The sequence below is a fragment of the Phoca vitulina genome, unplaced genomic scaffold (assembly GCF_004348235.1).
Source record: "Phoca vitulina isolate PV1807 unplaced genomic scaffold, GSC_HSeal_1.0 scaffold1, whole genome shotgun sequence".
In the NCBI taxonomy this organism is placed as follows: domain Eukaryota; kingdom Metazoa; phylum Chordata; class Mammalia; order Carnivora; family Phocidae; genus Phoca; species Phoca vitulina.
Genome location: NW_022589704.1, coordinates 93,632,967 through 93,921,324, shown reverse-complemented (window position 1 = coordinate 93,921,324; position 288,358 = coordinate 93,632,967). Strand labels below are relative to the sequence as shown.

The 288,358-nt window shown below is 41.8% G+C and overlaps 1 protein-coding gene, 1 long non-coding RNA gene and 1 pseudogene across 4 annotated transcripts in view; 2 read left to right on the top strand and 1 right to left on the bottom strand.

The window, feature by feature from the left end:
- Nucleotides 1–45,496: 45,496 nt before the first annotated feature.
- LOC116636688 lies at nt 45,497–217,987 on the top strand. Its single transcript, XR_004300383.1, has 5 exons — nt 45,497–45,836; nt 87,597–87,696; nt 151,225–151,359; nt 197,866–198,057; nt 217,745–217,987. It is a non-coding gene; the product is annotated as an uncharacterized LOC116636688 (long non-coding RNA).
- On the bottom strand, nt 162,828–163,560 carry LOC116636682 (annotated as a pseudogene).
- Nucleotides 217,988–271,171: 53,184 nt separating the features above from the next.
- The window catches only part of MGAT5 (alpha-1,6-mannosylglycoprotein 6-beta-N-acetylglucosaminyltransferase), a 330,719-nt gene continuing 313,532 nt past the window's right edge, over nt 271,172–288,358 (top strand). For all 3 annotated transcript variants that reach the window (XM_032411587.1, XM_032411605.1, XM_032411545.1), the window contains exon 1: nt 271,172–271,311. The gene's annotated coding sequence lies outside the window, so the exon portion shown is untranslated. The remainder of the gene's footprint in view (nt 271,312–288,358) is intronic.

Here is a 288,358-nt window from a genome sequence, read left to right as displayed (position 1 = left end):
ATGGGTTAGCCAGCCTGAAAGTCTTTACTATGGCAATGCGCCACCAATTCCCCCAAGTGAAAACAAACAGGCTGCATCATGCCGCATTCCTTCCCACCTCTGTGACCTGCTTGTCCAGGCTTCTTTGGGGGCTGAATTTCTTCTGCCCATCTCATCATTATTGAGGTTTCTCCAGGTGCTCCCCATCCCAGTCTACACAACACACGCTAGGTGCTTGCTTCCCAGGACTCCCCTGCCTACATTTTCACCTCCAAACTGCTCTGTTTTCCCCCTGCACATCTCTGCTTAAATGCTCCAAAAGCACCACAATCTCAACAGGCTTGAAGTGTAAGCCACATTTGCTCCTGTCCCTTCTCTACCACACCACACCTAGCTGCTTGCGCAGACCTCTCTCCTTCCAGCCTCTGAACTTCCCTGCTCTTCCATTTGCTCGGGCTAACCACTTCCACTTCTCTCTGCCCAGAGCCCTCCTTCTCATCCTTCAGGTACCAGCTTACTACCTCAGACAAACTCTCCCTGACCACAAGACTGTTTCTCTGGGCTCTCACAGCACCTATCCCATCTGGGTCATCCTAATTTACTCACCCATTTACTGTCAGCCCCTAAAAACAGGCTCAGTGCAAGGGTGCCTGGGTGGCTCAGTCAGTTCAGCATCTGCCTTCAGCTCAGGTCATGATCCCAGGGTCCTGGGATCGAGCCCCACGTCCGGCTCCCTGCTCAGCGGAGAGCCTGCTTCTCCCTCTGCCTGCCTCTCTGCCTACTTGTGCTCTCTCTCTGACAAATAAATAAAATCTTCAAAAAAAACACACACACACAAAATAGGCTCAGTGTCTTGTTAATCCTTGCTTCTCCTGTATCTAGCACTATACTTGCCCAGTAAATTAGAAAAGCAAATTAAAGACAGACGGGGTTCCTCTCTCTTAAAAATGCATCATCAACCTCTAAGGATCCTTTTCTTCATTTCTTTCTCCTAAGCTTAGTTCATCAATCAATGACCTGCCATGATACATTCTTTTCCAGTTACTATCCAGTGATGTCATCTGTGCATCAAAGCAAAAACTGCTGTCTGTATGGATTCTCCTGCGTTTAAGTCACTGCCTCTGTGATAGCAGGAGATTCACTACGAGAGAAATGTTTTCCTAGGAGGGGAGTAAAAGTTTACCATTTAATTCACAAGTGAGTTGATTTGGTGGAATGGAATTCCACAGGAAATTAGCCCCCCCTTGCTGGGAAGGCCTTTTCTGTTCCTGGTTAACATGCACGACATGTTTCTGGTGTTCCTGAGAGTGGGTCCATTTGTGCACATTCGCAGACGGTGGACCTCTCTCCACATCTCTCATCTCCAGCTTCTCACCCCTCAACACTTCATTGTCACTTCAGATGACACTGGTGTGGAGATCGTGTTTTGTGAGCATGGTGACATATTTGCAATTCACCTGCATCTTTAACTTGACCTTGGCAACAGGACTAGGTGGTTGAGGTGAAGATTAATGAGACAATTATTTTTACAAGGAATACAAACAGCCTGACTTGCCTGTGTTAACAACAGCCATGACATTTGTTGCTCCTTTAGCGTCAAGAGTTTGCTCCTTGAATTCTGAGCAGTGGAAAGTCAATGCAAAGTGTTCTTTGAGGTAATCATTCATAATGGAGAAAAGTAAATTAAGATACGGCTTGATATCATTACAAGAAACACTATTAACATTAAGGTCTCTTGAAAAATAGAAGGATAGAGGGAAAAACCTTAGAACAAGGTCTTAGCACCACTCCTTGCCAGTTCTTGTGCTCATAAAAGCCATTTGAAGACTTAGAGGCTCAGCTTCCTCATCTGCAAAATGGAAATAATTATTCTTGAAAGGAAAGGGAAAATCGATACTAATGTAAGAACCAGCCGCAGCCACTTTTGTAAAATTGGGATTTCAAATCTGGGAAGATAGTTTTTATTTAGGAAAATGCCTTAATAAGCTTCACTGAGAATAAAAGCCAGGACCCTCCAGAGCATGGTCTGAAAAAGAAAAATGGTTAAAAAAAAAAAAAAAAAAATCAAAGTGAGAGAAAATTTAAGCCCAGAGCAAAGGGGCAGAGAGTCATCAGAAGTGAGAGAAAGGAAAGATGGAGTCCGTATAAGTAACAAGACTGCTCCTACAATATGGCAGCAGGTGAATAAGAAATTCCCTGTGGTGAAAAGTGCTCAGTAGATTTGTGTGAATAAGAACATCTGAATGGAATTTGAAGTGGTTTTCTGCCTGTGGTGTAATTACCTTCCATTTTCCCCAAAACTTGAATTAAGTCTGCCACACACAACAATCTGGAATGAGCAGTGAATTGTCAGGATGAAGAAAGGCCACAGAAGGGCAGCAGGGAGGGGAGGCAAGAAGTCTCACGCATCACGGAGCATCCTGAAGCAGAGAGAAGCAGCGTAGGCTGACCAGGGGCTGTGAACCGCCCTCACTAAGGCCCCAGAGGGAGCTCATCATCTCTCCATCTCCAGCCTCAAGCTTGCCTCCCCAGGAAATTCATGGAACAATTGGGTGGGCTTACTGGCACCAGGCAGAACGGAGACCTGACCCCAGGTGGAAGGTGACCCCAAAAGGCTGGAGGACCCAGACGCTCTTGGGTTTCACAGCTGTCCTGACCACCTCGTAGAGATGCAGTGAGGATGGCAGGGACATGATAGACGTGTAAGGAGTTACACAAAAACTACTTTCACTAAGTAAAACAGCTATTATAAAGAAAGTCATTGTTAGAAGTAGTTTCAGTAACATACAAGGTAGAATACTAATATAATAACCATCGACTATTAGATTTCCGTTTGTGACCCACTTCTTCCAAGCAATTGCAAAGCAACAAGATTTGCAGCTCCCTGGGGTTCCTTAGAAAGGGTGACAGTAAGTTATATCTTGCAGTTGTTGTAATATTCAGATAACCATACATGTAGCTTCCGAGCATATTTTATTAATAAAATAACAGTATTTTTGGAACATGACGTGAGAAATGCTATGGATGGATTCACAGAGAAGAAGTGATATTTATGGTCACTGAACCCAGAGATTATGATGAAGAAAAAAAAAAAAAACTGACAGAAACCTAGGAAGCAAAGCGTCTGTTAAACCTACGTTCCAAGCCCAGCTTGAGCACAAACTAATTGTAACCTTGAACAAACCACTTAGCCTCTCTGGGCTTCTTGTTCTCGGCTGTAAAATAACAATAAATAGGTCTGCTCTGTCCCACTTACCTCTCAGCACCGTTCAAGGGATAGGAAGACACACTACCTATGCAAACCCTTTAACAGCTATGAAGTACTCTGAAAAGAAGGCATCACTGTGAAGAAATCTTTTTTGGAGTGTTTCTTTCTTCATCTGTTTTCTAGGTGTTTTGGTGGTAGGTGAATTCTGCATTAGCCTGCTCATGCTGCATAAAATGTCTGATCTCTTTAAAGAGACTCAGTGATAAATCATTCACCGGGCATCCTCCAAGGGGGTTGGTTCTGTTCCTCTCCCATGTGCTGGAGAACAGAAGGGCAGGGAGCAGCCTGGAGGGAAAGTGATTCAGCTCAGGATCACCCTCTGATTGTTTTTATATGGGTAAGGACTGGAAGAGAATACAAAATACCGGAAAATAATAACTGCATGTCTTAGCATCATGAGAAGGCAAGTCCCTGTTTTACATCTTTAGTGCTTCCTTTTTTATAGCCCTAATGTTCTTATGCAATAATAAAAACTAGGAAGAAAAAAAAAACCCTGATATGCACTTTGCAACACTTTGCAGTCACAGAGCATTTTCACATATACAGCGATGGGATTCTTCCTACTGCTCCGTGATGTGGAGAGGGCTCTGCTATTGACCCCATTTTACAGCTAATGAAACTGATGCTTGGAGAAATAACACAGCCCACAGAATCAATATCTTCTTTCCATTCTCGGGCTCTATATCCCCAAAGAACAGGAGACTCTGCTTCAGGGAGGAACTAAGGGAGGTAAGAACAAACAAAGGGTTGCTCAGAGGACCATTCTAGAAAGAGGCAAGGTTGCTGAGGTTGCTGTGACTCAAGATGAGATGAAACCTCTAAAAAAGTGGTGGAGATGGCCAGACACATGGAAGGCAGTGTTGAACTTGCCTGTGAGAAGCAAGTCTTGTATGTTCATGAATGCAAATGGGGGAAGAAACCCTTCCTCTCCCCGGAGTAGGCTGCAAGTCCCAACGCACTCAGACATGGGAGGGATGTTGGGAGCACTGGGCTTTCCTACATAAACATGCCTGGGACTCATAACATATTTGTTGTAATTGGATGACTTGAAAATTGGTTGAGATTTTATAGAAGAGAAAATTGTCCAAGAAGAGTTGCCACGAGGCAGGATCAGCAAGCAGAGCCTTCGGGACAGCAGGTCTGAACGGGAAGCCAAGCACCTCACATCCAGGCTTACAGTGGGTCCAACACTCAGGAAGCGGAAAGGCTGGGACATCCCCTGGGACAGCGAGGAAAGACCCTGAGCTAAGGTGGAAATGCAAACTGGGAGACCACAGACCAAACCCAACTCTTGGATATGCTCTTTGGAGTCCCCAGAGCTGTTATCACAGGTGCTGGTGTTATTTTAATATGAATCAGTTGTCAATATTTTAATATGGTTGAATTTCACACAAAAATCTAGGTCTCTAGTTTCCTTGAAAATATCAAATGTTCCGGCCTCGTGAGCCCAGGATACCTGTAGGAAGGCAATTTGCTGGAACGCTCTCTGCCCTCCCCAGACTCTCCCAGCCAAGGGCATTCATGTACCTTATCTGGATGGCCCTGTATGCTGCTGAGGTCAGGACCCCTACTCTAGTGCTCAAGCAGATTTGGAGGGCAAGCCCAGATAGGCATGAGGCATCTCCAAGAACCCAGGCAGCCAGGAAACTTAATCTGCCTTGTGTTGTTCAGACTCTGTTTTCTCAATTCCCATCTGCCTGAGACACACAAACTTTAAAGTTGACTGTGTCCCTCCCTAAAGAGAAGCAGAGATCATGGCTGAGCACTAACACAGGATCAACAGTTGGAACGTTTACCAGGAGACCTCAAGCAGAATAGATGGGCTCAGGGTCAAAATCATTGGGGGCAAATAAACAGACAAGAAGCAGCTGCAAGGGCTCAGCGTGGGGGAGGTGTGGAGTAAACTCCTTCAACTTGGGTGATTCTCACCAGCACACCTTTTGAAGGCTCTGCACCCCACTCCCACAGGAGCACTTTCATCCATAAGACCAAAATGGTTGTCTCTGAATGCCAATGGACAAGGAGGGGGCCGGGAGGGTAAGGCTTCCACGAGGCTCAGCTCCATGTCTATCACACTGAAGACCACAGTCAAAGTTATTTAAGAAATGAATGATTGGATCAAGTCTGCATCTCAGAGGTGCTGGCGGGAGAGCGCGCTGGTACAAGCTTTAGGGAGAGCAACTTGGCCATAATGGCAAAACCACCAGAAGATTGACTTTCACCTACAAGCCATCAAACCTACTTGTTGGAGTTTATCTTATAGATATAGCTGCATAGGCACTAAATGACAGGCATATGAGATTATTTACTGCAGTTTTGTTTATACCAGAGAAAGACTGGAAATAATCCAATGTTTCTCAAGAGACTAGTTAAAGTTTATGGTACAGCCAAAGAATGTAGCTACATAATGGCTATTATGTAGCCATTGAAAATATGATACTCAAAAAAATATGATACCCTCCATGTACTAATATGAAAAAATGTCCAAAAACTGAAATGACAAAAGCAAGGTACAGAACATATAGTATATTACATTTTTTACATAAAGCTGGAAAGGTAAAAGTCTGTATTCATCTGCTTTTCACACTTTACACACCCACCCTAAAAAATAGGAAGAATGGTTACCTATTTGGGGCAGTGTGAGTGGATGGGTGGATAGAGGTGGGGCTGGGGGGGTGGGGGGGAGAAAGCCTTTTCACTGTCCCCTTTATTGTTTTGTATTTTGAAGCATATGGTTTGACAAGCCCAGGAGGCCCAGAAGAAGCGTGGGATCCCTAAAGATGGGTCGGAACTTTGAAACCAGATACAAAAGTGGGAGCCGCTTGAACACCAGCACATCATGTCATCTGGACAACCTCTTGGTTCCTTGTCAGTGGCACCAGTCTCACACATCTCAGTCCTGCCTGAGGCCAGGGAGCTCCCAGAGCAAGCCCTGTGGATGCAAGGGTCCCCGTCTTCCCCACACCGCCCTCAGGTCACCTATCCCAGACCCCTCGCTCCACTCACCCAAGGACCTCATTGTTCAAGGTGGGATTTGGGAGGGTGCAGAAATAGGAAAGTCAGCATTTACCCCAGAGAAGCAAAATTTACTTGGAGAGACTGTTTAAACTACTGACTCAGGCTGAGATCACCAGATTGGACTAAATTAAGTCTCTTCTGGGACTTCTCACCGCCCCTAGGAAGGGGCCGCATAAAGGAAATCATATCAGTAATGGGCAAAATAAGGACAACACATTTGCCTGCATATCTACGTGTGATAAGAGTAATCTACTGCTCCACTAGATATTTTTAGGAGTATATACATCTATAAGTATGTGTGCATACATGTATTTTGTAAAAGACCATCAAATGCCTTACAATGGAACACTCCATTCAAAGGAAGGATTGAATGCAACCTAAATTTTAGAAAACTTTTCTCCCTGATTTAGAATTGCCCAGGGAAGCCTCTGATAGCATGTTCCGTCTATGTCCAAAGCACTTAGCATCTGGTCACATGCTCTGATAAAGTACAGCCCTAGGATACACTCAAGCTTCCAACCGGGCAAAGCTGCTCTTCTCATTTCCATGGACCATCTTCCCGCCCCTTCGCCATGGGAAATCTCACTCCCCGGGGAATACACTGCCCATACACTAAAGACTGATGAGTGGGATCATTTATCTTACTGTTTACTTTCCCACAAAATGCTACTACTGACTGCCGGATACAGAGACACGATGGCTGACGATCCTCACTGCACGTCAAAAGTAACAGAAAGGGGAAAACAGATTGGTTGGACAGCTTAGATCCCCATGTTATTTATTTTTCATTTTGCTTTTTCCAGAAGCAACTGCATGTGGTTTATAGCTGAGAAACAATTCAAAACAAAACAAAACAGGAATGTCTTTTTAAAAGAGATTTTTGTCAATATCAAGCAATCAACAGTATTTATGGGCCCCTATACCTAGTGGAAGAGGCAGGCAACCCCAGAGCCCCAGGCGCTTCACAAGATCTGGTCCTGGCTCAGACCTTAGGGGGACACCTGTGTTCACCACCAAGAGGTCAGTCCTCGGGAGGCAAGGTGGGGAACTCACAAGGACCCAGGAACTGGGAAGAGGTCCTAATGTGGGAACTGAGTGGGTCAAAGCCAGGAGACATTAATAGGAGAAACAGGACAATGGAGAAAGAAAAGAAGGGGTTCTAAAAAGCAAGTAGAAAGGAAGGTGAAATGGGGAGAGGCAAGGGTGCAGAGCAGGTCCAGGTGAGTTCAGGATGAATTTTACAAGCCTATGCTTGCGGTCTTTCTGCTTTGTTTTTGTCTAAGTTGGTCCTTCTCCCTGTGTTGGAATGGGACCTGCCAGTAGCCCAATGGCGCCACGCCCTTACAGTCTAGGGAGATGCTGAGCATTGACCTACAGGGCGAAAGCTCGCTCTTCGGGGCAGCACACACAGGATACCGGGATAGGGGCACGGATGACAACGCAGGAGTACCTAGAAGGGAGGAACACTGCACCAGGGAGAACAGGGAAGCCTCTGTAACCTTGAGACTTGGGTGCGGCTGGACAAGTGGGAGCCAGTGGGCACACTGCAATGCTGTTTCTCATAATCCAGAAAGGACGTGATATCTTCTACGTGACTTCAGCCGAGCTCAGAGCACCCCTGATAGCCCTCCCACAGGAGGGTCCAAACCTGCTCTGTCCAATAAGGTAGCTACGGACTACATGTGCCATTGAAACTGAAATTAATTAAAATTAAATGAAATGGAAAATCCAGTTCCACATGTGGCTAGTTGCTGCAGAGAACACAGAGAGTGGACATTTCCATCATCACAGAAAGTTCTATTAGACAGAACGTGTTCAAAAAAATGTGAGGGGGGTCAATGGTAATTCAGTAATATCCATGTGGGCTCAGTGTATATGGAAACTCTGGGCTGGGAAAATATAAAAGTACTTTTAATCTTAAAAAAACCCTAAAGTTTAAATCAATTGTTTTAAATGACTAAATAATTAACCTACAGGATTATCCCAAGAAATTTCAAGTCCAGAACTCATGTGTTAGCAAATTCAGGTGGTACTAAGATTCCTACAAAGTAAAAAAAGAAGTTCATTGATTTTCCTTGATTCTCTCCTACTATGTGTATGGCAAATATAGAAAAAAATTATGCCCTGACAGGTTTAAAGGAATCACAGAAATTGCATCCCACTCACCAGGGAAATTTTGAAAATGTATGCTTTTTTTTGTCTTCACCCACACAGTCACTTCGTGTAGAAAACACAGCTGTTCACTTGTAAATGCTTTGTGGCGTTTGGGTGACCTCTGGGGTGCTCTGCAGACCTCATGGCCATTAGCAATCCTAAATGTTTTGATAGATATCTGAGTGGGCTCTTGCTTAAAGCAGGCAAGGCCCTCCTATGGCCCCAAATAAAGACCTAGAATGTACCTGTCACATTTCTCATTCATAAACCGGCAAGAAAGGTTTCAAAACTTCCACCTTGGACCTGGCAAAATATGTAATGGAGAATGATAAATGATCACATCACTGTTCAGAAAGCCACCTGCAGCTCATCAGCAGCATTGAAACCAGGCCTTCAAAGAGCAGCCCTGATCTCAGATCAAAGAAGAAAAAGTAGAGGAAAAAACCAGACAAATCTTTCTCTCCATTGTCTGCTGACTTCCTTTAAAAAAAAAAACAATAATAATTTACCCAATGACATCGTGGCAATATATTATGTCCTCAGTCTCTTCACAGGACTCTCCTTCAATCATTAGATCTCTGACTAGTGTGTGTTTCTTCCATGAGTGAAATAATTTATCTTTTTGAATATGATTCTTTCCCTTTGTCATGAAGATGCCGAATAGTGATTGATTCTGAACTCTGGGGTTTGGGTTGGCTTTTTGTTGCAGTTCTCGAGGAAAAAAAAAAAAAACAACAGTAGAAACTTGGAGACATTCACTTGGATTCTTCCACAGGATGGTGGTTATTATTACTAGCTAGCTAACACTTAATAATTGCTTACCATGTTCCTGGCACTATGCTGAGCAGTATTCATGTGTCTTATTTGATCTTTGTAACGATCCCTGAGGAGATGCTGCTATTATCCACATGTGGAGAAGGGAGAACCTGAGGCGGAGGGACGAGGCGCCTCAAGTCATTCAAGTGGCAGAGCTAAGACTCAACCCAGGTCTGTCAGGTGTCACTCCTGGGCTTGCGCCCACCCAACTGTAGGGATCTCCCTGAAGCTGGGAGATAATCTCTCCACAAAGAAGAAGGGGAAGAGAATAAAAGAAATGAACAAAGCTGGATGCTCCCAAGGAGGCGCTTGTGAATGTGCCTTAGAAGGAACCTAGAGATTTCTAGGTACATTTCAGGAGGGATGATGCCCACTACAGCTTTGGGGGAGTTCCTATAATTACATAATTTATCAAATAGTTCACCTTTTGTTTAACCTGTTTCCTATTTCTCTGTGGCATAAAGAAATCAAAAGGGATTTTCTATTGTCTTGAAGACAAGAGGATGGGAGAGAAAAAAAGATGTTGCATTCTCTGTTGGGATTCCATAAAGGGAGGGTGGGCCAGGGTCCTGCAGGAGGAATGAGGATCTGGCCTCTCAGAAGGGCCTCAGGGGCAAGGGAAGCTTTGCAGACTCATACTTCCCCAGGGCACATCTCTGGACAGAGTGGGTTTACAATACTGCCAATGACTTATAGATCAAACTAACTTTGGTTGATTGGTTAATCTCCTTACCTATCTTGTTGGTGCCCGAAATGCCACTGTTAAGGCTTTCTATTTAGTTCAAAACTTTATTTCCTATTAAAATGAAAATGTAACAGGTAGAGTATTAAGATTTTAGGCCAGGAAGAGCAAATGCGCTATCTGGTAAGCAGTCTGTCAGTAACTAGAAAGAAATAAAAGAAACCTGGGTACAGATTTTGGCTCCACGACTTAACCAATGTGATATTTGGGGCAGGTTTTGTAGTCTTTGGGGCGTTGGTGTTCTCATCAAAACTGGAGATTCTACCCACACGTCATCATTTGACTGTGAGGACTAATGACCCGACATATTGAAAATGCCTGGTCTGTGGTAGGTGCTCTTATTGTTTGGGCAGGAGAAGAAACATCCATTAATTGCAACCTATGATGGGCCACATTCTCTCACAGACGTTCTCTAGTTTCCACAACAATTTTCCATTTTAAGGAAGGATGGAGGATTAGAGAAGTGAAGTAATTTGCCTGGGTTTATATAGTTACATAGAACCCAAATTCAAACTTGTATTTTGACTTCTAGTGGAGTACTCCTTCTACATTAGCATATAATCTCTCAAACATAAAAAAGTAAAGACGAGGGAGAGGTTTTATTTGACCCTATCAAAGTAGGCCACATAGGCAGCCCTCTGCCCTACCTCTAAGGAGTACAGATTCTACCGTAAAAAAAAAAACGAGGGTATGTTCCCTTTTGTCACACTCCAGACCTGATGACCTCTCGAGTGTCTCAGCTTCCCATGGAACCTCTGCTCCATGCCAAGTGGGCAGTATTGATTACGTTATTACAGGATAACAAGCAGATCCATGAAGTAAGCACCAGAACTAAGTAGGCCTGCTTTGCTATAGATTCAGGTTTGCAGGCTGAGCAACTTGTGAATTGAATTAAAACAAAAATATGTGACAATTGCGACTTCCTTGGGTCTTGGGCATTGTTGTGTTTTTTGTTTTGAGAGCCTTCTCTGGGCATTTGTGGTCATGAGCCAAAGAGCCGAAATGCCCAGTGCACACTGCAATGAATTTTTTTACTAACACAAGGAGAAAAAAGAGAGGGCGGGGGGCAATGACAAGAAAGATAAAGAGAAGGGAATTAATATTCACTTGATGCCAACCATGTGCTGGGTGCTTTACATCTTTAAATTTTTTGGCACCATCTGAAGCAATTTTTATTAGACCCCTTTTTAGCCGGTGAGTAATTTGGAATACTGGTATTTCTAATTTGGCCTTTAATCTTGTCAAATGAGCTGCTTTTGCCAAATATGAAGGGAGCCCAGGATGATGTTTAGCTGGGATTCAGACAGGTTTGACAACCTGGCAAGGGAGGCCTGCCAGAACGTTTTTGCAATAAGACTGAGGAGCCTCCTACAGAGAACTCATACTCAGGGAGTTGGAGGAGAACAGGCATATGTTTGTTGAGTAGCTTAAGATCCATTCCCCACCTCTTTCTTATTAAAAGCACCTAAATATTGGCAGGAATATCAATACGCATAATTGGACATTTGTTTCCCTAGCCTACCTTGAAGATAAGAGCGATTGCATTACTGAGTTTGGGCCATTAAGACACAAACAGAAATCTGCAAGAAAATTCTGGGAACTTCCACTTTCCAAATAAAAGGGGAGAAATGAAAGTGGTACCATACTCTTCTTCTATCTTCATTCTGCCTTAAATATGGATATGGTATCTGGAGTGGCAGCAGCTACCTTATGACCATGAGGCAACAGTATGAAGAAAGAAGACCAAAAGATTGGGCAGGGAACTTGCATGATGTTATTACTCTCCTTATCTGCACCAACCACCATCTACCTCCAGACTCCTTGTTGCATCACAAAATTACCTACTGTTGATTTAAGCATCCGTTGTTGGATTTTTTCTATGACTTAAGATAAAAACTATCCATAACTGATATACCCAGCAATAAAGCCTTCCTTGGATTGGGAAGGAGGTTCTCATAAAAGATGGATCTATTCCTCTGATTTGTCTCCTTTTCCCTTTGCACACTGGACCATTGTCGAAGTATTGAGGAAATCAGGGGACTCATGTACAAAATAAAAGCTAACAGAGCTCCTCCCCCCAAAATACTGTATCCCTCTAATAATCTAACTTCAAAGAGGGAGAGATGGTATGAGTTAGGGCTCTTTAGGTTCAAAGTGGTAGAAAAGGTACACAGATTGTTTTGAGCAAAATGAAGAACCAATTGGCTCGCATAACTGTCAATCCAGGGGGTGATCAGGCTTCAGGCACACTGGATCCAGGGGCTCAAACGACATCATCAGGCCTGGATCTGTCCTAATTTCTCTACTGCACTTTACCCTACATTGGCATCTCTCTCGGAAAGTCTCTCTCTTCATTGCAGTCCACTAGCTCCAGTCCTGCATTCTCAGAACAGCAAACCCGGCAGACAGGGAGCACCTCTTTCCTGGTCATGCCACAACAAAGTTGAGCTTCCTTTGTCCACTTGGGTCATGTGCCATCCCCGGAACTGGTGCAGGAAGTAGAAGAATCAGGCCTACCCAAATTACGTGGACTGATTATGGGTACAGGGTGGTTTCCCAAGGAAAATATATTCCCAAAAGGTATAAGGAATTCTCTGCAGGCAAAAGCAACACCATCACTGCTGAGATGCTCTTCCCAGTCCTATTACTTCATACCAAAAAGGCTGGGTCCCTAGAAACCCCATAATTCAGCTGTGGTGGGAACATTGACACTCCCTGAATTAAAAAAAAAAAACAGAAATCAATTTCAAAAAAGAGACCTCAGACAATAATGGTAGGTGAAATAGGCTTTTGAGGGGAGCACATTTAAGATATCATCTAGAGATATTACCAGAGTCTGATGTCTTATATCAGTAGATAGAATCTGAACCATGGGTTGTCTGGCTCGTGTATCACTATAGCTTCTTTTGTTCCCAAAGGCTAGTAAGAACAATGAATTAGACCATCATCTGACAACTACTGAGTGCCTGCCACACACAGGGTAGTTAGTGGGCTAAGGAATTGTGGGCAAATCAAATACTAGAAGACATGTCAGTCCTCACAGATTTTACAAATATATTCATCCAAGCACAGCTAATAATGCAAAGCATAACATGCAGAGGACTGGTACTACTTGTGCAGAAAAAGAAATATTAATGAAGGCTGAGCATGTCAAGGAAGAAATGACAAAGAATGAGTATTTAGGATGCGGAAAGAGATATTTCCTTGTTATGAAAAGAGCACCCTTTTACAAATCAATACTTTTTTCCTATTATTTCTATTTTCCCAACATCTCTGAGCCAGGAGTACAAAGGCCACGTTTGACTTTCCGAAATTTACCTGCTCCTCAGGACTGACCCAAGGGAGGGCAGGCGGAAGTGACCCCTGAGGACTCTGCAGAAACAGAGCTCACCATGGTGGGTGGGCTGAGATGGTGCCTCCCAGCAGGTACAGAGTCCCAGAGGTCACAGGAGAACACACAGAGCTGGTCCACAGGCCATCCCACTCTCATCTGATGTGATCAAACAAACAGCAGCTGCCGGAGAGAGGTGGGCCCTACTTACAGGACATGTGGGGCAAGGGGAGGGCACTTTATTTTCTTAGGATAGAGGATACTTGAGTGTGTTTCACTGCTGGGGAAAAGGTTCCATTTGAGAGGCAGACATGTGCACACAAGAGGGATAATTGATTAGAGCAGGATTTCTGCGGAGGCGGGAGGGTTCCCAGAGTGCAGAGGAGGTTTGGCTTCAGACTGAGTAGGGGATATGTGAGTAACTCTCTTGGAAGGAAAGCAGCTCCAGCTGGCCCAGCCAGAGACTTGGTGGTCAAGAGCAGAAATTCCAAAGTCGAGCAGAAATTCCAAATTCAAGTAGAGCTAGGCTCAAATCCCAGGTCCCCACTTCTAAACTGGGTAAACTTGGGCTCCATTTCTTCATCCAAAAAAATAAGAATTTTATATTTCCATCCTAGCATTATCTTAAAGACTGTATGAAATAATGTACACAGAAGGCTGGCCTAATAGGAAAGAGTCTAACATGAACCCTAAAACACAGTAGCAATAAAAAAAAAATGAGGTAGATATTTCCGTGTAAGCATGACAAGATCTGCAAGACATACTTCTGAGTTTTTAAAACAGGAAATTACAAAGTAAAATATATAGTAGCATAACATTTACATTTAAAAATCCATGTAACAGCAGTGGATTGAAAAACATGATATATGGATAAATCTCTGAGCTCATTATTACAGAAAAAGAAATCTAGTAAGAAAAGAAACTTTCAAGGGTGCTAAGGTACCAATTCATTATTTTGAAAATAGGTAAATAAAGGATAAAATCAAATGTTTTTCTTTGAATTCCCTACACAAACTGTACTTTAGGGTAACCGGATAGTTGATAAGGGGAAGGGTCTCAGAATATTCCAGCTAATAAAGAAGAAATAGCAGAATTTGAATAGCACCATTTGGCAGCCCCCAATGAATGAATGTATCTGACTATCGGGCATCAGTAGATGACAACATCACAAAAAGAAAAACTCCCAGAAATTAGCAACCTACTTACAGAAGAACACAACACCTTCTATGAAGGAGTCCTACAAAAAACTCAAGTCTGAATCTGATCCCACCTCCAGAGGCAATGACCAATCTACAGGAAAGATAAAGACAGAGGAACATGATAAATACCACCAAGGAAATGCCAGCATTCAAATCCAGACTGTGGGAAACTCTCAAGACAAAGCCCAGTTTCCCAAAAACAAAACAAAACAAAAAACTGTAATGGGAACAAAAAGCAAGGAAACCTAAGGATTAAAAAGAATTTGAGAAGTCATCCAATGATATGTGTAAGCCCCATTTGGATCCTGACTAAACAAGCAAACTGTTAAAAGAAATAATGCACACTGGAGACATTTTGATACAAACTAAATGTTTAAAATACTTAAGAAGTGCTATTAATATTTTTTGGCACCTGTCTGGGATGGGGGTCCTTGGAGGCAGGCCCCAAGACAAGAATCCACATACCAGTGCTTCAATAAGGAATTTTTCTCCCAGGAAACATTGGTAAGGGAGTGGAGGAAGGAAAGTAGGGAAGCAGAAAAAATTGGGCAAGGATAGAATTTGAGGCAAAGTCCCAGCCTTAACCTGATCCTGTAGGGTGCTCTGGAGGGCAAATTACACTAGAATTTATTCCACTGTGAGGTAGGGGAGCTGGTGTTCATAACCAGGTACCAGTCACTGGCTGTCAGATGGGAGTGGGCTAGGGGCACTTCTGGCTCTTGGTCGGTGTGGATGGTGACATATTCTACATCACCCCATTTGGAGGGCACAGTCTTGGAAAGGCCTCACAGCAATTTCCCCAAAGCCTAGGGCCCTTTATGCAGATCAGCCCCTGGAGCAGGCCGGGAGTGTCCTCAAGCTCCCTTGAAAAACTTATGCAAATCTGCAGCTAAAAGTGGCATCTCCTTGAGCATTTTTAATGTATATCTTTCTAAAATGTATCACATCACAGAACTGAGGTCAATGAAGAAAGTATGCTAAATATAATTTAAACTTTTCTAAATGACTTCAGGTGACCTAAAATATGTCCCATAGAATACAAGTTCCAAAGAATGCTGTAGGAGACATGCAAATAGGGTTCTCTGACCAACGAGGTCTGGGAAAAGAGAACCTACTCAAAGTTAAGCACGTGCATTTCCTACAGGCCTTCCTGGAGCTGTTGACGTGATGATGAGCAGTATGTATCCCTCAAAGGGATAAAGGGATCTCCCAAACCAATCATGTACATCCTAATTCTAAGATACACGTTTTTTCCCATTTTAATATCCCTGAAATCCGGTGCATCTTACATGGATCTTATGAATAGGGATGAGTGGCTACACAGCTAAGTTTTCATGTACAACCCAGCTTCTCATGCCCCAAGTCCAAGTCCATCCTCAACAAGCTCAATGGGAACAGGATGGGAACTCAGAGGCCTACTATGTGCCCACTGAAGACCTACTATGTGTCTGGCATGGAACTCTGTTTTCAAAGTGGCTTCCACCAGACACAGAGGAACTGATCTCTTCTTTGTACCATAAGGAATTTGGAATTTCATATGATCTATTAGTGCCAGACATTGGGGTGAATGTCTAAGCTCCATACTTAGTCTGCATACACCTATCCAGATAGTAAGAACAACCCTGCAGAGGCTCCTCTAGAACAGACCCCTCAGCCTTCACCGACTGGTGGGCTCATGCTGACAGCCCATCTGTGGGGTCCAGGCAACCTCCCAGCAGTGCCCACACAGCTTATGACTCAATACCAAGGTTCTTCAGGGGTCTTGACTTCTGCCACCTTCTCAACTGTCCCTTTCCCTTCTCGACACCTTTTGTCCTGCTTTACAATGCATTGTTTCTCATCTGCTGTAGGCTGAGTCAGGGAACCAAACCTGCTAGAATGGAGTGTCTTCTGTGAATCAAAAAGTTCTGAATAAAGGTCTGAGGTCATTATGAGAGTTCTGGACTTGCTCGGGCTTCACAGTGTGGTCAGTGGGTAGGGAGAGGCTGGGATCATGAAGCAGGGGCCAGGAGAGCTGACCTTGCTTTCAGGCTGGACCCTGAGGGGGTGCCCATTCACGGTCACGCAAAGGGGCGTCCTAATGTTGGTCTTAGATCAGGCAGATCTCCTCTATGAGGAGCTCCTACCCCAGGGGTGTGGGCCTCAGTGGGAAGATAATGCAGACAGTTGAGAATTCCTGAGGTCTTTCTGGGAGGAGCAGCAGGTTCCCAGTGAGGAGGAACTGAGAGTGTACCCCCAGTTGGAGACTGAGGTGAGGGGCACTGCTGCTCCAGGCTGGGGGGCAGGAACAGAGAACTAGACCATGCAGGGTGCTTGGGGACTAAACAGGTGAGACACAGGCAGCTCGGCTGCCACTTTCTGAGAATCACTCAAGATTCAGGGTCTCCTGCCCCTGAGGTAGTGGTCCCAAAGACCCCAGGAGCCAGGCAAGTCCCCTGGGAACCAGACAATGGACCCCCCCCCCAGTGACAGGGGATGGCTGACAGAGTGAGAGTGACTCCTGCCACATACCCCCATGGCCCCCAATCTGAATTTTTGAAACCCACTCTGCCAGACAACCACAGCCCCTCTGGGAACCAGCGCCAGCAGGGAAACAGATTCAGATAGGAGCGGCCCCAGGGAGCACCGAGGCAGGTTGGGGTGACAACAGGTCTGACAGAAGCCTCAGCTGCACAGGAGATAGACATAGTCCTCCCTCAGATCCTCCTCTGCTCACTTCCTGGGCCTTGGTTCTGGGCCAAATGGCCCAAGGCTTACTTCAGTGACAAGGGGACATTCCTGCTTGAGGTTCTCCAGGGACCCAACCTCCCCCTTGCTTGATGACGGACCTGGTCTAAGGACACTGCAGCTGTCACCCTGAATGATGAGGGTGATGACAGTGGCCAGCACCGGGGCTTTTTGATCAGTCTCACCTGGTGACTCAGGAGGCCATCCTGTGAGTGTGATCTCACCTGGACTTCTAGTTTCAGGTTTCTTTGAAAGAATCATCTTCCTAAGGTGACACTGGACTTGAGGTGACAAGGAGAGAGATAAGGTGAGTTGGACATTTGATCAAGTCATCTGACCCTCATCAGACTGGCAGAACTCTTTTCAAAGACACTGTAGTAAACCTCCTTCTTTTCTGCCCTTTGCTCTGTGGAAAAGCAGTGCATGGACGAGAGTGTTCATCCACTGCTGTATTTGTGCAGCTGAGCACCCTCTCCAGCATGCTGCGTTCACACTGCACAGCATCCCTCCCTGTGAGCCCTGCCCCCTCCCCTTACTTCCCATCAGGTCATTACACTCCTGGTCCCTCCTCAGGAGTAGGAGCCAGCTCCTCAGCAAGAACACAGCCGGCTCAGGGGCATCCTGGGCTAGCATTCACCTACCTAGCGAGCAAACACTTACACTGCACCTGCCATGCGCCAAGCCCTGGCCTAAATCCTTCATCAATACTAACTCATTTAATCTTCGTAATAACTCAGTGACATAGGTACTAGTATTATCCCTATTTACAGATGAAACAGAGGCACAAAGAGTGATTTATCCAAATTTCCCCGGAAGCCAAACCTGGCATGTTGTTGGTCCTCATTAGTTATTGATCACGTCGAAATCTTACTGATGGCGCGTGTGTGTGTGATAAAAGAGACAACCCACATGTGGGGTGCATATAACTGCTCCTACATTATTACAAGCAGAACTTAGTTTGTGCATATACCTTCTCTTTAAAGACAGGTCTCGGGATGCCTGGGTGGCTCAGTTGGTTAAGCGTCTGCCTCCGGCTCAGGTCATGATCCCAGGGTCTTGGGATCGAGTCCTGCATCAGGTTCCTTACTTGGAGGGGAGCCTGCTTCTCCCCCTGCTTGTGCTCTCTCTGGCAAATAAATGAATACAATCTTTAAAAAAATAAATAAAATAAAGACATGTCTCCACCAGGACACCTGGGTGGCGCAGTCGGTTAAGCATCTGACTCTTGATTTCAGCTCAGGTCATGATCTCAGAGTCCTGAGATCCAGTCCTGTGTAGGGCTCCACGCTGAGCACTGGGCACACAGCCTGCTTAAGATTCTCTCTCTCCCTCGCCCTCTGCCCCTTCCTTCCCCAACATGTGTGCGGGCTCTCTCTCTCTCTCTCTCTCTAAAAAAAAAAAAAAAAGAAAGACAGGTCTCTATGGCTTGAGTAGGGATTTGCTTAAGGTAGAAAACAGAGCAGGAGATAGCTTGAGGACTCTCTAAAAAGATATTTACTAACAGTACATGGTATGCCAAGCACCATGTTAATCTCTTCCCTACCTTACTTCATTTTAAGCCCTTTTCAATCCAGTGACGTCAAGTCTCTTCATTGCACCCATTTGGGGGTTGAGGAAACTGAGTCTTATAGGGATTAAGTGATTTGCCCAGGATCCTATAAACATGATCTTTCTAACTGCAGACCCCCAGTTCTTAGCCCTTCACGTTAAATGCTGAGATAGTAAAGGGATAAGGACTTATTTGAAGTGAGGAGAGTGGTTTATTGCCCTTATTTGGTAAATACAATAGATGCACTTATCAAATTGGCCATGATGAAAAATAATAACAATTTTAACTGTTGGGGAGGGTTTGGGGAAATAGCTCTTGGGAGGGAGTAAATTGGTACACATTTTCTCTAGTGTAGTTCAACATAGAAGCCCTTAAAAAGTGACTATGCTTTAATTCTGTAATCTCATTTCTAGGCATTTTGCCTAAGAATATAATTGGACAATTATACAGACATATGTGCAAAGCTGTTTATTATAGAACTTATTACAATAGCAAAAATCTGGGAAAATCAACCAACAATAGGCAATTGTTTAAACAATGGAAGGCGTGACAAAATACTTACGCATCCATGGGAAGTGCTGTTGTAAACCCATATACTGACGAGGAATGACACACATGATTTATTTAGGTTGAAGTAAGCAGATTACAGACCAAAAATAATTTTTTCATGAAAAGAGTCTGCAGAACAACCCACCCACAACGTTAGTGAAGGTTATTTCTGATTAGTGAGATTTCAAATAACATTTTTTCTCCTCATTAGCTGTATTTTCCCCTACAAAATAATAATCGTGCAATTTTTCCCAAAAATAAAATATATTTTCCTTTTTTTAAAAAAAGATTTATTTATTTATTTAAGTGGGGGAGAGGCAGAGGGGGGAGGAAGAGAGAAAAATTCAAGCAGACTTCACGCTGAGCGTGGAGGCTGATGCAGGGCTTGATCTCATGACCCTGAGATCATGACCTGAGCTGAAACCAAGAGTTGGATGCTTAACCTACTGCACCACCCAGGTGCCCCAAAACAAAAAATATTTTTAAAAGGGAGCCCTAGGGCATAGAAAGAGGAAGTCAATGGAATGGTCCTGAGGAGTGAACAGCAAGCCTCGTGTCCTGAATCCCATGGGAGATCCTCCATACTGTGCAACGGCTAATTGCCACCGAGACCCATCCTGGCCTGGACATCAAAGTGGATGAGAAAGACATAAAAGAACATATCAACCCAAGAACCATAAAATTCTTGATATTAACCAATCATGAAAGCAATTGTAGCAGAAATCATTTAAGAGGGAGCTTGTTTCTTTCCACCCCATAAATTGATTCTAAAGCAGTAACCGCCCCTCCAGCAGAGAGGCCTGAACCCGGGAGGCCCAGCAACCTGCATGAGCTCAGGTCAGAGGAGCAGCACCCAGCACAGGCAGACACATGGAAACAGCCTGGGTTCTCGGGTGACTTGGCTACCCATCGACTGCCAACAGCCCCACCCCATCTCCTTGGGCGCCCCCAGCTTTTGCTCACTTCCTGAGATGCTAGGGGATTAGACTCCAAGAATCTGGGCTTGCAGGGAAAGGGATCATTTCACATCTTGCTAGAGACGTGTGAATTGTGATGGCCCTTTGGTAAAACCATCTGGAAACATCCATCACAATGAACTGCATGTATACCCAGCACTTTTACTCCTGGAATCCATCCCCCTGAAATAACAGCACTGGTTCAGGAAAATGCATCTCAGTGGGTCTGGTCCAATGTTTGCAGTGTGTACCACAGTTAGAGTCCTAATTTCCAGCTGTGGCTGGTACGGGGAGATCTAATAAGGTGACCAGAAAAAAATTCCAAAGTGGGGCTTAGGGGAAGGGAAATTCCAAGTTGAAAGTCCGGGAGGCAGGAGGTGTCCCCACGCAGGACAGGAAGCACCATGAACTGTGGAGGCAAGGAGCATGATCCAACCCCACTCTAGGGGTAGGAGGGCTGGTGTTTTAACATGCACCTGAGATTTGTCTCAATTAGGTACTACGGTAAGGCACACAGACAGGGAATGTCTGTCGTGAAGGAAGAAGCTTTTAGAGTCATAGTTCCCTTGAAACAGAAGGCTCTCAGTCCCTTTGCATATGACAGTTTCACTCCCAGGCAGGTCCTTCACTATCTCTAGGAATTGGCTAACCTGGGAGGGTCAGCAAGGTCCCAGATATCAAAACATCAGAATAAAAAGACATGCTTAATTCAGCTGGCCAGGCCCCACAGTCCAGTGGTTCAAATTCCCCCACCTAGGTCCAGAAAGCGGCAGAGACAGAATCCTAGCCAAGTCCCCGTCCTACAGGGACCAGTATGCCAGGGGAGAGAAAGCCAGAAGTGATGGTTGGCTGGCTGGCTGGCTTCTGAAGGATCAAACTGTGCACGGGAAACTCAGAGGCACACAGAGGAGACTCCGACTGCCGACTGTCGGGAACCTTAACTTCTAGATTTGGGATTATGACCCAATTTCAAGACCCAACATGCCCGGCGGAGGCCTAGTGTGACACACTGCTGTTTTCTCTCAGGGTGGTATTTCTCTCCAGGCAATATCCTGCAGAGAGAAACTGGAGCCTGAAACCCCCAGGGGAATAAAGAAGGCAATAACAGAGAGAGAGATTCTTCCCTCACTCTGCGCCAAGCCTAAATTCCAAGGACTTGGGTGGTCTTGGAGACTCAGGGGTAGGTCAGGAAATGAAGCATGCTCTGAATGGGAAGTCTGACTTCTAATGATGCGTGTGCATATGAGAAAGGAATGAGTCACCGCTTCCGCCCAAACCCACTCACCTGCGCTCCCGGCCCCACCTAGGTGGACCGTGCCTTCTGGTGGTAGTACCACCTCACTCGCCCCAATTACTTAACAATGACAGCTGATATTGAACTAGTCTGAAAATTTCATAGAGAGACGTTTGTCTTCGTTTCAGCCAAAAGCTGGATCCTACTTCAAAGCACTTGTAATACTTGCACAGAGGCAAGATACCTGCCTCTCTGACATGACTGGCATTTGAGATGGTCAGGAAAAGAATGGGAATGGCCCCTCTGGGCCACCAACGTCCTTCTTTAATGGAATTCTCTTAACTGTAAGGGCTGTGCGCTTGCCTGTTGTCTCCATCTGCCATCTAACCCAGGCCGCCATATGGCCTCACTCAGCACCTTGAGTCCCCAGGGCACAGTCTGCCACAACACCCGAGCCCCTCGGCTGTGGGAAACCCCTTGATATCGAGGGATTTTGCCTGAAAAGGTCCCAGCTTGAATTGCCCAGCTCACTCTCATGTAAGGAGACACCTTATGATCCCAGGTGGTCTTTGGCTGTTGGAATTAACGCATCTGGGCTGAGACCTCACTGTTTTCTGGCCCTTTCCCTCCACGATACACTGCGCCCACTACTTACTTATCAGAAGAGCTACCCTTCTCTCTATGTCACTAATCTACACCCTGCCCCGTAAAATGGCACAGACATGTAGCCCCTGCTTGTTATTATCTCTTAAAATGTGCTAGGGGCGCCTGTGTGGCTTGGTCAGTTAAGCGTCTGCCTTTGGCTCTGGTCATGATCTCAGGGTCCTGGGATCAAGTCCAGCATCGGGTTCCTCATTCGGAGGGGCGTCTGCTTCTTCCTCTCCCTCTGCTCCTCCCCCTGCTCATACTCTCTCTTTCTCAGGAAGAAAGAAAGAAAGAAGGAAGGAAAGAAAAGAGAGAGAGAAAGAAAGAAAGAGAGAGAGAGAGAAAGGAAGGAAGGAAGAAAAAGAAAGAAACAGAGAGAGAAAGAAAGGAAGGTACTAATACCCACCAACTAGCCCCTTTTCTCTCCTCAAATGGAACAATGGGACAGAAAACACAGTTCCTGATGATTAACAATAATATTACTCCTCTCCCCTCCACCACCAGGAGGCAGGGCCCAGCTCTGTAGCTCTATGTTTCTCCCAAGCCTATGGGACTATTAGCTATTGGAATTAGCTTTAAAAATGGTCTCACAGGACTGCATTTCTCAGACTTTGAAGAACCTACAAATCCTCTGGGGATCTTACTAAAATGCAGAGTTGGTGCCGTAGGTCTGGGGTGGGCTTAACATGGTGCCTTGTCTCACAAGCTGCCTGGTGATATGGATGCTGCGGGTGCACAAACCGTGCTTTGAGTAGCAAGGGCATAGGGAACCAGCTCTGAGCTTCAATGCAAGTATATAAACGTGCCCTTGCTAAGGCAAACATCAGCAACGTGAAAGGGGACACTGTAGCAATGACCTGTTTGTCTATTTCTGAACTGGACTGCTTTAAAGGTCTCCAAATTCTCCATGTGGCTTCAAGGTGCTATTGCTTTGATAACATCTATAATCACATCTTCTAAAAAACTTCTTGCACCCAAGCCAATTTTGAAATGCATTTGAGAGAGGGAGACGCCTTTGGGCTGCAGGGTAAATCCTCAGTGACTCAGGGCCCCGGGTGAAATAAATGATTTGTGGATGTGGAAATTGAACCTGAAAGGACTCCAGAAATAAGAGCAGGTAGCTGACATCACCTGGTGGCTCAGGGGAGCCCCCAAGCCAGGCTGACACTGGCCCTTCCTTGTGCTGCGTGTGGCTGGCTGCTTTCAACTTAGAGGCAGGGGGGGCTAAGGTTGAGACACCCACCTGCATTTTTGCTCATACCCATTTTAGAGGACAAATCTTAGTGTAATTTGACCCCCCCAAAAAAACTTTTGGAGTTGGGTGCTTTTTGATTTTCTTCTCTTTTTTCTAGTTTTGCCTCAAGAAGAGAACCACTTAGGGCGCCTGGGTGGCTCAGTCGTTAAGCGTCTGCCTTCAGCTCAGGTCGTGATCCCAGGATCCTGGGATGGAGTCCTGTGTGTCGCCCCTTGCTCAGCGGGGAGCCTGCTTCTCCCTCTCCCTCTGCCTTCCACTTCCCCTGCTTGTGCTCTCTCTCTCTCTCTCTTAAATAAATGAATAAAATCTTAAAAAAAAAAAAAAAACACTTTAAAAATTTTAAAAAAAATTAAAAAAAGAAGAGAACCACTTGGAGATGATACTTGTTCACTGTCCTGTGGCTTTTGTAGGCTGTGGCCGTAGACATCCTGCTCCTCTTTGTATAGACTAAATATTTAGGTAATACAGGATGAGATCACTGGGGAGCTGTCCCAGCAGGGGCCATATCCTTACAGAATGAAGTTGTTATTTTTGTTGTTTCTTTCCAACTGTTCAGCAGCCAGTCTCTCCGTTTTCAGAAGGAAGTCTTGCCTTTCAACTTCCCAAACACCTTTAATGTCACAAGTCATCTTGATTCTCAGAGGGCTGTGTCTCGGAACCGCGCAGAGGGCCCTGAATGGATGGAGAATGCTTAGGTGCCTGGTGGTAGGATCTCTGTGCTGAGATTCCTCCCCGCTGACGCTCACCTGAGCTGCTCCTGGGGTTCACTTCCATCTGGTTTAGCGCGCTCTGGAGCTGATTCTAAGCTATCTGGCGCCACCTGCTGGAAAAGTGCAAATATGGCAAAAGGGCGGATTTCCCATGTGAGTCCCAGTAGAGAAGAGAGACTACTTCAGATCATTTCATGCTTGTTGCCTTAATAGTATATTGCTTGCATTTCTGCCTCTAGTATTGGGCTTTATGTGCTAAATTTTCTTGAACCTGAGCAAGTGCACAAGTCTTTTCAAAAGAAACATGGTTAACTGGCCCAAAACTGATTAGTTTTGAGAGATCATTAATGCCGTTGAAGTGGTCTTGGTGGATATGAAACAAATGGTGAGAAACTGAATTGGTGCCTCTTATTATAGTATTGGAATTAAGCCTATTTAATTTATCAAGTCATGTTCATGCTCTGATTTTATATACTGGTATCTATCAATAAACGTTGTGATACTTGAAAAAAAGAGACACATTCCTATTTGCACGAAAAAGGTTACCAGTGTATTATGAGGTTTGCATAGTGCGTTGGGAAGAACACTGCATCAGGAGCTGGCTCAAACTCAGGCCAGCCACCATGAGTGTTCCAGAGCAAGTTGCCCACCTGTTAAAACTTAGTGTCCTCAGTTGTACAAGGGCGATGACCAACTGCATTGGAGGGTTGCTATCTGGGTCTAATGTGTTAATGAGTGTAGACCTTCTGGGACAACTTAGTCCCAGAGATGGCATAGAATTTTACTTATACGATTCAGTCATGACTTTATTAAATTCTGTCTATAATCTTGCTATCATGATGCTCGCACCACCTCAAAAATGATTAAGTTCTATCACTATGCATGTGATTCAATTTCTTTTTGTACTCCTAAAATTGTCTCTTTACAGTAAAAAGGACTTTCCTTTTACCCATTTTCCAACCCCAATCTATGGTTGTCATATGGGTAGATAATGACTCAATGATCTCTAGAATGATCGATCTTATTTTGCATTTGTCCAGAGGGTGGGAAGGAAAAAGCACCCTCTGGACACTTTCCATTCTTTCATTCTTACCTGGCACCCTATGGATGTAAATGTCCTGCTTGCCACTGGGAGGTCTTACAGTTCTAGAACCTTTAGTGGTCCTGGAGCCCTCAGATGCTGAGTGAGCTATCAGTTTATTGGAGTTTGGGCTGTCAGATGAAGTATGATAAGAGTGGAAAGGACATGAGAAGCCCAAAGATGCTGTTTCTAGCTCCTGATAGTACATGGCTGTGTAACTTGGCCTCTGAGCCTTCCAATTATTTCTTAATCCACACCATGTAGGCAGCAATGAGTCTGTCTACACCTGCACCAGCCCTGCCCCCTCTCTAAGAGTTACTGGAGTGATTACCTATGCTGGAAACAGTAAACCAAAGCTCAAAGATACATGTCCCTCTCAAAAACATAACAAATTTTCTCAGCTCCCTTTTGCATTTATGGGTGAATATGTGACACAAATCTGGCCAATGGAAAGCTAGAGTTCATTAATAGATGAGAATACTGGGAAAACTCCATTAAAGGGGAGCTGACTCAGCTAGCACGTTCCTTTCACCCCTTACTGATTCTCTTCTTCCGTCACAAATGCAAATGAGATGGCTGGAGAATGGCAGCCTTCTTGTGGTCATGAGATAAGCATGCACTACGGATGATGGAGCAGAAAGACCATAGAAGCCTGGGTCTCTCATGACAGCATGGAGCTACCCTTCCAGTCCTGAACTGACTATATCCAGACTTCACACTATGTGAGAAAAACAAAACCTTTCATTGGAATAAGTAATTATATTTTCAATATCTGATATTTGTAGCTTAATGTAAGCCTTAAGTGATATAGGACAGTTATTATTAAATAACAAACTGTCTAGTCAGTCACAGAAGAAGGAAAGTTCTTTGGCATTTTCATAATCAATATTATTGCAGGTACACAGTAAGACTGTTTGGCACTAGGCACTTGGTATTTGTCTACCTATTCCAAATCCACACAGAGGAGTTAATGCCTTGTTTGGCTAACACCTAAATTTTACTTCCTGGTTGCAATTTCATCCTTGCAGTTCCTAAATTTGAATATTTTGTTAAGATTTATTAATTTATTTGAAAGAGAGAGACCGTGCATGAGTGGGGGGAGGGACAGAGGGAGAGAATCCTCAGCACACTCCCCACTGAGTGCAGAGCCTGATGCAGGGCTCCATCCCATGACCCATGAGATCAGGACTGAAGCTAAACCCAAGAGTTAGACGCTCAACCAACTGAGTCACCCAGGCACTCCATCTTTTTTTTTTTTTTTAAGATTTCATTTTTAAGTAATTTCTACACCCAACAAGGGTCTCAAACTCATGACTTCATGAAATTTGGATGTTTCACTAACTGAGCCAGCAAGACACCCACCTAAGTCTGAATCTTGACAATAGAGTGAGATAAAATATGTTAAAAAAAAAAAAAAAAGCTTAGCACAATGCATGGCACATAGCATTTAATGCTCTGAATGCATTCAGAAAACTAGAGATTTAACTAAATCTGTACAGTAAAGGGACTTTATATGACAATCCCAATGGAAATGTGTTCCTGAAATACTAATTTATTATGTATTACTAAGAACTATGGGGTTTCCTTGATTGTATAAACTACAGTACAAATAATAAACAGATAAATAAAAAATGTTGGCTATTATAAAATAGATACTAATAAAAGAAAATGAAATTCAGAAAGTTATATACTTATGTGGCGAACTGCATGGTCCCAAAGTGACAAAAGGAGCCACATGGGGAGAAAGTGTTGGCAGTAATCTGGTGATAGATGATCACAGGCTCAGGTTAGACTCTGCCAAAGCATGGTCCTCAGCAAGAGTATGCAACTGTCCATGGTAACTGTCCACCCTAATGCATAGTTCTTTTCTCAAGAGTTAAAATGGCACATATTTCCAATAAAGGCCGTATTTATCCATACTGAAGATAAACCGAGAAGGTGGACACAGGCTCATGGAGTCCTTGGAGCACTGGGGAATCCTAAGACAGCTGGTTGGTTAACACAGGCTCCCTCCCTGTCCCTTTTACTCTGTGTAGCTTACTGCAGTGTTTGAATCTGTCAAACTGAACAGATCTGGCTCCAGATGTTTTGTTTATGGTCCTTTTTTTTTTGTTCTTGGAGGCAGATGAAGAAACCCTCTGATATCTTCTGGATGAAGAGCTACTTATAAAATACAACACTTCGGAGCTGGGCTGGTGGTTGGCATTGCTAGATCTGGAGAATAACAGTGTCAGCCTCTTAGACTCAGCTGGGTCCTCTGACTGTGTTTCTTGAAGACAGGCTCAGGCCCTTAAGTTACACATTTCTTTGGTCAGTAATTGCGGATCAGAATGATTTACCAAAACACAAAATAAATGGCAGAAAGAGAAGACTACAGAGGAATTAATAATCCTTTTTATGAGACACACTCAGTTCAAGAGAGTGAAAGTAAAGGGCTCATTAGCATGGAAAGTTTGCATTACAAGCACCATCTCTCACTGCTAAAGAGTGTGCAGAATAGTTTCCACTCTCACACATTTTGAATGAAAGTACATGAGAGCACTCAGAACACTGGAGAAAATATGTAATGGTAAACTACAAAGAACTTTTTAATTTTAATTATTTAAAATAAATAAATTTTATTTATTTATTTTACAGAGGGGGTGGAGCATGAGTGGGGGGATGGGCAGAGGGAGAGGGAGAGAATCTGAAGCAGACTCCACACTGAGCACAGAGCCCAACACAGGGCTCTATCTCAAAACCCTGAGATCGTTACCTGAGCCGAAATCAAGAGTTGGACCCTCATCCGACTGAGTCACCCAGGTGCCCCTAGAAGGGACTTTTTGTACACACACATACACATACATCTTTTGCTAGAGAAATAAGTTCAGAGAGAAATAACATAATTAGTACAGCACAGATTCCACTAAACGGAATATATGTTGGCTCTAAAAAAAATTATTCATTCCTCTCCCTTCCTTACAGATAAACACGATATTCTCCCTTTCAAAAATATTTCTTGAAGTTTTGCCTTGTGTCAGGCCCAGTGTTAGAAATTAGAAATAAGGGGAGCCTGGGTGGCTCAGTTGGTTAAGCGACTGCCTTCGGCTCAGGTCATGATCCTGGAGTCCCAGGATCAAGTCCTACATGGCGCTCCCTGCTCAGCAGGGAGTCTGCTTCTCCCTCTGACCCTCCCCCCCTCATGCTCTCTATCTCATTCTTTCTCAAATTAATAAATAAAATCTTTAAAAAAAAAGAAATTAGAAATAAAAGATGAATAAACAAATGCTACCTTAAAAGGGAATGGCATAGTACAGTGTTTAAGACTCTGGAGCCAGATTGCTTAGTTGTGAATATCAGCTCTGCCATTTATGAGATCTACAGTATGGGCAATTACACAACCTCTCTGTGACTCAGTTTTCTCCTCCAAAAAACAGGCATAACAATAATACGTACACCTCACAGTATTGTTATGAAGAGTAGCTGAGGAGAGTGACATCATCAACATAGCAAAATAAAGTTTTCTACCATCTTCCCCCCAAAGAATACTAATTTCAACAATCATCCATGGATGAGATGGCCTTTGTGGGAGTCTGGGAGTCCATCAGAGAAGTTCCAGCACACTGTTAGAACAAAAATAACCCAAGATTGGACACACTGATGAGGATAAGAGGAACAGTTTTACTTTCCCTTTGTCTCCCCTTCTCCCAGGCAGCACAGCTCAGTACTAAGAGAACTTCTTGGCCCATGATTCCTCCCACAGGGAAAACCAAGAGCATATAAATGAGTGCCCAGCCTCCCTAGCTGTGTCAGACATTGCCAAAGAGGTCCTTTTGTCTCTCACCCCACTCAGAACACAGAGTTGTGAGCTACATGACTGGGGGACATTGAGTGGCTAGAAGGACAGCAACCAGGACTCAGAATGAAACATATCAAGTAGATGCAGATCCTACTAACCATATCAGTGACTCCTTAGGAGGCCGTGCCTGTGGATCCCCCCGCCAGCTGGCCTACAACCATCCCAGATATTCTGCATGCCTCATTCACAACCTCCTATCCTATTTCAGTGTGCACCACCTTGCCACCTTACCAATGGTGGTAAGAGTGAGCCTTTGCAGATGGATAGTGAGTACGTGCAGAAAGCCAGCCTGACTGCAGGACTGAGAGAAACCACACAGACCTGAGAATATGGCATCCCCCTAAGGAAAGCAAGCAAAGGGAGGATGCCAACACTCAGCCTGGCTTTGCAGGCATACAATCTTAAACTTAAAGTAATTGGTAAGAATTACCCCCTCAAAGGAAACAAGAAATGTGAAGCAGGTATATCCATAGAAAAGATCTGAGAAGGTCTCAGAATCCTTACCAGAGCTGAAGAAAGGTATTTCTCTCCCAAAGCCAGTCAGTAAAGACTGGAGAAGGTAACTGCTTCTTCTAATGCAAAGACAGCAATCTAAAACTTCAAGGAAAATAAAAAATCAAGGAAACGAAAGGCACCACCAAAGAAACACAATAATTCTCTAGTACCGTCCCTAAAAAAATGTAGTTCTCTGACTGGCCTAAGGAGGAATTCAAAATATCTATTTTAAGGAAGCTCAATGAGCTACAAGAAAACACAAAAAGAAAATTTGGTGAAATCAGGAAAACAAAACATGGACAAAATTAGAAATTTAACAGAGAGAAATCATAAAAAAAAAAGAAAAGAACCAAATAGAAATTCTTGAACTGAAGAATACAATGAATGGAGTGAAAAATGCAACAGAAAGCAATGACAGCAGACTGGATTGTACAGAAGAAAGAATCTGTGAAATAGGAGATGGATCATTTGAAATTATGAAGTCAGAAGAAAAACAGAATGAAAAAGAAGAAAGAAAGCCTATGTGACTTATAGATTACTCTGGAGAGAAACAATCTACACATTATTGGAGTCCCAGGAGAAGAGAGGTATGAAGGGAGCAGAAAGCATATAAAGAAATAATAACTTAGAACTTCCCAACTCTGAGAAAAGATTTGGATATACAAATTCATCCAAATAGCTTATATATACCCCCATAATTTTAACTCAAAACAATCTAATAAAACTATCTAAAATCAAGGACAAAGACAGAGAGAGTTTCAAAAGCAGTAAGAGAAAAAAAAACAAAACTTCCTTACATGGAAAGGAACCCTCATAAGGTATTAGCAGATTTCTCAGCAGAAACCTTGCAGGCCAGGAGAAAATTGAATGATATTTGAAAAGTGCTGAAAGAAAAAAAGTACCAAACAAGAATACCATAATCAGTAAAGGTGTCCTTCTGAATGAAGGAGAAAAAAAACTTCCAAATAACAACAAAAAACTGAGGGAGAATACCTCCACTAGACCTGCCTTATAGGAAATGCTGAAAGGATTCCTTCAAGCTAAAATGAAAGGACACTAAATAGTAAATGTAAACATGAAAATATAAAACACATTGGTAAATGTACACATATAGTCAAATTCAGAATACTCTAATACTGTAAAATGGTGGTGTGTTAATCACTTAACTATCATGTAAAGGTTAAAGGAGAAAGGTATTAAAAATAACTATAGCTACTAATAATCTGTTAATGGATACATAATATAAAAAGAGGAAATTACAACATTTGAAAAAAACATAAAACATAAGAGTGGGAGTAAAAAGGTAGAATTTTTGTATGCAATTGATGTTGTCAGCTTAAAATAGCCTGTTATATCTATAAGATTATTTACGTAATTCTCATTGGAACCACAAAGCAAAAACCTATGATTGATTCACAAAAGACATAGAGAAGGGACTCAAAGGATACCACTATGAAAAAGCATCCGTTCACAAAGGAATAAAAGAACAAAGGAACAACAAAACAACCAGAAAACAATTAGTAAGATGGCATAGATAAGTCCTTACTTATCAATAATTACTTCAAATGTAAATGGACTAAATTCTGTGATCAGAAGGCATAGAGCGGCAGAATGGGGAGGAAAAAATAGGACCCAACTACATAGTGTTTACAAGAGATTCACTTCAGCTTTGAGGACACACAGAGGCTCAAAGTGAAGGGATGGAAAAAGATAGTCCATGGAAATGGAAATCAGAACAAAGCAGGGGTAGGGACACTTATATCAGACAAAAGAGACTTTAAATTAAAAAAAATTATGGGGCGCCTGGGTGGCTCAGTTGGTTGGGCGACTGCCTTCGGCTCGGGTCATGATCCTGGAGTCCCGGGATCGAGTCCCACGTCGGGATCCCTGCTCAGTGGGGAGCCTGCTTCTCCCTCTGACCCTCCTCCCTCTCATGCTCTCTGTCTCTCATTCTCTCTCTCGCAAATAAATAAAATATTAAAAAAAAAAAAAAATTAAAAAAAATTGTAAAAAGAGACAAAGAAGATGATTATATAATGATAAAGGAGTCAATTCAGATATAATAATTAAGTATACATGCACCCAACATCAGAGTGCCAAAATATATTAAGCAAATACTGAGAGATCTAAAGGGAAACAAGACAATATAATAATAACAAGAGATATCAGTACCCCATGTTCAACAATGGATAGATCACCCAGACAGAAAATCAACAAGGAAACACTGGATTTGAAATATCAAACAATATTTAGAATTGAACTAAATGGACTTAACAGATACATACAGAATATTCCATTACAACAGCAGAGACACATTCTTCTCAAGCATGCCCAAAACACTCTCCAGGATAAATCCTATGTTAGGTTACAGAACAAATCACAGCAAATTTAAGAAGATTGAAATCATACCAGGCTTTTTTTCTGACCACAATGATATGTAACTAGAAATCAATAACAGGAAAAACACTAAAAAATTCACATATATGTGGAAATTAAACAATACACTGCAGAACAACCAATAAGTCAGAGAAGAAATCAAAGAGAAATCAAAAAAATCTTGAAACTGAGGCATCTGTGTGGCTCAGTCAGTTGAGCATCCAACTTGATTTCAGCTCAGGTCATGATCTTGGGGTCCTAGGATTGAGCCCCGCATTGGGCTCAGGGCTCAGCAGGAAGTTGGCTTGAAGATTTCTCTCCCTATCCCTCTGGCCCTCCCTTGGCTTGCACACACTCTGTCTCTCTGCTCTCTCTCTAAAATAAATAAATCTTTAAAAAAAAAGTCTTGAGACAAATGAAAATGAAAATATGAGATACAGTAAAAGCATTTCTAAGAGGGAAGTTTATAGTGATAAAGGCCTACATTAAGAAAAAAAGAAGGAGCGCAAATAAACAACCAAACTTTACATCTCAAAGTAGAAAAAGAAGAACAAGCGAAGCCCAAAGGTAGCAGAATGTCCATACTCAAAGTCTACTGAAAATCATCTACAGATTCAATGTGATCCCTATCAAAATTCCAATGGCATCCATAGCTAATATCATCTTAAATGGGGAAAAATTGAGAGCTTTTCCCCTAAGCTCAGGAACAAGACAAGGATGTTCACTCTCACCACTTTTATTTAACATAGTACTGGAAACTCTAGCCACAGCAATCATAAAACAAAAAGAAATAAAAGGCTTCCAAGTCAGTAAGGGAAAAGTAAAACTTTCACTATTTGCAGATGACATGGCACTACATATAGAAAACCTAAAAGACTCTACCAAAAAACTGCTAGAACTAATAAACAAATTCAGTAAAGTCACAGGATACAAAATCAATGTACAGAAATCTGTAGCATTTCCATACACCAATAATGAAGTAGCAGAAAGAGAAATTAAGGAACCAATCTCATCTATAATTGCACCCAAAACAATAAGATACCTAGGAATAAACCTAACCAAAGAAGTGAAAGACCTGTGCTTTGAAAAGTATAAAACACTGATGAAAGAATTTCGAGATGACACAAAGAAATGGAAAAACATTTCATGTTCATGGGTTAGAAGAACAAATATTGTTAAAATGTTTATACTGCCCAAAGCCATCTCCACATTTAAAGCAATCCCTATCAAGCTACCAATAGCATTTTACACAGAGCTAGAACAAACAATCCTACTATTTGTATGGAACCACAAAAGACCCTGAATAGCCAAAGCAATCTTGAAAAGCAAAGCTGGAGGCATCACAATTGTGGACTTCAAGTTATATTACAAAGCTGTAGTAATCAGAACAGTATGGTACTGGCACAAAAATAGACACACAGATCAATGTAACAGAATAGAAAACCCATAAATGAACCCACAACTCTATGGTCAACTAATCTTCAACAAAGCAGAAAAGAATATCTAATGGGAAAAAGACAGTCTCTTCAACAAATGGCATTGGGAAAACTGGACAGCAACATGCAAAAGAATGAAACTGGACCACTTTCTTACACCATACACAAAAATAAATTCAGAATGGATTAAACACTTACATGTGAGACCTGAAACCATCAAAGTCCTAGAAGAGAACACAGGCAGTAACTTCTTTCCAGACGTGTCTTTTGAGGCAAGAGAAACAAAAGCAAAAATAAACTATTAGAACTTCATCAAAATAAAAAGCTTCCTCACAGTGAAGGAAACAATCAACAAAACTAAAAGGTAACCCATGGAACGGGAGAAAATATTTGCAAATGACATATCTGATAAAGTGCTGCTATCCAAAATATATAAAGAACTTATAGAACCCAACACACACAAAATGAATATTTCAATTAAAAACGGGCAGAAGACATGAATAGACATTTCTCCAAAGAAAACATCCACATGGCCAACAGACACATGAAAAGATGCTTAACAACACTTATCATCAGGGAAATGCAAATAAAAACCACAATGAGATATCACCTCATACTTGTCAGAATGGCTAACATCAACAACACAAGAAATAACATGTGTTGGCAAGGATGGGGAAAAAGGGGAACCCCCTTGCATTATTGGTTAGAATGCAAACTGGTGCAGTCACTCTGGAAAACAGTATGGAGGTTCCTCACAAAGTTAAAAATAGAACTACTCTACAATCCAGCACTCACACTACTAGGTATTACTCAAAGAATACAGAAATACTAACCCAAAGGGATACATGCACCCTGATGTTTATAGGAGCATTATCTACAATAGTCAAACTATGGAAATAGCCCAAGTGTCCATAAACTAATGAGTGGATAAAGAAGATGTGGTATATATACACAAGGAATATTAGTCATAAAAGGGAATGAAATCTTGCCATTTGCAAAAACATGGATGGAGGTAGAGAGTGTAATGCTAAGCAAAATTCATCAGAGAAAGACAAATACCATATGATTTCACTCATATGTGGTATTTAAGAAACAAAACAAATGAGCAAAGAAAAAAAGGAGAGAGAGATAGAGAGGCAAACCAAGAAACAGACTCTTAACTATAGAGAACAATCTGATGGTTACCAGAAGGGAGGTAGGGGAAAGAATGGGTTAAATAAGTGATGGGGATTAAGGAGTGCACTTGTTGTGATGAGTACAGGGTGCTGTATGGAAGTGTTGAATCACTATATTGTACACCTGAAACTAATATTACACTGTATGTTCACTAACAGGAATTCAAATAAAAACTTTAAAAAATTCCAGTGGCATTTTTCACAGAATAGAAAAAAGAAGCTTACAATTTGTAGGGAACCACAAAAGACCCCAAAAAGCTAAAGCAATCTTGAGAAAGAACAAAGCTTGAAGCATAATGCTTCCTCATTTCAAACCATATTACAAAGCTATAATAATAAAAATTGTATGATACTGGCATAAAAACAGACACACAGACTAATAGAACAGAATCGAGAGTCCAGAAATAAACCTTCCAGCATACAGTCAACTAATATTTGACAGGGGAGCCTGGAATATTGAATGGAGAAAGAACAGTATTTTTATTTTTATTTTTTTTAAAGCTTTTATTTATTTATTTGACAGAGAGAGACAGCGAGAGAGGGAACACAAGCAGGGGGAGTGGGAGAGGGAGAAGCAGGCTTCCCGCGGAGCAGGAAGCCCAATGAGGGGCTCGATCCCAGGATCCTGGAATCATTACCTGAGCTGAAGGCAGACGCCTAACGACTGAGCCACCCAGGCGCCCCAAGAACAGTATTTTTAATAAGTGGTGTTGAGAAAACTATTTCAAATGCAAAATAGTTTATCTGGACTTCACTGTTACACCACTCACAAAAATTAACCTGAAATGGATTAAAGCTTGAATATAAGACCTGAAAACTCTAAAAATCCTGGAAGAAAACATAGTGAAAAAGCTCCTTGACATGGGTCTTGACAATGATTTTTTGGTTATGTCACCAAATGCAGAAGCAACAAAAACAAAAATAAACAAATGGGACTACATCAAATAAAAATCTTCTGCAAAGCAAAAGAAACAATCCACAAAATGCAAAGGCAATCTATAGAACAGGAGAAAATATTTGCAAACCGATAGGGGATTAATATTCAAAATACATATGGAACTCATACAATTCAATAACAAAAAATACTTATAATCTGATTAAAAATGACCAAAGAACACAAAGAGACATTTTTTCCAAAGAAGACATACAGATGGCCAACAGATACATGAACAGGTGCTCCACATCACCCATCATCAGGGAAATGCAAATCAAAACCACAATGAGCTATGGTCTCACACCTGTTAGAATGGCTGGTATCAAAAAGATAAGAGAGAACAAGTGCTGAGGAGGATATGAAGAAAGGGAACTCTTGTACACTGTTGGTGGGAATTGGTGTAGCCACTATGAAAAATTATGGTGGTTGCTCAAAAACCTAATAAATAAATAAATAAATAAAAAGAATTATAACTACCATCTGATCCCACAATTCCACTTCTGGATATTTAATCAAAGTAAAAAAAAGCAATAACTCAAAAAGGTATCTGTGGGGGCGGAGCAAGATGGCAGAGGAGTAGGAGACCTGGATTTCATCTGGTCCCAGGAATTCAGCTGGATAGGGATCAAACCATTCTGAACACCTACGAACTCAACAGGAGATTGAAGAAAAGAGTAGCAGCAACTCTCTGAACAGAAAAGCGACCACTTACTGGAAGGTAGGACATGCGGAGAGGTGAATCCAAGGCGATATTCGGGAGGATAGACGGCAGGGGAGGGGGTCTCCGTCGGCCGCTTCTGGCAAGTGATAGAGCCCCGGAGCACAAAATCGGAACTTTTAGAAGTCGGCTCCGCTGAGGGACGTCGCTCCAGTGGCTAAGTGGGGGGTGGAACCCTCGCGGGAGGGTGTGGTCTCAGGACCCTCGGGGTCAGAGAAAGACCGGGGGTGCCTGAGTGCGGCAGAGCTCCCAGGTACCGAATCAGGGAAGCCGGCTGCAAAGACAGAGCCGAGGCGCGGGATCTAGGCTCGGGGTTGCCATAAGCTGTGATCCGCAGCACAGTCGGGCCACTGCTCCTCCAGCAGGGACCCAACAAGCGGCAGATCCGGGGAGACTCCACTTCCTCCCCCAGGAGGAGCGGTGTGAGAGCACACTGCAGGGATCTGCTGGGTTTGGAGACTCCAGACGGGGTCGGGTGCCAGAGATAGAAACGCTCCATCGCAGGCCAGGTGAGTGCGGAGTGCAGCCGGAGACCAGGGAGATGAGAGTGACTGACTGCTTTTCTCTGGGGGCGCACTGAGGAGCGGGGCCCCGAGTTCTCGGCTCCTCCGGGGCGGAGACTGGAAGGCCGCCATTTTCACTCTCGTCCTCCAAAGCTGTACGGAAAGCTTGCAGGGAACAAAAGCTCCGGAGAGCAAACCCGAGCAGATTACTTAGCCCGGACCGGCAAGGGTGGGGCAATTCCGCCTCCGGCAAAGACATTTGGGAACCATGGCAACAGGCCCCTCCCCCAGAAGATCAGCGAGAACAGCCAGCCAAGACCAAGTTTACCGATCAATGAGAACGGCAGAACTCCAGCACTAGGGGAATACAGCACAAAGAATTCATGGCTTTTTCCCCATGATTCTTTAGTCTTTCAAAGTTAATTTTTTTTAACTGTCTTTTTTTTTTTGAATTTTTCTTTTTCCCTTTTTCAACCAACATCTTATCAATCCCTTTTTTAAAAAACATTTTTATTTTTCATTTTTAGAGTCATATTCTATCCCTTCATAGTAGTTACCCGTATTTTTGGCATATATATATAAGTTGTTCTCTCTTTAAAATTTTGAGACACAGTTTCTTCTATCAGATCAAAATATACCTTAAATCTCTAGTGTATGGCTTTGTTCTAGTCTCCTGCCTGATCACAATCTCTCCCTTTTTTTTCTTTTTTTTTTTTAAATCCTCTTCTTTCTTTTTTTCAAACAACTTCTTATCAATTCCTGCTATAAAATTTTTGATAATTTTCATCTTTACAGTCATATGCCATCCCTTCATCGTATCAACCCTTATTTTTGTACATATATAAGTTTTTCTTTCTTTAAAATTTTGGGAGGTACTTTCTTCTAACAGACCAAAATACACCCAAAATCTAGTGTGTGGCACTGATCTATGCACCAGCCTGATTATATTTGATCATACTCTGTTTCTTTTCTTTTGTTCTGTTTTTGTTTTTATCTTTTTTTCTTTTTTTTTCTTTTTCTTTTTTCTTTCTTTCCCTTTCTTTTGCCCCGGCTTCAGGTCTTTTCTGATTTGTTTAGAGTACATTTTCTGGGGACATTGTTACCCTGTTAGCATTTTGTTCTCTCTTTCATCTATTCTCCTCTGGACAAAATGACAAGACAGAAAAAATCACCTCAACAAAAAGAACAAGAGGTAGTACCGACTGCCAGGGACCTACTCAATATGGACATTAGTATGATGTCAGACCTAGAGTTCAGATTCATGATTTTAAAGATATTAGCTGGGCTTGAAAAAAGCATGGGAGTTATTAGAGAAACCCTTTCTGGAGAAATAAAAGAACTAAAATCTAACCAAGTCGAAATCAAAAGGGCTATTAATGAGGTGCAATCAAAAATGGGGGCACTAACTGCTAGGATAAATGAGGCAGAAGAAAGAATCAGTGAGATAGAAGACCAAATGATGGAAAATAAAGAAGCTGAGAAAAAGAGAGATAAACAACTACTGGATCACGAGGACAGAATTCGAGAGATAAGCGATACCATAAGGCTAAACAACATTAGAATAATTGGGATCCCAGAAGAAGAAGAAAGAGAGAGGGGGGCAGAAGGTATATTGGAGCAAATTATAGCAGAGACCTTCCCTAATTTGGGGAAGGAAACAGGCATCAAAATCCAGGACGCACAGAGAACCCCTCTCAAAATCAATACAAATAGGTCAACACCCCAACGTCTAATAGTAAAACTTACGAGTCTCAGAGACAAAGAGAAAATCCCGAAAGCAGCTCGGGAGAAGAGATATGTAACCTACAATGGTAGAAACATTAGATTGGCAACAGACCTATCCACAGAGACCTGGCAGGCCAGAAAGGACTGGCATGATATATTCAGAGCACTAAACGAGAAAAATATCCAGCCAAGAATACTATATCCAGCTAGGCTGTCATTGAAAATAGAAGGAGAGATAAAAAGCTTCCAGGACAAACAAAAACTAAAGGAATTTGCAAACACAAAACCAGCCCTACAAGAAATCTTGAAAGGGGTCCTCTAAGCAAAGAGAGAGCCTAAAAGCAACATAGACCAGAAAGGAACACAGACAATATACAGTAACAGTCACCTTACAGGCAATACAATGGCACTAAATTCATATCTTTCAGTAGTTACCCTGAATGTAAATGGGCTAAATGCCCCAATCAAAAGACACAGGCTATCAGATTGGATAAAAAAAGAAGACCCATCGATATGCTGTCTGCAAGAGACTCATTTTAGACCCAAAGACACCACCAGATTGAAAGTGAAGGGGTGGAAAACCATTTACCATGCTAATGGGCACCAAAAGAAAGCTGGGGTGGCAATCCTTATATCAGACAAATTAGATTTTAAACCAAAGCCTATAATAAGAGATGAGGAAGGACTCTATATCCTCCTTAAAGGGTCTATCCAACAAGAAGATCTAACCACTGTAAATACCTATGCCCCTAACATGGGAGCAGCCAATTATATAAGGCAATTAATAACAAAAGCAAAGAAACACATCAACAACAATACAATAATAGTGGGGGACTTTAACACCCCCCTCACTGAAATGGACAGATCATCTAAGCAAAAGATCAATAAGGAAATAAAGCCTTTAAATGACACACTGGACCAAATGGACTTCACAGACATATTCAGAACATTCCATCCCAAAGCAACGGAATACACATTCTTCTCTAGTGCCCATGGAACATTCTCCAGAATAGATCACATCCTAGGTCACAAATCAGGTCTCAACTGGTACCAAAAGATTGGGATCATTCCCTGCATATTTTCAGACCACAATGCTTTGAAACTAGAACTCAATCACAAGAGGAAAGTCGGAAAGAACTCAAATACATGGAGGCTAAAGAGCATCCTACTAAAGAATGAATGGGTCAACCAGGAAATTAAAGAAGAATTAAAAAAATTCATGGAAACCAATGAAAATGAAAACACAACTGTTCAAAATCTTTGGGATACAGCAAAGGCAGTCCTAAGAGGAAAGTACGTAGCAATACAAGCCGTTCTCAAGAAACAAGAAAGGTGTCAAATACACAACCTAATAACCCTACACCTAAAGGAGCTGGAGAGAGAACAGCAAATAAAGCCTAAACCGAGCAGGAGAAGAGAAATAATAAAGATCAGAGCAGAAATCAATGAAATAGAAACCAAAAGAACAGTAGAACAGATCAACGAAACTAGGAGCTGGTTCTTTGAAACAATTAACAAGATTGATAAACCCCTGGCCAGACTTATCAAAAAGAAAAGAGAAATGACCCAAATCAACAAAATCATGAATGAAAGAGGAGAGATCACAACCAACACCAAAGAAATACAAACAATTATAAGAACATATTATGAGCAACTCTATGCCAGCAAATTAGATAATCTGGAAGAAATGGATGCATTCCTAGAGATGTATCAACTACCAAAACTGAACCAGGAAGAAATAGAAAACCTGAACAGACCCATAACCGCCAAGGAAATTGAAGCAGTCATCAAAAATCTCCCAACAAACAAAAGCCCAGGGCCAGATGGCTTCCCAAGGGAATTCTACCAAACATTTCAAGAAGAATTAATACCTATTCTTCTGAAACTGTTCCAAAAAATAGAAATGGAAGGAAAACTTCCAAACTCATTTTATGAGGCCACCATTACCTTGATCCCCAAACCAGACAAAGACCCCATCCAAAAGGAGAATTACAGACCAATATCCTTGATGAACATGGATGCAAAAATTCTCACCAAAATACTAGCCAATAGGATCCAACAGTACATTAAAAGGATTATTCACCATGACCAAGTGGGATTTATCCCTGGGCTGCAAGGTTGGTTCAACATCCGCAAATCAATCAACGTGATACAATACATTAACAAAAGAAAGAACAAGAAACATATGATCCTCTCAATAGATGCAGAAAAAGCATCTGACAAAGTACAGCATCCTTTCTTGATCAAAACTCTTCAGAGTATAGGCATAGAGGGTACATACCTCAATATCATAAAAGCCATCTATGAAAAACCTAGAGCGAATATCATTCTCAATGGGGAAAAACTGAGAGCTTTTCCCCTAAGGTCAGGAACGCGGCAGGGATGTCCACTATCACCACTGCTATTCAACATAGTATTAGAAGTCCTAACCCCAGCAATCAGACAACAAAAAGAAATAAAAGGCATCCAAATTGGCAAAGAAGTCAAACTCTCACTGTTGCAGATGATATGATACTTTATGTGGAAAACCCAAAAGACTCCAACCCAAAACTGCTAGAACTCATACAGGAATTCAGTAAAGTGGCAGGATATAAAATCAATGCACAGAAATCAGTGGCATTCCTCTACACCAACAACAAGTCAGAAGAAAGAGAAATTAAGGAGTTGATCCCATTTACAACTGCACCCAAAACCGTAAGATACCTAGGAATAAATCTAACCAAAGAGGCAAAGAATCTGTACTCAGAAAATTATAAAATACTCGTGAAAGAAATGGAGGAAGACACAAAGAAATGGAAAAACGTTCCATGCTCACGGATTGGAAGAACAAATATTGTGATGATGTCAATGCTACCTAGAGCAATCTACACATTCAATGCAATCCCCATTAAAATACCATCAACTTTTTTCAAAGAAATGGAACAATTAATCCTAAAATTTGTATGGAACCAGAAAAGACCCCGAATAGCCAGAGGAATGTTGAAAAAGAAAAGCAAAGCTGGTGGTATCACAATTCCAGACTTCAAGCTCTATTACAAAGCTGTCATCATCCATCCAAATGGCCAACAGACACATGAAAAAGTGTTCAATATCGCTCGGCATCAGGGAAATCCAAATCAAAACCTCAATGAGATACCACCTCACACCAGTCAGAATGGCTAAAATTAACAAGTCAGGAAATGACAGATGTTGGCGGGGATGCGGAGAAAGGGGAACCCTCCTACACTGTTGGTGGGAATGCAAGCTGGTGCAGCCACTCTGGAAAACAGTATGGAGGTTCCTCAAAAAGTTGAAAATAGAGCTACCATATGATCCAGCAATTGCACTACTGGGTATTTACCCCAAAGATACAAAAGTAGGGACCTGAAAGGGTACGTGCACCCCGATGTTTATAGCAGCAATGTCCACAATAGCCAAACTGTGGAAAGAGCCAAGATGTCCATCAACAGATGAATGGATAAAGAAGATGTGGTATATATACACAATGGAATATTATGCAGCCATCAAAAGGAATGAGATCTTGCCATTTGCAACGACATGGATGGAACTGGAGGGTATTATGCTGAGCGAAATAAGTCAAACAGAGAAAGACATGTATCATATGACCTCACTGATATGAGGAATTCTTAATCTCAGGAAACAAACTGAGGGTTGCTGGAGTGGTGGGGGGTGGGAGGGATGGGGTGGTTGGGTGATAGACACTGGGGAGGGTATGTGCTCTGATAAGCGCTGTGAATTGTGCAAGACTGTTGAATCTCAGATCTGTACCTCTGAAACAAATAATGCAATATATATTAAGAAAGAATAAAAGAAGAAGAAGAATGTAGCAGGAGGGGAAGAATGAAGGGGGGGAAATCGGAGGGGGAGAAGAACCATGAGAGATGATGGACTCTGAAAAACAAACTGAGGGTTCTAGAGGGGAGGGCGGTGGGAGGATGGGTTGGCCTGGTGATGGGTATTGAGGAGGGCACGTTCTGCATGGAGCACTGGGTGTTATGCACAAACAATGAATCATGGAACACTATATCTAAAACTAATGATGTAATGTATGGGGATTAACATAACAATAAAAAAATTAAAAAAACAAAAACAAAAACAAAAAACAAAGCTGTCATCATCAAGACAGTATGGTACTGGCACAAAAACAGACACATAGATCAATGGAACAGAATAGAGAGCCCAGAAATGGACCCTCAACTCTATGGTCAACTAATCTTTGACAAAGCAGGAAAGAATGTCCAATGGAAAAAAGTCAGTCTCTTCAACAAATGGTGTTGGGAAAATTGGACAGCCACATGCAGAAGAATGAAACTGGACCATTTCCTTACACCACACACAAAAATAGACTCAAAATGGTTGAAAGACCTAAATGTGAGACAGGAGTCCATTAAATCCTAGAGGAGACCACAGACAGCAACCTCTTTGACCTCAGCCGCAGCAACTTCTTCCTAGAAACATTGCCAAAGGCAAGTGAAGCAAGGGCAGAAATGAACTATTGGGACTTCATCAAGATAAAAACTTTTGCACAGCAAAAGAAACAGTCAACAAAACCAAAAGACAACCGACAGAATGGGAGAAGATATTTGCAAATGACATATTAGATAAAGGGCTAATATCCAAAATCTATAAAGAACTTATCAAACTCAACACCCAAAGAACAAAGAATCCAATCAAGAAATGGGCAGAAGACATGAACAGACATTTTTCCAAACAAGACATCCAAATGGCCAACAGACACATGAAAAAATGCTCAACATCGCTCGGCATCAGGGAAATCCAAATCAAAACCTCAATGAGATACCACCTCACACCATTCAGAATGGCTAAAATTAACAAGTCAGGAAACGACAGATGTGGTGGGGATGCGGAGAAAGGGGAACCCTCCTACACTGTTGGTGGGAATGCAAACTGGTGCAACCACTCTGGAAAACAGTATGGAGGTTCCTCAAAAAGTTGAAAATAGAGCTACCATACGACCCAGCAATTGCACTACTGGGTATTTACCCTAAAGATACAAATGTAGGGATCCAAAGGGGTACGTGTACCCCGATGTTTATAGCAGCAATGTCCACAATAGCCAAACTGTGGAAAGAGCCAAGATGTCCATCGACAGATGAATGGATAAAGAAGGTGTGGTATATATATACAATGGAATATTATGCAGCCATCTAAAGGAATGAGATCTTGCCATTTGCAATGACGTGGATGGAACTGGAGGGTGTTATGCTGAGCGAAATAAGTCAATCAGAGAAAGACATGTATCATATGACCTCACTGATATGAGGAATTCTTAATCTCAGGAAACAAACTCAGGGTTGCAGGAGTGGGGGGAGGGTGGGAGGGATGGGGTGGCTGGGTGATAGACATTGGGGAGGGTATGTGCTATGGTGAGCGCTGTGAATTGTGCAAGACTGTTGAATCACAGATCTGTACCTCTGAAACAAATAATGCAATATATGTTAAGAAAAAAAAAAGAAGAAGATAGCAGGAGGGGAAGAATGAAGGGGGGGAAATTGGAGGGGAACACAAACCATGAGAGACGATAGACTCTGAAAAACAAACTGAGGGTTCTAGAGGGGGGGGGGTGGGAGGATGGGTTAGCCTGGTGATGGGTATTAAAGAGGGCACGTTCTGCATGGAGCACTGGGTGTTATGCACAAAGAATGAATCATGGAACACTGCATCAAAAACTAATGATGTAATGTATGGTAATTAACATAACAATAAAAATTTATAAAGTAAACTTATCTTAATGAGCACTGAGTTATATAGGGAATTGTTGAATCACTATATTGTACACTTGAAATTAACATAATACTGTATGTTAAACTGGAATTGAAAAAAAATAGAGAGGGTCTTAGTATTGCCCAGTCCATGAACATCCAAATAAATTTTTTGTTAACTTTGTTATTAAAAAAAAAAGTTATCTGTATCTCCACATTCATTGCAGCATTATTTGCAATAGCCAAGACATGGAGACAACCTAAGAGTCTGACAAAGGAAAAATGGCTAAAGAAGATGTGATACATATTTACAATGGAATGTTATTCCGCCTTGAGAAAGAAGGAAACCCCGCTATTTGAAACAACATGGATGGATCTTGAAGGTATTATGCTAAGTCAGAGAAAGACAAGTACTGAATGATCTCATTTATACATGGAGTCTAAAAAAGGTGAACTCATAGAAAGAAAGAGGGTGGTTGACAAGAGCTGAGGGGTGGAGGAAATGGACAAATGTTGGTCAAAGGGTACAAACTTCCCGTTAGAAAATCAGTAAGTTCTGGGGATTTAACGTACTACAATGTGACTATAGTTAACAATACTGTATTGTACACATGAAAATTGCTAAGAGAGTAAATCTTGAATGTGCTCACCACACACGCACACAAACACACACACAAAGGTAATTACTTGAGGTGAAGGAAATGTTAATTAACCCTGCGGTGGTCTTGTTTTACAATATATGTGTATCAAATCATGTTGAACACCTTCAACTTAAAGAATGTTATATCTTGATTACATTTCAATAAAGCTGGGAAAAAACAAAGATTAACTGAGTTAGTATTTGTTAAGCACTCAAGAGTTAAAACGTTGTTTTTAAATAAGTAAAATAAAGACACATGGTTCAGGGGCAAAAACAGACATGAAACCAGGCAATTTGAGCAATGTGAAAAATGCTGTGATCGAGATGTGTTCTAGAAGCCAAAGAGGGAAGAGACCAGCCCTGATGGGAAGGTCAGGAAACACTTTTCAGAGAAGAGGGGGAGGAGAGTCCTGTAACTGCATCTTGCAAGATAAGCAGAAGTCCTCCTGAGACCAGGGAGGAAGCAGAGACTCTGTAATATCCAGACATCTGAGTTTCCCTTCTAAGTTTGTCTCATATCCCCACCTTCTCCTAGGTCCTCCCAGACCTGGGGAAGAGACAGACCCCAACGCAAGAAGTGCCCCTAGGCTGGGCTGAAAAAGAAGAGCTCAGGGTTTCACTTTTAAAACCTCGTCCCTGATTGGTCAGTCCTGGGATGATTGGTCAGCTGGCTCCTAACTGCCCTCATGTTTCATGCATGAACAACGTGAGGGGGCCAGTTTCAACCAGAGCTGTCCTGCTCCGCTGAGCCCCATGGAGCCTATGGAGCAGCTGTTTTCCCTAAGTCGGGAGGGCTCCACACTGCAGGGATGAAGAGCAGAGCAGTGTCTGGAGCGGTGCAGGAAGGGCAGCCCTCGCTGAATTCCAGCCTTCTCTGGCTGTCCCTGAAGAGCTTCCTTCATGCCCAGCCTGAAAGAACCAAGTCTGATGTGTATGGGACAGGAGGGATCAGAAACCTCTTCTTTCACTATAATCCTCCTACCTGTGTGTCCCTGTGAAGAGAATTTTCTAGACCGAGCGAAAACGGCAGGATCTCACTTCCTCTTCTGCAGCCTCACAGGTAAGAAGACTCCTGTCTTTCTCCTTTGCAGCAGAATTCTTGTAACATGAACTGTGGCAAACCTCCATTCCATTCCCTACTTGGCGCACGACTCTTCCGCCTACCGTGTTTCCCATTTCTGCCAAGTGGCTTCTTTTGTAACAATATTACACCAATTAACTGATGTCCCACAGCAGCAGAGATAGGGGGACAGATGGGTAAGTAAAAACAAAACAGAGAAGCTTATCATTGCTTGGCCTTGTCTCGAAGAGACTGGTTCTCAGAGCTCAGAGGTTGGCACCCATCAGAAAGAAGTAATACCAGATTAACGTGTTCACCTAGAATTTAGTAATTAGATAGCTACAAGTTAGTAACTGCTGACTGTAGCTAAGGAACGTTTGGCCCTGGGTGCTGCAGACTTACAGGATTCCCGTACCCCCACAAGTGGAGGGGTTCTCTTATAGCCAACCTTATTTACTGAGTTCCCCATGTATGTGTGCAGCATGAATTCGATAAATACAGCATCAGTAGCTTGGTTCTGTGTAGCCCTGGGATATCCTTTTCTTTCTTTCTTTCTTTTTTTTTTTTTTTTAACTGAGGCAGAGTCCTGGAGAAAGAGGCACCTGAAGCACCTCTCTCCCCTAGCCTGTTCTGGAAATTGAAAAACAGCTCCATGCACAGCTGGTGCCCATTCTGTTCCATTGCCATTGGAATTTGTCTCATCAGTATGTCTTGTAGACCATACGCCCTAGTCTTATGGTTCTCAGCTGTGGCCCCCGGAACAGCAACATCAGCATCAGCTGGATGGGACTTGATAGAAATAGATTCATGGGTCCCACCCCACACCTACTGAATAAGAAACTCCAGGGTAGAGCCCAGAAACCTGTATTTTAATAAACCCACCGCTATTGATTCTGAGACGCATGCTCAAGTTTGAGAACCACTGTTCTAGTCTTGGCTGTCATTGACCAAATCATTTGTATTTCAGGCTTTGTGGGCCATATATTTTTGTCACAATGACTTAACTCTGCTGTTGTACTGTGAAAACAGCCATAAATATAATGTAAGATGAATGAGCTTGACTGTGTTTTAATGAAACTTTGTTTACAGAAATAAGCCAGAGGCCAGATCTGGTCCCCAGGAGGTAATCTGCCAACCCCTGAGAGTTTTAAATAGTGTTTCATCCATCAGAATTTCTATTTCAGCGTGTCTCTGATCCTGGGTTCTTTTGGAACCCTTATTCTTTGTGTGTGTTCTATAGAAATTTTATTTACCCACAGTAAAAAAGAAAAAGTATAACTATTAAGAAAAGTACAGAGTATAGCTTTTCCGAAGGCCTGGGAAGCATGTAATAGCCCCATTTTACAAGAAGGAAACTGAGGCACAGGACATGATTCGGGCCTGCCCTGCTGCACAGTCAACACTGTGTTCCTTGAGCACAAAATTTCCATTTCTATGAAACCTGATAGGAACAACGCCTACCATAGTTGTGTGACAGTAACCCAGGACCTGTAATTACATTCAACCACACTGCTCCTCCCAATCGAACTTCCCCTGGGAAACCAATTTCACTTTCTGTGATCTAGATATCTACACTCTGCTACCTCTTATCTGGGGGCACACAACCAAGAAACAATAAAAATGGACAAAGTAGTTAATCATTGGCTTATGTATTTCCCTGGATTTTATCAATCCATGATCCATCTGGAGATCCTGGTTACAGAGTTGCTGGTACTCTGTCCTCACCATTAGTAAAGCATGAATATTTTCAACAGGATAGGGACAGGTTTGATCTAACGAGGATGGCCGCTAGGTCTCATCTGAAGACTTTCGGCTAAGGTGGTCCTCTAAAATTGGGGGAGGGGCTTGAGGGGGGAAGCTTCAGGCCAAAAACATAATGATCAAGAAAATTAGAAACTAAGGTGCGTGGACGGCTACACTAAATGCATGCGTGGAATGCCGTGTCTTAACTGCTGATGATGGGGAACGTGTGATAAGAAGTGTGGCATGTTCTCCTTGCTTTCTGAATTAGCATAAGCTAGGCTATCTCAGAGTAAAAAACAGCCCCCAAATTTCAGTGGCTTTAATTAAAGGCTGCAAAGGATTTTGGGTGATGCAAATGCTTCTTGAAGGCAGCTTTCCTTGTGTGGCAGCTCCAGGGTCAGGTGGTTTTAATCTTGCAGCTCTGCCCCTAAAAACAAAGCCTCCTGCAGGATCGCATGCCCCGGCAAAGAGAGGTGTTTGGGATACCAACCCCCTCTGCTCACAGGTCACCCAGAACTAGGCACATGGCCCTGTCCAGTTGCAAGGGGAGGAGAACTGGATGTGATACCAGGACTACTGCAACTCATCATTTCAACCACATTATGTCGCGTATCTTTCCACAGCACCAAATGGAGGTTGGCTAATATGAAAGCCAACCATAGCTGAGAGGATTGAACAAGGAGTGTGTTTTTTAACTGAAGTATGGCACACAATGTTATATTAGTTTTAGGTGCACAACATATTTGACAATTGTATACATTACTCAGTGCTCACCAGGATAAGTGTAGCCACCATCTGTTACCATATAATGTTATTACAATATTATGGACAATATTCCCTATGCTGTACTTTTCATTTCCATGACTTACTTATTTTATATCCAGAAGTGTGTACCTCTTAATCCCCTTTATCTGTTTCACCCATTCCCCCAATAGTTTGTTCTCTGTATTTAAGAGTCTGGGTTTTTTTTTAATTTTTATTTTAATTCCAGTTAGTTATTATACTGTGTAATAATGGGTTTCAGGTATACAATATAGTAACTCAACAGTTCCGTACATCACCCGGTGCTCATCATGACAAGTGTACTCCTTAATCCCTATCACCTATTTTACCCATCCCCCCACCCACCTCCCCTCCAGTATCCATCAATTTGCTCTCTTAAATAATTAAGAGTCTGTTTCTTGCTTTGTCACTCTCTGTCTCTGGTTTTCTTTTCCCCTTTCCTTGTTTTGTTTCTTAAATTCCACATAATAATGAAATCATATGGTATTCGTCTTTCTCTGACTGATGTATTTCACTTAGCATTATACTTTCTACCTCCATCCATGTCATTGCAAATGGCAAAGATTTCATTCTTTTTTATGACTAATATTCCATTGTATATATATACCACGGTTTCTTTATCTGTTCATCAATAGATGGACACTTGAGCTGCTTCCAATCTTGGTTATTGTTAATAATACTGCTGTAAACATAGGGGTGCATGTATCCCTTTGAATTAGTGTTCTTGTATTCTTTGGGTAAATACATAGGAATGCAGTTGCTGGATCATTGGTAGCTTTATTTTTAACTTTTTGAGGAACCTCCATACTGTTTTCCAGAGTGGCTGCACCAGTTTGCATTCCCACCAACAATGCAAGAGGGTTCCCCTTTCTCCGCATGCTTGCCAACATCTGTTATTTCTTGTGTTGTCGATGTTAGCCATTCTGACAGGTGTGAGGTAATATCTCATTTGCATTTCTCTGATGATAAGGGATGTTGAGCACATTTTCATGTGTCTGTTGACCTTCTGGATGTCTTTTTTGGAGAAATGTCTGTTCTTGTCTTCTGCTCATTTATTTATTTATTTTTATTATGTTCAGCTAGCCACTGTATAGTACCTAATTTTAATTGAAATATTCATTTTTGGGGTGTTAAGTTCTATAAGTTCTTTATATATTTTGGATAGTAGCACTTTATCAGATATGTCATTTGCAAACATCTTCTCGCATTCCATAGGTTGCCTTTTAGTCTTATTGTTTCCTTCATTGTGCAGAAGCTTTTTATTTTTGTGGAAGTCCTAATAGTTAATTTTTGCTTTTGTTTCCCTTACCTCAAGAGACACATCTGGAAAGAAGTTACTGCCTATGTTCTCTTCTAGGATTTTGATGGTTTCAGGTCTCACATTTAGGTGTTTAATCCATTCTGAATTTATTTTTGTGTATGGTTTAAGAAAGTGGCCCAGTTTCATCGTTTTACATGTTGCTGTCCAGTTTTCCTAACACCATTTGTTGAAGAGACAGTCTTTTTCCCATTAGATATTCTTTCCTGCTTTGTCAAAGTTTAGTTGACCATAGAGTTGTAGGTTCATTTATGGGTTTTCTATTCTGTTCCACTGATCTATGTGTCTATTTTTGTGACAATACCAGACTGTTCTGATTACTACAGTTTTGTTACATAATTTGGAGTCCCGAATTGTGATGCCTCCAGCTTTGCTTTTCTTTCTGAAGATTGCTTTGGCTATTCAGGGTCTTTTGTGGTTCCATACAAATTGTAGGATTGTTCTAGCTCTGTGTAAAATGCTATTGGTAATTTGATAGGGATTGCATTAAAGTGTAGATTGCTTTGGGTAGTATAAACATTATAACAATATTTATTCTTCTAATCCATGAGCATGGACTGTCTTTCCATTTCTTTGTGTCGTCTTGAAAAATCTTCCATCTATGTTTTATAGTTTTCAGAGTACAAGTCTTTCACCTCTTTGGTTAGGTTTATTCCTGGGTATCTTATTGTTTTTGGTGCAATTGTAAATGGGATTGGTTCTTTAATTTCTCTTTCTGCTACTTCATTATTGGTGTATAGAAATGCAACAGATTTCTGTACATTGATTTTTGTATCCTGTGACTTTACTGAATCTGTGTATCAGTTCTAGCATTTTTTTTTGGTGGAGTCTTTTAGGTTTTCTATATAATGTCATGTCATCTGCAAATAGTGCAAGTTTTACTTCTCTTCCTTACTGATTTGGATGCCTTTTATCTCTTTTGTTGTCTGATTGCTGTGGCTAGGACTTCCAGTACTATGTTGAATAAAAGTGGTGAGAGTGGACATCCTTGTCTTTTTCCTGATCTTAGGAGAAAAGCTCTCAGTTTTTCCCCATTAAGGATGATGTTAGCTGTGGGTTTTTCATAGATGGCCTTTTTTTTTGTTTTTTAGATGGCCTTTATTATGTTGAGGTATGCTCCCTCAAAACCTATTTTGTTGAGGATTTTTATCAATGGGTGTCATACTTTGTCAAATGCTTTTTCTGCATCTATTGAAATGGTCATATGGTTCTTATCTTTTCTCTTATTGATGTGATTTATCACATTGATTGATTTGCAGAATATGGAAACTTTCTTGCCATCCAGGAGTAAATCTCACTTGATCATGGTGAATAATTTTTTTTAATGTATTCCTGAATTTGGTTTGCTAGTATTTTATGGAGATTTTTGCATCTATGTTCATCAGGGATATTGGCCTGTAATTCTCTCTCTCTTTTTTTTAATTTTATTTTGTTATGTTATGTTAGTCACCATACAGTACATCATTAGTTTTTGATATGGTGATCCACTATTCATTGTTTCCGTATAACACCCAGTGCTCCATGCAGTACATGCCCTCCTTAATACCCATCACCGGATTAACCCATCCCCCCACTCCCCTCCCCTCTAAAACCCTCAGTTTGTTTCTCAGAGTCTATAGTCTCTCATGATTCATCTCTCCCTCCGATTTCCCCCCCTTCATTTTTCTCTTCCTTCTCCTAATGTTCTCCATGCTATTCCTTATGTTCCACCAACAAGTGAAACCATATGGTAATTGACTTTCTCTGCTTGACTTATTTCACTTAGCATAATCTCCTCCAGTCCCATTCATGTTGATGTAAAAGTTGGGTATTCAGCCTTTCTGATGGCTGAGTAATATTCCATTGTATATATGGACCACATCTTCTTTATCCATTCATCTGTTGAAGGGCATCTCGGCTCTTTCCACAGTTTGGCTATTGTGGACATTGCTGCTATGAACATTGGGGTGCATATGGCCCTTCTTTTCTCTTACATCTGTGTCTTTGGGGTAAATACCTAGGAGTGCAATTGCTGGGTTATGGGGTAGCTCTATTTTTAATTTTTTGCGGAACCTTCACACTGTTTTCCAAAGTGGCTGTACCAACTTGCATTCCCACCAAAAGAAGGTTCCCCTTTCTCCACAATGTCTCCAACATTTGTTGTTACTTGCCCTGTCAATTTTTGCCAATCTAACTGATGTAAGGTGGTATCTCAATGTGGTTTTAATTTGAATTTCCCTGATGGCTAATGATGATGAACATTTTTTCATGTGTCTGTTAGCCATTTGTATGTCTTCTTCAGAGAAGTGTCTGTTCATGTCTTCTGCCCATTTTTTGACTTGATTATTTGTTTTTTGGGTGTTGAGTTTGAGAAGTTCTTTATAGATCTTGGATACCAGCCCTTTATCTGTAGTGTCATTTGCAAATATCTTCTCCCATTCTGTGGGTTGCCTCTTTGTTTGGTTGACTGTTTCCTTTGCTGTGCAGAAGCTTTTTATCTTTTTTTTTTTTTTTTTTTTTAGATTTTATTTATTTATTTGAGAGAGAGAGAGAGAGAGCGCAAGAGGGGGTAGGGTTAGAGGGAGAAGCAGACTCCCCGCCAAGCAGGGAGCCCGATGTGGGACTCGATCCCGGGACTCCGGGATCATGACCTGAGCCGAAGGCAGTCGCTTAACCAACTGAGCCACCCAGGCGCCCCAGAAGCTTTTTATCGTGATGAAGTCCCAAAAGTTCATTTTTGCTTTTGTTTCACTAGCCTTTGGAGATGTATCTTGAAAGAAGTTGCTGTAGTTCTCTTCTTTAGTGGTATCTTTTTCTGGTTTTAGTATCAAGGTAATGCTGGCCTTACAGAACAAATTTGGAAGTTTTCCTTCCTTTTCTATTTTTTGGAATAGTTTAAGAAGATTAGGTATTAACTCTTCTTTAAATGTTTGGTAGAGTTTGCCTGTGAAGTCATCCGGTCCTGGACTTTCAAGAGTTTTTGACTACTGACTCAATGTCTTTGCTGGTTATTGGTCTCTTCAAATTTACCATTTTGTCCTGTTTCAATTTATATGTTTCTAGGAATTTATCCATTTGTTCTAGGTTGTCCAATTTGTGGCATATTGTTTTTCATAATATTCTCTTATGATTGTATTTCTGTGGTGTTGGTTCTTATTCTCCTCTCTCATGTGTGATTTATTTGGGTCCTTTCTCTTTTTTGGTAAGTCTGGCTAGAGATTTATCAGTTTTTTTTTTCCCCCAAAGAACCAGCTCCTGGTTTCATTGATCTGTTCTATTGGTTTTTTTGTTTTGTTTTGTTTTGTTTTTTTAGTTTCTGTATCATTTATTTCTGCTCTAATTTATTATTTCTTTCCTTCTGCTGTCTTTAGGCTTCATTTCCTGTTCTTTTTCTAGCTCCTTTAAGTACAAGGTTATGTTGTTTATTGAGATATTTCTTGCTTCTTGAGGTAGGCCTGTATTGCTATAAACTTCTCTCTTAGAACAGCTTTTGCTGCATCCCAGAGGCTTTTGACTGTTGGACTTTCATTTTCATTTGTTTCCATATACTTTTTCATTTCTTCATTAACTTCCTGGTTAACCCATTTATTGTTTAGTAGCATATTATTAACCTTCATGTATTTGTGTTCTTTCCAGATATTTTCTTGTGGTTGACTTCTGGTTTCATAGCATTGTGATGAGAAAATATACACTGTATGATTTCAATCTTCTTAAATTTGTTGATGTTTGCTTTGTATGCTAATATGTGGTCTATTCTGGAGAATGTTCCTGTGCACTTGAAAGGAATGTGTATTCTGCTGTTTTAGGATGGAATGTTCTGAATATATCTGTTAAATCCATCTGGTCCAGTGTGTCATTAAAAGCCATTGTTTCCTTGTTGATTTTCTGTTTAGATGATCTGTCCATTGATGTAAGTGTGGTGCTAAAGTCCCCCACTATTATTGTATTATTATCAATTAGTTCCTTTTTGTTTGTTATTAACTGTTTAATGTACTTGGATGCTCCTATTATTTCTTTTGTTTTTTACATTCTACATGTAAGTGAAATCATATGGTAGTTGTCATCTCACTTAGTGTAATGCCATCTGTGTCCATCCATATTGTCACAAATGGCAAGATCTCATTCTTTTCTATAGCTGAGTAATATCCCATTGTATTCACACACACACACACACACACATACACCCCTTCATCATTCTTCTATTGATGGACACTTGGGTTGCTTCTATAATATGGCTATTGTAAATAATGCAATAAACATAGGGGTGCATACATTTTTCAAATGAGTGTTTTCATTTTCTTTGGGTAAATACCCATTGGGGAATTACTGGATCATATAGTATTTCTATTAACAAGGAGTGTTTTTAATAGTCCTGACATATTGTGCATACATAATAAACACTGTCATTCCCAAACACCTATTAAACACTGGTCCCTGATGTCCTAGTTCTCAGCACAGGCCTATTTGGGTTTTACCATGATTACCTCTACTCTTTGTAGGATTCAGATCAGCTGATGGATACAGCCAGACAGGATGTGCGTGAAAGAGAGCAGCCAGTGAATTAGAACCACTAAAACCAAACACAGAAGTGGAAGTGAAGACCAGTCTGTCTTCTTGAGTCTTTCCACTGTCCTTGGCCCTCTCCCTTCAGACAGGACACATCTACCCATTAGAGTCTCCTGCTTTATCCCACTTCAGTATCTCAAATTGAAAGATGATACTGAATAATACCCTGAAAGACAAAGACTCCAGGACTCCTCTTCATGGGCCAGTCCCCTGCCTACTGACTCCTCGCCTGTCCAGAACACGATTCTTTCATAAATACCATCGCCTGAGCACTTACTGTGTGCCAGGCATGGTGACAGAAGTTTTATATGTATTATCTTACTTAATACCACAACAGCCCTATGAGGAAGACGTTGTATTTATTTTACAGATTAGAAAACTGAGAAAGAACTCAGTTAAGTGATTCCACAAGTTTACACAATTAGCACGGGGCAAAGCTGGAACCTCTCCTCAGGCCAAAGCTAGACTATGTTTATATCTGTTGTGCTTTGTTGTCTTCCTCATCATCCTTTTTGTTTTCATTCGTCAGGCATTTAGAGTACCCACAATGTATCCTGCACTTTCACAAAGATCAGCAAGGCAGAGAGATATGCCCTCTGGTTGCTCACAGCCCAATGCCACAAATGCAGTAGTCAAGATGTGCATACAATGTTTGGGGATCCCAAGGCGAAAGCTGTAACCTATCTGGAGAGGATAGAGAAAATTCAGAGAGGATGTTAACACTGACTCATCTGAAGAGGAAACCTGTAGGCTTGGGGTGGGATCACAGAGAGGATTTTCATTAGGCACTCTTTTATGCCTATGGAAATCAGGATCCCAATGGGACATTAGCAGGCATGTGGAATTGGTGGTTAACGGGTTCCTGGTGGGGAGACGTAGATCACACGTACCCCTGGCTGGCCAGGCCGCCAACGCCATACCACACCACACCACACGCCAAAGCCCACACACCCCACACACCCCACACACCCCACACACCCCACACACCACACCACACCACACCTGGAGTAGCACTTGGTTTCAGGCCAGCAAGGCCAGGTGTTGGGACTTTGGTCAGGATTAACTCTTCACTCAAGTGCCCATAATGAAGATGCAGCCAAGGCTGCCGGGAAAGAACTCGAACTGGCCTGGGGCCTCAGGCCAGGAGTGCTTCCAATCTCCCAGGTGAAATTCATCTCTAAGAGTTTCCCCTGAAGTAGAGGAAGGCTGGCCCTGGGGACAGAGGAGTATAGTGTGGTGGTCTCGAGCTGTACTGCCCAGACCAGCAGAACCTGGAAATTCATTAGAAATGCAAATTCTCAGGCTCCATCCCAGACCTGCTAAATGGGAACACTGTGTCCTTTTTTAATCTGTGGAGATGATCCACTGCAAGAATTTTATTTCTCTCCCCAAAAGACACAGGAACTTGAAAGGCCTCCTAGGGTTGTTCATTCAGCCATTGCATAGGCCTCGGTCTCCTGTCCCACTTCTCCAGGACCAGCCTGGGCCACCTCTTGAGAGCCCCAAATTCTCATTGCCTTCTGGGAAGCCATCACATGGCATAGTACAATTTGAGAAAGAGCAAAAGAAGAACTGTGGGTGTATTGACATGGGGAGTGACAGGTTGTTTGCTTGGAGAAGAAGCTGGAAGGAGGTGAAGGGGACTAGATCTTGAAAAGAGAGGCAAAGAGAAGAGGTATGCTGGTGTGGACACTACAAGACTACTTTTGAGGGGTTCCACAGGAACACAGTCATGCTCTAGGCCTTGCTCACAGTCCTAGGTGCCAAGAGGAGCATCAGGAGACAGAAAATACAGGAATCCCAACAGGGAAGCAGTTAGACAACAGAGCACTTCAATTTAGCCCACTGTTAATTGAGTACCTACTCTGTGCCAGACACTCTGAAAGGGAAGAAGCAATACTGAGGAGCAGCAAGAATGTGGACCCTGCAGCCAGACTGCCTGGCTTTCTATCCCCAGTTGAGGTGCTGCTCAGCCAGTGGTAGCTGCTTAGCCATGCCCACTCTGTGTACAGGTAGCATCTGTTCCGAGGGGCCACAGCCTTGCCTCTGGTTGCCCAGTGCCTGGATCATCTTACTTGTTAGATCTCTTGACCATCATCCATAATGTCACTTACTTGCAGATTGAATTTAACGAGTTATTGAGCCTCTCCACCCCTCTCTTTCCTTATCTGTAAAGTAGGAATAGTAATAATACCTACCTCAAGTGTTAGGAGGATTAAATGAGTTAACATAAAGACTGGGCTTAGAACAGTGCCTGGTGCATAGTCAGTTCTCAATAAACATTAGCTATGATAGTTCTTTTCTCCCAAAGCAGAAAGAGTGCCTGAGTAAAGGCCAGCTTCTCAGAGTTAAGATGTCCAGACAGAATGGCCTGAGTTGCTAAAAGCAGAAACTTGCTTCCTGTAGTGACTCGAGGGCTCAACACTCACAATCATGTCAGAGCAGGAGGCGGTAACTGGACGGCCACATGGTGGGAATGATGACACCATTGCCTTTCTCTAGCCAAAACAGAGCCCCTGCACAAGCAGACAAGCCTGCTCTCCTCCAGAACATGCAGATGCTCTGGCCCAAGTGCTGGAACAGGCTCTTGGAGCCCGTTCAAATGTGGAGAAATATTTAGATCCAACTGAAACCACTCCAGATTGTTGGCTCTTATTTTAGATAAACAGGATAAGCAAACTTGGCCTAAATGAGAACTGGTAATAAATACTCTCTTTTCCTGTTTTTCTAATTCTTCAAAGTCAAATGCTCCAAGTCTAAAGGTCTCATGGGGAGTATCTGAAGGATTTCTGGAGCCTATTTTTACTTGGTTAATAACAAAAATTCTTTACATCATGCAGACCTTTCACATACATGTGATGCTCACAATATAGCTGAGAGGAAAGTAGGACAGGTGACCTTACCTTCATACTAGACAGTTGGAAATTGAGGCCCTGTGAATGTAGATGATTTGTCTTGAGACTCATGGCCATTTCTGATAAGGGAACAAAGGTAATGAAACATCACTCTAGAAATGTACAGCCCTTCCTATTCACTGACCACTTGGGTCCCTCTTTCAGTACATTACTCTCCAAAACACTCACCCACCACAGATTTGCTTCAAGATACCGTTGGGCACAGGCCTCCACACATACTGACAATAGCAAATGTGTGGCTTCAGGCGAGGAGCAGAATGACCCATCCCAGCAAAGATGGAAGACCCCTAATCATTCAACTACCACCACCACTACCTCCCTTCCACACTAACCATTGAAAACTGGCTCTACACATGTTCCCATACATCTGGTCACAAAAGAGAGAATTAGGTACACATCTTCTGCTTCCTATAATAGGCACTTGAGGATGGGACAGAATGAAATATTTTTTAGAAATATTTAAAAGAACTACATACATCTCTAAAGAAAGACAATCAAATTCATATACAAACAGGACAATATGCAAGCATTAAAATGAGAAAGGAATGAATGTGGTAATGTGAAACTTTTCAAGCAGACATGGGCAGGAAGATATCATCATGGAGAAAAAGAGCTACACAGAGCACAAATGTACAAATATATTTTGAGGCTCCAAACTACCACAGTAAGCTCTATTTCTTTACAAAAATGAATAAGTAAAATCTTTCTTTCCATCATGAGAGATCGTGAAATCAATGAAAAGACACCGAAGTACTTTTACCCTATAACACTCTTCTAAATTTAGGCCAATGGGCACCACCACTATTTTGTTACGCAACTAGACAACTATTTAGCAAAAGGTGCCTAATATGTGTAACTTTATATCAGTGCTCCTCCACTGGAGGCCGGTAAGGGTCCAGTGATTCTGCACGGTGCCTCTCCAGGAGCAGTCCAACCAGACATCCAATTGTAGCACACGGCAGCATGAGAACAGGGAGTATGGTCAACTGCCATCAGTTCTTCCTTGCAAATAAGTGTAACTCCTTCTTGGTCTTCTGATACCACACGAAGCCCTACTCCAGACCCTCCTTCATCCCTTCCTCCTGCCCTGATCAGCCTCCAGCCTTTCTCTTTGGGTCCCTTGAATGGCCAGATTAATTTTCCTAAACCACACATGAGCAAACGAGTTAGTAGCAGCCAAGCCTATCTGCCACAGGGAATCCCATGCACACTCTGGCCCTGCTACCCCTCAGCCCCACCGACCATTGCTCCCTAGCAAAATCTGCCCCCGTGGCCAGAATACCTTCGATGTGACTGCTCTATCCACCTTAATCCACCTAAGAACACCTGTGCACCTCCTCCTCACTTTTCCCAAGTTCCTTTAAGTTCCATTTCTTGACTCCTCTAGTCTGAAGGGCTCTCCTTTTCCAAATTCTAACAACAATAGAATTTGCCATTGGCTCTATTTGCCACCATGCCGAGGAAAGGAAAATGGTGCAAGAGAGTAAAGCCAATGCACAGAGAGAAGCTGAGATAGGGTGTTTTATGTACAAACATAAGAATCTTTCAGTCCTTTCTGAAATGAGGCAAATTGATCAATTTTTATACAATCTTCCAACCACAATAGCTAAAATAAAGAAATAAAAACAGTTTAGGAGAAGACAAAACGATTGTTGGCAAGAGTATTAAACAAATTGAACTCTCCTATACTTCTAGTAGGAGGGTAAATTGCTCAATCATTTTGAGAAAACAACAGCAACTACTGAAGTTTAGTATACGCTTGCTCCCTGAGTCAGCAGTTCCAACAAAGCAAGTGCACATATGCACGGGAGACACACTGGAATGTTCACAGCTGCACTAACTGTAATAGCCAAATCCTAGGAACAGTGCAAATGCCCATCAACTGCAGAAGGAATAAATATCTTGAATGAGTAAATACAGTGACTTAGAATACGGCAATATAAATGAATGAAGTTAGCTCCGACTACAACGTAGATTAATCTCAAAAAGATAATTGAATGAAAGAAACCAATCGCAAAAGAAATAGGATAAAGGTTAGAACATGAAGGTGTTTCTGAGATTCTGGTAATGTTCTGTTAATTGAACTGGAGGTTAGTTACATGGACGTGTTTGTGAAAATTGATGAAGCTGTGCACTTCTGATAAGAACAATTTCTCTTATACACGTTACAAATAATATTAAGGGGTACATGTGTATGTGTGTGTGTGTGAGAGAGAGAGAGGAGAGAGAGAGAGACCCAGAGGCAGACCCAGCCGGAGCACAGGCAGAGAAGGAAATAGTCCAGAGAGCATGAATGGCATCCATAAGCACAGAGGGCTGACTTCATGGGCGTGGGAGCTGTGCATTGGCACAAGACCCAGTGCTGATAGGGTCGTGAACTTGGATCAATGCTCTGCCATTGCTGTCTTACAACCCTTAATAATTTTTGAACCAGGGACCTGTATTTTCTTCTTACCGTGAGCCCTGCTGATTTCATAGCCAATTCTGAGTACAGGTTTCTTGCCAGCTCCCAGTATCCAGTTGATCCAAGAACAGGTCACTGAATTGAATAGATTCAATCTCTAAAAACACTTTTGGATACCTTTTCTGGGAAATCTTAACTGCAACTGCCCTCACTAAAAAATCCCAGAGAATTCCATTGACATCAAAGCCCGTAGTGGGTCAACAAGGAGCGTGTGGGGTGGGGGGTTGCTCACTGGAGGGAGCTGCTACCCTCTGAGTCCTGAGAAGTCCTGAGAAGTCCTGAATGAACCAGGAAAACCACTCAGTTCAACCAGATACTGGAAGGGAGAATTGCTTCCCCACTCTGCTGGTTACCACATTTCTGGCTTCTTTTCCTATTAAGGGGCAGAATTACAAATTTGAGAACAATTGGACATGCTTATCTTAGTTCCCCCTTCTCCCTATAGGGAACAAGGAGCAGGTGGTTTCTGGTATACCTTTGGGGGAGGGTCTTTGCAGCACATGAGGAAGGAGACTGCCTTTTCAAGTGCCACCAATTTCAGGGGAGGGATGAGTGTGCCTAATTCTGGGGGGCACTAACCAAAAGCCATGTCCTCCATTCTGGGTTGTTTTTTTTTTTTTTATGCGTAATAAAAGTGACATTTGGCTTCGACCTTCCTCTCCTTTGTATTATTTCTCAAATCATAGAACCTAGGCACGAAAAGGGGAGCTGATCAGATTTCTGACCTTCTAGAAGATTATTATGCTTTGTCTTCTCTTTAAAAATGACAGCAGAATTCTTGTGCAAGGACCACCTACAAAGTTCCATGACTGCATTCACAGGATAAAAACCAGCCTCCAAGCTGGCCTCTGTGTGCTTGTCTTCCAGGCAGGAAGCCCTGCATCTCAGATAAAATAAACTTCTCCTCTCTCCAAATACTAATGAGCTAGCTTTTCCTCTCCTCTCCTCCCACTGCTGGGTGCCTTTGCAAAGAGGAATCCAGCCTGTCATCACTGGGCAGCCAGGCCACCAAGGTTACTGACTCTCCTTCAGTCCTGGGAGTCCAACCAGGTAGACACCGCACTGCCAAAATCACTCTCTGCTGAATTAAATCCAGTTCCCCACCCTGGGCTGAGCAGCTGCTACCACAGCCTGACCATCGCCTCTATTTTCTGCCTGAATTTTGCTCAGAGTTAATCTGCGCAAGGCCCAGGAGATTTTTCTGGGGTTATTCCGCATGAAAGGAAGAACTCTGATTTTCAACTGAGAATAGATAAAATTCCCAGGGTACACCTCAAATAACTGCTCTTTCTGACTCCCGTCTGTCTGGTGGTGGTACTCAATTTCCATTAGCTCCAAGGAAACCTTTTCTTCTCATGCGATGGCAACAGTAAGAACTTTTTTCCTTTACCCGCTATCAGCCTCCAGAGTTCCAAATTATGAGCCCTGCATTTTTGTCACTCGCTCATTTTTGGAGAACCTGTCCCTTAGTGGCTTACTCTCTATCCATGGGAACTTTAACCTGCATAATTTCATGCCACCTTGCATTCATTCATTCATTCATTCATTATCTGCTTATTCATTCAGCAACTTAACACTTAGTGAACATTCATTCCCCCACCCTACTCTTCCTCTGCAAACTTTTCTTTATGTTCTTCAATGCCTTCTTCATAGGACCTGTCTCAAAAACTCTTCCTTGTTTAAGTCCGTCCTATTCTGATCAGAGCCTTCTGATCTGATTGATTTCTTCTGTGCTTAGTATTAGCGGCTTAGTCTGGAGCAGACTGTTTCATCTGCTTATTACTGAATTCCCAGTTCTAACCCCCAGGGTTCCCCACATACATAGCCTAAGTTGTACTCATGTCCAATGATTTTCAAATGGGGAGGAGGATTGGCACTGAATCAGTCTAAAGAGAGAGTCCTTAAAGGTCCTTTGTAGTTTATAAGAAGCATATTCAATATTTCACTGTATTTCAAATAATAGTTATTTGTATTGATTTTGCAATACAAGCTCTATGAAATGTAGCTTGATAAAATATCCCTAATCTATAGGAATACAAATAAAATATAATAAGTTTCAGTGGGGACTTGTCCTTGTCCTTGTAGGGAATGACCAGACCCTTAGCCAGGAGAAGGCGAGGGGTTTCTATCTATCTATGCTAGAAGTGCTAGGTCATCTCTGTCACCAGAACAAGATCCATGTTTCATATGCCTTTGCTCAAACTCTTTATTTGGAATGCCCTTCCCTCCCCACTACAAAACCCCACATCACTTCATTCTTTGACTTTCTTGGTTCTACTAACCGTAAGTGGCCTTTCTTCTGAATGCCCTATAAGATGCCTCACCTATGACATGAATTGCACTGTGGCAAATATTAACACATTTTTACCCACCCACCCTCATGACGGGAAATTCTGTGAGGATACAAATCATCCACAACAAGTTTGACTTTTACCCCAGAACCCTAAGATACAACAAAGATCACTTCATTCTTTCTCTAAACCAAAGTCAATTAGTTCTAAGCTTTACCACCTGACTGGAGATGTATTCAACTTGTCTTTGGTGGGCTCCCTCCTCACATCTGCCCTCCCTCCACCACCATGAGAAAAATACAATATTGGGCTTAAGTGGGACCAGGTAACACTGACAGGGGCTTCTCCTTTGAGTAGGGTAGTGTCAGCTTTGGTGCTCACTTTCCAAGCCCACGTTGGCAAGCTGAAGGAGGTGGCTCCACCACCTCATGCTTTTACCCAAAGTCTATGCTAACGCACCCTCAACAAGGCCTTCCCACCCTTTCCATCATGACAAATCTTTGTCTCTTCTGAACCCCCTCTCCTTCACCCCCAATTTGATATTGACTGCATTCTAACATCTGCTTTGGCATCTGTTTTGTACATACTTACCCCTCGGTCAGGCCCTCCCCCAGTCCTAAAAGGAAGAAATCATCTTAGTCACATTTATATCTCCTACCAGTAGCTAATGTAGTGCCTTAATTTAAGGTATGGAATGAATGGTTACTCATCTGTTCTTTCCTCTTCAGTCCCAAGAGATACTTTCTGGGGCATACAACTCATACTGTAGAACTCAGCCCAAATATACCTCCTTCAAGGAAATAGTCCCCTGTCAGCCATTGTCACGGCACCCAGTAAATTTCTTGCCTGTCATCACAGCTATTTACACCATTATGTAATCATGTTTATCTGGGCCACAAGGTGGCAAGCTCCATGGGAGCAAGATTGACATCTATTTTTGCTCATTCTCCATATTCCCTGTCTAGAGGTCTGATATTCAATAGCCATTCAAATAAATAATGACTTCAATAATAAAAATCTCAGGGGCGCCTGGGTGGCTCAGTCGTTAAGCATCTGCCTTTGGCTCAGGTCATGATCCTGGGGTCCTGGGATCGAGCCCCGCATCGGGCTCCCTGCTCAGCGGGAAGCCTGCTTCTCCCTCTCCCACTCCCCCTGCTTGTGTTCCTTCTCTCGCTGTGTCTCTCTCTGTCAAATAAATAAATTAAATCTTAAAAAAATAATAATAATAATAAAGATCTCATCCCCCTGTGATCAAGGTTTTTCTCTTCCAGCTGTGCTTTTGTTTTCGGATGTGTCTGAAGACATGGGATAATAGTTCTCCCCTAAGGTAGGAGCAGAGGCTCCTCCTGCTCCATGACCTCCCTCAGGAAGCAGAGAGCATCAAGATCCTCATCCAACTCCAAGCCACATTTTCCCACCTTCACCTCGCCTTCATGGCCCTGTCCTGTTAGAAAAAGTCCTTACCTCTCTCAACTTTTTCTACTTCCAAGAGAGATCCATGCAAACCTGAACAGGAATGGCAATTCCCTCAAATTTCCACATAAAAACCCTTTAGGGGCCATTCAGGTCATTCTCTAAATACTATTTTCTACCATTATCTTGTGTAGCAATAGGGATGTTTACATGTTAGGTTGAGAATAGAAAATAATTCAACTAGTTAATGTTCTGGACACTTGAGAACTAAGAGTTGTGTAATTCTAAGTGAGAATGACACTGTAGATTAGTCTAGGGGACTGTAAGGAACCTAGTTCTCAGTACTCATGGAAAAGATCTTAGTTATTTAAGGTTTAAATGGACCTCTTCTAGTAGGGTCTAGATCTGTGCTTTTCCATACAGTAGCTATTAGTCACCTTGGCATTTTTATTAAAAATGAAGGGGGTGGAAATCAGAGGGGGAGACAAACCATGAGAGACTATGGACTCTGAGAAACAAACTGAGGGTTTCAGAGGGGAGGGGGGTGGAGGGATGGGTTAGCCCCGTGATGGGTATTAAGGAGGGTACATATTGCATGGAGCACTGGGTGTTATACACAAACAATGAATCATGGAACACTACATCAAAAACTAATGACGTACCATATGGTGACTAACATAATAAAATTTAAAAAAATAAATTTCAATTAAAACTTAAATTTCTCAGTGTCACTTAGTCACTACCAAGTGCTCAGTAGCCGTATGTGGCTGGTGGCTGCCACACAGAACAGCACTATATCACATTTCAGAACAGAAAGTTCTATGGAAGAGCAAGATGCCTTGAGATGCCTTGAGCACACACCAAGTTGAAAACTGGTCTCTGCTTTTTAATACGAAATGCTCAATAAACAACCACCTTCTTTACAATGCACCAGATTCTGTTGTACTTGCGTCACACACAGTGTATCATTATATCTTTGTAACTTGGGAGATAAGTAGTATATTACTACTCGTCTAAACTCATTTTCTGGTGCTGTAATTGCAAAATATCACAGACATGATGGCTGTGTTTGATGGAAAATGGAAGACCAGTAAAATAAGTCAGATGAATAACTACTTACCCGATTCCCCTTTCTTCCTCTTTGCCCTCTGACCATGTGGACATAAATATGTTGTGATGAGATGGGCTATAACTCCCAACCCAGAGAGATGGTATTGTGGGTAATAAATCCTGCCCAGAACCCTGCCTAAAAGGGCAGGCTCCCAGGTGGGGAATGAGCAGCCACCTTATAGAGCAGGGTCAATGTAGTGCAGCATATGGCTCAGATTGAAACAACCCAGGAATGCTCTCACCCCCTGGGATTTTTGCAATGAAATATACTAGTTACCAAACCAGTATGATGGGCAGGGAGTAAGAAGCACCAGTTCTCCTCCACAGAAATAAAAATAATATGCAGCCAGCTCTCTATTAACCACAGAAACTAGAGCAATAAGAGCATAGGCAATTGAAGTTATAGAAAATCCAAAGCTTTGCTCTAGCAAGTGAGCTCATTTTCAGAGGCTTCAAAATCAAGTCTAATGTAATAAACAGAGACAGAAATTTTATGAATGCGACACACATACACACAGCTTGACTTGGGAGGATCCCATGGGAACCAGCCCGGATACCCATTCAGGCTTGAGGCTTGCTCCTGCCGAGCCTTTAGACTTCATGTTCATAAACTCACCACTCTTTCAGGACCTTCAGGCTTAATGCAAATTAATTTAACTGCCATGCAGCTCGTTTGACCATTATTGAGGTTTTAAAATAATTAAGAGTGAAAGCAGCTGATTAAAGTCTTTCCAGGCTGCTGTGGCAGTTTATGAATTCTACAAGTTCCATATGAATGTGACTCCTCAGTGACTGCAGATTAGCTGGGGGGATATTCATTAAGATGGAATAAAAAGGCAACAGTAACCATGACATCTTTTTGTTTCATATTCCCTGACAGCTTCCAGGGAGCTCAATGTGAAGACAAAAAAATACTATATTTCTATAGCATTTTACAAGAGGGATAATATCGTTTGTCCCATTTGATCCTCCCACTAATTCTATGAACTTGGCAAGGCTGGTGTTACTCTTCTTTATTTTACATAAAAAGAAACTAAAGCTCAAACAAGTTAAGTGCTTCACACAGACAATAAAAGTGGGAATGTAGTCAAATATCCAGGGCTAACTCCCAGTCCAGTGTTTCTCCAGGATGCTACGGTGCCTCTCTTTCGTAAGGATCATGATTCTCCAAAGACAGTTCCACCTGTCTGAAATTTCTAAAAAGAAAGTTTCATTACTTTGGCTTAAAGCAAGTATTCACATATTAAAATAAAGCAGAAGGATTTTTCAGTGAGGGAAGAATAGAAATATTTTTGTTATATTTTCTCCTTACAGTACATTAAAACTACAGAAAGAAAGAAAAGATAGAGAAATTTTAACTAAGGAAGCAAGCGCACGGCCAAAACATAATGAAGTGCACCTTGAAAACACTACAAGATCTGAGTCTAGTTGAGGCAATATGGCAAGAGCCAACCCACCTACCTCAGACAATGGTGTTACAGAAGTCAGGGCTATAGTTACATTTAGGAGGAATAAAGGGGTTATTGAATTGAACAGATACACAAAGGGTACTTTTAGGATGTGGGAAACATTCTTTACCTCGTTAATGATTAAATAGGTGTGTTCACTTTGTAAACTTAGGATTGGTGTACTTTTCTGAGTATTATACTTCAGTAAAAAAATACATTTTTTATGGCCATAAAAGTCATAGCCAATGATCATTACATTAAAGCCAATGATCTTACCATTAAAGATCCAGGGTCAAAGACAGTCATAGAATAGGCAGAGGGATACTTCTATTAACTGAACACCCATATTAATTGACCTCTTCGGAGTTCAAGTCTTCAGAAGGGCTAGGAGGGGGAATCCAAAAGAGAAACCCTGCCAATAAACTAGTCCTATTTCTTAATCTTTTGATATAAAATCTTTATTAAGATGTAACTGACATATCTATAAAATTACCTCTCAAAGTGTACAATTCCATAGGTTTTGCACATATTTTTCCCATTCAATTGGTTGCCTTTTCCTTTTACTGATGGTTTCCTTTGCTGTACAGGAGCTTTTGAAGTTTAATGTCCCACTTGTGTATTTTTCAGTCCTCTCTTTTTTGTAGGTCTAGCTAAAGATTTGTGAATTTTATTTCTCTTTTCAAAGAACCAGCTCTTAGTTTCATCGATTTTTTTCCTATTGTCTTTTTAGTCTCTGCTTCATTTATTTCTGCTCTAATCTTTGTTATTTCCTTCCTTCTACTAACTTTGGGTTTCATTTGTTCTTTTTTTAGTTCCTTGCAGTATAAAGTTAAATTGTTTATTTGAGATTTTTCTTGTTCCTTGAGGTAGGCATTTATCACTACCAACTGCTCTCTCAGAACTGCTATTGCTGCATCCCATAAGTTTTGCTATGTTCCATTTCCATTTATCTCAAGGTATTTTTAAATTTCTCTTTGGATTTCTTCGTTGGCCCATTTGATGTTTAGTAGCATGTTGTTTAAGCCCACTGGAATTATCCAGTTTTCTTCATGTAATTAATTTCTAGTTTCATACCATTGGGGTTCAAAAAGATGTTTGATATTATTTAAATCCTCTTAAATTTATTAAGACTTGTTTTTTGGTCTAACATATGATCTATCTTGGAAAATGGTCCATGTACACTTGAGAAGAATATGTAATCTGTTGCTTTTGGATAGAAGTGTTCTATAATATCTATTAAGTCCACCTGTTCCAATGTGTCATATAAGGCCAATGTTTCCTTATTGATTTTTGTCTGGATGATTTATCCATTGATGTACATGAAGTATAAAGTCCCCTACTATTGTTATATTCCTGTCTACTTTTTTTTTAAAATTTTTTTATTGTTATGTTAATCCCCATACATTACATCATTAGTTTTAGATATAGTGTTCCATGATTCATTGTTTGTACATAACACCCAGTGCTCCACGCAGAACGTGCCCTCCTCAATACCCATCACCAGACTAACCCATCCTCCCACCCCCCTCCCCTCTAGAACCCTCAGTTTGTTTTTCAGAGTCCATCGTCTCTCATGGTTCTTCTCCCCCTCCGATTTCTCCCCCTTCATTCTTCCCCTCCTGCTACATTCTTCTTCTTCTTTTTTTCTTTCTTAACATATGTTCCTGTCTACTTTTATCTTTAGGTCTAATTAATATTTTCTTTATATATTTAGGTGTTCCTATGTTGGGTACATAAATATTTATAAATGTTATATCCTCTTGTTGGATTGACCCCTTTATTGTTATGGAATACCCTTCTTTGGATCTTATTCTTTGTTTTAAAGTTTATTTTGTCTGATGTAAGTATAGCTCTCCAGCTTTCTTTTACTTTCCATTTGCATGGAACATCTCTTTCCATCCTTTCACTTTCAACCTGTATGTGTCCTTACATCTAAAGTGAGTCTCTTGTCACAGCATATAGATGGGTCTTGGGTTTTTTTCTTTTTTTATCCATTCAGTCACTCTATGTCTTCTGATTGGAGAATTTAGTCCACATACATTTAAAGTAATTACTGACAGTTGTGTGCTTATCCCATTTTGTTAATTCTTTTCTGGCTCCTTTTATAGTTCCTCTCTGTTCCTGTCTTCTTCTCTTGCTCTCTTCCTTTGTGGTTTGATGCCTTTCTTTAGTGTTATGCTTTTATTTCTTTCTCTTTATTTTTTGTGTATTTATTATAGGTTTGTGGTTACCATGAGGTTTACATATAACAACTTATATCTGTAACAGTCTGTTTTAAGCTGATAAAACTTAAGTTTGGTCCCATTCTAAAGCTCACTATTTTTACTCTCTGTTCCCCCACCCACATTTTTGATGTCAGATTTTACATCTTTTTATCTTGTGTATCTCTTAACTAATTACTGAAATTATAGCTATTTTTACTACTTTTGTCTTTTAAATTTCATACTAGTCTTATAAGTAATTAATCCACTACCTTTACTATATACTCATCTTTCCAGTAAGATTTATTCTTCCGTGTTTCTTGTTACTAATTAGCACCCTTTCTTTCCGGTTTAAAGAAGTCCCTTTAACATACCTTGTAAGGTTGATTTAGTGGTGATGAACTCCTTTAGCTTTTGCTTATCTGGAAAACTCTCTCTCCTTCAATTCTGAATGATAACTTTGCAGGGTAGAGTATAGTCAGTTGGTTTTTTTTTTTTTTCTTTCAACCTTTTGAATATATTGTGCCACTTTCTTCTGGGTTGCAAAGTTTCTGCTGAAAAATCTACTGATTGTCTTATGCAGGTTCCCCTGTGTTTCTCTTGCTGCTTTTAACATTCTCACCTTGTCTTTAACTTTTGACATTCTAATTATGTTGTGTCTGGTGTGGGTCTCTTTGGGAACTCTCTCAGCTTGTTGGATCCAGATATATGTTTCCTTCCCCAGATTAGAGAAGTTTTCAACCATTATTCTTTTCAATAAGATTTCTGCCATTTCCTCTTTCTCTTCTTCTTCTGGGAGACCTATAATGTGATTGTTATCCCATTTGATGTTGCCCCATAAGTCCCTTAAGCTTTCTACCTTTTTTTTCCCCTCTGTTCTGATGGGTGAATTCCATTGCCTTGTCTTTGAGTTGACTGATCCTTTCTTTGGCTTCATCTCGTCTGCTGCTGAATGCCTCTAGTGTATTTTTTAGTTGACTTATTTTATTTTTCAGCTCTGTGACTTCTATTTGGTTCTTTCTTCTATTCTCCATCTCTTTGTTGAAGTTCTCACTGTGTTCATGTATCCTTCTCCCCAGTTTGGTAAGCATCTTTGTGACCATGACTTTGAATTCTTTCTCAGGCAAATAATGTATCACTATTTTATTAAAGTTTTTTCCTGAGGTTTTATCTCGTTCTTTCATTTAGAACATATTCCTCTGTTTCTTCATTTTACTTGACTCTCTGTGTTTGTTTCTATACAGTAGATGAAGCAACCACCTCTCTCTGTTTTGAAGGAATGGCCTCATGTAGGAGATGAAACTTGTCATTCAACCCTGCCCTGGCTCTTTGTCATCTCTCCAATCTTTGTGCTTGTCCAAGAAGTATATTATATTTTTAATGGCTTCCAATAGTTGAGGATGTTCCAAGACCTGTCACTGTCCCTAAAAGTAGGCTCTCAGCACCCAGATTCAGCCTATTTGAAAGCCAGATCCTCTGGCAGCAGCTTTTCAAAGTATGCAAATATATACATTCCTATGGGACCACAAGCATCAGCCCCACTGGTTACCAGAGCCACATATTCGAGAGGCATCCCCTGATTGTGGCAGCAGCCATAGAACTGGGATGCCAGACATAAAAACCAGGGCACCAGACATGTGTGTAAGCTCCCCTCCAGGAGATACCAGTGCTCTGGAGCATGTTAGAAAGAAAGTGCAAAGATAGTGCCCACCTTCCTAGGTCCCTGGCGAGGATTACAGTCAACCTATAGATTGTGCCCCTCGTGTGCAACTATGAAGACAGGTTAATAGGCCCCTTCCACAAGAAGACTGGGTGCCTCCACTGTTGCTTCTTTGCAGTGCCCTGGGGGTGGTAGCTAGGTAACAGCTCTTTCTCCACTTGTTTCAGTCTTGTAGGACCTACAAACATGAGCCTGGAAGGCCACCACAACCAGGCAATCTAGAGGCGTTCCATGAATGCAGGTGCAAAAATCAGGGTGCCAGACACATGTACAAGCTCCTTTTCAGGAGATATTGGTCACCCCCTGAAGTGAGGCAGAGGGAAATTGCAAACCCACTAGCCTCCATCGGCATTCAAAGCTAGATATTTTGGGGGCTTGTCTCACTGGTGCAGGTAATTAAAGCTAAGGTGCCTGAGGTGGGGTCCAAGCCCTTTTTCTTCATGGTGAAGCTTCAGTTTGTGAGTTCTCTCCTGGTTGTGGGTCACCACATGAAGTCATGTGGTTTATGGCAAGATTATGTCTCAGCTCTTCTACCACCTTTGGTGTGGGTTTTCTTTCATTCATCCAATGTGTAGGAGTTGCTCAGCTAGTGCATGGATTTTTTTCAATGAAAATTGTTCCATATGTAGCTGTAGATTCAGTGTTTCCATGAGAGGAGGTATTGCAGGACCCTCCTATGTTGCCATCTTGAATTAGAACCTATCATTTTTTTATATTGCTAGATTGGTTTGATAGTATTTTGTAAAGGATTTCTTAGTCTTTATTCATAAAGGATATTAATCTATAGCTTTCCTACATTGTCTTTGTCTGGCTTTAGAATGAATTGAGAGTATTCCTTCTTCTTCTACTTTTTTGGAAGACTGTATGAAAAATTCGTGTTAATTCTTGTTTAAATGATTGGTAGAGGAGTGCCTGGCTGGCTCAGTTGGAAGAACATATGACTCTTGATCTTGGGGTTGTGAATTTGAGCCTCACATTGGGTGTACAGATTACTTACTTACAACATACATACACGCAGACATACATAACAACAAAAAAAAAAACTTTTAAAAAATAAATAGGGACACCTGGGTGGCTCAGTCGGGTTAAACGTCCAACTCTTGATTTCAGCTCAGGTCATGATCTCAGGGATGTGAGATCAAGCCCCGCTTTGGGTTCCATGCTGGGCATGGAACCTGCTTAAGATTCTCTCTCTATTTCCCTCTGCCCCACGCCTGCTCTCTCTCTCTCTCAAAAAATTTAATAAATAAATATATATACAAATGATTGGTAGAATTCACAATGAAACCATCTGGTCTTGGGCTTTTCTTTTTGGGAATGTTTTTGATTACTAATTCAATCTTCTTATTTGTTATAGGTCTATTCAGATGCTCTGTTTCTTCTTCAGTCCAATTTGGTAGTTTTTTTTTCTTTCTAGAAATTTGTCCATTTAATCAGTTTTCTAATTTGCTGGCCTGCAATTCTCATGGCCATATAATCATTTTTATTCTGTAAGGTCAGTTTCTGTAAGTGAAGACCCCCTCTTTTATCCCTGATTTTATTAATTTGAGTCTTCTCTCTTTTTTTAGCTCGTCTGTCTAGCTGAAAGTTTGACTGTTTTGTTGGTCTTTTCAAAGAACCACTGGAGTAAACAAAAAGCAACATTCATTTACTTACATTGTAAGAATTTCCAATGTAGAGGGGCTCCATGTAGGTTAATTCAGCAGCTGTAGTGTCATGGAGGATCCAGGTCACTTCTTTGTGTCTACAGTGAGATTCTCATGTTGTCTCGGCTTTTGTTTGCCCCTTCCCATGGCTGCCACTCCATAGGTATCTATGCAGATGTGATAGTGTCCAGTAGAAGAGTAAAAAACAACAAAATATTTTTTTAAGACCTTCCTGCAGACCCTCCCCCACATTTCATTGCCAGAACTGAGTCATATGCTTCTCCCCACTACAGTCTCTAACAAGGCAAATGGGACTAACAGGTAGTTAAACAAATGTAATGACTCTAATTCCTGACAGTTTTTCATAATTTTTAAATGAATTTTAGGAGGCTTCTTCTTCTTTTTTTTTTTTTTAGGAAACTGTTATCTCTTATGCTAGAAGAAACATTAAGCTGAAGTTGAGCAATTATTTGGGATTCTTTTTCTTTGTTATATGTAACATATTTTTATTTTAGTAATATGCATACTATAACCTCAAGTTTCTAAAAAAAAAAAAAACACCCATAAAGAACAAACTCATAAGGGGTAGCTATTTTTGTTCAAACATAAATATCCCTAGGAGCAGTTATATTACATAAATCTAAACTGCCTATGGTTATTTTTTATGTCATTATCAGCCCTTAATATCTTGGTCTTAATTAGCCCAAATCAGCTTATCTGTCATATTGGAAAGCAAAACAGAGCATGGTGTGGGAAGAGAGAAGGGTTCAGAAAGTTTATAGGACAGAAAAGAATGCTGTGGTTGGGAGAGGCATGGGGGGGGGAGGAGTTCCTGAGCAGCTCTCAGGTAGCAAGGAGCCATGTGGGGCAGGCACGTGAGGGCTGGACAGGTGATTTTCCTGTATCTCTCCCTTCCAAATGCACAGAAGGCCTCCTGTGGAACATTCAAGATCTGAACCACAGTATCTATTTAATATTGACGATATGGCCTTGGGCCAGAAGTGATGATACAAGGATGAATACGACTCGGTTCCTGCCCGCAAGCACTCACAGTCTAATGGGAAAGATGAACTCATAAAAAGCAATTCTGAGCGCAACAATGGAGGTGCAGTGGGATGAGCAGTTGCCCAGAGGGGGCAGTGATTAATTCAGTTTCAAAAGGCAGAGACAACTCTATAGAGAAAAAATAAAAATCCCAGGATGCGTTTGAGTTCACCAAATATACAGCAGAAGACAGGATTTTCCAGAAACTGAAAACAGAGGTTTGAAGCAGCATGATCTGCTCAGGGAGCCACAGGACCGCCAATGTTGATGCAGTGTGGCTGTGGAGGGTAAGAAGGCCAGAGCAGGGAAACAGGAATTAGACCTCAGAGCACCTTTCTTGCCTTGCTAGGGAGAGTGAAGCTTATCCTGTGGATCATGGAAGTTACTGAAAATTTTGAAGTAAAAAAAAAAAGGTCCCAGTTTACATCTATGAAGAACATACAGGATGAGGTCAAGCTGGAAGGCCAAAAGCCCATTAAAAGGATGGTGCATGTGATAGATGTTGGAACTAGGGAAGTGACAGTAAGAAGAAACAAGGAAACAGTCACTGTCTAGGAGGGTTGGTGGACAGAAAGCAGTAAAACATGCCATGTCGGTCTCTGGTTTGAGCAGCTAGGTAGGTGTACGCTGGAAGTAGGTTGAGCCAAAAGCACATTGAACTCAAGGTGTCAGTGGGTCAGTGCAGTGAGGATGCATATTTAGCAAGTGAGCATAGGTCACTTCCCAAAATACAGATTTAGGAGGCTTGAGGTGGCATCTCCTGAAGCTACAGGGGGAAGGTCACATTGCCTGGGAAGAGAAGATAAAGTAGGAAGGGAAGCTAGAAAGGCCTCCACAATGCAGGAATGAGGGAAGCAGTCTGCAAAGGAGACCGATCGGGGTCAATCAGAGAAGTAGAAGAGAAGATGAGAAAAAGACAGTGCATCTGTATCCAAAGGGTGAAAAAATTCCTCAAAGTGAATAATGGTCTCTGTTAAAAAAAAAAAAAAAATTAAGAGAAGAAGAAAAGAGGAGGAGAAGGAAGGTGACGAGGAGGAGGACCAGAGGAGGAAGAAGAGGAGGAGGAGACGCATCCATGCATCAATGGCAGAGCATGATCTTTAAGTGTTCCAGAACTCTGCTGCTGGTTTTCCCTGCCTTTTCTCTGGGGAAAGTGGGATGTGGTCAGATGCGGCCCATGTATGAGGTCCTGCAGGAGGGAGCAGCAGAAGCTGCTTCTAGCGACCCTTCTCCCCCACCTCCCTGACCTTGAGCAGGGGAGCTTTCTTGGCCAGCTCTGTAGAGAAAGTGCATTCTCAAATGGAGGGCTCCGACAACTAAGTATTAGGAACTTCTCAACCTACCTCCTGAATGGCCCTCTTGCTCCATCTGACTTCATGAGATGAAAGCCTGGGGCCCTCCCAGAGGCAGCTGAGGAGAAGCCCGAGCAATTGCCTTCACTTTGATTTTGCTCACCCGTGGGCTGTGAGCTACAGACAGAAGCTTCCTGCAGCCCCCAGCCCAGCCTCTTAGCCTGCTCACTCTGCAGTCTGAAGGTGGACAAGTCTCCTTAGAGACCCTCACCCACAGCCTATAAACACAGTGAAGACACCATCCCAATCAACTCCTTGGGGAACAGGGGGGAAACATAATTTTACCGAGAGCCAGCTCCGTGCCAGGCACCAGGTTAGAGCCACGTGCCTGGTAGCTCATCACCTAGCTGCTGAGGTCTGAGCTTTCAGGCCCGTTGAAGAAACTCAGCTGAGCATCCTCCCAGTTCAGGACCACCTCACTCTTAGTAAGTGGCAGAGACAGGGCTTGATACCAGGTCTGCATGTCCCAAAGTCCAGGATTTTCCCCTCTAAAAATAGTTCCTCTTCTATTTTTATTGTAATGGTTCCTTATTCTTCAGATTCCAATATGCCGATGAGCCTGAGATAAAGGCACGCGTCCCCGGAATGCTGTGTACAAACTGGGGTTTCGTGGCTCAGATCATGTTTCAAGTATCTTAAGTTTCTTGACAAATCCTCTTTCTACCTAAAACAACCCTTTCACAGAGCAAAGAGCCATTCCCTAATTGATCTCCAGTTTCGTGGGTCACGCTTCCTTACAGTGTTGCTCACTTCTGCCGCTAAAGAAACTACACAGCCTGGAAAAGCACCGAATGCAAAGCCTCGCTTTGTTTTCAGCGAGAGGGAAGAGGAGAGCGGGGGGAACTGTCACAGCAGCCCCGCTGCAGGGAGACCCCCGGGCTCTCCTCTGGTGTCTGCAGGCAGCTCCTCCTTCCCGAGGAGCCAGTGAGACCCCAGGCCCTCCTCCTGAGCCCCCGCTCTCAGGCCTTTGCAGACTTTGGTTTCTACGTATTCATGGGAGTGCCGGGGGAAGGTGTGCAGAGCCTGGCTCGCCACACATCTGCCCCTTCTTTCTGGTCAGGTGAGCCTTGGGCAGAGAAAGGCTCCGGGGAACTGAGATGCATCCCTTGGATGTGTCCGAGGATCTGAATCCTGTCCCATGCTGAACTTCTTAAGTCTGTAGGTGGCTTTCTCCTTCCCTCACTCCACCCCTCTTCCAGCAATTGAAGAGGTGAATTTGATGGCAAGCACAGACAGCGGCTCCCATGCCCTCCCTCTGTCTGCGTCTGTCCTGAATTTATGAGGAAGCTTGCATCAGTCCCTGAATACCCGAATGGGCTGAGCCCGGGCTTACCTAGACAGATGCTGTCCTCTTCACTTGGACTTCAACTCTACAGCAGGCTCATTTTTTATGCTGGTCATCTGTGTCATCTACTAGATGTTTCCTGGTCTCCTTCTGAGCACAGTTTTGTACTTCCCAGCCCCTTTCAAGTTGAGCATGGACGTTTTTACTGCTTTGGTCAATAAAATGTAAGCAGAGGTGATGTATGTCATTTTCTAGGTGGAAACTTTAGGAGCAAGCTTTAGAAGCATTGAGATAAAGCTGCTGTCAGCCTGGGTCCCTAAAAGATATGGAACAGAGCTGCTTGCCAAATTTGCTAGTGGTCACAAAGCAAAAAAAAAAAAAAAAGCCCAGGATGCCATGGGAGTCCCCTGGAAAACTCCTCAAGGAAAGGGAGGCTAGTCAGGGAATACTTCTTGGAAGAGGTGCTGGTGCTGGGTAGGAGTGGAGGCTGCATGAAGCTTGCTAGCTGGGTGACATTGAGCAAATGACTTACCCTGGCCTTACGAGGCAAAGAGACTGGCGGTGTGGAATGGGGAAGAAGGCACTATAGGAAGAGGAAATAGCCTATGCAGAGGCCCACAGGATCCCCAGTAGGGAGGGAGGAGGGGGAGGGAGGCGGGCGGGGAAGGGAGGGAGGGGAAGGAGCCATCAGCAGGGGCCACACACCCTCAAAGGCCTGGCTTACCTAAGAGCTCCTCCTTTCCTGGTAAATTTTCATAGCACCCCAACTCCAATCAGTGAAAAGGAAAGAGAGGGAAAAAGTATGGTGGAAGAGAATGAGAAAAAGAGAAAATTGAAGGAAAAGAGGACTAGAAAAGAAGAGGAAGCCCAAAAAGTTCAGACTAGAGGAGACAATAAGAAACAAGATGTGGTGGGGGGTTGGGGGGCGTGGGGAATAGCGGCCCCAAGGATGTCAAGTCTTCATCCCTGGAACTTGTGAATGTGACCTCATTTGGAGAAAAGGTCTTTGCAGATGTGTTTAACTTCATGATTTTGAGTTGAGATTACCCTGTATTATCTGATGGGCCCTAAATGGCATCACAGGTGTCCTGACAGGAGAGAGGCAAGAGGAAACCCTCACAGAGGAGAAAGCCACATGGCCACCGTGGCAGAGAGTGCACTAATGTGACCATGAGCCAAGGGGCACTTAGTGCCCACAGAAGCTGGGAGAGGCTGGGAATGGATTCTTGCCTAGAGTTCCTGGAGGGAACACAGCCCTGCCGGCTCTTTGATTTCCGACCTCCAGTCTCTAGAACTGAGGGCGAATGCATTCCCAGTGTTCGCAGCCACCCAGGTTGTAGTGATTTGTCCAGCAGCCACGGGAATCTAGTACATACGATGGCAGACAATGGCTCCCTTATTCGGCTGCCTCCTGTGTAGCCAGCAAGGATTTCTTGCACTTTCCTACCTCAGGTCTTTGCTTTTTCCTTCCCTTCCATCTAGCCACACCCCACTCCAGCGCTCTCTTCCACCTTTTCGCCCTCCTCAGCCACTCATTCCACCCACCTCCCTTCTCCTCCCCCAGCCTCTGGTGCCCGACAGAACCGCCGTGTTGTTGGCCACGTTTCTCCACTCAGAGGGATTCCAGGCTCTCGGAGACAAAGAACCTATAACCACCTCCAAGTACTTTGTTCAGCGCCAGTCTCAGTACACAGATTCGAGGGCACAAGAGGTAATTAATAAATATTTGCCAGTTGACGGGTAATATGGACTTGGTTATTTTTGCTACAACCATTTATGAAGTGCCTGTTGAGTTCCGGGCACTAAGGAATGAGAATTATGGTAACGACCATTGCAGTGAATGAGCTGTTACCACGTGCCAGCCACTGTGAATGTTGTACGTTGTTTAATCTCACCGCCAGGTTATGATTCTCTCCCTATTACAGTAGAGACAGCCAGGCCAGGGTAAGTAATTTGTTCAATGTCACCCAGCTAGCAAGCCTCAGAGCCAGAGTTCAAGTCCAGACCTGGCAGGTTCTCAAAACTATGCTCTAAGTAGAGGCTTCTGGGTGGGGGGAGGGGACCCAACCTGTTTTAGATGGCCATGTCCTCGGCTGCCGTCTTAAGGTGCTTCAATTTCTCACACATTTGGAGTGTTCCTTAAAGAGTGAATCCTGGTTTACCAGCCAGACATCCGAGTGTCTCTTCCAGGACCTGACATCGGCCACTAGGTGGCACTAAAAAAGTGTGTCTTGAGACACGACAGCCAGCCAAGCCAAGGGCGTTTCTGGCTTTGAAGGGGTTCCTAGAGGTGAGCTGCCCAGAAGGAAGTAAGCCAACGGTCAGAGAAATGGATTGGAAAACATATTTCCTGAGGTGTTGAATGCTGATAGAAAAAGATAGCAGCAAATCCGCACACTCATATTTCCATGAAAACCATAATCCTGAGAAATGCAAACTATTTAAAAACATCTGTTTACCAGAGGCACACAGAAAGCCCCACGGGTGCCCCAAAGAAAGGAGAATTATAGGCACAAATCCCTGACAGCAAGGATGTCCAAACACCTTAAAAATCCCTGTTGAAATGGCAGCTCTTAAATGATTCAACTGCCTCTTAGCCAAAACACATAGCAACAGCCATAAATACACTGTAATTAACATCACACTCAGAGCAAAGGGAACTTTGAAAATATTTCATTTAGTATCTCCAAGGAGTCGTAGATAGTCTTCCCCATGAGTGAGGGCATTGTCAAATTATTTATCTAGAGCCAGCTGTGCATTGTCTGAGTGAGAAGACAGCTAGAGATTGCTGTGTGTTTGGTAGAAAGAATGACAGCCCCCTGGGCCACACCGCATCCCCGACCTCAGGGTCCTGCTCGGACGGGCCAGTGGCCGTGTCCAGCAGCCCAGCTCCCCGAGTGTGGTTCACAGAGCGCTTCCCAGCTGTGAATGGTTTGCTACCGGTACCCAAGGAGATGAGCCCAGGATGTGTGAGCGAGCCTTGGAAATGGGGCTAGCCATCACACCTTGCCGTGACTTCGGGGCTGTGATGCGTTCAATAGGGTGCGACCAGCTCAAGTACCGCAAACCTGCTGGTGAGTCATTTGTGGCGGCAAGAGGTTGGAACGAGTCCCGTGCAGTATATCCACGTGCTGATCTGAAGCAGAGCAGTAATGAATTTGAGAAGCCCTGTCCCAAGGCAGATTTCTCCAGCTCGGCCCGCCCCGGGCCCCAGCCGTGAGAGGCTAAGGTTGCTCGCTGCGTCAAGCACATGGCCTTTGAGGTCAGGGAGAACTAGACCCACCTGCCTCTGGGAGTCACCAGCTGTGTGGCATGAGGCCCATTACCTAACCTTTCGGATCTTTTGTTTCCTGAAATGGAGCTAAGAATATATACCTTACAGAGTGTTGTGAGAACATGAAACAAGAGAGATGTGGTGAGATTGTGAATGCTCATCTGGTTTTCGTACCCCTTTCTCAATCTCTCTCTCTAAACAATGCTCTTTATCTGTTGGGAGAGTTTTCGAAAGCAAACCCCTCTTGGTCCTCAAGAAAACAATATTATCACTACCATCTTGGAGGTTCATTAGAACCAAAGCTCTGGATTTAATCAGTCATCAAATTGTCTTATGAAGAGAGAATTATAGATTAGCAGACATAAGAGAGAAAACAGAAGGCCTAAGGAGTGAGGAATAGAGTTGAAAGGAGAAGGAAGAATTCTCTTGGACCAGAGGACAAAGAAAGTCTTCAGACCTGACACAGAGGAAGTGAAGGATGAAGAAGGCTGGGGGAGCAACAGCTCAATGCTGATTTTGGAGGAAGGTTCCAGAAGAGAGGGCTCATCATCCTGGAAGAGTGGAAAGGGGACACTGGGCCTAGAGCTCCCCATGGCAGTCTGGTGTGATGCTCAGAGCCATGGGTGAGCCCAGCAGCCCTCACTTGTCTCAGGCCGTGCCGATACCCCTGTTCCCAGTGAGGCCTTGACTTCATCCATATCCGGCACCTCATCCTGTGACCACCTGGGCAGATGAGGCCCTTGCAGCACACGTGACCTTGCTGTTTCCATGGGATCCTGTCGTCCAGTAAATAATAATCTGAGCACCTGCTAAGTGCCAGGCACGGTCTGACACTCAGTGGTCAGCACAACACAGTTCCTTCTGTCCTAGAGCCCGTCTCCCACACACAGTCGGAGGAAGACTAAGAAATATCAAATAATGACAGTCCCCCGTCATGGAACAGGGGCATATTGCCGCTTGCTTCAACGTAGACAGTATGCCCCATTTAACTTCACACTCTGGCACAGGGCTTTCCTGCTTAGGCCCATGGAGAGAATTCAGGGGAGTTCATGAACTTGGACTAGGGGGAAAAAATTACATCTTTTTTTCACTACATCTAACTAGAATTTAGCATTTCCTTTAAACATGAATGCAGACAATCATAGAAGTTCTTGTGACTCTGTAAACAGTAGAAATTACAGACATTTGTATTTTATATTACAGCTGTGGCAGATGTTTTGCAATACCATTTTTGGGCATCACACCTCCCAAAATCACGGCACTTCTAAGACCTGCCACCAGACTTTAATATTTAACACATTAATAAAGAAGCACATATATCATTATATTACATGTATCTGGTTTTCAGAGTTTTGATGACTGTATTCAATCTAACTGGTTTCCTCCATTTGTAAACATTATCTGTAAACATTACTCTGGGAAGGGATCCCTGACCCACCAAAGAGGTCCAAGGCACAGAAAAGATGAAGAACCTCTGCTCTAGGGCCTGCTCTTCCTTAACATTCAAAGAGCCCTTATCAGGAATCCACCCTCCGGGTACTGTCAGCACAGGAACAACCCCAATTAGGCATGGAGACTATAGTTCTGAGGCAGGCCTCCCAATCTGGCCATTTCGATCAGTGCTAGAGCGTTTATAAGTTAGCATTGGGGATATTAAAAGCCATTTTTTATTGGTCCAATAGTTGTATTCAATATATGTAGAAAGAATGTAAATATTGCCAGGCATGCATGGCCCTGTATGAAGAGGAAGAGGAATTTAGTGAACTCAGAGGCTGAAACCCTCTGGAGTGGGGTACAAGGCCTGGGGCTCCCATTTGATCCTGTGGTGTGAGGCACTTCGATTCCAAGAGGATAGTTAAGCTCTCTGCCTCTCTTGTCTGGAATAGTATCTCATTGACCTCGAGCTGAAGCTTTGTGCAGGGTGTTATGGAAATGCCTGGGGAACCGAGGGCTGAGTTTTCCACAAGTCTACACAACAGCATTGTATGACTGCACTTGCTAGCTACAGTATTTTTATGAGTGGCAGAATGCCTCCTGAGATCTGCTCCCCCTGTGCCATACTACCCGGAAGCAAGGGGATGGGAAGGAGACTGGAGAGAAATGGAGACCACCCATATAAGAACACACAAGAGACTGTTTATTCAGAGCTTGCTACATCCAGGGGGTCAGCCACCACCACTCGCATTAGGCAGAGACTCAAAGACAGGTGGAGGAGTGGGAAAGTGCCATGTGGGAAAAGGGAAGGCTTTGGGTATGCTCTGATTGCCGGTTATTGGTGTGAGGAAGCTGGAGGAAGTGCCGAAGAGAAGCAGAGGATCTCACAGGATTGGTTGGAAGAGCTTATTTGGTATTCTTTGAGGTGAGAGTGAGAACAAAAAAGAGGGGAGGGGAGTTATGCCTGGGTGGTTCAGTCAGCTGAGCGTCTGCCTTCAGCTCAGGTCATGATCTCGGGGTCGGACTGAGTCCCGTGTCGGGCTCCCTGCTCCTCGGGGAGTCTGCTTCTCCCTCTCCCTCTGCCCCTTCTCCCTGCTTGTGATTTCTCTCTCTCTCTCTCTCAACTGAATGGATGAAATCTTGAAAGAAAGAGAGAGAGAGAGAAAAAGAAGTTTGTAGTCATTGACCAAGTCCTGACCATTCTGGACTAGTTGCTGCGGAGGCTATGGGTGAGCATTGTTATCGTCATGTATGGCCTGGCCATTCTGTGTTGCATATTTCATGTGTCAGGGCCTAGAGGGCCCACCTGTGTCTAGCAGTGAGATGTGAGGGATGTCTGCCAAAACCAACCTCATGGCTATGAGAGACCCACTCGGCTTCGGTCTGTTGACAGCAGATACATAGGCACAAGGGCATCGCCAGCCCAATAGTAAACACATCTTATTCCCCTGAGCTGATGTAATGTGGTTCATGATATCTAATCCATCAGTAAGGCTCTGGACACAGTCCCTGGCACTAAGCACTCAAGAAAATAGTTTTTTTTTTTTTTCTCTTTTTAAAGAAAAGATAGCATTTTGCTATGGAGTTAAGATCTGTGCCAGTGCTTTTCAACCAGGAGCCCCCCAGGGACCATTTGACAGTGAGTGGAGACATTTTTGATTGTCACCACAGGGGTAAAAGATGCTATTAGCATCTAGGGGCTAGAGGCTAGGGTTGCTGCCAAGCATCCTGCAAGACACAGGACAGCTCCACAGCGAAGAATTATCTAGTCCAAGAGTCAATTATGCTGAGGCTGCCTATCCATGGAGAAAGAGGGAGGAGGTGTGGGTAACAGAAGGGGGTTCTCCTGGCAGGAAGCATAGTGATCAGGAGAGGGGACTCTGCATCGAGGGTATGGCTTGGACCCTGCTCCTGCCACTTCCTGGTGACTCCACACAAGTTCCCTAACTCCTCTAGGGTGGTTCCTCCCCGATAGGATGTATTGTGAGTTAACCAAGCCAATCTCATCTCGCACATTGCTTAGGCTCCTTCAGGGAAGATACCAGTAGGTGATAGCTGGCCAGTGCTTTCTCTACAAGCTAGCCAGCAGTGTAAGAAGGAGGGAGATTTCAAAATTCTGCCACGCCTATAGACGTTTATTAGCAAGCAAACCCAAAAGTCCTCATAGTGCTTGTCCCTAAGGCCCACGACATCCCAGCTTGCAGTCCTTTAATGCTCCAACCCAAACTTTGCTTAGAAGATGCCTGCAAGGCAGATACACAATGACTGTGGAGGTAGGATTCCATGCATGTTCTAACTGGCCTCGGGCACCAGAGTTCCTCCTGGCTCATGGCTGCACACCAGACAGATCGGACATGTAGCTCTTCCGAGTTATTTCTAACAATTCAGGCTGGAGGTCTCTCTGCGTCTTTATACCCAACTCATGCTAGCATAGAGAACATTTCTAAAATACTTTATCTAGCCCGAATATCTTGAAGATCTGCCTTCATTAGCTTAACTGCAATCTCTCTCTCTCTCTCACATACACTCACACACACACATACATACGTTGTCTACTTTAAAGTAAATCACTGACAAGGTAAGAGAGCTCAGAGACATAACATATACAAAGCATTTAGTGCTCTTCCTGGAATATTAGTAAATATACAACGTATGTTTGCTATTAACGCGATCATTTTTTTGAAGTTTTATTTATTTGTCACAGAGAGAGAGGGAGAGAGAGCACAAGCAGGGGGAGTGGCAGGGAGAGGAAGAAGCAAGCTGCCCGCTGAGCAAGGAGCCCGATGCGGGACTCGATCCCAGGACCCTGGGATCATGACCTGAGCCGAAGGCAGACACTTAACCGACTGAGCCCCCCCAGGCGCCCCTAACGTGATTCTTTTCGAAAGCTTCCCTTCAGCTCCTTGTGGAAAGGGAGGAGAGTTGTAATATCTGAGAGCAGCAGAGGAAAGGAAGCCTCTGGAATGTGCTGAGCAGCTCCTGCGGAGCTACCCGCGTCGCACGCTTGTGGCATTTCACTGGCACAAGCACCTGGCCAGGTGGCTTATCACCAATCCCCATCTGAGGAAGCCGAAGCTCAGATGGCACGGGCACGTCGCCCACAGCCCGTAGATGCCAGAGCTGAGCCGGAAGCTGTCTCTTGGGCGGGAACGCCTGTAGCAGCCTCTGCTGCCTCCCCAGAACTCCCAGTGCTGTCAACTCTCAGTGCCAGGGAGCTATTCAAACTCCCAAGTATCGAGAAGATAAAGCCCAAGGAGTAGGAGGCGAGTGGGAATTACACCGAATCGCTGCTGGAGGCCGCCCGCCGAGCTCGCCACGGGGGACAGGGAACACGGTCTGATAAAGGGAGAGCTCGCAGGGTATTAGCTTCCCGGGGGTTGTCATGGGGTGGGTTCGCCCAGAAGCAGAACTGGAACGAAAGATTTCGAGCAAGTGACAAAACAGACAGGAGGGGCAGTCAGCAGCTAGGGAAGGGGGGTCGGCCAGGATCCAAAGGGGTTTATCCTTCGACAGCCAGTAAAGTCCAGGTCCTTCCTCTGGCCCGGCTGGCCGCCTGGCTGAGCCTGCCTCGCCATGTAACTCTGCTCCAGCCACACTGGCCTCCCCACCGTCCTTCAGATTCACGAAGCACACCCTAGCCTCAGCCTGTGCAACTTGATAGCCCCTGCTCGGGACCCTCTTCCTGGAGAGCTCTCACTTCCTCCAGGGCTTGCCCCAGCGGACATCTTTTCCAGGAAACCCCATCACCCTTCTGAAAAACGCCCCCACCCCTCTTCCCTTTCCCCTGCATGCCTTTTCCCCTCACCACCTGACTCTGCATCGTATGTATATTTTTGTTAGCTTATTTATTGTCAGTCTCATGACAGAGAAATGTAAGCTCTATGAGGGTAGGCGCTTCTGCCTGTTTTGATCACTGCTTCTTCGGTGTCTAGAACAGTTCCTGGTACAGAGTAGAGGACAATAAACACTTGCTGAATGAGTGAATGAACACATGAACACAGAAATCCAGAATATATTCCCTTAAGGCAGCATTCCTGGAAGTCAGACTTCCTCGGGGGAATTTATTACAAATGCAGATTTCGGAGTAGTGCCCGGACTGGGAAGGAGAGGAATTCGGAGGGTTCCCTTGGTAGTGTTACCCCCGACCCCCATACAGCTGTGCAGAGGCCTCCAGGAGAAGGTGCCAGGTCGGTGGAAGGAATAATTGCTTGAGAGGCTGGGCACTTGGCACCAGCGTCCCAGCCCTCCCCTCCCCGCCAGGTTCCCAGACCCCAAGCCCAGCCAGGAAGCAGGAGAACTGTCAGGTTCAAGGGGTACCTATGAATTTAAAAAATGTAGCTATCAGGGGCACCTCTGATAGACAGAACATTAGAGGACCCCCACCACTTCTCATACACTGTTTAAGCCTTATTGATTCTGTGACCTCTGGTAAGGGAGGGTCCTCAGGACTGACTGAGATTGAAGCTGAGTCAAATTATTTTTTAATAAATACCTGAGAAATAGCAACTTGGTACTTTAGTTGCTTTTACAACTAGCTGTGGGTAAATTAATTACCAAGTTGAAGTAGGTTTTTTAACCTTCTTATGATATGTATCCTCTAATTTATCTCTAGTCGTGTTAATAATATCTAATATTTACTCAATATTAAATTCAAATTATACTCAAGAAAAATAATGCTTTTGAAACTAGTATTAATACACATATTTGAATTGAAAGATGAAGTAAGACTATTGATGTCACCAGAATCAGATTTATTTTGATATAGAGAAAAATTGCTGGAGATGTCTACTTTGTTTTGTTTTGTTTTTAACAAAACTACTTTTAATACTTTGGGAATGGAGATATCTTTTAAATGCTGATTCCTGGGCCCTGTCCCAGATCTGCTGAGTCAGAGCCTTGGGTGGTAGGGCCCTGGAATTTGCATTCTTACTAGGCTCCACACAAAATTCTAGCACCTTCTATGAAGTTTGAGAATCCTTATGACATCTGTACTCGGGTGAGTGGGACTATCAGAATAAGCAGAGGGGAGGGGTAAGAGCTAAGCCCACTCTACCCCCCTGCTCCAGAGCACTTGGCAAGGGATCCTCTGATTAAAAGCCCACCTCCCTTTCTCTTAGACATGGAAAAGGCTATTCTCTCCTCGCCCAAGAGACTCTGTCTCTAGAGGCCTGCTGAGGTGGCTGAAAAAACCAAGTGGGGGGAGGTAGGTTTGACTTCATAAAAAAAGAAGAGTGGACAGAAAACAGAAGGAAAATGGTAGAACTGCCAAATAATAAAAGTTAATGCTAGGAAGAAAACTTAAGGTTTCTTTAGGACATCGTTGAAACAGTAAAGAAAACCCAAACTTCTTGAAGAGCAGCAGCCTATGCACTAGATCGAGAGAAAATCTCCATGGCTTAAGCGAAAGAGTGGCCATGGTGGAGACGCCTCGGGTTCACCGTGGCTCAGCTCTGCATTTTCTCGGTCCCTCTGGGAGAGCCATCTCACTAATGTGCCTTGGGTTCCTCATCTGTAAACTATGCACAGTTATCTCTGCCCTTCCCCTTGACCTTTGGAAAAGTATACTGGTGGAGTCCTCTGGGAGAAAGTTCGCACCTTGGTCAATCTCACCGAAGGATGAGCAGAAATGCATGTCCCCGGATCCCAGGCTTATGATCTACTTGCTGTTGCTTGACCACGGCCGCCAAGACTTCGAACTTTTGTCTTCTTTCTACTTGGACCAGTCTTTCTCCTTACCTCCATGTTGGCTTATGGTTCTTTTTCCTGCCTGGAACATTCTTTCATCTCCACATGCTGTCTTTTCATCTTTCAGACCTCCTCAGACAGACCTGCCGAGGCCTCCTTATCCCCCCACTCTCACCCCCAGGGACTCTCTGTTACATCATTCTCTTGTACCTTTGTCTTAGGATGTGGCACTCTCTGAAATCATCTAGTTGTTTCATTTATTCACAGGTTTATTGTCCATATCTTCACTGGCATGTGAGTTCCTCGAGGGCAGGAGCGTTTTCCCACAAGCACATTCCCTGAAAAGATGCCCATACATATCCAGAGAATGAATGAACGAATTACTCATCCTTCTCAGTTCACCTCCTCTCTGTTCCACTTTCAGTTCTCCCTTTTGTCTCTTGATCTTTTTATCTCTGCCCTTCCCCCAGCCCCCACCTCTTCCTCTTTGGACTGTCACAGTTTCCCCTAGATGGTGCTGGAGGGGAAGGTTTGGGGCCCTTTCATTCCTTCTAGGGTATTGGTCTGATACCTAGCCTCAGAGGGAATCATCGAAGACAGTCAACATTTCTCTAGCTAACGCTGCTAACAATATGGCTCTGAGGCACTATTTAGCCCACACTCTGTCCTCATTAAAGATGGCCTTCTGGCCATTCAGTCCAAGAAGGGAGGGGATGGGGAGGTGGAGGGAGAAAACTCCATCCTGCCACATTGTCTGATAGGCGTTGGAGGGGGGGATATGTGGGACCTCAAAATGAAAAGCCCTCCAAGAGTCGAAAAAAGGAGGAAAATAAGATTGCCTTCAGACAAGTAAGCAGGAAACCCACCAACATAGGATCAGGACCACAAGCTGGGGCCAATCCCTCTAAAGGAAGAATCTCTTTCTGACAGAGATGTTGGTCAATCCTAGAATTAGGTAAATGTTTATTTAGCCTCATTACTTGCCAAACACCTTGCTGAGAGATTTCCTGGCATTATCTCCTATAATCCTTCCAACAGCCTTTTCTTTGCTGCCATTGGCCTTATCATCAATGGGAACAGGAAGCATGTCTTTTGTTTCTCATAATTCTTTTCCATAATATCTTGTCCAAACATCACAGCACAGAACACAATACTGGGAGGAACAATCAGCATTGGTGGATTGATTCCTGTAGCCAGAGGGTTCCTCCCTTCTCAAATAATCTCCTCCCATGGCTTCTCTATCTACAATAGCTGCATTGCCCTTAACCATAAATTCTTCTGTTCCCTCTGTGAGCAATACTTTTAATCTTTCTTTGACAAACATCATTTATTTTAAAGCAGGATAGCCTGATGGATGGGTGAAGGTGGTCAAAACCATGTTTGAATTCAGGTGCTGCTAGAAACAGCCATGTGACGACAGTGGGCAAGTTAACCCTTTGTGTCTGTTTCCCTAAAGGGAAATCGGTCTCAAAATAGCTAATCCTAGAATTACTCTAAGAGTCATTGTAAAGAGTTGAAGTGTAAAGTGTTAATTATTATAAAAAGTTAAAATGTAAATAAAGGCAAAGCACAGTACTTGGAAAGAAAAGTCAAGCCAGAAAGAATATTTTGGGGAAAAGATAGTAAGTGCTGACCAAATGATAGCTGGTAGGATTTTGTTTGTTTGTTTTTTGGTTGCAAGCAAAAGAAGCTGCATTTGACTAAGTTAAGAAAAAAAAAAGGAATTTAAGAAGATGCTGGGGTGCTCACTGGCTTAAAGGGAAATCAGAATGGTCAGCCTTGGGAAGGACCTCAGCTGCTGAAATTCATTTAAGAGCCAGATTCTGGGTATCGCGCTAAGATGATTTAGCTCCAACTGCCTTCCATTCTAATTCTGGTCTCAGTTCACTTCACATTTGAAATCCAGGATAGAAAATCTGGGTCAGGTCGCCTCTTTTTGGGTAGCAACGAGGGTAAGCACATGACTGAGAGTCACCAAGATCAGAGAGAACAGGGCAGGGGTTGAAACCCTTATCAGTCTCCCATTGCTCCTGTAATGAATTGCCATACACTTAGTGGCGTGAAATGACACACATTTATTATTTGACAGTCCTGCGGATCAGAAGTCCAAACTGTCTCCACGGGCGAACATCAGTATATCAGCCGTGCTGTGTCCCCACCACCTGCTGCGATAGCCTGACATACGTAAGGTAATCTTGGACTGACTATCCCATCACCTTTGCCACGACGTACCATAACCTGGTCAGTGGAGTGCTATCCCATCGTATCCATGGGTCCTGCCCACGCTCAACGGGACGGGATTATACACACCATCTGTATGTCTAAAATCTACCTTCTAGTAAATTCAGGATAGACAGGGAAACAGATTGTAGAACAGCATAGGAGATGTGGGCACAAAAGTGTGTATGAGACCTTACGGGCAATTATGAGTAAAGGTGTCTGGGGAAGGAAGGGAGAAATGGGGGTTCAGAAGGGAAATGAATTCTGAGCTGAGTTTTGATGGGTGAAATTTGGTCTCTAATGTGAGCTGCACATATATACCAAGGGGGAAGCAAATTCAGATTTCTCAGTAAAAGACTAATGCTTTAGTCTAGACCATGCCTGAATTCCAAAAATCCCAGAAATTAAATCTAGGCGGAATCAATCACTTAATAAGCCATTCAGGCCACCCTGGCTTGCTTTGGCAGTTTAAGGGAGCTTAGATAATGCATCTGGAGCCCATTTCTAAAGCTTGCTGCATCTTGAAATTCTTCTTGTCTTAGGATTACTGGTGAATTTTCAGAATCTTTTTGCTAAAAAAAAGAAAAATCGCCACATAGAAGCAGGCACATGTGGAGTTGCTGGGAGGGAAAAACAGTCCCAGTATTGTCTAGATATTATAGTAGTTGAATTCGCCAATCAGCCAGTGGCCCTGGGCTTATTAGTTCCTTTTTAATCTTACATTGCAATATAGAATGGCAGGACGGCGTGAAATGTGAAAAAGAAAAGAAGGAGGGAGGGCGGGAAGATTATTAAAGCAAGCACAGACTGAAAGGGAGCGAGTAGGAAGTAGTGCATGAAGTTGCAGCTGGCTAGTGGTGATCAATCAAAACTCCACTGGCCAGTGGAGGGGACGCGGGGGTCCTTACCTGGACGTATCTTTGTCATCAGGTCTAGGGTTGGTCCAGCCTAGAGTTAACCAAGCCTGAAAACTTGGAGAATTCAGAGTTTGTTTGTTTGTAAATTTTTATCCAAGTAACTCATGAGCAAGTTTTTAACATCAGGTCTACAGAGGGATGTGTGATGAAAGGCAGTCCTCTCCGTGGATGCTCCCCCCTGCACCCAATCCCTGTTTTCAGTTGTCGGAGTAGTTACTGCCTTGCCTACACCTACTGTGTTTATGTCCCTCTAGCTTTACGAAATAATTTGAGGGGAAATCTCTGGACTCTCTTTAGTAGATGAAGGTTTATCTCACCTGTAACATCATACCAACCCCTAACTTCCATGAAGTTTTACCACTATTTGCACTGCCTCTGTTGATTATTTTTATCACTTTATTTTTTTTTTTTTATTTGAGAGAGAGAGAGGGTGTACACACAAGTGGGGGTGGGGGGAGGGACGAAGGGAGAGGGAGAAGCAACTCCCCACTGAGCAGGGAGCCCTACACAGAGCTCAATCCCAGGACCCTGAGACCATGACCTGAGCCAAAAGCAGAGGCTTAACTGACTGAGCCACCCAGGAGCCCCTTTTTATCACTTTAAATCAACCTTTATTTCTTATCGCATTGCCCATTAATAGTAGTACCCCTTAACTTTCTCCCTTGCGTTGGAAGGATTTTTTATAACAAGGATGTTGGCAGGTGAAGATAGTTACACAGGATGTTAATAGATGGGCCATAAAAGAGGTGTTTCATGTAGAAATATGTTTAAGAAATCGTGGGAAAATAAATAGAACACGTTTCTCTGTAATGGATCATCTCAGAAGCTTTGATGTGCAAATGTGTGGTGTGAAGCTTCAGCAGTGCATGTAATGTGCAGCATTTCTCAAACTTTTGATCATAGGAACTTTTTTACTGTGGGACATCTATTAATATCTCGGGGAAATGTTTATGAAAAGGTGGAGGAGGCAACCTCCTGTTTGATGTAGTGGGAGGAGTACCAAAGTCTCCTTTTAGCAAAACAGGCATGACCTACTCACCCGCCAAGCACCTGCTACCTGCCAGTGTTCCGGTAAGCGCTAGCATATTGCACCCCATGAGCTCTGTCCTAATAGCATCTCCATTTTACATAGAGAGGGACTGAGGTGTAGCAATGCTGAGTAGTTTGTCTAACATCCGACAGCTAGTAAAGTGGTGGGATCAGGATTCAAACTGAGGCTCACAGTGCCCTAACTTCTCTAGCCTATCTCCCTCATGGCCGCCACACCACCTGAAATGCAAAAGTACTTTTAATAGAGCTTAGTCGCTTTACCTAGAGTTCCATAATCGTTATGCTGGCCCTTACCTCTGCAGAGCAGGTACCAATAGGATTTACTTTCATCATCTCATTTGAGTCTCACCCAACCCTGTCACGTAGATGGAGCTGATGCATATACAGAAGTTGAGTGCGCTGGTCAACTCAACATAGCTAGCCAAGGACAAAAATAATCAGGAGTTTGCTTTATTGCTGGCTATATCCAAAAGAGTTGACTTTCCAGATTTAGCAGATAAAAACATAAGACTCCCAGTTACATTAGAATTTCAGATAAGAGGGGTCGCTGGGTGGCTCAGTCGGTTGAGCATCTGCCTTCAGCTCAGGTCATGATCCCGGGGTCCTGGGATTGAGTCCTGCATCGGGCTCCCTGCTCAGCGGGGAGTCTGCTTCTCCCTCTCCCTGCTCTGCCTGCTTGTGCTTTCTCTCTCTCTCTGACAAATAAATAAATAAGATCTTTAAAAAAAACGAAACAAGAAAAACAAACAGAATTTCAGATAAAGAATAACTGACTCCTTAAATAATAGTTCTTTAATGTAAGTAGGTCCCGAGCAATACTTGAGACATACTTATACTAAAATATTGCCCATTATTTATCTGTCATTTTTAATTTTTTTTAAAGATTTTATTTATTTATTTGAAAGAGACACAGCGAGAGAGGGAACACAAGCAGGGGGAGTGGGAGAGGGAGAAGCAGGCTTCCCGCAGAGCAGGGAGCCCGATGCGGGGCTTGATCCCAGGACCCTGGGATCATGACCTGAGCCAAAGGCAGACGCTTAACGACTGAGCCACCCAGGCACCCCTTATCTGTCATTTTTATCTGCATTTTATCCTATAAGCGAGAGTAAAACTCAGAACACAGGATTAAGTGAGAGAAGGGCGGGGTGGGGGGGAGCGACCAGGAAGCAGTGTGAGTGTGCCCGGTCTCTGAGCGACCACTGTGGGCCGATGGTTTAAGATGGACCATGGGATAATGATTCTCTCAGCCCTCTGCACAGCCACAGAAGCCTGGGGTGGCAGGAACACAAGGTCAAGCACCTCTAGCCACAGCAGTCTCTTCCAGGGCTCCCTGAAGCCTGACCCAAGTGTGGCAAGGTTCAGTGGTGGGTGCATGCTTCTCTCAGGTGGCATCCAGAATAGTCCCATCTGGACCTCTATGTCAACGGCCGGCTGCAAAGCACTCAGCTGCCCACCGTGAATAAGGGACTCACGGACCCGCTAGAGTTCATAATCCAAATGCCCACAGAGCAGGGCACACAGCCCTAAGGTGTAACTTGTTAGGGTGAAGGTGGTTGGGGGCTTCTGGCGGGTGCAGCTCTAGGCAGTGTAGCCCCAAATCTCTATTTCATATATGACAGATAAGCGTTGTTTTGTGGCTGATTGCTCGTACTAGCAACCCAGCTAGGTTCCTGGTGACTGCTTGTTCTGTAAATTGGAGCTTCATTGTTATTTTCAAATACTTGATATGCAAAAGATAGTTTTCATCTGAACTCTGTTTGCGTTATTGTTATAAAATAAAATTTAACATACCATTTGTCAATAAAAGAAAAGGAAGCCTATTAAAATCTTTAAATATAACTTTAATTCTTGCAAACGTTTGAGTGGTCGTAAAATAAAAGAAGGTTTCAAATTTTTTATCACCTCCGTGTGAAGCTGTTTTCAATGGTGATGGTGAGAACGTGAAGAGAACACATTAAAAAGGCAATTAGGATTTGCTTGTAACCATTCCAACATAAAACTGGATAGAAAAAGCTATGTTGGCTTCCACTTCCACTTGGGATATCGACAGTTACAGGAAAATTGCTCCCACCCTAGCAATAAGCACGAGCCAGATAATCTACAAAATCGTAATTCTTTAACGCATGTAAGAGCATTCAGGTTGTAAAGAAACCCACTGAACCCAAATACAAAAAGGGGCAATGACCTCCTAGGAGAGCTGTTTTTATGCTTGGCAGCACAGTGAATGGAAAGAGGAAACTGATAAGGAACCAGCAGCTGCACATTTAGATGATGTTAAGGCGATTTAGACTCCCCAGGAGCTAGGACACAGGGTTCTGCACCCACCCGCTGACTCATTCCCTTGGGCCTTCACTGGGAGCTCGCAAATAGCTTGGGGGTAGGGGAAAAGAGCAAAAGCCCCGAGGCACAGGTGTGGGGAGCCTGCTGACCTCTGAGCAGAACGGAAGGGAGCTCCGCCTCTCCCCCCACCACCACCACCCTGGAACTCAGAGCCTGGCTGATTATGAGGCAGCAGCGGGGGTCTGCCTCTGGGAGGGAGCTGGAGAGCTGAGGAGAACATCTCCTCTTTTCCCAGCTACAGGTGCGCATGACCTGCCGTGTCTAAGGAGAACTGAGAAATTCCACTGATACTTATAGCCTCACTTTACTAAGGTAGGTCCTTTTCCCTATTCAGGGAAGGCCTGGAGAGCTCAAGAAGACACCTCGGCCCCTGCTGAAGTCCTAGGGCAGCACAGGAACACTGAGAGAAACCCCAAGCCTTGCATTGAGGACAAGGCAGGGGCCATGTGTAGTTGGGAGAGGGCGGGAGGGTAGAGACAGGAGCAAGACAAAGGCAAACAGGGCCTGAGAAAGTCGAAGACAGAGAAGGACTGATAAATTCTCCCCAAGCATTCACATGGCAAGTTTTGCTAGAGGGAAGGTTCTGACTCCTCTGTCAAGTAATGTGAAGCCTGGAGCAGATTGAATCCAACTAAAGCAGCAAAACCTTCAGACCAAGATCAACTACAGACAAGAGCGTCTCAAACCTTCTCAGGAGTGGCCTGCCAGACAAAAAGGTCTACTCTTTTCTGGATACGATTATTATTTTCTTCAGACTCTACCATTTCTATGTAATTCATGATGTCTAAATTCAATCAAAATCAAACTCAAAGACATGTGAAAAAGTAAGCAAAAATTACTTTTCCTCAAAGAGAAAACAGTAAATAAAACCAGACCTGTAGAATAGAACTATTTTTGGAATTATCAGACAAGCACTTTAAAATAACAATAATAAATATATAAAATGATAGAGTGAAAAAAGTGAACAACATGTTTGAACAGTTGGACAATGGCAGAGCCAAATGGAAATGCTAGAAATGAAAAATAGATAAAGGATCTTTTCAATGAGTTTATTAGCAGACTGGACACATTGGGGTAGGAATCTGTGAAATTGAAGACAATCAGTTCCACATTCAAGATATCTGATATATATGTTATATGTAACGTATATAAATATATATATAAAATACATATAATATATGATGTTCAAATAAACATATAATTTGAGTCTCAGAAGAACTATTTGAATGGTCTAGCATTTTCTGAAATATATGGAAAACATTAACTGAAGATGCAATAAACTCAGCAAACTCAAAGAAGGATAAACACAAACACCAATAAAAGCACTTTTAGACACATCATAATCAAGCTGCTGAGAAACAAACAAAGAGAAAATCTTAAAAGCTGCCAGTGAAAATAAGACATATTACATAAAGGGAACAACAATAGAAATTACAGCTTCTTACTAGAAACAATGGAGCCCAGAAGACAGTAGAATGACATCTTTAAAGTGTTGAGAGGAGGGAAAAAAATCAATCTAGAATTCTAGTTTTAGTGCAATTATTTCCCAAAAATAAAGGCAGGCAAAATAAAGATATTTTCAATGAGGCAAAATTAAGGAAATTGTTTCACACAGACCTCCACTATAAGGAATACTAAAATAAATTCTTCAGGCTAAAAGGAAACAATGCCAGATAGAGATCCAGTTCTTGAAGAAGAAGTAAAGAATACCAGAAAGAGAAAACATGTTAGTAAATATAAAGGACATTAAACATACACAATGCACACAAACACACACACACACACACACACACACACAATTGAAAGACTCTTGAACTTTTAAAGTAAAATAATCATGCTATGTGAGGTTCTGACATATTTAGAAATAGAATATATGATAAGAGCACAAAGGGTGAGGAAGTAATAATTAAAGTAATTATTTTAAGATTCTTACATTGTACAATAGTAGAATAATTTCTTATTGTAGATGAGACAAGTTAGAGATGCATATTATAATCTCTAAATCAACCACTAAAAAATAAACTTGCATAAAAAGACATAAATGATAATAACTAACACAGAAAATAAAAATACCTAAAAATATTTAATTCACACACATACACACACACACACACACACACACAAAGGCAGAAAGGGAGGAACAAAAACTATAGAGCAGATGGAGCAATATAAATTAAATATCACTACAGTAGATTAAAACCTACATTTGGGGCACCTTGGTGGTTCAGTTGTTAAGTGTCTGCCTTCGGCTCAGGTCATGATCCCAGGGTCCTAGGATCGAGCCCCACCTCGGGCTCCCTCTCCCACTCCCTCTGCTTATGTTCCTGCTCTGGCTATCTCTATCAAATAAATAAATAAATAATTTTAAAAAAATCTTAAAAAAAATAAAAAATAAAAAAACCTGCATGTATCAGTAATTGCATGTGGACTAAAGAGCCAAATTAAAAGCTAGAGATTGTCAAACTGGCTGAAAAACAAAAACAAAACAAAACAAAACAAACAAAGTATATGTTGTTGACAAGAAACACATTTCAAACCTAAAGACACAGAAAAGTTGAAAGTGGAAGAATGGAAAGTGCAAAAGGATATAAAATGCAAAAATTAACCATTAATAATCTACCATTATTATATTTTATAACCAAAGTAGACTTCAAGACAATAAGTATTACCAAAGTAGAGAGGCATTTCATAATAATGACATGGTAAGCGATCAAGAAAATTAACAATTTTCAGTGTGATGGAACTAAAGAATAGATAGGTCCACAACTGATGAAGAATTTACCACCCATCTCTCTGCATTTGATAGGATGACTAGACCAAAAAAAATAACAAAGACATGGAAGATCTAACTCAACTTAACTGACAGCTAGGGAGCACTACACCCAAGAGCAGGAAAAGGATTGTGTTATCTTCTCAAGTGCATGGGAAGAATTCACCAAGGTAGACTATTTTCTAAGCCATAAAACAAGCCTCAATAAATTTCCAAAGTCAAAATCATTCAGAGGATATTCTCTGGCTGCAATAGTATTAAATCAGAAATCAGTGATAATAAAATATTCCAATAGAAATTTCTGCAGTGGTAGAAATGTTCGATATCTGTATTGACAATGATAGTCACTGTGTGTGACTATTGAGCACCTGAAATTTGGCTAGAGCGACTTAGCAACTGAATTTTTAATTTGTTTTTAATTAATTTAAATTTATCCACATATGGCCAGTGACTACTGTATTAGTACAAATCTAGAAAATCTCCAAATATATATCACACATACACAGAAGATTTCAGATCAATCAAAGATCTAAATTTAAAAGCTAAAACCATAGGGGCGCCTGGGTGGCTCAGTCGTTAGGCGTCTGCCTTCGGCTCAGGTCATGATCCCGGGGTCCTGGGATCGAGCCCCGCATCGGGCTCTCTGCCGAGCAGGGAGCCCGCTTCTCCCTCTCCCACTCCTCCTGCTTGTGTTCCCTCTCTGTCAAATAAATAAAACCTTTAAAAAAAAAAAAAAAAAAAAAAAAAATAAAAGCTAAAACCATAAAGTTTAATAGTATGAAATGTAAGAATATTTTCATGACTTTGGTATGAGTGAAAAAATCATAGAGAACACAGAGAAAGCAATAACCATGAAATAATATACTGACAAATTGGACTTTGTTAATACTAAAAACTTCAGCATGCAGCAAAAATACCATTAAGAAAAGAAAAACATAAATCCCAGGTGGGGAGAAAATATTTATAAAACAACATCTGACAAAGGAGTTGTATCCAGAATATAAAGAACACTTAAACTCAAAATAAAAAAACAGCCTAAATTAAAACTGAGTAAATCTTGAACAAACACCTCACAAAAGAAGCTTTATAAAAATGGCTGGTAACACATGAAAAAAATGCTCAACATAGTTATTTATCAAGGAAATTCAAATTAAAATGATAATTAGATATCATCACAAACCAACCAGAATAGCTAGAAGTAAAAACATTTAACACTCCTAACCACTGACATAGATGTGGAAGCAACAGAACTCTCCTGCATTGTTAGTAGGCGAAACAATGATACAATGACTTTGGAAAACTGGGAGTTTTGTGAAAAGCTAAATAAGCATCTGCCGTATTACCTGGCCACTTTACACCAGGTGTTTATCCACGGAAAACGAAAATATGTGTTCACAAAAAGCCTTGTGCAAGAATGTTTACAGTAGCTTACTTACAATACCAAAAATTAAAAATAACCCAGGTATCCATCAACAGGAGACTAGATATGCAAACTATGGTATATTCACACAATGGGATATTACTTAGCAATTAAAAGTAACAAATTGGGATGCCTGGGTGGCTCAGTCGGTTAAGCGTCTGCCTTCGGCTCAGGTCATGATCCCGGGGGCCTGGGATTGAGTCCCACATCGGGCTCCCTGCTCCGTGGGGAGCCTGCTTCTCCCTCTGCCTCTGCTCTCTCTCTGTCTCTCATGAATAAATAAATAAAATCTTAAAAAAAAAAAAAGTAACAAATTACCAAGACATGCAACAGGAAGAATGAGTCTTAAAAACGTAATGCTTAATAAAAGGAACAAGACACAAAAGACTAATATGCTGTATTATTCCATTTATATTAAGTTCTAGAATAGGAAAACTTTCTACAATAATAGATACCAGACCAAGGAGCTGCGTCTAAGGTCTAGGCATTCACTGAGAGCAGGCATAAAGGAACTTTCTAGGGTGATAAAAATGTGCTAGTATATCTTGATTGGGGAAGATGTACACTTGTCAAAAAGATCAAAAGTGGGGCGCCTGGGTGGCTCAGTTGGTTAAGCGACTGCCTTCGGCTCAGGTCATGATCCTGGAGTCCCGGGATTGAGTCCCGCATCGGACTCCCTGCTCAGCAGGGAGTCTGCTTCTCCCTCTGATCCTCTCCCCTCTCATGCTCTCTCTCTCTGTCTCATTCTCTCTCTCAAATAAATAAAAAAAAAAAAAAAAAAAAGATCAAAAGTGTACACTTAAAATCTGTGTATTTCATTGGATGTAAATTACTCCTCAATAACCATTTTCTAATAAATAATAAAGCTATGTTCAGAAAAGCAGGGTTAAGTTTCTCATTAAAAAGTTTAAAATACTTTCATTTATAAGTGTAGTACAAACTCAATATATAATATCTTCTATAATACATGTATTCTATTTTTCTCATAATTTCTTATATGAATTTTTTCACCAAGCCTTATCTACATGCTCCAGAATGCTCTGCTGTTTGTTGAGTGTGCTGAGCAAATGTTATGCTTTTCCATGCGTGCCACAATCTGAAAATGCTGGGAAGCTCTGCTCCACCTGGAGGTGGTGAAACGAGGGGGGTGTGGGGCCACTAGGAAGAGAGACCTGTTTGGGAAGCAGGATGCACAAAAATGTGAAGGGGATGTCTATGTCATGGGGTTCTTGTAAGGATTAAAATGAAGTGGAGTCTGTGCATCGAAAGTTCTTGGCACAAACTCCTGGTTCCATAGCAGATGCTCAGTAGAAATTTTCCTCTCCTCTATTGGGCACTATTATTTTAGGGAAGTGTGGATCTTGTCTCTCTATATGGAAACCTACAGGTTATATTTGGGGAAATTTATATATATATATATATATATCTTTATTTTCCTATTAAACAAGGTTGAAGTAGTCAAGGGATCCAGTGTGGGCTGCTCTTCAGAAATGAGCTAATGTATCAAAAAAGAATATTCTAAGTCTTCACAGTTATGTCCTCCAAGTATATGCAAATAAGGAAGTCAGAATTCATTAATTGGTCTTTCTGCAATCATGTGAGTTGTGGAAAGGACAGTGTTTGTACAAAACTAAATACTTTGTCAAAATTAAGATGACAACAGGGAGCTTTTCAGAAATATAAAAAGACTTTTTTCTAGACAATAGCCAAATACTTATTTAAAATATCAGAGTTAGAAATTCATTTATTTATTGACATACCAAGTCATACCAAGGAGAATTTTTTTAAAAGTTTCTTCAAACAATCCTTATGACTTAATCTCTCAAATTAATTTAGGAAGAGTATGCCACTGTTTGATGAAAATGTCTTTCAAGGCAGTTTTAAGCTAGTGAAATGTAAATAGAGAGTTATTTTTTTAAATGATACTATTGTTTTAGATTTGGGGTAATGATCAAAACAATTCCCCGGGTGTTATTTCATGCTTTGAACAGGAGGCGTGGAAAGCTAGGTTTCTTTGGGGCTGGGCCCTATTCTGTATTTCTCCAACATTTAACTTTTATTTTTTAATTTTGGAAGACTTATGGGACAATATGCTCTGTCACACACATTTCTGCTTTTGATTTTCACAGCCTCCTTGTCCCCTTTTACAGATGGTGGAGTTAGGGGACAACAAGGGCGGCTGGTTTATTATCCAGGGTGAAAAGAAAATGGAGCTGGGGTTTAAGTCTCATGCTGTCCCTGTTTCCCGGTGGTTTCTAATACGTCACTTGTCCCTGTGCCCCCCTACTCCATAAGCGTATCTGAAGGAGAGAGGCCAACATGATGTAAAGAAACCCTCCAACCTTGTTAAGGGGCACCTGCCAGCCAGGGAGACCTCAGAGCAGTGTGACCAAGGGCAGAGGCACCCAACAGACATACCACCATCAGGGCTCTGCTGGGTGGTCTCTCTACCCTCCCCACAAACGAGTTTTAGTGATCGGCTTTTCCCCACTATGTGCATGTAAGAGAACTTCTGGCCTCGGATCCCTGCCTCCCACCCTCCATGCCACACACAATATTCATTCCTCTCATTTCCCCTTCACAACAACCCAGCAAGATTGCTGCTATTATTATCCCCATTTCACAGATGGGAAAGAGAGGTTGTAGAGGACAAATCATTTGCCTAAAGTCACATAATTGGTGAGTGGCAAAACTGGGACTGGAACATAGGTCAGATGGATACCAAAGTCCACACTCAACCGCTCCACTAGATAGGCTGCCTTTTCTAGAGTTTGGGTTCCAACCCAAATACACTTTGTACTGCCATATTTCCTAGCAAGAAATACCAACCACAGGAAGCCACTCACACAGACGGTTTGAACAACTCAACTGATTCAGTTGGTCTCTTCTGTAATAACCCCATCTATAAAAAACACCCTTCAGTGCTGGGAGCACACACATGGATTTTGTCAGGCCCATTCCCACACTGCTTCTTATTGGCTGGGTGACCTTGTAGATGTTATTCAACCTCTCTAAGCCTCCATTATTGATTCCTTAAGTGGAAAAGTAATAGTACCCACCTGAGAAGACTATTGTAGGAATTAGATGAGAAAGTGTTGGGAAAATCTTAGCATTTGGTAGAGGATTGTAAACAATAGTTATTCTTATAAAACATACCTAATAAAGATATATATATATATATATAATATATAAGAGACATGTGGGGGGAATATTGCCCTTGTTTTTAATCATAATCTTACTATTACCTAGCCAGATGACCTTTAATACATTACATAGTTCCCTTGACCTCAGTTTACTCATGAATAAGATAAGAACAAAGGGCTAGATGATTCTTTAGTTACATTCAAATGCTAATATTTGATAACTCTATGAATATGTATGAGATGACTTTGTAATCTAGAAATTACTATAGAATGTACCATATTGGTATTACCATGATCACCTTTTTTTATCATGGAGTTAGGGAAGAGAAGAGTGAAATGATACCTCTTGACTGCTTTATGTGTGCTATTCCATTTCTTCCTCACCATCCTCCTAAGGGACTGGTATTTTAAAACAAATATCACAGAATAATCTGAAGTTCGAAGAGATAAAATGATTTGCCTAAGGGTAGTTAAACAAGAGGAGATAGGCTTCAAATTTACATCTATCTGTCTTAACCCATATTCAGCCTTGAAAGTGGCCTCTGAAGAGTCAACAAGCTCACCAGGGACCTCAGGAACCAAGGGGAATTATGTACCTATCGCCTAAACAGTTACCTCACCATGGCAGCGATTTTCAGGATTGTATCTTTATGTCGATCTCAGCCATGGGGGATCAAGGGAATCAGTGGGGAAGGGAAAGCGACATGATTTGAGGGCCTCCACCTACCACCGGGTCACTAAAATACAGACCACATGCTCCAGCAGGTGGGAGCACCCACACAAAAATGAGAGCACAAATTTTCTTTGAAAGAATTTGCTATTCCACCCCACCAAAAGTAGGGATATTGCCATTTAGGGAAAAATAATAATAATTTACAATTTATACTGTTTCAGTGTTGACTTGTAATGGGGATACCATAATTTTTTCAACTTGTAGTTTAATCAGTGGATATGGGACACTATCAACTTTTTTATTAGACTTTATTTTTTATATCAGTTAAGCTCACAGCAAAATTGAGCAGAAGGTACAGAGAGTTCCAACATGCCCTTGGCCCTACACTCGCATGATTTACTCATTATCAGTGTCTGCATCCGAATGATACCCTTGTTACAATCAATGAACCTACACTAACACATAATCAGCCAAAGTCCATAGCTTACATTAGGGTTCACGCTTGGACATTCTGTGGGTTTGGGTAAATGTAGAACAACATGTACCCACTATTATAGTGTCATAAAGAGGAGTCTCTCTGCCCGAAAACTCCTCTGATTTCCACCTATTTATTCCTCCCTGCCCCCAACCCCTGGCAGCTACTTATCTTTTAACTCCTGTCTCCATAGTTCTGCCTGTCTCAGAATGTTCTATAGTTGGAATCCTGTAGTATGTAGCATGTACAAATTGGCTTAGTAATATACATTTTAAGATTCCTCCATGTCTTTTTATTGCTTGAGAGTGAAGAGGAGGAAGAAATTTTTCTTTCTCCAAGGTTCTTTTAGCTGGAATAAGAATTAAATTTACATGAGACAGATTAACAGGAAAAAACAAAGTTTTGTTGCACATGCAGAGGCCCAATGATGAAAGAAATGACCAAGGCAGGCAGTTTTTATAGCCATTTTAAACAAAGAGACAATAAATTTGTGGTTAATTTATAAGATAAAAAAATGGGTGTTTAGAAGCTTTAATTAGTAAGGAATTCTAGGGCAATTTGGCATGAGCTAGTAGATTAGTAAAACTAACAAGGTTTATTTACACAGCTTTCTTGGCTTTAAAGTTCTTATCTCTGGTGATAGGATATCTTTTTACTTTTTTGTACAGGGAGGGCACCTTTCATATGGGCAATTTATTGCCTCCTTTCAGGGGGACAAAGGGTTTGAGTGTCCTTGCAGGGCTGTTTCCTGTGTCGCTTCAACTCAAAATAATCAGTATGCCATTGTGGTGCATTTGGGTGGCCTGCCTTTAGCCCCGAGGATAGCTCACTTCTCTTTAGTGTTGGATAATATTCTCTTGTCTCAATGTACCACCGTTTATCCATTTGCCTACTGAAGGAAATCTTGGTTGCTTCCAAATTATAGCAATGATGAATAAACATCTATGTGCAGGTTTTGATGTGGGCATGTTTTCAACTCCTTTGGGTAAATACCTGGGAGTGTGACTGCTTGATCTTATGGTAAGAGTATGTTTAGTTTCGTAAGAAACTGACAAAAGTATCTTCCCAAGTGGCAGGACCATTTTGCATTCCCAAGAGTAGTGAATGAGAGTTCCTGTTGCTCCACATGCTCGTCAGCATTTGGTGTTGTCAGTGTTCTGGATTTTGGCCATTCTAATAGGTGTGTAGTGGTATCTCATTGTTGTTTTAATTTGCATTTCCCTAAGTCATTAGGATATGGAACATCTTTTCATATGCTTATTTGCCATCTGTATATCTTCTTTGGTGGGGTGACTGTTTGGGTCTTTTACCCATTTTTTAATTGGGTTGTTTATTTTTCTATTGTTAAGTTTGAAGGGTTCTTTGTATATTTTGGTAAAACACTCCTTTATCAGGTGTGTCTTTAGTGAATATTTTCCCCCAGTCTGTGGCTCACCTTCTCATTCTCTTGACACTATAAACTTTTTAATTCTTAAAGCTTCTAAGGTTATGGCCCTAGCTTAACACCTTCTCCACTCTCTCTGAAGCTGGGGAACTATAAGGAATATATCACTAACACTGATGGCTCCTACTCCCAAATACCAAAAGTGTTATCAAGAAAAATTACCTGAAATTGAGATCCTATGGCAATATTACCAAGTGGTAATGATCCACACAAATGACCATGACCACCTTTTCTCCAGTGTGTTTATGAAAGAGCATTGGGAATATCATGCTCAGACTGCTAACTCACAAAGCACAGAATACTGCTATAAGAATTAGCATTGCATTATATCAGGGGCTTAATCTGAGCCTTTGCTCTGACAGGGACTGCTCCCAGAATTATAGGTTGGTTGACTCTGAAGATCAAGTTTGTTTGGCAAATAAGTATTCATTATTCTTTCATTCTAATATTTATCAGGTGACCATTGTGTTTATGGCACAAATGAATTATAAAGACAAATATTTCTCAAGTTAATTATAATCTTGTAGACATTATATGACATGTTGGTAGCTACAAATTGGCTTTCAGGTGAAAGAGACAATAAATCCTGAGAATGACTGTGGTTTACTATATTTGTAAAATCTTAGTTTAGGGAGAGAACTTAAGTTCATCTCATCTAATCTTCCTCCCAATGTAAGAATCAGAAAAGCCTCAATAGGAATTCTGGTTTCAAATTAACTAGTTTTGTGGCCATAGGCAAGTTATTTGATATCCTTAGGACTTTGCCTTCTCTTCTGTAAAGTGAGTATACTAGACTCCTGGTAAGACATGGCTGATGGGACACACGTTTGCTTCAACTCTCTCCTGAAGCCCTTTTAAATCACAGCAAAGAATTTTTTAGCCAAAAGCAGCAAGAGAATGGGAGAGAAAAGAATCATGAGAAAAATGCCTGTAAGCAGAAAGAAGCTAACTTCTTTTAGGGACCAAGCCTGAAACCAGCCAATTCACAACATAGAACCTCAGAGAGTTTCAAGAATTGAGAGGGGGACAGGGCATTCCTAAGGATGGGGGGAGTAGAATGGGACAGAAAACAGAAGAATTAGTTAAGGAACAGATAAACCTCTGGGTTCCTGATCCAGCCACATGCAGTCCCACTATGACCTTCCTTTACGACAGCAGAAGACTGAGGGAAAAATAGGATCAAGGACTTAGAGACTCTAGGAATAGCTAAGATTGGGCTGCTACACAAAACATCCCGAGAACAAGACGATTGAGTGAAAGCCTACATTTTGGATGATGAGCCCCAATCCCCCTATGTTGTATCAAATAAATATCCCCCCAAAATGCCCACATCCTAATCCTCAGAACCTGTGAATGTGTTACATTACGTGGCATAGGGGAATTAAGAAACTAGATGGAATTAAGTTTGTTAACAAGATGGTGTTATAATACGGAGATTACAATAGATTATCTAGTTGACCCAGTGTAATCACAAGGGTCTTTACAAATGAAAGAAGGAGGCAGAGAGTTGTCCAAAGGAAGAAGGAAGATGTAACTGCAGAAGCAGTTTGCTGGCTTCAGAGATGGGCAAATGGGGCCATGAGCCAAGGAATGTGGGGGGGCTTCTAGAAGCTAGAAAAGGCAAGGAAATGGATTCTGTTCTAGGGCCTTGAGGAAGGAACATAAGAGGCACGTGGACTGTAGCCCAGGGTGACCCGTGTCAGACGTCTATCCCGCAGAACTGTATGATGGTAGGTCTATGTTGTTTAAGCCACCAAGTTTATGGAAATTTGCTACAGAAGCGACAGAAAACTTCTTTGTCCCCTCAGAAAGCAATAATATAGTGCACACATGTGATTTAGAAATACAGAGTAAATTCCAGAATAAATAGCTAGAAGAATTGACCATAGCTGCCCCTGAAGAGAGGGAATTGGTGCGGGGATAGAATAGATAAGGGGTCTGCACTTTCTTGTTGCAAATCCCGTAGAAGCATGTACTCTTGAAAATTATGTTACAGTAGTATGGTAAAAAAGATACAACTAAAAAAGAAGGTTTTTATATGGTCAACTTGGTGTACCACAGGTGGAGGGAACCATGCTCTGAACAACCAAACTAACCAGTTACTGCCCCACCACCCTGCAACAAGCAAGTGTGTTCTGTGTCATGCTATTCCATTATATGGTTTAGCACTTAGTTTTCATTATATTTTAAACCTTATATCTTATAATGTAGATATTCAGTTCTATGTGCCTAAAGTGTAAATATTTTACATTATCATATTTGTGAAACCATGAAAAATATCATGTTTATGTGCGTGTGACAGTATTTCCTTTATAGTTTTATCATTTGACCAGAAGAACATCCTATGATCTCTTGGTTCCTGCCATGTTCATCTCCTTATGATCATGACTAACATGTGGTCTTTGAAATAAGTTTCAGCACTCAGAAGATGAGGTATAAAAGATGGCTGCTTAGAGTAAGCCTTAAACTGTATCAAAGTGTTTCTTGTTGACAACTATAGAGACCCTAACAAAGGGGTGCCTTGGTGGCTCAGTCGTTAAGTGTCTGCCTTCAGCTCAGGTCATGATCCCAGAGTCCTGGGATCAAGCCCCGCATTTGGGCTCCCTGCTCAGCGGGGACCCTGCTTCTCCGTCTCCCACTCCCCCTACTTGTATTCCCTCTCTCGCCATCTCTCTCTCTCTGTCAAATAAATAAATAAAATCTTAAACAAAAAAAGAAACTCTTACAAAGTATCCACAGTTGAAATACTATTTATTTCTATTATATTATTATTATAAAAATAAGTTGCTATTGGGACTTGAAAGAAGCCATTCCAAAATGATAAACTCTAAATTCAGAAGCATGGTTATTTCTGCAAGGTCCGGGTTGGGGAGGTGGAAGGGGCATACAGAAGACTCCAATGTATTGACTATACAGCTCTTCCTTTGCTGTATTTTTAATATTGTCTGAAACATTTTTAAGAGGCTAATTTCTCATTAATCTCTATCGTACACTTAAAAAATAAATTTAAGTGATGACTGTGAATACATATCTCAAACATGTATCACAGCATATCTGTAATGACTTGTTTCACTTGTGTTGAGAAAACGTCTTAAAATGCCCTTGAGATCATTAGTTTCTGCTTAAACTTACACTATGTGGTCAGTTCATTTACTGCAACCAGTTGTAAAGGCACCAACCAAAATTTCAGCTCTGAGAGCTTTCAGTACAAGAAATGCAGTATATTTGTACAAGATATTCTATTTGTACTTTAACCCATATGAAGAAAAGTTGATTATTTTAATTATTACCAGTCTGTAGGGAGTTGGAAACAGACTTAATATTATGCTGTCACTAAAGCATAATTAAAGGATTTTTTTTCCTTTATCTATTACAAATACTAGCATTTGTCCTAAGTATTAATTTTGAAAAGAAATTTTACAAATTGTAATAATATTCCCTTCTGTATAGATGTGAATGAGTGATTTAATTTAATTTCATTTTCACTTTGATTTCAAATCCTTCTTATATTTATTTCATTAAATAACTTAATTTTCTCCAAATGAGAACTAGTCCCTCTAACTTCATCTTTGTATCCCTCATAAGCACGTGTTCCTTTGTTAAGCCAATTCAACCACCTGGTGCTGAATATTTAATTTGAAGAGAGTCTCAAGCATCTGGCATTAGCTGTCAGTCTCTCTGCATCTGGTTTAGCTGTGATCTTTGTATATTTATGTTTAGTCTTTTCACTGACATTTTATAAAGAAAAGGAATGTGGGACAAACTAGGAAAGAAGAAGGAGTAAAATTAAAGCAACAATGAGATGATGTAGCAGACTTTTTATCCTGTCTGGTAAAAAAAATACAAAATTAAATAGAGGATTATAGAAAGCTCTTTAAGTCTCAAAAAAAATTTCAGAATTTATTATGATAAGATTTCCTTATCTTATAAAGAGTACCATAAGATGGACCAGTTGCCAGATATGGGTTATCTTTCAGAAGGAATGATCCATTTGGTCTGATGTTAAGCAGACCCTTAAGTGGTGGTTTTGTAATCTTTATGGAGCAGATAATATTAAAGATTTTGGGATGAGGAGCAACAGTAAAGTAGAAAGTGTAACTGCTTGTGTTACCCACGTATGAAAGACACGTAGTTGAGCTTCACAACAAGAGAACAGTAAGACAACAAAAGTCAGTTTTCCTACCATATAATAAATGAAAGGACATTATCCACTATGTCCTGCAAATATTACAGGGAGCTTTTGGGGTAAATACAACTGAATTAATCATAATGGAAATGAAAGTGCTTTAGCTTGTACTTATCTGAAAATCCAGTAGGTCACCATTTGCTGTAGAATTGAAACAAAATTGAGAACCATTTATTAACTTAAAATATGCCATGAAATGGTAAAATTATAAATACTTAGGACAAAGATTGAAACTAACCATAATGTAATCCCACAAATTATCTTTTGGATTTAAAAAATACTAAAATATTGCCCATATGCTCAATATTTGGTAAATATTTTAATGGACATGGTGATACCTATTTCATATGATTTTTCTGAAGATGAAGTGTAAATTTACATAAAGCACATGTCAAGCACAGTGCTTCACACTTAGAAAGCCTTCTAATAAATTATAGCTATGAGTTGCCACCTGTCTGTCAAACTCCCAAATAAGGTGATATCCAAGTTCTGACCCGACTTTCCCTTGATGGAGACCTTGATACTTCTTTAGGCCATCCGCTCCATTGTCGGATAACTCTAATGCTTAGAAAGACAATTTTTATACTGATCAAAATCTGTTCTAACTTTCTGCTGTTGGTATCAGTTTTTGTTCATCAGAGCAGCATAGAGCATCTACTCTGTTTTCTCCATGGCAACCCTTTGAACAATTCTACATGGCTACATTCTCTTTCTCTAAGTCTTCTCCCTCCTGGGAATGACCACAGTAGTCCATACTAGAGCAGCCGGGACAGTTTAGATTAGGGTTACCTCAGGATTTAGTGTGTCATAATTACCCCACCGTTATTCCAGGCACTATCATTAGAGCTTAATTTTGTGTGTTATTACTTAGGACATTTTGCATTGCAGATGACACCTAATTAGCTTGGGTTAAAAGGGAAGTCACTAGGTTCCAGTAGGTTATTAGAATAGAATGATAAGGAGAGAGGAAGAATGCAGCTGAGCTACAGAAATAACTGACCGAGGAAACTAAATTTGATGGGGTCTCTCTTTCCATCTCTCATCTGTTCCGCTCTCCACAGACCAGATTACTCTGCTGCCCCAAGGATGGAGACATGGCCACCTACCAATCTAGAGCTTTGTCTCTTAGAACTCAGGCTTCCCAAGAGAAAACAGCTTACCACTCTCTGATTCTACGATCATCATGTTTTAAAATTAGAGGAACTTAATAATTATTAAATCAGAACTTTAGGAAGTTCCTATTTTAAAATCCTCAGAGATGGGTTCTCTTTCTTGAATCAGATGTCCAATCCTGAACCTACCAAATGTGGCCAGGGAACCAGGTCATGTTTTGACTTAAGTGCTTTTGTTGCAATCATTTGGATGAGGTGAGGGAACAATTTCTAGAAAGTAGAAATTTTCTGGAACAGGACAGACAGGACTGCAAGTCTTTACTAGAAAATACACTGTTTTAGTTTCCATTTTTTGACTGGCAGTTAGTTAAACCCCTAGGCCATTTATATTTAACTTGCAATATAGTCTGATGTGTCCCATTCTGTACTTGTGACATTGGCTACCTGACCCTATGACATCATTTATGCTTACTGAAATTCAGCACATCTTTACAACCTATTGAAATTTTGTATAATAATTTCTCATCCAATATATATTATTAATGTATTCCAATTGTCTGTCTAAAGTCTGGCTTTGACGTCTTCATGAGTGGTTGATAAAATGGACAGAGTCATGGACAACCTCATTATAGTCTATTAGAAACTTCTTTCAGGGTTGACCAGGATCCATTAATCAACACCTTTTGGGTACAATCATTCAACCAGCCATGATGTCTTAGAAATGAGTCTTTCCAGAAGCACATAAATGTAAATGTCAGAGACACTGAGGCTAGAAGATTCATCATCTCCTCATCCCATACATGAAAGCTATTTGAGGAGCAGTGTTCCCACAACACCAAAAAAGACAAATTCTTAAACAGTGACCCAAAATGCTGATTTCCCCCTCAAGAGGAAGTGGTGCTTGAAATACCCTGTCACACTGTGCAGATCATTATCTCAACAAATCATTTTTCTTATGAAAAGAGCTCAGAAAGAAGTTTCTAAGAAATGCCAGTCCCGACAAGACGGACAAAGGCTCTAGAGACCCGGATAGAAGGAGTTGGGGCAGCCTTCAGTATGGTGTCCAGGTGCTGGCCCCAGGGCAGGTAGTAATCTAAGCTATCTCTATTCTGAGTTCTGAGAAACTCACAGCATTCAAATGCAAAGTAATGCTTGGAAAGCTCTGATTTCCCTGAATTTTTTTCTCAGCAGACTTTGCTGATACTATCTTATTTTCTAGGTACTTAGTTTTTAACTGCTATGTCAAATGGTGTTATCATTGGCATGAATGAACTATGCCATCCATAAACAGTTACCTTCAACTCAATTTTGATGCTAAATATTCAGTTTATTCATTTATACTTTCATTGATTCAGCAAGTATTAACCAAGCGTTTAAAATGGGTCAAGCTCTTGGTTACCAGAAAGGAGGTGGAAGGGGGGGAATGGGTGAACTAGGTGATGGGGATTAAGGAGTGCACTTGTGATGAACACTGGCTATTGTATGGAAGGGTTGAATCACTAAATTGTACACCTGAAACTAATATAACCCTGTATTTTAACTAACTGGAATTTAAATAAAAACTTTTAAAAAATAAAAGGTAAAAAAAAAAAATAGAATAAAATAAAACAAAACAAAATAAAATAAAATAAAATAAAATAGGTCAAGCCCTGGGGAGATCTCAGTTCACAAAACAGACATAGTCCCTGACTTCATGGAACTTAAAAATTAACTCTGCTTTAGCCAAACTAGTCTGCTCACTGACCGCTGAAAATTCTAACACTTTGCTGACCAATCCCCCAACTCAGAGTTCTCTTCACTCCAGGGTCTCCTGTTTAAATCCATCTCAAAGATGCCACCTCCACGAGGCTCATAACCTGCGGTGCTCCTTCTGCTGAGTTCTTGTAACTGAATTACTTGTACACTCGTGGACAGCTATCAGCCACGTTGGATAGAAAGAAATGAGCTTTTAGGGACGCCTGGGTGGCTCAGTCGGTTAAGCGGCTGCCTTCGGGCCAGGTCATGATGCCAGGGTCCTGGGATTGAGTCCCCACATCAGGCTCCTTGCTCAGGAGGGAGCCTGCTTCTCCCTCTCTCTCCCTCTGCTTGTGCTCTGTCAAATAAATAAAATCTTTAAAAAAAAAAAAAGAAAGAAAGAAATGAGCTTTTGAATGGGACAGATCCATGTTTAGAGCCTACCCCAGTGACTTACTAGATTGTATATTCATCGATTGTTTAATATTTCTGAACCACATCTGTAAAGTGAGGATAATGCCAATTTCACAGAAAAGCTGTGAGAAACAATTTAGTCCACCCCACCTTTGTTTAAATCCAAACATCCAGTCGTCTAACCGTGGTGGAGAGAAAAGAGAATAGTATTTGCAGCTAGCGCACGACTGCCTCTATGCTTCTTGGCTTCGCCCCCTTGGAAATATCACCCGATATCTGTGAGTCTGTTTCCTGAGAGGCAAATTTGGAACAAGAATTAATTCTTACTTCATCAGGTTGTTATGAAAAGGAATCAAGTGAATGTATGGAGAAGTCCTGCATGAGCTAGAAAGCACAACACACATGGCCAATTCTGTCTTGGTGACTATTAATGAAGCCTTCCTAACTGTAACTAGATTGTCAACCCAATTGGGTCCGTGAACCCATCTCCTGCTTCTCTCCTGTGCCTCCCCTTTTCCTACAGTGAACAGAGACAGTCAGTAATACTGTTAGTATTCTGTGTTATAAGTTTTTAATAAAATATAATATACATGCAAAAAGTGTACAAATCTTAACATAGCTTGATGAATTTTTATAAAGTTTATAAGCAGCCCCCCAGCACAACTCACAAACATTACCAACAACTTGGAAACCTCAACCTCATACCCCACCCTCCCAAAGTTAGCCACTATTCTGACTTCCATAACCAAAGATCAGTCTTGCCTGTGTTTTTGTGCTTATACAAATGGAATCATACAATATGGACTCTTATCTGAGTTCATGCTTATTTCATTCAACATTAAGTCTGGAGATTCACTCTTCATTTCATGTAGCAGTGGGTCATTGTTCTCCTTCTGTGCTATTTATCATATGATAAATGTGATAAAAATTTATCCATTCTACTGTTGATGGACACATATTTTCCCATTTGGGAGCTATTTCAAACAATACAATGAACATTCTTATACATTTTTGTGTGCACTATATATGTATTTCTATTGGTGAATACCTGTGAGTGGAATGACTGGCTCATAGAATATGTGTATGTTCAGCATTAGTAGAGAACATGAAACATTTTTCCAAAGTAGTTGTACTGATGTACACTCAATTTGCCAGCAGTGGATGAGAGTTCAGTTGCTCCATTCCCTTGCTGAGATTTAGTATTGTCTGTCTTCTTTTGACTACTCCAGTGAAAGTGTAATGGAATCTCCTTGTGATTTTAATTTGCGTTCCCTGGAGATTGATGAGGTAAAACATGTCTGCATATGTTTATTGGCCACTTGGATATCCTCTTTGATGAAGTGACTTTTTAAGTCATTTGCCTGTTTTTATATTGGATTAACTATTTCTTAATGATTTTTCGTTCCTTATATATTCTGGATATGAGTCTTTTTATATGTGTTAACAGCATATTTAATATTGTTTGCTTGTGTTTTCATTCTCTTTTTTTAAGATTTTATTTATTTTCAGAGAGAGAGTGGGGGGGAAGGGTAGAGGGAGAAAATCTCAAGCATACTCCCCACTGAGCAAGGAGCCCAACACAGGGCTTGATTTCATGACCCATGAGATCATGACCTGAGCTGAAATCAACCGCTGCTCAACCAGCTGAGCCACCCAGGTGCCTAAGAACTTCCTAATTTTATTTTATTTATTTTTTATTTGTTGTTGTTGTTGTTGTTGTATTATTTTTTATTATTATGTTATGTTAATCACCATACATTACATCATTAGTTTTTGATGTAGTGTTCCATGATTCATTGTTTGCATATAACACCCAGTGCTCCATGCAGAACGTGCCCTCTTTAATACCCATCACCAGGCTAACCCATCCTCCCACCCCCCTTCCCTCTAGAACCCTCAGTTTGTTTTTTAGAGTCCATCGTCTCTCTGGTTTATCTCCCCCTCTGATTTCCCCCCCTTCATTCTTCCCTCCTGCTATCTTCTTCTTTTTTTTTTTTTTTTTTTTTAACATATAATGTATTATTTGTTTCAGAGGTACAGAACTTCCTAATTTTAATGTAGTTCAAGTCAACATTTTGTGATTGGTACATTTTGTATCCCACTTAGAAAACTTTGTTTATCTGAGGGGTGCCTGGGTGGCTCAGTTGGTTAAGTGTCTGCCTTTGGCTCGGGTCATGATCCCAGAGTCCTGGTATCAAGCCCCGCATCGGCTCCCCACTAAGCAGGGGTCCGTTTCTCCCTCTTCCTCTGCCTTTGTGCTCACTCTCTTTCTCTCTCTCTCTCAAATAAATAAATAAAAATGTTAAAAAAAAAAAAAAGAAAACTTTGTTTATCTGAGATAATAAGGACATCCTCATTTTTTTCCAAAGGCTTTTCTTTTGTTTAACTTGTGCATATATAAATCTATAATCCACCTGAAATTGATTTCTGTAAGGTAAGGAGAAAGATTTGTTTTTCCCATGTGGATAGCCTGACACTATTTATTAAAAAGAGCATTCTTTCTATATTACATAGCACTGTCACCTTTAGCAAGTATCAGGTAACTGAACAGAACTCTGTTCTATTCCATTGGTTTTTTTATCTATCTTTACTCAAACTTCAATCTGTCTTAATTGTAATCACTTCATGATTGTCTTGACATTGGATAGTGTAAGTCCTCCAACTTCTTTCTTTTTACTAATGAACTCCATAACCATTTTTGACCTCTTAACATTCTTGTATGAATTTTAGAATTGACTTGTCAATTTCTACACAAAATCTGCTGAGATTTTAATTAGAATTGTGTAGAGTGTAAAGATTAATTTAGAGAGAATTTATATCCTAACAGTTTTAATTCTTTCTAACCCATGAAGAGAGCAGGGGAGGACTCTCAACTTAGGTGTATTAAATTTATCTTGGCACAGGGTTTTTTTTTTCCATTTTTAAAATTTTAATTTTATTTTTAAATTTTTTTTGAGTATACTTGACACATAATGATACATTAGTTCCAGATATACAACATAGTGATGCAACAACTCTATATGTTATGCTATGCTCACCACAAGTGTAGCTACCGTCTGTCCTCACCCTTTTTTATGGCTGTGTAATATTCCTGTGTGTGTGTGTGTGTGTGTGTGTGTGTGTGTGTGTGTGTGTGTGTATCACATCTTTTTTTTTTAAGATTTATTTATTTGAGAAACAGTGAGCGAGAGAAAGAGCACAAGCAGGGTGGAGGGGCAGTGGGAGAGAGAGAAGCAGAGACCCCAATGTGGGGCTCGATCCCAGGACTCTGGGATCATGACCCAAGCCGAAGGCAGACACTCAACCGACTGAGTCACCCAGGATCCCCCATATCACATCTTTCTTACACATTCATCTATGGGTGGACATTTAGGTTACATATAGATCTTGGTATTACAAATAATACTACAATAAAATAGGAGTGCATATATCTTTTCAAATTAGTGTTTTTGTTTTCTTTGGATAAATACCCAGTAGTGCAATTACTGGTTCATACGGTAGTTCTACTTTTAATTTTTTGAGGAACTTCCATACTGTTCTCCACAGTGGCTGCACCAGTTTGCATTTCCACCAATAGTGCTCAAGGGTTCCTTTTTCTCCACATCCTTGTCAACACCTGTTTCTTGTGTTTTTTATTTTAGCCATTCTGACTGGTAGAAGGTGATATCTCATTGTGCTTTTGAGTCCCATTTCCCTGATGATTAGTGATGTTGAGTATCTTTCCATATGTGTTGGCCATCTCTATGTCTTCTTTGGAAAAATGTCTATTCAGGTCCTCTGCCCGTTTTTTTAATCAAATTTGTTTGGTTTCTGTGGTGTTGAGTTATATAAGTTCTTTATATATTGTGAATATTAATCCCTTATCAGATATATCATTTGCAAATACCTTCTCCCATTCAGTAGGTTGCCTTGTTTTGTGGATGGTTTCCTTCACTGTGCAAAACCTTTTTGTTTTGATGTAGTCACAATAATTTATTTTTGCTTTTGTTTCTCATACCTAAAAATATGTTGCTACAGCTGATATCAGAGAAATTAATACCTGTGTTGTCTTCTGGGGTTTTTATGGTTTCAGGTCTCACATTTAGGTCTTTAATCCATTTTGAGTTCATTTTTGTGTATGATGTTAAAAAGGGGTCCAGTTTCATTCTTTTGCATGTAGCTGTCCAGTTTTCCTAGCACCATTTATTAAAGAGACTGCCTTTTCCCTATTGTATTTCTTGCCTGCTTTGTCATAGATTAATTTAACATATGAGTGGGTTTATTTCTGGACTCTCTGTTCTGTTCTACTGACCTATGTGTCTATTTTTGTGCCAGTACCATACCGTTTTATTTACTACAGCTTTGTAATACATCTTGAAATCTGGAATTGTGATACCTCCAGTTTTGTTTTTCCTTTTTAAGATTGCTTTGGCTATTCGAGGTCTTCTGTGAATCCATACAAGTTTTAGGTTTGTTCTAGTTCTGTGAAAAATGCTGTTGGTATTTTGATAGGGATTGATTTGAGTAGTATAGCCATTTAGCAATATTTTTTTCTTGCAATCCATGAGAATGGAATGTCTCTTCATTTCTTTGTGTTGTCTTCAATTGCTTTCACCAATGTTTTATAATTTTCAGAGTACGGGTCTTTCACCTCCTTAGTTAAGTTTATTCCTAAGTATTTTATTATTTTGGTATAATTGTAAATGAGATTGTTTTCTTAGTTTCCCTTTCTGCTACTTCATTATTAGTGTATAGAAATGCAATGGATTTCTCTTGATTAATTTTATATCCTTCCACCTTATTGAATTTGATTATCAATTCTAGTAGTTTTTTTGGTGGAGTCCCTAGGGTTTTCTCTATATAGTATCATGTCATTTATAAATAGTGAAAGTTTTAGTATTATTTGTTCTAGTTCTATGAAAAATGTTGTTGGTATTTTGATAGGTCTTGCATTGAATCTGTAGATTGAATAGGTAGTATGAACAATTTAACAATATTAATTCTTCCAATTCATGAGCATTGAATATCTTTCCATTTGTTTGTGTCCTCTTCACTTTTTTTCATCATTGTTTTATAGTTTTCAGAGTACAGGTCTTCCGCATCCTTGGTTAAGTTTATCCCTAGGTATTTTATTCTTTTTGGTGCAGTTGTAAATGCAACCAAATGGTACTGTTTTCTTAATTTCTCTTTCTGCTACTTCATTATTAGTATATAGAAACACTATCAATTTCTGAGTATTAATTTTGTATCCTGAAACTTTGCTGAATTCATTACTTCTAATAGCTTTTTGGTGGAGTCTTTAGAGGTTTTTCTTGTATGGTATCATGTCTCCTGCAAATAGTGACAGTTAACTTCTTCCTTACCAATATGGATGCCTCTAATTTCTTTTTCTTGTTAATTGCTATGGCTAGGACTTCCAGTACTATGTTAAATGAAAATGGAAAAAGTGGGCATATTTGTCTTGTTCCTGATCTTAGAGGAAAAACTCTGTTTTTCACCATTATGATGTTAGCTGTGGGTTTTTCTTATATGGCCTTTACTATGTTGAGGTATGTTCCCCCTAAACCCACTTTGTTAACAGTTTTTATCATGAATGGATGTTGTACTTTGTCAAATGCTATTTTTGCATCTATTAAGATGATCATATGATTTTTATCCTTCATTTTGTTGATGTGGTGTATCACATTGGTTGATTTGCAAATATTGAACTATTCTTATGTTGCCAGAATAAATCCCACTTGGTTGTGGTAAATGATACTATTAATGTTGAGGATTTTTGCATTTACATTCGTAAGGGTTTACTGCCCTTTTCTTTTTTCATGGTGACTTTGTCTGGTTTGGTGTCAGAGTAATGCTGGCCTCAGAATATATTTGAAAGTTTCCCTTTTTCTATTTTTTAGAATCGTTTGAGAAGAATAGGTATTAACTCTTCTTTAAATGTTTGGTGGAATTTACCTGTGAATCTGTCTGGTCCTGGACATTTATTTTTGGTAGTTTTTTGCTTACCAATTCAATCTCATTACTAGTAATCAGTCTGTTCAGATTTTCTGTTTCTTTCTGATTCAGTTTTGGAAGATTGTATGTTTCTAGGAATTTATCTGTTTCTTCTAGGTTTTCCAGTTGGTTGGCATGTAATTTTTTGTAGTCTCTTATAATCCTTTGTATTTCTGTGGTGTCAGTTGTTACTTCTCTTTTGTCCTGATTTTATTTATTTTGGTCCTTTCTTTTTTTTTCTTGGTGAGTCTGGCTAAGGATTTATCAATTTTATTTATCTTTTCAAAGATCCAGCCCTTGGTTTCATTTATCTTTTCTATTGTTTTTTAGTCAATCTCATTTCTGTTCTGATCTTTATTATATCCTTCCTTATACTCACCTTGGGCTTTGTTCTTTTTCTAATTCCTTTAGGTGTAAGGTAAGATTGTTTATTTGAGCTTTTTCTTATTTCTTGAGCTAGGCCTATGTTGCTATGTATTTCCCTCTTAGAATTGTGTTTCCTGTGTCCCAAAGATTTTGGACAAATATATTTCATTTTCATTTGTCTCCATGTATTGTTTAATTTCTTCTTTGATTTCTTCATTGACTCATGTTCAGTAGCATGTTGTTTAACCGCTGTTGTAAACCTCCACATATTTGTATTTTTTTCTTGTGATTGATTTCTAGTTTCATATTGTTGTGGTCAGAAAAGTAACACGGTATGATTTCAGTCTTCTTAAATTCATTGAGACTTGTTTTGTGGCCTAGCATGTGATGTCTTCCAGAGAATGTTCTATGTACACTTGAAAAGAGTGTGTATTCTGTTTTTGGATGGAATGTTCTGTATATATTTGTTCATCTGGTCTAATGTGTCACTCAAAGCAGTTTCCTTATTGATTTTCTGCCTGAATGATTGATCCATTAATGTAAGTGGTGTGTTGAAGTCCCCTGCTGCTATTGTATTACTATCAATTTCTCTCTTTATGTCTGTTAATAGTTGCTTTATGTATTTAGATGCCCCAGTATTGGGGGCATAGATATTTACAATTGTTATATCCTCTTGTTGGATTGATCCCTTTATCATTATGTAATGCCCTTCTTTGTCTTTTGTTACAGTCTTTGTTTTTAAAGTTTGTTTTGTCTGATATGAGTATTACTACCTTGGCTTTTTTTTTTTTTTTTTTTTGCTTCCATTGCATGGTAAATGTTTTTCTATCCCTTCCCTTTCATTCTGTATGTATCTTTAAGTCTGAGATAAGTCTCTTGTAGGCAGCATATAGATGGGTCTTGCTTTGTTTTGTTTTGTTTTGTTTTATCCATTCTGCTACCCTATGTCTCTTGATTGGAGCACATAGCTCATTTATATTTAAAGTAACTATTGATGTGTATGTACTTATTGTTATTCTGTTATTTGTCGTCTGGTTGTTTTTATAGTTCTTCTCTGTTCCCTTCTCCTCTTGCTCTCCTTTGTGATTGATGAGTTTCTGTAGTGTTAAGTTTGGCTTTCTTTCTGTTTATTTATTTATTTTTTTGTATCTGTTATAGATGTTGAGTTTGTGGTTACTGTGAGGTTCATATATAACAACATAAGTACATAGCAGTCTATATCAAGTTGATGATCATTTAAGTTCAAACACATTCTAAAAAACGATACAAAACAGAAATAAAAACAAAAATAAAAACACCTTTTTTTTTTACTCCCTTCTCCACATTTTATGTGTATCTTGTCATATTTTACATCTTTTTATTCATAATTTTCTCATACCTGATTGTGGCCATTTCTTTTCCACTTAAAGAAGTTCCTTTAACATTTCTCATAAGACTGGTTTAGTGGTGAAGAATTCCTTTAACTTTTGTTTGTCTGGGAAACTCTTTATCTATCCTTCAATTCTGAAAGATATTCTTGCCAAGTAGAATATCCTTGGTTATAAATTTTTCCTTTCAGCACTTTGAATATATCATTTGGCAAAGTGTCATAGTTTTTAGTGTAGAGGTCTTAATCATCTATCATTTAATGCATTCCTAAATTTGAGGGGTTTTATGCTAATGTAAATTATATCTTTTTAATTTTAATTTCATTTGTGATATTTTTATTGCTGGTAAATAAAAATACAATTGATTTCATATATTCACCTGGTTCCAACAGCCTGGATAATTCACTTGTCAATTTTGGTAGTTTGTCTCTAGATTTTTAAAAAACATTTTTTATATATATAATCATGTCTGTGTATAACGATAGCTATATTTTGTCTTTTTCCAAACCTTATGACTCTTATTTCTTTTTATTGCATGCTGTATTGCTTAAGATCTCCATTTTTCTTTTAATAAAAGTAATTACAGCAGATATCCATGTCATGCTACTAATCTCACAAAGAAAGTTTTAAATAATTCACCATTAAATTGATTTGTCTTCCTCATTTGCTAAGAGTTTTCAATCATAAATCAATGCTGTGTCTGATCAAAAGTTTTTTCTGTAGTTATTAAGATAATCATTTTATTTATCTCCACTTTATTAATAAACTATTGTTAGCTTTCTTAGAATAAGCTTCATTTGGTTGTGATGCATTATCTAATTTATATGTCACTGAATTCCATTTGCTAATATATTTATATTATATTTTTATATATAGGTTCATGCTACATATTGATCTGTATTTTTCCTTTCTTATAATTTTTGTAACTAATTTGACTATCAGGGATATGCTGGGCCCACAGAAAAGCGGGGGAAAGCAACTTCTTTTACTATTTTTTGGAAAAGCATACATAAATTGGAGTTATTACTCCCTTTAATATTTACTAAAACTCACCAAAGAAACCATCTGGGCTAGGCATATACTTTGTGGAAAGGTTTAAAATAAAACATTTAGTTTCGTTAGTAGATATATATCATTCCCATTACTCTCTTATTGTGTTGGTTTTAGCAGGTTATATTTTTCAAGGAATTTATTTTCTTTACACTGGCACGGAGTTATTTATGTCTTCTTTTAAATGTCTATAGGATTTATACTAATTTCTCTTTATTCGTTACTGACATTAGTTATTTGTTTTCTCTTTTTTTTCTTAACTCAGTCTTGCCAGAGTTTTATCAATTTCATTAATTTTCTTTAAGGAACAAACTTTTGCTTTTATTGATTTTCTTTTCTTTCCTACCTTTTATTTTTATAAAAATAATTTTGACAATGTGCTTTTATTTTCATGATTTCCTTTCTTCTCTCTTTGGACTAATTGTGTGTGTGTGATATCTTTGTTCAGTTTTAAAGATAGAAACTTGAATTGATGATGTATGGAATTTTATTTTCCTTCTAATATATATATACAAATATTTAATATTTATATATATTAAATAAATTATATTAAATAATACATATTAGATAAAATATATTTAAATATATATATATTTAAGAATATAAATTTTCGTTTAGGCATTGCATGAATTCTTTCAGTTTTTGTTAATAGGAAGATATGTTTATCTCACCTTTATATTTGAAGGACATTTTTTTGATGATTATAGAATTCTAGATTGGCAGTTATTTCCTTGATCACTATTTAGCTGGTTTCCACATATATATGCCATATATTCACTATCATTTAGTTTAAAATATTTTCTAATTTCTTTGATTCATGGGTTGCTTAGAATTTTATTGCTTAATTTAAAAGCAGTTGGTGCTTTTCTAGTTAGCTTTTCTTGTGTTTTTCAAGAGCAATTCCACTATGCTCAGACAGCATACTCTTAATGATTGCAATCATTTGGAATATATTTTAGGTTGCTTTATGACCCAGCATATGGTAAATTCTAGTAGTGTTCCATGTGCATTTGAAAAGCACTGTGTATTCTGTTATTGTTGGATACAGTGTTCTATATTAGATTAGGATACTTCCAGTTTTTTGCTATTATAAGTAATTATACAATATACATCTTTCTATATGTGTAACTTTTTCTTCTTCTTGACTTATTTCCTTAGAGTAAATTTTCAGAAGTGGTATTACTAGGTCAAAGGGTTAGGAATGTCTATATGACTTTTTCTCTTTATACAATATCACTTACCAAAAGTACTATATCTAATTACAATGTCAGTTACAATGCATGAAATCACCAGATTCCCCACAGTGTTAGGTGTTGTAATTGTTTTGTTAATAATGTGGACCCTAAATTGTAACTCAACGTTGATGGTAATTTTCATGTCTCTGGTAACTAGACAAGATGAACTTTTCTAGGTGTTCATTTTCTATTTCAATTTCCTCTCGTATAAATTGCTATGCATTTGTTTAACAATCTACTGGAACATGATACTTTTAGAATAAATTTGAATGAGTAATTTTATAATATCAGCAATTTGCCCTTGGCTTACATATTTGGTGTGAACGTTTTCCCAGTCTATTATCTTTTTAATTTTAGCTTTGCTGTTTTTCACCAATCACATTCGTTTTGTGTAGATTTGAATCTGTTCATTTGTTTGTGACTACTCTTATCACTTCAAAACTGTAACGTTTCATTCTTTCCCAGCTGCATATTTCTTTTTTTTTCTTCTCCTAAAGTTTTTGTTAATGTATTATATAACACAGCAGCACTGTCCAGTAAGAATATAATGCGAGCCATTTATAGGATTGAAAACTTCCTATTAGCCATAGTCAGAAAGTGAAACAAAACAAGCGCCATTAATTTTAGTCATATACTTTATTTAGTCCAATATCCAAAATATGAGCAGATTTTGCTTTGCATGGTTCAATATGCGTGAATTTCAGTTACTACTGTTTAGTTAAATATTAGTTGTCTAACAGTTCAAATTTCAGTTACTCTGGTATATTAACTATGAGTAATTGCATGAACTAGAAATTTTGCTGCTAAACTTATGTCCACAAATAACTACATAAACAATAAGTGTGCACCATTATCACTGACCAGTCATATCATTTCTTTCAAAGTCTGTTGATGATTGGTCACTGCACATCCATTGTTCAGTTCATGCATAGATAGGGAAGTGTGTAGTTGTGTTGACTTCTTGTCTCTCAGCGGTAAAACCATGTGACATTTTACAAAAATGAATAATCTGAAGAGGGAATTGGCCAACAAAGGTGAAAGGGCAGCAAGGAAACAAACAAAAATGATATTGTTGGAATGGAAAGTAGGTGTGACAAGAAGACAGATGACTATGGGAAGATGACACTTCTGCTCAAGAGACTCTAGATGTTCAGTTGGAGGAACCTAATGAAGGCAAACCTATCAACATAGTGAGGAACAGGTTGTGATGAAAAGGGTACAGATGTTCCAGAGGAGGTGACACCAGCAAAAAAACAAAACAAAACAGGGCGCCTGGGTGGCTCAGTTGGTTAAGCAACTGCCTTCGGCTCAGGTCATGATCCTGGAGTCCCTGGATCGAGTCCCACATCGGGCTCCCTGCTCAGCGGGGAGTCTGCTTCTCCCTCTGACCCTCCCCCCTCTCATGTGCTGTCTCTCATTCTCTCTCAAATAAATAAATAAATTCTTTAAAAACAAACAAACAAACAAACAAAAAGCAAAACAAAACAAAACAAAAACCAAAAAAAACCCACATTAAAGAAACTTTCAGAGATTCTTCATGACATTGGGAAAGCAATGGATAAAATGTTGGGAGCTGATCTCAGAAAACAGTGTGACAATTCACCAAGACTTAGAAAAGACACTTGCTCTAGACTATAACTTATGTGACAGGAAGGCAGCAAGCACTGTTCAAACCACTCTTGATAAGTTTATTACAAAGAAAAAAAACCCACTTTAATTCTCATGCTTCTAATGGTTTTTAAATTACTGTGTACCAAATAAATTAATTTTACTATTTTCATTTCTGCAAATGCTTATAATGGACAGCAAGAATTTTTAATATTTTGACAAAACTTTTTAAAAGTCACATAATAATCAAAATTTCCCCCCATTGATTAATACAATCATTTGTAGGGTTTCAACTTGTGCAGTCCCTTTTACGGTTCTTCACAGCCATGCAAACCAAGGACTGCCTATATTATCATTTCAACAAATAATCAACATAAAAGTTTGAGGTCTGTTACATTCTTTTCTTCATAGTAGGGCTTCAAACCACAATAGTTTTACACTTAGAGAACAGCTCAGTTCATACTAGCCATGTTACAGGTGCTTAATTGCCACACAGGCTGGTGGCTACAGTATTTGACAGCTCGAGTCTAGAGTATTCTTTCCTTTCAAGCTAGAGTTGAAAAGTGTTGGTGCTGGTTAGAATACAAGTAACTGACTAGAAACTTGCTGTCCAAACAAATCAAAGTTTAATATGGGGAACAATAAAGAGATAGATTTTCTCCCTCAGTGGTAATGAAGGCACGGACATTACTCCAGCTCCCTCTGGAAGAAAGGCTGAGAAAATAAGCCTTGAGTTGTTCTCATAAACTCATTGGAATCAGCCTTGTTGGAATAATATGAGAAAAGAAGAAAGAACTAGTCTTCCAGGGAAAATAAAGGCTCCTTAGTCCCCCATGTGAGCTGAAACAGCTTGGCTCATCTTAGCTCTGGGACAATTTGTAAGTGCGTTGGGTTAACACATTATCTCTGAAATATCACATAGAGTCTCAGAGCCTCTGAATAGTGAGTAATCTCCTTGGAGTTTTGAAAATACTTCTACAAGTTAGTGAAGTCAGCAAAATATTTATTTGATTTCCTCCTCAGTTTCACATTCTGGGGATTCCCAGCAGCTTACTAGGAATGGCAACAACACCTGCTTGGCTGTCAGGTTGTGGGCATCTTTCTTCCTAATATCCCCCAAATGATCACCCTGCCTATTGTCCTAATATCTCTAGATTTTTCCTGGGTGACCAAGATTATAACTTCTCTGCCACCTTATTATCCTAGCTCCACCTGAGACAATTGGCACACAGTTATATTTGCACACAGTTAACATGTGAAGTTATTTGCACACAGTTAACATGTGAAGTTAGATGCAAAATCTGTGTGTGTGGGCACACACTCAAGCTACTACACATTCTAACAGATCATAAGGAAAAAAATGTAGCAAAGTGGTTTAAAGCACAATCTTTGAAGGCAAAATTGAGTCCAAATTTCTGTGCTATCAGGGGCACCTGGGTAGCTCAGTTGGTCAAACATCCAACTCGTGATCTCAGCTCAGGTCTTCATCTCAAGGTCCTGAGTTGAAGCCCTGCATTGGGCTCCAACTCACTTAACAAAAAAATTTCAATGCCATCACTTAGTAGCTACATAATCTTGAACATATGTTACTTGATAGGTTTGTGCCTCAGATTCCTCATCTGTAAGATGAGAATAATAATACCTCCAACTTCATATAGCCAATAAAGGAATTAAATGAGATCATGCATGGAAAGTGCTTAATGTTTGTCACACTGTAAATGCTAAAGTAAGAGCCATTCTTCAATATTGGTGTTGCTATTATTTTACTATTAGTGTGATTATTACTGTTACAACTTTTGATTGAAAAGAACAAAACAAAAACACCTAACAAGAAAAAGAATCCAACTTCAAAGATGGCATTGCATAAAGATGTACTTGGGTGAAGGGCATTCTGGCAGAAAACCGTATACTACCCCAACTATCTGCACCACTCCTCAGATATCCCCTTCTCCAGTGTATCTTACAGTAGTCCTGCTTCAGGACCAATCAGTCCCTCTGCCTCTCTGGAAAGGCCCCACGCACACCTGCAAACATTTTCTCTCCTTTACCTTCCTCTCTCTGGCTCCAGCCTCCCAGCTCTTTTCAGTTTCATTTAACTTACTCTTTGGCTCATTGATACCTTCACATGGTACAAAAGTTTAAATACACAAAAAGGTAACAATAGTATATCTTTCTTCCATTTCTATCCCCTATATCCAGATCCCCAGAAGCAACCACGGTAACTGCAGATATTTTATGCATAGACAGTAAATACACACACATACATTTTATTTTTGAAACCCCTGCACTTTGTTTTTTCATTTAATAAAACTTAGAGTTTATATAGTACTAGTGCCTTAAAAATTGTAATAGCTGCATTATTTTCCATGGGATGGATAAACCACAATTTATTTATCTAATCCCCTGTAGATTGTTTCAATATTTTATTATCATAAATAATCCTGTGATAAGTTACTATGTACATATATAATCTTACATGTCTGTGAGATAAACTCCTAGAAATTTAATAATTGGGTCAAAGGGTAGGTGCTTTTTAAATTATTGTAGATTTGGCCAAATTACCCTCTCTGAAGGTTTTGCTAATTTATAATCCTACTAGGAATATAAAAGAGTGTCTGTTTCCCAACACTCATCCCACATAGGTTGTGTTAAATTGTATGACCTTTTCCATGCTTTTCCTTAGGCAGAGCAATCTCAACTTATTCGATACTGCATCTCTCTGGTCATATGTTCTTATGAAAAAAATGTTTTTGTCTCTTCTACATTTTCCCACAGTAGACTCTTTGCAATGTACCTGTGGCATCTAGGCTGTCTTCTGTCCATAGTCCCAGACCCTTGATCCTCCTTTTCCTCCTCTGTGCTTGTGAAGATCTCCTCCATGATGCCTGTGGGACCTGCATGGTCTGGGTCCTTGGTGCTGGGAAACCTTCAACTGGCCTGGGAGCAAATGGCTTGGGGTAGGGTGAGACTCCCATCCCCCACTCCCAGTCTGAAGTACCTGACAAAGGAGGTAGAGGATGGCCTTCACCAAATATATTTCCTTGGTGATTTAGCCAGATGCCATTGACTAAATCATGGCATCTTTTTATATGGGAATACCAAACATCCCTGAAAAAGGAACAACTTCATGAATCAACATGAATGAACCTCAAGGATATATGCCAAGCATAAAAGCAAGTCAGATAAAATACATGCCGCATAATACTGTGTCTATTAAGTACTAAAATGAACAAATGATATAATGTTTATTAATATAGACATGTATGGTAAAACTATGCAAATTGTAAGAGAATAACAAATAGAAAAATCGGGATCATGGTATTCTGGGGGCAAGAGGAGCAGAGAGACAATTTGACCAGCAGTTTCAGCCATGTCACTGATATTCTTTTGCTTAATTTGCTTGGTGGGTTCCTGGGTGTTCATTTTATTCCTCTTCTTAATAACTTCCATGCTACTTATATCCTTTTGCATATATAACTATTTCATGATAATTTTTAATGGAAAGCTACAGAAGTAAAACTAGAAAGGTGGTCATGATATATTAAGTAAGGGAAAACAAATAACAAAATAATGTGTATATTATGATCCTGCCTCAAACAGAAGACACACACACACACACACACACATTCTAGATAGATATCGACCACAGGTATAATAATGGGTATCTGAGTGGAATTATAATTTTTTAAGACTTTTCTTATTTTTCTGATACATATTTCCCAATTTTTCAGCAATAAACATTTTTCCCTTTTGTAATGAGAACATATTTTGAAATATTTTTAAAATAATGTAACATACCAAGTGCCACTACCAAGTATTTAAGAATAGTTAACATTTACTGAGCTTACTTTACGCCAGGTTCTGTGTCCAGGGCATTGTAAGTATTTTCTTACTCAGTCCTCATGAAAAGTCAGGGTAATTGGCAATAATATCCCCATTCGTCTTAGGAGAAAACAGAAGGGCTGACAGGTTAAGTAACTTGCTAAAAGACACACAGATAGTGGCAGTGCCAGGACTCAACTCAGTCTGTCTTCCTGTCAAGCATGTGTTCCTGGCCAAGCTGTCATGTAACACTCACTTGCCCAGGGAAGCCAGAAGGAGCTATAAAGGGTCAACAAATATTAAGGGTCTCGAATTTCACCTTACTTTTCAAGTTAATAAGCTAGTCTGTTATTTTTTCATGGATATTGGCAGAAGACACAAGACACATGGGTCAGAGACAAAAGTCTTTGGCAGTCACAACCTGTAAAGCATGAGCATTCTGTTGGTTTGTGTCTGTTCCTCATGCCCCCCAAGTCCCATGGGGTGACACGGATGGGCCTAGATGAATGCCTGCACACATGGTGGGCAATGCTACAAGAAAGGAGCACTAAATTTGGGGGATCTACCACCTTCGCAGCAAGTGGAAGCAACCTGCTCTTTGAGACAGAGGTTATCTCATCTCTCAAGTTGCTTGGTGCAAACACAATCCTGAAAAATGTCTCAAGAAAAGATCATTCAGGGCCTTGAATTTGTGGCATATCCAGCAAGAAGGTGTAGGACCCATGGCAGATTGCTCCCCAACATATTGTCAAGATTCTTTGAGTTGCAAATTGTAGAAGTCTAGCTTAAATTTTTTAAACAAAACAAAGCAAAAAGGATGAAGAAAAATGTATTGACTTAAAATTCCTCTCTCCTTTTTTTCTTTCTCTCACCTCCTTTCCTCTATGTTGTCCCTATTCAGTGACAGGGCCACTCCTTGTTATCACAGGAGGGCTACCTGTAACATCAACCCCAAACCAGAACATGCGTTGTTCCAGCTCTTCTAACAGAATCCCTGGAATCAAGTCTCAGTGGCTAAGTTTGATCTGCATTGGGTCCCATATCCATCCTAAACCAATTGCTGGGACTAGGTGAAACAGTGCCCTGAATGCCCATTCCTGGGTCCCTTGTCCCCTTCTAGAGCCAACGGTGGAGTCAGTCCCATTCTAATCATCTGGACTGAGAGTGGGATTTTTCCCCATAGAAAATCAGAGTGTTGTCAACAGAAGACAAAAGAGTGGATGCTCTGCAGACAAAAATACACATTGTGTCTAGGAATGGGCTATCTCTAAAACATCACACATAACAGACAGTAAGCTAGTTGGACTGACAAGATGAAATGTAAAGTATTCTAATAAGATTTGCAAAGTTCTACAGATCTCAGGGTATTTCTGTAGAAATGGTTCCCAACTACTGGTACTCCCCAGGACTTCCAACATTTGAGACAATTATCAGAAGGTTGTAGCAGCTTGACTGCACCCAAATGCAGTGTGCATGGGGATTTGCCAATACAGAAGGGAGAAAAAATAAATAAAAGGAATGAGGAAACTATTCCAAGCTAATTGGTTTATAATTGATTCCAGTGCTCTCCTTCAGTCTGATGCATCTTCTCAACTCTCCTACAATGAAGAACCAGGAATAGTGTTTCAATATAATCATACCCAAGGGAAAAATCAATCTGAAGAAAAATTATCTAGGTACCCAGGGTTGCTTTTGTTAGAACACAGTATTTTGGATGAGAAAGGAGTATACCCTCATAACGGCTTAGGTATCTTCAGCTAAAAGTAGCAGAATTAAAAAGATTGTACCACTCCCAACGCTTGGGTTAAGGCTCTTCAGGAGGAATGATAGCTGTCCAGTTGATAGTTGTCCAATTTCTCCTTCATAGTTACCACTATCACAACTATCCATTTCCATTTCCAATGAAGTAGTACCTAAATTTGTTTTAACTGGAATGATGGCAGAAGAGAGCCACTCACTCAAAGTTCCCCACCTCACAGAAGGGATAAGGACTAAGGATGTCACTCATAGATACAGTCCTTCCTAGCAAAGATGCCCTCAATAAAGGTCTGTTCAGTGGAACATAGAGCAGATAATGAGGCAGAAAATCTACAAGTACATGAGATGTACATGAGTACAGAGTGGGCACCCCAAAAAATCGTTGTTAGTTTGAACTAAATTCAACAGCAGAACAGCCCAGTTTTGTCATCTCTACCATGCAATGCTACTTCTCCAAATTCTGCCAACCATCAAGTGAAAATGCAAATATTGTCATTTCAAGAAAATGAACTTTTGTAATTAAAGAGAATGTGTTGGCTAGAGGAAACTCATCACAGACCTCAAAAACCATTATTGCCTGTTCAGTGTTCTGAAATCTCCTTTCCTTTCTTTCCCACCTTCTGAAGCCTAACAGAATCCATACCATTATTCCCAGATTTCCTATCTTTATTTTCAGGGATGATCTTTCTAAAGAAATCTCATCCTAGAGCAAGAGTTACTGGAGGGCAAGGAGCATGTATTAATCTATTGCTACATAACTAATAATCCCAAAGTTTAAAAGCTTAAAACAGAAAACATTTATAATCTGTAGTTTTTGAGGGTCAAGAATCCAGGTGGCTTGGCTGGGTGACTCTGGCTTAGGGCCTCTTCCATGGCTACAATCAAGGTGTCAACCAGGGCTGAATCATCTAAAGGTCCAATATAGGAAGAAGCCAAGCTCCCCTCCATGGCTATTAGCCAGAGACATCAGTTCCTTTCCACATGGACCTATTCATGGGTCAGCTCACAATATGGCAGCTGGGTTCCCTCAAAACAAGCCAGAAGAGAAAATGGAGAGAGTGAGCAAGATGAAAGTCACAGTCTTGTAACCTAATATCAGAAGTAGCATCCCATCACTTCTGCCATTTTTTTTTCTAAAAGTGAGTCACTAGGTCCAGTTCATACCCAACTGGAGAGGACATGGTCATACGTACCAGGAAACAGGGATCACCAAGGCCTTCTTAGAGGCTTCGTACCCCCAACCACACCTCCGTTATGTGGGTATGCCCCACACCTAATGGAGAGCCAGGCAAATGGTTGGCTCAACAATACTTTCTACACCATAATTAATCCAGTCCTAAGGACTCACACCAGGTAGAGTAAGATACAAGGGATATACAAAGAATGGTGTGGTGGTGAAGTACATATGAATTTTATTTTACCAATTCAAATGTGCAAGAATTATAAAATTTTCTATACCTCAACCTAATTTTTATTTGAATCCTCATTCTTCCTGAATGGCAAAAATGGAATCTCATTCTTTTGGACTCCACTTCCCATTTGTCCAGAGTAGTTTTTCAGTTCAAAAGAGATTATTTAGTGCCAAGGCCATGGGGGAGGGGAGAGAAGGGAGGATATCTCCTGGTCCTTGAGTCACAGGTGTTGGAGGAAATTACCCCCATTTGCTCCTCAGTCACTTATGCACATCTGAGATTCCTGTCTATGTGTCCCCTTTGGGTCTATATTTCTCTATTCTATTTATGACCCACTGTGAAGTTTCTGAGGCAGAATAGGACACAAGATTCTCAGCCAGGCTTTCTGTGGCCTATCTTGTGAGATATCTTGCTCAGATATAACTCATCTAGCCTCTTGTGTCCTCCCAGGACCATGGTCACAGAGGAAGTTTGCAGATGCCCCATGCTCTCCAGCCCCTCCAGATTCTCTGCAGCTACACGGGCTCCCAGGCCCTGCCTTTGAAGTAGGGTGCACAACTGTCCTCTCAGACCTGATAACTTTTCTGCTCTCATTGCCACCTACCTCTCTCCTATTCCATCTCAACCCAACCCTCAGCCCAGAGGACACTTCTCAATGCATTGGTTAGGGAAGCAGGGGGAAGACCCTCTTCTGTGTTAACCTTGGGCATTTTCACTTCCTCCATCTTCACGAATTCCTATAATCCCCCTACCTTACCTGGGGCACTTCACCCCTTCTCCCTCGTGGTTCAGGCTTCAGAAATATTAAGCCAATGACTGGCAGGCTACCCTGCCCTTTCAAACCCTTCCCTGAGGCAATGAACACAGAATGGAATCTGGTTTGCACAGGAATGCAGGAAAGAGAGAGGAGAAGGGAAATCAGAGGGAACTTTTTTATTGGTGAATCTGAAAAAGAAAGGAGTGGACTCAGGAAGCCAAAGGGCACATAGAGGTAAAAGTAATGTTAGTTACATGGACTGATGGGAAACTGGAGAGAGGAAAAGTACTATGCTCATCTCTCTGGCATATGACTTTTTCTGTCCTTTTTCTGCTGGTGCTCTTGGTCTCACTACACATGGGCCTCTGACCCATTGCCTTTGACCACTTCTGCAACCAGAAAGAAGCTCCTGGGACCTGGTGTCTCCTGAGCTTTTATGATTTGGACACACTCCTGAGAAGGTGCACAGCCTCCACTTGTCCACATAGACCCATGCCTCCCTGGAGATAGATGGCCCTCTAGAAGAGTCTGAGAATCTCATGAAGTGACAGGCACATTATTATTAATAAAGAAATAGTATACTAAAAATAAAAAAAAAACAGCGCTTGCATTACTAAACTACCTTACTGTCTTCAAGTTTCTCCTTAATTCTCACATCTAAAAGTTAGCTGTTACTAATTGTATAACTGGTAAAGAAACTGAGACCAGCAAGACAGGGATTTGAGACATGAACTCAGATATTCATATGCTAAAATCAAGGATCTTTCAATTAAAATACGGCAAAATGAATCTTTGCAAGTAAAGAACAAAAAGCTGAACAATTCTTTGGACTAGTATAAACAATCACTGTACTTATTGATGTACATTCATTTTCTGCACTTTATTACAAATATTAAGAAAGGTGGTAGCAGCAGGAAAATTTGAATGTTCTTATATGATTTCTGTTTGCTTGTTTCCTGTTTTTACAAAGAATTGTAACTGGAGGTATCAAAAATTTTTAAGGTACTTTTGTGGCTGATTTGTTCGTCTGAGAATTACTGCCAATTAGCTCAATTGTTAGAGCATCTTGAGAGCAAGTATTCAAAAGCCAGGTGGAGGCAATCAGCATGATCCACCCAAGACAACAGGGGCAGTGGCTCAGTAGGGAATTTCCCTCTCCTATAAGAAAATCAACTCATCACAAGCACTGGGTTAATTGTAGGCTAACTGGCATTGTTATTTAGTTCTCAGGGGCCAGTTCTGGCCAACCCCCCTTCTTCTGTGGCTGAGGAATTCTGTGCAGAAACATGGAACTGCTACATCAGAGAGACTTTCATGCTGACCAGAGGTTCCCCTAGTGGGAGCCAACAATGCTTTTGCAACCAGTACAACAACCCCAAATATATCACTCATTGTCCGAAGACAGAGTATTTAACATTTCTCCACATTAGGCTTTATGATTTCTCAATTATATATGGATGCTATTATGAATTGATAAAATAACATTTGCATAAAAGCATTTTTGAATTCATAATAGTTTTTGTCTTTGTGGACTAAGGTAATAAAAGGTTACTATTACTAGAAAAGTGCAATTTTTATCTTTTGAGGAGTCAACAGTAATGTTTTGCATTATAAAGGGATCTTTTTAAAAATCTATTATGTTAGTCACTATACATTACATTAGTTTTTGGTATAGTGTTCCATGATTCATTGTTTGTGTATAACACCCAGTGCTCCATGCAATACATGCCCTCTTTAATACCCATCACCAGGCTAACCCATCCCCCCACCACCCTCCCCTCTGGAACCCTCAGTTTGTTTCTCAGAGTCCATAGTCTCTCATGGTTTGTCTCCCCCTCCAATTTCTCCCCTTTCATTTTACCCTTCCTACTATCTTCTTCTTTTTTTTTTTAAACATATAATGTATTATTTGTTTCAAGGGTACAGGTCTGTGATTCATCAGTCTTACACAATTCACAGCACTCCCCATAGCACATACCCTCCCCAATGTCCATCACCCAGCCACCCCATCCCTCCCACCCCCCACCACTCCAGCAACCCTCAGTTTGTTTCCTGAGATTAAGAGTCTCTTATGATTTGTCTCCCTCTCTGGTTTCATCTTGTTTCATTTTTTCCTCCCTTCCCCTATACTCCTCTGTCTTGTTTCTCAAATTCCTCATATCAGTGAGATCATATGATACTTGCCTTTCTCCGATTGACTTATTTTGCTCAGCATAATACCCTCTAGTTCCATCCACATCATTGCAAATGGCAAGATATCGGGGTTTTTTTCGATGGCTGCATAATACTCCATATATTCCACATCTTCTTTATCCATTCATCTGTTGAAGGACATCTTGGCTCTTTCCATAGTTTGGCTATTGTGGACATTGCTGCTATAAACATCGGGGTGCACGTACCCCTTCGGATCACTACATTTGTATCTTTGGGGTAAATACCCAGTAGTGCAATTGCTAGGTCGTAGGGTAGCTCTATTTTCAACTTTTTGAGGAACCTCCATACTGTTTTCCAGAGTGGTGCACCATCTTGCATTCCCACCAACAGTGTAGGAGGGTTCCCCTTTCTCCACATCCTCGCCAACATCTGTCATTTCCTGACTTGTTAATTTTAGCCATTCTGACTGGTGTGAGGTGGTATCTCATTGAGGTTTTGATTTGGATTTCCATGATGCCAAGTGATGTTGAACACTTTTTCATGTGTCTGTTGGCCATTTGGATGCCTTCTTTGCAGAAATGTCTGTTCATGTCTTCTGCCCATTTCTTGATTGGATTAGTTGTTCTTTGGGTGTTGAGTTTGATAAGTTCTTTATAGATTTTGGATACTAGCCCTTTATCTGATATGTCATTTGCAAATATCTTCTCCCATTCAGTGGTTGTCATTTGGTTTTGTTGACTGTTTCCTTTGCTGTGCAAAAGCTTTTTATCTTGATGAAGTCCGAATAGTTCATTTTTGCCCTTGCTTCCCTTGCCTTTGGCAATGTTTCTAGGAAGAAGTTGCTGCAGCTGAGGTTGAAGAGGTCACTGCCTGTGTTCTCCTCTAGGATTTTGATGGATTCCTGTCTCACATTTAGGTCTTTCAACCATTTGGAGTCTATTTTTGTGTGTGGTATAAGGAAATGGTCCAGTTTCATTCTTCTGCATGTGGCTGTCCAATTTTCCCAACACCATTTGTTGAAGAGACTGACTTTTTTCCATTGGACATTCTTTCCTGCTTTGTCGAAGATGAGTTGACCACAGAGTTGAGGGTCCATTTCTGGGCTCTCTATTCTGTTCCATTGATCTATGTGTCTGTTTTTGTGCCAGTACCATACTGTCTTGATGATGACAGCTTTGTAATAAAGCTTGAAGTCCGGGATTGTGATGCCACCAGCTTTTCTTTTCTTTTTCAACATTCCTCTGGCTATTCGGGGTCTTTTCTGGTTCCATACAAATTTTAGGATTATTTGTTCCATTTCTTTGAAAAAAGTGGATGGTATTTTGATGGGGATTGCATTAAATGTGTAGATTGCTCTAGGTAGCATCGACATCTTCACAGTATTTGTCCTTCCAATCCATGAGCATGGAACGTTTTTCCATTTCTTTGTGTCTTCCTCCATTTCTTTCATGAGTATTTTATAGTTTTCTGAGTATAGATTCTTTGCCTCTTTGGTTAGATTTATTCCTAGGTATCTTATGGTTTTGGGTGCAGTTGTAAATGGGATCGACTCCTTCATTTCTGTTTCTTCTGTCTTGTTGTTGGTGTAGAGGAATGCCACTGATTTCTGTGCATTGATTTTATATCCTGCCACTTTACTGAATTCCTGTATGAGTTCTAGCAGTTTTGGGTTGGAGTCTTTTGGGTTTTCCACATAAAGTATCATATCATCTGCAAACAGTGAGAGTTTGACTTCTTCTTTGCTGATTCGGATGCCTTTTATTTCTTTTTGTTGTCTGATTGCTGTGGCTAGGACTTCTAGAACTATGTTGAATAGCAGTGGTGATAGTGGACATCCCTGCCGTGTTCCTGACCTTAGGGGAAAAGCTCTCAGTTTTTCCCCATTGAGAATGATATTTGCTGTGGGTTTTTCATAGATGGCTTTTATGATATTGAGGTATGTACCCTCTATCCCTACACTCTGAAGAGTTTTAATCAAGAAAGGATGCTGTACTTTGTCAAATGCTTTTTCTGCATCTATTGAGAGGATCATATGGTTCTTGTTCTTTCTTTTATTAATGTCTTGTATCACATTGATTGATTTGCGGATGTTGAACCAACCTTTCAGCCCAGGGATGAATCCCACTTGGTCGTGGTGAATAATCCTTTTAATGTACTGTTGGATCCTATTGGCTAATATTTTGGTGAGAATTTTTGCATCCATGTTCATCAGGGATATTGGTCTGTAATTCTCCTTTTTGATGGGGTCTTTGTCTGGTTTTGGGATCAAGGTAATGCTGGCCTCATAAAATGAGTTTGGAAGTTTTCCTTCCATTTCTACTTTTTGGAACAGTTTCAGAAGAATAAGTATGAATTCTTCTTTAAATGTTTGGTAGAATTCCCCTGGGAAGCATCTGGCCCTGGGCTCTTGTTTGTTGCGAGATTTTTGATGACTGCTTCAATTTCCTTACTGGTTATGGGTCTGTTCAGGTTTTCTATTTCTTCCTGGTTTAGTTTTGGTAGTTTATACTTCTCTAGGAATGCATCCATTTCTTCCAGATTGTCTAATTTGCTTGCATATTTGCTCATAATATGTTCTTATAATTGTTTGTATTTCTTTGGTGTTGGTTGTGATCTCTCCTCTTTCATTCATGCTTTTATTTATCTGGGTCATTTCTCTTTTCTTTTTGACAAGTCTGGCAAGGAGTTTATCAATCTTATTAATTCTTTCAAAGAACCAGCTCCTAGTTTGGTTGATCCGTTCTACTGTTCTTTTGGTTTCTATTTCATTGATTTCTGCTCTGGTCTTTATTATTTCTCTTCTCCTGCTGGGTTTAGGCTCTATTTGCTATTCTTTCTCCAGCTCCTTTAGGTGTAGCGTTAGGCTGTGTATTTGAGACCTTTCTTGTGTCTTGAGAAAGGCTTGTACTGCTATATCTTTTCCTCTTGGGACCGCCTTTGCTGCATCCCAAAGATTTTCAACAGTTGTGTTTTCATTTTCATTTGTTTCCGTGAAATTTTTAATTCTTCTTTAATTTCCTGGTTGACCCATTCATTCTTTAGTAGGATGCTCTTTAGCCTCCATGTATTTGAGTTCTTTCCGACTTTCCTCTTGTGATTGAGTTCTAGTTTCAAAGCATTGAGGTCTGAAAATATGCAGGGAATAATCCCAATCTTTTGGTACCAGTTGAGACCTGATTTGTGACCTAGGATGTGATCTATCCTGGAGAATGTTCCATGGGCACTAGAGAAGAATGTGTATTCTGTTGCTTTGGGATGGAATGTTCTGAATATATCTGTGAAGTCCATCTGATCCAGTATGTCATTTAAAGCCTTTATTTCCTTGTTGATCTTTTGCCTACATGATCTGTCCATTTCAGTGAGGGGGTTGTTAAAGTCCCCTACTATTATTGTATTGTTGTCAATGTGTTTCTTTGATTTTGTTATTAATTGGCTTATATAATTGGCTGCTCCCATGTTAGGGGCATAGATATTTACAATTGTTAGATCTTCTTGTTGGATAGACCCTTTAAGTATGATATAGTGTCCTTCCTCATCTCTTATTATAGTCTTTGGTTTAAAATCTAATTTGTCTGATACAACGATTGCCATCCCCGCTTTCTTTTGATGTCCATTAGCATGGTAAATAGTTTTCCACCCCCTCACTTTAAATCTGGAGGTGTCTTTGGGTCTAAAATGAGTCTCTTGCAGGCAGCATATTGATGGGTCATGTTTTTTTTATCCAATCTGATAGCCTGTGTCTTTTGATTGGGGCATTTAGCCCATTTACATTCAGGGTAACTATTGAAAGATATGAATTTGGGACATCTGGGTGGCTCAGTCGTTAAGCATCTGCCTTCAGCTCAGGTCATGATCCCAGGGTCCTGGGATCAAGTCCCACATCAGGCTCCTTGCTCAGCGAGGAGTCTGCTTCTCTCTCTCCCTCTGCTGCTCCCCCTGCTTGTACTCTCTCTCTCTCTCTCTGACAAATAAATAAATAAAAATCTTTAAAAAAAAAAGAAAGAAAGATATTAATTTAGTGCCATTGTATTGTGTGTAAGGTGGCTGTTACTGTATATTGTTTCTATTCCTTTCTGGACTATGTTACTTTCAGGCTCTCTCTTTGCTTAGAGGACCCCTTTCAATATTTCTTGTAGGGCTGATTTGGTGTTTGCAAATTCTTTTAGTTTTTGTTTGTCCTGGAAGGTTTTTATCTCTCCTTCTATTTTCAATGACAGCCTAGCTGGATATAGTATTCTTGGCTGCATATTTTTCTCATTTAGTGCTCTGAATATATCATGCCAGTCCTTTCTGGCCTGCCAGGTCTCTGTGGATAGGTCTACTGCCAATCTAATATTTCTACTGTTGTAGGTTACAGACCTCTTGTCCCGAGCTGCTTTCAGGATTTTCTCTTTGTCTCTGAGACTCGTAAGTTTTACTATTAGATGTCGGGGTGTTGACCTATTTTTATTGATTTTGAGGGGGATTCTCTGTGCCTCCTGGATTTTGATGCCTATTTCCTTCCCCAAATTAGGAAGTTCTCTGCTGTAATTTGCTCTGATATACCTTCTACCCTTCTCTCTCTTTCTTCTTCTTCTGGGATCCCAAGTATTCTAATATTTTTTCGTCTTATGGTATCAGTTCTCTCTCGAATTCTGCCCTCATGATCCAGTAGTTGTTTATCTCTCTTTTTCTCAGCTTCTTTGTTCTCCATCATTTGGTCTTCTATATCACTCATTCTTTCTTCTGCCTCATTTATCAGTTAGAGCCTCCATTTTTTTTTTAAAGATTTTATTTATTTATTTGTCAGAGAGAGAGAGAGAATCACAAGTAGGCAGACAGGCAGGCAGAGGGAGAGGGAGAAGCAGGCTCCCTGCTGAGCACAGAGCCCGATGTGGGGCTTGATCCCAGGACCCTGGGATCATGACCTGAGCTGAAGGCAGATGCTTAACATCTGAGCCACCCAGGCATCCCAAGAGCCTCCATTTTTTATTGCACCTCATTAATAGCCTTTTTGATTTCGACTTGGTTAGATTTTAGTTCTTTTATTTCTCCAGAAAGGGATTCTCTGGTATCTTCCATGCTTTTTTCAAGTCCAGCTAGTATTTTTATAACCATCATTCTGAACTCTAAGTTCCGACATCTTACTAATGTCCATATTGATTAGGTCCCTGGCAGTCGGTACTGCTTCTTGTTCTTTTTTTTTGAGGTGAGTTTTTCCGTCTTGTCATTTTGTCCAGAGGAGGCTAGATGAATGAGAGAACAAAATGCTAAAAGGGTAACAATGACCCCAGAAAAATATACACTAAAATATCCGAGGACACCTTCCAGAAAGTGGTCGCTTTTCTGTTCATAGAGTTGCTGCTATTCTTTTCTTCAATCTCCTGTTGAGTTTGAAGGTGTTCAGAATGGTTTGATACCTATCTAGCTGACTTCCTGGGACCAGACAAAATTTAGGTCTCCTACTACTCCGCCATCTTGCTCCTCTCCTAAATTACTCCTTTTCTAGATTAAGTATCCACATCAGGAAGATTCTTGCTCAATTTTAGGACTTTGATCATCAATTTTCCATTTTTCTTGCTTCTAAGGCAGGAAAAGATCCAAACTTTGCAGCTTTTTTTTTTTTTTTTTTTTAAACTGGCTGTCACTCTTGGTATGTGATGCTCAGCTGTTTTCATAGATCATGAATTTTCAGTGAAACTTTGTCTCCAGATTTGGAACTATGAAGAAACAGCAGTCAGTTTGCTATCACAGAAGTTCTAAGGACCAAAGTTTTATTCTCTCTTCAATCTGTTCCATCCAAAGATAAAGGCTTAGGGAGGGTTTATAGTTGTACTAAAGTGGAGCCAATATTATGACTGTGAAACTGCCCAGAAATAAGAGCTGATCTTAGTGAGATGAGTTTAATCTATTCCACAACTCCATTAATCTGAGATTATATCTGAGGAAACCGGATGTTTGCTCGTCCTTTCAACAGTGTCCCAGGAAGATGTATGAGTAGTAATCACAGAAAGTGCTCCAGAGCACCATTCACAAGTTGCTTGCCACTGCCCAAAGTCGGCCCTGGATCCCTGTGTCTGTCTGTCGGTCCCACAAGCCTCTGGGGGAGGACGAAAAGGGGTGTCCCCGTGGCACGGACTAGGTCTCAGCGAGGTGATGGAAAGGACTCAAGAGAGGAGCCTAGGCAGCCACGACCGCTCCCACAGATGATGCTGCCAACTCTCTGGGGCTGGAGTTGTCGGAGAGGTCGTGTCCTCGGGATTGCAGCACCCAGAGCGCAGCACTCACCTCTGGCAGGGAGGCTGAGCGCGGGGGCGCGGGGAGCTGGGGCAACGAGGCGGGGCTCTATAAAGGGATCCTGATGCTCTAAACTCTTGGCAATCATTGATGCAAGTTATCTAGATGATCCATTCTCACACATTCTGGAAGCAGAAGGATTAAAACTGATCTTGGAATACAGCCCAACATGATTTACGGATTAATGTAATCCCTATCAAAATCCTAGCTGGCTATTTTTTCAGAAGTTGACAGGGTTACCTAAAATCATATGGAAATATAAGGAACCCAAAATAGCCAAAACAATCTTGAAAAGGAAAAACAAAGTTGAAGGACTCACACTTCCCAATTATAAAACCTATTACAAAACTTCAGTAATCAAGACAGTGTGGTACTAGCATAAGGATAGACATACAGATCAATGGAATAGAACTGAGAATCAATTAATAAACCCTAACATTTATAGTTCACTGATTTTTCAGTGAGGATGTAAAGACAATTCAATGGGGAAATAATAGTCTTTTCAACAAATAGTGTCATATGCAAAAGAATGAAAGTGGATCCCAACCTCATACTATATAAAAAAAATTAAAATGGAGGATAAAACTCAAAGTAAAAGTTAAAACTTTAACACTCTTAGGAAAAAAATGGGAGTAATTCTTTGGATTAGGCAATGGTTTCTTTAATATGGCACCAAAAACACAAGTCACAAAAGAAAAAAACAGGTAAATAGGACATTTTCAAAATTATAAGCTTTTTTTACTTCCAAGAAAACCATCAAGAAGTGAAAAGACAACCCATAGAATGGGGGAACATATTTGCAAATCTGATAAGAGACTAGAATCTGTGATATGTAAAGAATTCTTACAACTCAACAATAAAAAATCAAATAACCCAATTTAAAAATGAACAAAGTATTTGATAGACATTTCTCCAAAGAAAATGTATAAATGGCAGATAAACACATGAAAAGATCAACATCATTTTTCATGAGGGAAATTCAGATCAAAACTATAAGAAAATACCACTTAATGCCCACTGGGATGACTAGAATTTTAAAAAAACACTCAATAATAAGTGTTAGCAAGAATGTGGATGTCCTTTGTAAAACAGTTCACCAGTTCCTCAAAATGTTAAGCATTTGTTAAAAGCCACTGTATGACCTAGCAATTCCCACACCTAAATATATACCAAAGAGAATTCAAAACTTATGATCACACAAAACCTGTATGCAAATGTTCATAACAGCATTATCCATAATAGATCAAAAGTGGAAACAACCCAAATATTCATCACCTGATAAATAAATAAAATGTGCTATATCCACACAATAGAATATAATTTGACAATAAAAAGAAATGAAGTATTGGTACGTGCTATAACGTGGATGAACCTTGAAAACAATACACTAAGTGAAAGAAGCCAGTCACAAAAGGGCACATATTGCATTATTCCATTTATATGAAATGTCAAAAATGGGCAAATCCATAGAAATAGTAGATTAGTGGTTGCCAGGGGCTGGGAGCTGACTGCTAATGGAGATGTCTCCTGGGGTGATGAAAATATTCTGAAATGTGATAATGTAACAGTTATATAATTCTGTAAACATACCACAAACCACTGAGTTGTGCAGAGGTAGACAGTTTCTGTAAGGGCCAGATATTAAATATTTTAGGCCCTGTGGGCCATACAGTCTTTGTTATAACTACCCAACTCTGCTATTGTAGAGCAAAAGCAACCATAGGCCATGTGTAAATGAGTGGTGTGGTTGTGTTCTAATAAAACTTTATTTACAAAAACAGGCAACAATCATCAGCTCACAGATGTAGTTTGCTAACCTTTACTCTAGATGGTGAGCTCTTCGAGGCAGAGGCCATGCTTTATTCATCTCTAAGTCCCCTGAGTGGGTAGGGGGTACTCAGTATATACTTACTTGAACTGAACAAGAATGCCCTTGCACCATTTCCCTTCCATGGACAAAGGGAGTTGCTAGCATTTCTTATCCCTCTTGGCCCCTGGCAGCACAGGAGGATGTAATAACCAGCTATCCTTTGGTTGGCTGTGAAAGAAGTACTGCAACCTGCAGATACCTGGCCTAAGATTGAAAAGAAAGGGATGGAAATAGGATAAAAGCAAGTACTTACCAAGTGATGAAGATTAAAACATGGAATCCATTTAATAATTGAGCTAAATATATCTAGAGCGTTCCTAAAGCAACAGCACTGATCAGAGGAAAGAGCTCTGGCCTAGGTGTCTGCCTAGAGCCACAACATAGTGTAGACCCAAGCATATCTAGCACGTCTATCACACCAAGTGGAAATAGAGTCTGTGATTCTCCTCCCAAAACTGGACTTTGACCCATTGTTCTAAATCTAGCTAAGGCTGTGTTTTAGTCTTTACCTAGGAGGCCCACTTGCAACATTTATCCAACTTCTCCAAGGAGGAAGGAGGGTAAATGCATTACATTTGCCATACTGACGTAATGGGGTTGTTTCAAACTGTGCATGTCCCCAAACTGTTTGCTCCAATGCAGGCTAAGAAGAGAGATGGAGCAGTAAGATTGTGTTCCATTAAGGGCAGGGAGAGAAAATAGGGCACATTTTCCCTCTCTGCGTTTTCCCAGTGATGAATGATGGGGATGCTGCATTGATCATTTCTGACCTTCTGCATTCATAGGTCTCAGCGCTCTCCAAATAACACAGCCCTGCTGTCCTGTCTTTGGGAAGACACCACAGAGTGAGCAGTAAGAGCAAGCTTTGAGCTGTCTCCCAGTGGTTGGGATAGATGAAAGTCACCCTCACCCTCTGACCTATTTAGAACTTAGTGACTTCAGTACAGTGGCTTATTGTAGATACGGTTGAAGACAATTAAGGATAAATACTAATTTCCAAAAGACCATCTTACAGTTGTTTGATATTCAAGTAGAGAATACATTGGGGGAAAATTAAGGACTGTCTTAAGGAATCTTCTATGTCAGAGAACACGTCAGACAGAAATGGTGCTATAAGCTGTGCTTCTGTTTTTGCACGGGGCTAATTTGCATGCTTGTTATGTCTAGAAAAAAACAGAATATATTTGGAAGATATAGGTTTTCAACATATTGATCTGTGTGCCTTTTATTGTCTTTTTAAGTTTCAGGTACCAGAGGGAGAAGTTAGCCGGTGTGTTAGACACCAGGCTGGAAGGGGCAAATGAAGTATCTGGTATCTCCTCAAAGCCCTGTGAGAACTGGAATAAATGGGGATTGCCAATTTGGTCACAAGCTGACAATTGGACTCAAAGGTCTGTCTTAGCTCAAGACGAGCACACATAACCCGTAATAATTCTGCATGGCTGTGATGCTCTGAAAATACCAGCCTGGCTCCTTGCTGCATCCTAATGGCAGGCATTTCAGAAATTGGTCCTGAGGGTACCAGGTCAGGAGAAGTGGTGGACACAGGATGGAGCCTCCCCATTGAAGATGTGAAGTGGTTTGCAAGCATTTTTACTTACAGAATTTCTACCTTGCAATAAAATTTGTGAATTTTACAGGCATAAATTAAAAACACAACAAAACACAAGGCTGTGCCATCAGGGCACTTGCAGCTGCCAAGTAACTGAGGAATTTAAACAGTAAGTTATTAAATCACATAACAGGAAGACCAGAGGCAAGAAAGGGACCAGGAATGTTCTATTACAGTTCGGCTCCATATCTCTGGAACTCTCTTAGTTTACCCATTCCTCGTGTGTTGCTTTCATCAACAGGCTAGTGGCTAGATGGTTATAAGCTGGTCAAGGCATCTGGACAGTAGCAGTGCTAAAAGGAAAAGGACTCTATATAATAGCCCTTTTTGGGGATCAAGAAATCATAGATGCCCCCATGCAGGATCACCTTCATACTTCATAGGCTAATGGTTCGAGGGCCAATTCTGACCTGAGATGGAAACTCTGTAAGTAGGAGGCCACCTGTTTCAGTTATCCAATGTTGGATAACAAACTGTTCCCAAACTTAGTGGCTTAAGGCAACAATTATTTTATTTGCTTATAATGCTATGAGTCAGGAATTTAGTTGGACACAATGGAGAAGATTCATTTCTGTTCAATTGGGCAACTGGCTAAGACTGTTCAATCAGGGCCATATATCTGGGACCTAGAGTTTTGTTCTTGTCTGGGTTCCTTGGTTGTCCTCCATGTTGAGAGCTCACACGGCTAACATGAGCTTCCTCACAGCATTGTGATCTCAGAGTTCAAAGAACATAGTTCCAATGTGCAAATGCTTATCAGACCTCTAATTTATCACATTTGCCAATATCTCATTGGCCAAAGCAAGTTACCTGGCTGAGCCCAGAGTCAATATGGGAGGGACTATACAGTGTGAAGACTGGGAGACATGGCTTACTGGGGCCATGAATGTAACAGTTATCACATCAAGCTGGTTCATCCTGAGTCCTGTCCAGCCCTGATCTTGTGCCCCAGTTCTGATGATTATGCTTCTGCTGTCTCCAGTAAACTGTCACCTTTAGCAGCTTTCTCTATACCCACAACCTAAGTCACAGGTAATCTATAAAAAGCAGCTACACCTCTCTTTTCTTCAGCTCAGGAATTTTTCCAGACTCTACCTTTTTCACTCCTCTTTGAAACACTTCTCTCTCATCTGCTTATCCATCTTTCTACCTATAAATATTATTATATCCACCCTCTCTGCCTAGTGTCTTTCAAATGACAGCTACTACATAGGACACGCTGTTTGAGTCTGGGTTTCAACCCACATTCTGCCCCTTAGACTATCTCCTTATTTCTATGCATCAGAGACTACTGGAAGGGATTCCCATCCTAGGGTTCTGCCTGGACTTCTGGGTCCAGCACCTTGGACTCTGCTTGGCTGAGGAAATCACTCAGATTTCTTTATTCACCTCATGATCCTGAGCCCGTGACTTGGAACTCATTTAGGATCCCAGTTCCTCTAGAACTGTCAGCTACCCCTGCTCTCCCCACAGGAGAAACCCAGCCCAGAAGTGGAGACTTGGCGGTTGTCTGACATATTTCCATGGTACTAAGAGCTACCTATCTTCTAAGATGTCCAACATCCCCAGGTCCAGGGATCCCTTTATACACTATCTGCCTGGAAGGACATCCCTGCTGCTTCATTATGAATGGGACAAACCAGCTTAAGCAGGAGATGGTGATTTATGGGCTAACATAATCAAATCATGGGAAGGTGGAACCGACCTCAGAAATAATGGATGCCAGGACTGGAGCATAGTCAGGACCTGCTTTCTAGTTCCACCTCTCACCATTGATGTCTCTAAATGTTGACTTCACCTTCACTCTCTAAAGACAGCTTTCTCTAATGTCAGGAACCGTGGCCATCAACAGTCCTGGAATCTCTAGTGGGTATGAATTTCAACACTCAAATTAAAATTCTTTAGCTTTCTCTCAGAGTGGATGATTTTATGCCAAAGCTTGTTAGCAATAAAGAGAGAAGAAAGACAGGTGTATATCTTCTTTTGAAACATTTATTTTTGCTTCTCTTCCCACCCTGTTGTGACCTATGGAAGAAAAGGAGACTAGAAGCAGGTCAAGCCCACAGGTCCCCTGAGGTTTGGGAGTCCTCATAGTATTCCTCACAGTGGTCCCAGGTGGGTCCAAGTTCCATGAAGCTGCCCCACCTTAGAGTGGCTTAGGAAAGGCTTTTACATACTTGGTTGGGTATATAAATCCAAAACCCTTAGCCAAGACCTTTGGAGTCAGATGAGTTTTAGAACTTTTCTGATTTTGGAAACATAATATAGAGTACATACCATATATTATATATCACTCCCAGTGGGATGTGAAGCCACACTCCATAATCAAATTCATTAACTGTTTTATGGTAAAACATATGAATATTCACACTTTTAAGAAAAATGATGTTTACAAAGATCTTATTGTTAGGGCAGGTCAGCCTTTGCTACTAAATGCATAATGTAATACCTTTTGGTTTTTGGAATTTGAGGATTTCAGAATAAGGGATAAGAGATTGCGGATGTGGAAAGTGATAACCAATGTCTGGGCTATTGGTTCCCAGTGTTAAAAGACTGTCTCTGATGGGAGCTGGAGTCTGTGAGCTTGTGTCATGTGCTTACTCCTATGTTCCATGCCTCTACCCTACCAATGCCATGCCTCCACCATCAGGAACACCAAGAAGCACCCCTTCCCCAATATTTTCTGCCTCACTGCTACCATCTGCCTAAGCATCTACTTTCAAAAAAGAGGTGACACTTACAATGGATTGTCCACCTCCCAGCAGAAGATCATCCCATCCGGCCCTACCTTCCTGTTCCCTAGGTTCTCATTAGATGTCCACAATCTCAGGTCTTTTTTCTCCACCTGGACTCTCATCCCCATATAGTTCAAAATATTCCCTAATCAAACCCAATCCTATTCTTTCAAACTCTTTCACCATGCCCTCTGAAACTCATGGTCCATCATCAGCAAATTCCCTCCATTCTTAACCACTGAATGTTTCCCTCTCCTTACTCTGGTGAAGGCAGGCTCTTCCTGAGGACACCTTCCCTCACCCCCACAGCCCTCTCAAGTTATAGATTTATCTCATCCCACTCACACCACTAAGCCTGTGTGCGGAAAATGTCCTTACTCATTGCCATTTTCAGACCTTCATTCCTCGATATAAGCACACACATACACATACACACATGGCTTCTTTGAAACTTCTGCACCATACTAAAGCATCTGTTGCTTCTCCTTATTGGAGTCATCTAAAAGTCTTTGGATTACTCCTCTTCATTCCCTTTCTCTCCCTCTTACTACCCCTACAGTACTTGAGGATTTCAGTCTTCATATGGATGATACCTCCTGGACCTTTACCTCTCAATTTCTCAGTCTTCTCATCTCCACTTACTTTGCCCACCTAACCTCTACTTACCCTCACTTTATTCTTGTCATTACCATTTCCTGACCCCTTCCTTAATCTGTGTTTCAAATATCCCATTCTCCGAGCACAGTCTCTCAGGCTTCCTCCCTCTGTACTCCTAGACCACATTGAGATCTCTAACCCTGCCATTGCTTCACTGTCCAGTTGTACCCCAACCGCTCCATTATTATAAATATTCCTTCACAGACATAATCAACTCATTTGCTCCTTTTTTCCTCTCAGGTCATACTCACCTGGCAGAAAACTCAGTCCTGGTTAAATCCAACTTTCTGCCTGCTCCATACCCACAGAGCTGAAAGTAGAGAAAAAGCATAAAATTAAGATGACTTGTCTCTCTTTAGTCACTCCAGTGAGCCTGTAGTGCTGTTTGTCACTCCTACCACATTCCCTTAGTCAGCTCACTCCCCACTCAATGATGAGTAATTCACACCTTCTTTTCTCAAGTTGCCCACCCTCTTCCCATTCCTACTCTAAGCTGAAGACCTTGCCTGTTATTTCATGGAGAAAATAGAAATAATCAAAAGAGAACTTTTATATGCCTCCATATGGTTTTCTCACCCTCTCATACTCATACTTATTTTTTTTTTATCCTATGTGGTCTTTCATTTCAACTTTTCTCTGGGTATTTAATTCAGTCTCTTCCTTCTGAAGATCATCGTTCCTGTCTCAGTTTTTCACTACCATGAATTCCACCATAGCCACCTCAAATAGGCAACCTCAGCCCCCAGGACCACTTGACTTGTTTCTCAGTGCTCCAACTTCAAATTCCCAGTATGGAAACCTGATTGGCCCAGGTTGGGTCAAGTGTTCATCTCCAATTCAATCAGCTGTGGCCATGGAAGAGGGGTACATTGCACATGAGACTCTTATAAAGAGACCATGCTCTGAAAAGGTGGTGTAGGGCAATTAAAAATATAAGGCAGGGGAAAAAAAGGAAAAGAAAATAGAGGACAGCGAACAGCCAAAAACAAACAAAGCAGAAAGCCCCTCCAAAATTCTGTCTTCTACTGGAAAAAAAAAAAAAGCACATATGAATACAATAAGGCATTTAAAAATTTAGAGAACAAGGCTTTACAGGAACTACTGAGAAAAAGGGAGAGAGCATTATAAGAGTAATCTGAGGAAAGCATGGGTATAATTGCACACGTATTTCGCTCTGTATCTGGTAGACTTTAAGAGTCCCAGAGCCCAGAACCGGCCCTACTAATATTTATAATATAGTATGTAACCTGGTACCCAGCATCCACTATTTGCTGGATTGAATAAAATCTCCTGGTAGATAACGGGGAAAAAATGACAGCATCATGAGCACTGTAATTCTCCTCATCTATTGACAGGCAGAATTCAAGTTTTCTCGGAGAGTCAAATTTTTCTCTAGCACTGAGTATTGTGAGGAATTATGAAGAGAAATCTTTATTTGGGTGACATTTGGTCACATAATGCACAATGGCTTCATCTAAGGCTTTGCAAAAGATTTAGACGTGCCCTTCATCTGTCTGTTTCTTATATTATCCTTCTCTAAAAGCCAAGGGCATAACGCTACATCATAACTCCGGAATGGCATTTCCATGGAGAGATGAGCTAATATGGTGGAGTGGGCTGTTTCTGACCAAAGGCAGGAAGAAAGCTGAGAAAATCTGGAGATGTGTCACTGAGCTATGCGTGGAGGACTGGGAGACAAAGAGGTAAATCACAATCACCTGGGAGAATTTTTCAAAATGTAAATCTTCCCTCTACCATGATTCTAATATTACCTGGGTCCCTAAGAGTAGGTAGGGGTAAGGAAGGATCAGAAAGAATACTGGCATATATATTTTGAAAAATATAGCTCTCTTTCCCTTCCTCTTCCCTTCTCTGTCTTGAATATGACCTAGAAGGATGCATTTGTATTTGATATGTCTTTCTCAAATATCAGTATACATTTTATGTATGCATATATGTATGTATTTATATGCCATCTCATTCCAGAAAGGATGGCAGATGGCTTACAAAGCTACATAAAATACAAAAAAAAAAAAAAAAAGGAGCATAAAAAATAGAAACAAAATACCAAGGAGAAAAAAAAGTTGGAAATTTAAATGTGAGTAGCCCTAAGTGCATTTTCACAAAGTTCATTTGGCTCTGATTCAAGAGAGGCTGAGCTCACTGAAAGGAGACACAGGGCTGAATGCCAAGCTTGGTGTTCAGGGAGCACATGAGCTTTAGCTACTGGAGAAACTGATCATCTGTTACCTGACTTGAGTTCTCAGAAAATGGAAGCAATCTTACCTGAAAGGGAGGTGGGCAGCAAGAATCCCATTTTGTAAAACCAGGGGTGTTTCAGTGTCCCCTGTGAGAAAGCCTGGACAGGATAAAAGTCAGAATTTAAGGAGTCAGCAGGCAAGGTCAAGGATTGTTATTGTTAGTTGGTCTTCTTATTACCTCTCCTAACCAGAGAGATGCCTCAGATTGAAGCACCTGGAATCCAGCCTTTTATATTCAGATTCCATCTTGACCAATGACTGAATTACAGATTAGGTGTCTGGGTCTTCCTAATCCTGATTCTGTTTGATTAATTTTGCCAACTACACACAACAAATTTATACTTGGAACGTGACCAGGCATTTATGTAAGATCTCATGATAGGAATGAAAATGGTGGTATATCTGTGGAATGTTGGGGCTGGAAAGGCATAGGGGACAGAGGGTAGAATATCAATTAATTCCATCCCTGGATAATAATTATTATAGCTAATATTACTCAGGACTTGTTAGGTGCTGGATATGTAAAATAAACCAATCATGGATATGTCTTAATGCTCCAGGAAGAGTACCTTCTGGTTCTCTCTATGATTGCAGATCCTTCAAGTAGTTATCATGAGAAATGGCATATAGGTATTAAATATATAGTTTGCTGATTATACAAAATTCAGGATATGTAGAGAGAAATTAACAAACTAAAAGCCAAAATGCTCTCAAAAGTATTCATGCAAAAAGGATGAGAAGAAATTTTTCTCTCATGGTTAGGTCTAATGAAAAGAATAGATACCAACTACATATTAAATGTCTACTATATGCCAAGCTCTTTACAGTCTCTCTAATCCTTACAACTTCCATGAAGCAGTATCCCATTCAAAGAGGAAGAAACTGGAATCCAAGGTACTTTCCCTACAAAAAAGAAGGAATAGGAATAGACTCCAAGTGACAATAACATCCTTTCCCAATTCTGTCATCTCTTCACCTCAATGCTGAAAGCTAACAATGCAAAGATAAACAAATTAAGGGGAAAATGATCTGGCTTGTTAATTAGGGGGGGTGCCTTACTAATCTTTTTGGGACCCAGTAGAATGTACATCATGATATAAATGGTGACCATTAAGGTCATTAAATCGTGTTGACTCTGTATCCTACCTTTCTCCTCCACTCCCTCTCCACTCCTACCTTACTTCAGGTGGAAGAAATGTAAACTTGAATCAGGCTAAATTTACTGGTAAGGGCTCTATAATGGTTAATCTTATGTGTCAACTCGACTGGGCTACAAGGTGCCCAGATATTTGGCCAAACATTATTCTGAGTGTTTCTGTGATGATGTTTTTGGATGAGATTAACATTTAAGTCAGCAGACTGAGTAAATCAGACTGCCCTTCCTAATGTGAGGAGACCTCCTGTAATAAGTTGAAGGACTGAATGGATCAGAAAGGCTGACCTCAGTAGGGGAGAGTTCACCTGCCTGAGAGCCTTCAAACTAGGTTATCAACATTTTCTTCTCTTCATACTTGAAATGAAACCTCAATTCTTCCTGGGTATCAAGCCTGCCCACTGTCAGACTGGAACTAAACCATCACCCCCCCACCCCCCCGGGTCTCCAGCTTGCCAACTCACCTTGCAGATCTTAGGACTGGCTAACCTCCATAATTGCATGAGCCAATTCCTTATAATAAATTTCTTTATTTATATGTGTGTGTGTATACATCTGATTAGTTCTCTTGAGAACTCTAATACAGGCTCACTGAGCAGAGAATCCCTATTTTGATGATTTAGCTCAAGGAGATGGGAATATGGGAATAGCTCTAACATTTTGCTTGGTTAACCGAAATATGTATCCCAAGGTGGTCTAGGGTAAATGAAGATAAAATAGCATAACTTCCTTGGTGTACTGTATAGGAAGGTATTCAAAGGCCTAAGGAGATTAGAAAGCTAGAATGGACTGATCACATAAGACTTCCTCATCCATTCGGGAAGGGCCCAGAGGATACACCCTTCACTAAGGCTGTAATAAATTCATGAGGGGACCTTCTCCCCCAGCATCCTTGAAAGAGTTGGTGGTTGCTGTTCTCTGTAAGTCAGATATTAGGGTGTGAATTGTGATTCCTAAACGCAATAGGGATGTTAGGATTCTGTGGGGCCAAGTGACAGAAGAGTAATCAAAGCAGTAATCAAAATAGTCTGGCTCACAGAGATCTTTGGCATTGGCTGGTTGATCATGCTGTCCCTCGTACTAAAATAGTTAGAGAACCTATTAAAGTCTTATTTTATCTGTATAGGCAGAAAAGCTCTAAGTCTAGTGAACAGAAATCTGGCTTACGTCACCAAACTAGAGAGTCACAGCCTCTCAGTCAATTCCCAGACTTTAGCTGATTTACCAACCCAGAGTCAGTGGGTCCTTAAAGAAAAAGCCTGCTACACTGTCAAAAATTTATGTTGTTTACCTCCCTCCCTGCCTTCTCCAAAAGGACCTGTAACTATTTACCGGGGTGACTGTGCATTAAGGAAGGAGAAACAAACTCTCCAGCTATTGTGGGACACAGGGTCTGACTTGACAATAAATCCTGAAAGTCTGAGGTGTCACTGTGGTCCGCCAGCTTGAGTAGGGGGTTCTGAAGGTCAAATGTCTAATGGCTTTTTGGTTCAGATCCATCTCAAAGTGGGCCCAGTGGGTCCATCCTGTGGTTATTTCCCCAATTCTGGAGTGCACTGTTGGAATAGACGTACTCAGCAGAATCCCCACATTGGTTCCCTAATCTGTAGAGTGAGAATTATTATGGTAGGAAAAGCCAGGTGGGAGTCACTAGTACTCTATACCTAGGAAAATAGGAAACCAAATGCAATATCACATTTCTGGAGAGACTGAAGAGATTAGTGTCACCATCAAGAACCTGAGAGATGGTGAGTACCACTACCACATCTTTGTACAACTAGCCTATAATAGTATGCCTTTGAGGAAAACAGCTGGGCTGTGGCTGTCTTAAACTTAGGTGGTGAATTCTATTGTAGCTCCTTACATTCAGGTGGTGAATTCTATTGTAGCTCCTCTTCCAGATTGTGGTTTTGTTGTTGGAGGAAATCGGCACATCTCCCGGGACCTGGTATATACAGCTATTGGTCAAATGCCCTTTTCTCTATAAATCTTAGTAAGACCATCAGAAGTAGTTTTTGTTCAGCTGACAAGGCCAGGAATTCACCTTCACTGTTCTACATCAGGGCTATAGAAACTCTCCAGTTCTAGCCTATAATCTAGTCCATAGGGACATGACCACCTGGGCACGATGATGGAATGGTCTTTTGAAGACTCAGTTACCACCAGCTCTGGGTAGGTGGTAAAATATTGAAGGGGTGGAACAGTCCCTTCTAGGGTGCAGAATATGCTCTGAATCAGCATATGGTGCTATTTCTCCATAGCCAAGATTCAGAGGTTTAGAAGGCAAATGGAACTTGCACCACTTATTAAGCCCCCTAGTGATCTACTAGTAAAATTTTGCTTTCTGTCCCCTTAACTTTAGATTCTGCTGGGCTAGAGGTCTTAGTTCCAAAGAGAGAAATGCTTCCACTAGCAGCACAACAATGATTCCGTTGAACTCGACTGCCATCTGGCCATTTGGAGCTCCTTGTGCAAGTGAATCAACAGGCCAGAAAGAGGCGGGTGGGGAGAGTTACTTTACAGGTTGAGGTAATTGACCCTGCCTATCAAGGGAAAACTGGGTTGCTACTACACAGGAATGGTCAGGAGGAGTATATCTGGATTGCAGATAATCCTCTGAGCCACTTCTTAGTATTTCCATGTTCTGAATTAAATTCAACAACCCCATTCAGACAGGACTACTAAGGGCCCTGACCCTACAGCAATGAAGGTTTGGGTTATCCACCACTAGGCAAGGAAGCTCAATAAGCTGAGGTGAGTGTTGAAGGCAAAAATAGGGAAGGTAGTAGAAGAAGGTAGAAAAACCAGCTACGACTCTGTGACCAGTTGCATACAAGACTATAATAGTTATGAATATTCCTTATTTTAGTCTGAATGTTCAGACGCATATTAATTGAATATTTTTCTTTCTCTCTGTCTTCTGCTTATCATCTTACATCAACTGTATTAATAGATATTAACTTTATATTATAGTATTTAAAGCAGAAGATACAAAAGGGGGAGTATGAATCTCCTAGGGAAAGAATGAAAATTATCCAGAGCCAAAAAAAGAACTTTATATCCTCTTTCAGAGAAAGAGTATTTCTGTTTGCACCCCGGATAGTTGTATTATGTTAGATGGGAGCATGACTTTGTTATTGTCTTTATTTGGAGATTAAATATGGTTTCAGGAGTGTGTATGAACGCCAAGTGGTCAAGAAGAGGACTGTGGTGACTTTGTAATGTAGCAACTTGATTAGGATGAGCGACATTTTCTGGAATTCCCTTTCCTGTGTGTTTCTGGTTAGGGTGAGCCACAGTGGGAGACTGGGGTTGGGTGGGTGTTGGCAATGGAGGGGAAGCTGGCGGGTGCTTTGTAGCTTGCACATGTTCTCACTTATCTGCTGGTACATCTCATTGGTGTGAGGGAGTAGTCAGGCCTACAACTGCCCTAACATCCCCTAAATCCTTTTCCAACATAGGCAACTCTTAGGCCAGGTGTGTGTTTCACTCTTAGATGAAGAGCCTGAGCTTCTCCAGGATGCCCATACCACCAAGGCCAGAGGCAAAGAGAACTGATATGGGTTTCAGTTCATCCTCACAGGGTCCCACTCGTGCTCAAGGGCTCCAGCTTGTCCCTGCTCACTTGTACTTCACATTTACATAAATTTATATGTATATACAATGTATTACCAGTATTTGACGTTTTTGACTCTATGTAGAACAAGACAGTTCCCATTATTTATTGAAAATGTCATATATATATTCCCCTAGTGGTTCTGCTTCTCTGATTGAATCCTGACTGGTCTGATACCGGAGACGTTGGAGTTCTTGGTGCTGGAGACCTCAACCACCAGCCGGTGCCAGGTTCTTGACTTTGCCAGAGAAAGGATTCAGGGATGAGTCAGAGTAAGTATATCAGAAGCTTTATTGCAAAGCAAAAGTACACAGTAGAGAAGAGGAAGTGTGGGTGCACTCAGAGAAAGGATCTGAGTCGCCCTGGGTGGATGTGGGGCTCTGATTCTTAAAGGTGGTTATAATTTGGGCACAGAAGAGTCACACGAGGCTCTGGGAACAGGCGGGGAATTCCAAGAACTCTGTATATCATTACGTATGCTCAGTGTTAGCTATGATACGCAGGCTCAGTCTGATTTTTCTGACATAGACTTCAAATATACTCTAAATGTACTATTGTCCCTCTAGCGCCCCCAGTGGAGGGGTCATTCTCGGTCACTTGCAAGCTAACTGGGTCTGTGTGCACATGCGTGCTGTTGAGCAACAACAGGATTCTTGTGGCCGTGAGAAACCGCAGGGGTCTCGCAAGGTCTCGCAAGGTTGCCTGATGGCCACAAACGCTGTCAGGTGTCAGACTCAGTTCCCAGTTTGTTGTTCCTCCTGCATTTACCCAGAATTTCCCTATTCTACCTGCTTCAGGGTACCTAGGTCTAGCTCAAAGGATTAGAGACCCATGACCAGCAGGTACACCTACCATGAGACTTTGAAGAGCTCCCATCCTGGGCAACTGCCACCATAAAACTCTCAGCTTTGTGTTTAAAGGAGAAGACTTCACACCTTTTGGTCTCTTCTTCTAGGCTGATCCTTTTCCCCCATTGCACCATCTTAGGGAAGGGTTTATGAGAGGGATGATTCCAGAGCAAGAAATGCTGAGGAAATGAGAAATGACTGCCAAGATCCTTAAATTATGTCCCAGGACTAGAATAATCATACATCAGCCATGCTTTTCAAGGACCCAAGATTCCTTCCTTATCTCTGCCCATCTTGGGAGAATGTGATTTCCTGCTCCTTCCCAGTGAACCATGAACCTCCTCCAGCCTTTCACTAAGAAGCACATGTTCCTGTCATGTGAAACTGCACGTATTCCCACTCTTGTCTGAGAAAGGTCTGTGAGTTCCCATTCTGAAAGCCTTCTGTCCTGCCATCCACTGTCTCCAGTGCCTTCTCTGTGAATCCTACCTCTCCCCTACGCGCGAGCAGTTGCCCTGACCGTTCCCGAAGGGCTGATAACATCGCCCTCTACCTTTAATCTTCCTGATAATTTCAGATGTTTCCTCTCCCAGAGCTATTTTTCTAGTGTGGCTCAGGAGCGGGGATGGAGACAGAGACTTCCACTCAGCGGTAAAGGGGAAAGCAGGGCTCCTCCCCTCCCTGCCCCCTCACTCTGTGTGTCAGAGGTGAGTGATAGGAACCCCTCTCTCTCCAGACATCTCTACCCCTTTGAATCCCTCACCCTTTTCCTTCCTACAGGACAGTGCCACCCCTGAGTTATAACCAGGGAGATCTGGGTCTCAGTGAGCCACACTGTAGCCTGCACCCAAAGGGGCTTGAGAGACTGACCAGAGTGAGGGGTGAAGTCAGGAGTCAAGGTGAGACAAAAGTCAAGAGCACTATTTGGAGGGTAAATCCTTAATACTGACTTGCTTAGCATATAAGAGCCATTAAAAATACCCTTACCTCCTATAAACAAGTATATATAAGATGTTCATCTCAAGCACTCTTTAGAATATAAAAATGCCAAACGAGATGAGTGTTCAGTAATAGAATATTGAGCAGCTATGAAAAATCACATTTTCACTATTTTTAGTAAAAAAGAAGTGACCACAAAATTGCTAAATCTTTTTTTAAGAGTAAATGGCAGAATGATATAAGCCCATTTGTTGATTTGCTTTAAATTTTAAATTACTGACTATGCTCCCTCACCCCCCACCCCTCCACCCAAAGTCTCAAGCCCTTGGCAGTGATTTCCTTTGGGGAGTGCATTTGGAAAGGAGAAAATTTCTCTTTCCCGTTATCTACAATTCTGAATCCTTGGGTCTCCTGAACAGCAATTATTATTGTAATTAAAAAATAAGGATTAAAAATCATGTTTTTGAAGACTGGAAAATGACAGAAAATGTTATGATACAAGGTTAATTTTTGAAAGCAGGATACAGAACATGTAAAGGCTAAAACCACATAAAATGTCACCAAGAAAAGGGAGGGGGGAGGGAGAAAGATGAAGGAAGGAAAAATAATTCAACACGCAAATGCAGATCATTTGGGGCTATTAATATTAGAGGTGACTTATGTCCTCCAGGATACTTTTTGTATTCTCAAAACTTCTAATTTGTGAATGAATTTTTTAAATCAGAAAAGATAGACATTTATTTTTATAGTCAGGCTTTATATTAATACACAGTGAAGCTCTAGGCCAGGACAGCTGTGTGGAGCCCACATTTCCTTATTTTTTTTCCTCCAAACCAAAATTCTTCGGGGACAGTTTTTCCCATGGATGCTGCAGTAGCTGTGTTCTTGTGGCAAAAGTTAAGGAACAGAACTTGGAACTCTCTGCCCGGGAAGCAGCTCCATGGGCCACCTGGACTGTTGGCTGCCTGGTCAACCATTCCCGCTGCCAGGGGCAGCTATGGCCTCCACCTTATCAATTAATTGGTTGTTAATTAACCTTCCTTTTAGGCAGACTCTTTTTTTTTTTTTAATCCAGTTCTCTAATCCCTTTCTACTTTGAAGCATCATTCTCTTTATTTTACTGATAATAAATATTGAATGGACAGTATTTAACTCACTGCCCAAAAAGGGAATTCAATAGCAGGGCCAGAACCAGACACCCAGCCCAATTATTGCCGCATTTATTCAAGCTCCTAGTGTGGGCCAGTCGTCATTGACACTAAGGATGTAAAAATTATACTGGCATAATCCTTGTCGTTTGGGTGCTCATAATAGGTAGGTTGGAGAAGGGGAAGGGAGCCACGGAGGAGCAGGAAAACAGTTTTAAAACTAAAGGAGTCACTAGTAGTGATGCTAATGAGGAAAGGAAAACCATAGCCATTGCCATAGAAACAGAGAGAAAACGTAGGACAGGGCAGTGGAGGAAAGCAGAGCTTACACTTGTCCATTTTCTGAGAGGTATGGTCCCAGGACCAAATCAGCAGCGTCTCCTGGGCCCTTATTAGAAATGCATATCACTGGGTCCCACCGCAGTCCTCCTGGAAATCAGAAACTCTGGAGGTGGGACCCAGCCATCTGCATTTCCACATCTCCTCCTCCTTCCCCGCCTCCAGTCCCCTCAGCCCAGCCCCCACCATGACCAGGGTGTGATTCTAACACCTGCTGAAGCTTGAGGACCACCTCAAGTTCAGTGAGCGGCAGATTCTAAATAACTCGGGAAGGCAAACCTACAGCAGAAAATCTGGCCCAGATGAGTCCCCTGCACCCCCTAAAGGCGTCCGTGATAGAGACACTCTCAAGATAAGCTCCCCCCAAATGCCCTGCTCCAGTTGCAAATTGAGATCTGGGACCATTTATGATACGCTAGTTCCAAAGGTAAGTTAAATGCCTATTGGAACAACTCCGAGCAAGTAGTCTATCGTCTGTGTTTCAGCCATTCCCAGGAGTGCTGAGCTCAACAACAGCCAAAATCCATGAATCTAGAGAATCATGTAAATTCCAACCTGCACAGGTGGTAGGATGTGATAAGTGCTTTATTAGAAATGTGAACACAATGCCACGGAGCACACAGGAAACATCCCTGCTGCCTAGAGACAGTTAACAGAAGGCATTACCGACAGACAGCATTTAATATGGAGCTTCAATAACCAGTAGAATTTTACCAGGTAGAGGAAGGACCAGGAGCAAAGTTTAGGGAGGTCTCAAAGGCCTCTGGGTAGGAGGGAAGGATAGAAAGGTAGACCTCAGAAGAGCCCAGGCCCCTACCAAGGAGGATAAACTTGCTTCTGCCGGAAGTGGAGAAAACCTTGCAAAGTTTTGAAGCCGAGAAATGGTGTGTTGAAATCCACGAATAGATCATCTTGTGCGGGTGGCAACGGGTTGTAGAGGGGCCAGTTAAATGGGATTCTGGGTGATTTTTATTTTTAGTGCTTTGTATTTTTTTCTACCATGAATGTCTTCTAACTACCACTTCCTTTGCAATTAAGAAGTGTGGCCTTGAAGGGAAGTGACCCAGGGCATGGCTGCCCCGGAGACCCAGACTTAGGAGATGAGAAGAGCAGGAATTCAGGCCACAAATAGAGCGTTAGCACTGGCCAAGAGGAGGGGCCCTTTGCCCTTTGAGATCAGGAAGGAGGGGATGCAAATTCATGAAATGTAAATCTTTGAAGTGGAGTGGAGTCCAGAAACTTTGTAGCCGAGGCCTCTGTTTCCTCAGCAGTGAAAACAGTAACGTCATCGCCTGAGAATCCAGGGTCAGGGCTGGAGATGGGAGCTGGGGGAAAGCTGCAGAGGTTTGGCGCAAGTAACCGCCAACAACCCCCACAGTGTGTGTTATGTGTCAGGCACAGTCCTAAGTGTTTTATGTAGATATTGACGCATTTAATCCTCACAGCGATATCAGGCGGTAGACACTATTATTATCAGACCCGTTTTACAGAAGAGATCACTGAGGCCCCAGAGAGGTACAGTCACGCAGGTGGTAGGAGCCAAAGGTAGGAGTGGAGCCCAGGCAGCCACCAACGGGTGCCAGGCTTTGGAGAAGGAATACCCCAGATGACTGAAAGATCATTAAGTAGTATTGAAATGTCACAGGAGTTTAAAAGCCATCTCTGGGGGGCACCGGCGTGATGCAGTCAGTTAGGTGTCAGACTTGATTTCGGCTCAGGTCATGACCTCAGGGTCCTGGGATCGAGCCCCGCGTGGGGCTCCACACTCAGAGCAGATTCTGCTTGAGATTCTTTCTCCCTCTGTGCCGCCCCCTCCGTGTGTGTGCTCGCCCGCGCTCTCTAAAATAAATAAATACATCTTAAAAAACTAAAAAATAAAAAACCCATCTCTGTGCCATGGCGTCCGTCCTGTTTGGCCCACTGGCACAGAGAAGCTTTAGAAGGGCTGTGGCTGTTCTCTGGAGGAAAGCCTTGCAGGGCCACCCTCAGCGACGCCTCCCCGCCCCCCCCGCCGGTGGCCGGTGAGAAAGCCTGGGCTGGCTCGTTCCCGCCGCTGGGAAGGCCGCCTGTGGGCCTCCGGCCTCACTGCGCAGAGCAGGGAGCTGCGGTGGGAAGGGGGCCCGCTTCCCAGCCCCAAGTCCTGGCCTCCGCCGAAATGCCGAATTGGAAGTTCTTCAAGTATTTGGGGGAAGAGCAGCGGCCAACTAAGCGGAATCAAAGGATCTAAAAATAGTTAAAGAAAACATAAAGACAGAATGTGAAAATCCGATTATTTGGGAAGCCAAGCCAAACTTAGGAAACCTATAGGGTGGGTGGGGAGCTAGAAAACAGAAGGACGGCCTCCGTCCGCAGTGACCTTGACAGCTTGGGCTGTGGTCTGGCTGCTTAGCCGTGCTCTCTCAGGCCACCCTCACTGTACACCAGAGCGTCCACAGCAGGTAAGCAAGCCGCCTGGTCCAGTCCTGTGCTGGCATCAAACACAATCCTGGGCCGGGAGAGGGGTCCCTACACCATTCCCTACCATTGGTGGGATAGACCTGCCTTCCTTGCAAACCCTAAGTGTCTCCAAAAAGTGCCCAGGCTCCTGGTCCTTACATGCAACATTTTGAGGCGCCCACAGAGGACGCAGCCGACGTTTGGGTCAGTTAGGATGCATTTGGTGGCCACATCATGACTTCACCCGTGTGTATACATATTCCCCCTGCATTCTCAGTGCGTCAGTCAGTGCATGGCAGTGGGGAGGGCTGCACAACCTCAGTGTCGGCCACAGGCTGACTTCTTAACGCCCTGCGCTGCCCCGGGGGCAGTAACATATTTCCCAGCTATAACCCGTATTAGTCTCTCTGACCTTTTCTGTCTTCTGGAGGCCACCCGCCTTCCTTGGCTCATGGCCCCTTTGTCCATCTTCAGAGCACACCTCTGCAACCTCCGCTTCATTGCCATGTCTCTTGCCCCTCCTCTGACCCTCTTGTTACCTCTTTATAAGGACCCTTATGGTTACATTGGGCCCACCTGGACCATCCAGAGCAGTCTCTCCATCTCAAGATCCTTAATGACATCTGCAAAGTCCCTTTTGCCCTTGTGAGTTAACACATTCATAGGTTCTGAGGATTAGGAGGTGGACATCCTTAGGGGGACGTTGTTCAGCCTACCATAAGGGCTTGGAAATATTTCCTTAGCTCTCACACTAAGGAAACAAGCTACCCTTCCTAAAGATTTATGTCAGATAATTCTGGAAATTTCCACATGTGTTCCTTAGCCCTATTGGCTACCCCATGGCAGTTTGGCTGTCCCATGGCAGATATAATTAGGTTAGTGATGGCCCTTTAATTTGGGTCACCATGGGGATGCTTCTTGACAGTGTGTATTAGGGTTTCCCAGAGAAACAGAATCAATAGAATATATATATATATACATACATATATATATATATATATAGAGAGAGAGAGAGAGAGAGAGAGGTGTGTCATTGAAAATTGGATCACACAATTATGCAGTCCAACAAGTCCAAAATCTGCAGAGCCCAGTTTGAGTCCAAAGGCCGGAAGCTGCTATAGAACCAGGAAGAGCTGATGTCCCCCATATGATGTGTACCAGGAAGGAGAATTCTCTCTTACTCAGGGAGGATCAGCCTTTTTGTTTTATTCAGGCCTTCACCTGATTGGATAAGGCCCACCCACATTCAGGAAGTCAATCTGTTTTACTCAGTCTTACAGTTTAAATGTTAATCTCATCCAAAAACACCCTCTGAGAAGCACCCAGAATAATGTTTGATCAACTATCTGGGCACTTCCTGGCACAGGCAAGCTGACCCTTAAAATTAACCGTCACACACGCAGAGGCAGAGGGTGGTAGCTGTCCTGCTCAGGCCTGAGCCCTGCTGGGTTGAGGGTAACCAAGCATGGACACAGTCCCTGGTACCCTCTGGTCTGCACTAGGGCTGCCCCGAGGCCCCCAACCCCATCGCCTGTCAGCACAGCCAACGTACCACCTGGAACCAGTGGGTTGCTGCAGACAGCCTAAGGTCCCACAAAGAAGGCAATATCATAACTAGGGCTGTTTGCACCAACCCCTTTATCAGGGGTCCCTCTTCCCGGCAGAGGCACACAGCGTGGCCCACCTCACTTCATCCCCTTCCTTGCCCTTTGAGCCAAACTATGCACTTGAACTTTCTCTTCCCTTGTCTCTCATACCCCCTCCCCCACCATCAGCTCTGTGTGTGATCAGCAAGCCTGAACACAAAGACAAACACAATCCACAATTTCAGCCAGGCTGGGGAGCCTGCTGAAGATCTCAAAGACCTCAAGAGGAAAGGAATTACTTTCTGACATCAGCAGCGACCTGAGTATCTGGGGGCAGAAAAGAAGTGGGAAGTTGGGGGACCTGGGATATGATGGGGGGCAGGGGCCTCAAGTTATACAAGATAGGCCCTGTCCTGTCTATTGGCTGAACGGTTTTCCTAAGAACAATCCCGTTTCCCAGCCACCCCCCACAGAACCTGTCCTTGGGCAGCCTTGCTGGTCCTGAGCTGCCCTGGAAACCTGAGCGTGCTCCAGCCAGGACTCCTCTCCCCCTCCTGTCAGTGAAGGGCAAAGCAGTGGAACAAAAGAGTGCCTCCCCTCAGCCTGATTTATCAGTCAGCCTGGCTGATCTGGATAGATACAGATTTCCCCAGACCATAGGAAAAGGCATCAATATTTCATGGAATCCTAATCTATTTGAGTGTGTGGAAGTTGGATAAGAAAACCCTTGGCTGGGGTCAGCATGTGCAGGTGGCCTCCTGGAAGCTGAGAGCTCAAAGGCCCCAGGAGGGAGGCTGACGTCTTGGGCCTGGCCTACAGAGGTAGGGAGACAGCAGAGCCCCTGAGCAGGCTTCAGGTTTAGGGAGCACAAGCTGCTCGGGGGCCCTTAATGGGAACAAAAGCCGGGTCAAGAAAGGGGCTGACTGGCAGCTCTGCCCCAAACAGACACCCGTACAGCTTGTTTCCCAAAGCTTAGCCGTGAGTACTCTTGCCTCACAGTGATACAGGGTAGCTGCTAAGGGCACAGGCTTGGACTCAGAGAGCCCTGGGTCTCAATTCCTGCGTGGCCCTTTGTAAGAAGAAGAAGTGAAGCCAATTACTTCTTCTCAGAGCTATCTCAGAGATATAGATTATACATCTATAAAGACCTGTCTCATATGAGATTTAATAACAGCATCTTTAACAGCTCCACAGTGTCATTCAGGACCTAGATTTCTCTTTTTACCGTGTCTTCCTAGCATGTGGCTTCCATTCTCAAGGTTACTGATGATCCGAGATATCCTTGGAGCTTCCAAATTGCGGACTAGAAGGAGGAGGAAAGTCAAAATGGCCAAAAAAAAAAAAGTTTTTCCAGTTTATTTAGCTCCTTTTAAGCAGCCTGTCCTGGTCATGTGGCATATATTTATGCTTCTCTTTCAAAGAGGGAAGCCTGGTCTCATGACCAAGCTGTAAGGTACAAGGGCACCTGGGAAATATCTTTTTATGGGATTTGTTAAACTAGGTTTATTGCTCACCACTCCCAAATAAAAATCAGGCTCCTGTTACAAAGGAAGAAGGAGAAATGAATGTCTGGGGAGGCAACAAACAGCTGCTACAAAAGCCTCCATCCTCCCAAGTCCTCTCCTAGGTCACCCCCATGACAGCCATCCTGCTCACTACCCCTCCCATAAGGACCAGGGGCAGGCTTCCCGAGAGTAGGACTGGGGCTAGGGCACAAAATTTAAGGAGGCCCTCACTCTCAGGTTTGTGCTGGGGCTGACACTATACTTGTGTGGACCTCGGAGTGAGATCCTCCTTAAATTTTGCCTTGCAGGCCTCACCCTGGTCCCGGCTCTACTGTAGAGTTGCCAGGGAGAAAAATCTCCTCTGTTCTTTCTTCTTACCACACTGTGCAGGGCAACTTCTTCCCACTAAGTCTGGTTTTCCAAAATGGACAAATCTTCTATGTGAACCTCAGAATTTCGATTAGTTTAGGGTTCCCAGAGATCTCAGGCCTCTTCAGACCCTCTAGAACACACAGGCCTCACACTCATAGCCATGCACCCTGTAGAGAGCAAAATGGAGTCTCTCATGTCAAGCAGGGGCCCGGTCAAGCAATGACGCAAGCCGTTAAGGTACTGCAGCTAGGAGATATCACCGGGACCAAAGTCAGCTGACACCCAAAACTGATGAAATCCCTTTACAAAGGGAAGGATTTGGGTAGCAAACCATCAGACTCTTCAGACATGACCCCTCTATGCCTCTATGTCTGACCACTTAAAAAAGGCAACTGCTGCCGAAGGCTCTGCCTGAATGATCTCCAAACAGAACCGAGAGCCTTCCCTGCGTGGACATCAGAAGCAGTAAGTGGCGAGGCCTTATCTCAACTGCACGCCCCCAGACTGACTTCGTGTTGGGTTCGTTCACTTCCTGCGCCCTTCTGTTATCTTTGTTGTGTGGCTTGTCTCTGTCCTGCTCTGTATGCTGTATAAGAAGCCAAGTTTAATCCATGGTGACTTGTCATTGGAATCCTGAACCTGCTTTATCATTGTGATTTAACTTTGCTTTATGATTGGATAAAGCTGCCATTGTGGGAAGACACAACTCGTGTCTTTCACACACATGCTTTCACACACCCATTCCCCCAGAGAACAGGTGAACACGTGTGGACAGTCAGGCTGGATGCCGCTTCGCCAGGAGGGGCAAAGCCAATCAGCCCCGTGGCACAGCTTCTCATTGCTCTGGATTTCAGATGTGCTGCAGAGGCTGGGAAGAAGCAAGGGCTGCAGCCGCCACTGTCCCCCCCACCTCCCACCTCTTCTTTGAGTTCTTCCAAGAACACACCAACCACGCTAACGTTAGCATTTCTACACCAGCTGGCCTGAAACAAGTTTGGATATGTTGTGGCTTCCATATACAGTGGGTTAATTTCCAGTCCAATTATAATAATGGTAATAATTGGTCACACTCAGGGAGCTGGCAATTACCACTATTTTTAACTTGCATCACTAAGGCAAATGGCTTTAGGTACAGCTGGTTCCAAGAGGGCTGAGTTTTCTCCAGCTGGGAAAATCATGCACCAGAGCTACGGCCCATCCCTCTTTTCTCTGTTGTTCTTCTTCCAGTATGGCATCACCCATGAATCCCAGGCTCATGGGACCATCAGCCTGTTTCTTCCTTCTTGCCCTTCCTTCCCAGCTGGCTCTCCAAGCCAGCAGAGATCTGATTTATCTTGTTACTACCAGTAGATACCCAGTGGCCCTTGAACTCTGAGGCCCACTCCAGGGCCCTAGCCTTACCCCACCATTCCCAAAGAATGTGTATTCTTAGTTCTATTTTGACAACGCTCTTTCTGAACCCTGGCGTGGGTCTCCTGGCTCCGGGAGTTTTTCTGACATCATCATGGGCCTGATCTCCTCTCTCACAACCTTGGCCAAGAGAGAAGAGGTGTTGGCAGAACACCAGGAGGCCCACACCTACTGGGAATCAGGAGGAAGGGAACAGGGCAAAGGAGACATTCAGCTTTCAACTCTTGCCCCATGGATGAGAAGGAGTGGATCTAGAGAGTTTCTTGTGAAGGGCCTGGAAGGATTGTGGGGCAGACAAAAACCTCTGGGGGAGCATGACCCCTGCTTTGCACCACCCCTTTCTGTGATGCGTGTGTCTCTCTCTTATCTCCCTTTCTAAACCATGAACTCCTTAAAGGCAGAGGTTGTGTATTTTGCTGTTGTCAGCCAGCACAGTTTCTGACACTGTCTGGGCCTAATAAGTATTTTTAAGTGAACAAATACCCCTGGACATAAATATCCACAGCCTGGATATGTTCAGACCTTGCCAACTGAGGATTCAAAATAAGTCACATTAATATCATTCATGTATCGTATATGTCATATTGGAAGGAGCCCATAGACAATTTTCCTCTGTGTGTTCCTCCTTGGGTTGTTAAGAAGAGATAAAGGAGAGGACAGAGATGCCACTAGGGTAAGGAGAGAAAGGCATTCAACGCAGGTACAGAATTTAAGAGGGTGCCAAAAAACTCTGCGATCGAGATAAATCGTATTTTAATGCACTTGCGGTAGTTTCCTTGGGCTGCCACCATTAGAAAGTCCCACAGACTAGAGAGCTCCAAACACCAGAAATTGATTCTGTCATAGTTCTGGAGGCTAGAAGTCAGAAGTCAGGGTGTCAGCAGGGCTGTTCTTCCCCCAACAGCTCTAAGGATGAAGCTTGCCTTGCCTCTTCCCAGCTTCTGCTGGTTGCCGCCATCTTTGGCCTTCCTTGGCTTGTCACTGCGTCGCTCTGGTCTCTGCCTCTGTCTTCACGTGTGGGTCTTTCGTTTTGTGTCTCTGTGTATCGCATGGTCCTCGCATAAAGACACCAGTCCCTGGACTTAGAGATTGCCCTGCTCCCGTGTGACCCTATCTTTTTTTTTTAAGGGTAGCACTAGGATTTATTGAACTGTGCCTCAGTACAGGCACTGGGGCTTGCCCATGGTGCTCTTGATGTATAAAGCCCAGACATTCTGCCAATTCTTCTTGAGCAAGGACACCAGGAATTTGACCACTAAGTGGATGTTGTACACAAGCTCGTCATCTGTCATCTTCACATGGCCAACAGCCACTGCCAGATACAGCACCTTCTTCCAATCTGGAATTTGATGGTGGACTTCACTTCATCCACTTTGGCCACCATGTTCTCATCGTGGGTCAGCAAGGACGGGAACTGGCCAGCCTTATTCAGGCCTGGGCCCAGGATTCATGGGATCTGCTTGATCAGAGATTCTGAAGCCAAAAGGGCATCATATTTCTTGGCCAGCTTCTTGACTAATTTCTTATTCTTGTTGAGTTTCTTCAGTGCCTCAATGTCCATATGGGGAACATCCACTGCCTTGGCCTCATCACAGTGCTGCTGATCCCCCAAAACACATACGGAGAACTTGGGGCAGGGAGTGGACTTAAGCCTGACGGTGCCCGAGAAGCGTTTGTCCTTCTGAGGGTCATAGTTCTTCAGGCTGATCTGCAGCTCCACCATCTCCAAAAACTTCCGGCGCTTGCGCTGGTACCCGTGCAGGGCTTCCCGCACCGCCTCGTACAGGGTGTCTCGGGAGACTTTGCTGCTCATGGTTCTTCACACCGCAGTAACCGGAAAAGAGAGTCTGTGTGACCCTATCTTAACAGACTACACCCACAAAGACTCTGTTTCCAAATCAGGTCCCGTTCTAAGGTTCTGAACTTGAGGAGGGGGACACTATTCAATCCAATAGAGCAGTATCTTTTAATCAAAATTCATGCAAAAAAAAATCCATGAGAAGCAAAATTCTAGAATTCTAAATAAAGATGGGATCCACCCCTGCAGAGCGTGACGCACCTCCTTCAGCCACCCCCCCCCCCAGGCCCAGCCCTGATGGAAGAACGTCTGTAAAAAGCCTCCACAGTGACATCGGGGAGCTAGAGAGATAGGACCATCATGGATTTCTCCTCCCGATTTGTCCTGTACACATGCTCCTGAGCAACTCTTGTCTGTGTGTGGGATTTGACCTCGCAGGTGTCAAGGAGCACGAGCTCGTTTGCAAACACTTCCTGCCCCTCTGGTACCAGCCGGCCGTACTGAACATGACTCATTCTTAATGAAAGAAAGGCGTTTCAGAGACAGGCAGGGCCCCTGCTCTCTGCCAGATGAGATCTAATGATTGCCAGTGAGGGTCTGAGAGAAGAAGCACCAATGAGGACAAGAGGAACCCTCGCCCAGGCTCCAGCCTGGTGAGTCCTAGGGAAACAGACGTGTGTTTACCCAGCGGACTTTCCAGAATTTCCAGAGAAGCCTACCTGCCCCTTTACAGAACACACAATTTCTACTTGTCCGTTGGTTTCTCGGCAAGGGAACATAAGAAACAGCACCGCCTGGGCGGCAGCTTTTCACAAAGTGGGTCATAAATATCCTTGAATCAAATTACTCAGGCTAATGGCTGGCAGAGGACACCCGAGCAAGCAGGTTCCACATGGCTTATGTTTCTTCCCTTTCTGGAGCTGCGGAGACAAAAACACTGAAATCTTCAAATCTCTCTCACTATGAACAAAAAGGGCAGATAATTCAGTATTTTTAGTATCTATGGATTTTTAGTATCTATAAAATTCTATGAACTTTCTAAACGTAATTTCCATGAAATCAAACCTAGGAGGTTGATACTGAATCATCTTTGTTTTTGAAGTGAGGAAAATCTGAGAGAGAGAGAGAAATCTGACTCACCCAGTGTTTCCCAGGCCGTAAGTGTGGTGTGAGGATTTGAACTCAGGACATAGACATTCCTCCAAACACCCGGAATCCTCCGTCTGGTTCACAGACAACAAGCAAAGTAGTGATTCTGATAGATTCATGACCCTACAGGTTCTTCTGGGAAATTCAAAGACTGAAAACAAATTTGTTCTACATCACAAGTCTTTGAAATGGGCATTCCATCACCCAAGCAATCCCACTTCGGGGAATTTGCCCCAGGGACACAATGACTAATATACCCAAACTTTATCTATAAGGCTGCTTATACCAGTGTTATGAATGACAACAGAAAATGGGAAAAAAATAGCCCAAATAAGACATGTTTAAACAAACTAATATACACTTATGGTTAAAGTGTCCCAGGCTTTCCAGCCTTGTGTGGTCACCCTGTTATTTAATACTCAAATAAAATAACTGGACTTCTCATTCTTTATGACACAGGGATTCCTGAATGTTTCTCATAATCCGTGGGAGCAGCTGCAGTGGTTGGAGGTAGCTGACACCCCCTGATTCATGCTGCTCTCAATGTCTAATGTCTTTGGGCCATATTTCTACCCTCCTTCCACTTCACTGCAAACATGAAAACATCCCCCTTCCTTCATTTCTCAAGGCATCGATGGGGTGTGCAACTGTGTGTGCAATAGTCTTTCCTTGATTTTTATGATAAAAGAAGACAAGACAGGAAAATAAAACATGTCGAAGTGAGACATCAATATTCCTAAATCCATCTTTTGTGCCTCAGTGCAATGGACTTCTTGCTGACCATCTCACCTCTCTGTCCTGGCCCACTTCCCCCTTTTGGAGTTCATTTTTACTTGTATCCAAGTCCTCTTCCCTTTCCTCCATCCTGGGCTGCAAACCCTGACTCCAAACTCCCAAAGGAAGCCAAAACTCTACAACCATCAGAACAACTCAAGGAGACAACTTTTTCACCACCATTTATCTCCTTCTTCGCCTAAAACTTTGGCTCCAGTGAAGGCATTACTTCTTGCCTTTGTATAATCAAAAGGCTCATTAAGGTGTTTCTTTTATCCCAATTAAAACAAAATAATAATTTCTCCCTTAAATAAATTGTGCTACCATGCCCCTGAGAAACCAAGACGAACTGCCAATAGCTTTGAAAATAGCAATGTAGTTTCCTTCCCACCACACATTTAATTGAATTCCTCAGAGCCATTAAAAGTCATGTTGTAGAAAAGTATTTAATGACATGGAAACAGTGTTCATGGCATATGGATAAGTGACAAAAAAAAAAGACCCATCACAAAGTACGTGCAGCAGAATCCAAATTATGTGAACGTTGTGTATATATTTGATTATGAAAAGAGGGTAAGATTTGGAAACATATTGTTGTGTTTTTCTCTTTTGCCTTCCTACATCCATCTGCCTCGAGGCCAGGCATGATTACAGATGCCAAGAGAAAGAATTACTCTTTAGCTTTTGACATTCAAAATAGGCATTTACACCTGAGATGAGCTTGAAAGCTGGGAACTAGGAAAAGAGGGTCATTCAACACATCAGTGGCTTTGCATAAGAGATTAGAGGGAAGAGAAGTGGACACAGAGTTGGGGAGATTTGAGGGAGAAGAAGCTATGCCCCCTGAGCTAGAGGGACCATGGGCAGACAGAACCTTCACCTAGTCTCCTCTGGGTACTCAGGGCAGAGACCACTGTGCAAGGCAAGCTCAAGGCATGTGACCAATAAGGCAGAGAGACATGGCTGAGTCCAGTGAGCATCCCCTCAGGGTATGGACCCCAAGTTAGGACATGGACAGGTGACAGCATGAGGGAGCCAAGCCAGTTAAGAGTAGATAGAAGATGTGGCAGAAACTCAGGGGTCTACAGTAACTGCTGGAGCTATGGAAAGACCTAGATAGCAGAGGGAGGCCCCTGGCCCCCGGACAATCTGAGAAAGAACAGGATTGTCACAAATGTGTCAGTGGTCACAAATATGTCAGCGGTCACAAATGTCGGGGCAAATGCCTGCAGAATGTCCAAAGATGAGATCAGGCCAGCTATCTCTCAGCACCAGCACTCAGCACTGAGGGGAACATCAGCACAAGGCCAGGTGTCCCTCTAGCCCTGTGGACATGGACAGGCAAAGCCCATATTCCCAGACACCGTCTTGAGAGGAGCTGGATAAATTTGACAGGGAAAAAATCTGAAAGACTGAGCAGTTGTCCCAAGAAGACAAAGTTAAACCTAAAGGGACTGTATAAATGATTGGCTTGGACTAAGTTTAAACTCCAATGAGCTAAATTGAGAATCTTTTCTGGCAATCCCATATAGCAGATGGGGAAGGGGTCAGGATGGGGCAGTAGTTCAGAGAGTCAAGTGAGTTATAGAGCAGTAGTTCTCAGACTTTAGTATACATTAGAATCACCTGCAAGGCTGGTTAAATGAGACATCTCTGGGCCCGCCCGCAGACTCTTACTCCCAAGAGGTCTGAGGTAGGCCTGAAAATTTGTATTACTAAGAAGTTCCCAAAGCATGCCTATGTTGCTAGTCTGAGAATGACACCTTGCAACCCACTCTTCTGGAGAGTCAAGAACTCCATTGTCTTGGCACAGCCAAATGTAATGATGTTCTGGCTTGTGCGTCTACCTACCTACCAACCTACATACCGTCTATGACCACAAGTACATATACGAAATGGCAGTGTTGTTATAACTAGACTGCAGGATTATGGATGATTTGTATATTTCACCTTGTATATTCTGGACTTTTCTAATTACCTAAAGTAAGCATGTATTACTTTTGAAATCTCCCCCCCCCCCCCAACTATATCAAAAGTGTACTCAAAAGATAAAAAGAGTTGGTGGTGGGGAACCGTCTATCACAATCTAAGAAAATGAGGCTGACCAAAGGGTCAGACTCTCAGTCTTCCTTCCAGGCCCGGGCTGGTCCTTCCCTTACCTGAACCCTATTGTGCGGAGACTTTACAGCAAAGACCAGTCTCTTTTATAGACAAAGAAAGCAGTCACGAAATAGGCATGATTTAAGTGGTAAAGCAAATCCCACAGGCCCTTAAATATTTCCCTCACCTACCTGCTGTGGTACCAGAAATTGCTCAGTAGACACATCCCTAAAGAATTTTTGAAGATGTGTGCTGGTACTAACTCAGCCTGTGTGTTACCTGGTAAGGATCATTGTTCACTTTGCAACCAGGAAAGCTGTAATATAATACAACACCTGGATTGACCACAGGTCACTAAGAGACAGCAGGAGTCTAAGGGGTCGCGACAGGTGACAGATCGATTTTTCTGGCAGGTTTAATACCAAAAGTTCAGTGCACCCAGCCCAACCTGAACAAAACAGCAGACTGCTGGGGCATCTAGGACTCAGCCTGGGGAAAGGGGGAGAAAGAGGAGAGAGGGAATAAAAAGACTGAGAAGCTTCTGCCCCTGTGGGGTCACCTGGGCTGCACTGGAGTCCCAAGCCGGGCCCACGCTGCCTCGGGACAGGTGACATGCACAGGGGTTTGGCAGGAGGCCTGCCGCAAAGGCCAAATGGCCAATACAGGTGGAAGTAGTACATTTCACACATGATTAAGTTTTAAAAGCAGTTGGAGTGCTTGTCCTTTGAATGTCTTGAGACATCCTATTTTCCTAAGGCAGATTTTCTGGACAAGAAGTGCTGGAGTCCCAAATCTGGCTCCTAATGAAAACCACAGAATGCATGGCGATTGTTTTTGAAAAGAAATCTCAATTCTTACAGAGACCCAGCTTGCCCCCTGCAAGCACACGGTCCCACCTTATTTCCAGTCTATTGCCTTTGTTTATATAAATAGATCAAATATAGATTTCTTAAACTCTGCTTCAGGGGTGTCCCAAGCTTAGAGGCTGAGCAGGCTGATGTATAGCTCTAAGCAGACCAAAAGGATCCGTTTAGTTAAGGCATTAGACTCTGTCTTGTTTGGCTGTAACACTCTGTTGATGTTATTTGCCTCCCAGCTCAGGAAACAAATCCCTCAGTGGGTGACATTAGCAAGCTGTGCAGTGGTTCTTTTGAAGTCTGCCCCGGAGCTGACGATCCATGGCCTCTGTAGAAAAAGGTGATGCATGCATTGCACACAGGGACACAGGGGAAGTCCTGGTCCAGCTCAAGGTGCTGGAGGTTTCCAGCGGAGCCAGCAGAGTGCACCATCTGGAGGGGCTGACCAGAGCCTGGCGCCATGCCGAGACAGCAATCAGCACCGAGAATCTGACAAGACTGACCTGCTGGACAGCAGGCCCTGGCAAAAGGACTCTCCCTGCTGGTCAGGTGTGAAAACCAAGCAGGCAGGCTTGGTACAAGTCTGTCAGCAAGTAGTGAAGCCGGAGATGCCGGATTAGGAACAAGAGACTGGACTCTAATCCAACGTTACTAACAGAGAGGCAGGAATCCAGTTCAGGACAGAAGCACAAGGGGAGACCAGGCAAGGTGTTGGTCAGACTCCTGAAGGAAGATGTTTAATATATTACAGCAAACTGTTCACCTATCGGTTTGTTTTTAAAGTAAGGACATCCTTACTGGGGGGGGGGGGGGGGGGGGATGTGATCATTATAAAATAAAATTAAGCAATACAAAATAGAACAAAGATCAAATAGAACAAAGATCAAGAATAAAACTCATTAGATATCATTACTGAGGAGTAAACCTTGTTATTGTTAGATTTCATTTCAGGCAACTTTCTAAGCACATATACACAGAGAAACATAGATAAATAAGTGGATGGACTCACAGATGGACACTTGAACAGACAGGTAGATATTTACTAAACATTATTTTTAGAGTATTAAAGTTCATTTTACTTGATTTTACTTAAATTAATTTAAATTTCACTTAAATTTGTAGCCCAAATTCATATTTCCTCATGATTTGAAAAACCTTAACCTAAAAGGGTGTTTTCAAATCATACCGGACTGTGATATTGCTTTAAGGCATTGAGTGGAGCAAATGCATTTCCTCTCTGAAGAACCCACCCTCATCCCAGGTCCCTGAGAATTTCTACAAATCAGGTTCCAAGGAAAATGAGCAGCTTAGAATTTAATGTCACAAAACACAGAGGAAAACAATTTGCCATGGTTGAAAGTAAGCCAAAACAAAAGAGGGCTGAAACAATATGAAATATATCAGATATTAGAATTATCAGACACATAATTTGTAATTATGTTTGATATGTTAAAAGAAATAGAGGGACCCTTGAAAATCAGCAAGGAACTAGAAATATAAAGTATACCCAAACAAGAAGAACCAAATGGAACTTCTAGAAATGAAAACAAAAAAATCTAATAATTGAAATTAAAACTTCAGTGGCCACAAAGCAGATTAGTCACAGCTGAAGAGAGATATAGTGACCTAGAAATGAAGCACAGACGAGATGGAAATATTTAAAAACAAACAAACAAACAAACAACGGTTAAAAAGCATGAAGAATGGAGTATGAAGGTACAACATATGTATACTGAGAATTCCAGAAAGGAGAGTGAAGCAGAAGCAATCTTTGAAGAAATAAGAGTTAACACTTTCTAAAGATGATAAATTACTCTTGTCTGCAGATTTTAAAAGGAGAATGGATAAAGAGAAATATAGCCTGAGATACATCATAATCAAATGGGAAAATATCCAAAACAAAAAACACATAAAAGTAACAAGGCAGAAAAGACAAATTCATTTCAAAGGAATAAAAATTAAACTACAAATCTCTTCTCAGCATAAACCAGAATGTAGTGGAATGAGATCCTTCAGTAGTAGAAATAAGCAATTATGTGGTATCTGTAATGTGCCTAGAAACTTTCTAAGGGCTTCACTTGCATTAACCCATTTAATCTTCAAAACCACAATGAGGTAGGCACTACTATTTTACTATTTTCTTATTTTGTACACAAGAAAACTGGAGCAAAAAACTTAAATAATTTCTCCACATTCATACAGCTATTAAGTGTCAGAGTTGGAATTCAAATTAAGTTAGCCTTGTTCTGAAACGATGCCACTGACTGCTATATTTAAATTAATTAATTAATTAATTCAGAAATAAATGAATTTTTTACCTGTAAAAATATCTTTCTATAATGAGGCCACAGTAATTTCCTCCTCTGGTAACGGCAGGCTACGTAATTCAATTAAAATCTTGAATCTGTAATTAAAAGCTTTCCCCACAAGGAAAACTCCAGGCCCAGATGGCTTCCCTAGAAAATTCTACCAGATATTTAATAAAAAATAAAGCAAATCTTACACAAACTCTACCAACGTAAAGAAAAAACGGAACATCCCAAATTCATTTTTTGAGGCAAACATAATCCTGATACCCAAATCTACCAAGAACATTACAAGAAAGCAAAACTATAAGCCAGTCTTACTCATGAACATAGATGCAAAAATCTTAATCTAAGTAGTCGTAAACCAAACCTACGAGGACAGTTTGGAAAAATCTGTTCAATTAAAAATGCATTTACTCTATGACCTGGCAATCACAATTCTGGGAATTTGTTCTATAGATTTAACTATCCTTATATAAAATGACAGTGTTCACTATAGCATTCATTACATCATTGTTTGTATTAGTAAAAGATTGGAGACCCAAGGTTTTAACAATATAGTCCTCATTAAATAAATCATTGTACATCCATACAGTGGAATATTGAACAATACATTGAAATGAATAATAACATTTATGTATTGATATGAAAAAATTCTAAAATATACTGTTAAATTTTAAAAATCGAAGTACAGAACATATATTTACAGAATGCTGGCTGTTATATAAGAAAGTAGAAAATAAGAATTTATATTCATAGCTATTTGTGTGTGAATACTAAGAAATACAAGATTACAAAAATCGTTTTTGTGGGAAAGTGTGTGAGGAGGTGGATTGTAGTCAGTGTTAGGAGAAAGAATTTTTGATTGAACTTCCCCTTTTTTTATTGTGTTTTGAATTTTTGAACAATGCAACTATATTATAAAAACTACATGAGGGGCAACTGGGTGGTGCAGTCAGTTAAGCATCCGACTCTTGGTTTCAGCTCAGTTCGTGATCTCAGGGTCATGAGATCAAAGCCCTGTGTCAGGTGTAGGGAATCTGCTTAAGACTCTCTCTCTGCCCCTCACCCCCGACTCTCTAAATAAATAAAGAAAGAAATAAATAAATCTTTAAATTTTTTTAAAATTAAAAAAATAAATGAATAAATATCAAAGAATAATAATGTGGGAGAAAGTAAAATAAGGTTACAATGAAAATATATGACAAAAGCATATAAGGAAAGGAAAGCATGACTGGAATTGACATCCATTGTTTGATATACTGAGCAAACATATTGGTTAATTTTGGAATGTAGTAAGTTAAGCATTCATGTTTTTCATTCATGTTCATAAGCTTTTACTAAAAGAATAGATACAGTATTACTTAACTTCTGAATCCGTAGAAGAAAAAAATGGAATTTAAAAAAATATTCAATTTCTCCAAAAGAAGAGAGAAAAACTACAATGTAAAAGGTACAATAGGGGCACCTGGGTGGCTCAGTCGTTAAGCGTTTGCCTTTGGCTCAGGTCACGATCCCGGGGTCCTGGGATCGAGGCCCTCATTGGGCTCCCTGCTCGGCAGAGATCCCGCTTCTCCCTCTCCCACTCCCCCTGCTTGTGTTCTCTCTCTCACTGTCTCTCTCTCTCTCTGTCAAATAAATTTAAAAAATCTTTAAAAAAAAAAATAAAAGGTACAATAAATACTACACACAACATAAGACAATGGAAATAAACTAAAAATACAATAACAATATATATAAATAGATTGAACATTCATTAATCCACAGACTGTCAGAATTTTTAAAATCCAATTACATGCTGTTTATAAGAGCATGTAAATAAAATGTGAAGATACAGGAAGGTTGAAAAAAAGTAAAAACAATAGAATAGAAAAGCTGTGCCAGGTAAATATTAATCAAAATAAAGCTATTGAAGTTATATTAATACAAGAAAATATCAATTTTAAGGCATAAAGCCTTTCTGGAAATAAAGTTTAACTTATTATACAACATTTGCTATAAGATTGACTTAATTGATGTAATATATATATATCCCACAATCATAGTGGGAGATTTTAATATACCTATCAGAAATGTATGGCTTCAAGCAGACAAAAAATAAGTAAGGATATAGAAGATTTGAACAACATAAATGATCTTGACCTAATACATAACTTCGGACCCAATGATAAGAGAGAACACATGAAGCACACACTTAGCATTTGTAAGAATTGACTTAGTACTGGGCCATAAAATACATGTCAGTAAATTCCAAGGAACTGGTAGCATCAGACTATGCTTTCTTACTACTATACTTATATTAATATATAAATTCACAACTAAAATGCATATTACATTATAACATCTAAAGAAAATTAATTCCAGTCTAACCTAACTACCCAAAGGTTATAAAATAAGAATAATACACTCCAACTCATATTATGAGGTGAACATAACCTTGATTTGAAAACAAAGCAAAATGCTATAAGAAAGGAACATTACAGGGGCACCTGGGTGGCTCATTCGGTTGAAAGCTCAGGTCATGACCTCAGGGTCATGACCTCAGGGTCATGAGATCAAGCACCCCCTCGGGCTCCACAATGAGCATGCAGTCTGCTTAAGATTCTCTCTTTCCCTCTGTCCCTCCTCCCCACTCATGTGCACTCTCTCTCTCTCTCTAAAAAAACAAAAAGTAACAAAAGTCCAACCCCACTCATGAACATAAATCCAAAAGCTCTACGCTAAACATCATGCTCTATTGGAAGAGCAAGGAAAAGATAGAAATCAAAGTGGTAGAGATACTGAGGCTAGAATAGGGGATGGCATAAAGGCAGCAGCAGGCCAAGTAAGAAGGTCCCAGAGTTCCTGCTCAACACTAGAGGACTTCAGCTCTATGTTTTGCAAGAGTTCTGGGTCTCAGCATCAAACCCAACTCTGACGTGTGTGGTTTGGGGGCAGGGCGCAGAGGGCAGTCCTCACCTTTCTACCATATGATCAACTTAGCCATAAACTTATCTTGACCTCAGAACTTGGTAGGTATTATTTCACTGTGTTCTTGCAGGTAGGTATTATTTCACTTACGTTATTGCTCCCCCAGTTCTTTTTTCCATGGCCTCTCCATTCACCTCTTGGGTGACTGGATTTTATCATGAAGTAGTTGTTGACTTATTTGCTTCCACAATGGCTCACATGTGCTATATCCCCTGATTCTTTCATGTTTGTTAATTGTTGATAATAAGTCTTCACAACATACCTTCCCTCATATGATTGTAGATACTGTTTCACTGAATGTTGCTGTGCAAAGTCTAAAAATCACCTGACCCTTGTTTAAAAGGCTTCCTTATTCTTGGGGTGACTGGGTGGCTCCGTTAGTTAAATGTCTGTCTTCGGCTCAGGTCATGATCCCAGGGTCCTGGGATCAAGCCCCGCATCAGGATCTCTGCTCCGCAGGGAGCCTGCTCCTGCCTCTCCCTCTGCCTGCCGCTCTGCCTGCTTGTGTGCTCTCTCTGTCAAATAAATAAACTAAAAAACCTTTTTAAAAAAAGACTTCCTGGGCGCCTGGGTGGCTCAGCTGGTTAAGCAACTGCCTTCGGCTCAGGTCATGATCCTGGAGTCCCGGGATCGAGTCCCGCATCGGGCTCCCTGCTCGGCAGGGAGTCTGCTTCTCCCTCTGACCCTCCTCCCTCTCATGCTCTCTGTCTCTCATTCTCTCTCTCTCAAATAAATAAATAAAATCTTAAAAAAAAAAAAACAAAAAAAAACTTCCTTATTCTTCATGGCAACCTAGAGAATGATTTTTTCTTCTCCAATAAATTTAAAAGGATATATCTCAGAGTCTACCATCCAGACTAATGTTTTTCTACAACACAGCTTGTCTTACATCCATCTCAGGCATTCCTTTCAGGGAAATTTTTCTTCTATTGAATCTTTTAATGATTGTTCTATTCCATTCGTTGGGTTTTTTACTTCCTGTTTATCATCACCTGATTATTATTACCTTTCTTCATAGCTGTTATCTTCTTCTCCTCTAATTCCTTTAGTCTCTTTCTAAATCATTTAAATTTATTGAAATTATCTCTAGCTTTTCCTGGATTTCAATGATTACATTTCCAGCCACACTTACTATGTTCCTTCTTATTTCTAATTTGGTTATTACTTCTATAGAGATCGTGCTTTAGTCTTCATTTTTGTTCCTTAGCTTTGCAACCTTCATTTCTAGCTCATTCAGTTGATATATCATGTAATTTATGAGCTCTTCTAAAAACTGAATTTAAATTCTTGTTAAATGGTATAGAATTTAAATATTTGCAGAGAATTTTCTTCTGTTCCTTAGGTTACTTCTCCCCCAGAATGGAATCTTCGGCTGTCAACTACATTCTATGTTCCTTTCACTTATTGTTATTATTTATATTATTACTATTATTTTTGGTTGCTATAGTACATTGACTTAGTGTCATGTGGTTTCTTTTGATCTTGCTTGTGTTTAACAGGGACGCTTCTTCTTCCAATGGAAGGTGGGTGAACTCTCATGGGCTCTCCACTTGAAATCTGTTTCCCATCACTCCAAACTTTGATTGAAGGGCTGAGTGTGAAACTCTATCCACTTGAAGACAGAGGAAGAAATCAGCTTGTTCTGGGTGCAGTCTTTGTTGAAAAATGTGTCTCTGACCTCTCTGGTGTCAGATTCAGTTAAATGTCTTATAAAAGGGTTCATTCCACTTAACAAAATGGGCAACGTTAGTCCTACATGTCAGCTCTGGATTATACTCTAAATTCAGTGTGACTCCCTGGAGACTACATGTCATATGAGACTGTCAGTTCCAGTTGCTTACTTCCTCTTTGCACCCATGTCTTTCCAACAGCTGCTTTTACTTCCCTACACAGAGGAGATCCTAAGCTTCCTATTCAACTCTTACTCTTTTTCCTTACCAATTTGAGGATATTTGCAAAAATTCCCAGGATTTTGTTGATTAATCTTCTTTTTTCATATCCTACTTCTGGCAGTTGGAAAGAGAAGCCTTCATCTTCTCAACACTATCTTATGATGGTGTTGTGTTTTTCTTTAATTTGGTTGCTGTTGGGTTTTATATTTGTATTTGGTTTTGGTTTTTTGTTGCTTTTATTTCTTTAGACATAGAAGGAAATCAATTCTATGCTCCAACTTCATTCTATACATTTATGTATAAACTAGATGGGTACATACTGACATGGAGAGATAATATATAAATTGTTGAATAAAAAAGATTATAAAATACTATTTACAATTATTTTGTTATTAGAACACGTATTTGATCAATTTGGGTGTGCGTGTATATCTGCATTGGTGTCTCTAGATACAGATATGCAGATACAGGCTGTCTATGTATCAATATACATAGATACATAGAACTATAAAATATACATATTGTATTATATTTATATAAATTTATATTGTATACATTTTATGTAAATATTTGTCAAGGTATATACCAAAATGTTAATATTGGTATTCCCTGAATGAATAGTTTTCACTGTCTTCTTTATCCCTGTCTACATTTCATAAACTTTCTGTAATACATATGTATTGCTTTTTTTTTTTTTTGTATTTCTCTTTTTTAAAAAGACATGCTATTGTTTCCTTTTTTTCTTGATTTTATTTATAGCCTGCCTTTTTCCAAAATGCATTTTACATGATTTTCAGCAGAAGAAATATGCAATGAGGTTAATGAAAGAGAAAATTGGGACCAAGGGAAAAACAAAGAAAGCAAATAAGAAAAGGGGGAGGAGAAAAGGAGCATGAAGGATGATTTGATTGTGTCGTGAAGTTGCTGCCATGCGTAGGCTGGCTCTGTTAGGAAGTCAGTGGGATCCAGTTAGGAAAAGGGGAGTCATACAAGGGAATGAAACAGAGACTGAGCCTACATCTGTCCTTAAGCTGGAGGTTGTTTCCCCATAGATCCCAGCAGGAAGTACAATAGGCAGGCAGGTCTTCAATAAAGAAGCTGCGCTTTACACCTAGAAGCAGCCCAGCCAATGCCATCAAGAACCATATATGAATGTGCTTACAGGGCAATTTAAACAAATCAACATTTGGAACAATAAATAGGACATTAAAACTGAAAGCTAACATGGGGACAATTCAGAAATTGGCTAATTTTTCTCCACTGCAAGAACAACGCCTTCATATGACTGTAATGTTTGAGGTGGATTATTATCTAGGCATGTGGTGTGGACAGGAAACCCAGTTGTCCTGCCCAGATACACATACCTAGACTGTTCTTTTTTTTGATGCTGCCTCATTTTTATTAAGCACACAGAGTCCATTTCATCACCTACCGCCCACCCCGCCCCAGTCCTGATGCCTCCCCACTGTCTACAAGATGAAATACAACTTCTACAAACTGACATTCAAAGCTCTCAACACTCAGTCACACCCCGTCCATCTAAATTATTTCCGATTCAATTAGCAAAGACTTACTTAGACTGATAGATGGGGGTGTATAATTGCATAAGCTGCTTCCTAAAATCCGATTGCCTCACAGGAGAGATAGATATACAAATGTCAATAATACAACCTTATAGAGAGGTGAAGGGGCTGATAGAAAAACCCAGAAGTGGCTAGGAGTCATCTGAGTAGGGTCTTGGAGTAGGAAGGGGAATTTTGCCAGTAGGTAAGCTAAAAAAGTTATTCCAGGTAGGATGAGAAGAGTACAAAGGTATACATGTAAATTTTGGGGAGGAAGGAGACAGAGAGCAATCCAGAGATGATAAAGTATAGCAGGGCTATTCCTATGAAACTCCAGAACACTGACAACACCATGTGCAGTGGGAGGCCATTTATATTAAATACCGTGTGCATGGCGCCCCTAAGCATCCAAGTGAGAATGACTGCACATGTGACTAGAAAGATAGGTTTAGACTAGGTTATAAGGGACTGAATTCTAAGTAATTTATAGTGTGTTCTGTGGAAATTAAGAGAGCTATCAGGAATTGGTAAGTCTTGGAATGACTCAATCATGTTTGAGTATTCAAAAAGATAATATTTTTTGAAAGATCAGTCTTAAAGTAGTCAAGAAGATTGTGTGTGTGTGTGTGTGTGTGTGTGTGTGTGTGTGTGTGTAGAGGAAGAGAGGTGGAGAGACAGAGACTAGAATTCAGTTAGGAGGTGATTCTAATAGCTTTGGACAATGATCATGAAGGCCTAGGGTAGAGCAGTAGGAGGAGAATCAAAGGAACAGAATGTGGGAGACTCCAGTGAAATCAGTAACCCGGTGATGTGGTGGTAAGAGAGAAGGAGGAGTCAACCGTCTTGATATTGGGTGACTGGGTTGATGGGAATGGAATTCACCAAGACAAGAAATTCCAGGTAGGAACCCGTTTGTGGAAAAAAAAAAGATTATGAGTTCCATGTAAGATATGTAAATTTAAGAGGCTTATAGAACATTAGAATAACTAGAGATAAAGGTCTGGGATTCCTTAGCAAAAGAGAGAACTGAGAATTATCATGTCGGTATTAGTTGAAAGTCATGTGACCAGGTTTCCAGCTTCCTGTTCTGATGTAGACAATTGCTATGGATCCTAACACTCACCGTAACAACTAGAAAAAAGAGAATGTGACTTCCAAAGAGTGTAGTTTTAAATAACATTAGAGAGTTGCAGAAGCAAAGACGTCGAAAGGAACAAAGTGCCAGCAAAGGGTGAGACCTCCTGAGGGAGAAGAGACCAGCGTGTCTCTCTGTGAGCCTTGGCACAAATCTGTGGAGAATCCAGTGTATGGTGGATACAGAGACTTTACAGGGATAAGGAGAAACCAGTGAAGCTTAGAACAACTTCGCGGCTGGCAAGAGATATTGCAATCTGTAAGAGCTTTGAATGCAGAACTAGTTCTCCACGTGCACCAGTTGTCCCTGTGTCATTTTTGCTGGGTCTGCAGTCACAGCAGTGAGGCAAGTTGGAGCTGGACTGGAGAACAGAGAGCGGAAGTGCTTGGCAGCCAGAGTCCTGCTAGGGGCAAGGGCTTATAACATACACAGAGGGCGCCTTAGCCTCTATCTCTCACCATGTGCAAAAATTAATGTCAGGTAGATATATGAACTGTGAAAGCTAAGATTATTTTTAAAAAGTGACAAATTGGACTTGATCAAAACAAAAACCTTTTGTTCATGACAAAACACCATTAAGAGAATTGAAAAGTAAGCCACAGGCTGGGAGAAAATATTCACTGTATATATCTGACATAACTTGTATCCAGAATATGTAAAGAGGGCCTAGAAATCAATAGGTAAAGCTCCCCAATTAAGAAATAGGCAAAAGAATTGAGAAGGCATTTCACAAAAGTAGATACCTGGATGACCAAAAAGCATGTGAAAAAGTGCTTAAAATAATTAGTCATCAGGGAAATGCCACAGAAAACCACGGAGATATTACTGTACAACCCCCAGGATGAGCTAAAATGAAAAGGTGACAACTGCAAGCATTGGTGAGGATGTGGAGCAACTGGAATTCTCCATAAACAGCTGGTATGAGTGTAAAATGTAAACCACTTTAGAAAACTAGCACTTCCTAAAAAATGTAAGCATAATCTTTCTCTATGGCCCAGCAATTCTACTGCAAGCTAATTACCCAAGATATATAAAACTATATATCCACAAAAGGCTCGTAAATGGTTTTTCATTACAATTTTATTCATAAAGGCTGAAAACTAAAAATACTGCCCATCAACAAGAAAATGAATAAACAAATTGTGAGAAATTCATACAATGAAATACTCAATGACAATTAAAAAAAAAAGAATGGACTATTGATGTATCCAACATGGAAGAATCTCAAAAAATTATGTTAAATGAAGGAAGTAAGACATAAAAGAATACTGACTGCACTATTCCATTTATATGCAATCCAAAGACATAGAAGAGTAATATTCAATGACAGAAGGAAGAATAATGTTTCCCTTGGTCTGGGGAGTAGGAGTAGGCATTGACTGGCAAGGGGCACAAGAAAACTTCTTGAGTGGATGGAAATATTCTAGATTCTGATTTTGTTGGTTATGTGGGTATATGAATATGCCAAAAAGTCACCAAAATATACACTTATGATTCATGCATTTTTCTGCATGTAAATTATACCTCTCGATGTAATTAATACCCTGCAAAGACAATAATCTCACCTATGCAGTATTCTGGCAGAGAATGCATAACCTTGACCTAATCACAAGGAAATATCGGGTGAAACCAAAATGAGGAAATTTCTATTTAAAAAAAAACCAAAAACAAAAGGTAATGTCATAAAATACAAAGACTGTGATAAAGTTTCATATTAAAGAAAGTTGGAGGGACGTGACAAGTAAATATAATACCTGACCTTAGATGGAATCCTGAACTGGAAGGAAGAGTGCTGTAAAAGACATCATTCAAACAACTGACCAAACTCATTTGTAGACAGTAGATTAAAGTAGCAGTATAAATTTATGAAGTTGACAACTGTACCACAGTGATATAAGAGAATATCCTTATTCTTAGAATATACACCTTCAAGAATTTAGAGATAAAGGCCTTCAAATGATAAAAAGAGAGAGAATGAATGATAAAGCTAATGAGATAAGGTAAATCTAGGTGAGTTGTCCTTTCATAGTATTGTTTCAATTTTTCAAATTCTTGTTAATATGAAATTACCTCCAAATAAAAAGGTTTTTAAAACAGAAATGTTTTAGGGCACCTGGGTGGCTCAGTCGTTAAGCGTCTGCCTTCGGCTCAGGTCATGATCCCAGGGTCCTGGAATCGAGCCCTGCATCGGGCTCCCTGCTCCGCGGGAAGCCTGCTTCTCCCTCTCCCACTCCCCCTGCTTGTGTTCCCTCTCTCGCTGTGTCTCTCTCTGTCAAATAAATAAATAAAAATCTTAAAAAAAAAAAAAGAAAAAAAAACCCAGAAATGTTTTAAAAGATGCCCATAGTAAGGAAAGAGCAGATTACATTGAATATGTGTTAGATGATCATCCCAAATTGTTAGTAGTGGTTATTTCTGGAGGGTGGGTTTTTGTAGAGATAGGGGAGAAACATTAAATTTTTCTCAATTATTTGAAATTTTCTGTTTTTAATATTTTCAGGGGAAAGGTTATTTCAACCCTTCAGGAAAAAGGTATTTTTGTTAAGTACAAAATGATCATTGAAATGTGATTTGACTCATTTTCTTTAGTAGCTCAGCCTTGAGGCAAAAGCCAAAACTTGAAACACCTAAGTCCTTTTCATTGTTTAAAACTCAGCTCAGATTTCACCTCCTCTGCAAAGCCTTCACAAGGATTATTTAGTTACAAGTCACACACACCCAACCCAAACTAATAAATACCAGTGGTGAGTATGTTGGCTGTTGAAATACAAGGAAGTCTTGGACAAATAGTACAAGCGAAGGAAGAAGTTACGGCTAGGCTCTCTGAACAACTAGAGAACCCTGGGATAAAAGGCCACCAGACTCCACTTCCTGAATCTCTCTTCATTTAGGTCCCTTCTTTCACGGCAACCCATTTTTCTCCAAATGGCAAGAAATACGCTGCCTAAAGCTCACTGCAACTTTCCCTCCTAAAATGAAAGCTCTTAGAAAAAAAACAAAAACTCTCAGTTTTAGTTTGAAATATTTCAGCGAAGGAAGCAGATTGGTCAAGCTTGGCCGGGTTCCTTCCCTGGATCAATCAACCATGAAACTGGGGGTATGGATCAACTTGAGTGATGTCCCAAGAGTTGGATCAAGAGTTGAAATTATGTACAGACATGGAAACTCTTTCAGAAACCATAAAAGGAGATAATACAATACTCTCCGTGATTCTTAGTCTCCAGTTCTCAGACCTTCTACTTGTGTTACGCTGTTTGTGTGTTTACTATAACTCATCAGTAGACTGTAAGTTTTGTGGGGCAAGGACCATGACTTTATCTCCATGGATAGTCTCTAAATTGATGACACAATGTTTTCCATATAACAGATGAATTACATGCTCCAAGAGGAAAGAGATGTTTTCTACCATTTTCACTGAAATTTGAATTATGCCTGGAGCATGGCAGACATTCAGTAAATGTTTGTTGAACCAAAGAATAATATATACTTTATATAAGATGGATGTATGGATGGATGGATGGAAGGAAATACAGGTTTTCTTCTAGTACAGATAAACTTGTCTTCTGGGGAAACCAAAGTATGCTTCCTGAGCTTTGATGGAGCTAACTGTGGCCACTAGTCATGCACAGTTCATCAGCACTTGGAATGATCCGACTCCACTCTTAACTTCATTATCTGCAACGTGTGTATTGTAGCCTTTGGACTGTGGGTGAACTGGAAGCTCAGTCAGTCTTCTAAAACTTTCTATGAAAGATGAAAAGAGGGGCGCCTGGGTGGCTCAGATGGTTAAGCGTCTGCCTTCGGCTCAGGTCATGATCCCAGGGTCCTGGGATCGAGTCCCGCATTGGGCTCCCTGCTCCTTGGGAGCCTGCTTCTCCCTCTGCTTCTCTCTCTCTCTCTCTCTCTCTGTGTGTCTCTCATGAATAAATAAATAAAATCTTTAAAAAAAAAAAAAAAAGAAAGATGAAAAGATATCTAAAAACCCAGCTTAGAAACATTGATATCTGTATGAATCCAATTAGCAAATTCTTGGACACCTCCAGGGGACCAGACACTATTCTAAGTCAGGGGGCCTCGTAGAGAAAGAACCAGACAGATATAGATGTGCTAGTGCTATGAAAGAACAATATAAATGCTACCAAGGTATATAACCAGGAAGTCTAACTTAGCCTTGGGGTCATGAAAGCTCCCCAGGGGAAGTGACATTTTAAGCTTAGATGCAAAGGAATATATAGAACTTAACAAATTAGAGAGCCTGGAGACAGGGAAGTGTTTCAGGTAAAGGGTATGAAAGCCCACAGCTCGGCACTTAAGAGAACTGAAAAATAAACAAGTATGTGAGTCAAGAGTTATCTATAAGGATGACCATTACAGTATTATTTATGAGCCTGACAAATAAAAATACCAGGGGTATGATTCAATAAGCTGTGCTGGAGAGGATTTTTAGGGCAGTGTAAATGATGGGTACATGCCATTAAACATTTGTCCAAATCCATAGAAAGTACAAGAGTCAGCCCTAATATAAACTATGGACTTTGAGTGATTAGATATTTCAACGTAGGCTCATCAGTTGTGACAAACATACCACTCTGGTGGGGAATTTTCATATTGGGGGAGGCTAGGCATGTGTGGGCTCAGAGGGTATGTAAGGGTTTAACACCATTTTTAAGTTTATTTATTTTAGTCATCTCTACACCCAGTGTGGGCCTCGAACCACAACCCTCTTTAGCAGGAGAGGGAGATTATTTATGTTAAATATTTCATTTCATTTAAATTTTCCCTCTGAGGTTGAAATCGTTGTATTCTCAGAAATATCATTGCTTATTTATCATTGTGACTTTTTGCTCAGATTCTGGCAAATTGTGTTTTAAATATATATATTTTTAGGAGAACAGGTTAAAAAAAAAAAAGCACAGCTAACCCCAGGGTGGTTGCAAAAAACAAATTAGATACTAGATGGACAAAAAGCTTTGAGAAGTTAAAAGTGCTGTGCAGATATGAGGAGGTGGAAGGAATCACAAAACCTTTTCAGCCTTCCTAATAGCGGCTCTTAATGTACCTTAGGGAAATATTTAATCTACTTATTTTCTGGTGCTTAAGTGCTTTCTTGTATAAGCGGATATTCACTGTGTGTTCGTCCTAGTCACCTGCATTATGTATGCACAAGATGACAGGCAGAGGTCACGTCTCCACCCTCAGCAGGGCAGAGCCGGGTCACTGAGCACTTGGTAAGTGCCTTGGGACTGGAGATGGGGCCCCATCCTGCTTCTTTGTCCTTGATGCCTCCGAAGAGAATCTACTCACATGGAAGCAATGCATTCCAGTGTCATCGTTGCTAGAGAATACCTGAGGAAGGAGGAAATTTACATCACCCTAGAGCAGAGTTCTTGTCCAGGATCTGTGTCCTTGGTTGGACAAAAAAAAAAAAAAAAATGAAGTTAAGCATTTCCTTCCGTTCTGAATATAGGCAACAGTGTTGGCCGTACCTATGACTTTAGTCCTGCCCTAACAGAAATCACAGGCATTTTCATATCACGTTACAATTATTGTATCTGGAAAAATATCCTACGCTCACGGTTACTTCAAAATCCATGGCGGTTATTAGACCCCCTGCTTTTTTATGTAAAGTGTAAGTAACAAAGCACATATGTTACAATACCTCAAATTTGTTTCCTTTTTTATATTTTGATAATTAGATTTCATATATAATTGGTTTCCTTTGTAATTCTATATATTTCATTTTATGCATTTAAAGAAACCTATAGTCTTCACCAGACTGCCAAGAAGTACAGGGCACAGAGTAGGCTAAGAACCCTCACCCTAGGAAGATAGATACGTTCTCCGAAGATGTTTTATTTTATTTTTTTTCTCAGTATATATCTTCATCCTCACTGGGTGTGCTCTTTAACTCCCAAATTCTTATATGCACTCATCCCAACTTCAAATCCCTCACCTGACTCACCCGACTCAACTACACTGAGCGTTCACCTCAACAACATTGTCAGGGTGCTCAACAAAATGAGGGTCCCTCTAGCTAAAAAACTCACCTTCCTTTGAAGACAGTTGACAGATTATGGGGTTTTTCTTTCCCCTTGAAGAATACCTTGGGGTCTTAGCTACTACATCATAGGCTTATTAAACTACTCTGCTCAAGAATAATTTTAATAAATTATTGAAGAAAATAAGACCTCAGACTCCAGGCTTTGAGGAAGTCTTTATTATTTACCCAAAAGCCTCAGACAGGAACAAATGAAGGAAAAACATGCAACACATTGTATAACACCCAGTTCCTTAACTGATCTTCCTAGGCGTACAATTTAAATCTATCAAAATGAACAATGGATTCTTTTAGGTCCATTAAATTAAGAAGCAAACCGATCATGGCAAAATATGCCAACATGGCAATATAATCTCTGCTGTTCTTTTAAAACAGAGCCTGGGTTAGCGATTTCTAGACAGCCATTTGTAAAGCATACTCATAACTGACTTTTAAAACAGGTCACCTTATTTGTTCAGGACAACTAAAACTTAAGGTTTTTGTTTCCCAAGGTCTAACCAGCAGTATGTGACATGCAGCTTTATTGTTGAGGGACGAAGTGAGAGAATAGATCTCTTCTGCAGAATGTCGTGTCTCCATCTTACTATACCAAGCTTACAGTGCTCTCTGTGAATGACACAGGAAAATGTCACACAGTAACTATCCAGTCAAGGAGTTGCAGGGCAGGGAGAGAACAGTTTTTCCTGACAAGCAGTAACAAGCTAAAACACAAGCAAAGACTGTTGAGAGTCATATGGGCCATAGGAAAACCCAAATGGGGCTCTGAACCCATAACACGAGACCTGAGATACTTGACCTGAATCCCTGTACACTTCACTGGGACTTCCTTACAATCCCGACTACTCCTACAGTGGATGCCCGAAAGCACCTCTTGACTTTGTCCTCATTCTTTTTTTTTTTTTTTTAAAGATTTTATTTATTTATTTGACAGAGAGATAGAGAGAGAGCACAAGTAGGCAGAGAGGCAGGCAGAGGGAGAGGGAGAAGCAGGCTCTCTGCTGAGCAGGGAGCCGGACGTGGGGCTCGATCCCAGGACCCCAGGATCATGACCTGAGCCGAAGGCAGCCGCTTAACCGACTGAGCCACCCAGGCGCCCCAACTTTGTCCTCATTCTTGAAAGATATTTTCACTGGGTGCAGGATTCTAAGTTGACAGTTGTTTTCTTGAACCACATTGAGGATATGGTTTTCTGGCTTCCATGCTTGGTGTTTGGAAGTCAGGTGTCAGTCTAATAGCAACTCCTTTGGTGGTGGTCTGTCTTTTCTCTCCATCTACTTTTAAGATACTCTCTTTGCCATTAGTTTTCTATAGTTGTGGATTTCTTTTCTTTGTAATCTTTCTTGGAGTTTCTGATACTCCTAAATCTGAGGATTTGGGCAATATTCTTTTTCTTTTTTTCCTTAAGAGAGAGAGTATGCCCACGTGAGTGGGGGGAGGGGCAGAGGGAGAGAGAGAATCCCAAGCAGACTCCGGCTGAGTATGGAGCCTGACATGGGGCTCGATCTCACAACCCTGAGATCATGACCTGAGCCAAAGTCAAGAATCAGATGTTCAGCCTACTGAGTCACCCAATAGCCCCTGGGCAATATTCTAAAAAATCAATAAATAAAAATCTCATAACATTGCCTCTGTCCCATTCTCTCTCTCTTCTATTTCTGAAACTCCAATTCATGTGAGTTAGACCTTCTCACTCTATTCTCCTTGTCTCTTCATTGCTTTTTCATATTTTCCATCTCTCTGTCTCTCTGAGCTGCCATCCATAATTTTCCTCTCACTTAGATTTTGGCCTAAAAATTATATGCACCCTTGTCATCTCTTCAGTGCTTTCAAGAAGATTTTAAAACTGCATTTTGTACAGCATTTCTGGTAGTTTTCATTAGTATGGTTGCTTTGCACCCTTAGTCCACCACATTTCCAGAGGCTGATGTCTGTGGTTGGAATTTGATGATTTAGGCCATACTTACATGTTGGAAAATTTGTCCCATTAAATGGGAACCTGGTCTAGGTGATTTGTGGGGATCCTAAAATATATAAATATTTTTGACTACATGCATGTGTTTATTTCTGGGCTCTCTGTTGTATTTCATTGATCTGTGTGCCTGTTTTTATGCCAGTACTCTACTGTTTTGATAATATAGCTATAGCGTAGAGTTTGAGATCAGGGAGTGTGATGCCTCTAGCTTTGTTCTTCTTTCTCAAGATTGTTTAGTCTATTTTGGGTCTTTTATGGCTCCATACAAATTTTAGGATTGTTTTTTCTATTTCTTTGAAAAATGCCATTGAATTGTTGATAGTGATTGCATTGAATCTACAGATGGCTTTGGGTAGTGTGGATATTTAACGATATTAATTCTTCCAATTGATGAACATGGAATATCTTTCTAATTATTTGTGTCTTCCTCAATTTCTTTTATCAATGTCTTATAGCTTTCAGTGTACAGGTCTCTGACCTCCTTGGTTAAATTTGTTCCTAAGTATTTCATTGTCTTTAATGCTATTGCAAATGAAGTTGTTTTCTTTGTTTTTTCTATCAAATATTTTGTTGTTAGTATATAGAAATGCAACTGATTGCTGTATGTTGATTTTTCTAGCCTGAAACTTTACTGAATTCTTTTATTCTAACAGTCTGTGTGTGTAATTTTTAAAATTATCTCTGTATAAGATCATGTCATCTGCAAACACAAATAGTTTTACTTCTTCCCTTCCAGTTTGGATGCCTTTTATTTCTTCTTGCCTAATTGGGACTAGGCTAGGACTTCTAGAGTTGAGTATGATGTTAGCTAAGGGCTTGTCATATAGGCCTTTATTATGTTTTATTACAGTCCTCTATACCCAATGTGTTGAAAACTTTTTTATCATGAAGTGGTGTTGAATTTTGTCAAACGCTTTTCTACATCTCCTGAGAGGATAATATGATTTTTATCCCTTATTCTATTAATGTGTGGTATATCATATTTATTCATTTGCATATGTTAAACTACCTTTGTATCCCAAAGATAGATACCAATTGATCACGATATATGATCCTTTTAAAGTGGAGTCAATGTAGCTTGCTAGAATTTTGTTCAGAATATTTGTTTCTATATCCATTAGGTATATTGGCCTATAATTTTCTTTTCTTGTAGTCCTTAATCTGGATTTGATATCAGGGTAATGCTGGCCTCATAAAATGAATTTGGGAGTGTTCTGTCCTCTTTAATTTTTTGGAAGAGTTTAAAAAGGATTTACATCAATTCTTCTTTAAAATTTGGTAGAATTCACTGGTGAAATCATCTGGTCCTGGGCTTTTGTTTGTTGGGAAATGTTTGACTGTTAATCCAAACTCCTTATTCATTATTCATCTGTTCAGATTTTCTATGTCTTCCTGATTCAGTCTTGTTAGGTTGTATGTTTCTAGGAATTTTTCCATTTATGCTAGGTTATCCAATCTCTGCTAGGTAATTTTTTGTATTTTTGTGGTGTCAGTTATAATGTTTCTTCTTTCATTTGTTTATTTGAGTCCTCTTTTTTTTTTCTTGGTTAGTCTAGCTAAAGGTATAACAATTTTGTTTATCTTTTCTAAAACCAACTCTTAGTTTCATTGATTTTTTTCTATTTTCTAATTTCTGTTTTATTTATTTGTACTATAATCTTTATCATTTCCTTCCTCCTGCTAACTTTGGGTTTACCTTGCTCTTCTTCTTCCAGTTCCTTGAGATATAAAAATGTTATTTATTTGAAATATTTCTTTTTTCTTAATGTAGGCATTTATCACTATAGATGTTCTTATTAGAACTGCTTTTGGCTACATCCTGTAAGTTTCAGTATGCTGTATTTTCATTTTCCTTTGTCTGAAGATACTTTCTGATTTCCCTTTGATTTCTTCTTTGACCCATTGGTTATTCAGTAGTGTGTGGTTTAATTTCCACATATTTGTGAACTTTCCGGTTTTCCTCCTGCTGCTAATTCCTAGTTTCATACCATCGTGGTTGGAAAAATACTGGATATTATTTCAGTCTTCTTAAATTTGTTTAGGGTTTCTTCATGGCCCAACATATGATCTATGCAGGCTAATATTCCATGTGTGTTTGAGAAGAATGTGTATTCTGGTGCTATTGGATGGAATGTTCTGTATGTCTATTAGGTCCATTGGGTCTATAATATTATTCAAGACCACTATTTCCTGAATAGTTTTCTGTCTGAATGATCAATGTCAACAGTAGATCATCGAAGTCCCCTATTACTAGTGTATTGCTATCTATTTTTTCTTTTACTTCTTTTAATATTTGCTTTAAATAGATGGTCCAATGTTGGGTGCAGATATATTTACAATTGTTGTATCTTCTTGATGAATTGACCCCTTTACCTCTACATAGTGGTCTTCTTTGTCTCTTGTGATCAATTTTGACTAAAAGTTTATCTTATCTGATATAACTACTCCTGCTCTCCGTTGGTTACCATTTTCATGGAAGACCTTTTACCCATCTCTTCACTTTCAGCTTACATGTTTTGTTCAAACAAGCATGACTCTCTTGTAGGCAGCATATTGTTGCATCTTGGTATTTTTATCCTTTTAGCTATTGTCTTTTGATTGGGAAATTTAGTTTATTTAACGTAAAGTAATTATTGATGGGTAAGAACATACTATTGTCATTTTGCTCATTGTTTTCAGATTGTTTTTTATTCCCTTTCTCTCTTACTGTCTTCCTTTGTGATACATTTTTTACAGAGGTATGCTTTATTCTTTCTTTATCTTTTTTAATCTACTATAGAACTTTTCTTTATGGTTACCATGAGACTTACATAAACATTAACAATCTATTTTAAACTGACAACAACTTACCTTCAATTGCATCCAAAAACTCTAGACTTTTACTTTCCCTTCCTGCAACATGCTATGCTATTATTGTCACACTTTACATATTTTTATACTGTGCACTCAATATCAACTTATTGTACCTGTAATTATTTTTATTTTTTATTTTTATTTTTATTTTTTTTTTTTAAAGATTTTATTTTTTTGACAGAGAGAGACATAGCGAGAACAGGAACACAAGCAGGGGGAGTGGGAGAGGGAGAAGCAGGCTTCCCGCAGAGCAGGGAGCCCGATGTGGGACTCGATCCCAGGACCCTGGGATCATGACCTGAGCCGAAGGCAGACGCTTAACGACTGAGCCACCCAGGCGCCCTGTAATTATTTTTAATATTATCATTTTTTAACTTTTATACTAGAAATAAAGTGACTTACACACCACCATTACAGTATTAGGGTATTCTGAATTTGACTATATATTTACCTTTACCAATGAATTTTTTTACTTTTATGTGCTTTCATGTTGTTACTAGTGTCCTTTCATTTCAACCTGAAGAACTCCCTTTAGCATTTCTTGTAAGGCAAGTCCTGTGGTGATGAACTCCCTTAGCTTCTGTTTCTCTGGGAATATCTATTTCTCCTTCATTTCTCAGGGACAGTTTTTCCCAGTGCAGTATTCTTCATTGGCAGGGTTTTTGTTGCTTTTTTTTTTTTTCTTCCTTTCGGAACTTTGAATTTATCATCCCACTCCTTCCTGGCCTGCAGAATTTCACAGAGAAATCCACTGATAACCTTATTGGGAGTGGGGATTCCCTTGCATATGATGAATTGTTTTTCTCTTGCTGCTTTCAGAATTCTTGCTTGTCTTTGACTTTTAACATTATGATTATAATGGCTCTCATAGTAGTCTTTGTGATGATCATGTTTGGGGTCCTTTGAACTTCTTGTACATGAATGTCCACATCTCTCCCAAGATTTGGGAAGTTTTCAGCTACTATTTCTTTAAATAAACCTTCTGCCCCCTTTTCTCTCTCTACTTCTTCTGGGACTCCCATGATATACATGTTTATTTGCTTGATGTGTCCTGTAATTTACATAGACCTTCTTTACTTTTTTTAAATTCTTTTTTCTTTTCGTTCCTCTAAGTGGTTATTTTCAAATGATCTGTATTTGAGTTCACTGATTCTTTCTTCTCTATGATTATCTGGAGTCGAAACTCTTTACTGAACTTTTCAGTTCTGTTATTTTATTCTTCAGTTCTAGGATTTCTGTTTGGGTCTTTTGTATGGCTTCTATTTTCTTTACTGAACTTCTCATTTTCATCATGCATTGTTTTTCTGATTTTGTTTAGTTGTCGGTCTGTGTTCTCTTGCATTTCATTCAGTTTCGTTAAGATAATTATTTTGAATTGCCAGGTAAACCATAGATCTCTACTTCTTTGGGGTCAGTTACTGAAGCTTTATTACTTTCACTTGGTGGTATTATATTTGGTGATTCTTTGTGATCCATGTAGCCTTGCATTGGTGTCTGTACCTTTGAAGGAACAAACATGTCTTCCATTCTTTATAGACTGGTTTAATCAGGTAAAGACCTTCTCCTGTCTGTTCCCTGGGCTGATAGGATCACCTCTGGAATCGTAGTTGTGTGGGTTGGAGCCAGTTATACAGCTGTTGCTTGGTCTACATTGGAGTCCACAATAGGCCAGCTTGTTACCAGGGGCTCAAGTGGGCATGGATCCTATCTAGTCCCTGGATGGATGGCACTGTTTCCAGTACTTTGTTCAGTTGGTGGCTCTAGTACAAGAATTTCCATGCAGGGTCCTCAGTCAGCAAGCCTATTACCATATGCATGGTGGGAATGGCTCCCATCAGATTCCTGGGAAGACTGCTGACTGACCACTGGATAGGTTCCTGGGTGAGCAGAATGGCCCTGCGCTATGGCTGGAAAGGCCTGGAACAAAGCCCTTGAGCTGTTTCAGATTCCACAGACATGATTCAGGTATGTTGACCCAGCTCCGTTTATAAAGGCAACAAAAATAAAAATAAACAAGTGGAACTACATCAAACTAAAAAGCTTCTGCACAGCAAAGGGAACCATTAATAAAAAGAAAGCAACCTTCCAAATGGGAGAAAATATTTGAAAATCATATATCTTATAAGAGGTTAATATCCAAAATACATAAGGAACTTATACAACTCAATAGCGGAAAACTAAACAATATGATTTTTAAAAGGGCAGAAGATCTAAATAGATATTTTTTTTTTCCAAATAAGACACATAGATGGCCAACGAGTATATGAAAAGATGCTCAATATCACTAAGCATCAGAGAAATTCTAACCAAACCACAATGAGACATCACCTCACTCCTGTTGGAATGGCTATTATCAAGAAGCCAAGAGATAACAAGTGTTGGCAAGGATATGGAAAAAAGGGAACCCTTGTGCACTATTGGTGGGAATGCAAATTGGTGCAGCCACTGTGGAGAACAGTATGGAGGTTCCTCAAAAAATTAATAATAGAACTACCACATGATTCAGCAATTTCACTTTGGGGTATTTATCTGAAAAAAGTAAAAACACTAACTTAAGAAGATATGTGCACCCTCAAGTTTATTGCAGCATTATTTACATTAGCCATGATATGGAAGCAACCTAAGTGTCCATCAATGGATGAATGGATAAAGAAAATGTTATACACACACACACACACACACACACACACACACACACACACTGGAATATTGTTTAGCCATAAAAAAGAAGGAAATCTTGCCATTTGCGATAACATTTGGGTGGACCTTGAGGGCTTTATGCTAAGCAAAATAAGTCAAACAGAGAAAGATAAATACCCTATGATCTCACTTATATGTGGAATCTAGGGGGAAAAAATACCAAGCTCATAAATACAGAGAACAGATTGATAGTCGCTAGAGGCAAGGGGTGGAGGGTGGGAGAAATGGATGAAGGTGGTCAAAAGGTACAAATTTCCAATTATAAAATAAGTCATGGGGATATAATGTATATCATGGTGACTACAGTTAATAATACTGTATTGCATATTTGAAAGTTTCTAAGAGAGTAGATCTTAAAGGTTCTCATCACAAGAAAAAAATGTATGTATGGTAACAGATGTTAACTAGACTTACTGTGGTGATCATTTTACTATATATATAAATATTGAGTCCTTATGTTGTACACCTGAAACTAATACAAATTATGTGTCAATTATGTTTCAATTAAAAAAAGCATAATAGAAAATATAACTGAGTTTAACCAGATAAAATACATTGTAAGATAAACAAATATTAGAAAAAAGTGACAGATACTACACTGTAAAATTTTACTCAGAACAAGATAAAGAACTGCATATAAACCAAAAGCAGTTGTTTAACAGGAGATGTACAAAACCTATCAAGGAAAACTTGAAAACATTCCTGAAGGGCACAAGAACAAAAGATTGGAAACAAGTAGGGTCCAGCAGTAAGAGATCAGGCAAATAGATCATGGCAAAGCCATGCAAAAGAGTACTATACAGCTAAACAAAAAAGAATGTAGAGGCTCTCTATGTACAAAAATAAAAAAAGACCTACAAGTGGTACAGTAAGTGAAGAAAGCAAAGTATTTAACAGTGTCTTTATTATGCTACTTTTTTATGAGAGAAAGCAGGGAAATAAGAATAAATACTCATACTTGCTTATATTGCAAAGACAAACACTAGGACGATAAACGAAAAATTAATGTAAATAGTTGCCCTATGGGGAACTAGCTGGATGGAGTGGCTGGAACACAGGTAAGCGTAAACATCTAGTGCATACTTTTTTGTGTTGTTTTGATTTGATTGAACCATGAAACCATATCACCTATTCAAACAAAATAAAATTTATCCAAAATGTTCAAGTGGAAACATTTCTCTAGATGCATATTTTTTTAGATTCTACTAAAGGTTTTACTAGCACCAATTCACAAAAGGTGCCATTTTTTATAATTGTAGCTAGCATAACACAATTACAATGCATTTCAACTGAAATCCCACATTATGTTACATTTGCATAAAGCAATTACTCCTTTCTCTATGGAGAAAAACAACAAATCACATTTTTAATATTAGAGTAAAATGTTAAATTTCCCATTCTCATTATGTAATTGTTTTTTAACCACCTTTTGAAGTTTAAAGGGATATTATACAAACGTTTCTATATTTAAAAAAAAGTTTTAGAAATACAAGATTCTAAAAGTCACAAGAGTCCTTAAAACAAACAAATACCTCCACATTCTTGCTGTTTCTAGAACCAGGACTTTTTATTCCTAGGCTTGTGTTCTCTTAGCAACAAGTTAAAAGTTTTTGAGCTTAAGACTATGATGGAAAATAGAATTCTTGTTTTTCAAGCAGTTTAATTCATAATTTTTAGTTTTAAACAAATAAATTCCCACATTTTTCCTGGCCATGAGAGCACACATTTTAATAAAATATTTAAGTAGAAGCACTTATAGCCTTATCAACGGAAGCTTCATATTTTCAATCAAGTATTTTTGAACTGTTTAGTTGGAAAGAGTGTTCCAACTTGTCAGTCATCCTTCAGACTCTGTCATCACGAAATAGCATTTCAAAAAGCATTTGAAAAGATTTTTCAAAAAAATCTGTTTTGCTGAATGATTGTATCTTTGGGGAATTTACTATGATCCAATATGTTCCATTAACGATCAGTCATAGGAAATTGTGAGGCCTAACGGTTATCTGTCCCTCTTGTGGAGAATTGCAGGGCCTGTGTGTGACCATACTGATGGATATGCAGCACCTTGCCTGGCATCGTTCCACCTGTATTTCTATCTAGAGGGCTTCACCCAACCCATGGAATTGTTCCAAAAGGAAATATTTATAGTAAGGCCAGAAAGAGAAGACTCACCATCACTAAGGAGGCCATACACACAAGCCCATCACTGACTTGTTTCCCAGTGCATCTGCTGGGGCTAGGGAACTGATCACAAGACTGTTCACTGGGGGTATTGGGCACAGATGATGCAGAGCAATGGGAACTCAGAGACACGAAGAAATGAGGAATGTGGCAAGAGGGCAGGAGGAAATGTCTTTCTAGCAAACATAGCCAACAGTGACAGGAAGTAAAGTAAAAACAGGTAATAATTCTATGGGAATAAGGAAATTCAGCGTTTTCTAATCTATGTCTCAAGTCCTGAGGTCATATGACCTGGATCTCCAAAGAGTTCTCTACTATCTCTTTGTCAGTTTCACATAATCTTCACTCAGTGGATGCTACAAGGTAACTCCCTTACCCTCTAGAGTAGGTGTCAGCAAATGTCTTTTCTAAAGAATCAGAGAGTAAATATTTTAGGCTTTGTGGGTCCTACTATCCCTGTTACAACTTTGCAACTTGCCAAAGACAATACAAAAACAATGGACATGGCTGTGTTCCAATAAAACTTTATGGACAATAAAATTTGAATTTCATATAGTTCTCACATTTAATGAAATAGCTGTCTTTTTTTTTTTCTTTCAACCATTTAAAATGTAAAAACCATTCTTAGTTTGCAGGCCATACAAAAACAGGTGGCAGGCCAGATTTGACCAGTGGGCCAGAGTTTGCCAACTGCTGTTAGCGGAAAACAACTAGAATGTACGTTGGAACCATCCTAGGCCATCCACTTACAATGTCATATGGGCTGAGCTCTCTGATTGCAGAACCACATATTCATTATGATAATTGGTGAGGCCTCAGACCATTTAAGGTCCTCATTGAAAAGTCTACCAAAGTCTTGCTTAATGTCATAATTTTTGTTCTCTGTCTCACCCAAAGCAATTCAAGCGTATGGATTTTGTGGTTAGAATTTAATGTTTAAAGCTTTACATAAAAACTGGAAAACTTATCCCATATAATTGGAAACTTAATCTGGGTCTATGTTGAGGAATGTGTTTTTAGAGCAAGGTCTTGACAAAGTAATAACGTCTGCTTTCCTCTAGGGCGATGGCTGTCAAAGTGTGGTCACGAGGTCTACAGCATCAGCATCTGGGAACTTAGAAATGTAGATCCTTAGGGCCCACTTTGGACCTACTAAATGAAAAATTGAAGATGTGTCCCAGAAATCTGTGTTTTAACAACCCCTTCAAGTAGTCCTCGTATATACTAAAGTTTGGAAACTACTCTCCCAGGGAAAATCTTTGGACCCTCCAGAAAATAAACATATTAACACTAAGACTTCGGGTTACCACTTCGTAAGAGAAGGCTGATGTGTTTAATTTGCTGGTGGGTGGAAGGCATCCAATTCCTGGTCAAGTCAGGATGGTTCTGGACCAACTTCCCTGCATTACAAGCAGAGAGCACACGTGATGACAAGGTGCTATACTGGATAATCCAGGCACACAGGTGGTCCCAATTTGTTCTTTTCCTTCTCCTTTCCCAGGTGTCCCCTCCAACTGATAATATATTGACTAGTAGAAGGGACATGAAAGTTATGGGATGACTGTATGGGTGTAAACAGGTTGTAAACAGAGTAAAGGAGTCAAACTGCTATTTTCATGATAGACTTTTTCTAATCAGGGGCCCCATTCTTGAAGTCATATAGTTGTTTTATGGTTGGTAAGTGGCAAGAGGAAATAGACAGTCCTTAAGAAAAGCATCTTTAGTGGCCACAACAGACGGAGCAATTTCCAGATTAATCTCATCTGTGTAAATGATGTAAGATATTGGTCATGGTAGAAGAGTCAAAATGTATTGGGAATGAGAATATACTGGAGAGGAAAAATAATGCATTGGCCAGGTGAAACAACAGAGACCTGAGTTGGGATCCTGAGTTGGGAACGATGGGATGAACAGGGCTGACATATGCATTAAGGTGGGATAGGTTCTCAACAGAGCAGTAGACTCGTCTGCTCATTTTGAACACAGGTATTAAGGGATCAAAGTGGCCACATAGGAAATTTGACTTTGGTTTTGGCAGGAGGTGCTCTAAGCTGATTTCTCATCTCATTAACAAACACAAACAGATGGGACTTCTGCAAGGGTCAAATCCAAGCTGGATGGTGCTTGTGTCTTAGTCATTGTTAGTTTTTGACTGAAGTTTGTCCAGATAGGAAGATCTGGTCCATATATACCATGTTCAAAGTGTAGAACATCACTATATTTAATTTACAAAGTAAGTCTCAATTCAATATACATATAAGCCAAGGAGGAAGGAATGTTCCTTCATGAAGGGTTCAGGGATAGTTTGAAGTCATCTAGTGAGATGATGGCTGACTGCTTTCTTTTGATTCTTATAGCAATAATCATCTCACCCGATAGTGGACAGCATAAACAAATGACAACGTTAAATAAGAAACCCAAGTGTAAGAAAACTGTGTATTTCTGTCTGTGACGGGATGAAGGATTGGCAGGTGAAAGCAGGAGAAATTTTACTAGGAATGGTTGAAGCAAGCTGGAAGGATATCCTATGTTCTGTTTAAGTATAGGGCCAACATGTGGGAGTTGTAGACGTCTCATAGGACATCGGTTTTTCCAATGCCCTGGGTTTTAAAATAGTAGCAATATAGTGGATGGGGTTTAGAGAAGAGTTAACTATATAGTGTGAGGTTATGATCCATTATTCTTGTAAGCTTTTAACTTGGAGGAACTTAAAATTTAGCTTCCTCCCTTTTGTTAGGTTTTAAATCTTATTGTGCTGTGCCCATGGATGGCTGCTTGAATGAATTCAATAGTCAGTCTTGGCTTCTTACTGAGGGCTGCATTTGGATTCTTTCAGAAACCTTGGGAAACTGTCCATAGACAAAATTTTAGAGAATGTCCCCCACAGGGCCTTCAATATTCTCCACCATGAAAAATTGCCTGTAGAATTTCTATTCAAGCATAAGACAGAGATAGGCAATTCCCATCCATAATGTTTGCCAGGGCCTGGGGTAAAAGTACAAATGGGTATCTGCATACTATTTCTACAAATATTTAAAAATTATAAACCGAAGTAGCAAACTATTAAATAAAAGATGTTCTATCATACTATCTAGAAAAAAAGGTACTTTCATAATGACCTGGAAGCACGTATTCAAGTCAAAATTCTCAGACTCCTCAAAATTCCCTATCAAACTCAGGGACATGGAGAGAATCAGGCTCAGGTCTGGCCTTACTCTTCCCAGCCCTGCTCTGTTGCATAGTCCCAGGGACTTCTTCATACATAGAGACCCCAGCCATATAGCTAAGAACCCCCTTCTCCCCATACACTCATTGTGGGCCTAGGAGAGTGAATACCAATGGTATTCACAATCAAGAGCAAACCCAGGAGAGAGGACTGTGCAGGTTGCCGAAGCAGGCTTAGGTCCATTTGTGCAAGGAATTCTGGGGTTCCAGGTACCCAGAGCATGATCTAAAAGATGGTAGTGATAGAGGTGGTGTGGGCTTCTGGAAGACAACTAGGGTGACCAAACTGATTTGTCTAGATCTGCCTTGCTTTTAGCTCTGAACGTCGCATGTTCTGGGAAACACTTCATCAGGATGCTAAAAGTCCCAGTTTTCAATCTTGTGCCAAAAGATTAAAGGAAAAGTACAAAATCCATAGGAGAGCCCTCAAAATAGAAGCTGAAAGTAACACTGTTTTTAGTCTCAAATGAATATGGTGTAGATTATCCATCTTCCATAATCACTGTCACTGGTTCCCCACCCCCCAAAAAAGAGGAAGACTTTCCTAAAGTTATTCTGTCTGACTTCTGTTTATACTCCACTAATTTTTGGATAATTATCTCTAATATAAAACTAGTGGGTATACTTTCCTCATGTCACGTATTAATTCTTTTCTATTCCAAGCTAGCCTATCACAGAACTGAGGAATTCTGGAGGAATCTAAAATTCTTCGGACTGGGGGACAAGGATGTGTGGCGGGTTGGCCTCAGGAAGAATCAACACTCACCCTTAATGAGGCTCAAAGCTCCTGCCAGGAGAGTTTGAACCTTCTCTTCTGTAAGATCTGCTACATCAAAAATGCTTTCAAGCTTTGTGGTGAGTCTTTCCAGTTTCTTTCTAAGTTTTGGGAACATTGTAGCCATGGTTACTACTTTAGACCCAGCCCAGGAGACACAGGATCCTGAGGGACAGGATAACAGAAGGATTTTGACAAAGGGGTTCTTAGGCTATAAGTTAATCTATAGAATTATCAACATCGAACGAAATAACATTCATTCAGTGGTAGCCTCCGTATCTGTGTCATAGGCACCCAAGAAGGACTCTTACTCATTTATTGTGAAAAATAGAACTACCTAGTGTTTCTGAATGATCTATTCCAGCTGCTAACTCAGAAAAGGAAGGGGTGAGCCCTGGCACTTGCGCAGCCAACTTCCCCGACCCAGGGAACCCCAAGGGGGCTGGACACATCAGAAGCGCAGCTCTTGGCTGGATTTGCCAGCACTGTTACCAAGCAAACTTGGATAAACTCGTAGTAAGAGAAGCCAATAACTCAAGAGATGAGGGCTTGGAAAAGAAAAAGGGAGAAATTGATTTCAGGTCCTGGCAGTAGGGGGAGGTGGCAGTAACCCACCTCTCTGCCTGCTAGATGAACCCTACAGGTTTATAGAGAGGTTTGGGAGAGAACGCGTGGTTGTTGGGGGGGGGGGGGGTCAGTGTGTGTTCAGCTCACATTCGTGAGCCAGGAAGGGGACGTGTGGGGAGTGGTCTCCTAGGCATTCCATTGCTGTCAGGGCTTTTCTGGCTTGGCAGTTGGAATGTTTTGATCATTGCAAAACACCTTCATCCATGCCTCAAGAAAGTGCAGGGGAAAATGAGAACAATAGGTTTTAATCAGAGCATGAGTTAGGCAATCTTGTCTATTTCTGGTTTTAACTGTTGAGGTCTCTAGTTAAGTAAGAGGGCTTGCTGACACGAGGGCGAAAAGCTCAGTATTTTGTGTTCATTTTATCTGCATATTGTTCTCTAAGGGTCTTCTTCAGCTCTTATCAAGGTGCTGAGGCCAGGAAAGAGTCTCAGGGCCATACTCTGGTGGGGCTGTGGTGATAAGAGCTCGGGAAGGCTTTTCCGGGTAACTGAGGAGGCTTTTTTTTTTTTTTTTGAGAGTTGAGTCAAGCTTTGCACACTTTCTAGGGTATTTGCATGGGAAGCACTCAAAAATCTTCTGTCTCATATAAGCTTCTCTTCCTGCTTTGACTCCATCTGCTCAAGATGAATATTCCACAGGTTTTCCCTATGTTACGGCCCATCAAAAGGAAAGCATGATTTCAAGTCCTCCCTTTCCATATTTTAACAAACTTTACAGACCAGGTAGTCTAGTGGCTTAGCATGAACTAAGCAGTTATGGGAATCTTTTTAAAAATCCTTGGACCCAGCCGTGCCCTATGTATGGTCAATCCATTTAGACCAGGGATGAAAGTGGGGCACGCAAATGTTTTACAGAGTTATTGGGGAGGAAAAATTTTTCTTTACCTTTCAAGGTATTTTTGGCTGGTCTAAGAATTAAACTGATATGAGACAGATTAACAGGAGAAAATGGAATTTAATTATGTACTTACAAGGGCTCCTTAAGAATATGAGGCCCATGGGGGCACCTGGGTGGGTCAGTCTGTTAAGTGTCTGCCTTCGGTTCAGGTCATGATCTCAGGGTCCTGGGATCGAGCCCCGCATCGGGCTCCCTGCTCGGTGGGGAGTCTGCTTCTCCCTCTCCCTCTGCCCCTCACACTGCTCGTGCTCTCTCTCTCTCAAATAAATAAAATCTTAAAAAAAAAAAAAAAAGATTATGAGGCCCCATAGGCAGGCAGGCAATTGAGGCTTATGTGCCATCTGGAGCTAAGGAGAAGGGGTAGGGAACTGGGACTTCAGAGATAAGGAAGACAATTCATAGGAAGATGGAAAAGAGTAAATGTTTAGTAAACAAATGTTTGCTGGGCCATCCAGAAACAATGGGACATAAAGAGGAATTTTAACAAAGTTGCTCCCTGTCTATCACCCCTAGTAGTTCATATTATAATGTGGTTACCTATGGTGGTGGCTCCCTTCCTAGGGCAGGTCCTCTATCTAAATTCTTTCAGGCAGTTAGGGGGAAGGTGAAAGATTCTTCCTTTTGTTTTGTAAAAATAATCAGGCTGAAATAATCCACCAGCCAAAGGGACACCTTTTGCTTCCTTACAGGTTCTTCCAGAAAAGATACCATAGGTAGAAATGGGTGACAAACAATAAAAACCAGGACAGCCTCAATTTCTGACCAGAACTGAAATGACCAGGCTTTCCAAACTGAAACTGTGTGGGACCCCAGGCAGTAAAGGGAAGTCAAGAGCAGGAACTGAAAGTCCGGCAGTGGGAGGCGACCGTGCCTGCCTTTGGTCCCCGTGGTGCTGTCTTCTTCACCGGCCTCCAGGGTCACAAACCTAGAGATCCTGCTGACTGCATCAGTCAGATTGGTGGAGAAAAATACCAGTGCCTCATATTTTCGAGTAAATTCTGTCATTCCCTAAAATCAGCAAGCAGGGCAAACAAAGAAGGAGGAAGCACATTATTTCCAGAAAGCAAGTACTTCATTTCCCTGGTCTGTTACCATTTTAAAGCGGGGGTCAGCAAACCTTCTTTATAAAGGGCCAGAGAGTAAATACGTTTTAGGCTTTCCGGGCCATCTGGTCTCCATCGTGGCTACTTAACCCCGCTGTTGTAGTGGGAAAGCAGCATAGAATGAGTGGGGATGTGTTGCAACAAAACTCTGTGGACACTAAAACTTGAATTTCATATAATTTTCACATCAGGAAATATTCTTTTGATTTTTTTCAAAAGAATCAAAAAGTTTGAAAGCCATTGTCACTAAATTATATGCTTTAAAATGGTTAACGTACTGCATGGAGCACTGGGTGTTATACGAAAACAATGGATCATAGATCACCACATCAAAAACCAATGATGTATTGTATGGTGACTAACATAACATAATAAAATTAAAAAATAAAATAAAATAAAAACGCAAAAAAAATAAAATGGTTAATGTGGCTTTTTTAAGTTTTTATTTGTTTTATTTTTTTTTAAGATTTTATTTATTTATTTGTCAGAGAGAGCCAGCACAAGCAGGGGGAATGGCAGGGAAGAGGGAGAAGCAGACTTCCCACTCAGCAAGGAGCTGAGGGATCAGGACCTGAGCCGAAGGCAGACGCTTAACGGACTGAGCCACCCAGGTGCCCTAAAGTTTTTATTTTAATCACAACAAGTGCACTCTTTAATCCCTATCATGTATCTCACCCATCCCCCACCCACCTCCCCTCTGGTAACCATCAGTTTGTTCTCTAGAGTTAAGAGTCTGTTTCTTGCTCTGTGTCTCCTCTTTTTTCCCCCTTTGCTCATTTGTTTCATTTCTTAAATTCCACACATGAATGAAATCATATGGTATTTATCTTTCTCTGACTGACTTCTTTCACTTAGCATAATACCGTCTAGTTCCATCCATGGCATTACAAATGGCAAGACTGCATTCTTATTTATGACTGAATAATATTCCATGGTGTTTATATACCACAGTTTCTTTATCCATTCATCAATAGGGGACACTTGGGCTACTTACATATGTAGGCTATTGTAAATAATGTTGCTCTAAACATAGGGGTGCATGTATCCCTTTGAATTAGTGTTTTTGTATTCTTTGGGTAAATACCAAGTAGCGTGATTGCTGAATCATAAGATAGTTCTATTTTTAACTTTTTGAGGAACATCCATACTGTTTCCCAGAATGGCTGCACCAATTTGCATTTCCAGGTTAATGGTTCATTTTTATGTTACAAGAATTTCAGCTCAATAATAAAAAAAAAAAATTTAAGCCATTTTTAGCTTATGTGCTATACAAAAATGGAGACTGGTCTGATTTTGCCCATGGGCTGTTATTTGTCGACTCCTGCCTTAAAGACACAAACATTATTTTAGATAACTTTATGTGGAACTAGATTAATACTTAATACATTATTTTATTTAAGATCTACTAAGTAAGTTATGTGTGATAATATTTTTTAGAGATGCCTACATTCATTAATCTTCCCAAGATTAGATCCCACATCCAGTCAATGACAATATAAGGATTTGAATCTTAGGTCTTATTTCTGCATAACTTTTCTTTATGAAAATTATAAAAGCTAACATATAGTGAGTGTTCAACATGTGCCTGGCACTTTAAAGGCATTAGATCAGTGCTTCTTAACCAGAGACACTTTTGCTCTCTGGGGGACATGTGGCAATGTCTGGAAACATTGTTGGTTGTCACAGTGTGGGGAAAGGATGCTTACTTGCATGTAGCAGGTAGAGGCCAGGGATGCAAACATCCCACGATGTATAGAACAGCCCCTCACAGCAAGGAAATGTCCATCATGCTGAGACTAGGAAACCCTACCTTAGATGTATTATCTGATTTAATCTTCAGAACAACAATAAGAGGTAAGTGTCATTATTATTCCCCATTGAGCAGATGAAGAAACTGAGGTTTGGTGGAGCTAAGTAACCTGCCCAATGTCACCCAGACAGCAAACTGAATTTAAACCCTGGCAAACTGGCTTCCCCATGCTATACTTCAGAGTCACTATGGAAGTTTGTAACTATGCATTAATTGGTGGGATTATTTTATTCCCCCCGAGACTAAATGAGGCTCAGACCATAGTCTTATCATTCTCTTCTTATCATTGTATCCCCAGCACCTAGCCAGGGACCAGCTCCATGGTAGATACTCAGTGAACGAACGAATGAATGAATGAATGAACATATACATTATACACAGGTGACTTCAGAATCTCTACTTTATCATCCCTGGAACTTTCCATTTTTCTCTCTTTCTCGATAGATAGGTAAGTAAAATAATAGGTAGGTAGGTAGATACATACATACATACATAGACAGATACATAGACAGAGATCCACATAAGTAGATTCTTCACAGAACTGAAAGTCATCCCTTTCCCTTCCAAAAACTCTTTTCCTCCAGTTTTGGAGAGAACTATTTTTAAATCTTACTGCACACATTTCTTCTCCTTAAACACTGAGCTGAATAATTAAACTCAAACATTTACTTAGTGCTTTGAAACTCACAGAGGACTTTCTATCTATATGATCTTGTCTTCACAAGAATGCTGTAGCAGGTGTTCTACTATTATTATACACCTCACCCCCATCTGGTACATGTGAAACTGGGACTCTGAGAGGGACAGTGACTTGCTGAAGGTCACACAGCCAGTGCGTGGCAGAACTGGGGCTGACCGCCATGCCTCCATCATTTTCTCTTCACATACGCCTGCTCCTGCTTCCAGTTAGTTAACTGTGCCTTGAGAATTCAGGGTCTCCTGCCCCTGGCTTGCCACATGGAGGATCCACTGGGCTACAAAGCCACAGCAAGTGGTTATGCTCCCAAATATTTCCAGGTGCTGTGTTTTCTGCGCACGTGCATTTATTATGTGTGATGTCTCAGTATCTTCTTCCCTCAATCTTGGAGTCAGCATGCCTGTCTTCAGCAGCCTCCCCTGACACCCCCACACCTACTATATTCCCGAGGTTCTCCAGAGAAACAGAACAAGCAGGATGTGTACATAGGAAGAGATTTCTTGTGAGCAGCTGGAGGCTGGAAGTCCCATGCCTGCCTTCTGCAGGCTGGAGGCCCAGTAGAGCCGACGGTATAATTCCCACCTGTGCCCAGAGACATGAGAACCAGAGGGGCCAATGGCGTGAATCCCAGTCCAAGGCCAGGAGAAGATGGATATCCCAGGATTAAGGGATATCTATCAGGCGAACTCTCTATCAGGCAGGAAACAAGGGGCAAATCCCTCCTTCCTTGGCCTTTTGTTTTCTTCAGGCCCTCAAGGGATCAGGTGATGCCCACTTGCACTGAGGAGGTCCACGGACATTACTGAGTCCACAGATTTGAATCTCCTCTGGAAACACCCACACAGACATACTTAGAAATAATGTTTAATCTGGGCATCCCCTGGCCCAGTCAAGTTGACGCATAAAGCTAACCATCACATATCCCAGTCCCATCTAATCTGATGCTCCTTGTACCTGCTTCAAGATTGAGAGCCAGCTATTTGGACTGATCAAAGTTATACCCAGTAAAAAAGTGAGCAGGTTCGAGTGAAGGCCTGAGACTGGTCTTTTGAGTAAGGAGTGAGAGCTTTCGTGCCTGGTCTTCAATTAGTTGTCGTGTAGCTGAGTGTGCAGGATAAAGACAGCAAACTCAATAATTTGCACTCTGGGTCAGGAGGCCACCAAAGATGGGGTTTGGTAGAGCTCCCGAGGTTGGCCACCAGGAAACAGGCAGCTAAACAATGCGTAGCCTGGGGTTTCTACAAAGGATAGAATTAGCCTCAGAGGCAGGAAATGTTCAGGCCGGCTCTCAAGTCTGGCTCAATGATTTATCTAGGAAATGCTCTCTGCAGCCTGGGGTAGCTGTGGGAGCAGAGTTCCAGCTTGGTTGTTTCTCCAAAAGAACCTGGGATTCCTGCCATCTACCACAAAACCATCCCCCCAGCCTGTCTAGATTTAAAGGGACTTCTCGACCTGAAAAACTCCCTGCTTCCGAATCAGTGTGATTTGGATGGAGGCAGAGGTCTCCCTACGAAGAACCCACATAGAATCCATATGGCCCAGGGTTTCGGTTTGAATGATGGTGTTAGTGGTGTATATTAGTGTAACTACTGCACAGATTAGAGCAAAGGATGCACATGAAGGATTCAATACCGTGCTTGAACATTCACTCAGTTATTATTATCACTGCTTTGACTATTTTAGTACTTACTATTCCATAGAGGACAGTCTATTAAATCCATGCCAGTAACTCCATAGCCTTCAGGCAGCTTCCTGACGGAAAGCACCTTCCGTTTTGTTTCTTGCAGTGATGTCTGGACCAGAGACCCTTAGAAGCGATGTGTGCAAAATTAAATATAATGTAAGCAATGCACTAGCATCACATATTTCCTATGTGCTGGGCGCTTTGTAAGTTTTACAGGGGTTAACTCATTTAATCCTCATGTCACTAAGAGGCAGATAGTATTACTATCCCCATTGTACAGATAAGAGAAAGAGGCACAAATTTACTCAGTTACTAACTTGTGCTGTCAGGATCACATTTCATATTTCATGTGCCTAGAGCAGCCTCCTTTTAACCCCATGCCCTCCTCCCCTCCTCCCCCAGATCTACTCACAGTTGAAATCGCATTGAGATTTTGAGGTAGATTTCTGATAACGACCTCCTCCCAAGTGACCTTTCATGATCTTGCTGACTCAGTGGGTTTCTTCCCTCCTGAGAATCCTCCAGAATTTTCTTCCTTCCTCTGCCTTGTGCCCCAAACTTGACTCCGCCTTGTCACATGGCTATTTGTGATTTTGTCTCTATTCTCCTGGAGAGCTTGTCAAAGCACAGGTGTGAAACCAACTAACGTGTACTGACATGAGTTGTGGGTTCATGATCAGCATTTTCAAAAGTAAAGAAGAATAGAATAAGAATAGCATAGAATAGAAATAAGAGTATAATAGAATAAAGGAAAATATCAGAATGTGTGTCCCCTATAATGAGAGCAAGATCATTTCGTGAGATGTTTGCATCAGTGGGGTGTGTGAGTGTGTGCGCACACGCACATGCACACATGCTGTGTAGCAACATAAAAGATAATTCTACAGGAGTTATTGTTTCCTGGGTATAGAGTTTCAGCTTCACAAGGTGAAGAGTTCTGGAGATCTGTTACACACCAGGGTGAAGTACTTACCACTACTGAACTTAAAAATGGCGAGGATGGCAAATTTTATATTATGTGGGTTTGTTACCACAATGAATTATAAATTTTTAAAAAGATATTTCTTACTATATACCAAGGCCCCAAAAGTTTGAGAAACGCTGTTCTACTAGATTGAAATCATTTTAGGGCTTAGAATGTGTATGATTTATCTTTAATTTTAAGTAACATGTACCTAACACAGCAACACAGCTCAGAGTAAGCACATTAAATGGCCCCTAAAGACTTCATCAAGATAAAAAGCTTTTGCACAGCAAAAGAAACAGTCAACAAAACCAAATGACAACCACTGAATGGGAGAAGATATTTGCAAAGGCATATCAGATAAAGGGCTAGTATCCAAAATCTATAAAGAACTTATCAAACTCAACACCCAAAGAACAAAGAATCCAATCAAGAAATGGGCAGAAGACATGAACAGACATTTTTCCAAAGAAGACATCCAAATGGCCAATAGACATATGAAAAAGTGCTCAACATCACTTGGCATCAGGGAAATCCAAATCAAAACCTCAATGAGATATCACCTCACATCAGTCAGAATGGGTAAAATTAACAAGTCAGGAAACGACAGATGTTGGCAGGGATGCAGAGAAAGGGGAACCCTCCTACACTGTTGGTGGGAATGCAAGCTGGTGCAGCCACTCTGGAAAACAGTATGGAGGTTCCTCAAAAGTTGAAAATAGAGCGACCCTATGACCCAGCAATTGCACTACTGGGTATTTACCCCAGAGATACAAATGTAGGGATCCGAAGGGGTACATGCACCCCAACGTTTATACCAGCAATGTCTACAATAGCCAAACTATGGAAAGAGCCTAGATGTCCATCAACAGATGAATAGATAAAGAAGATGTGGTGTATATATACAATGGAATATTATGCAGCCATCAAAAGGAATGAAATCTTGCCATTTGCAACGACATGGATGGAACTGGAGGGTATTATGCTGAGCGAAATAAGTCAATCAGAGAAAGACATGTATCATATGACCTCACTGATATGAGGAATTCTTAATCTCAGGAAACAAACTGAGGGTTGCTGGAGTGGTGGGGGGTGGGAGGGATGGGGTGGTTGGGTGATAGACACTGGGGAGGGTATGTGCTATGGTGAGCGCTGTGAATTGTGCAAGACTGTTGAATCACAGACCTGTACCTCTGAAACAAATAATACATTATATGTTAAAAAAAAAAAAGAAGAAGAAGAAGAAGATAGCAGGAAGGGAAAAAAGAAGGGGGGGAAATCAGAGCGGGAGACGAACCATGAGAGACTATGGACTCTGAGAAACAAACTGAGGGTTCTAGAGGGGGGGGCATGGGGGGACAGGTTAGCCCGGTGATGGGTATTAAAGAGGGCACGTTCTGCATGGAGCACTGGGTGTTATACACAAACAATGAATCATGGAACACTACATCAAAAATTAATGATGTAATGTATGGTGATTAACATAACATAATAAAAAAAAATGGCCCCTAAATTGAATACATCTCTCATAATGAATGAGCTCAGTGGCCCATCAGGTGTAACCCAGGCTCCCTCCTCCCCATAGTTACAGCTGCCACGACAGAGTGTCCTACAGCGAATACTGGACAGGGAAGATGGGGAAACCCAAGGTAGAATATACAAATGGAAGACACTTCTCTGGTCCGGCATTGCAGTATGGTGGGTAACCTCTTTCATCTTTGAGCAGGGATCTCTTCCACACAGCCCTCAGTATCCCAGGCTGTGTGCTAGACAGTGTTAGCTGCTTTGTGCTGCTCAAGAGTTTATAGTGTCCCTGCCAGGGAGAAGACGTGGCTTCCCCACGTGTGGGGAGCTTCCTGAAAGCAGGCACCTTAATTCCTCCCAGGACAGGCCTCTAGTGACGGACTGCCTTCCTGCCTGCAGAGCTGAGAATGGGCAGAAAGGCCATGCCTACAAAGTGCCTGGGGGTTCTCAGGGCAACTAGAACCACATGAAACCAGAAAGTGAACGTGCCTCCCCAGAGAGTAGCTTTCTTTGTTTTCCCACTAATGGATAAAGGGTCTCTCAGTGACACTATTCCTTCACAAAGGCCCAGACCAGGCTAAAAGGATTCTCACATCATCATGTCTAATACTAGGAAGTAACATAACCCATTGTGAGATGGGGTCAGTACATGAATAACTGTCCTATGTATGAAGACATTTTACTTTATTAGTATAGATATCTGAGAGAATTAGCGTATGTCTTGGGGAGTTCAGTCCATAATTACCCCCAGGACAACAGAAAGAACAATCTGTGTGAGTAAACCTCGCATTGACAAGAAGAGCTCAAAAGCGACCCACCTCAAGTGCCACAGCCCACAGAGGGCTGTCCCAACCTGCCTGGTGCTGGAGGTGGCTGTCTCCAGAGGGGGAAGATGGGGGAGAGAGAAGCCAAACTTAGGCAAGACCAGCCACCCAGGATAGGGCAGTGGGCCTTTCCAGAAGCCCTGGAGGTCTGAAGAGACTTCTCTTCAGGGCTGCTACACTGCAGAACTTTAGGGGCACTGTTTCTACTACACTCTAAGTAAATGGCACCTCCTGAAATTGGGTAGTGAATGTACACGGTAGCCTCTCATTCTTTCTTTCTCTCTTTCTTTCTTTCTTTCTTTCTTTCTCTCTTTCTCTCTTTCTCTCTTTCTTTCTTTCTTGGAGAGAGAGAGAGAGGGAGGGAGGGAACGGCAGAAGGAGAGAGAGAAACTCTAAGCAGGCTCTGCACTGAGCCCAATGCAGGACTCGACCTCATGACCCTGAGATCATGACCTGAGCCGAAACCAAGAGTGGGATGCTTAACCGACTGAGCCACCCATGCGGCCCTCTGATTCTCTTCCAGAGGAAGATGATCTGAGGGGAGGGAACAAGGCTGGGAACTGGAGCGTGTCATCTCTATGTAGAGCTAATGGCTTTTCTTGTGGTTACCATAGATGATGATATAAAGTACAGTGTAAAAAATGCTTCCCTCCTGCGTTGCCATTTCCTTTCCTTACCGCTCCCCACCCCTCAGCGAAATCAGGTTCTCCCAGACAGCCTTACAAGAGGTTGCTATGAGAAGTGAACAAATGGGGTGGCAGGAAGGAGGTTCTGGCCAAGCTCCTGCCCTCTGGGTGGACAGAGTACAAAATGGGTCGGGGGTGGGAGGCTAGGGTTACTGAAGCTGGTGTGTGGTGCAGGAGGAGGCCCCATGGCTGTGCTGGGTGGAAGGGAGAGGATCCTACTTCACAGAGGAACACCTCAGGGGTGCACATTTGAAGCTTCTTCCCCCCGCCCAAATATTCTGGAGGAAGGGCCCCTGAAAGGGAAAGGCAAACACTTGGGTTGCACATGCCCTTTGGGTCCAAGGGGCATGAATTCACTGTTCTCAATTTTTCAGAACTCTGGAATATTCTGTCTAGCTTCTGATCTGGAGAATTTTTTACCTTTTTTTCCTAAATTATTTATTTATTTATTTATTTGAGAATGAGAGTGCGTGTGCACACGAGTGTGGGGGGAGGGGCAGAGGAAAAGGGAGGGAGAGAGAATCCTCAAGCAGACTCTGAGCTGAGCATGGAGCCTGACAGGAAGCTCGATCCCACAACCCTGAGATCATGACCTGAGCTGAAACCATGAGTTGGAGGCTTATTTGACTGAGCCACCCAATTGCCCCTACTTTTTTCTCTTAAAGAGAACGGCTTTTTTTTTTTTAAGCTATTATCTTCTAAATCAGAGGAAAAACAATTTTTCCAGCTATTGTCTCTTGGAAATAAATTTATTTCCTGTTCATATTTCATTCCCTTACTCTTTCCTTCCTGTATCCATTGAGGAAGACTCTCATGAGCTGCTCTCTTGCTAGGACTGCTAAGTGCAAGAAACCAACAGTGGCGGACCAGGCCCTACCACAGGAATTGCTGACAATCCATCCAGTAGGAGCCAAATAAAAGCAATCACTCAGAAAGCAGCAGTGGCTGAGGTCAGCCTCCTATAAATAAGAACAGGTCTCCCTTGCAGAAATTCTCTCCATGGAGGGAGGGAGCAGTGGATCAGAATCTCAGCTCTGAAAGGAATTCCCATATGCTTACCTGCAGGAGGGTGTCCCTGTCCCCACCCCCTGTTCCCAGTACTGAAGGAGCCCCACCCCCAATCTTTCCGAGGAAATGACATTTTAGCAGTCTTGAAGTGAAGTAGATGTTTCTCAGGTGAGGAAGGCAAGGAAGGGTGTGGCCCAGGCAAAAGGACCAGCATATGTATACAAAGGGACAGAGATTTGGAAAAATGTGAGCATTTAGGAAACATCTAGAGGTCAGTTCGATGGGAGGGTACCCAGGGGGGAGCCAAGTGGCAGTGATGAGAGCCCAGCCTGAGCAGAGAAGGCTAGGTCAGATCCAGGCTTGAAAAGCTAGAGAATCCCTTCAGCTCTAAAGTACTTCCTGTGTATTTGCAGCAAATGTGTTTTCCCCTATTTGGATAATATTAAGTATTCAGCTGCCAGAGAGGGGGCGCGGGGAGAATTTTCAGCAAGGTTAAAAGAAACCCATACCTTGACAATTCACTCTATCTGATGAGCACTAAATTAATTTCCATATTAACTCATTAGGTGGAGATAAGACACAGAAACACGAATTTCAAAAGACACGTAGGACTCTTATTAAATTTCCAAGGAATATAGCGCGTGCATTAGTCTGAAGCCCGGGAAAGCTAATGCAAGAGAGATTTGCAGGGAGCAGCTGAACAGAGATGGATTACCCTGAGAGATAGGTTTGGCTCTGGAGCTGATGTTTTCTTTTCCTCTGTGAATGGAACAAGATAAGACACATTCCTTACAAAATGTAACCATTTCTGGCACGCTTTCTTGCTGATTCCTACCCCTTCCTGAGTGCTGCCGGGCACAGGGGCCGGCTCTCAGCAGGAACCAGAGTTCATTACCCAGCCCACTGGGCCTCCCTAACCAGGGCCCCAACGACCCTCACAGAGGAATTGTGCAAATCCAGGGAAAATACCAGCTCCCGATAGTCTCAGGCTTGGCTCTGTGCACTGTCAATCCAGCTTTGGGTGATGAATTGATGGATTTCCCCCGTGGCCAAAGGCCTCTGGGCACCAAATAACCATTGCCTCGAACTTCATCCTAATACCCTTTCACCAGGCACCAAGGATAAAAGATTGACTTGAAAAAAATTCCCCGGATGGGCTTCCCAGAAGCCAGCAGGATGAGTGCCACTTTCTTTGAAAGGCTGAAGGCACTGGGGGTCAAAGAGTTTTTAGAAAGTACCAGTAAGGGCTCCAGGCCTCCCTGGCCAGGGCTGGTGGCACCCTCAGGATAGCTGGTGGCCTGCCTGGTCCTCTCTACACTCCTATGGACAGTCCCTCCCGTGCATAGCATGTGAGCTACCCTGTCCTGGAAAGAATGATTGGAGAGAAGGACAAAGGACTTTGCTGTGACCTTACCATGGACCTGAGGCAAGTCATGGAAACCTTCATTTTCCTCTCCTGTTCACTGACAAGGTTGAGTTGCATGATCTTTAATATCCCTGTACATGTTAATATCCTATTATTCTCATTGTCCTGTTCATTAACAGCACCCTGTGCTTTCACACGGTTGTGGACACTGTGGTGAGCCTCCCAGACGACGCTTCAATGAAACCCTTAATGTTCCAGCAATTGAGAGTGTCATTGAGAAGACCTGGCTGACGCTGCAGACCGCTGACTTGCCAGTGACCCAGCCAGTCCTGGGACAGCTCAGGCCACTGGATGTGGGGTATAAAGGCCTGGCGTGCTCACCCCTAATGACGCTATACCATAGGGCATTCTAGCCCCAGAGCTCTCCATGCAGTTGGCCAAGGTTTCCATTGGGCCTCAACTTCTCCTTCTGCCAAACATGCGCCAGCCCCATTTCCACAGCATTGCTCTGACAACTTCCTAACAAGCAGCCTGCGTGCTAACCCCCTTCTCAAAGTCAGCTTCCCAGGGAACCCATCCTATCATGCCATTTCCTTAGATGCAACAATCTGAGCCTCTGACTTCACCCCTACCCAGGCCTCCTCCCTCATTTTACAAAAAAGGAAATGAAGACTCAGAGAGTGACTCACCAAGTTCATTCCATTGGCAGAACTAGGGCTACATCTTTAGTCTTGGTTCTATCCCTTTTCCATCACACCTCACTGCCCTCCCCAGCCCACATCATTTTCCCATTGCAGTGGTGAGAGATGTGTAGGCAGAGAGATGAATCAATTCATCCATCCATCTCCATGGCAAGGAAGAATAATAAGCAAATGCATGAATTCATGAGTTATTCACTGCCTCTACTTTAAATAAATAAATCATAAGTTTTCATTTGGGGATTTTTTTTTTTTAACCTCCTTGTGAAGCCAGAGCACATAATGACACAAGGAGCTCTGGATAGGAACCAGGAAATGAGGTTTAGTCTCAGCTCTTCACGCTCGCCTTGCAAACCTGCTGCTGTTTGATACTAGGCTCTTTCAGATGCCAAGACTGATTGCCGGGGGTGAGGGGGCTGGGGCTAAGGGTGGGGGAGGAGGTGAATCATGCTGTAAAATAATAACCAGTGATGATGGTTATGTAAGAGATTATTGGGGGAAGCTGGGTGAAGGGTACATGGGAATTTTCTGTGTTATTTTTGCCATTTCTTATAGTTAAGATTATTTCAAAAGAAAACGCTTTAAAATAATAATAATAACCAAACGATGATTTCATTTATTCTAACAAGAAATGGATGACTTGAGGTGGGTGAAGGGGGAAGATGGGCAGGTTATAGAACATGTTCAGAGTACCTAGTTGCATTGCTAGTGTATTCTAAATACCACTCAGTGAGATAGAGAGTGAAGAAGATTGTACCATCAGGCATGTATTTTTAAAAATGTGTCTTTTGCAGGGCACCTGGCTGTATTGGTCGGTGGAGCATGCAATTCTTGATGTCGGGGTTGTGGGTTTGAGCCCCATGTTGGGTGTAGAGATTGCTCAAACATAGAATCTTAATAAAAATTTTAACACTATGTCCTTCATGTCTGAAAAACATAAGGACTGACATTCTTTAAGTCAAAGGCTTGAAAAATGTCTACTACTATATGCGCTTTCCTTGTTTGGGTTGAACCTCTCCGGGTGAGTCTCCCCTGCAGCCTCACTGGGTACCCTCCACTGGATCTGACCGGTTCCCTCATGTTCCAGGTGAAAACCTGAAGCCCTGAGAGGTCAACAGCTTGGGCAGGTCACCCAGAGTGGCTAAGTTAACATAATAAAAGCAACAATTCTGGGACACCTGGGTGGCTCAGCTGGTTGAACATCTGCCTTCAGCTCAGGTCCTGATCCCAGGAGCCTGCTTCTCCCTCTGCCTGTTTCTCCCTCTGCTTGTGATCTCTCCCTCTCTGATAAATAAATAAATAAATAAATAAATAAATAAATAAATAAATAAATAAAATCTTAAAAAAAAAAAAGCAACAATTCCAAGTTGTTAACAGACACAAGTTGTAAACAGACCCCTGGCCAGTGGTTTGGACTGCGTCTTGTCCTGTTTCAAGAGCCCAGAGTGGGGAGAGCAAGAGCTACACAGAGCTGGGACCCCTGGCCTGTGGAATGACACGAGGGCTTGCCCCGTCCAGCCCCAGGCTCTAGGCGAGGGCCCCCAGCAGCACAGTGAGGCAGGCTGTCCAGGGCAGTCTCCTGGGAAAGGATCCTGAAAGCAGGAGCTGTTGACAAATCACTCCAGAACTGAGCATTTTCAGTTTTGAAACTACACCGCATTCTGGGGTACTGTCAGCTATAAATCAAATGTCATCTTAAGAAGAAAAAAACTAATCAACTGAGTGGAAACGGCCACCTCCCTATCACAATGCCATGTGATAGAAGGTCCGTTTCTTCCTAGTTCTAATTTTCTCCTGGGAAAGGAAACGGTGTTGCAGTTATGCACCTACTAACCAAACTTGCTGTTGATTCAAAATGTACGAATCACAGACCTGTGCCTCTGAAACAAATAATTGTATGTTTAAAAAAAGAAGAAGAAGAAGATAGCAGGAAGGGAAAAATGAAGGGGGGGAATCGGAGGGGGAGATGAACCATGAGAGACTATGGACTCTGAGAAACAAACTGAGGGTTCTAGAAGGGAGGGGGTGGGAGGATGGGTTAGTCCGGTGATGGGTATTAAAGAGGGCATGTTCTGCATGGAGCACTGGGTGTTATACGCAAACAATGAATCATGGAACACTACATCAAAAACTAATGATGTAATGTATGGTGATTAACATAATATAATAATAATAAAAAAAATGTACGTTGCCTTAGCGGTGTTTAATGTCCAGTAAAATAACAATGACCTTCAGTTTTGCATTTCAAAGTCCAAAGTCCTAAGGAGGAGGGTTTGAGGTTTTATCCATGCACATTTGAAGGCATATATATTTTTAACTATTTTTTTTATTGAAGCATACCTTATATACAATCAAGTATACGAAATCAATTAGTTTATATATATTATATACCTGGTAATGACCACCCTGGCCAAGGTAGAGAACATTTCCAGCACCCCAGAAGGTTCCTAGGCTGCACAGATATGTAAATAATATATAATATGTAAATATTATATAAATTGAGGCCACTAGGCTCCCCCAGACCTGGGATAAACACCCCCACACCTCAAGGTAGCCCGCTGAGATGGGAGAAAAGATTTATCTTAAAGACATTTGGGGGGCACCTGGGTAGCTCAGTCCGTTGAACCTCCAACTCTTGGTTTCAGCTCAGGTCATGAGCTCAGGGTCATGCTCTCTGTCTCTCTCTTTCTCAAATAAATAAATAAATCTTTTTAAAAAACACAAAAACATTCAAACAAAGACATTCAGGCACTCTATTCCAGCACTCCCCACCAACTGCCTTCCCAAAGTAGGCACATGCCCTTGAGAATATTTTCTTCACTAAGTAAAAGAAGCCTTAAGGCAAAGAAAAATGGGTTGGGTGGAGATGGTAATGAATGTGAGGTTTAAGGAAAACCCAAACTTGGGGGACAGCAGAAAGATAACAGTGAAATCTGAGAGCTTCAATGTGTAAATTATGGTTCTCCATAATGAGCAATAATGCTCATAAATTTGTTTAATAGCTACTGAGTGGTAGAAACATTGGTCTTGCTGCTTTTATTTTTTTTTAAAGATCTATTTTATTTTATTAGAGAGAGCAAGCACTCGAGTGGAGGGGCAGAGGGAGAGGAAGAGCGAATCTCAAGCAGACTCCGTGCTGAGCACAGAGCCATGGCAGGGCTCCATCTCATGACACTGAGATCATGACCTGAGCCAAAACCAAGAGTCAGCCACTTAACTGACTCATCACCCAGGCGCCCCTCTCTCTTCTCAATTGTTGAATCAAGCGCCAAGTATCAGCCTTCATTCCATTTTTTTTCCAGTGGGAAAAAGTCAAGATCGAACAGCGTGCAAATCTGCTGTCAAACCAGGATTTTGGATCTGACTTTACCAACCTTCTTCATTCTAGAACACATTTAAAAATCCTTCATATTTAGAATCTTCTCCCCGGAAGGTTTCTTCTATAAGAGGCGGAACTACATACTCTTCAAATTAGAAACCTATCTCTATCTTCCAAAATTCAAATCCTAGTTCAAAATAGAGGTTCAGTAGCTTCCTCTGCCTCCCAAAAGCACAGCCTCATGTGTTTTCCACTCAGGGCCCAGTTAGGGGATGACCTGGGCCAAACTGTATTGAGGATAATTTTAAATAAGACACTTGGCCCTGTGACCCAGAGGGAGGCCTTGAGTGGGGTTCTCACCCCATGTGGGGACCCCTGAGCAATGGAGGAAAGAAGATGATAAGAAGACATTTCTCAGAAGAGCCAATTCATTCTTGTAATCTGTAAGCCTACTGATCTCCCTCTTGCTAGCTAGTATAACTGAGAATTTTGAGGAAATAACAAACCCCTATGAGCTCAGAACTTTCTCTTTCTTTCCCTACAAATTGGGGTTTGAGTCATCTCATTTCAACCAGGTTGCAATACTGTGCGTATGCAGAGCAGGGGATCCCAGTTGAGCTCAGATTGAAGTCTGGCCACTGCTATGAAACTAGTGGGTTCTGGTCATGCCTTGGAATTTCTGTCTACATTGAGCTGATAGTGAGAGAGAGGGATTTGTTTTCTGGCTTCAGGAAGGAGGAAGAGCTTTGTGCACAGATGTCTGGAGAGAGAACTCCCACCTTGGCCTGAAGGCTTACTTCCTTCCCCACCGTTTATACCCCCTTCCTTGCAATGTTTTTCTGATTACTGTATGTAAATATCACACATTCAGTGTAAATATTTCAAATAACTTATAAAAAATAATGCTTTTAAAATATAAGAAAATATATCCCACCATTCTAAGATAACCAATGCAAATATTTGGGTGACCATTTTGCAAGCATCTCTTTATGTCTACATACACACATCTATGTCATTTTACAAAAATTAGATCTAGTACAAATAATTTTTCCTGTGGACACCTTTCCCCACTTCTCTCTGTTCTCACCCATATCAGCAGCCCACATCTACCTTTACTTTTCCCAAGTCACCTACGTGTCTTAGCCAGAAAGCAGAGACTTTGGCAAGGGTTTGCACGCAAATAGTTTATTTGGGGAAGTGACCCAGAGAATAGGCATGAGGAACTGGAAAGAGTATAAATCAGGGTAGGAAAAAAAGCCAATGCAAGGGTGCTTTATTGAGCTGGTCACTCCATGAGCAACTGCTACTCCATCTGCCCAAGACCCTCTAAGGAGTTGTGTGGAATTGACCCCAGAGTCGTCCACCTGTGGGAAGGAAGGTAGAAGCACGTATTTGTTCACTACCTTCTATCTCCCCCTGGTCAAGGATTGCCACATGGAGTATGAATGCTCTCTTCTAGATTGCACATGAGCAAGCAGAGGCCAGGCTGGTTTAGCAGTCCTCTTATAGAGTGGCTTCAGAGAGGACTCCACAGAGAAAGTAAGAAATGAGATGTAGCAGAGGGAAGATGCCAGAAGGTTATATCTGCACTGGTCACTGCAGCAACTGACACAGTTAGAGGTAGGCTGGAGAGATGTAAGACATGAGGCATGAGAGATGTCCAATATGATTTACTCCTTATACCACTCAGATGTGCTCATGCCCTTTCTGGAGTCCAGTCAGTCACAGGGTCCTTAATGTGGTAGCTAGTAGCAATCTCTACAAAAGGCTTCATGCAGGACAGTTAGTGGACCAAGCTTCAGTCCTCCCAGCCACACATGGTCCCAATACCATTGTTGAGCATCATGGCTCCCCCACACCTATTCCAGACTTTCCGCACCTTCAGCCAGACCTTCATCCTTCATCTGCAGGGTTGGGCCTTAGTTCTCTCACCCCTATTGGGTCATGGTTTTGGGGATGGCCCATTTATACTTACGCCTTGGATTGCAGCACCAGTGTCTCATGGCTTCTAAACATTCTCCTTTCTTAACCCATTGGGGAGCTGCAACCCTAGCTCCTCATGGTGTTCAGAGTCAATTATCCCCACCAATATAGTTCTTTAGGATCCTCTGGCTCAAGGAATCTAAAATGACTGGGCAGGGGCACCTGGGTGGGTCAGTCAGTTGAACATCTGACTCGGTTTTGGCTCAGGTCATGATCTCGTGGGTCGTGGATCAGGCCCCCCATCAGGCTCCACCTCACGGGGAGTCTGCTTGAAGATTCTCTCTCTCTGCCCCTTCCCCCTACTCAGGTAAGCACTCTCTCTCTCTCAAATAAATAAATAAATAAATAAATCTTAAAATATAAAAATAAAATAAAATGACTGGGCAGTAGTTGTAACTTCAAGTTCAGCAGAACCCTCTGGTACAAGCATGCCTCCAAACCCCTTACCTTCCACCTGGGAAACTTCTAATCCAATAGAACATAAAGTTAAAGGTGGGAAGCATAAATTCCTTAAGTGGGTCACTACAAGTAATGGTGAGAGTGACTAATCCTTCTTTTACCCCCTTGGTTTCAGGATCCATGTATTCTAGCTATTTGGGACACAGACCATACCCTGGCCATTGGTTCGGTGCATATAACACATCCTGAAAGCTACACTCCAACACCACTGAATGTTGTGCCCAAGATAACATCTTAAAGGAGTCTTTGGTAAGTCTTTCATCCTTCCATTAAGCTGTCAACTTCCAGGTGATGTGCATTATGGTAGAATCAGTGACTCCTATAGTCATGCATTCAATGGCATATCTCCTTTACTATAAAATGGGTCCCTTATCTGAGACAATGTTATATAGACTCTATGCTATTAAATCAGGCATTCTGTAGGCCCTTGGATGGTGATGCTAACAGCCAGGGGGTGGGATCTCACACATATCCAGAGTAGGTGTCATTTCTTATAAGAACAAATTGCTGCCCCCATCAAGGTGAAGGCATCTGAAGAAATCCACTTGCCTCCAGATAGATGGTTGGCCTCCTTGAGTAATGCTATCACGTGAAGAGCTTGTCTGCAATTTATTTGGCTAGAAATCTGGCATTCATCAGTGGCAGTGGCCAAATCAGCCTTGAAGAGAAGGAGCTCATGCTGTTGGGCCAGGCATATAGCCTTGATCTCTATTACTACGGCATTCAGGAGATTATCGAAGAAGCCCTGGGGTGGCCAAGGAAAGAGGCTGGCTCTTATTCACACAAGGTGGGCATTCTCTGTGGTAGATGCTCTCTGGTGAGAATTAACATGAGACCCCAAAACCTTTCACACTGTGCCCACTCCTGTGAGTACAAACACCTCATCTCCTGACCTTGACTCATCTTCCAACCTTGCTCCTTTCAGGTCTCTGACCACTCAGCCAAGGCACTTACCACTGCCAGGATTCTATGCATCACCATATCTCAGGCCATCTCTGTGTCCATACAAATTGAGTAATCAATGCGCTGCTTGCAGCTCTTCCAACAAAGAGGATTTTTCTTCTCACTGTCCCACAGAGTATACCTGGGTGGGGCTACAGGGCAGAGGAGTCCGTTTTCAGTTAGTGCCAACATATTGTGCTTATCCATCTATGGATAGTGTTCAGGTTCTTTCCTCCTGTGTCAGTTGTTCACAAGAAACTCCCATGAGGCTACAGGCGTAAGTTGACAGGACATAATGGTACAGCAATCATAGGTGGCATGGAAGTCAGGGCTGCCTGTTCATGTGACTTGATGTGCCTTCCATGCCTCTTCATGTGCAATCTAAAATCTACCTTTTCTTTTGTATGATAGATCGCTGCTCTGTCTGTCCAATCTTATGATTTGGTGCATGCCCTAATGCCCTACTTTTGATCGACAGCTCAGGTCCCAGGTGCTCAGTCTCCGCTAGAGCCGAGTAGCACGTAAGGGCTGCTTTGCAAATGGTGAGTAAATCTCGGCTGCAGAAGGCATGACCTTGATCCAGAACCCTAGGGGTGTAGGCTGTGATTTTCCTATTAGGGCTTTCCCAGGACCCACACAAGCATCTTCATCTACCGTGGGTACTTCTAGCACTATTGGATCTGCTGGGTCTTATGACCCAAGTGATAACAGCTTGCCCCAAAGCCTGACCCTGCTTGCTACAGAGTTTTCTCAAAATTGACAGGATTCTGAGTTACCCAATCAATGGGTAAGGGCAATATTCCCAAATGTATCAAATGCAGCCTCTGAAATTGAAAGAGGCACACCAAATGTACTATCTCCTACTTGGTAGTAGGAGGTACAAGAAAAAATAAGTTGTCTTTTACAACTTACTGGCTGTGTCCTTGCATTCCCCAGAGCATTGAGCCTCAAACGTTTCATAATGCACTGGATGCCTGGAGTTGTTATCAGCCCATTTACTACCAGCACCAGAGTCATCACTGTCTGCCCAGTGAGTGAGCCAGCTCCATAGTCCCTTCCTGAGCTTCTACTTTCTAGGGTCACTTCTGGAACCAAGTGTCTTAGCCTACATCCCCACCCCCTCCCCCCAGAAAGCAGAACCTGAGACCAGGGCTTACACACAGGGAATTTATTTTGGGAAATGATCCTAGGGAATAGGAATGGGGCCCCAGGAAGAGTGAAATACAGAAGGAAGGCAGGCCAGTCCTTCAATTATTGAGCTTGCCCCAACTGTGGGCAACTATGGCTGGATCCTCTTGAGAACGTTGTGTTGGTTTCCTGTGGCTGCTGTAACAGATCACCCGAAACTTGTTGACTTGAAACAACAGAGATTAATCCTTTCATAGATGAGTCGGCTACAAGTCTGAAATTGAGGTATCAGCAGGGCTGTCTTCCCTCTGAAGGCTCTGGAGAAGGATCCTCCTTGGCCTCTTCCAGCCTCGGCTGGCTGTTGGCATTCCTTGTCTCATGACTGCATCTCTCTCTCTGCTCTGCCTTTGCATTACCTTCTTTGTGTGTCTGTGTTTCCTCCTCTTCTATCTGTTTCAAATTTTCCTCTGCCTTGCTCTTAAAAAGACTCTTGTCATTGGGTTTAGAGCCCACTCAGAGAATCCAGGATAATCTCATCTCAAGATCCTTATTTATTTATTGAATATATTTGACATATGACATTGTGTAAATTTAAGGTGTACAGCATATTAATCTGATACATGCGTATGTTATAATATGATTGCCATTGTAGTGATAATTAGCACCCATATCACATTACATAGTTATCCTTTCTTTTTAGTGGAATAATTAAGTTCTAGTCTCTTAGCAAGTTTGATGACTATATTACAATATTGTTGTCTATATCCATTATACTATGCATTAATTGAAGCACATCTGCCAAGACCCTTTTTTCAAATAATACTCATAGGTTCTAGAGATTTTACACGTACCTCTTTGGGCAGGCCATTTTGGGGCCTAGCTCAGACACCTGACAAGTTGTGTGGAATGCACCTTGGAATTGCCCACCTGCAGGAAGGAAGAAGAGAGCCTTAACCTACCAGCTCCTGAGACCCATTGGTCAAGGGATGCCATATGGGTGTCACCCACTTTGACCTTCCAGGTTGTGTAGTCATGCATGATACTAGGTGGGATCCAGGAGGCATGCTGCACAATAGACTCAGAAATCCTAAGTAAGGGCAAGCAGTGGAGCTGAAGGGTGGGTCTGTCAAGTTATACCTGTGTGAAGCTGGTTGCTACAGCAAAATTTGGCATAAAAGGCAGACTGAAGCATAGATAACAAAAGAAAAAAATAGACAAACGGGACTATATCAAAATTGAAAACTTCTGTGCATCAAAAGACACAATCGACAGAATGAAAAAGCAACCCACAAAATGAGAGAAAATATTTACAAATCATGTATCTGTTAAGGGGGTTAATATCCAGACTATATAAAGAACTCCTACAACTAAAAAAAAGAAAAAGAAAGAAAGAAAGAAAGAAAGAAAGAAAGAAAGAAAGAAAGAAAGAAAAACAATTGGATGAAAAAAATGGGCAGAGGACTTGAATAGACATTTCTCCAAAGAAGATATCCAATAGCTAATAAGTACAAGAAAAGATACTCAATGTCACTAATTATTAAGGAAGTGCAAATTAAAATCACAGTGAGATACCATCTCATACCCATTAGAATGGCTACTACCAAAAAGAAAAGGAAAAAAAGGAAAGGGAAGTAAAGGAAAAGAAGAGAAAAGAAAAGAAAAGAAGAAAGTAACAAATGTTGGTGAAGATGTGAGGAAATTGGATCCCTTACGTCCTGTAAGTGGGAACATAAAATGGTGCAATTGCTATGGATAACAGTATAGTGTATCCTCAAAAAAATTCAAAATAGAATGATCGTATGGTCTAGAAGGGTTACTGCTGGTTATGCATCCAAAAGAATCGGAAGCAGGTTCTCAAAGAGATATTGGTATGCCCAGCTTCACAACAGCATTATTCACTATAGCCAAAAGATGGAAGCAACCCAAGCTGGATGAATGGATACACAAAATATGGTATATACATACAACGGAATATTATTCGACCTCAGAAAGAAAAGAAATTCTGACACATGCTACAATACAGAAGAACCTTGAGGACGTTATGCTAAGTGGACTTAAGTCAGTCCCAGAAAGACAAATATTGTATGGTTCCACATATATCTGGTACAGTTCATAGTCAGGAAGTAGAATGGCAGTTGCCAGGGGCTTGGGGAGAGGAACGGGGAGTTACTGTTTAATGGGTATGGAGTTTCAGTTGGGAAGATGAGCGAAGTTCTGCAGGTGGATGGTGTTGATGGTGGCGCAACAAGGTGAATATACTTGATGACACCAAACTGCATTTAAAATTGGTTAAGATGGTGAATTTTATGTTGTGTAGTTTACCACATTTTTTCAAAAGTTTTAACAAGTTTTTTTTTAAAGGTGAACTGAAAAGATGTGAAGTGGGACACAGAAGATGGCTGATACCTTTATAACAACCTAAGTCATGTCCTTCCATTCTGTTTCTTAATACTGATAGAACCTTATAAAGACCATATTAAACAACTCCCTTACATATACACATATCCTAAAACATATGAGGGGTTCCATTGTTGTGCAAAAATGGAATCAAATTTCATATACATTTCTACATCTTTTATTTACAACTCAAATCCCTCCAAGTCATCTGAAAGATTTCTAATTCATTCCAAGTTCTGCATGTTATTTCACGGTACAAATATATTGCAATTTATTTAACCAATTTCTTCCCCTGATGGAAAATCAGTTTACTTCCAGTTCTTCAATATTAAAACACATCTGCAACACACATTCTGATGCACGTTTCTGACAGCCTAGTGTCGAACTCTATAGAGAGAGGGGTTCAAGGCTGAAAGCCATAAGGACTTACTGAGACTGGATGCAACACTAATGCTTCAGGGCCTCAATGATAAAGCACAAGAGCTCACCATAGACCACCCCGAAGTCTCATCTTTGGAGCACACAGGCAGCCCAGGGGTTCAAGGAATGGTGTGTCAAGAAGAGAGCATTCTCTTGGGGACACCAGCAGCAAGCAGGACGTGAGCAGATGTGTTTCTGAGCACAAGTGAGGTGCCCTGGAGACCCCGGGAAATCACTGGGGGAGACTGTGCATTCCCACAATTGCCCCACGATCATTTGTGTCATCAGGTTGTAGCAGCCTGGGGACATCTGGGTCAAACAGGGAACACTCCCATGTTCCTTTTCAAGGTAGCCATGATGCACATCTTTGCTTTGAAATTCAAGGGATTTGGGACACTTGAAATCATCACAGGGTCTACACTTGGCAGAGCAATCTAGAGAATTGCCTAAGTAGCTTTATTTCTCCTCAGTAGTATGAGTAAAATAAATTTGGCAGGAGGGGATGCTGGGAATATAAATGGCAAGTGTCAGAATGATAAAAGATTCCATAAAGCATGTGGTATGAATAAGAGAGAGAGAATTTGGAGATGTTATCCATTTTCCCTCCCTTTTATTGGCTCTTAATTCTTCACTTTATTATCATCCTTTTAAATTTAAATTCTCCATGAGGGACTTCCAGTGGAGGACTATGTTCAGATGACCCTGCCCAGGGACCCACTCCATCCAAGCATATCAGTCGCCTGGATTTATCCTTAAGCTCACAGTATACTTAAGTAGCCAGTAGAATGGTTAAGTGTTCACTCTGGGAACATTGTCTGTATTACTGCTAAGTCATTAACATAATAATTTCCATGGATCTGTGCTGTCTTCACCTGATTCTACTCTTCTTATGCATTCAGACATAATTACAACATTTTAGATATCTTTAAAACTCAGAGGGTGGAGAAAAAGACAAGGCAGAGCAAGCAAGGAAAAAATAATTAATTTCTGAAATGGCCACAGATTCCTGCCCCACCATCTGCTCTGCTATCTTTGCTGCCTCCTCCTTTCAACTAGAAGCTTGCATCCTCTCCCTGGGGCTCTGTAATGCTTACAGGATAACATTCAGTTGCCCCTGCCAGGTTTTCAAGCCCAGCCCCAGCCTCACCCTCCCATTTTTTTGTTTGTTTGTTTTTTTAACATAATGTATTATTTGTTTCAGGGGTACAGGTCTGTGATTCATCAGTCTTACACAATTCACAGTGCTCACCATAGCACATACCCTCCCCAATGTCCATCACTCAGCCACCCCAACCCTCCCACCCCCCTCCCCTCCAGCAACCCTCAGTTTGTTTCCTGAGATTAAGAGTCTCTTATGATTGTCTCCCCCTCCGGTTTCATCTTGTTTCATTTTTCCCTCCCTTCCCCTATGATCCTCTGTCTTGTTTCTCAAATTCCTCATATCAGTGAGATCATATGATACTTGTCTTTCTCTGATTGACTTATTTCGCTTAGCATAATACCATCTAGTTCCATCCATGTCATTGCAAATGACAAGATTTCACTTTTTGATGGCTGCATAATATTCCATTGTATATATATAAATATATACCACATCTTCTTTATCCATTCATCTGTTGATGGATATCTAGGCTCTTTACATAGTTTGGCTATTGTGGACATTGCTGCTATAAACATTGGGTTGCATGTGCCCCTTCGGATCACTACATTTGTATCTTTGGGGTAAATACCCAATAGTGCAATTGCTGGGTCGTAGGGTAGCTCTATTTTCAACTTTTTGAGGAACCTCCATACTGTTTTCCAGAGTGGCTGCACCAGCTTGCATTCCCACCAACAGTGTAGGAGGGTTCCCCTTTCTCCGCATCCTCACCAACATCTGTCATTTCCTGACTTGTTAATTTTAGCCATTCTGACTGGTGTGAGGTGGTATCTCATTGAGGTTTTGATTTGTATTTCCTTGATGCCAAGTGATGTTGAGCACTTTTTCATATGTCTGTTGGCCATTTGGATGTCTTCTTTGCAGAAATGTCTGTTCATGTCTTCTGCCCATTTCCTGATTTCACCCTCCCATTTGATTTCCTGCTGCCCCCATCCCCAAGCACAAACTGACCTTGGCCACTTCCCAAGCCTCTCATTGTTTCCCACTGTTAAGTATTTCCTCTGCCTGGGTTTCCTACTTTTTGTCCCCCCCTCTCATGTTGTCTTCTCTCTGCCTATCAAGGCTCCCTTCCTTCAGAATCCAGCTCAAGCCCCACCCCCTCCAAGAATGTTTCCAAGAATGTGAGCTCCCCACAGGGAGGGACTCATCAGTCTATTTCCTTCGCTGATCCATCCCCACAGGGCCTGACCCATAGTAGCTGCTAAGTAAATATTTGCTAAATGAATGAAAAGCTAGTGTCCTCCTGACTCAGTCCATCTTGCCATTCACCAACTATGAGAACACCTGTCCCTCTTACCACCTGCACTTAGATCCTTCGTAGTACATTGCCTCATCTGACCAGGGAACTGTTGTATGTTTTTTGTCTTGTCTTCCTTGTAGACAGAAGGATCCTGGAAGGTAAAAATCTCTTTCAGTTCACCTTTCCTTTGAGCTGTCAATCATCACCACATCATTTGGTTAATGCTGTCAGCTGTGTACTTTCCTTTTAAATTCTGTAGCATCAACAGTGTAATAAATATACACATTAATTTTCATCCTCTACCACCCCCAGGGACAGGGGTTAGTTAGTTTGAAATTTCTAATCAGGCATCCACACACCATGAGCTTTCAACCACTTTTATATCCAATCAACACTAGAGGGTTTCCTGAGAGCTTAAGGGATGCTAGAAAGTATTTTTCATCTCTGAAATGCATAGCATTCAAGGTATGTGGATTGCCTACAAATATTGTTCGGCCATCTCTGCCATTGCATAAACAGAGCACCCACCCCTCTCTCTTGGAAAACTGCAACAGCTTCCTAACTCAATTCCTTGAACCCCACTCTCCTGTGTAGTCTTCAAGGAGACTATCCAACTCCAATCCAATCTTCGCCATGCAAAATATTTCTAAAACACAAAGATGGCTGTTGTTCACTCACTCTCTTAAAGCTTCCAGTGGCTTCTGTGTGATGCACAGCAGCTGAAGGATTTCAAGGCCACTGAGGATGCTTATCTACCCTCATCTGTCAACACCCACCCCCACGGTGCCTCCCCCCACCATACACACATACACACACAACCATTTTATTCCACATACATTAAGACCACTCATGCTGTTGGGTGAGCGGAGTTTGGGGATTCGGACATACACAATTTCCTACCTTATCTGCATCTGCTGAATGAGAAATGGTGAGTTAGGTCTAATAAGCCTCTGTAAGGCGCCTCATCTATAAAGTGGAAAAAATTCTCTCACTGCTAATTCTTCTGTGCAGAGATTTCAACGAATCCATTGAGGATTCTAAAATTTTCATTTCTCAAAAGTTGGAAAATAGGGTGACTAGAATAGGGTGAGCAGAGGGAAAAGCTAAGGATGAATTCTGTGTATCTTTGCTTCAGTGTAAATTCTTTTCAGCCTGGGATGTAGAATAATATACCAGTCAGGAGAAGCTGTATTGTTGGAGGTCAAATCCTGGCTTCCTCCCACACTTCCTGTGAGACCTTGAGCAAGTTACATGATCTCTCAGTGACTCAATTTCTGGATCTGTTAAATAATGGCAATAATACTATCTATTTCTTGGGATTTTCATGAGAATGAAATAAATTAATACCTGTAAAGTACTTAGCTGAACGCCGACACATAGTGGGGCCTCAATATGACATTAATTATTATAGTCACCCAATTGATAACCCAGAGATCACCTTATTGTGACTTTGATGGCATTATCATGGGCAGAGGGTGATAGAGCGTGGTTGAAAGAGCACTGTCTTGGAGACCTAGTTTCCCATCTCCACTCTGCCACTTACTGTGTGCCATTTGCTAAACCTCTTCCTAACTCTGGTACCTGATTTTCTCAATGAGAGTGTTGAGTGAAGCAATGCTATTCAAATTTTAGCAGTGGAGCCCTCCTTCTAATGATACCTTTTATGGGACTGCCAATATGGAAAACAGAATGATGCTGTTGCTACCTCCCAGCTCTCTCTGCCCAAGCCCTCCGAGATACCTCTGGGCATCTCCAAAGTTCTGGCCACATGGTTAATAGTCCATAAATATTAACTATTATTATTGTGATGGTTGTTGGCGATGATGATGGAAGTGCTTGCTGTGTTCGACATCCTGACTGGTCATTTTCTCATGTGTGCATCCAGCAAGTATTTCCCAGAGAGCTGGGTCATTTGAAGCATGTCATCATTCTAAGAAGAGGATGGGAAATTCTCTCCCGTTGCAGCCATAAGTCAGAATGAAACTAACACAGTGACAGGCATCCGTGGGGACCAATCTCAGCTCCAGGTGCATCCCACAGTCTCTTTACTAATTGTTCTAAAGCAAAACCAGTCTCTGCCAACTGGTCATTTCCTTTTTTAAGAATACTATTGGAGGAGGTAACACTGAGTAAGTACCCTGAGTTGTCAACCAAGGAAATTCCTAGATGACTCAGTGTGCACAGAAGTAAAACCTGGTTAAGTGAACCCATCTGGTTGCTTGTATACATCAGGGAACTGAGAAGAGAAAAGCAATGGCACCTTTGGGAGGGGGGTTCTTAAGAGGGAGGAGAAATCCCTTAATGGCTGTCATTAGTAGGGAGAGAGTTCTGGAGAGAAGGATAAATCTTTGGGGCCCCATTTCCAGGCATCCTTGCACACGTGGAGTTTATCCCTTCGCTTCCAACCTTACAGGATTGGATGGTGGTTTCCTCACAGGTGCTGCCCTTTACCAGGTGTTATTACCCTGTGTACTCCCCACAAAAGCTGTGTGTTTTCCACCTACTTCTATGTTGGTCTGTGTCCTTCCCATCACTATTCTTCAAAGAACTGGTCCATGCAGAGGCAGGTGGGTTGAGGGCCTTGGCAGGCTGACCCCACAGAGAGAAGGCAGATTGGGCTCTCCAAAGTTCACTTTTAGGACATTGCTAGGAAGTGAACTGCGTCCCCCTCTCCCAAATTCATATGTTGAAGCCCTAACCTGCAATGTGACTGTATTGGAAACAGGGCCTAGAGGAGGTAATTAGGGTCAGACAAGGTCCTCAGGGTGATAGGGGTAGTGCCCTTATAAGAAGAAATACCCCACACACTCCACACACACACACTCCGAGCAAAGGCCAAGGGAGGGCAAGTGAGGACACAGAGAGAGCGGCCACCTACCTCACCGTGAAACGTGCTCTCACCAGCAGTCAAACCCTGCCGGCACCTTGATCTTGGACTTCCCAGCCTCCAGAACAGTGCGGAGATCAATGTGAAGCCACACTGTCTGGTATTTTGTTTTGGCAGCCCAAGCTGACGAAGAGAGAGACGTTTGTGTGGTTTCAGGGGATGTCTCGAATGAGGCTTTGGGCTGAGGAAATGCATCGGGGCGTTTTATCATTCCCTAGATGGAGACTTTATACTGGCAATCGGAGCCCACTCCATTCTCCTCTCTGTAACTCTCTGGAAGCATTCGAATCCTCTCTGGCAATGTGTGTGTTCCTTTGCAGTGTGGCAAATAGAACTCCAAAAGCCTCCGTGAGACCAGGTTTTCGAAAACCTGGCTTCGAGTATAAATGAGTCTTGGGGAGGGCTGCCCACTAACTCAGAGCGGGGCCCAGGCCCCTCCATGCTGCCAGGGTGAGTGCCAGGTGGACAGTGGTAGAAACTTGTTTCCCATCCAAAACAAACCACATTTTAAAATAAATAGCAATGCATACCCACCGACGGGCTGGTTCTAACAGTAATACATGCTCAGGTTATAAAAATCGAAAAATTCACTTAAGTATGAAGAAATTTTAAATTACCCATAATTCCACTGCCTAGATGCATTTCCTTCCAGTCTTCGGTGTACCTGCATGTGTATATATAATTTTTTTTAGCAGAATTGGGATCATACTATATATGGTAATATATCTTCCTTTGTCATTTAGTGTTATGTATCACAGGCATTTCATCAAGCTGTTAAGTCTTCTCCAAAAGAAATATTATTTTAGTGACATTTAAAAATGTCATGTGATTTTTACCTAAGTCTCCACATTTGCTAATATAAAAACACTAAGGGGTAAAGGGAAAGGGGATGATTGTAGCTGAATTTCCTCATGTTCAGCTCTCGTTAGTAGAGCTCGCCAGATACAAGAATGGGCTACCAAGAGAAACTGTAGAATCTTCTTTCTCTGGAGAACTGGAGAACAGAAGAGTCCCATCCCGCTGGGGTGGCTTCAGCAGGTGCTGAAGTAGCAGGTCAGTACAATTTTTTAAAAATATCCAAATGCCAGGCATTTGGGGTTGTACGTAATCACTTAGTTTTTCACTTTTTTCCTCACCCTGTTGTCCAGACACGGCCTTGGGAGGGTGCTGATAGACAGGCAGGGGGATTGGTCTCCTTCCTTCAGGCTGGCACCCAAGGCCCTAAAGGATTTTTGGGGAAAACTCTTCATCTCGTGGGTCAGAAAATGAGACCGACAGAGCCCAGGGTGAGCACACGTGGGGGCAACGCTGAGAGTTCAGGCCCTCGAGCTTGAGGCTGACTTTCTGTGTCAGTCTATTCCACCTGCTGTAACAAAAATGCCACAGTCTTGGTGACGTTTATACATAACAGACACGTAAGATATAACATACGGTTATATCTTACCGTTCTGGAGGCTGGAAGTCCAAGATCAAGGCGCCAACAGATTTGGTGTCTGGTGAAGGCCCACTTCCTGGTTCATAGATGGCTGTCTCCTTGTGTGTCCTCACATGGTGGAAGGAGCAGGGAGCTTTGTGGGGTGTCTTTCATGGACTTCAATCCCATTCATGAGGGCTTCACCCTCATGATCTAATCACCTGCCAAAGGCATCACCTCCTAATACCACCACATTGGGAATTAGGTTCTAACATATGCAACATAGATTTGGGGTCACCATTCAGTCTATAGAACTCTCTCATTTTTTTTATTATACTGAAAATTTTTTCAGGCATGCAAAAAAAGTATAGAAAATAAGGCAAGTAAGTTGTGTCCACCGCCCAATTTCAGAAATAAAAATATAAAGGAAGCCTCCCATATTCCTTTTCTCCCATCCTGCTCTTCCTCCCCACCTGACCCCCAAGTGGTGACCACCGTCCTGAGTGTCGTTCTTCATGCCCACGAAGATTTCAGTGTCTACTACACACGTACATGTTAGATAGTGTATTTTCTGCATGCTTTAGCTTATATATTCTTACTGTCATACTTTGGGATCCTCCTGCAACTTTCTTTTTTTCATTCAACATTTTTGTAAACATTTACCTGCATTTTTGTAAACATTTACCTGTAAACATTTACCTGTAGTATTCTATATTACGGCTGTTTCATAGTATATCTACCTATTGTCAGGTTGTGAATGCTTAGGATATTTTCACCATTACAGTGGTGCAGCAATGAGTCTCCTGACACTTCCAGTGCTTTCCATTAAACTGTGCCACCTGTGACAGTAGTTAGTGCACAGATATGTGTAGATTCTAGTTACATACACACTGTCACTAAATGTGTGTTGTGCTGTCCTGGAGAGGGGGGTAGAGTGGGAACAGAGCAACAGTGGCATGGATAAGCTGGACCCAGAACAATGTGGCAGCTGGAAATACATGCAAGAAAAACTCTGCTAAACAATGGGACAGGGAGGGGCGCCTGGATGGCTCAGTCGTTAAGCATCTGCCTTAGGCTCAGGTCGTGATCCCGGGGTCCTGGGATCGAGCCCCGCATCGGACTCCCTGCTCGGCGGGAGGCCTGCTTCTCCCTCTCCCACTCCCCCCTGCTTGTGTTCCCTCTCTTGCTGTCTCTCTCTCTCTGTCAAATAAATAAATAAAATCTTAAAAAAAAAACAAACAAACAATGGGACAGGGAAAGAAGCTCCAGAAAAAACTGTGTCCCCCCACCCCACCCCTGATCAATGCCTAAACTCCTCTCCTGGAGGAGCTCTGGGACCTCCAGGAGATGTAGGGTCATGAGTTAGTATTTGTTGATTGGAAAGGGTTGAGTCTGACTCTTTGTTTTTGTTTTTGTGTTGATCATTAAGCTTAAAAATCATGAATGTTAAAGTTCTTCTGAAACATTTGACTAATTACCTGGATCTGAAATTTTTTGTTCCACCACTGGCTCTAAATTTTTTCACATAGCTATTTTTTAAGAGAACGAATGCTCTAGAAGACTTCAAGCAACACTGTCAAGTAACATTTATTCATCGGAAGTTCTACCCCCCTCACCTTTCTGGGGTTTTTTGTTTTGTTTTGTTTTAATCCCAGTGTAATTAACATACAGTGTTTTATTAGTCTCAGGGGTACAATACAGTGATTCAACACTTCCATACATCACCTGGTGCTGATCATGACAAGTGCACCCCTTAATCCCCATCATCTATTTCTCCCACCCCCTTTTCTATTTCTAAGATTGTCAGAGAAAGTTAAACATTTATCATTCCAATTTGGTCTGCTTTAGCAAGTGCTAAGATTTTTGCCCTGAATTTGGAGTTTTTAATGAAGCTGAAATTAAAACTGCTCTCTTGACCCAACTACAAAGGCTCTTCATTTATGTAATGGCCTTCACCCACAGGAGAATCAAGCTTATTAGTCAACCATCCACAACGGAAAATGAAATTCTCTAAATCTCAATGAAACAACGTTTGTCTTTGGCCCTCTTGAACTAAAAGAGGGAAGGATTTAGACACAAAGAAAACAGTTAAAATCTGGGCTCCTTTCCTCCCCAGAATGTGCTTGCTCCAAAGTAGGTCAGACTGTGGTGCTATAAATCTTAACAATTCTCTTTAATTCTTTCACTGGCTGCTCTTGGGGGCTTGGAGGAAGGGGGAACTTGTCCAATTAATTAAAGAAAAATCACAGAAGAGAAAGAGGCTCCTGAAGTATTGAAGATCATCATCTCCACCCCCCAGAAGTTCATCGACATGAAATTTATTATCATAAGAATCACTGGTCCTGAGGCAGTTGTACAACGGATGCTTCGGTAGTCTGCCATGGTTGACCACAAACATTCAGTCTCCCTCCTGGTGTCTAAGAAGGAGGCTGACAACTCCGGAGGCCAAGCCTGAGCTCCAAGAAGGGGAACCTGCCATGAATCTCACCACTCTGAGCTTGATATCCCTCCCCAGATAGCCCAGAGAAGGGCTTTTCAATCTATGGATTCAGCAGAAGTTTGCTCGAAAGCATAGAATTTAATGGAGGTATGTGTGAGTGATGTGAACTTTCATAGTCTGGGCGCATATTTTTCCCCAATCCAAATCCTTTCTTTTCTTTGGCCTCTAACTTATACTTCTACATTAACCGTGGAGTGGTACAGTTGTTCTCAACCTTCCCAGAAAGTAAATAGTACAATTTTGCCTCTTAATCAAAAGGTTGCCAGTCTAAGGTTTTTTTTTTTTTAAAGGTTATGTATTTGTGCCTTCAAAAACTTTTTAAATTCCTTTTCTAAATCATTACAGGTCAACAAAATCTGCAGGGTTTTAAGGGATTTTAAAAAGACCTGTAGCTTATTCTCTTACCATGTCTGAGTCTGTATTATTCCAGAAAAATAACTCTTCATTAAGCTATCCTGGAAAAAAATCTTCCAGTGCTCCCCAATTAACCAATCTAGGACAACACAGTTATCATCAACAAATTCTTCAATGTATCTAAAAGATAGAGGCCCTTTTTTGGGGTCTTCACTGGAAGGAAATATATTATTCTATTTTATGTCTATAAAGTTATATTCTTAACTATATTCATCAGCTGTTGCCCAAAATATGCTGCCTAATAAACAATCCCAAAACTCAGTGACATAACCGAAGTATTTCTTTCTTGCTCAGTCATCTGTGGGTTGTTAAATTGACCTCAGCTAAGTTGGCATCAAGCTGTGAGTGGGGATGAGGGCTGCTCCATTTGTCTCTCATTCTCCTCAAATCAGTGGTTTCCAATGGTCTTCTGGTGGGCAAAAGCAGGAACACAAAGAATAAGCCCATGCCTATCAATAGGTTTAAAGTCTGTGCTCACTCTAAGGATGAACTGAGGGTTTTTTGTGGGGAGAAGGGGGAAGCTGGTATTTTTAGTTTAAATAAAATACTTATTTTATATTAAAAAATAAAATAAATTCTATGCTCACTTTCCATCCACAAACATTCCTTTGGTCAAAGCAAATCACATGGCTAAACCCAATTATCAATGGAGTAAAAAAATAAACTCCACTTCTCATGGTAGGAACTATACACTCACATGTCAAAGCGTGTGGATTGAAGAACAAGTGGGAGAAATAATGTGATCTATCACTCTGATCTTTTCTAGTTTATTTTTTTAAGTTTTTATTTAACTCCCGGTGCTTATCACGACAAGTGCACTCCTTAATCCCCATCACCCATTTCACCCATCCCCCCACCCACCTCCCCTCTAATAACCATAACTTTGTTCTCTATAGTTAAGAGTTTGTTTCTTGGTTTGTCTCTTTCTATATGTATGTTTTTCCTCTGTTCATTTGTTTTGTTTCTTAAATTCCACATATGAGTGAAATCATAGGGTATTTGTCTTTCTCTGACTGACTTATTTTGCTTAGCATTATCTGGATTCATACATGTTGCAAATGGCAAGATTTCATTTTTTTATTTCATTTTTTATGGTTGAATAGTATTCCATTGTGTGTGTGTGTGTGTGTGTGTGTGTGTGTGTGCGCGCGCGCGCACGCGTGTGTGTATTACGCCTTCTTTATCCATTCATCAATCCATGGATACTTGGGCTGCTTCCCTATCTTGGCTTTTGTAATAATCCTGCCATAAACATAGGGGTGCATGTATCCCCGTGAATTAGTGTTTTTGTATTCTTTGGGTAAATATCCAGTAGTATGATTGCTGGATTGTAGGGTAGTTCTATTTTTAACTTTTTGAGGAACCTCCATACTGTTTTCCAGAGTGGCTGCACCAGTTTGTATTACCACCAACAGTGCAAGAGAGTTCCTTTTTCTCCACATCCTCGCCAACACCTGTTGTTTCTTGTGTTGTTGATTTTAGCCGTTCTGACAGGTGTGAGGTGGTATCCCAGTATACGTTTGATTTGCAGTTCCCTGATGATGAGTGATGTTGAGCATTTTTCCATGTGTCTGGTGGCCATTTGGAAGTCTTATTTGGAGAAATGTATGTTCTTGTCTTCTGCATTTTTAAATTGGATTATTGGTTTTTGGGGTGTTTAATCTTTTCTATTTTAAACTAAAGCAGTAGCCTATCACCCTTTTAGGAACCTTAGAAGACCCACAGAATCTGATAGACACTGGATTTGAATGCTGGCTTTTCCACTGATGGACCTGGAAAACTTCAGGAGGTTATTCATTTTTTTCCAGGCCCAGTTGCTCAATCTGTAGGATGGGAGAATAAATAACTTTATATGACTGTTGGGGTGACTAAATGAGTCAGTATATATATAAAGCTTAGCATAATGTGATGCCCATAGTAAAATGTGCTCAGTCAGTAATAGGGGCTCACATAGGGTCACTTAGTAGACATTTATTGAGAATTTACTACATGCTAGGCATTTTGCTAGTGTGTGATGATACAAAGTCCCTGAAGATGAAGAGTACTAATTATGCTTGAAACAGGTAGCAGTCACTAGGATGGAAGTGCATGGGGAAGAGGCACCTGAGCATCAGGAAAGGTCTCCTGGTAGACATCATGCACAAATAGTCTTAGAAAATGAATGGGAGTTTGCCAGATAGGTGAGGAAAGGGACTCGGGGAGGGCATACCAGCCAAAGGGAATCTGATGTGCTCAGAGGCCTGTGTCATTCAGTGGGTATGTAAGAAGGAAGGAGAGAAACTGAAGAAGTATGGTTGGGACAGGGGACAAGTTCAGTTATCCTTAGTTTGCTTTACTAAGAAGTTAGACTATATTCCAAAGTCTTAGTCATCCAGTAGTGTTCCTACTGGAAGTATTCAGTTAATGACATCTTCCCTAATTTACATTAATGGTATATCATCTCATTTAACCTCCTGTGACCTAGTATGTAGAGAAGTTTGGAATCTGTTGGAAAAGAGATCTTCAGTCATAGTTGCTGGGAGGGAGAGAGGACCCTGGCTGCACCTTTAGTTCCATGAAATTCAGCAAGGGTTTAATGGAATGTCCTGTGCCCAGCACTCTCCTTGGCACTTGGGATGGAGGGGTGGGGTGGGTGAAAAAATGGAAACAGACATGAGCTCGGCTTCTAGAAGTCCCAAACCTAAGGATTGGGTTCTAGCTAAAGGAAACCCAAAGTATATCCCAAAGAATTCCTACAGCTGTCACATGTGCACCCCCCCAACACGTTCCACCCACTTTAGGGGTTATGCTTCCTACAACACTAAGCAGAGATCCCCTCCACTGAGCAAGATGAGTGAGAGAAATGCTTTTCTGGGTTCCATCCAATGCTGGCCCTCCTCTCCTCTCCATACTCCCCACTCTTTTCCTGAGGAAAGAAGATGGAGTCAGTGGGGGAAGGTTGAGGAATAGAAGAGGCTTGGACACATGGTATGTTGCCCTTACTTTGGAAAGATAAACAGCTTGTAAAGCCCAATTCTGTACCTCATGAGCACTGAAGATGGGGATTCTAAAAAGCTGATTCTAGGAATGAATTAGTAATGAGTTTCTGCTGAATTTTTTAAAAGTTATAGCTGTCACACCATTCAGTGGTCACTACCCCTTTTTGATGAATCCACAAGGTTTAGTTTTGTAATTCCCAAGAAATTATGAGCTTCAAGTGAAACTCTTTATTGTGTGCTAGTGAATCCCTCAGGCCAAGATCATTCTTTCTAATAGTGGATATGCACCTTCCCCTCTAGAGCCCCCCTGCCCCTGGGGACCCCTCAAGCTGGGGCATCTTTCCCTAGGCTCCACTTCCCTAGGTCCTTGTCAAACTTTAGACCAAACACACTCTGCTTCAGCCACCTGAGCTTATGCCCTTCTTTCTCCCATAACTGACCCCAACTCTTAATGCCTGGACCTCTAAGAAAATGCTTCTATCATCTCCTCTTACAAATATCAAGCACCATTTTGTTTCATCTCACCTCAAGACATCGGGAGCAAAAGGTCAGAGACCACTTTTAGGTCTTCTAGACCCTTCCCTGCTGCCCCAGCTCAAGCCAGTGTGTAGGATTCATCCTCTTTTATGGATGATGTTGATGGAGCTGACCCCCACCAGGAAGACTTTGGAGGCAGGCCTTGCCTTGACCTGAGTCAAGCAGGATCCAATTTTCCAATTCTGTTCATTTTCTGTTGAAGCTGTAACAACTTACCACACACTTGGTGGTTGAAAATAGTCAAATGGATTATTTTATAGTTCCGGAGATCAGAAGCCTGAAGTGGATCTCACTGAGCTAATATCAAGCTCAGCATGGCTGCAATCTTTTCTGGAGACTCTAGGAGAGAATCCTTCTCCTTGCTTTGTCCAGCTTCTAGAGCCACCAGCAGCCCTTGGCTGGTAGCCCCTTCCTCCATCTTCAGAGCCAGCAATGGCAGGTTGCGTCCTTCTCACTCTGCATCACCCTGATGCTGACTCTTCTGCCTCCCTCTTCCACATTAAGGACTCCATGATTACACTGGGCCCCCTGGACAATCCAGGATAATCTCTTTTTTGTCAGGCCAGCTGATTAACAAGCTTAAGTCCGTCTGCTCCTTTAATTCCCCATTGCCTGGTAACCTACCATCTTCACAGGTTCCTGGGATTATGAGAGGAACATGTTTAGGGGACCCTGGTTCTGCCAACAGCACTAATCAATGTGAAGAAGTGCCAGACAGACATTTCCCAAGCATGGTTAGTGGGACAGACACAACCAGAGACAGCCAAAGGGTGGAATGCTTCCAAATCGGAAGGGCAGGGGAAATACAGGAAAGCATTTCCTCCCCTCAACTTCTCTTATCCTCTTAGAATTTCAAGTTGCCAAAAAGGCGGGGGCCTTTCCCTTTGTTTGAAGCCCTTGCTCTGACATGCTAATGATGGAGCACTTCTCTAGCCTTCAAAGAGTGGGGAGGACAGATGAGACAGGAACTACCGCCTGCCTTTCTGCCATCTGCCAGAGGTTACCTAACCTTGCTCTGCAGAGGTTTTCCTCACATATTCCAGGAGGATTAGGCCATCTGTTTCCCTATCTGTAATTAGTTGCACACTTGTGCTTCTGCTGCTAGTCCACTATGGTATTATGTTTGGGGTTTTTAAAGTATGGTGTGTGCCTCCCTTATCTGAATGAAGACTTCCTCAGACAATGGCATTTTCCCTTTGATTCTTAGCCCCTGCCACACCAGTGCCTGAGAGAGGGCACTGAGTTTAGTGGATACTCGAGTGGCTGTGGCACTGGCTGGGTAAGGAATCTCTGGGGGATGTTTGGAGTCCTCAAGTGGTGGTGAGGCCACTAGTGTGCTCTTACCTCCTGGGAAGAGGAGTTGCGGTAAACAGGAAATCATCTGCCTTCAGTTCTCAGTCTTGTACAAGCTGCTCAGCTTTCTAACCCAGGATGGCACCAAAGGGTTGCTAGTCATCTAGAGAAGGAGAGACGAGGAGGGGGAAAGGGGACCGTAAGCTGAGTGTGGTACTTCTCACCACTTTGTCCACAAAGAGAAAAATACAGGGATGGGAGCCAAACAGAGGAGTGGGCAGGTTCCAACCTTAGGGGCAGGGGCAACAAGGACACTGACTTCATACTTGATGGAAAAGTGAACAGATTAAAAAAAGAGCAGCAACTCCCTTTGCCAACTTTGTCTGGTTTCACATGCTCTTGTTACTATTTTTTTCAACATAATACTACCAACCAGCATATCAACAAATTACCTGGTGGGAAAAAATATTGAAAGATCTTTTAGAGAATGTGCTCAGAGAAAGTAACTGCTGTCCTAAGCACCTGCCCCAGCCCCGTCTCTACTTATAGCTCTGCATCTCTAGTCCATACTCCCCTACCCATCCACTCATATGAGCATGCCTCCCCCTGCCCACATGACCACCCCTCACCACTCTCCACCTGTCCACACCCACTAACCTACCCCACCACCCCCATCCAGTGTCCACCTGCCTGCCCCCCACTAACCCAAGCCTTAACCCCCTCATCCATCTTCCACCTTTTTTTTCCAAAGAGGAGACTGCCTCAGCAAGATGGCAGGATAAGGGGTCTTCATTCCCAATTGGGGGACCGGAGGACTAGAGGGCAAGAGGGGAGTCAGAGCACATAATCTGTGGGTCTCCCAAAGGGACAGGCCCTTACAGTGCCAGGAACCACACATCAGGGGTGCCTGGGTGGCTCAGTTGTTAAGCGTCTGCCTTTGGCTCAGGTCATGATCCCAGGGTCCTGGGATCAAGCTCCGCATCAGGCTCCCTGCTCAGCAGGAAGCCTGCTTCATACTCTCCCACTCCCCCTGCTTGTATTCTCTCTCTCGCAGTCTCTCTCTCTGTCAAATAAATAAATAAAATCTTAAAAAAACAAAACAAAACAAAACAAAACCACACATCCTGCAGGGATGGGCATCTTGTCTGGATGTGTCTGCTTGGGAGAGCTGACATGGGATCTGCCCCTAGTCCCCAGCCAGCATCCTGTTGCCCTGCCATTTTTTGTTGGAAAGGCAAGAGAAACCCCACCTGAGTATTCAGAACTCACCTGTATCATGAGACTTTAGCTAAAGCAGATTCTGGGTGTGATCATGGTGTCTATAGATGAGATATTTTATTTTTGAGTATATAATATAGTCACATGCTGTAAAATTTAAAAGGAACAAAAGGGTTTGCAATGAAAAGTTCTCCCCCAACCCATGACTCCAGGTACCTAATTACTTCACTGGAAATTACTAATGTAATTAATTTCTTATCTATCCTGCCAGAAAAATTAAATGACATGTATAAGTATTCCCTCCATTCCCTTTTTTAATCTTATTTTTAAATTTTTAAATTTTTAAAATGGGCTTTTTCCCCCTTTTTAAAAAAAACTGAAATATAATCAGCAAACAATGTTATATTAGTTTTAGGTTTACAACAGTGATTCAACAATTTTATACCTTACTTAATGTTCATCACAATAAGTGTAGTGACTGTTACCATAGAATGTTCTTACAATATTATTGACTATATTCCCTATGCTGAACTTTTCATCTCTGTGACTTATTTTATAAGTAGAAGCTTAGAGCATTTTTAGGTTCAGAGCAAAACTGAGAGGTAGGTACAGAAATTTCCTAAATACCCCCTCCCCCACACATGCAGAGCCTCCCTGTTACCAACATCCCCTGCCAGGGTAGTACATTCATTATAATTGATAAACCTATGTTGACACATCATTATCACTCAAAGCCCATAGTTTATATTAGGGTTCCCTCTTGGTGTTGTACATTCTATGGGTTTTGACAAATGCCTGTCATGTATCCATCTTTATAGTATCAAACAGAATAGTTTCACTGACCTAAAAAATTCCCTGTGCTCCCCCTATTCCCCACTGACCCCCTGGGAACCACAGATTTTTTTTTTTTTACTGTCTCCATAGTTGGGCCTTTTCCAGAATGCCATATAGTTGGAATCCTACAGTATGTTGCCTTTTCGGATTGGCTTCTCTCACTTGGTAATATGCATTTTAGGTTCTTCCATGTAGTTTCATGGCTTGATAGCTCATTTTCTTTTTAGCACTGAATAATATGCCATTTTCTGGATGGACCGCAGTCTATTTATCCATTCACCTATGAAGGACATCTTGGTTGCTTCAAAGCTTTGGCAATTGTGAATAAAGCTGCTATAAACATCTATGTCCAGGTTCTCGCGTGGACATAAAGTTTCAACTTATTTGGGTAAATACCAAGGAGTGTAACTGGGATTGAATAGTCTTCCCTCCCTTTTTACCAAAACAGTAGCTTTCCACCCACAGTGGGTTCTGCATCTTACTTTTTTCACTTATTATTTTGGAGATCATATCAGTTCCAATGAATTCTTAATGGCAGTTTTAAAATATATATATATGGAAAGGATCATGCATCTAAGCTTATGACAACCAGGACACATTTTCCTTTGGTGGCTTTCTCATGAGACATAATCAGAAAGCTGAAACTTCCTGTTGAGGAAGAAAACATGGTCCAAGTAGTTCATCAACCTTAAACAGTTGGGGATGGGATGACTTTCTAGAAGCAGGGACATCATCATGTGGTAGGCAGGATAGTAGCAGGATTTGAGAAAAGAACAAAGGATCTGAAGTCAGAAGCTGATTCAGACTCTGGCTCTCTCTCTTACTAGCTGTGTGGCTTTGGACAAGTCATTCATGAATCAGGACCCTCAGTTTCTCCATCTATAAAATAAAGCCAAGGAAAGTGGTTCTCTCAGGTTTCGGAGGAATCAAATGAGATAGTACTAAATGGTTCTATTCATTCTTTCAGCAACACGTGCCAAATGCTCTATATCACACAGTTCCAGAAACTGGGATGCTGGATAGAAAGATGGCGAATTCCCTCATGCCAGTGGATCTTATTTATGTTCCCCTGGTATGGAGAAATTGAACAAATAAGCAAATAAAAAAATGTTGAGATGTAGTGCATGAAGGAAATAAAATGTGGGAACATGATAGTGAGTGGCTGGATAGGGTATCCAGGTGAGATGAGGATAGTCAGAAGTTCCCTACGGAGCTGGTCCCCCAACCATGCAAGGAAGGAAGGGTGTCGAGGTGTCAGTAAATTCTCTGTACCCACTCAGTGCCAGGGGAATGCCAGCCTCGGGAAGGAAGGTTCACAGAGGGACAGGTTGTTCTCTCTTTTCTCAAAGTGAAGCTTCTTTTCCTGGTACTTTCTCTGCCATAAGGCATGTCTGGGCTGATGGCACCAAGGAGGGCAACAGAGGCTGTGGGCCCGTGTAACACTGCTCTTGACCGTGCACAAATCTGGAACAGGAGACCAGGGAGAGAGCCGTCCAGCTATGCATCTTCCTCCCGTTCTGCCTCTGCAGCTGCGCCAAGCTGCTCGTTTGTTTGGATTGTAGATTTTTTTTTTTTATGCTAACACTGCAAAGCAGTGCATTTGCGTCTGTCTGGGCTTGTTAAATGGTGTGCATTTAAAAGGGAAGAAACCAACTTTTATATAAATGTATACACGTATATAGCAGTATTTCTAATCTCTTGTACTTCTAAAGCTCAGTGAGAGCAAAACAGCTTCTCAGATTCACCCTCCGTTCAAAAGAAAGGCTGGAGCAGCCCCAGGGGAGGTGAGAGGGGGCCGGTGTGTCTTAAACTGCAGTAAGCTAATCCAAATAGGACTCACCTGGATTCCTACCCCAAAATACCCCAGAGGTTATTGAGAGGCTCCCAGCCTAAATCCAGGTTATTCCCTAGCAACCTTACAAATAGTAAGGAAATAAAACGGTAGTAGTAACCATCCTCTATTGGAGACATGCTATATACAAAGTTCTCAGGCTAAGTATAGTCTATATATGTCTAATTCTTATAACAAAATTGAAAGGATGGTACTTTTAAGGTGGGTCTTAAGAACTGGTAGGCCGGAGAGAAATCAAAAGGAGAATCTGCACCCTTCCACAAGGAAGGCTCAATTTAAGTAATGAGACTTGGCGAAAGACACAAGCTAGTCAGGGGCAGAGCTGGCATCCCAACACAGATGATCTGATTCTCAATTCAGCATCTATCTACCTATAGCGCTCCATTCAGGCCATGTCTCCCCCCAAGAAGGCACCGGGATTGTCAGATTGCTGGTCTGCTGCTCAGGGACCCCACTAGAGCACCAGGCAGAGCCAGTTTCCTATATGGCGTTTGTGTTCTGGCTACTTGTGGTGAGAGAGAAGTTCCGTGTAAGCTCTGAGTGCTGCTTGCAGCATACAGGAAGACCTGGCACTATCTCTGTTGCTGTCGGAAGCAGATTCCTGCCTCTGTCCACCCTCCACTGACCAGCCTTAGCAAGATGGAAGACCAGGATAGAAATCCATTCTGATCTTGTGTTCCTCAATCAAAACTTACCTAACCCAAAAGTAGATTAGTGGTTGCCCAAAGCCAAAGCTGGGTGAGAGGGGAATGGGGAGTGGCCACTAATGGATACAGGGTTTCTTGTTGAGGTGATGCAAATGTTCTAGAATTAGAGAGTGGTGATGGCTGTGTGGCACCATGATTGTACTGAAAACCGCTGGATTGGTCAACTGTACGGCATGTCAGATATACCACAATAAAGCCATTGAGAAAAAATATCCTTACCTGCCTCATTCCTCATCTTTTCGTGGCTATTGGGTGATTAGGTGTGGTGAGTTTTAAATATGTCTACAAATTTTTGATACTCTTCCATTCAACAGATGAAGTTTAATTACCCTCCCCTTGAGTAGGGGCTGAACTTAGTGACTTCATCCCAAGGAATGGCGTATGCCAGCAGTGAGAGTGTAACTTCTAAGACCGGGACATGGAAGGCATTGTAGCTCCCTCCCTGCTTCTCTCTCTGGAGTCACTCACTCTTGAGGGAAGCCCACAGCCATGTACTCAGCTCCCCGGAGAGGCACATGTGGGAAGGAACTGAGGCTGCCTGCCAAGAACCACATGCGTAGCCATCTTGGAAGCACTCAAGGCATCACATGCAGACCCGGAAGCCCCCGCCAGCCTCCCAACCACATCCTCATGAGAGACCCTGCTCTGGAACTGCCAGTTAAGCTGCTCCTGAATTCCTGACCCACAGAAACTGGGAGACAATACATTTTTATGGACTTAAGCCACTGAGTTTTGGGACAATGTGTTATACAGGAAGAGATAAACTTGGATACAGTAAAATACTTATTAGCCAATTCATTAGATTATATTGGCTAAGGATGTGGACAAACGTGGGTGGGTTAATGCTTTACCCTTCCAAAATAACACCTTTCTATTTTAAGAGAGGACCCCTGGAGACACAGTGCCCCAATTCAGATGCACAGTGACAATGGTGAGCATTTCAGGCTTGGTGGTAGGCCTGTGGGGAGGTTATTTTTGGTCCAGGGCTGGGAAGTTTATGTGACTTCTAATCACTCTATGCAGCCAACTGCCTGTTCTTCGTAGGAGTGTCCCTATCCATTCGTCAGGCAGTCCAGAGAGACAATTTCTGTCAGAGGCAACGTGGGCAGAGACTCAATAATGTCACCGCTGTCCAAGTGACAGGAAAATGCTCCTCTCTCTGCAGGCTCTCATTCCCCTTGCTTTTCATGGCACCAGCTCCTTTGACTTTATCTCGTCTCCCCTGCATAAAGGTCACTCATTCTCCCCTTTATCTCCTTCACTGAGGGGGTCTTTCTATTGCAGGTAAGTTAGGTCTTTGCTGCCTGCTGACTTTTTCTTTTTTTTCATTTCCTCTGCCTCCTTTGACATTTGTTGCTGCTACAGTCCTTTGGAAATCCTAGAATTCCGCTAACAATTTATCCAAAGCTGGGGATTGGAGCGTAAGAGCCCTAGAGTCCACAGCAATTACTTCGGAGTTGTTTATGCTTGGCTGAACCAGAAAAGACGTGCATGCACACGCACACAGCACACCACCACCGAAAAAACAAAAAGGAGAGCGTAATGGCTCACCAGGGTAAGTCTCACCATCGACAGGCCTTCCTCCTCACGCCGTGGCTGAGGCTTCTCACTGTATAACAAAAATCAAAACCATTTGTAAAGGATTAAAAATAATCTCCCAAGCCCATAGTATCTCCTTTGCTATAATCTTTCCCTTCCAGTGTTTCATTTCTCAATCTGCTTTGCATATGTTCAAGAATTTTCTGTCTTTCACTAACAGTGTAAACAACTGTTCAGTGTCCCCAGTTACTAACTCCCGGTTTTGAGTTTCGTGGTTTCATTGCTAACCCTCTTTTAGAAACCATGAACTGTATTGTGGCCCCAGGAGGCCCCAGGATTCCCATACTTGGCCCTGGGGTGCCTCAGAGCACTGTGGGGGACTCAGGGGAACTCAGGATATTTTACCTTTTTTTGACGGAAATGCAGCAAGGCTCAATGTTGAGGGACAGTAGCCTGAGATGGTTCACAGTTTAGCATTAGACCCAACTATATTCTTTTTGATAACATCATGTCTTTGCAAAGCTGGGGTTTGGGAGGGCATGATGATAACAAGGAAATGTCACCCCAAATTCAATGTGGAGCAGAAAATGAAAATGGCAGTCCCCAATCTGATTCCAAGGTTTGAGAAATTGTACAGTGTCCAATAGCTACATATGTCCTATTCATAAGGAATTGTGATCCTTTGAATATGAATAGAATGATAATATTAGGTTTTCCTTTAACTTACATGTATTTTTTTCAAATGGTAATAATTGTTGGACATAAATACCTATTAAGCTGTTTGGACCAACTACTTCATACTTGGTGTTTCTCTGGGCCTCAGAGCCCTGGGGGAAAATAACTGACATACTCAAAGAGCAATGAGCTGAGAAAGTTTGGGAATCTCTGTTGTGGCCCATTGTGACCTAGCCACACCCCATCCATCTCCGACATTCCCCTGCTCCCTGCATCCTATGCCTTGCCAGAGAGAACTGGGTGCTCTTCCCTGTACTCACCATGTATCCTTGCCTCTAGGACTACATGCATGCTCTCCTCTCTGTTGGGAATGGCTCTCTCCTCTCTCCTCTCCTCACTGTACGCTCTCAGATCACCTGTATTTGCAACAATCACAGCACCTATCACATTGTATTGCAATGATTTGCTCGCATTTCCTTTTCCACTAGGCGGTGAGCTTCTTGAGAGTGAAGAACAGACCTTGCTCACCTTGGTATACTTAGCATTGGCTGACCAAAGAATGAGGGGTAAGTCTGTTACTGGAAGCTTAGTTGAAAATTCTGCTGGCTAGATGTTGCCTCTTATCCTCTCCTCCACAGACATTCCTATTATTCCCAATCTCCACTGAGTCATCCATGGGTCACGGATCAATTGGACTTCCTTCCCCTGGAAAGCACATCATTTAACACTTAACATATAACAAGGTGACTCTCTGTTCCTCTGAGCAAGTCTCTTTCTCTCTTGGGTACTCAGTTGAATTCCCTGTGAATATAAAGATGCTTTACCTGCCCAAAGAGAGGGCAGAGACCAGTTTACCTCTGAAGGTACTCTCATGCCAAGAATCCAGGATTGTACAGTGATTTATGAACCTAGAGTTTCCAGGCCACTGAAGCAGAATCTGTGTGCAAGATAAATGGACCAATCAGGTGCAGAAAGAATTTATTCTTAATTTGAGTGATGAAATTCATTAAATAAAGGAAGCACCTTTTAATTGGTATGTCCAGATAATTGAGGACTCTGTTCTTTGTCCTCAGCCTGAATCAGTAGTTATTTTGCATGGGTATAGGGTAGGCCTGAACCTTCAGTGAGACCCTCCCAGGGTCCAGATGTGTTCCCATGGCCAACTTTGAACCCAAAGAATGAACTTTTCCCTACCTCTCCCATGAGATTTCACTCTAAACCATACCATGGTCTTTATCATTGCCTTTTTTGATATTTTGGGTTGTTTACTCACAAATTTTACTTTTTTTTCTGAACTAATCTCTCCTAGACCTTCTACTTCTCTCTCTTTCAGCTTTTAAGCTCTGTCCCTCCTGGCTCTTTGCCTAAACTTATATACATATTTAAGCCTCATCCAAAAAATAAATCCCCTTCCTTGGATCCTACATGATCCTTTAGCCCTCCCTCCACCCCCTTACACCCAAGCTTCAGAGAAAAGTGGTCTGAGCTGGCTTCAATCTTGGGTTGCTAGGACTTAACCTCATCTCCATCTAGAATATACCCTCTTCTGGGCTGACACACCCAACCCTGTCCATAGCATCTGATCTCATCTGATCGCAACCTCGTCTGCCTCCTCTTCTCCAATACTGCTGGTTCTCAAACTTCCCTGGGAGGGCTTGTTCAAAGATCGCTGGGATCCACCTGAAAGTTTCTGACTTAGTAGACCTGATTTGGGGCTCTAGCACATGCATTTCTAACAAGTTCCATGGAGATGCCAAAGCTGCTGGTCTTCAGGCCACATGTTGAGAAACATTACTGGGAATGATTTTATCTGCTCCCCTGCTCCCAGCACTCTGACCCTTAAACATTTGGCAATATCTTGAGATATTTTTGGTTGTCATGACCTTGGAGGATGAGTGGTACTGCAATCTAGTGAGTAAAGATCAGGGATGATACTAGACATCCTAAAATGTATGGGACAGCCATATACCTCCCCCCAATAAAAAATTATCTGGCCCAAACGATCGGTGGTACCAAGGAACCCTTGAGAAACCCTCCTCTAGAGACTCTGTCCTAGGTAGGCTGGTGTCTGATCATCCCCTTTCTGCTTACCCAGCTTACCCTATAGCCCTTTGGTTCCACTTCCTATATATGTCTTATCTGTCTCTACTTTTGTGTGCCACTATCGCTTATTTCAGACTTCATCACCTCCCATATGGATTACTTACTGCAGTAGCTTCTTAAATGGATTTTTTGACAATAAGGTCATCCCTCCCAAATTGACATGAACTCTGAGGATGTGGCATTCTTAGTTAAGAGCTGTCAATGCCTTCCTTCTTCATCAGTGCCTCTATGAGAAGATGCTAGAACCTTGGAACATGCTGACTCCTGCCAGTCTCACCAGTCTCCTCTGTCCCACTGCCCCTTCCCCACACACCATGCGTCTGCCCTGCAAAGCTAAATACAATTGTCCAAAGGTGCCACCTGCTGCCTCATCTCCAGGCATGTATTCTGTTCCTTCTATCTAGAAAGACTCTTCTGCAGTCTCTGCTTAGCTAATTATTTTCCAACTTTTAAGACTTAACTCAAGTGCCATCTCTTCAAGGAACTTTTTCTGACCCTATTCACTGGCTGAGGTAGGTGTTTTATCTGTGCTCATCTATCCCGATACTTACCATACAGAAAGGGTAGGATAGGACAGTATTCAACACTATGACTTTGAGCCGAATTGCCATGATTTGAATCCTAGTTCTGAGGCTTACTGGCTGTGTTACCTTGAATATTAGTCTTTTTAACTGTGTTTCTTTCTTTTTCTTTTTTTGTCTGTAGAAATTGGGTTGATATGGTACCTACCTCTCAGGTGTTGAGTATCAAATGAGTTAATATATAGGCATCCTTCATTTTATTGCAATTCACTTTATTGTGCTTCACAGATATTATAAATTGAAGGTTTGCAGCAACCTGTGTCAAGCAAGTCCATTGGTACCATTTTTCCAACAGTATTTTGTTCAGTTCACGTCTCTGTGTCACGTTTCGTTAATTTTCGCAATCTTTCAAACATTTTCATTATTATTACATTTGTTATGGTGATATGTGATCTGTGATCTTTGATGTTACTATTGTAATTGTTTTGGAATGCTGTGAACCTCACCCATATAAGACGGCAAACTCAATGATGAATGTTGTGTGTGTTCTGACTACTCCATGAACCAACTGTTCCCCCATCTACCTCCCTCTCATTAGGCCTCTCTATTCCCTGAAACACAACAATATTGAAATTAGGCCGATTCATTACCCTGTAATGGTCTCTAAGTGTTCAAGTTGAAAGGAAGAGTCACATGTCTCTCATTTTAAATCAAAAGCTAGAAATGATTAAGCTTAGTGAGGAAGTCATGTCAAAAGCTGAGATAGGCCAGAAGTGAGGCCTCTTGTGTCAAACAGTTGGCCAAGTTGTGAATGCCAAGGAAAAATTCTTGAAGGAAATTAAAGGTGCTACTCCAGTGAACACCTGAATGATAAGAAAGCAAAACAGCCTTATTGCTGATATGGAGAAAGTTTTAGTGGTTTGGATAGAAGAGCAAACCAGCCTCAACATTTCCTTAAGCCAAAGCCTAAGCCAGAGAAAGGCCCTAACTCTCTTCAATTCTGTGAATTCTGAGACAGGTGAGAATTGGAAACTAGCAGAGGTTGACTCATGAGGTTTAAGGAAAGAAATCATCTCCATAACATAAAGTGCAAAGTGAAGCAGAAAGCACTGATGTAGAAGCTACAAGTTGTCCAGAATACCTAGCTGAGCTAATTAATGAAGTTGACTACACTAAACAACAGATTTTCAGTGTAGATGCAACAGCCTTCTATTGGAAGAAGATGCCATCTAGGACCTCATAGCTAGAGAGGAAAAGTCAATGCCTCGCTTCAAAGGACAGGCTGACTCCCTTGTTAGGGGTTAATATGACTGGTGACTTTAAGTTGAAGCCAATGCTTATTTACCATTCTGAAAATCCTAGGGTGCTTAAGAACTATGCTAAATCTACTCTGCTTGTGTTCTATAAATGGAAAAACAAAGCCTGGATAACAGCACATCTGTTTGTTACATGGTTTACTGAATATTTTAAGCCCACTGTTGATAACTACTACTCAGAGAAAAAAAAGATTCCTTTCAAAATATTACTGGTCATTGACAATGCACCTGGTCACCCAAGAGCTCTGATGGAGATGAACAATGAGATGAATGTTGTTTTCATGCCTACTAATGCAATATCCATTTTGGAGCCCAAGGATCAAAGAGTCATTTCAACTTTCAAGTCTTACTATTTAAGAAATGCATTTCATAAGGCTATAACTACCATAGATAGCAATTCCTCTGATGGATCTGGGCAAAGTAAATTGAAAACCTGTGGAGAGGATTCACCATTCCAGATACCATTAAGAACATTTGTGATTCATGGGAGGAAGTTAATTTATCAGCATTCATAGGAGTTCTGAAGTTGACTCCAACCCTCCTGGATGACTTTGGGGGTTCCCAACTTCAGTGGAAGAAGTAACTGTCATGTGGTGGAAATAGCAAGAGAACTAGAATTAGAAGTGAAGCCTGAAGATGTGATGAATTGCTGCAATCTCATGATAAAGCTTGAATGGATGCAGAGTTCTTATGGATGAACAAAGAAAGGGGTTTCTTGAGATGGAAACTATTCCTGGCAAAGATGGTGTGAAGGTTGTTGAAATGACAACAAAAGATTTAGAATATTACGTAAACTTAGTTGATAAAGCATCAGCAGGGTTTGAGAAAATTGACTTCAATTTTGAAAGAAGTTCTACTGTGTGTAAAATGATGTTGAACAGCATTGCATACTACAGAGAAATCGTTCACAAAAGCAGGAGTTAATCCATGCAGCAAACTTCATTGTTGCCTTATTTTAAAAGATGGGCACAGCCACCCCAACCTTCAGCATCCACCACCACCCTCATCAGGCAGCAGCCATCAAGATCCAGGCAAGGACCCTCCACCAGCAGAAAGATTACAACTCACTGAAAGTTTGGATGTTGGTTTGCAATTTTTTTTTTTTTTAGCAATAAAGAGTTTTTTTAAATTAAGGTATATACATTGTTTTCTTGGAGATCATACTATTGCACACTTAATAGGTTACAGTATAGTGTACACATAGCTTTTATATGTACTGGGAAACAAAAAAATTCATTTGACTCATTTTACTGCAATATTCACTTTATTGTAGTGTTCTAGAACTGAACCCACTATACCTCAGAGGTTTGCCTGTACACATGAGGAACTTAGAACAGGGCTTAGCAATTAATAAGCGGTTTTGTAGCGATAGCCATTATTATTATTATTTACTTGTCTCTTTACCTCACTGGATGATAAATTCTGTGAGGATAGCAAAATGATTTGAGGCTTTATGCCTCAAACAAGGATAATAGTGTCTCTCACTTTCCTCTGTCACCATAATGTACAGCCAGCAGGGAATAATGAATTTGTGTAAAGTATAGAACAATCATCAAATGTAAAAGATTTATTTTTCTAACCCACCTTTTTTTTTTTTTAATGAATCTGGAATAAAGGGCACTAGCCTGATCTATGATGACTTACTTACTGCCCTTCACAGAAAAGTTGAAGAAGATGTTAAGTGAAAAATAGTTTGCTGAGGCTGTGAGAACCTAGAAAACAAAGGGAACATCTTCATGTTACAAAATCATGCTGGTCAGTGATCAGCATTTTCCAAGGAGCATGTCAAACAGTAATTGTTCCAGGTGATACTAACAAATGTTTTTTGCTTTTTGGTTTGGGGTGGGAAAGTGGATCTATAATCAAATAAATTTGAGAAATACTAAATTAAGCAAATTAAAACAAGTTTCTTTGTGGGAGGACTTTTTAGAGACTTTCCTAAGCTAATGAGTACCTCCGGGAATCTCTAGGAGGGGATCTCAAATCCATTGAGTGGACAGAATTTCCCAAAGTTATCCAACTTCAGAACCCTTTTCCATCAAGTATCCTGGGAAACAAGTGTTTCACTGTACACACTTTCAAAACACACAACTGAAAACATTGATTTGGGCCATCTCTCTTATTTACAGACATGGAAGTTAAGGTACAGAGATATTAAATAACTTGCCCAAATTGACACAGTCAGTGGAAGAGTCTGAGTTCTGCCTGGACCAGGGTTTTTTCAAACAACCATACTAATGCCATTCTTTCTAAACTCTCAGAAAATAGAGGCCTGAGGCTTCTGGTTTAGTTCCAAAGTGAAATTCAACATCAAATTCCAGAATCTCAAGAAATTTCAATGCAAAGTTTGTGAAGAACATAAATGAAGTGGATTTCATCTCCTTTCCTATAAGATTTTGAATGATCCTAACTTCTCTGAAGTTCTAAATCCAGTCTCTCTCAAGACCTCTTCTTTCAATGCCTGCATGTAAGAGGAGCTCAATTAATGTTCATTGAACATTGAGTCTTTCATAATTTCTCCTATCCGTGGAGGATCATCTCCCTCCCCCAAAACACATTTTCTGCACTCTAATGGCAGTTTTCATAACATCCCATGTAACTATACACATTCTCTTTCCAACACTAGATTATAAAATTCTAAAAGAAAAGGTCTTTGTCTCATCCTCCCTATAAATTGATATCAAAACTTGATCCCAGGGAAAGAGCTCCTATAATCATTTACATGTTATTATAAATTAACATTCATCATTTCTCATCCCATATTAAGCCAGATGGATTAAGTTTATGTTGCAATAACAAACAGCCCCCAAATTTCAGTGATTTAACCCAATAAAGGTTCCTTACACATGTTACAGATCTTACATGGGTCAGCAGAGAACTCTGCTCCATATAATCATTCAAGATCCAGGCTCATGCAAGACTTGACCAGCAGCCTCCTTAGTCATTACAGCTAGGAAGAGTGCTGGAGGTCTCACACCAGACATCTCCTGTCTCAGCCCAGAATTGACACAAGCTACTTCTTTCTGCTCAAAGCCCATTGGTTAGAACTAGTTATATGGTCTTTCCCAACTGTGGGGGGCAGAGAAGTCTAGTCATTTCATGTGACCAAAAGAAAAGGAAAACCAGATATGGGTAAACCCTAGAAATCTCTACCACACTGTGAGTTTGTAAAAATTAAGCTTTATTCCTAATAGTAGAATGAAGGGCATTTTACTCTTAATAAATGCTTAAGGTAACTTTTGATTGATGAATGAATTGAAAGTTAGAGATATTTCAAAGAACAGAGAGTATTGCTTGAAATCCTAGATTCTAGATTGGAATCCCAAACCAATTTTGTCCCTACTCTCTGACCTTGAGCGAGTTTGATCACCACTCTGGACCTTAGATTTTTTATCTGTAAAATAAGTGATTGAATGACATTACTTCTAAGGTCCCTTCTTGCTCAAATATTCTAATATTCTATTATGTAGTAGGGGCCATTCATCTCCAGGATTACCCTCTTTTTCCCTATGAAAGAGATCTTGTTAACAAAGGCCCAGCCATACTCGGCAGAATTATCCCTTAACACCAGTTGGTTTTTTGTCCTAAATAAATGGAGAAGCCACCAAGGAGAGAACAGTACAGAGAAAAAGGCTCCAGAAATAGCCTTCCTTTCAAGCCAGAATCAAGCAGGAGCCTTGAGCAGACTGGAGACGTCCACTTTGCTTTGGGGAGATGCCAAAGCTGTCTCTTCAATCAAAGAGGATTTTAAGAGGAGAACAAAAATTCTTTAATGTTCTCTGAGCTGCTCTCTGGCCCTGGTCCAGGAAACATTGTTATTATAACTGAGACGCCAGGACATTTGGCAGTGTTATATTCTTGTTTGACCCAGTGCAGCTCTTTATTTATTAAAGCCTCTGGTCTCTTCAGGCCATGGTTCAGTGTATTAATTTATGTAGTTTGCCTCCCGAGAGAGAAGACCAATTTGAATACCCTCAGCTTCATTATGACCCAGTTCGTTGCTGAGATATTACCCATGAAGCTTTTTCTTTCCTCTCCTTTCTTATTAGGTCTATAAAAGGAATGTGGGGCCCACTCTAGGCAGAAGTCAAGATCCAACACCTCACCCCTCCCCTTGCAAGTGGGAATTGGACTCTCAGTTTAATTCAGTCAGTTGTAAGTTAACAAACCTGATATTTCTCAAGTGCTAAATATATGTAAGTCATACATTAGCATGAATTAAATAAGACCCAGTCCCTGCCTTCAAGGGCCTAGGAATGGATAGACAGTCCCTATAGTAGTTCAACTTATGATTTTTTGACTTTCAGATGGTGTGAAAGTGAAAAGAATCCAGTAAAAACTGTGCTTCGAATTTTGAATTCTTATGTTATCCTGGCTAGTGGTATATGGTATGATACTCTCTTGTGATACCACAGCTCCCAGTCAGCCATGTAATCGGGAAGGCAAACAACCAATACACTTAAAACCATCCTGTACCACGCAGCCATTCTGTTTTTCACTTTCAATAGAGTATTCAATCAATTACATAAGATAGACAACAATTCATTATAAAATAGCTTTGTGTTAGATGATTTTGCCCAACTGTAGGCTTATATAAGTGTTCGGAGCACATTTAAGGTAGGCTAAACTATGATGTTTGGTAGATGAGGTGTATTAAATGCATTTCGACTTACGACATTTTCAATTTAGAGTAGATTTATCAGGGCATAACCCCATCATAAATCAAGGAAGATTTGTAGCAGGGAACCATACATGGCAGGAGAGTGTTGAAGGTGCAGAACCTAGAGGTCAGTAAAAGAGGAGGGATGTGGAGGAGGGAGTGGGCAGCCCTGCCCAAGAGGCACAGGTGGGGCATATTTCTAGAGAAGGGTACTGGACTTGGATCCTGAAAGATAGGTAAGAGTTTACCAGATGTGGATGAGTGTATGTCCCAGGCTGGGACAAGGTATGATGGGGTAAAATAACATTCCACATTTGAGGAATTTCAAATAATTTCAAGAGGCTCAAGCATGAATTCACTCAAGCATGAATGAGAAGAAGTGTAGAGGTGAGAAAGGGGACAGATCATGGTGGACCTTGTTCTTCGAAAGTGATTTGGGAAAAAATGGGAAGCCATTGTCCTTCCCAAGAGTGTTTGGACAATGGGTTCCCAAAGACCAAAATGTCTCCTGAGGTCCTAAAATAAATGATGTCAAGCGGAGTCCCAACAGAAAACAGCACTCTCATGTTATGTGTTTATTTACAAAGAGACCATTGAGAGAGACAGGGGTATAGAACAGCCACAGGAGAAACTCAGTGTCCAGCGGTCCAGTGGCAAAAGAGCTGTCATTACCTTCAGGCTGAAGGGATGAGGGGAAGGTGTAGGTCTTGGAACTCAGAAGGGGAGAGTTGTGTAGAAGAAAGATGTATAAGGCACAACCAGGAGAATAAATTCCCCAACTACCATCTCCCTTCTCCCTCCAATATTCTGCCAAGTCTTCCTTATAGGCCCTAACTGAACCAGAAGCCAGAGCCTATTGACATAGCCAGAATCTATTTTACAGGGTATGGAAGACTAAATACACCAGACAATTAAAGGGATAATATTATCCTGGCTATTGCAATAGAGAAAACATTCATTAAAGAGCAATGACTCAAATAACAGGAATGGGGTCTGGGTTTTGTAGAGGCAAGTAAGTAAAGGAATCGTGAAGAAGAGTGGAGTGGAGGTGGGTCTTACCTATATCAAATGGGAAAGGGTGATTCTTTGTGGTCAGTCTACTTCCCTAAACACAAAAGTGTGGGAGAATTTCCTAATGGTCACTGTTTTTGGGGAGCATAGGGCTCAGATGAAGTTCAACACCGTCAGTTCCCCTGTCATTCAGGATGAATGAGTATTATTCATCCCCGAACATCTCAGAAACATTCATAAACCTCCTGAGTGGGGGCGAAGCAAAATCTAAGAAATAGTCTCTCAAGGACTGTTCTTGGCATTGTTCCCATAAAATCAGTTGAACCATCTGTTGTTGAGGGGTGGTGGCAAAAATCAGGTTTTTTGAAGTCCTGGATATCAGGCATCTTACATGAAAAAGAAAAATATTGGGTGCCTGGGTGGCTCAGTCGTTAAGCGTCTGCCTTCAGCTCAGGTCATGATCCCAGGGTCCTGGGATCGAGTCCCACATCGGGCTCCCTGCTCCGCGGGAAGCCTGCTTCTCCCTCTCCCCCTCCCCCTGCTTGTGTTCCGTCTCTCGCTGTCTCTCTCTCTCTCTGTTGAAAAATAAACAAAATCTTTAAAAAAAAAAAAAAGAAAAAGAAAAATATTACTATAGAAGGTTGTGTTAAATAGTCAGGAGTTGAACCTTGAGGGTAACCAGTCTGGTGGAATCCAGGTCAGTGGAGGAAAATCTTTCAGTTATGCAACACCACTCATTGGGTTTCTTAAAGCTAGAATGTCAATGCTCGGGTGATGTGCACGGTGTTGGTTACCTCTCATATAAGGACATGCATGACCTAAGCATCACTGGACTTGCTTCCTTAGGAGCCCCAAGAGCAGCTTGTCCAGGAAAAAATCTGGCCCATGCATGGTCTGCTGCAGCGATGAATCCTTGAAGGTTTGTGTCAAGTCATTGGACTTTGACTCTCAGGGCTTCTTCCAAGGGCGAGAACAAGGCAATTTAGAATTTCAATAGACAGGAATCTGGGTGATCAGGTTTTAGTTCTCCATGACACCAGCCCAGCGGGGGAGGGAGAAAAACTGGAAAACTTAGTGTGGATTGTTGTGCTAGATACCGAAGGAAACTCAAAGAATGGAAAATTTGGTATTATTGGCAATGTGGGCAGAGCAACAGGATCCAATCCAATTTGCAGGTAGATACCACAAGTGGTTTTTCCAAGGGTTGGGGAAAGAAGAAAATCAACTAAATTTCTACCACATATGACAGAGTTTGTGTATCAGTTTTCTGCACTCAACAGAGAAGCACAAAATAGCTCAACGGCAATGAACAACAGGGCCAGAATCTAATAACTGGGAAAAAAGTGCTCTGGGCAATGCATGGTTTTCCACTGACACAAAATCTTTCTTTACAGTCACCCTCCTCTTGATCAAAAATAATCTCAAAGAAAAATTATTCTTGATCCCCAAATAAGGACAATCTCATCACATTTGGCCAGCTGATTTACATAGATGCAGCAAGAATGGTAATTTACCATTATGTAGGTCTTCTTAAGTTTGCTTTTCGGGAAGCTTTTAAAAAGAATCTCAGATTGGACTTTTAAAATCCTTGGAAGCTAGGAAATCAAGCCAAGAACTTACCACAGATCTCACCTGCAGTACCTATAGATCTCAGTGAAATCCACTCTTCTTAGAGTTCAAAAAAAAAACAAATCCTAATTTTCCTGAGCCTCCCATATATGTGACTTTTCTTACTCACCTGTCACACTAGAAACTCTAGTGTAAGGCAGATACAAGGACAGTTTTTCCAAGGAGGCTTTATAAACATTGGCTGCATAAAGTCAACCTTTGTTTCTTAAAAGTGCTTGGTCATATCTGATTAAATGAGCATCAGTTTCAAATATGTCATTCCAAGTAAGGCCATGGTTGCATAACTAATGTTTCCAATTGTCTTGCTAACATGGAAGACTGATAATTATTGAACCTATTCAAATCAGTATGTTGCCATGAAAAGAGAACATTTAATAGTTCCCGAATTCTGGAGGGGTCAGAAAAAGATAAACATGTTATTTCTGTTCATAAAAGCATAATCTATTAAATTGTTATGAGTTATAGTCAGCTTAAGAGAAAAGACAGGGGGTTCTTTATATCCAGAAAATAGGATATTAAAATATGAACAATATTCCTAACACAAGCCACATTCATCCTTCATCATTCAGTCCTATGTAATTAGTTCTTTTTCCACTGCAACTTGGATTAGCAATTTCATGAACCCATCTGCTTTTTGACAAATGTCCTGGAAATTCTGACTCCATCCATTTATCTCTACCTTGTTTAAATGAGGCTTTCAGAAGCCTGTGCCAAAAAAGTACCTGGCAAAGTCCCTTTCCACAGGGCTCTGAGACAGTCTGCTGTTGAAGAAAAGCACTCGGGCATATAGCTGAGTGGTACAGGTGAGACCACTCATGGAAGGATCAGAGGAAAGCAAGACTTATCTGTAGGTGACAAAAGACTCAAAATGATTGTAGTTACTTTATTACTGATCATGTTCAAAAGTGAAAGATCTGGGGGCATGCGACTGGCTCAGTTGGAAGAGCATGCGACTCTTGATCTCAGGGTCCTGAGTTTGAGCCCCACGTTGGGCATAGAGCTTACTTAAAAACACCATTCAAAAGTGAAAGATCTGATGAAAGTTAATTACAAGAATAATGTAGCTAAAAAGCAAATTGGGGGATGTTCCTGTGGTGTGCAAAACAAAGTCAATCCAAGACAAGTTTTAGATAAAGTATCTATAAACATAATAATTAGTCCTATTTTCAAAGAACAGTAGATACTGCATCTAACTTTTAAAAATGGGTGAACATAATCTTTACAGAGAAAAATATCTTCAGATAAAACACAAAATAATCCTGAGACATAATATACAATGGGCATTAAGCACATAATTAGAATATACCAGGAATATATTGATAGTATCAAGTATCAAGATACTTCAGTTAAGTCTGAAGTGGGTCCTAAGTCTCTGTATATCAAGAAAACTCCATAGGTCAGGAATGTGAATCCTCACTTGAAAACCACTGGCCTGGATGCTAGATCAAATTAAAGAAGTAAAGTTGTTACCAAATTAACATTTAAAAAATAAATTATGACTAGTGACATTACACTGTTTTTGTCTACTCTTATACAAAGTAGCACATGGACTTTCAGTAATAGAAGCATATCATGGGCAGGGAGAGCGCTGACAATTCTCTAGGAGCTTCCCATACAGCATATCATTTCTAAATATTTATATTAGTAACATTTTACCCATGTGGATTTAACCTAGGGAAGGTTAGGTATCTTTTCTGATTTGACAAAGTTTTCCATGCAACTCATCAATGGTAATGTATCAAATAAACCTAATTATTCCCAGCACCTCTCTTTTTTATGAGGGAAAAGCACAAGTCCCTTGTGATTTTGGGGGGACCCTCTGGGAAATCTTAAAGATGGACTTAAGAGTAAAAGAGACTTTTTAGGATTCAATTTAGGAAAGGCAAAATACCAAAAATTATCAGGAGAATTTGAACACTGGTTAAGATAGGATCCTGGGTTACTGAGAATAATACGTAGCTACCAATGTAATCAAAATGACAGTAATAGAATCAAAAAGTAAACATAAGAGATACCATGATGATAAAGAACCTTAACTTAGCCGTTTCAAAAGTGAAAGGCTTTGTTCTCTTAAATAATTACAGACATGACAAAGTCAACATAAAGCTCCGGAAATTATTCTTATGACACACAGAGTTCTTGTTATCTGGACAGATGACACAAAAGGTATGAGTAAACTTTTGCAAACTCTTATCAGGAGCAGACCAATAATCTCAGAAACTTTTATCATCTTAATTGAGAAAAAAAACGAATTCTAGTTTTCATCAGTACAATTGATGCTGAAGCTTTTATATATATATATATATAGCTTATATATATATATATATATATATAAAATCTATCTATCCATCTATATAGATTTTTTATAGATTTTTAGATTGTTTATAGATTTTTAGATTTACTTGAGAGAGAGCAGGAGCAGGCAGGTGCTTAACCAACTGAGCCACCCAGGTGTCCTGATGCCAAAGCTTTTTAAAAAAAATCTTGCAGATCAATCATAAACCTTAACCAGCTTTGATCATGGCAACTAAAATTGCCTTTCTGCAAACTCGCTATAACTTTTATACCCATTCAGGTTTGTTCCAAACTTTCTTATTTCTCATTCTTGAAGAGCCAGTTATTTTATTTTAGGAGAAAACTGCTGTCTTTCTTCTCTCTTTCTCTCTCTCTCTTTAACAAAAACACATCTCCTTTAGTACAATTTCTCAAAGTGACACAAAAATAAACAAATTTATTAACAGACCCCAAAATACAGCCTCTCTGCATCCTATGGGAACCTTAGGAATATTCAATTCATGTAAGTGTTATCTATCTCTAAGCAAATCAGAATAGAGCTCTTTTTAAGGGATTTTATAATCTAATTTGGTAATACCATCTGAATATAGGAATATATTATAAAATCGCAGACACATATACATATGGATACAGATAGACAGTTTATAGATCCAATTTTAAAATTTCACATAAACAAAGAATTACAAAACCCACTGCTTCACATCAAAGAGCTGTTCTCTTTTCATTGGTTATGCATTCTTAATTGATCTGAGCTAAAAACAGACAAATTGACAAACAGAAAAGAGTAACAAGATGGATGATCTGTCGTCTCTCACCCATCAGAGACAGGATCCCTATAAACCATCGATCCATTTGCAGAAATCACAAACGGTCAGATCATAAAACCGTGAGAAGCTGGAGTTAGAAATCACCAAGTACAGGTACCCCCCACTTCCTGAAAGTTGATGTTACACCACATCACTTTTACGAAAGACCTACGTTAGTACAGTACCGGCTTTTTCCACAAAAGTGAAAATCCTCTTCAGATTTCTTCCCGTTAGTCAAAACAGGCACTAATGCTAAGTCTTTCATAAAAGCAAAGTGACATAACTCAAACTTTTGGGAAGTGGCCCTGTTCTTTGTTTTATGCCATTTCTGCTTACAAAACTTTTTATAGGAACACTCTGCTTTCAAATGGCGGGGGAAACCTGTACTCAAAAAGAATCAAAATCAACTTCTTAGGGTACTCTGAGCGGACAAGAGTCTGGAACACAGGACCAGGAGTCAGGCGGACCAGTGGGTCCCCCAGTCACCAGTCAGGAATGGAGCACAGGGTGGTAACAGAGGGGTCTGGTTACTTGAGTGGAGTAAATGAGAATCTGAAGGAGAAGACCCGTCCTAGGAGTCAAGGCACCAAACTGTCAGGATAATGGAGGAGGTGAGTTTCTTCAGGCTGTTGCAATAAGGAGAAAATCTATTAATGAGGAATCCCAAAGAAAAGGAAGAGGATCTGGGGTTTTATAGAACCAGGTAAATAAAGGAATTGTGAGGGGTAGTGGAGGTGGGTGTGATGATCTAAGTCATATTGGGAGGGGAGGGCTTCTCTGCCTTTAGCTGTTTTCTGAAACACAAAAGGGTAGGGCATTTCAGAAAACAAAACGATAGGAGGATTTCTTAACCCTTGCTGTTTTCCTGGCAAACAGGGCTCAGGTAAAGTTTGTTTTGTTTTGTTTTTAAGATTTTATTTATTTGAGAGAGAGAGAAAGTGAGCATGAGCAGGGGGAGGGGCAGAGGGAGAAGCAGACTCCCTGCTTAGCGGGGAGCCCGACGTGGGGCTCCATCCCAGGACCCTGGGATCATGACCTGAGCTGAAGGCAGACACTTAACTGACTGAGCCACCCAGGCACCCCTAGGGCTCAGGTAAAGTTTAACGTTGTGAGGGCTTATCAAGCAAATGCGTGTAAGCTATGACTATGATTGTTACTTTAGGGGCTTTGACTTTGGCATCACACCACAGTGATCATTATCACTGTAATCCATTGTAAGATGCATCATCAGATTTTTTTTTTTTTTAATGTTTAAAGGTGATTTATCTTTTGAAACAGAACTTCAGACTGAGTCTGTGGCATCCCTGCTCACGTGACAGGCCCTCTGTGCAGAAGCTTCCACAAACACTGTTGCAGCTTCAGGGCCCTGAGAGGTGGGAAAGGTGAGGCTGGAGAGACAGCCAAGGACAGGGTGAGGAGGGCCCTTTGGGAGAACCTAGGCTACAGAATTAGGGGTGAGATGCTGTCTGGCCGAGAGCCTGAGCCTCGGGGCCAAACTCCCGGGTTTGGATCCAGATTTTGCCTCTGACTGCCTCTGTGATCTTGAGCGAGTTACTTAACCTCAGTTTTCTTCCACTGTAAAATGATACTCATAGCATCTGCTTCCAAGGAATTTTGTGATTTGATACAAATAAAGCACCCGGAATCATGTCTGCAATGTGGAATTAGCGATGCCGACTACTAGAACTTTGATTGCTGTTGTCACTCTTTTCTACTTTTCTTGGCTAAGTGTTGCTCTCTGGAGCACTGTCCCTACGCGGCAGCTACCCTCTAGCAGGGGCTCATTGGCCCCAGTCCGGTTGGATTTAAGGGTATAGGGGTGGCTAAGGGCTCCACTTGATACCGCATCTGCATAACTTTTTAGGCAACAGTGACTGGTGTCACTTGATCAGATCCAATGGTGAAGCTTTGGAGGTTGGGGTGTGGGTTAAGTCCTGCCAATGCCACCTTTTTTTGTGAAACAAAGCTTGACTAAGGGTTTGCACTGTATGGCTCCAGGAAGGTTCCCTTTCCATCAGTACCTACCCAGTGCCCCTGTTTAAACTTCTGCTACAGTGAAAGTGGGGAATTCAACTGACATGGGCAGGAAGAGGCACCCAGGGCCTAAATATGTCTGAGGTTTGGAATGCACAGAAAGTCATAAAGCAAAAGCAAGACGTTCAGTATGTTTATCAAAATATGTCGTGGGTTTCATCAAAATGCGGAAATCCAAAGAAAAGCAGCCTCTCAACCTTCTCGTAAGGATGGACCCACAAAAGGAGATTTTAAGATTCTTGTCTGACAGAGATTGTTCCAAACTTCATTAGCGATGGCCAACTTGATTTGCTTCTAGCTGCCAGCCCCAGTGGAGCTGGTGAATTATTCCGGAGCATAAGTTTTCTCAGATTGTTGTGCAAGTGCCTGCTGGCTGCAGACAAGGGCCTCTAGCATGGTTCAAAGCCAGTTCTGTCCCCCATTTCACTCCAGAGTGGCACTCCTGCGGCATGGAGCCTGGACGGAGAGAAGGTCAGCAGGGATCACCACTATCTTTTGAAGTCATGCAAGCAAAATACCCATTCCATTCTTTCCCCATTACTGACAGAAATTGCAACTCGTAGCCAGAAACATTAGGGTGAAATAGACACACACACACACACACACACACCCTGCCCCCCAGCTCCTGCAGCTGCATGGAGGACAAAGACAAACACAGAAACTGAACGCCCACAGCAGAAATGTCCATAGAAAAATGCCCATTTCCAAATTAATTTGGGTAGCATCACCATTTGCTTTACTGCCGTGTCAAGCCTTGCTTCCAGGGGCAGAAATGTTTTACACAAATAGATTGTTAGTCCCGCAGGGACTTGAAGTTTACTCAATCACTCTGAGAGCCATGCTTTCACAGCGTTTGACCATGACCCAGTGTAAGAAATGCACTTTCTATTACGACCCAATGCACACATCCATAATTGAAGCTAGATTTCCGTGATACAAAAACTCCCCCCATGGCTCATTACTAGCTATCAACCTGATGTCACCGAGCCGCCCAACACGGAGCTGGGAAGAGATGCACACAATCAGCTGTGGGCACACAACTGCCACCCGCCTACGACAGCAACAACGTCAACGGGGACAGTGGAGCTAGTGCTGCAGAAAACACTTGGAGAAAACCTTTCGAATTTGCAAAATTTGTAAAACAAAGAAAAGCATCATGTGCAATACCTGAAGGTGTTCTTTACAGAATTTTCTGGTCTTTGGAAGCCTTTTTTCGGGAAGGCTGAAGGGCTCCCTCACTATTTAAGCTTCTGTTGAGGAGGTTCCAAGAAAGATGATCATTGCCTTCTCCAATTTTTTCTCCGGTCTCACTTTGCTCCAGCCCAGACATTTTCTTTGGAAGCAGTTTTAACAAAGCCCTAAAAAAATAAGTTTGATACACTATAAAATGAAGAGTGTGTATATGTGTGTTAAAATTCGCATGACTCTAGGTATTCTGAACAATTGTGGCCATTGGTAGTTTTTCCTTAAGCCTTAAAATTATTGTGCAAATAAAAGATTTATATTGCTGCCTAATAAACCACCCTAAAACTCCATGGCATTCAAGAATAAGCATTCATTTCTCACATCTGAGGGTTAGCAGTGGAGATTATCTGCTCTTACCTGGGCTCTCTCTTTTATTTGTGGAGCAGCCGGGGGCTCCACTCTAAGCTAGGTTTGGCGGGGGCAGCTTTTCTCCACATGTCCCTCACCCATCTTGTGGGATCGCTGGGCCAGACTGATAGAAACACTTCTTCTCATGGCAATGGCAGTGGCTCAAAAGACAGGAGGAATTTTGAAACCCTTTGAAGGCATCACTTTTGCCTCTTGTCTATTAGCCAAATCAAGTCACAGGGCAAAGGCCAGAGTTCAAGGGTGAGGAGGACACTCCACCCACAAAGAGAATGTGCTACAAAATGACATGCCAGGGGCATGGTTCCAAGGAGAGGTGAAGAATTAGGACCAGGGGTAAGCTGAATAATACATGCCAAAGACATCACATCCTAATCTCTGGAACCTTCGAATATTACCTCATATGGCAAAAGGGACTTTTCGGATGTGATTAAAGTAAGGGTGTTAAGATGGAGAGATGATCTTGGATTTTTGGGTAGGTCCAATGTAACCAATGGGCCCTTCAAAGAGAAAGGCAGAAGATTAGAATGAGAAGAAGGATATGGGAAGCAGAAGGAGAAAGGTTGATGTGATACGGGGCCATGAGTCAAGGACTGGGGACAGCCTCTAGAAGTGGGAAAAGGCAAGGAAACAGAATGTCCTCCAAAGCCTCCAGAAGGAATGCTGCCCTGCTAACACCTTGATTTTAGGCTTCTGACCTCCAAACTGTAAGAGAATAAATTTATGTTATTTTAAGCCACTAAGTTTGTGGTAATTTTTTTATAGTGGCAAGTGAAAAGCAGTAGGGATTTTGGTATGTGAATGTGAGGCTCTGCTGTAACAAATACCTAAAAATGCGGATGTGGCTTTGGAATTGGAAGCATGATTTGAAGTTTGAAACTTTGAAAAACCCTTGAACAGACTCTTAGAAACATGGATGTTAAAGACTCTGATAGTGAGAGCTCAGGGGAGAAATGAGGAATATGTTATGGGAAACAGGCAGAAAAGGGATTCTTGTCATGTAGTGGCAGAAAGGTTAGCTAAATTGTGTCCTATATTTATGTGGAAAGAATTTGTTAGTGATGAACTTGGATATTTAACAAGGAGATTTCTAAGTAAAGTGTTGAAGATGCAATCTGGCTGAATCTTACTATTTGTAGTAAAATACAAGAAGAAAGAGATACATTGAGAAAATAAATGTTAAGCAAATGGAACCAGGAATTAATGATTCTGGAAATTCTCAACCTACCCAGAATGTATAAAAAACCAAAATTAGGAGATTTTACTGTAAGGAAAGAAAGCCTGAAGAGGAAGCTGAGTGTGTGTCTGGACAATCTTTTGCTAGTACCTGGAAAGAAATAAAATGTCACGGTATTCTGTAACACAGGGGGTTCTTTGAGAGATTAAGCATGTGACTCATGGATTTCCTCAGCCATCTCATGGGCCTCTGCAGGAAGAATCTATAGAGGAGTCTTTTATCTGATGGAGGGAATCTCTGTAACATACATGGGAGATCCACAAGGCGCTTAAGGATGTGATAGGAGAAATGTTGCCACCTTGCACCAAAAGGGACACAGGGGGCACAAAGTAAAAAGAGACTTCTGGACTCCCCAAATTCCAAAGACAGGAAACAGGTAGATAAAACTACTTGGTGGTAAAAACATGTTCTACTTTTCATGAAAAAGAAAGAATGACTCAGGATAAACTCTTGCCTCAGGAATTTGAGCCAAAAGCCACAGAGGTTTAATCACAGACCTTGAAATAGTTTTCACAGGCAAATTTCAAAGTTGCTTGGCAGAGGTGACTTCTTCCTTCCCTTTATTTTATTCCTTTTTGAATGGGAATGTCTATAACTGTTGTCCTGGTCCTGTCTTACATTGTACTTGGGGGAGCTAATAAATTGTTTGCTAGCTTCACCGATCTACAGATGAAGAGGAATTTTGCCCCAGGATAGATCATACCCAGAACCTCACTCATTCTTTATCTAGATGAAGTGATTTGGGACTTTTGAACTGATAATATTCAGAGAGATTTTTGAACTTTGATGCTGTGATAGGTTGAGAATTTGGGGGACATTGGAATGGGGTGAATGTATTTTGATGTGGGATGGATGTGAATCTTTGGGGGCCAGAATGTAGACCGTGGTAAGCTGAATAAGGATCCTCCAAAGATGTTCATCTCCTAATCTCTGGAACCTGTGGATGACCCTCTATATGGCAAAAGGGAATTTGCACCTATCATTGTTAGGATCTTTAGATGAAGAGATTATCCTGTATTTTCTAGGTGAGCCCTAAATATAATCACAAGGGTCCTTATAAGAAAGAAGCAAGAAGGTCAAAGCCAGGAGGAGATGATAGGATAAGAGAAGCAAGGATTGGAGTGATGCAACGAGGGTCCAAGGATTGCCAGAGCCTCTAGAAGCTAGAAGAAGCAAGAGACAGAGTCTCCCTCGGACCATCCAGAAGGAACCAACTCTGTTGACAGCTTGATTTTAGCCTCTTAATACTCATTTTGGACTTCTGATCTTCTGAACTGTAAGATGATACATTTGTATTATTTTAAGCCACTGTGTTTCTGGTAATTTGTTATAGCAGCAATTGCAATATATAGGACCAATACAGGACCATTAATACAATCTTATGTAGGAATAATCCTAGCTTCTCTGCTTTTACATACAATGCCATCTTAAGCATTAGAATTATTTTCAAAATATATACTATTATTTTTAAGATATGCACTTTGTGAACATTTGACATGAGGCTTGACCTTAGATTGAAACCAACTCATCTTCCAAGAGAAGACATCTTTACTTTAAAAATAAAAGTCAGTGAGTAATAGGAATCTGAAATACAGAAACGTAGAAGCAACTGTAAACACAATTAAAAAGTTAAAGTAAAAAATGATATGTGAGGGAACAAAAATTATTCATGTAGGAAACTTGGGAGTCACCGAAGGGAATTTTGCAGTTACAAGTGCCCCATCCTCCCTCTTCACTGTTGCTGGTTAGAAGCCAGGAAGTCTACGTCATAAAGGTAGAAGCAGTGGGAAAGGAGCAAGAAGAAAAGAGAGAGAAAAAGAGTTGGAGGCCTATGGAGCAAGATGCCCTGGAGCGCTCTATGCTGTGATCAAAGTAGATAGAATGAGAAAGGGAATTTTTTTCTTAATGCATTTCTGTAAATGATATAAATGGATCCCTTTTAAAGTTTTCAGGAAAGACAGAACACCAATATATGCAATTTTTGGATTTCTTCTGGGTGTTGGAAGGAAGATACATAGTACATATCTGTAATGTTATTTTGGACCCTTCCTGAAGGGTTCCTTTATCATTGAGGAATACGCTAGTTTGCAAGAGTTAGAAAAGGGGACCAATAATATCTTAAGAAGTAGGGATTTGTTTCCCTCATATAACAAGAAGCCCGGAGGCACATGGTTGTGGGCATGGTCTTTCAAGGACCCAGGCTCTTTTCATCTTTATGTACTGATCATCTGAGTGGCTTTTACACTTAGTTTTATACCCTATGTTTGAATGATGGCTGCTGCAGCTCCAGGCATCATGACCTCATTCAAAGGCAAGAAGTACAAGGGTGGTCAAGGTGAGAACCTATTTCCTCTTACATCTCTATTAAAAGGAACCAAATCATCTTTTTCAGCATCCCTCAGCACACTTTTCCTTAGATCTCATTGGCCAGAACTGGGTCACTGGTTGCCCCAACACCCAGTCTTGTAGACAGGAAAATGCAAGAATCTGGCTTTCCAGACTCTGAAGTGGTATGTAGCAAAGAAAATGGGACTGGGAATGGCTTTTGGATGACTGTCCATTGGGGTTTGCAGCAAATGTCCAGTCTCTCTTTCATTCAAGGGGCTCCTGGTTGGTGGTCAGCAGATTTGGGAACTGAGTGATGGGTACAACTCTGTGTCATGAGGTCTGGCCTCCAGAGAAAAGCCACGGTAGTGCTCTTCAAAAATACTGGCATTCCCTTCACCACTGGGCTGCTCAGTGCGAGGCAAGTATGTGTCTTCTGGGCCGTCCTGGAGAACTTAGTATTAGAATGGATAAGTAGGTCACACCTGATAAATCTTTTATATTATTTCCCTAAGTTCTTGGATTGCTTTCTCTACATAATATCAAGGTATTTCTGGCATCTCCCCTTCGTAAGAAGAACTTCGGCATAGATCTGAAAAGCCCAGACCCTAGAACCAGGCTAACTGATTTGAATCTCAGCTTTACTACTTAGAAGCTGCATGCGGGAAATTGTTGAACCTCCAAATGCCTCAGTTTCTGCTTTTATAAGTGGGGATGATAATACATATCTCAGGCTTATTCTTAGGATTAAATAACTTGATATATGAGAGTATTTTCAACAGTGCTTGGCACCTGGTTAAAGCTACATGAGTGCCCGCTAGCATCATTATTTCTGCTGGGCCCCCTGAGTCTGGGTTTTAGCACCAGCTGAGCAGATGATTAATACTACCCCCAACTGCTCATGTGAACACAGAGTCTGGAATTTTGAGAACTGCTTCCATATCAGTAGATTCAGCCCAATCCAAAGCTGTGTTCTTCTTTCTTTACTCTAGAATTCTCAGAATCTCTCACCACATGTATTCCTCAGATTTTTGCTTTTCCAAGACAGCCGAATGTCAAAACTCTGTGTGATGGTTCAGTCTTTTTTGGGGTTTATCTTTTCAGTTGGTCTCTTGAGATGTGCTAGGAACCTCATCATGGCCTCCATTTGGCAAGGGAAGCCAGCACAGAGCTTGAGGGCCATGGGTACATTCAATCATCTGGATTTTCTCATGTCTCTCCATCCAGTCCTCCGGGTCCTACTCTGTTCTAATCGATGTCCTTGCTTTCAAATAAGAGTGCTTAGGCTGTGCATTTAAGTGGTTTTATAATTCAGTGACCCACAAGATCAAATTTCGTTTTTAGTTTTCACCTATCTTGATCTCTAGCTGTTAGAAAAAAAGAAATTTTGTTGTTATTGTTGTTTTTTCTTTGTTTGTTTGACTGTCTTAAAAATCACAGAAAAATCCCTGGTATATATGTCCTTTGGGCTGAGAATTTAGGAATTTGAACTGAGAAATTAGGAGTTAGAGCTCATTGTTCTCTTTCTTTAAGCTGTCCAACTCCATAAAACAGCAGACACGGGTGCCTGGGTGGCTCAGTTGGTTAAGCGACTGCCTTCGGCTCAGGTCATGATCCTCGAGTCCCGGGATCGAGTCCCGCATCGGGCTCCCTGCTCAGCAGGGAGTCTGCTTCTCCCTCTGACCCTCCCCCCTCTCATGTGCGCTCTCTCTCCTCTCATCCTCTCTCAAATAAATAAATAAAATCTTTAAAAAAAAAAAACAAAAACAGCAGACACAACCGCCTTACTCCCACAGTCCTTATGTTCCTCAGCCGCTACTTGGTTGCCCCAAAATTGATTTCGATGGATACTTCATTCCAGGTGAGCACAGTGATAATTGAATTAAACCACCTTGCTACTCTATGCTATAAGCTGCCTGCATGAGAACGCTTTAAATCCAGTTGGATTTTCAACCCTCAGTCTTACTCAAACCAGATAACCCACCCTTCTGTTTTCCTGAGAGTTTGTGTCTGCTGGTTCTAATGTCTGTGTCAATCAGGCTACTTAACTGTGCAACAGAAAGTTACTCTACTTGATTTAAGGAGAAAAGGACTTTATCTAAAGGAAAGCTTAGAGTCAGGCTCAGAGGCACGTGTACTTAGAAACAAATCTTCAAATCACGTCATAAAACTGGGAAGGTGAAGACCTTCCTCTGCTACCTCTGTCACCATATACTAGACATGCCAGGTTCTAAAGATTTTATTTTTAATTTATTTAAAGATTTTATTTATTCGTTTGAGAGAGAAAGAGAGAGAACGAGCAGGGGGGAGGGGCAGAGGGAGAGGGAGAAGCAGGCTCTCCGCTGAGCAGGGAGCCGAATGCGATGTGGGGCTCCATGTGGGGTTCCATCCCAGGGCTCTGGGATCATGACCCCAGCCAAAGGCAGACGTTTAACCAACTGAGCCCCCCAGGCGCCCCTATTTTTTTATTTCTTTGAGAGAGCGCGTGCTTGCGCATGCATGGGGAGGAGGAGGGGGAGAGGAGGGAGAAGCAGACTCCTTGCCAAGCAGGGAGCCCATCTGGACTCTATCCCAGGACCCTGAGATCATGACCTGAGCCGAAGGCAGACGCTCAACCAGCAGACGCTCAGCCGCCTGAGCCCCCCAGGCGCCCCTAGACATGTCAGCTTCTACTGTCATCGTGGCATCTGTCACTGGTAGCACTGCGAGCAGTACCATCCTAAAAACTTTATCAACCACCTTTACCACTGGAGGCTTTACCTTCTACTGGGATTCCATAGTGCATAATTCCCAAGCTGTTAAAGATAGCTCAGGTCCTGAGCAGGAAAACAAAACGAAACAAAACAAAACAAAACATTTTTTTATTTCAGAGAGATCTGCCTCAAGACTGAATCACATGGTCCCAGCTTTGTAAGGTTTACACACACAGTTGTTACTTTGTTGCTTATAATTTTCATATAACTTGAATAGGTTAAGAAATGTGGTGTGTGTTTAGTGCCTTAAATATCCCTTTTAGTTTTTAGTGTACTCTTCAGAGTGATTTCTGTCTTGATCTTCATTTCTTCCTGGTTTCCTGGGGATGGGCAACAGAGTGTAATGGAAAGATTTGTGGGCTCTGGAGTTGGGAAAACTGGGTTCAATCCTGACTCTGGCCCTAACCTACAGTGCCTGTGGGTGGGCATATTACATAACTTTTCCAAGTCTTAGCTGTTTCTTCTATAAAATGGGTGTAGTGAATCTGCTCCATGAGTTGTTACGAGGATCAGTAAAATTCACATAGAGCTTAGTAAGAGATGCTGAGAAACAATGGACTTGCTTATAAGGACAGAGTTGTGTTTTCTACATTTATAATTGGGTAATTATCTAAAGTATGTTACACGGGACAAATATATGGAAAGAAGTAGAGCAGACTTAGCAATACCAACAGACACTGTTGCATTGTTATGAAGTAATCCCAAATATCTTCCTTTTTTTAACCTAACATCCCTTGTTTACAAGTGGTGGAAATGCTAAAAATCAATCACTATTCATCAGGTAAGCATGACCTTGACCATCATCAGCCGGGGCTTTCACTATTAAAATCCCACTGTGCTATTTTCTTCCTCTCTAAGTTTGTAAGGAATTCTCTCTTGAGAGGACATGATAAATATACAACTCCATCTTAGTAAGCATCTTTACATCTAAAAGCAATGTCCTTTAGTAATTATTAATGTAAATTATAATCTTAACTTTGTAAGAAAAACAATGGAGATAGTATTAATGTCCTTCAAAGGCATTGTAAGTATATTATTTATACAAATAAATAGAAGATATATAATCTAAATATATTTGTATCATACAAATACACATAATGTGTGTACATATGAATATCACACCCTTACACTTTTTCTATATACACATACATTTTTTAACAAGATCCTGAAATAATAACCATATGTAATTTCCTCTATAGCAGTGGGTCTGCAGTGTTTGAATGACTGATGTCTTTCAGAAATCCCTAGGTAACCAGGTGGTACAGTTATTAACCACCCGCTGGAACTTGGCTTTGAAGCAAATCTATTAGGATTAGAATCTGCACCATCCGTATTCAGAGCACAGAAGGTCTTGGCCACCAGATGTCACTATTCTTCTATTTCCCTCCCCGTGCCCTTAGAGCTCTGAGACCTTTTCTAACAAGGGACTGAGGAAAATGCATGCCTCCCAACGTTCCTGGGATTTCACCAAAAGGTCTTTTGAAGAGGAATAGTCCTGCCCGTGCAGATTTCCTTGGGGCTCTCAAATATCACCTGGACAGTTTCTGACAGCTGAGGATCCAAGTGGCTGAAAAGTTGGGGCTCATCTGGTCAAAAAATGTTAGAGCCTTTTCCTTGAGCTTGAAGTTAAAGGTAGGACCGGCCTAATGTGCCTTGAGCCAGAGCTAGCTCAATGCAGGAGAGGCCATGAAGTGTGATCTACCAAGATCCTGGAGTCTGGAGACTTCCCTAACCCTTGGGTGGCCCTGAGAACTCACAAAATGAGAAAGTTGAGCTAAGTCATTTCTAGGGTCTAAAAATTTCGTGATCCTCAGTTTTTTAATGTCTCTGTTGAGGAGTGTGGGCAGCAGAGTAGGGTGATCTAAATTCAAGACAGAAGACCCCAGGAAGGACAGTGAAATCAGGGTGGAAAAATCCCACAGGGAAGGTAAGGGGAAGTTGGGCATAATTCTCATACAGTCACCTGATGTAGTGACTGGTTACAGAGCCTGAAACGTGCTGGGGTTATGAACCTTGTCATGTTGACCCTTAGGTGATCCACCAGGCCATTCTCCCTCCCTTCTAGATCCTACTTAACAATGATCTATAATGTTCTGATGTACATGTATGACTGTCTCTCCCGGGGCTTGGTTGGATTTAATATGTCCTGTCAGTCAATGTTTGTGGCACCTTCAGGGCATGCGATGTGTTTTATTTCGTTTTGAATTTACAATAGTACAGTGTTCAGCTAGCTCATCCAGCGTGTTCATAGAATCCAAGGGCGGGAGGAAGAAAAAGAAAGAAATGGAATTCATTTATCGAGCGCCTACTGTATGCCAAGTGTACCTAAGTACTTTACATATGCTTTCTTTCATCTTCAAAATAGGCTCCTGAGGCAGCATTATGCTCATAGATAAAGAGGCTGAATTCAAATGGTTAAGTGACTTGTCCAAGGTCACAAAAACCAAGTGGTAGACTCAATGGCTACCTATAACACATTCTAGGAAGGAAACTGAAACTCAGGGCACTTATTAAAGTTGTATGCACCTGTAAATGGGTGAGCCCCCAGTCGTCCCTCACTGGGCTTCACTGATAGAGGGCCCCTGGTGCTTCGAGGCCCCTGGACTGCACCACTCTAGAGGATGCTTTGTCATATGAGTATTGGCACACTATCCCCGACCTTGCTAGCACATTGTTTATGGCCGCGATTAACCTGTCTCCCTCGCTCCTTTCTCGCTTTGGGCTGCGGAACTGAAAGGTTGCTAGAAGTCCTCTCCGACACAGTTGAGAGTTTGCAGACGGCCCCTGAGAAGCTGGGGCGTTCCGAATTGGCTGAGCGCTCTGCCTGGGAGGGCGGGGAGTTTGCCGAATGTCCCTGGCCAGAATCCCTGCCTTCAAGTGCCTCGAGCCAGAAGCGGGGAGAAGTTGGAGACGTTGGGCTGGGGGTGTTGGGAGAAATTGCGGACAGACTCCCGCCCTGCTAGGCTGAGCCCCCGAGGAGCGTAGCTACAGCGTCCGGGCTGAGTGTGGACGCGCCGCGCGCGGCCCCGCCAGGGCTGGGAGTTTGCAGACCGTCCCTGCCGCGGCCCGCTCGGCGGCGGCCCTGCGGCTCCCGCGGCAGGCGCGGCGGCCCCGGGCGCGATCCAGCCCAGGTAGCCGCGCCGCAGGCTCGGGGCGCCGCGACCCCGTACCCCGCCTCGTCGTGGGCCCCGCGGGGACGGCGGCTGGCGGGCGCTCCCTGCTGCTACTGCTGCTGTTCAACAAGGAGGTGAGAGCCACTGGGTCGGGGCGATCGCATCGGGCTCGCCATCCCCGTGGGGAGATGCACGCAGAGGGACCGCGGAGGGCGCGGGGAGCTGGGCGCCGGCGGGGAGAGCCTACACCGAGGGCGGCGCGGCCGGGGGCTTCCGCCTGCCGCCTGCGTGGGTGCCCTGGCTGCGGCCGCTCTGCGGGACCCGGGAGTGCAGCGGCGGACGCGCCTTGAAGCGCCCACCTGCCTGGGGCAGCCCTCCCCAAGAGAAACAGCAGGCCCCCAGGGCCCTTGGGGAAGAGGCTTGTGGGCTTTTCAAGGGACTGTCCAGAGGAGGCTTTGGTGGCGCGGGCTGGGGATGGCAGATGGGCGCTCGGACCGCTGAGGAGCCTGGTGGGGTCACGCTGCGGGTGTGGGCCGGGCTGGGGTCTCCTGGACCGGGGCGCGCAGGGCGGGCTCAGCCAACGGCCGGTGGGGAGGAAGAAGAAGGGAGGCTGGCCCGGGGCCCAGAAGAGGAGGGATGCGACGGACCGACGCTCGGGGCTGGGGGACCAGGGAAGCCCGGGGGAACCCCCTAATCCCTTGGGGCCGGTCGCCCGCCCGCGACCCCGTCAGGGCGCTCCGCGAGGCTGCCCGGCCGGAGAGGCTGCGGGGAGCGCAGAGCCCACACCCGCGCACACACTCCCCGAGAGCATGCTCAGTGCGGCCCTGGGAACTTCCTGCCGAGTAGCGAGCCGCCCCGGCCCCTGTGGGCCCCCCTCCGGGTCCACGGCGTGCTAAGTTGGGGGCGAGCGAGCGTGCGGGTAGGGGGGCGCGGCGCCCGCCTGTCGCCCTTTCGTGCCCCTGGCCCCTGCTTCGCTTTTGCTCACATCCCAGCGCTGCTCGCGCCAACCGCCCCCGCGGCTGGGAACGGGGGTGTGGATGTCATCCCCCGCTCCCCGAGGCCAGGTCCGAGGCCGGGAGGCCAGAGGCCTGGCGGTGCGGCCGCTGGCCTGGTGGACTCGCTCTCTGTGCACTCGCCGAGCGCACGGACCCCGCGCCGGGAGCGGACTGGGTGGAAGGGGGTGTGTGAGCCGGGGACGTTCGCGCACACACTTGCTGTCACACACAAAGCCGTGGTTTCGTAGCTACCGCGCGGAAGAGGGAAGAGGTGGCGCTTGCATTGTCCAGCCTCGTTCGGAGCGCCAGCGGGGTGCTCAGCTCGAAGCAGGCGATGCTTACGTTTTCAGAGATGCCAGGGTCGAGGTCTAGGGCCCGGTGCTCCCGACACTGATTGCCAAGCCCGGCGCGGGGCGGACACGGTTGTGAGCACCCGGCTCTGGCGGCCCAGTTAGGGAAGGTTGGGCACTTACGGAGCTGTGAAGTTGGGGAGGGGAAAGCTGAGGTGTGTATGGGGTTCGGGTGGAATGGCAACAGTGCACCTGGAAACACTCAGATTCGAGTAGTAGCGGCAGGATCTCATTGTAAAGAGAGGCACGTGGGAAGCCGGTATCCCCGCCTGTGTTCATTGTCAGGACCTGAGGGACTTGGTTGGATTTTAGTCCGAGAGCACCTCCCCCCACAAACCACCACCATGTTAGCAACTCTATCACCCATATCTTGAGCCTTGACGCAGGATCAGAACTGCCTTGTTTTTAATTCAAGAAATCAAAAAACAGTTTTTCCTGATAGGCAAAGCCATCACAGATCTGTCTTGATAAATGATTTTCACCACCACCCCCCACTTCCTTCTTCCCTACAAATTCTTTTTATTGTTATTGTTCAAGGCTGAGATAAGCACCCTTAACTTTGGCACTGCTAGGATTAGAGCGAAGCTCTATTTTCTAGAGGCTTTTGTAGTTTTCTCCAGTTACCAGCTTGCTGTCCGGGTAGTCAGAGTGAAGTGGAGAGGTCCTGAAAAACGGAGTGATAGAGGAGGGGGAAGAAGGTGCCATTTTTGCCCCTTTTAGGAGCTGGGACAAGAGGAGAAGGGAGCTCCTCTGCCTGACACCTGACTCTGGCAGAACTGGGTGGCTGGACTTAAGGTTTAGGCTCTTCCTCTGGTCTCCACCTTTGTTCCAACTTGCCTGGGTTTGAGACACTTAGGCCTGGAGTCAGTAGGAGAAAGGATTCTGCAGTCCCGGTTTGGAGCTTTGCGGGGTTTGCATCTACAACCAGGCAGCTGCTGGTTGGGTTGGTGTTTAGGCGGACGGGGATGGCAGGAGGGCTGGGGGCTCTGCCCAGATCTGCCAATGGCATCTGTGCACCCCAGCCCCGCTGCCAAAGCAGCTCATGGGCTTTTTGATCTCAGCAGCGCACATTTCAAGTGCTTTGTGTTTGAGGTGTGAATACAGTACATATATATATTCACACATATGTATGTGTATATACGTTTTTATAAAGAAGTATGTGCATATGCAATGTTCTTCAGTAGCATCTTGGAGCTGGAAGGGACCTCAGGAGATCATAGGAATTCAAATTTTCTCCCTTCCCATTCAGTTTTCTCTGTTTAAAAATAACTAAAGCAGCCTTCTGCCCAGCTGGCCTCCAAAAGCATGGAAATGCCAGAGTCCCCTGTGATTCTAGCAGGGTGGGGGCTTTGGCTCCTCCCCCGAGAAGTGTAGCTCCTCAGGATCCCTAGTAGATGTCAGTCACTTAACACCACCTTTCCAAATGCTCCCTGTGGCTTGGGATCTAAGTCACTGCAGTGTCACCCTCAGATTGATTTTGGCAGGGGACAGACAGTGGCCAGTGTGCCCGGCCGAGATGTCCAGAAAACTGCGTGGCGCAGTCATCATGAGACTTGCGTTGGGAAGTTCATGTCCTTTCTCACTCTGTGGTCATCCAGGCAGGTGGTTGCCCTGCTCCTTCCCAAGAGATGTAAAAAGCAGTGCGGACTCATTTTATTCCCTCTTCCTTGTGTGTCTTGGCCTCCTGGCTCTAGGAAAGCTGGGGTGGGGTGGGGGTGAGGGGCTTCCTGTGTTGATATTATTATAGGAAATCCCAGGAAAGCACATACTGTCAGGAGCTTTGTCTCTGGGGGTTTGTTGTGTATGTCAAAGTTTGAGAAAGGGTCCTTGTGTCAGATGAAGACTTAACTGAGAGTTTTGGCTGACGGAAGATGTATGTGTTCCAGAATCCACGAACAGTTGAGAGGTTTGGGTCACAAATAAATTCGATGCTTGTCAGTGCAAGTTTTACTAGTCTGCCTTTAAAGTTCATAAGTGGCTTTCAAGTATAGAGTCACTCTTAAGAACCAGAAGACGGTTGTACTTTTTAATGTGTTGGAAATTGAGTAGCGAGCTCCCCAACCCTTCTTGAAGTTTCTAATCTAGGTCTTGTCCCTATTCTATATGGCATCTTGTTTTAACATCAAGAATCGGAGCACCATGTGACCTCTGCCTGCTGCAGGTGTGTTCATTGAGTGAGTTTGTCCTGCAGCCCCATGAGCCATGCCCTGTGCTGGGGCTGAGGATAAAGATGTCCTTCTTCAAAATTACCTTTTGAACTTTTAATTTATCTGACCTTCTCTTTCTGTGTGTTAATGCAAACTAATAGTTCTTGGAAGGTCGCCAAGGTGGGTCCCAGGAGCCTTAGTACTTTAACTATGTTCTTTCTCTCAGCTGGAGGCATGGGGACTTGAGCTCAGTTTGCTTCTGTGGGCCATTTTATTTATTTGTTTGCTTTTTCACTGCTACAATTAAATTCATGTTTTCCTGACTTTATCACATCTTGAAAGCTGTATGTGTGCATGAGAGGGGTTGGAAGGATCGCTTTAGTTCTTCAAACTCCCAGAGCTCTCTTATCCGAACACATGACCTTCTGGAAAGAGAACAGGAGCCTTCCTTTCAAGGCTGTTTGTCCAGCCTGAAAAATCAGCACAGGCAAGGGGGATAAGCTGCTATGGCCGGGTTTGGTGGAGTTCTCCCTGTAAACTGTCCCCCTTCCCCCCCTCCCCTGCCATGCTTGTGTTGAGGCCTGCCAGACCTTGGCCCCAGCTGGGGTGGTTCTCAAGGATGGCTAGGGAGTGTTTCTCCATCCTGTTGCCCATGCACTTAGGAGTGAGGTGTATTCAAGTACTTTATTACTTGTAAGAGTTAAATACTGGTGTTTGCATTTGATTTACTAAAAAAAGAAAAAGTTGGCCCTTTAAGGTTACCCCTAGAATAGATTAACAGCCTCACTTTTGCATCCCTCTGTGATTTTTTGTGGCTGGCCCTGGAGGGAATGTGTGCCGCCCACCCACTCCTGTCTCAGCTGCACTCCTTAGTGGTGTTGTTCTGAGCACAGACGGCTTATAAGTCCTGTCACGCTGGTAAGATGCTTTTCCTAAGTATCCTACACAGAACAGTCTTCCACGGTAATAGTGTTGGATCTCTTTCGTGTCTCAGTCCACTCATGGGTGTGTGTTGTGTTGGTGATCGTCACAGATATTACGTGTCCTTGTGGAGAAATGTCAAGAGGTGGGCAGGACCATAGAGATGGGATGAAAAAATTTACCTTCTGTAATTGACCTGATTGCATGTGTTTCTTTCCTCTTTCCTTTACTACTCCCTACAATGGTAAGGTGGGCACTGTTGTCATTCCCAGTTTATATATTGGGACACTGAGACGTTTGTGAGGTTGTGAAACCTGGCTGTGGTCACACACAGCTAGCAAGTGACAGGGCAAGGATTTGAACGCGGGTGGGCTAGGTCCAGAGTCCATATTAGCTGGACTATGCTTAGTTAAGGCTAGCAACCTCATCCTGAGCTGTCAGCACTTTCTTTCCAACCAAAGCCAAGAGGAGCCTTAGACGTTCAGGAGTTGGAAAGCAGCTCGGGGAGATCCTTCTGGATTTCTTCTCTTTCTAGCCAAGGGCATGGCGGTGTAGAGAGCGAGAAGGGCTTACTTGAAGTCTCATCAGCCAGTGGGCAGCAGTGACAAAGCTGGGTTTCAGTTCTGACCCTTGGTCCCACAGGAACAATTGATAACAACTGATAACAGTTGTGTGCCTCCTTTGTTTGTAGAAATGATTCAGGAAGCAAATGCGCTGGTCATTTGGCATCTGCCCCTCCCCCTCCTAGAACCCCCCTGTGCCTGTGAGCTCATATCCAACTTCACCTTAGAATCTGGTGGGGAGCAGGTGGTGTGTCTAGATCTTTTCACCATCCCCAAACGGGAGAATCTGAGCAACTTAAATTATGCCTTTAAGTACATGTCCCCTTCTTCATGTCCTTAAGTTTGACATCTTAAGAATACAGTCTGGGATGGATTTTACATTCACTCTTTTTTTTTTTTTAAGATTTTATTATTTTTATTTTTATTTATTTGACAGAGAGAGAGACAGCGAGAGAGGGAACACAAGCAGGGCGAGTGGGAGAGGGAGAAGCAGGCTTCCCACTGAGCAGGGAGCCTGACATGGGACTCGATCCCAGGACCCTGGGATCATGACCTGAGCCAAAGGCAGACGCTTAACAGACTGAGCCACCCAGGTACCTCCGCATTTCACAATTACGTTCTCTCCCTACTTCTCTTTGTGTGTGTGTGCGTGTGTGTGTGTGTGTGTGTGTATGTGTGTGTCTTAGGGCTCAGCATTGATTTCAACTCTACAGGAGCATGGGGTAGGCAAGAGGTGACCTGGCAGGGGCCTCAGGGCTATTTCTTAACAGTTCCAATAAAGAGCCAGTGAGGACATTCCCAAAGTGTCTGTGGAATCCTGGAAAGACTGCTGAGGCCTTGGAAAATATTCCTCTGACCACTGGGATCACCGTACTTCGTGGAGTCTTCCAGTTGGCTCTGACAGCAAGCACCATTTCCCTTCATTTTACTCCTTCCATGTGACCAGGATTACACGGGGCAAACCAGGGCCCCTGCCTATTCCTGATTCTGAACATTTCTGGTTAACAAATAGTCCCTAGCTGCTCAAGGAGTTTAAAGTCTAGTTCTGGTCAGGGCCCACATGGAAGAGTTCAGTTCAGTTGGGAGGCAGTATGCAAATGAAGAACACATTAATGCAGCCCATGTGACCACTTTGGGCCTCAGTTCTTATGTTGAAAAGTAAGAGGGGATTGAATGAGCTCCAAAGTTCTGTTCAGTCCTGACGTTGTATAATCCTCTACATATGGCAAAGGAGGTGTGGAATAAAGAAAGAAAATTCCCTTACTGAATAAAAAAAAAGATTGAGGAAACACTCAAGTTGTTTTTGCTTTTGCTGGTAGACTCCCTTCAGTATACAGTTGAGATGCTTACCTAAGAAGAACCAACCCTTTATTATCACTCTTCTTTAGGGATGTTTATTTTTGTATATTTAGAAATAAAAAGCCTTGGTCCTTACTTCTCAGCCTAGAAATAACCCGTTTCCCCTAGTGAAGCTGTTTTTTTCCTTTGGGGAATTGAGATTCAAAGAGCAGAAGATGACCAGGCTCCCAGAGTTCTGTGGTTCTGTGGCACATGCCCTGGGGAAAGTGGCTAAGGACTTACCCGGCCACAAGCTGGGCCAAATTCTGTGTACATACCTTCATTACAGCTTCCCTGCGAAACAACTACGTTCAAAGAACAGAGAGTTTGATATCAATCTCCTTGTAGCTGCTTTTTTTTTTTTCCTTAACCATCTGTTATTTTCAGTTCCGATTTTTTTTTATTTACTAGTGTTCATGCCAAGGAGTTTTCTAAATGACCGACTCTTTCTCTTACGCATCTTGGTTAGGAGAGGATTATCTCTACCTCATGCAAAGTATGATATTTCTGTGTCCCTTCAGTGTGTTTCTTCGTATTTCTTCTGTACTTCCATGGGATTTCCCTTGCCCCCTCTCCTAATTTTTCAGAGCCACCAGGGTTAGTGGCAGCACTAAGTGGGGATTTGGAGGGGAAGGGCCTCCAGAGGTGACATTTTGTGGATGATCTTTCGTCATCCATTACTTAGGATGTACAGATAGAATTCTCTCGGGTGAATGTTACCATTTTTCTTCTGTAGATTCACCATTCTTTATTTGCCTTTTTTTCTTTTTTTCCTGGCCAATAAGCTTCAGAAAGGGCAAGTTTTTTTTCCTAGGTTGGTTTAAAAAAACAATACATCTTACCCGGGCTTTTCAGAAAGGAGTATGGAACTCTAGAAGGCACACTGGAAGCTCCATTGCCTGGCCCAGGCCTGTGCACATGACCAGTCACATGATCAACGGTGCAGCCGGGCATCATGGGTAAACTGCCACCATGGCAGGCCAGCCTCTGCCGTCAGCTGGCTGTCCTCACGTAGGTCAATTCAGTGTTCTATGAGTCTGGTTCGTCATGTGTCAAAGAGGCATCTCAGCTTCTCCTCCATCTGTGGGACGCTTCTAGTGTGCCTTCTTGGCTGAGCTCAGCCTGCTTATCTAACTCTGCTTCTTTAATCTGTCCTTCATAGGCTGAGGTGTTTTCCTAGTTTGGAGGGCCTGTTTGGTTGTGCTTGTTTACGGTTCTGTTGTTTAAATCCATCAGTGGACTTTTTGTAGACGTTTTTTTTCTCCCTTGCTGTGAGCATAATTCATGGGCTTATGGACCCATTAAATTGGGACTCTGTGTGAAATAGGGTGTATGTGTGTCCGCCCATGGCTATACACCGATAGGGCATATTACCCTATTGTCATATTATCTACAAAAGGAAGTAGGAGTGATCAGATTGGAGCTGCAGATCTGGAGCAGCTATCAGTTAAAAGAAGTCTCTAGAAAGTTTGTGTGGAAAGATTTTGTTAATATGGCTTTTCCCTAGCACATGCTTGTCAGAGCTATAGCTAGGACATCTTTGAAGATTGTATGGATAATGATTTTATTGCACTTTCCTATGGACTGCAATAAAGTATTTTCTGAGTTGCTTATTCTATCATAATACATTTTCTCTAATTGCCCCTATAACCAGAATCAGATACAGCTTTCCATTTTTGATGCCATGCCTAGTTAGTGTTCTCCAAGTTCCAGTTTCTTCCTCCCACTCCAGTGGCTTCAAGAGAGACTTTTCGGTTCCCTTATTGTCAACCTTTATTATAAAGATTACAAGATTATGCAGTCCTTCTGTTACTGCTGTAACAACTGCAGATTTAGTGGCTTAAGGCAATATAAATTTATTGCTTTATAATTCTGTAGGTCAGAGATCCAACACAGGCCTCTGTGGCTAAGATCAAGTGTCTGCTCCTTCTGGAAGCTCTAGGGAAGAATCCAATTCCTCGCCTCTTTCAGCTTCTAGAGGCAGCCCACATTCATAGGCTTGTGCCCCCTTCCTCCACCATCGAAACCAGTAATGCTGAGCTGAGTTCTTGTTCCTCTGCCATCAGCCTGGGTGCTTGACCACAGCTGGGAAAGTTTCTCTGATATTAAGGATCTGTGTGATCAGATTGGGCCCACCCAGATAATCCAGGATAATCTCCTCATCTCAAGGTCCTTAATGTAATCCTATGTGTCCTGTAAGGTAACATTCACAGGTTCCAGGGATTAGGACATGAACATCTCTGGGGCCATTTTTATGCCTCCCACAGTGCTCAAAACTCTGTAAAGAAATGTTTTTTTAACTCTTTATGTAGAACCCCTCATTTCTGTCAAGGAACTTCAGTGTCATAGGAAATTTGCTTATTTCCCTCATCTTTTTTGACTATATTAAAATGGACTGTTTGTAAAACCCAGTATTTAGGATTTGAGTTCTGCTGTGGTCAGACGTGGAGCTGTGCACATTTACGAGTTCAGGCTTGTGCGGTATCAGCAGTCCTCCTGCAGTGAGGAAACCGAGGGGCAGAGGGAACTTGCCCAGGGTCATGAAGCCAGAAGTGTTGGAGCCAGGATGTGAAAGTGGATCTCACTGATTCCAAAGCCTGGGTTCTTTTCACTCTGCCTTTCTGCCTCCGAAGTGATAATGGAAAAACAAAATGAGAAACAGTAATGGGGAAATGTAAAATAATGTCAAATCGCTCTGCTTCTGCCAAGGTGATGACAAACAGTAAATATTGCCTGTGGTAGATTGATTGCACTAATGGCCCCAGTTAATGGCCTCCATGTATCTACACTTCTTGCCTTATAACTCTGTAGTCCCCCTTCCTTCCCTCCCCCCACCACTGGGATTGGCCACGTGATGCTTTGGCTAGTGGTACGTTAGCAAACGTCCTGTAAACAGAGTTTAAAAGAGCCTGTGTGTTTCTGAGTGCCTTTTACACAGTTGGGCTTGCTGTCTCAGATCCCTGCCACCGCTGTGAGAACATGCCCAGGCTAGCCGGATGGAGAGTTCTGAGAGACACATGGGGATGAGCCAAGTGGTGTCAGCCGAGGCTACCCTAGACCAGCCAGCCTGCAGCTGAACTGTTGGGTGCTCCAAGTCTCCTGAGCATGTCTTGCAAGATCAGTTAAGCCTGTCCTAGATCACCAAAACCACCCAGCTAACCCATAGAGTTGTAGAAATAATCGATGGTTGTTGTTTTAAGCCACTGAGTTCTGGGGAAGTTTGTTATACAGCAGCTGCTAACTGATACAACCTCATATCAGGTGTTTGAATAACATAAGAAGTATTTTTAGAGTCCTTTTGAAGATCATTTTGGACTGCTCATAACTAGTTAATATTCTTTGGAAAAATTTAATACATTTTAAAATACTCTTTTAAGGTTATACTTTAGGTTCAAGAACTTGCCCATGGTATCTATCCTTTTTTTTAAAATTTTTTATTGTTATGTTAATCACCATACATTACATCATTAGTTTTTGATGTAGTGTTCCATGATTCATTGTTTGCGTATAACACCCAGTGCTCCATGCAGAACGTGCCCTCTTTAATACCCATCACCAGGCTAACCCATTCTCCCACCCCCCTCCCCTCTAGAACCCTCAGTTTGTTTTTCAGAGTCCGTCGGCTCTCATGGTTCATCTCCCCATCCGATTTCCCCCCCTTCATTCTTCCCCTCCTGCTATCTTCTTCTTTTTTTTTTTTTTTTAACATATAATGTATTATTTGCTTCAGAGGTACAGGTCTGTGATTCAACAGTCTTGCACAATTCACAGCGCTCACCATTGCACATACCCTCCCCAATGTCTATCACCCAGCCACCCCTTCCCTCCCACCCCCCACCACTCCAGCAACCCTCAGTTTGTTTCCTGAGATTAAGAATTCCTCATATCAGTGAGGTCATATGATACATGTCTTTCTCTGATTGACTTATTTCGCTCAGCATAACACCCTCCAGTTCCATCCACGTCGGTATCTATCCTTTTATCTTCCTTTTTTTTTTTTTTTAACATGAATGTCTTTTAGATTCTTATCAGTTTAAGTCCAAAGCAGACTTGCTTTTCCTCCTCAAACTATTTATTTCTAGCACACTGGCTTTGGCCCCCAGTGTACAGTAAGAAATGCATATTAACTCCTAACTCATATATCCATGTATATAACAACAAGAAGAGTTTCAAGACACAGTATTTACCCCTCTGCTTCTGATGCCCTCAGATGCTTTCTATTCTATTTCGTGGACTTAAAAAATGCTGATCAGGAGTCAGCACTCCTGCTGCTGATTTTATAAAGTTTTATTAGAACCCAGCTACTCCTGTTTGCTCATGTATTGTTTATGGCAGCTTTCAAGCCCCAGTGGCAGAGTTGAGTAGTTGTGACAGAGATTATCTGGCCTGCAGAGCCTAAAGTATTTACTACCTGGCTCTTGAAGAAGATTTCTGACCCTTGCACTGAACTGATTTTATAACCCATCAGTTAGTTGCAACCCTCCATTTTAGAAGACACCATTAAGTGACCTTTAGCTCTCCTGATATTCTTCTGGAAATTACACTAAACAAATCTGTCACATGTGAACTACCCCTTTTCCTGTGTCATACTCAGAATCTCTCCTCTATTTACTTAGATTCAACAATTACTGTTTTTGGGATTTAACATTATATAGGACACTTTTGGAACATTTCTAAAATGTTTCATTTTTAAGTAATATTATGTGCCCCCCCCTTTTCTAATTTAAATGAGGCTTTCTTGTGGAAACTAGCTGGAATTAAAATGGACACAGATTCCATTCAAGTGCTAGTTATTTATTCATTAGATTGCAGCAGTGCCTTTTTTTTTTGGTGTGATATAATGGAGTCCATTAGTGGAAGTGGGAGAGAAACAGAGGTAGCTTCTTTTTATCACACCTTTCTGGCAGTTTGTCCTTATTGCCACATTTCTGAATTAGGGTGGTATTATTCCTGAGCATAATAAAATTTAAACACATTAAATCATGGACTTTGGGTGTTAGAAAGACTTTGGAAAAAATTATTTTTTTCCATTCAGACCTAGTTAGGTCCTTAAAGACCAAATTTTTCTGACACCTAAATTTTCCAAGCCTGTCAAGTAGGGACAACAATGTTATTTATGTCGTATGGCTGATGAGATTGATGAAAGGGAGCTGAGGCAGAAAAGGCTTCGGAAGGATCTGAATACATCTTTCTAAAATCTGAAATACCAGGTGAAGAATGGTCACTGGCTCATTTATTTATTGGCAGTGAGAAAGAAATCAAAATAAATGAGCTTCAAATACAGCATGAAGAGTTTAGATAAGATCTGAGAAATGTCCCCTAATAAAGGTGGTTTCTTTGACATTAGAATAGATTCTTTTGAGTATTTGTTTTTATTTATCTGAGAGAGAGTGCTCGCAAGCAGGGGGAGGTGCCCAGGAAGAGGGAGAAGCAGACTCCCCATTGAGTGTGGAGCCCTATGCTGGCCTGGTCCCAGGACCCTGAGCCAAAGTTAGACGCTCACCTGACTGAGCTACCCAGGCACCCCTTGAGTATTTTTTATCTTAGCTGCCTCCCTTATTTCAGGCAGGTGGTTGGACTCTTCTGAGTGCTAGCAACAGAGACGTGATAGAGCTTGTTTCAACAGAAGTGGATAATTCATGTTAGGGCTCCAGGAGCCTGGAGCCTCCTGCAGCCTGGGATCTTGAGGCTCTGGGAACCCTAGGAATCTCCTTTGCTTCCTCTTTGAGTCCATCTGCCTGGTTGGTTAATTCTCCCCTTGCTTGTGCTTCTTTTTGTCCCAAGGGCAGGACTGTGGGTAACACTAGCTACTGGGGAAGTCACCCAGCAAGACTCATCTTTCTTGTAACACAAATTCCAGTTTCCTGGGGAGTATCTCCTCAGTGGCCCAGCTTGACATCACCCAGAGGTCGACAGAGCTAGGAATTACAATGGGATTTTGGCTAGCTCCAGGGAGTCTTATGGGGGCTTTTTAGAAATTTGTGGGGAAGTTTTGGTTGTTAATGATTGAGGAGTGCCACTAGCATTTATTGGTGGGGACCAGGGATGCTAACCATCTGTGATGGGTAGAACAGTCTTTTTTTTTTTTTTAAGATTTTATTTATTTATTTGAGAGAGAGAGCGTGTGCACATGCACAAATGGGGGGAGGGACAGGGAGCCTGATGTGGGGGTGGATCCCAGGACCCTGGGATCATGGCCTGAGCCGAAGGCAGATGCTTAACCAACTGAGCCACTCAGGAGCCCCTGGAACAGTCTTACACTCCGAAATGTATCCCATGTCCCACTATGAGACAATCATGGACAGCAAAACCTGTTTACTATCTGAACCTAGAGGCCCTATCTTACACATTAACAAAGAACATTTTGTATGTTTTAGGTAAGCATTGACTTTCTCAGCTGATGAAGAAAGATTGTGCTTTGTTTCATTGGGAAATGTACCAAGAGATGTTTCCCATTTGAAAATCACACCACCCCTGGCACCACCATGTCACCCGTGCCAGTCCTCATTTGTAGCCGACCCATTTTTTGATTTTACATTAAAACACAAGCAACTAATGACCCCATTATGCCTTCTAGATCTGTCTCAGCCAACCAATTGCATATTGAAATACCTGTTAGGTTTGTTTTCCTTTTCATTTATATTACTCTCAGGGCAACAAATATATATGTTTGAAATTGTGTTTAGGAGGGTTATCTAAGAAGTTGATTTGAGATAGTAAAGGGGTATTAGAAGTTTGCTATAAGCTGGGAGCTTCAGGGCTGATAGAGGTTAGAACACTGCACTGGGAAAAGTGATTTGTTGTTTTTTTTTTTTTTTTTTTTAGGGTTTTATTTATTTATTTGACAGAGAGACACAGCGAGAGAGGGAACACAAGCAGGGGGAGTGGGAGAGGGAGAAGCAGGCTCCCCACGGAGAAGGGAGCCCGAAGCGGGGCTCGATCCCAGGACTCTGGGATCATGACCTGAGCCAAAGGCAGACGCTTAACGACTGAGCCACCCAGGCGCCCCTGGGAAAAGTGATTTGTAAAGTCATTTTTTTCTTCTAGCGTAGTGATTCAACTGAATTAAATATTCTTAACACTGACCATTTAGGAAATAAAAAAACTGTGTCTCATACATTTTGTGCAGCTGACTGTGAAAAAAGGAATAAACATGTTGGCCCCATACTGCTCCTCTGTGTGGATGGTGGGCTCTCCATGGTGCACACTGCCTACCCTCCCGTCTATGTGGTTTCTGGGTCCTGCTGGGCCAGGGCTCCGTTGTGGGTCTCCTCATCATTCTCTCCTGTGGAAGAGCCATAGGCATAGGGAATTAAATCAGATTATCACATGAGTTTCAAATGAACTACTGCAGACCACTCCGTCAGGCTTAAAGCTCAGGCTGTGAGCTTGCATGGGAAAATACTACACCTTGATTTTCACTAACCTCTAACCCAAATTGAGCAATCCTTAGCTTTTGAATATTGGCCATAAATCACAGTATTATTATGATTGTCTGTGACTTTGTCACCAATAGAAATCCAGTATTTTCATCTCACATTATAGATGTCTGACAGATATCTTGAAATATCAATACTTTAAAATTATGGTGGTTATTACACCTGCTGCTAGATAGTGTTATTTAATGCGTTAATAAACAAGCATATGTGTTATTATATCACAATTTAAAAAATGTTTGGTAACTGTATTTAAATATCATTGACTTCATCTGTAATCCTGTGTATTTCATTTTATGTCTTTAAAAAATCCCGAGAAGGGGTCTGTGGATGTCCCCAGTCTGCCAGGGGGTTGATGGTACAGAAATCATGGTGTAGAATGGTGGAGTGCCCACCCATCCCTGCCCTGTCTCTTCTGTTTGTTGGGAGTTGACCTTCTCCTAACATGGCATTTCCCCAAGACTGCCAGGTATGGGTGTGGAAGGGGTGTGGGTTTATCCCCAATTGGCTTATTTTCTTCTTATACCGGAACTGGTCAAAGGATTGAGCTTGATTCACCCTCAGCTCATTCTTTTATCGGGCATGAGGAGGCAGGTTTGTCAGAACATTCCTCCGGCAAGGCTGTATTGATCAGTACAAGGTACATGATGAATGTAAAGCCAAAACATACTGATTATCTGAATCCTAAGCAGAAGTGTGATTTCTAGTCCAGTTTTTCAAGTGGAGAAAACCACGGACATTCCGCAAGACAATTCCCTATATACATCCCAACTTCTGTTTTCCTCTTTGTATACTTCAGAGTTACATAATCACAACCAACTCTAAGAAAGACTGCATTGCTTAAGAAATATGTTGCACAAATGGCTGCCAGGGGTGTTCTTCCTTACCATCTGGCCTGTGGGGGAGGGGTATTTCCTAGAAGTTAGGGTTTGGGTGGAGGTAGACAGCCCCATAGGTGTCTGGTTGGCACCTTGCCACCCAGGGAGTCCAGCCTAGAGGTACAGTGGTACAGAAATCATAGTGTAGAATGGTAGAGTGCCCACCACTCTATCCAGCTATCACTGGATTTCTGGGAAGGACCTCAACCTTTCTCTGTTTCTGGAAACTTCTCTTAATAGACAATGGCTTTGCCACAGACGAGCCCACTGCACTGTTCCTTGCTGTCCTCCAGACACGGAGTCATTGTGCTGCCATGTGCATCTTTTTCCTCTCACAGCTTCTAAATCTATATTTAGAGCATGAAAATGCTGAACATTTCCTTTCTAATTTTTTAGAAGTTGAGCATAGGGAGGGTTCTTCACGCATTCAACATTAATATCTTGGACAGCCGTATTAAATAATCATGGGAATCATGTTTTTTATTCTTTGTTTCAGAAAATATGCTGAAGATTGGAATTGAGTAGTTTCAAATTTTTAATCTTCATTTTTGTATGGGTTTAGTTACTGATCAAATTTTTCATGGAGTAAAAGCCACTCCCTTAAGGAAGTAGGAGCAGCCCCGTTACATGATATTGTCAGACGAAAGGGAATATACATGTACATAACAAGCTTATTAATGAAGTGACAGCATCTCTCTTGTTCGCTCTTTGTGAAAGGGAACAGCAGAATTCTGTTGATCCTGAGCTACTGACTGTCCTTATAGATTTATGTGCAAGATTGTGGGTACCACTTGGCCTAATTCTTTTTTTAAGTTTTAAGTAAGTTTTTTATGCATAGCCTGTTTATTATTTTATTATTTTAATTCCAATATAATATGCAGTGTTTACTATTAGTTTCAGGTGTATAATATAGTGATTCAACAATTGTGTACATTATACAGGGCTTACCACTATTAAGTATACTCTTAATCTAACCCTTTACCTATTTCACCCCTCCCCCGCCCACCTCCCCTCTAGTAACCCATCAGTTTGCTCTCTATAGAGTCTGATTTTTGGTTTGTCTCTTTTTTTCTTCGTTTGTTTCTTAAATTCCACATATGAATGAAATCATGTGGTATTTGTCTTCCTCTGACTGACTTGGTTCACTTTGCATTATACCCTCTTGATCCACCATTTGGCCTGATACTTAAAGTGAGATACCTCAGGTCCTTTTACCAAGGAAACTGTCCTATCATTGGATCCATAAGGCCAGGTGTTTTTTGGGAAAAGACTTGAGAAAGCAGGAAATTTACCAACTTCATTGGCTGAGGGGTGGTGGTTTTATGCAGTTTGAAGGCTCTCTTACCTTTCTTCCCCATTCTGAGCCGCATTTACTGGGTCTGTTTTTCATAGAGGTTTGGTGTGGAATGAATTTTGATCGTAATCCTACCTCTGTGGAGAGAGCAAACAGCATGCAGAAGATCTGGAGGATAAAAGTTTAAATATCCATGAGTGATTCATCTCCTGGTCAGGTGGACAACAAAGTTAATGGTGCAGCTGCTAGACACAGATAGATCCCGTTACCATTCTGTAGACCTTGTCACAATGAAAAGTGGAAAATACAGGTCCTCAAACTGACAAAGGTGAGGACCTCACATACAGGGTAACATTTTTTCCCTAAAGTCAACCTCGTAAGCACATAGCTGGTGTTCAGGGGAATATGGGGCACTTCTGGGAACCAAGCCTGGAGCACATTGTCTAATTTCATGCTGATGACAGCCCTGTAAATTAGATTCCCTTGTTTTCATTGAACACACGTGAAACCGAGGTTTGGGGAAGTTAAGTGTCTTGTTCGCAGTGATTCACATAATCATAAGGTGCCCATATAATTTTATTATCCAAACTTGAACACTTTTGAGAGTAAAAGGGGATGCTAGTAATGATTATGCTGAGATAATAGGCTTCGATTGTACGTATGGGCCCCTTGCTAATAAGGTGCAGATTGGGGGTTTAACTCAGGTCTCTGGTTCCAAAGCCTGTCTGTTCTCCATTAGATGTATTAGATTAGGCGGTCTCATCTCCAGATGAATTGGTAAGGCACACACTGAATAACCTTCTGAAGATGAGTTCTGCACTAGGTATAGAGCCAAAGAGAAATGCCTCTGAGGCTAGGTAAAAGTTCCTTTGGCAAGAGAAACATCTAGTAGGGATGTTCTTTCATATAAAAATGTAGAAAGGGTTTTTTTGGGAAGGCAGATGGTTTTTCTCTTCCTAAGACGTGGTTTTCCATTATTCGTTGAAAAGAATGGGTCTGCTTTAGCATTTACAAGAAAGATAAAGTGAGGGTCATAAAATCTCATATCCAGGGCAAACATCTTCATAGCCAGTAGCTGTTATGACACAGAGTGATAGAGTCGATTCTTCAGTAGTAGGGTGTGTAGATGAAGTTCACCAACCCTGTTCTTAGCACTCTGGCCACAACGATTATTATGAAGGCCGATTTGTGTGGTGTAATCATTACTGTGAGATGTTAAAATGAAATCCCTGCACCTGAGTAGATAGCACAGCCGACAT